A 248,925-nucleotide genomic window follows, 5' to 3' on the forward strand; every position below is an offset into this window, starting at 1 on the left:
TGACTGAACAATAGTGCTCAAAGACAAAAGGGTTTACCGAATCATCTGACTCCAAGCTGTTTCCAGTCATCTGGATAAATGAGACTGGGGTGAGGGGTGGGGGGCATGGATAGAAGAACAAGAAAAATGGAGCTCCCAATTACTGGCATGCACATCTCCACATGGACTCAGCAGTTAGTACTTGGAGTTAGCAAGTTGCTCATTGAAGCCAAAGCATTAAGTCATTTCCCCAGGGATGAATAAGACTGACTAGAGAGTCCAGAATTCTGCCAGAAAGTGCAGGGTCGTGTGGGGGTGAGGCGAGGAGAAGCGGCCATAGGGTGGTTTGTGTGGAAGAGATGGGAGAAAAATGCAGGGGGATGAGAGAAAATGAAATACTGGAGAGGTGGAGGAAAGGGAGGGAGAGAGGAGAAAAATGAAATAAAGACAAAGAGAAGCGGGAGAAGAGCCAGGCTCTGGGGCAGCTCAGGTGTTAGAATACTTGGTGATCTCTCACACCGTTCTCGAGCTGGTCTGTGGCATAAATAATTTTGCAGTGGGTCATTACTGCACTGATGGAGAAAACAGCAAGAGCTTACACAGCCATGTGGACACAGCGCCTGTCAGCACTCTGTACCTAGATTCCACATTGCCTGCTAAAGCAGGCCCCAAAGTAATGCTTCAGTGCGTAGCAGCAACAAAAGGAGCCACAGCGCTGACCTGAGTTCTTTCTCTGAAGGGCCGCAGGATAGATCATGAGCCCAGCTTCTTTTTTCACAGATCCCAAGGTCAGAAGAGACCGTTGTGATCAATTACTGACCTCCTGTAGACCACTGGCCAGGGAACTTCCCCAAAGTAATGCTTAGAGTGGCTCACTTAGAAAAACATGCAGTCTTCAAATGACTTAAAAATGGTCAGTGATGAAGAATCAACCATGACACCCGGTGAATTGTTCCAAAGATTAATTACTCACAATTAACAATATATGCCTTATTTCCTGTCTGATTTCATCTCGTTTCAACTTCCCGCTATTGGACCTTGATATATTCTTGCTTTGCTAGATGCAAGAGCCCAATATTTGCTTTCTATGTAAACATCTATCAAATCCCACTTTAATTTTCTCTGTATTATATGAAATAGCTAGTCTTCAAGAATTCAATCACTATAAATCATGCTTTCTATTCCTTTAATCATCTTTGTGGCTCTTTTCTGAACCTTCTCCCATTCATCAACTTCCTTGTTGAGTTACAGGCATGAGAGTTGGACACAGGATTCCAGCAGAGGTTGCACCATGCCAATACAGGGGTAAAATAGCCTCCCTACTCCTACTTGAAATTCCCCTGCTAGGATCACATTAGCATTTTGGACCAGAGTGTCACACAGAGACCTCGTCTTCAGCGGGTGGTCCATCATGATCCCCAAATCTTTTTCAGAGTTACTGCTTCCCAGCATGGAGTCCCCTATCCTGCAATATAGCCTACATTCTTTGTTCTTAGGCGTATACATTTGCATTTAGCCATATGAAAACACATACTTTTGCTTGCTCTGTATCGGTGGCCTACGCACCTCATTATGTACCATTTATCCCTATTGACAACTACATCTTGAGATCTACCACTTAGTCATCTTTTAAGACACTTTACTCATGTTGATTTTGTGTTTTATTCTAGGTCATTAACAAAAAATGCTAAGAGCATGTCCCAGAATCAGTACCTGTGGGATCCTACTAAAAACACACCTATTTCATGATGATACTCCATTTACAATTGCCTTTTGAGACCTATCAGTTAGCCAGTTTTTAATCAGTGTAATACGTACCATGTTAAATGCCTTACAGAAGTCTAAGCATGTTACATCAATACTATTACCTTTATCACCTGAACTTGTAATCTCACCAAAAATTATAGTGAATCAGTTTGATGGGCTCTATTTTCCATAGACCCATGTTTATCTGCCATAATTACATCACTCTCCTTTTATTTATTAATTAAATCCCATATCAACCTCTCTATTATCTTGCATAGGGTAGTTAACATACAGTGTAAAAGATGACTCAAGGTAATGTGGGCAGTTAACACCTTTGTAGTCATAGGATAAGAAGGGAGTTAGTGGGTTACGGCTGTTGTCACAAACCATAAATGCAATGTTTTCAATGTCCATAGTTTTTAGTATCTATCAAAGCTATGAACTTAAGATCCCAGGCTCCTCTTTTGAATGTGTTGTGCATGATTCCTTTGAGGTTGAGGATGAGAGGCCAGTTTTAAAGCAACTGCTTTTTGCAAAGTGAGAAGCCATGGGGCATATGTTGTTTTTATCCTTTTCCTGTGTGTTCATTTGAGAGCACAACGACTGTGTGCTTTAAGAACATAAAAACCAAGTGGTGATGTGCTTAGGGAAAGTTCTTTCATGGATCAATAACCAATTAAAAGACAGGCTTAAAAGTAGGAGTTTTCGGACTGGAAAGAGAGAAATAGTGGTGTTCGCCAAAGCACTCTGCTGGGGCTAGGCTTGTTCAGCATATTCAGAAATGCTAGTCTGGGATGGCTCCTCATGCTTGGACTGACAGAAGATGGGACTGGCTGCTGGGGATGGGTGGTTTGATAATTGCCCTGTTCGGCTCATTCCCTTCAAAGTATGTGGATTTTTCGCATCCCTGAGTGCCCCAGCCAGGCTCATCTAAGTCCCAATGTAGACAGCACGGGGTTAAGGGAAGACTTCTTGGGGACTAAATTAATTACAGTGTGAGGTGAATCCTTCCCACTGGCATAGGCAATGTCTACGCGAAAATGCTGCAGGTTTGCAGCTGTGCCACTGTAGCAGTGTGATTATAGACATAACTCAGATGACAGAGAAGGAAGAGTTTTTTCCATTGCCATAGAAACATGATCTTCCCAAATGATGGTACCAAGGGTGATGGTATCTGCGTCTACAGCAGGGCTTAGCTCAGCATATTGATAATGGTCAAGGGCATGATTTTTTTTCACACTTGTCAGCAGTATAGCTTTGTCCTCTTAAGCTGTAAGTGTAGACCAGGACTTTGAGTATCACTGGGGCTGCTCCAAACTGCATCATAGGCCAGACAGAACCCCTGTGATCCCAGTGTTTAGGGAAATAGTGGAGACATGGTAGAAAGCTACCTTTGTTCTTTCCCTTCCATGGATGTGCTGAGGGCTGTTTCAGTACATCTGAGGATTTGGCCAGTCATTCCAAAGGGGGTGCAAAGTGGAGGCCAGACGGCACCAAAATAGAATGTTAGCATTTTACACACCTTTGACTCCTCTTGCACACATGGAAAGAACAGAAGAAGTCATAAAGCAGATGGATAATCAGGCCTCAGGAATTTGCTTTGTATGTAATTTGTTTGAGGACTATGCTTGACTGTATTGGTTACCTAACACAGATCTTGCAAAGTTAGGCCATTTACTGAGTAGAGCTGTGCAAATAGCTGAAATTTTACATTTGGTTGCTGAACTGGAAAGAAAAAAAGTTGTTGTTTCATGTCAACCTGATTTTTATTTTTTTTACTTTTTCAATTTGCCATTTTTTTTAACGTTTCAGTCAAACAACATTAAAATGAAACATTCTGATAAGAGGAACTTTCTCCTATATTTTTCTATCCAAAATAATTTCATTAATTCATCTCAAATTTACTTGTTTTAATTACCTAGATCTGTATTCTTCAAATACCTACATGGCAAACACATTTTTAATAATGGGCTCTTTGATCTAGCAGAGAAAGATATCACACAATCCACTGGTTTGAGAGTTAGAACAGAATGTCAGCCTCTTGCATTACACTTGAGTTCCACTGGTCTCTGGAAGAACTTGAGTTTTGGACTGCTGCAGAGGTTTTTTGTGGGTTCTTTTTTGGGTAGGTGAGGCAGGTAGTTCGTGTGCATGGCATGAATTACTTTAAGCAAAAATCTTTATGGTTGGCTTGCTTAGCACAGGCTGACATTTAGTTAGTAAATATGGTTTAAATTAATTGCCCTTTTAAAACCACGATGAACAATGGAGACACTAAAGGAATGAATGCTTCGTGATATTCACAACTTAAATAAGATCTATAAAGTTTTGCAGATTTTTCCATCTCATGGCCAGCCAGCCTTCCCTTGTTGTTGCCTAGCATTGATGTCAGGGTGACTTGTCTGGAATGATACAGGAAATCCCATTTGCTCTTTTTAACTACTTAATTTTTTTCCCGTCTTTTGGAACTTCCACAGTGTTCCAGTATCTACTGAAAATTAAAATCAATGACGCAGCGTCCCTCAATCCACTCTGCTTAAACTCTTGAGCATAAGGTATCCTGACCTACTAATTTTAAATATTTTTACCTTTAGAAGATGTTATTTGTCATCTCTTTGTCCCCTTTACATCCCTTTCTCTCTGTCCTGGGAAGATTATATCCTTCTCTGCTAATGTCTCATTTATGAGAATCATGCCACCAGATCTCAGTTATTCCCATTATGTCACACTCTCTCTGTGGGCTTGTCTAAATGCCAAGTTACTGTATAGCAAGTTCAGGTCTGACTATTATGTACCAGCTTGCTCTACAGTACATCCCATGTGGACACTCCTACAGTGAATTGAAAGGGCTGAGTGTGGTTTGGCATACAGGTTGAACGTCTGTAATCCAGAACTCTCTTATGGCAACATCCGTAATCTGGCATGATTTTAGTTAGCCAGATGACCACTTATCATGGGTGTGGCCAAGTTTTCCGTGGTCCCATAAAGCTGGTTTACAGGCACCAGTCCTGCCTTTCTGTGTCCTGTGCTGTATTTTAGCTGTGATTTACCCCTAAATATCTTCTAAGAGCCCAGGAAGCAGTGGAAGTGTTGGTAATGATGTTGAAAAATATTGACCGCCCATGGTCCAGCAACTTCTCCTGTCTGGCACCAGTCAGGATGTCGGACAAGAAAGATTCAACCTATACTGGGAATTTGAGTGTGTTGTAGCAGCCTACGCATGGGCAGTTACTGGAAGGAATACTGGTGCACTGTGGATTCACATCCTGGCTTGCCTCAGAATAGCCTCTTGTGTATACAAGCACTTATTCATGGTGGTGCTTACTTCCCACTGTTTGTTTGCCCCTAAGAACTCTGGGCTAGCTTCCTTGTGTCCCATCTCACTTGCAGAGCCAGCATATTTTGGCCATAGAGCCAGCAATTCCAGACCCAGGAGCATGAAAGGCATCCACCAGGGACATAGGACCCAACAACAATTCCTGGCTGTGGTGTGGTCGATGGAAATATTAACAGCCTGTGTAAGTTGAAACAATTCAGCCTGCCCTAACTGCCCCACCCCACGCCCTGAAGCAACCCTGGCCTCGGAATTATGTGATCTTTGCATGGACATCCCTGACTCCTCAAGCAGGCCCCAGAACCTGGCACTTACTTAAAAGATTACTCCTTTTTATTCATATTTCTCCCTGCTCCCTTCTTTAGATCTAGGGAGCAGCTGTTGTCTGAGAGGATGGACAGCAATATACACTGATGTCCCAAGTGCTGCACAGTTAAGCAACCTCAGCAGTGCAAATGTTATCTTACCATCGAAAGCATGAGCCTTGTCCGGCTCAACTCACCCATCCTAATTCAATAGCCAGCTGGGTGAAATTAGGTGTCGTGAGTTGTGGGATTGGAGCTCACTTAAAACCTCATGGTCTTATTTCACCTCCACATCTGAAAGAGATCTGCAGCTCTGTCTCGGAAGAGAGAAACTTCAACTTTTGGCCTCCAAACTCCTTCCTAATAACAAATTAGAAAGAAAAGAGGATATTTGTCAGAGGCCCCAGAAATCATAATTTATTTACATTTCTCATTGAAGCAAACTTTCCCTGCCTAGTATCGATGGGTCTGGGCCGTGCAGAAACTCTGCAAGAAGACAAGTGGCCCACAGCTCACATGATGCAATGGAAAAGCAGCAGGCAGGGAGGAGAAATGTCTGAACTTTATTTGTACAAAGTGTGGCTCTTTAGTGGGCTGCAGAATATGCTGGAAATCAGACCATTCACCCCAGGATCCTGCAGCTGTCCTTCTCCCCTCTAATTTTTCTCTGTCAGATTTCAGAGCTATAATTAACTCCAGGACCTTAGTGATACCATGTGAATGTGTGTGCCTGGGCTCTCTCTCACAAATGGGCCTAATCCTATAAAGAAGATTGGCAGATTATTGGCAAGTGCCATTTTTAACTACAGTAACATCTCTGTTGTCTGGCACCCCTGGGGAACTGTGGGTGCCAAATAATCAAATGGGCCAGAGAGTGGAGCCCCATTCCACTGGCTCCACTGCCACTGGCCAGTCAGCCAGCCCTGTGGCAGCCAGCCATGGCTGGGTAACTGGCTCTGCAGCCACTGGCATGCTGGTTAACACAATGCACCAGTTATCCAGGTGCCAGGTTACCAAGCTTTTTCTGTAATTTACTTCTAAATGTCTCCTCTTTCTCTCCATCCCACAAGCTGAATGATGTTCCTCAGCATTTCCTGAAATATCCCCAGTGAATCCAGTGCTGGGCTCCCTTCACAGCTCTGCCAATGCCCCTCAGTCCATTAACTTGTTAGAAGGAGGCTCTCAGCCTCCAGCAACTCCAGTGAATATTGTGCTGCTCAGCCAAAAGAAGGTTGTGGTTAAGTCCCATCCTCTGATGAAATCACACCTATCATACCTATCACACCTGTCCCAAGGAGCCTGCAGATTTGCACAGTTTGTGTACAATGAATTGCTCTGTACCCACGTCAGATTTCTGTGCACGTGTTACTTGCTCATAAGTATTTCTTGAGCAGTGTTGGCAAAATAGCTTCAGCCTTTGGGGAGCTGGAAATAAAGGATTCCAGCAGTGTCTTACTGAAACCAGGTATTTTGAAAGGAACAAGATATTAAGGACCAACACTGGTTCTATTTGATGTGTGAGGGGTCCCATGGAAGTCAGCACACCGTATGTTGATCTCATGTTGTAATGCAGGAGGAGCTCCATTAAAGTCACTGGTGCTTCTAGCTCAAGTGAGATGAGCAGGTTTGGGCACTAATAAATAGAGCTCCGCAAATATCTGCTTTATACGCACAGGTATCTGCATTCACAGATATGGATGTGGATATCCATGGCTCATTTTTGCAGGTACGGAGTCAGAGACAGATAAGATTTTTAGTCTAGAACCCTGCAAATTTGTGGATCTACATTTTATACCCACAGTTACCCTCATCTATGTCCACAGGTGCAGTCCCCCACAAATCTTTTCTGTACATGTGGATGCGGTTGCCAAGTTTGTAGCCATGCAGGGCTATACTAATAAGATGCTGTGGAAAGTTACTTTTGATAAAATGCAATATTAAAACCATCACAGTAAGCATTAAAAAATCACAGCTCTGACTTAAGCGTATTTAGTGCTGCCAGAAGGTTGTTTAACTTGTGTACATACACAGCTGCCCTTGGTGGAGCTGATATAGGATTTTGTTGAACAATGGAAAAATATGACAATAGCAATTGCTCTGTAGCAGTCCAAAAAAGCAGTGTTAATTAAGTCTGAGCAGAACAGGAAGCTTGTTGGCCTTGAGGATAATTATGCTCACTACATCTTATCCATAAATCTGCACGAACTTTATAAATCCTCATCTTACCAACGGAGAAACAAAAGCACTGGTGTCTTGTCTGCAAGTTTTACTGGTTTAACTAAAATTGGTTTTTAAATTGCTTGAGCTAAACTGGTGCAAGCCCTTGGATGGGCACTATTAAATTAATTTTAAATTTTGTTTGTGTAAATTTAGCATGACTCAGTACCTTACCTGTTGCATCTGACAAAGTGGGTCTTTGCCCACGTAAGCTTATGTTCCAAAATATCTGTTAGTCTATGAGGTGCCACAGGGCTTCTTGTTGTTTTTGAAGGTACAGACTAACTCGGTTACCTCTCTGACACTTGTTACCTTACCTGTGTTATCTAAATCCACATAAGCCGATTTCTGTCAGTTTCAGACTGGTCCCACAGAAGTAGCACTAGATGACTTAAAAACACATCTTTGGTTAAAACCGTGAAACGTAATTTAGACAGGGCCATCATGAGGAAGAGATGTGGTTTCTGAGCAGATAATAATGAGACAGCAGGCAAACTAGAAGGAGAATTCAGGTCTTCTGACTTCTAGTATAGTGTCCTGTCCACTGCTGCATTTCACTGCCAGAATACTGTGCTTCTGCCCTGGTGACCAGAGTAGAGGAACAGCCCCACAGCTTCTTCAAGTTGCATCAGCACCCTTGCCAATGCTGTGGGCAGTGACAGTTTCAGCCTGTGGGCTGGTGGAATAATTACATTATATTTGAGCTCCTAAATGGCAGTGAAACACACTCAGACCTGTTGGCCCTTTTGACCCCAGGGTGTTTCCAGTATCATGGCCCCAAATGTGAACAGACAATGTGTAGAAAGAAGTAATGAGTAGATGGCTTTGAGCTACACAGTGAGAAGTCTTGTGGCACCTTATAGACTAACAGATATTTTGGAGCATCAGCTTTTGCGGACAAAGACCAAATTCGTCAGAAGCAATGTACGTATCTATGAAGTGGGTCTTTGCCCTCAAAAGGTTGTGCTCCAAAATCTCTGTTAGTCTTTGAGGTGCCACAGGACTCCTCGTTGTTTTTGCAGATACAGACCCACATGGCTGTCCCTCAGATATGTGAGCTACACACTGAGGCTTTGGTGATTCGGTGCCTTCGCTTGAAAGAGCCTCACTGCTAGTAAGCCAGAGAGTGGGTTGGCAATGAAAAAGGAAGAAAGTTTCTTGTCTGTTATTTAAACTGTGCATATTCATTTCTAATCCAGTCTAATCTATCTAGGTTCTTATACTGTATTAATCAGTAAGATATGCTAGCACCTCATACTGTCATCTCTGTCACAACAGAACACTGCAGATACCATTGTCATCACAATCATCCTAATGACTTGTCACTAGATCTTACTAAAGCCACAAAACACTGAACAAGCCAAAATCAACCCTGCGGTACCTCTGTTGACTGTGGTGGAGTGACAACGGGGTGAATTTAGTGCCTCAGTTTGCAGTTATAAAGATAACTACAATCACAGAAGATGATTTCAAATGTTAGTGGTAAGCAGAGCTAAGGAAGTACTGCCAAAAATTGCTTGTTAACATTTGTTTAAAACTATAAACCAATTTACTTTGACTGGTTTTGTATCACTTTAGTGTTTTGCTCCCTGTGAATGCTCTAGTTGAATAGTTTGTATGGGCAGGAATGTTATAAAATTCACAGCCTGTCAGAGAACATTGCAGAATATTCCAGAAAGTGAATTTAAAATTTGTGATCAAAAGCATTTGTACCAGGAATCTTTTTCTAAGAGTTACACTCATCTAATCAGGGAACAGAAACACAACAAGTATCCCATCAAGAAAACTCAAATTTTAGATTGTGAATATCAAATACTGGAGTCAGTACTTGAGCAACCAGTTTACAAACTGAAGTATGTCAGTACAGAACAGTCATTGGGCAATTTGTAGTAACAAACATATTAGTGCAAATCATGATGTCTTTGCATAAAATTCAGGACCAGGAAAAATGACTAAATTTGACAAATTAATTACCCATCTACCACAATTAGTTTAGCCATCATTAGCCACAAGGATTCAAGGAATGCGTCTGTATGAAGTGAAAAGGCACATAGTAATAATGTTACCTAAAAATATCACTAGATGTCTGACCACATTTATAGTCTTGACATACCCCTTCAGCCAAATCACATTAGGAATAAACAAATGTAGAAATCATTTAAAGTTGTTAGAAAAGTTAAGTGACCTTACATTAAGTATAATGTAGACTTTTGGAAATGTCTTGACTTCAAAAACAAACAAAGCCCAAATTATATTCTTAATATCAAGCACAGAATGAATTATGTAGATGATTATGCAGCTGGTGTACTTGAAATATACATATTGGACACAGACCTCAGCTAAATACATTGTGAGGCATTCAGTAGGAAAACGAGAATTCTGAATACTGTCTTAGATTGCATACCTCTGTTTTGCTCTATGGCCATATCCTATCTCTACTACTTTTATGTTCCATTTGGAGAACTAAAAGCAATAAAGGGTTAAAATTGTTCTCTTGAACTTAGCAGCAAAATTAGCTGAAAACGCCAGCTCGCTGATTGATGGGTTCATATGGGGCGACCTTCACATTAGCAACGCGACTTTGGTTGCTAGGTAAACACGGGCAGATGGATCCAGCTCTAGTGGTTTTCAGCAGTGACGGGTGGCAAAGGTATTTCTGATCCACATTACACCATGCAGATCCCATGAAAATGACTTGGCATGGGGCAGAAAGTATTACATTTGCGTGATGGATAATTACTTGATCTCAGCTAAGGGTTGTTTGTTTGTTTTGTTTTTTTTCAGAAAGGTTAGGCTGCAAATAACCAGCATTTACATAACTTCATTTCTGCAACGTGATCAAAAAACTAGATGGCTATCTTACTAAAATTCAGCCCCGCTGAATTTCATTTTAATGAAAGCCGATCATCGTGAATGTGTTCCCTTGCAATTGCATTGGAACTGCCACATTGGTGTTTTTGGAAGCATAATGAGTTTATTTTCCTTTTTTGTTGTTGTTCTTGTTGCACATATTTGCCCAGCAGCAAGAAGTTAGCGTTCAGGCAAGGTACTAACCATAACTATTCTAGTTTCAAGGCGGTATCTTTGCATATGAAAGTCACAGAATCAGACCCCCTTTTCATGTTGTTCTCCTCTTCCCCACCACCCAGCCTTGGCCTAGGGTTTTGTAGTAAAACCTAACATTTTAAATGGTGCATGCTCAATTTAGATCTGTTAGCAGTCTTTTCCATCAATGGGAAATATTTCACTCCTGGGAAAAACACTGTGGTGGACACGTAAAAAGGAAACTTGGATGAACACTTTTCAAACCCCAAGCCCACCAGTTAGCACCCTTTTTTACACTGAGTCAAATGCCACACTGAGTACACACTACACTTATACTGAAATTCTGTCCAGTCAGTCTTCTGGGTAAGGCTTCTACCACAGGTGTCCATGGACAACAGATGGAATTTCCAAAGTGGTCTGCAGTGCTATTGAACACTTTTGGGCGTCTGCAAATGAAAGAATGTCGAAAACCATTGCTTTATACGGTTGTACTCAATGCTGTGTTATCTTGCCTAGACAATGTCTTGTTGGGTGTGGGGGGTGCATGTGCACGAGGTGCATGTGTGGAATAATTTCTGCTTACCCCTGCGCTGTGTGTGTGATATAATTTCAGTTACCTCCTCTTTGTGGTGTGTTACGTCCCCAAGATGATGTGACCTGTGCATGTTAGTGTTGTAATATAAAATTTCTATCACTGGTCAAACCCTCTTCCCTACTGGTGACAGGATTTCAGTGGTGGTTGAAGCGATTCCCTTCATTGTAGGGTCCTACAGGGTTTTTACTAATCTATTCTCTTCCCCCTCACCCTTCCTCTCTCCATATCCCTGCTCCCTTCTTGTTCTCTTTCAGCAATGAAGGTTTAAGTTGGACATTGGGAAAAACTTTTTAACTGTCAGGCTAGTTAAGCCCTGGGATGAATTGCCCAGACAGTTTGTGGAGTCTACATCCTTCGAGGTATTTAACACCAGGTTAGAAAAACACCCATCAGGGATGATCTAGAGGGTATTGTGTCCTGTCATGAGTGCAGAGGACTGCACTCAATGACTTCTCCAGGTTCTTTCCAGTTCTAATAGTCTATGGTTCTATGAGTCTTCTGTTTTAGTTTCCTTTTGTTGTTGTTGGTAGTGTTGTGGGACTGAGACGCTAGAGAAGTCAGTTTTACTTTAAAGGTAGTGAGGTCTGGAGCCATTATCACATCCTCTGAAAAAGAGTTGCATAGCTCAAGGCAAGCTGCCAAGAACACTCTGTTAGCCGCTTTTATGAGTTTGACCTTACAGTTGGACAGTTCTGTGGCTCCAGTAATCATAGCTGTCACTGGAGATAATCTGAAAATGATGGTCGTGTGGGAGTGCTAGGGATAAAATGGAGCCCAACTGAATGCAGAATCAAGACAGGTTGAAATTCTATGGGCATGGTCCCTAAACTGAAGATGAAATCTAGTGTCTAGTCTATCAATATGTATTGAGCCAGACATTGTCTGCTGGAAATTGAAGGTGAATCAGCCGGTGAGGAGATTCTAAATGAGCCACAGCCATATTGGCAATAATGACCTGTCTCGTGACAGAGACAGGCTGCCAGGGATTCAGGGAGTGGGGTGTTGGCAGAGATGCCTAGGACCAAGAGTGGGATATCTTGAAGATCTTTTGGCTCCACCCCAAAGTTAACCTATGCCCCCTTCGACAATACCTCTTAGAGAACCTCCCCGGGCTTCTCTAAATTACCTGCAATGGCAGTGGATCCCAAGGAGCAGTCCCACAGCTGAGGCTAGCCAGATTCCAGCTGAGTTTCAGGCATACCTCCTCAGCTCCCTGACCATGCCTCTGACATGGTCCCTGCGTGTGATGCTGGAGCTGTTATGGGAGACCTGCAGTGCCCACGGAACCCTCACAACTCTTGTGTGTTCCCAGGGGATGGGTTTGAGCAGTTTAAGGCCCCTTTTGCACTGCTGGAGCAATGCAAAAGGCCATATTAGACCTGCAACTGGCACCCCTGGTGCAAGGCTGTACAGATGAGGCCGTATTGTACAAATAATTTTTTTTGTTTATTCAGTAGTTGGAAAACTATAGAAGTTCACATTTTCAGCAAAAATGAATGTAAGAATGAAAAAGGAGAGCAAATTCTGTTTGGTGAGACAACAGCTTGTTCAGACCAAAGTAGACTAAAGTTATTTGCTGCCACAAAACAGAAAGAGTAAACAATTAGACATTAGCATCAAATCTTCAATTGCTGAATAAACACTGAAGCCACATACACATTATAAGCATCTAGAAATTGTGAGAAGACATGAGTTTTCAATCAGTTTTAAGTCTTCCATTGCCTCTTCATTCCCATCAAACAGAACTGAAGAAATTGGACTCCACAAACAAGGGAATTACATGCCTCATCAAAATCAGAAAAGAATTTCCTTCCTCCTGCAAGACACATAAACCAGTGGGAAACTAAACGGCAAAAGTAGATATAACTGCAGCTGTAATTAATGTTTTAAACAGTATTTTCTATGAGTTTGCACTTCTTCCACAAAGTCCAGAAATAAAAGTAATGGTTATATTTTTAAAATTACTTATCAGAAGTATAAAATTACTTTTCTGGAATAAGAAAATTGGAAGAATTAAAAAAGTCAATTACTTTTCTTTGAATTCTCTACAGTGCTTCCAGTGAAAACAGACTGGTCAGTTTTATTCATGCATTTAATCAGTTTCTAGGGAATGTTGCTTCTAAGTTCTCATTCACTGTTAAAGGGCTACAATATTTTTGTAGCAATCATGCAAGAGAATGTCTATTCATTCATTTCAATAATTATATTTATTGGCATTTTTAAAATGTTGAAACTCTCATCTGCTTTAGTAAAATGGCACTTCTGTGCTGTTTTCCTGATTGAATATTTCACAGTAATTTTCTACATTTGTCAAGTTGAGTATAATTAAATGCATAGAATTATTGACTAGATAATGTCCCTAAAATTGGCAAGTAAAATTTGCTTTGAGTTCTGCCACAATTCTTTGCTTCTATTTCTCTGCAGAGATGCTGCAGTAATAAATTAATGTAGCAGGTTTGGGGCTCCCAGAAGGGCTCTTCCCTTTTCAGGTCAGTGGGTGACCTCTCTGCCTTACTGCCATGGGTACCCCAACAACCCCCAAGTTACCAGTCCTTAGCCCACTTTGCCTCAGATGGGTGAGAGGTGACAGTTTAAAACCCCAGCCTTACTTCAGGCTGGCCACAGGTTAGTACAAGTGTTACAGAAAAGAGTCCAGGCCCTAGCTCAGGGCAAGGCAGCACACAGACACTCCACCCATGCTGGCAGAGAGGGGGAAAATTGGCACCTGGCAAGTGAGAGACTGGGGGGACACAGACCCACCCACTGCACTCAACTGCATCCCAGCCCCAGTGCCCTGGTCGCAGCAGCACAGCCTGCTGCATGGGTCAGCCGCGAATCCAGACCGCAACACGCTGACCCATGGACCTTTAACGGTCCTCACTACCTCCTGGGCCAGGTCCATTCTCCCCCTCTGCGCATACCTGGGTGTTGGGTTGGGCTCTCAGGGCCTCACAGGGTTCCAGGTCTGGCTGGGCATCGGTGGCCCAATCCAGGCCTCCACAGCCTGTAGGTGCCACTGCCTCAGCCTAGCTTGGGGTGCAGGCTGAGGCTGGTGCTCCACTTGCTCCACAGGGTCAGGCTGGTCTTCTTGGTCCGGCCAGTTCCAAGGGGGTACAGGGGCACCAGGACCAGGACCAGGACCAGGACCAGGACCAGGACCAGGACCAGGAGAGGTCCTGGCAGTCTGCTCCAGTCAGCGTCCTCCTGCCAGTTGTCAGTCTCCCTAGCAGGGAGACCCTAGCAGCCCACTGGTTCCTCCGGAGGCTGGGCTTTTATGGTCCTGTCCCTGCCTCCTGACTTCCAGTCAGGTGACTGGGAGGGGCCAAGGTCAGTCCGAAATGGCTCCCAAAAGAGCTCCTCCCCTTCTGGGTCAGTGGGCAGCCACCCCACCCCACTACAACTAGGTACATGTGTTTCCAGGAGAAAACAAAAATATTCTGCCAGCTATACAGAAAAGTGTATGAATGTGCAAATGCATGGATAATGACAAATACAGATTATAGAGGGAAAAGAATTTTTATGCAAAGCATATTTAGTACATAAATGATGAACTTATATGACAATGAAATTAGTGTAAGTTCACCAAATAAGAATGAAAAAATCCACCCAGTTTTACGTTTTTCAAAATTGTATGGTACTGTTTCTCTAATAGAATATAATATAGGCTCAAAGGTGCAATATTAAGATTCCATGTTCAAGGATTCAGTGGTTTGTCACTTACTAAGAACACTGTTATTTGAAGAGGAAAATGTTAATCTATCTCCTTCCAGCTACAATTTCTGATTCCTTCAGGTTTCAAAGCTACCTCTTAGACCTCATTAATGATCTCATACTCACAATGAGCAGTACCTTACCATGCAGGTAGGCCCATTGGGCTTATTGGAACTTCTGTGATAATAGCGTACTTCTCAATGTCAGTAAAGGTGTCAAAGGCTGGTCCTTAGCATTTATGAATCCAATCCGATTCTGAGTGCAGTCAGTGAAATGACTCCCTTTTCCTTCAATGGATACAAACCCCAGGCTTGGCCTGATCCAGCTAACTTGGTTTGTGGGACTTGGGCTGAGACTATTTAATTGCAGAGACTCAGACCTGAGCTGAGGGACCTGTGAGATGGAAGGCTCCTAAAGCTTATGCTGCAGTCCCCATTTCAACACAGCGATAAATGGCCCCTTTGCCTGAGACCCATGAGTCTGAGTCAGCTGGCACATGGATCCACCTGTGATTGTTTAACTGCCGTGTAGACATACCCTGAATCACCTGAATGTGGAAGGTAAGGGAGAGGGGAAGAGAGGGTCAGAAGTAGAACAAACACGCAAATGAACATGGATGAAATCCTACAACTGAGTTGAAAACCCACCACCAAAGAGTGAAGAGATCCTAAGGGGGCTCTGCATATCGGTGAACCATCTGATACAATAAACGTATCCCCTAATGCGGACAGATGGGGGCTGAGCCCTAAATATGGGCTACGCTAGGAATAAATATGGGTGGTGATATAGAAATGCAGCTCAAAAGAAAAATCACGATCAATTTGTATTGTCTTGTCAGTGTTCATCCAGTGCATCGCCTTAAAATCACAGGCTGTTGTCGCCAGCTGGACTTTCCAAGTGGGAGACACAAATGCATCTCTCTGTCTCGCAGGGAGTTCTCTGGCCTGTGTTCGATCTTTCCTCTCACTCTCCTCCCCAACAATTTCAGCATGGCTATCTTCACGACTTGTCAGCTTGGAACACTTCTTGGTGTGGTTAGCGCTAAGTAGGGTGTGTGCCTACCTGCAGTGGGAGAGTCTCAAAGGTAGAAGTGGTAGTTAAATGCCTGACTGTCAGTTATGCATTTAAAAATCTCTCTCAACAGGGTTAGTGACAGAGGGAATTAACAGTGTCAGTGTTCCTGGTGCCGGCATAGGCTGACTTAACATTGTCTTCCTGTAATGTGCTCTGCACACTGTTGTTTTGTGGCATACAAAATTGTTTCTTCATCACTGTGATACCTGATTAAATTACTTCATTTTGGTTTTGCTGTATTTGTTGCTGTTCTTTTTTTTTTTTTTTTTGCTTCTTTTCTTTTTCTTTTTTTTTGGTCTGAAATCAATTTCATTGGAAGAAAATTTTCATTACGTGTTCCACATAAAAAGTATCATTGTTTGTTGTTGCATAGGCTCAAAACGTTTAATAAACTCAGCTCTAGACTGTAACATTGCTGGGAGAATTTGTCTGTGCTGCTGAAAGCTCACACTCACATCTGAGCATCCAGCCATGATGGTAAAGGAAATGCTCAGCAAGGGTTGAATAGTTACAAGGGGAGTTTATGCTCCCACCCAGTGAGGTTGGTGAAATGTTACTGATTGCGGCAGGCAGGCGCTGTGGATATCTCTGGGCAGCAGCATTAGCGAGTTGTTAGGAGGCAGAAAAGCAAAGGAGATATATAGCTTCTTCTGGCTGTATTAATCTCTGAGCACTTCCTCTTGTCTTCTGCATCCAGTGACTTCCCCCTGGCGGAAGGACATTGCAGGCTGTGAAATCCCATTGCTGCTCTGGCTTCAGTTTTTGGTAAAGCTGGCTGCTTTTCTTCAGCCCAGCCTCTTGCACCGGAAAGAGACTGAATAACAATTAGGTTGGTGAAAGGAGGCCCACCCTCCAGCTAGGGATCATGGCTTTTGTAGCACTCTCCATCAGCAGCAAATGTGTGATGATCATGCTTGGTTAGTAACATACCTGAGCACCTCACTGTCAACTGACCCACAGGGACACTTTCAATCAGAAAAAGGAGGTCTGAGGGGATGTGAATGAGAGCTTCCCAGCCATTGCATGGGTACTGGTGCTTCAGGCTTGTGCATATGGTACTGTGCCCTCCCCTTCACTATGTTAATGATGACAGTCCCCGCTGCACTGCTTGCTTTCCAGTCACATGTGTTCTAAGCCGTGATGCAGACTGGTCTACCCTTCCTCACTGGGTTTTGGCCCATTCAAGCTCCATTGTACACGGAGCAGGCAGATGAATGGGAGAAAATGAGCAACGGCTAGTACAGCTGAGGTCCTAGTGCAGTAAACAGACATGGTTTTGCAAAGAAAAAATAGGACCCCTGTCTTAGAGCCACTTTAGGTGTGGATCAGTGTATGTGAGAGAGAACAGTGGAGCAAATAACTGATTTTTCAGTGGGGGGCGCAGCAAGGGAGAGGAGTGGGAGGGAGAATGGGTTGTTTTAAACTAAAAATGGATTTTCTGTCATTTCTCATCAAAACAAAAACTGGAAAAAATATTGTTTCAGATCAAAAAGTAAACTAACTTAAAAAACAAAAACCAAGCAGCTCTATAGCACCTTAAAGGCTATCAGTTTTATTTATTAGGTAATATATTATCTAGTAAATAAATTTGTTAGTTTTTTAAGGTGCTACAGGACTGCTTGGTTTTTCTGAAGCTACAGACTATCATGGCTACCCCTCTGAGATTACTTAAAACCCATTTTTAGGAGGGCAAGAGGTTAATTTGGTTAGTTTGGAATGAAGTGGGGGGTTATCCAAAATTAATTTTTGTTTCATTTTGGGTTTGGGGGTTTTCCACCTTTTTGGGGGGTGTCAAAATACATATAACTTACTTTCAAAATAAAATGTAATTTACATATGAAAAGTTGAAATATTTCATTTTGAAATGGTTAAAATAAACTTCTTTGACTTTATATAAAACAAATTGGGGTGAGATGAATCTGCAAGTAGTTTTAGGATTACTGAAAAACGTGAATTTACAATTTGCCATCTTTTTTTTTTTTTTGGCTTGGCTCTGTGTGAATTTGTGTGTTTCTCTGTATCACTAAATCTGTGACACATCTTTGAGAGGTGCAGAAGCGTAGATTATTATCTGAATGTACCTGCTGACCTTTCATGTCTCTTCCCAGCACAGCCAAGGCAGAACAGTAATGTGTTATATTCTGTAATTCTTCCCACAAACACATACAGGGGGATAGATGGCATTTCCCTGGATTAATACAAAAGCTGATTCTCTTGAGTTTGGATGCTAATTTCCATTATTGCTTAATGCTGCTTCACAATGTCATCTTCTCGTGAAGGCAGACCTGGATTTCTAGCAGGAGGATAGTTAGAAGCACCAGACTCCTGAAATCTGCCTTTCTACTGAAAAGAATTCTCTTGTGCTACCAGACTGCACTCTTGTGAGAGCCTTACACCACAAGATGGTCATAAATCTTGACATTTAATCTCTTTTTGCCCTGCCACAGTTTAAACTAGTCATCACTGGTCATTTCTGACCATCCAGATCGGTTGCTTTTAGGAATGTGACTGTGATGTTGCAAAATGTCGTGGTTCTGTTTGAAGATAATTTATAAATTGGGAAGGAGACGTGGGGCTATTTTTACACATCGTGACATGATGCCATATAAGCTGGCTAATCATTTTCCATCTTTGAGCTATGCCCTCTCTGACTGTTACCATGTACCATATTCAATGTTTTTTTTTTTAACCCTGCCACTATAGGTGGGGTTCTGAGGAGCACCATTTTAATGCGTAAAATGAATGGGAGAAGCTTGCACCCATATTTCCCCATACATCTGTCAGGAAATGGCTTTTGCTCTCCAGCTTTTGTGGTTAATTTTGTGATGTGTATAACAAATCACAGACAGTCAATGTGCACTTTAGAAAATCCCACCCTAAGTAGATAAGACAAAAAGTGGGAAAAATCAAACCATTATTATGAAAGGTGTGGAACTGAAGCATGGAGGATGAAGCTATTTACCCAAAGACTCTGAAGCAGAGGTTAGACCACAACTCAGAGCTGTGTGTACCAGCCCACTTCCTTACCCACACGACTACTTTTCCTCTCTGGTTAGGTTTAAACCCCAGAAAGCCTGATCTGATCCATCTTCCACTGAAATGACCATGAGAGTTTTTCCATGGATGTCAGGCCATCTGGGATGGAGTCACAAGAGGCTGCAATAATGGGCCACATCATTCCAGAACTCTCTCTCCCACACCTGTCCTTCATGTGGAATAAATATAAATCATATATATTATTTTTGCTGTGTCCATACATCTGTCTGTCCAGACAAGGGTCTACCATGCCCCCCGCCACACTGTGCCAGCCCCAACCGCTCCCTCGGCCAGCACGGGGCCCAGCACAGGCCCTCAACGAAGCCCCTCTGCACTATATCCACCCCTCCCACTTATAGTGCAGGGCCCAGCCCAGCCCCACCAACGAGCTCCTCCCCTTCTCACCGTGCCAGCCCAAGTCCCAGCCCCTACCCTGGCCAGCACGGAGCCCAGCCCAGCCCCCTGCCCCCTCATCATGCCAGCCCCTCCTCCGGCCAGCATGGGGCCTGGCCCATACACTGTGGATGTATATTACAGCGAGTTTCTGTCTAGAACTTTCTTCTAGCCCCACTTCCGCTTGCAAGCACAGCTGCAACCGGGCCTCTAGTGTATTGTAGATCCGCGGGAGAAGATGAAAACAAGGAGTACCCCTAGGCTGGTGTTCCTGGAGCTCCCTTCTGGATTCTAAAAATATGCCTTCTCCTGATATATTTCAGTACTAATTAAGTTTTCACTGCCCCTCCCACAGAGGGTTATCAACATAGTTTACAAAGTGTCATCTTTTAACAACTGCTCAAGAGCTGGCTGTTTCCCATCCCCCCCACCCCCCATCATATAGCCTCTGACATGTTTATATGGCCTCTTTACATAAACACAGAGACCAAAAATATAGCTAGATGTATCCCTGGTGTATCTTGAATATTTTCAATCAAGGAGAAAAAAAATCTCTTGCCAACTTGTTCACTAGCTGGAAATGACTTCTCACATCCACAGATCAGTCATTCTTTTTTTATTTTTAAAGGACTAACCATCCTGTGATTAATGGCTCACATAAATGGGCTCAAAATAAATCTGACACAAATGTAGGGAAGGAGGAGGGCAGATGGGATAGTAGCTAGCTGGGACCACAGCAGGACATAGGTAGCGTGAATGGCATAGCGGGCACTGAGACAGGAAAAAATGTTTTGTGCTATTTGTGGCTAGGATTGCAGCTGCAGATGGTTTCACTGTCATGTAGCAAGGCTCAAATCCCAGAGAAATAGCAGCCTGCATTAAACCCTCTCCCAGATCGTTGTCACTTATAATCGAACTGCATTCATCTGCTAGAGGGATACAATTCCTCTATACTAAAATGATAATGGAATTTCGGCTGAATGCACAAACAATATACATTTACCATACTCTGTATCCGCTTTACACTTCATGCAGCAGCTTGAACTGTCACAGTGCTACACAATTATTTTTTAAGAGATTACCAAATTGGGTTGTTGGGGTGACAGTTGAGGGTGAAAGTGCTCGACAATCTGCGCTGGTGACTGAAGACATCCATTTATTTCCACGACAGGTAGATCATGGGCAGCTGAAGTTGCGTTGCTTATGCAAGCTGAGAATGACCCAAGTTTGATACACTGGTAAACAGGAGCGCTGGAGCAATTTTTCTAGTGGGGATGTTGCGAACCTCTGAAGAAAACTATAAACACTGTACCACTTTAAGCTAAGGGGTGCAACAGCACCATCACCACCCCATATACACACACCTAGATTGTGTCTACACTACACTAGTGTAGTGCATCTACACTAGTTAGGAACTACTTCAAAGTAGCCAGCAGAGAGTCTACGCACATTTTCCCTTGCTTCTATGTTAACTTCGAAGTAGAGAGCCCAACTTTGAAGTCCTTACTCCATTCCCGGGAACAGAGTAGTGCCCTAGTTTGAAGTTTCACTTCGAAGTAGGGTGTGTGTAGACACAGCTTTGAAGTTACTTACTTTGAAGTAAACAACTTCAAGTTATATTTGTAGTGTAGACACAGCCTAGGAAATAAAGTCACGTTTATTAAAGTCGACTTTATACCACTAGATTTTATAACTTCGAAGGTGAGTGTCCACACGTGTTTAGAAAGTCAACATAGTGTGTCTACCTTATCTCTGCTAAGTTGGACTGTATCAGCTGTGTATTGTGGCTACCTATCCCACAGTTCCTGCACCCTCATTGCATTCTGGGTTCCTGTGTCAGGGTGTTATGGGAAATATGGTTCTCTGATATCAGCCCAGAGTGCACTGCCCTCATTCTCTACTCCCATTACAAACAAATTGCCAAATGCATTTTCATGCCACTTTTCCACAGTCTGACCCTGGCACACACTATTACAGCGCTAGTGGGACAGTCCTGAGAAATGCGAAATGCAGAAATAAAAAGCTGAAAAGTTTCAATTTGGTGCTATTGAAATGTTGTTTTTTGGAATTGTTGGAATGCTTCATTTTGATAATGTTACTTTCATTCATTTTGTTTTGACCCAGCAGCTGTGTGGTGATGGGGGGCAGCTGGAGAGCCCAGCAGCCAAATGATGAGTGGGCAGCCACGTGGTGTGGGGGGGCAGGGGCAGGGGTGGGGGGCAGCCTGAGAGCCCAGCAGCTTCATGGTGTGGTGGGGAGGCGGCAGCTGGAATGTCTGGAAGCTACATGGTGCCAGGGCAGGGGAGCCAGAGAGCTAATTCCTGCTTCCTGTTTCCTACTTTGTGCTCATCTGGTGAGCAGTGGACAGGAAAGCAACAGTCAGAACAGATGCATTGGGAGTATTGTGGGATACCTCTGGAGGTCAATAAAATCAAATTAAATAACAGTGTGTCTACACTAGCATTAAGTCTACCTAGTAAATTCGATTTGGCATTACTCCTTGTGAAAAAGCTGGAGCAGAAAAGTCACCCTTAGGGCCCCTTAACAACACAGAATCATAGAATACTAGGACTAGAAGGGATCTCGAGAGGCCATCGAGTCCAGCCCCCTTCCCTAATGGCAGGACCAAGTACTCTCTAGACCATTCCTGACAGACATCTGTCTAACCTGTTCTTAAATATCTCCAGTGATGGAGATTCCACAACCTCCCTTGGCAATTTATTCCACTGTTTGACCACCCTGACAGTTAGGAACTTTTTCCTAATGTCCAACCTAAACCTCCCTTGCTGCAGTTTAAGTCCATTGCCTCTTTTTCTACCTTCAGAGGCCAGAAAGAACAAGTTTTCTCCCTCCTCCTTATGACACTCTTTTAGATACCTGAAAACCGCTATCATGTCACCCCTCTATCTTCTCTTTTCCAAACTAAACAAAGCCAGTTCTTTCAGCCTGTCTTCATAGGTCACATTCTCTAGACTTTAATCATTCTTGTCGCTCTTTTCTGGACCCTCTCTAATTTCTCCACATCTTTCTTGAACTGCGGTGCCCAACACTGGACACGATACTCCAGCTGAGGCCGAACCAGCGCAGAGTAGAGCAGAAGAATGACTTCTCGTGTCTTGTTCACAACACACCTGTTAATGCATCCCAGAATCATGTTTACTTTTTTTGCAACAGCATCACACTGTTGACTCATATTTAGCTTGTGGTCCACTATAGCTACGTCTACACGTGAAGCCTACATCGAAGTAGCTTATTTTGATGTAGCGACATCGAAATAGGCTATTCCGATGAATAACATCTACACGTCCTCCAGGGTTGGCAACGTCGACGTTCAACATCGACGTTGCGCAGCACCACATCGAAATAGGCGCAGCGAGGGAACGTCTACACGCCAAAGTAGCACACATCGAAATAAGGGTGCCAGGCACAGCTGCAGACAGGGTCACAGGGCAGACTCAACAGCAAGCCGCTCCCTTAAAGGGCCCCTCCCAGACACAGTTGCACTAAACAACACAAGATCCACAGAGCCGACAACTGGTTGCAGACCCTGTGCATGCAGCATGGATCCCCAGCTGCAGCAGCAGCCAGAAGCCCTGGGCTAAGGGCTGCTGCCCACGGTGACCATAGAGCCCCGCAGGGGCTGGAGAGAGAGCGTCTCTCAACCCCTCAGCTGATGGCCGCCATGGCGGACCCCGCTATTTCGATGTTGCAGGACGTGGATCGTCTACACGTGCCCTACTTCGACGTTCAACTTCGAAGTAGGGCGCTATTCCCATCCCCTCATGGGGTTAGCGACTTCGACGTCTCGCCACCTAACGTTGATGTTAACATCGAAATAGCGCCCAATACGTGTAGCCATGACGGGCGCTATTTCGAAGTTAGTGCCGCTACTTCAAAGTAGCATGCACGTGTAGACGCGGCTTATAACTCCTAGATCCCTTTCTGCTGCAGTCATTCCTAGACAGTCTCTCCGCATTCTGTATGTGTGAAACTGATTGTTCCTTCCCAAGTGGAGCACTTTGCATTTGTCCTTATTAAAGTTCATGCTGTTTACCTCAGACCATTTCTCCAATTTATCCAGATCATTTTGAATTATGACCATATCCTCCAAAACAGTTGCAACCCCTCCCAGTTTGGTATCATCTGCAAACTTAATAAGCCTACTTTCTATGCCAATATCTAAATCGTTGATGAAGATATTGAACAGAACCAGTCCTAAAACAGACTTTTCCAACAGGATTGAGAACCATTAAGAACGAAAATGGGAAGCTGTTACTTGTAACAGTAGTAGATAATCATGTTTGTTTGTTTTTTTTAGTTTATGCCCATTTATGTGAGCCATTACGGCAAAATGATGTGGCCTATTATTGCAGCCTCTTGTGACTCCATCCCAGATGGCCTGACATCCATGGAAAAACTCTCATGGTCATTTCAGTGGAAGATGGATCAGATCAGGCTTTCTGGGGTTTAAACCTAACCAGAGAGGGAAAGTAGTCATGTGGGTAAGGAAGTGGGCTGTACACACAGCTCTGGGTTGTGTTCTAACCTCTGCTTCAGAGTCTTTGGGTAAATAGCTTCATCCTCCATGCTTCAGTTCCACACCTTTCATAATAATGGTTTGATTTTTCCCACTTTTTGTCTTATCTACTTAGGGTGGGATTTTCTAAAGTGCACATTGACTGTCTGTGATTTGTAATACACATCACATAATTAACCACAAAAAAACCCCATAGCACTGGCTAAGTTTCTGTGCAGTCCATTCAATTGCAGTATGTCCAGGGCCCTAAGTATGTGTGATATAGACCAGCAAATGAAGCATAAGGCATCTGAACTATGATTCCCATCAGGCAGATGTTGAACTGACCCAAACCAAAACAATTTTTTTTTTTGTTTTTTATCTCTCCTAACAGCAGGGGGATGGAAGTGAGCAGCCATGCATTTCTTGTGCTCAGTGCAAGCTTACAGCATGTGTTCCAGGAAGTGGAGATGATGACTATTGTACCTTGCAGAAAACCAGCTGCTGAGTCTGCCCCCTAACCCCATTCCCCAAACCACTGCCCTGATTTCTACCACACGTTATATGCTGCACTGAGCATAACACAGGCATGCCCGGATGCCTTAATCCACCTTCCCGCTGTTGGAAAAATTGCAGCAGTTTGGGGTGAAGGCACCAGCCATACATAATGCACAAAATTCAGTACTTTACCAGTGACACTGATGTGAATTTTCAAAAAAAAATCTACAATTTTCCCAGGGTTTTATCCACAGTACCTCATAAAGACGTCTCTCTTTGAACCATCACAGTGCACCATGGCAGTCAAATAACAGGATAAATAAAAATGTATTATTATTTTTTCAATTAAAAATTAGATTATCAAAAAAGAAATGCATTTTTTTTACAAATGAATCTACATAAAATTAAATTTGAATGTATCACAATCTATATTAAGTCCCAAAGGTGTGATAATCTACTAAAATAATTTAAATTAAATTATAAAATGTGACATTCAAGCTGTATAGGTTTGCTGCCAATGTTTTAAAGAAAGGTAAAACACTGAACTAGTGAAAGTTACTGGCCCATCATCATTTAACCAGACTTTGATGGTGGTATCTTCTTCTGCAGGAGAAGAAAAATATTTTCTTCCTTTCAGTTTATTCAGCTAGCTCAGTTCACGTATAGGTCATTCAAAAAGAAAAATCAATGGGAGCAGAAAAAGCAGGAAAACTATAAAATCAAGCTGTCAGAGGATGAGATCTACTAGTTCTAAAATCCTGAAGGTAATCAGAAACAGTTCAATTTAGTAACCATCGATAATACTTTGTTTAATAAATCAGTTAATTCAAAATGCACATTTTGATAAATTTGCTTTTTCTTTTGTATTCAGCATTTTAAGTAATTTTATTTAATGAGGAATTTTAATGGTGATTCTGTGCATTTTAATTAAATTTAAATTCACTTCCAAATGCAGCTTTCACAAATCATACATGCTTTTAAAAATCTAATAAATAAGAATGCAATGTAATAAAACATAAAAATTAAAGATTTGAATAAAGATTAATTATGCTATGCAGTTGAAGGCATGAGGTACTCAAACTACATTTCCCATCAGACTCTGATTTATATCTTAGGCTTTGCAGGATCCAATTTTTTTCTGTAATTAAAATGGATGTGAGCATTTATTTTAATCATGTTCAATTTTTTATCAATTTAAATTTTTACAGTTGTAGAAAATTATGAGTCTGAAGCAATTTTGTAAAATGTTGTTGATTTAAATGTTGACAGTTAATGGGGAAATTATGGGCTGGCATAAAATAATTACTTAACAACAGTACGCATTGAGAGTCAAAAACTTAAAGCTTTGTAATCATTAATACACAAATTGTCATCATAAATCAAGCTATAGAAAGTAAATATCCTGAAATCTAAAGGCATGTCTACACTAGACACCATATACTAATCCTGATGGAATTCCGCATGCCTGGGCAGGCACAGAATTCTTATGCTCCGCCAATATTGTTGCCTCCCTTGTGGAAAGATGCTTTAGAAATCTGCAGGGGACATGCACCTCTTCCTGATCACCCCAGCTGGCTTGTCTGTTCTAGCATCTGGGACTCCCACCAGAGATGCAACTCACTGAAGGAGGGCTGGGGATGTGTGCCTGTGTGGGAGATGTTCGCCACCACTGGGGGCCAAGGCTGGGCATGCATGCATGCAAACAATTGAGAGAGACTCTGTCCCTGTTGCTTGTTACTGTGTCTTGTCCAGCATGGAAGGGTAGGACTTCAGGTTGGTGCACATGAGGCAGGCTCTGTCCCTTAGGAAGAAATGCAGCAGACTGCATGCCTATGTTCCTTCATTGCAAGGAAACAAGCAACTGTTTTGACAGAGTTGGAAATTCAGTCCGTGCTGAGCCAGTGCTATCATTTAAAATCCCTGGAGGTGCATTTCATAGCAGACTAGCACTTTTACCAACAGCAGTTTGGGTCCTTAAGTCAATTAAGTTTGTGGGGCTTTTTGGAAAATAAAAGGAAAATGTACATGCTTTATTTAGAAGATTCTATTTTTCAAAAATACAGTGTTATTTTTGTGAAGGTGATTTTTATTTCAATTTTTTTTTCAAAAAGGGATTGTTAACATTTTTAAGTTTAATTATTTTTAGTAAAATTTTACATGGAAACTCCATCAAGTGTATTTTTTTCTTTATCCCTTTTCTCTTTATCCTCATGTACCATGTTTTAACCAAAAAAAGGGCCAGAGTCAATCTGGTTTGCAATAACATTTTCTTCTAGTTTTCAAACCTTAAGCGTTGATTTAGCTGTGCGAAAAGGGAGCACTACTCCAAACTTCTCTGTTTTCTCCCTTTTCTGTAAGGTTCATTGGGAAGCAGTCCTGTTCCAGGTTCAACCTATTTTTCTGGCTCACCTTGGTTCAGTCCAGGGGTGAAAGTAATTTAAATTTTCTTACAGGCACAGTCGTATCACAGCTCTCCCCACATGAGGTTGGGTGTACATGATACAACAGTACCCGTTAGCAATGTAAGTGTGAGATGGAGTGCAGGGGGCTCAAAGCAGGGGATTTGGGGTGGGGGGTGCGGGAGTCAGGGTTGATGGGTGAGGAGAGGCACAAGGCAGTGGGCTGGGAAAAAGGGTGATGCAGAACTCAAGGGTGGGTGAGGAGAGGCTCAGGATTGAGGACTGAGGTGTGTCAGGGTGCAGAAGTCAAGGTTGGGGATGGGGTTCAAGGCAGCAGATGGGGAGGTAGAAGGGTGCAGGAGCTGGGGCTGGGTGTCGGGGGAGAGGCTCAGAGCAGGGCATTAGGATTGCTGTCTGAAGCGGGGTGGGGAGGGCAGCGGGGCTGACGCTGGTTGCTGTTCCCCTTTCCTGTCTCTGTCAAGGCCTGAAAGTGAAGCACACAGCTCATCGCCTCCTGCTCTCCCCAGCAGGAGTGAGGGACACTGCGAACTTTCCCATCACACCACAGAAACACTAACCCAGGAACTTACCTCTGCATCAAACCCCATTGCCGGCTCTGTCCAGATCTCTATACCATCACAGGACCTAACCACATCAGCCACACCATCTGGGCTGCACCCACTAATGTGAGATATGCCATCGTGTGCCAGCAATGCCCCTCTGCCTTGTACATGGGACGAATGGGACTGCCTCTGTGCCAAAGGATGAATGGACATAAATCCAACATCAGGAATTAGAATATACTGCACTTTAACCTCCCTGGACATTCAGTAATGGATTTCAAAGTAGCCATTCTTCTACAAAAGTGTTTTACCACAAGATTACAGAGGGAGACATCTGAATTGGAATTCTCTTGAAAATTTGACACATTTAACTTGGGCTGAACAGAGATCTTAACTGTCTTATGCATTAGAAGGGCAATTTCTCCACCTTTGATATTCACAGGAATGAGACACACCCTACCTAATTTGCTTCATAACGGGTCCTACTAGCGACTGATAATGCTCTTTTTCCTTCCTCCCCAATTCCTGGCCACTACCTAACCCCTGGATTCTGTTTTTCCTCTCCACTCTTTCTTCTGAGGAAGTGGGTTTTACCCAAAGAAACCTAATAAATTTGTTAGTCTCTAAGGTGCCACTGGACTGTGTGTTATTTGTGAAGCTACAAACTAACACAGCTACCCCTCTGAAACAGCTAGGTAGACAGATTCTGTGACATACATATTAGATAACATGGGCAGGAGTGAAACAAAAGTTATCCCCTTTTTTGCTTGAGAGGGGATGAAGTGTGGAGGAATAAGTGTCCACTCTGTGCATTCCCCCAAAAGCGTTTCAGTGTTTGAAATAAAATATTGTCCTTCTTGTGAAAAAGCCCATTGTTAATCTTGCTATTGTTAGTTAATTGATCTCATTCTTTGACACAGAAATGTAGCAGCTTGCCAGGATAGTTACATTGTTAATCCTCCTATTGTTAGTTAACAGTTCCCCTTTTCAAGCCAATTCCCCAAGGAGTCTAAAGCTTGTAAAAGTTTGAAGGCTCCTTTACATTCCCAGAGTGAAGGAGAAGAGACTTGTTATGAATGACAGGAGGGGCGTCCTCAGCTAGGAAGATCTATGTGCTTTCTGGCTTTCTTTTTTTTTTCCCTGTGTCAAAATGGCACAATGGGATTAGATGCAGCTCAGGATTTATTTCACTTACCCATTAAGATAAAAAGACTCGGAGGGAGAATGAGACATTTATCAAGCTTTCATAAGCAATGTGTGGGGGCACACAGGGCCCCCCCCCACACACATCAGCATCGCCTCCCCGCACACTTACCATCAGCACTGCTTCCAATGAGTGGCAGGGGCAGCCCTGCCTCTCCCTCACAGTGTCATAGCCCAAGAGCAGCACAAACTTCCTAGCTAGTCCAGGGGTGGAGAGGGGGAATGTGCCCCCACACCCAATAGAAGCATCGCTGCCCTTCTGAGGTAAGAGGGAGGAGCCTGGGCAGAAAGGGCATGGGGCATAGGTAGAGCAGGGGCAGGAGGGGAGGAGAATGGGTGGGGCAGACACACATGGCCAGTACCCTCCCTTCCCCACCAGAATCCCTGCACCAGTCCCCTCTGCAAGCAGTCAACAAAGTATCAGGCTGCTCAGAACCAAGCACTTCCCAAAGTACCAGCCAAGTCCAGATGAAGTTTCCAAATTTGTTCTTTTTTCTGATGTGACCAGCCTTCATTTCGTACATCAAAAATGGCTACATGCTACAAAACTGTATGCAGATTGGGGCAAATTATTTTTGCCCATCCTGCAATTTCATTCTCAATCGTGACCAATAGTTTGTCATTATGGATCATTTTCATTAAAAAAATCTATAATTTCTGACAAATAAAATACGCAGAATTTTGAAATCTTATATGCAGAGTATTTAATTTTTGATGCAGAATGTTTAATGTTTTTAGTGCAGAATTCCCCTAGGGGTGATTTACAGTGGTGCCTAGGTACATTCAGCTGCGTTCCACAGTGAAAAGCCGGCTGCACCCACAGTACAGAATGTAGCTGCCTTTGAAAGGCTCTGATGGGTGTGTGTGTGGTAGGGGGGAGCAGCACAGAAGGATGGGGAGCCTGCTGAAACCATAAGGAGTATGCAGTGGAGATGTACCTTACGTTCCCAAGCAGCATTTTTCCTCCTTTGCCTATCTATGCAGTCTGATTATTATTGATGGAAATATTCTGTCATGGATTTGTGTGTGCAGCGAGCTCATTATTAAGTAATGAGACTCCAATTCTTCCAAGCCTATTTATACATCAAACTAAGCTGAAATTTAAAGTATAGAATCAACTCAACAAACCGATGTGTTTTGGTTCAAGTTTGCGTTCTGGAAAAAAATATTGATATTTTAACTTTTTGTCCAGATTTGGGACAAAAACAAATTTTGAATTATTAGAACAGGAATTATAAGTATACTTTGGCCAAATTTTCAAGTAGTCAAACATATTGGCTACGTCTACACGTGCAGCCAACATCGAAATAGTCTATTTCGATGAATAACGTCTACACGTCCTCCAGGGCCAGCAACGTCGATGTTCAACTTCGACGTTGCTCAGCCCAACATCGAAATAGGCGCTGCGAGGGAACATCTACACGTCAAAGTAGCACACATCGAAATAGGGATGCCAGGCACAGCTGCAGACAGGGTCACAGGGCGGACTCAACAGCAAGCCGCTCCCTTAAAGGGCCCCTCCCAGACACAGTTGCACTAAACAACACAAGATACACAGTGCTGACAACTGGTTGCAGACCCTGTGCCTGCAGCATAGATCCCCAGCTGCCGCAGAAGCAGCCAGAAGCCCTGGGCTAAGGGCGGCTGCCCACGGTGACCATAGAGCCCCGCAGGGGCTGGAGAGAGAGCATCTCTCAACCCCCCAGCTGATGGCTGCCATGGAGGACCCAGCAATTTCGACGTTGCAGGACGCGGATCATCTGCACGGTCCCTACTTCAACGTTGAACGTCGAAGTAGGGCGCTATTCCTATCTCCTCATGAGGTTAGCGACTTCGACGTCTCGCCGCCTAACGTCGAAGTTAACTTCGAAATAGCGCCCGACGCGTGTAGACGCGACGGGCGCTATTTCGAAGTTGGTGCCGCTACTTCGAAGTAGCGTGCACGTGTAGACGCAGCTATTATGTTATATTTTACACAGAAGTATAGTATATATGATAAAGATATGGTATAGGCACATGGATCTGGATAATTTGATATGATTTGGGAATGTCAAAAGGAAAGGAGATAAAAAGTCAAAGGGATGCTGTTGAATTTAAAAGAGTGTTTGAAATCTATAAATACTTCAGCAATATGAAAAAAAGGTGAGAGTCTGGAAGAACTGAAGTGGTACCTTAGAAGGATTTTTTTTTCCAGCAATGTTAAAAAAATTAACAGTAAAGTTCAGATTTTATCACATGAAGTCAGGCAATTCAGAGTTACGGTTCCCATAGCAGCTCTAAGTCTGCCAGTTGCACATGTTCATTCCAAAAAGGTCTTTCATTACATCAGCACACAACCCAAGGCACAGAATTCAGAAAATATTTATTTTGCAGCTCTGGATTAACTCTCCTTAGCCATAGAAATGTGACATACCTTAGGGTGATGCTGAAGGAATGCAGAGAGTGTTATGAAGTGGGTGCTGGGGTGATGATAGAGCATGCAGTTTGTTATGGACTGTGGGTTGGAGGGAATGCCATAAAAAAATTTAAGACAGAACTTCAGAATCTTGTATGCAGGTGAAATTGCACGGAGAAGTGGGAAGGCAGAATGCCATCCCCTGAATGGGAATTTGGCGAGTACCCCACTGTTGACCCCCTTGCTTTTATTAAAAGTGCTATGGGATGCTAAAGGCCAGTTTTTCACAACTGTTTATGCCAACATTAGCACCAGCTGCTGCAAGAGGGAGTGAAGAGAACAATCAGTACTGCTGATGAATATCACAGAAAAGCAAACAAGTCATGAGTGCCAGATTTGGCTAATATAGTAAGTAATACATAAGTAGTAGGATACAGTCTGTTTTTTTCTTTTCATGTTTTTTTAGTTAAGAACATAAGAACATAAGAATGGCCATACTGGGTCAGACCAAAGGTCCATCCAGCCCAGCATCCCATCTGCCGACGGTAGCCAATGCCAGGTGCCCCAGAGAAGGAGAACAGAAGACAATGATCAAGTGATTTATCTCCTGCCATCCATCTCCTGCCCTTGTTCTGAAGGCTAGGGCACCATACTTTATCCCTGGCTAATAGCCATTTATGGACCTAACCTGCAAAAATTTATCAAGCTCTTTTTTAAACCCTAATAGAGTCCTGGCCTTCACAGCCTCCTCGGGCAAGGAGTTCCACAGGTTGACTGTGCGCTGTGTGAAGAAAAATTTCCTTTTATTAGTTTTGAACCTACTACCCATCAATTTCATTTGGTGTCCCCTAGTTCTTGTATTATGGGAAACGGTAAATAATTTTTCTATATTCACTTTCTCCACACCATTCATGATTTTATATACCTCTATCATATCGCCCCTCAATCGCCTCTCTTCCAAACTGAAAAGTCCCAGTCTCTCTAGCCTCTCCCCATATGGGACCCGTTCCAAGCCCCTAATCATCTTAGTCGCCCTTTTCTGAACCTTTTCTAATGCCAATATATCTTTTTTGAGGTGAGGAGACCACATCTGCACTCAGTACTCGAGATGTGGGCATACCATAGTTTTATACAGGGGAAGTATGATATCTTTTGTCTTATTATCGATCCCTTTTTTAATAATTCCTAACATCCTATTTGCCTTACTAACTGCCGCTGCACACTGCGTGGATGTCTTCAGAGAACTATCCACTATAACTCCAAGATCCCTTTCCTGATCTGTCGTAGCTAAATTTGACCCCATCATGTAGTACGTGTAATTTGGGTTATTTTTTCCAACATGCATTACCTTACACTTACCCACATTAAATTTCATTTGCCATTTTGCTGCCCAATCACTCAGTTTGCTGAGATCTTTTTGTAGTTCTTCACAATCTGTTTTGGTTTGGACTGTCCTGAAGAACTTGGTGTCATCTGCAAACTTTGCCACCTCACTGCTTACCTCATTTTCTAGATCATTGATGAACAAGTTGAACAGCATCGGTCCCAGGACTGACCCCTGGGGAACACCACTAGTTACCCTCCTCCATTGTGAAAATTTACCATTTATTCCCACCCTTTGTTTTCTGTCTTTTAACCAATTCCCAATCCATGAAAGGATCTTTCCTCCTATCCCATGACCACCTAATTTACATAAAAGCCTTTGGTGTGGGACCGTGTCAAAGGCTTTCTGGAAATCTAGGTATATTATGTCCACTGGGTGCCCCTTGTCCGCATGTTTATTAACCCCTTCAAAGAATTCTAATAGATTAGTTAGACACGACTTCCCTCTGCAGAAACCATGCTGACTTTTGCCCAACAATTCGTGCTCTTCTACGTGCCTTGCAATTTTATTCTTTACTAGTGTTTCTACTAATTTGCCTGGTACTGATGTTAAACTTATCGGTCTATAATTGCCAGGGTCTCCTCTAGAGCCTTTTTTAAATATTGGCGTTATATTGGCCGTCTTCCAGTCATTTGGTACCAAAGTGGATTTAAAGGATAGGTTACAAACCACTGTTGTTAACTCCGCAATTTCACATTTGAGTTCTTTCAGAACCCTTGGGTGAATGCCGTCTGGTCCTGGAGACTTGTTACTATTCAGCTTATCAATTAACTCCAAAACCTCCTCTAATGTCACTTCAATCTGAGTGAGTTCCTCAGATTTGTCACCTAAAAAGGCTGGCTCAGATTTAGGAACCTCTGTAACATCCTCAGCTGTGAAGACTGAAGCAAAGAAATCATTTAATCGCTCCTCAATGGCACTGTCTTCCTTGATCGCTCCTTTTATATCTTTATCGTCCAAGGGCCCCACTGCTTTTTTAGCGGGCTTCCTGCTTCTAATGTATTTAAAAAACATTAGTTATGTGATTTTTGTCCGTCGTGAGGATTCCTGGAACATGAAGGCCACACAATTGAGCATCTATGAAGAGACTTGCTTCGGTGGAAAGAAAACAAAGGTAAACATAGCTACCTTTCAGAGAAAAAATATTCATTTTGAGTTATACAGGCCAAGATGAAAATACAGTGGGCCAATTTGGGCTTTTATTTGGGCTCAATTCTCCTCTCTGTTACACGCTGGATTTCAGTGGGGTTGCCTAAGAAAAGATAGGGACCAATTTTTTGATTAAAATTTCCCAAGTCATTCTAGTAGGCTGCAACCCTGCACTTGAAGGGGTTTATGACAGTGGTTTCATTCTATATGTCACATTATATATATATATATATATATATATATATATACACACACACACACACACACACACACATATTTGGCAGGGTGGGGGTTAAGATACAAAATTAGTGATAAATTCTGTATACCTTCTCCAGATTGTGAAGAGACTGTGCCCCATCTTTGCTGATAATGACCCTGAACAAGCATAGCTGCTTTCATCTCCTTCTGTCTAAATTATTGCCAAGACAGGGGAAGTGAGATAAGTATTTATTGGACTAGCTTCTGTGGATGAGACAGACAAGCCAAGCTTCTGAGCTATATAGAGTGTTTGTGTAGCTGCAAATCTTACCTTGTCTCTCTCATCCATGGATCTTGGTCCAGTAAAAGCTATTACCTTTCTACCATGTCTCTCTAAGATCCTAGGAGTGACACTGTTACAACACTGCTGCATAGACTATTGCGACACCATCTCTGTGGGCTTGAAAGTATCTAACCTGAAAAAAACTAAAGATCAAAATGCAATACACTTCATCATCAATGTGCATTACCCAGAGTACCTCAGCACAGGGCTCCACCCACATTCACTGACTCCAGCTAGGGCACGGTGTTAGTTTAAGGCCTTGATTTTTACTTTCAAAGTATTAAATAATCTGGGTCCAGATTACTTAAAAGACCATCTCATCCATGACAAAACTATCAGGAACAATAGAAATGTCCTCCTCAGGGATGAAGCTCATCGATGCAGAAGACTGGGTTTTCCTAAGGGCCAGCTCCTGACTAGGAAACTCATAGTTGAAGAAACTAGCAGTTACCAAAAACCACATGCCGATCCAAATGCACGATGCACTGCTTCAGTCTTGAACTTCCTGAGGGCAACATGTAGGGCTAGATCCACACAGACACATAGGTGCTTGACTACCTCTTTAGATACAAATAGGTCCCATCTGAAGGCACAGATCAGTGGGATTATAGGGCACATCTATAACTGGGCACACCTATGCTACAGCAGCACGGTTATGGCACTGCCATGTGCCACTGCTACCTCATAGTGTAGATGGGTATCTACAGAAGGAATTTTTCTGTCAATGTAATTAATCCAACTCTTCAGGAGGCAGCAATTAGGTTGAGGGAAGAATTTTTCCATTGAACTAGCCATGTCTACATTGGTGAAGCTAATTGCAGTGCAAAATTTTTCACAGCTCTAAGTGACGTGGCTAGGTTGTGCTGGTTTTGAAGTATAGATCAGGTCTCGGTACCTTTGTGAATCAGAGCAGCAGATCTAACCCTTTTCCTCTGCTTTTCACTCTTGTCTAGCTTAGGCAGCTATCTACTCAGCAGGGAGACTTCTGAAGCTCTCTTTCCATCTGAAGAAGTGGGTTTTACCCATGAAAGCTCATGACCTAATAAATTGGTTAGTCTCTAAGGTGCCGCCGGACTGCTTGTTATTTGTGAAGCTACGGACTAACCTGACTACCCCTCTGAGAGCTCCTTAGGAGTCCAGTTCTCCCTGTGTGTCATATGGGAAGCCTGCACACCCAGTTCAAGGCTGAGGTTTTCATTGGATAGCCGAGCATCTAGCAGTTAGGCATTGCAATGCCAAAGCCCCTCTGTGAACCCAGCATGGTAATGCCAACAAAACCATACACAACATTGCAGGTGGGACACATCAGTTGCCTAACTTTGGGCACAAAGTTCTCAGAAAATGAGACACTACAGGCACTCAGGCCAGGTTATTGCTGCCTGTTGAATCCATCCATTCACCTAGGACCCCTCTCAGGTGTTTAACACATACCTCATAGGTATAGATCAAGGTGCTAATGTGTAATAAAGCACCAAGAAGCTTGGTGTCTATTTGAATGTTGTTACCTTGCAAAACCCTGTGCCAGAAACAAGCAAAGGCTGCACTGCACAGCTCTGATAGTTTTGGATTTCTGTATCAATATCTGCCTTGTATGAGAGATGACTTCCAAAGGAGAGGAAATGGTTGACATTCTCCAGGATCCCTCTATTGATTTTAATAAATGGAGTGTGTGGTACTTCATCTGGAGAGGGCTGATGGAGCACTTTGATTTTCTTGATGTTGGGGGGTGAGACCAAGACATACGCAAGCATCAGCAAACATGTTCAGGTTAGTTAGAAGATCTTTTTTAGAGCGATCAAACACTGCATTGTCATCAGCATACTGAAGTGCGACGGTAGATGTAATGGAAATCTTACTCTGAACTTTCAGCCTACTAAGCCTGAACAGCTTTCCGTCTATTCTATAAATGATTTCAATGCCAGCTGGGAGCTTCCCCACAATTAAATACAAAATGATGGCAATATAAACCAAAAATGTGGTTTGAATGATGATGCCGTCCTGTTTAACTCCTATTTGTTCTTTGAAAGATTCACTCTGGGAACCACTACCACTCAGAACAGTCACTTTTGTGTTGTCTGCTCTTGACTAAGTCTGCTGAACGTGAACTTATCACAAACACCACTTTCTGAAAAAAGACAAGTTCAAAGCATCTTATAGGCACCCACGGTCAAAGCACTGGCATCTTTTTGACTGTCCTAGTTAATGTCTGAGATCATAGTGATATACTTCTTACAAGAGCAATGACAAGAGCCAATGACAGCTGGGCTGATCATTGCCTCATTCGATCCACAATGAAAATTAAGATTAATCCCAAAAGGAGGCTGCAGAAGAAGCAGGTCAGTTGTAAGCTGAAGGTTTGAGTTCTGATGGACCCCATTAAGCATGACTACTTCCAAGCAGTCTTAGAAGAAAAGCTTCCATCAGTTTCCAGCAGAATTAGAGGAGCCAGCTGAAAGCAGCAATCATCAGTGCCTGTGAGGAAACCATAGGCTACCAAACCAGGAAACATCAGGACTGGTTTGATCAGAATGATGCTAAAATCAAGCAACGAGAAAAATTTCAAGCTTGGCAGAACAACATAAATTGTAATACAAAGAGAAGCACATGCGAAGGCCAGGCTGGAAGTCCAGCGTAAAACCAGAGAACTCAAGAATAAATGGTGGACTAAGAAAGCTCAAGAACTCCAGCATCTCACGGACATCAGCAACACAACATGTTTCTTCAGTGCCATTAAGACTGTCTATAAGCATCCAGCTTGTTATATCATGAATCTGTTTCACTCTAAGGATGGAACCACACTTCAGAAGGACCGTGAAGCCATTTTTTGTTGCTGGAAAGAACATTTTGAAGGTCTTCTTAATGCTAACTCCCTGGTTGCAGATGAAGTCCTTGAGTAAATCCCCCAATTACTTCCTAGGGATGAGCTCAGAGACCACTCCCAATTTGCATGAGGTACACAGTGCCATTAAGCAGATAATAAACAATAAAGCAGCAGGTCCAGATAGGATCCCCACTGAAATCTTTAAAGATGATGGTCCAGAGCTAATTTGGCAGCTTTACTGATCGTCCTTGAAATCTGGATAAAGAAGGAGGGACTCAGTGAACAGAGGGATGCCCTGATTGTCACCATCTTCAGGAAAAGGGATAAAGCAGTCTGTGGAAACTTTTGTGGTATCTCTCTCCATGTCATCACAGGTAAAGTTCTGCCATCCTTGCAACTCACCTTCTGCCCCCATCAGAAGAAATTTTACTGGAGTTAACAGAGTGGTTTCTGGCCACATCGCAGAATTGTGGAGATGATCGCCACAGCATGGCAGCTGCAAAAAAAGCGTCAGGAGCAAAACCGATCACTGTATACGGCTTTCATCGACCTAACTAAAGCTGCTGATTCAGTGAATCGCCATGCCCTCCGGGTCGTATTTTCCAAGACTGGATGTCCTAATGCCCATTGTTCATAACAGGCGAAAAAAATGAAATAATGTTATTAAGATCTATAACAGTATCTCCCGAAGAGATTATGTGAAGTTGGAGAGGTGCACAATACACTAGCCTGCATAAGCGGAGGATGTATAAATTGAAATGTGTAAGTATTTCACAAGACAGGAGAGGCTTACTGCTGGCTCGTGTTCTTGAAGGGAGGCTCAGCTCCAAAACTGGAAGGACTGGGAAAGCTGATTATTTAAAGAAGCGGCCCTTTCTGCAAAGTGTTCATTAGGCACTGGAGTTGTAAAGATTCTAACAAAAATAAAGGGCCATCTTCTTCGTTGCTTTACTTTCTGCTTAGCACAACTGAGACGGGACCAACAGAGAGACAGGTATGGCTTCTTGATTCTGTGTCCATTTTTCGCACAAGCTTGAGGGCCTGTTCTTTCTGAAACTTTTTAAGCAAGGCAAAGTTACAATAGAACATTAATGTATTACATCATACGCTACTTATTACTTATTCAGGATCATGGCAATATTGAAAGAACCTGGGTAAAGAAAGAACCTGTGCTGGCTGAGATGCCCGTCTCCAAATTTGAACAAATCTCTAAATAACTGTCCTCTCTCTGGTTGCTTTTGTTGTGTATGTGCCTTGTGTTAAAGGTTTTCCATTACAAGACCATTCCCAATTTTACTATTCCAATACTCCATAGGAAGAGAAGTGCAGTGGTGCAGTAACCCACTCCAAAAGGGGAAGAGCAAAAGCAGATTTAGGGAGGCTGCGCAAACATGCACCCAATCAGAAATTGTCTGTTGGGAGCTAATCAGGACAAGGATAGAAGGCAGCCAATCAGGGCCAGGCTAGGCCTTATAAAGGCTGCAGAGCTGAGTGTGGTTCATTCAAGTCCTGACCCTCAGGGAAAAGCCCCTTGGACAGAGCAGTGCTGGGCGGGCTCAGGGGAGCAGAGAGAGAGGATGCTTCAGCCTGATACCTGCTAGGCTGCAGCCTTGACACAGGGGCTGAACAGTGCAAGGGTCACAGGGAAGTGGCCCAGGGAAGAGAGAAGGAAATTAGGGGAGTGAGGGAGGGCAGGACAAGGCTGTCAACACAGTTCCTTGAGCCAGGACCTAGATTAGTGGGCAGGCCTGGATTCCCTCCTTCCCTGCATACATCACACTTGCCACGGAGGAGCATGGCGGAGGCAGACAGTAGATTACCCCTCAGCTAGGCTTTAAGGCTGCATTTGGCCATAGAGGCAGGTGCAGAGAGTGAAGACAGAATGCCGATTAACCTGGAACAAGGGAGAACAGAATTAGGGCCACAGCTGGAGGAGTGTGCCCTGAAGCAGACGCTGTGCTTAAGAGAGCGATATGGGCCCAGCTATAGGTGGTGGAGACTTCAGGGTAGATAATGGGGAGGACACCTGCCAATGGTGACACATGCAATAACTGGACTGAGCTGATTCCCAAGTTGATCAGTAGGAGGTGCTGCAGGGGTGGTGCTACACCCTAGTACAAGCAGCCCCATTTCTCCAGGAATGTGCAATACAAAGTTTGCTGTTGACAATTAAACAGAGATTGCAGTTGAGGGTACCTAGGTAAGTACTTTAGCCAGACCCTTCCTATGTTCTCTGGACAGGGAGGCAGTAGGGAATAGTGGAACGAGAGAAATCTGTGCCAACCACTGGTGGCCACCCTATGCTGGACATAGGGCCAATCTCCATTCCATTGGTCTCAGTCTACAAAGGAGTGAAGTGGAGCAGAGAATCTGGCCCAAAAAGTTGTAAACAGCCTAACTAAAAATCCCTCCTCCTCTCAAGTTTTCAGTCTCATGTGATGGCCTCACTATACTAGGCCAGCCAGTCTGCACAATCCTGCTGTTATAGTTCCTTTGTAGTTTATACATTTGGAAATGGTGAAAAAGAATGCAAGTTGTACAGATATGTTTCTGTCTGAAAATGCTTTTTGTGAATTTATACCAGCTGGGTACATGTGTCAGTGTATTTGGCAGACAACGAGGAATCTCACTGTTGTCTTCGCCCAGGAGGTGACCTCCATCCTCCAGGAACATAAGGATTAGCTGAGCCAGCAGAGCATGTGCATAATGCTGGTGTGGAGAATGGAAAGCCTGCTTAGTGGAGTCCTGTTACAGACACAACACAGACAACTGTAGAAAGAGAGGAAGAGGGGAAAGATGGACTGAAATACATAATATCAGGTCACTATTAATGAATGCTACAGTTCAGGCTTAAACAGTCATTGCATCCTGTACTTTTATTTTCAGCCCTTTATGATACTTTCATGATTGTTCCATTTGTTTGATTTGTTGATAGATGAGTTTTTGAAGAGTTCCAACACAATGTATATATCCATCTCTGAAAAGGTGAACATTAAAATGTTGTTTTCAGGTTTGGCCTGAAGAGAGACAGTGTGGTCCTGCTCTCTGTGCCTCAATTTTCTCCTCTACAACATGGGGGAAAGACGCCATCTTTTCTTCCTCCTTGGGAGAGGGACTGTTTTCCACCACGTGAAGGCATGGTGCCTAGCATGATGGGACCTTCACCCTGGCTTCAAGGAGAATAGTGACCAGGAGCAAATTTGAAATCAAATCATTTAGGACTCATGAAAGTAGAAATGATCAGTTTGGGAGAAAAAGAGAGCATGCAGGTATGCACAGATCACTGTGATGTGTAATGTAAGGTTGATAAGTAGGTAGGGTAACAAGAACAGTCGATTTGTTGTGATTGGTCCCCCTTTTCCTCCCAATCAGGCTAGTTAGAAAGTTTTGTAATGGGGGGTGAAATTAATTATACTCTATTGGCTGAGATACTGAACTGATGCTTAAATCTGTCTTTAATAATCTTTCCTAAGATTTTGCATAATGGCACCATGGTATTTTAGCAGACTGAAAAAAAAAGGAAACTATGCAGGTTTAATCAGAAAGCAATGCAAAGTGCATCAGTATAAAAAGCAGGTAATGCTTATGCAATGTAAATAAGATGTTTTTGAACATATACATTAGCCCATCTAGAACATATAGAACCTGGATTATATGCAAAACCAATAAAAATCCTTAATAAGTCACTTATCTTAATAGATTGTAGTCTGAGTACAATAATCAATTTACATATGTTTATTAACCTATTTGTTCTAATAATTTGTAGCACACATCTGTTGGTCACGCAACAGAAAAAAAATCAATAAAACTAGCAAAAAGTTAAGAGAAGAAAAGACCATCTCTTAGATGCGCCAAGAGCTGAACAAACTCGCACTCTGACGGGCCACAAAGGGAACACAGTTCAGCGTTTGGGGGCATCCTCTGAGTCTATTCTACTCCTAAGCCCCACACTACATATCATGGGACCACCATCAGAAGATCATAGGTGAATCACTGCCATAATGGTGAAGGTGCGTAATGTCACAGCTGGCTTCCTTTGCCTTGTGGCCTGAGCCTTTCTCTATGGGGCCCAGAGGAAACTAACCACACTGAGGAAGATTTGTAACCTTCGTATGGGTTTTACTTTCTCATATGTACACAGCGGGCCTCCAGGTAGGCCCAGGAAGTTCTCTTCTGTAAAACAAAAGAAATCTTCAAAGCAAACAGAAATATATTGCCCTGCTCCCTTTTCAGGGTTGTTAACCTACTGCACTGGCTCCTACCTGACAGTGTTTTCCTACACAGCTCTTACCTTGGTTTCTTTCCCTGTAGGGAGGGGTGACAGCCTGCTACCAGGAAAGCCTTTCCTTCATGCTGCTGCTCACCCAGCTGCAGCCTCTCATCTCTCCCCTCCTTTCTCCCACTGCAACCCATCCCCAGAGCCCCAGTTGCTCCCAGTTCCCGCTGTCCTGCCCTATTTCAGGACCTTTCTCCTCAGCCAGGCATCTCTGTCTTTGACCACTGGTTTGGCACCTGATTACATCTCTGGCTCTGGCTGTTGGTTGGTATTTGATGTTGTCGTTGGTTCTGATGCTCTGTTCTGATCACCAGTCCTGACCTGCTGAAACTAACCGAATGCACTCTTGAACATCCCTGCTCTGAGCTCATTGTTGCCTCATTGCTAAAGTAGATTCACCCCCTCTGGCTTTCTCCTCATAAACGGAGAAAGTCCTCTGCACACATTGGCTTGGCAAGCCACTGTGGTGTTTGGGCTTCCCTCATTTCAGTGAGTGCATGCAGCACTTGTGAATAGTCCTTGTGATATAACATGGTCACTGCCAGTGTTCTCTCTAATTTTTTTACATCCATGGGTGGAATAAATTTTGTATGTGCACTGAAACATGTGCTGATGTGCACCACCAATGGAAACACATACTGTCGGCTGTGGACTGCTGTGGGCTCTCTGCTAATCAGCTGGGTGGCCCCTGACTCTCTCCTGGGTGGCCACCCAAGAACCCAGCATACAAGAAACACTGGTCCCTGTCGTGAAGGATTTCAACGAAGCAGGAGTCTCTTATTCCATCCTTATGTTTGGGATGGAAAGGGCAGCATGAGTCAGACAAGGAAAGCATGTGCAAGCACAGGAAATAGCCTGTCTTTAACAAGAGAAGAGGGAGAATGCAAACGAAACTTCCAATAATACTTTGAGGCCAGCCATCTCACTCATCTTAGTGCCAGGCACCAGTGGACCACAGGAAAGAGCACATGGCTTATTTGGAAAGACTTAAAGCAACTTTTGTCGTGTGTGTGTTATTTTCTGTCAGTGCTCCTAGGACTTCAGACAAGTTAGAGAACCCTTTTTTTAGATTTGGTGGTGGGAGAGTTGTAAAGCAAAATCCAGCTTGGAAAACAAAAATGTTCCTTTCTAAATTCTAATGCTCGTACTCTGTCAGTTCCAGGGACTGTTCCAGTCATTTCCTTGTGGTTCCGCCATTTGACATACACATAATAAATCTGCAGTCCTGTGGATGCATTTCTCTCTCTCCCTTTTTCCATCCTTGAGCGGGTCTCCTGCTTTTTTGGATGGCTTTGTTTTTTGTGGAACACTGATGTCTGTTACATACACTGAGGCGGTTGCATAGTTTGAATGCCTCCATCTGAGAAGACGGGAAACCAATTTTCTGGGAAGTGTTTTTCAACAACTGGTCTAATGGACCAGCAGCAGTCTATGGCAGGTAGCCTCCTTGCTAGTGCCAGAGAGTCCCCTGGCACAGAATAGTAATATTTAAAATGTCAAGTTTATTTGTGGACTTGTGTTTTCCTTCACTATATTCATTCTGTTATTTCTAACCATTAAACAATAATAAATAAATAAACCAGTGGGGTTCACATTGCTTGCTATGGGGCTGATACACCAAGCACATTTACTGGAAGGAAGTAGTTAACAGATAGCAACTAGCAGAGTTAACCTAGCTAAATCAGACCAGGTCATTGTTAAAGCAGTTACCTCTGTATCAGTGTTCCCAGAGCCGCTGGTGCATGGCAGCCAGGACTGTGGCCAGTGCGCCAGCCATGGCCTTGATGCAGGCAGAGCTGCTCAGGGTTCTTGGGGGCCCAGGGTGCCTCCTCCACTCACTCCCAGTCTAAGTGGCTAGGGACAGCTAGCTGGCCCTCAGTGTGTGCAGGCTGAGGCTTGGGAAGCAGAGGGGCTTTAAAGGGGCAGCAGGTGGTGGCCTTGGAAGGGCTCATCCATCATGCAACCCTGCCCAAAGCGTTTCTTCCCCCTGCACTTTCGAAAGGGAGCCCTGGGAAGTGTAGATGCTCTCTTTAAAAGCATGATGGAGGCCTTTCCATTGGGCAGATCGGACCTTCACTCCCTGTTTGCCTGTGTGGACGCTTCCTTTCGAAAGGCCATCTTTTGACACTTCGTTTCAAAAGCCATCCTTCCAAAATGGAGTTGTAATGTAGATGCAGCCTCTCTAGCATGGAGTTCCACAGCTCATGCAGAGAATGAAGAAATACTCCATTTTGTTTAGTTCTTGTGTTAGAAGGAGTAAATAACACTTCCTTATTGACTTTTTCCTCACCACTCATGATTTTATAGATCTGTGTAATATCACCCCTTAGCCATTTCTTTTCCAAGCTGAAAAGTCCCAATCTTTTCAATCTTTCCTCATATGGAGGCTGTTCCTTACTTCTGCTCATTTTTGTTGCCTTTTCTGAACCTTTGCCAATTCCAATATATCTTTTTTGATATGGATCAACCAGATCTGTACACACTATGATATTTTCTGTCTTGCTAGCTATCCCTTTCCTAATGATGCCCACCATTTGAGTCCTTTTTATTTTTGACTGCTGCTGCATATGGAGCAGAGGTTTCCAGAGAACTATCCACAATGACTCCAAGAGCTCTTTCTTGAGTGGTAACAGCTAATTTAGACCCCATTGCTTTCTATATGTCGTTCAGGATTATGTTTTTCAATATGAATTATTTTTCATTTAGCGAAAAAGAAAAGGAAATGTTTAGCCTTCAGTTGGAAATACGATTTGTCGTACATTGGCTATGCCTACACTAGCTCCAGAACATTGAAAGGGGCATGATAATGAACCTAACTGAAAGATGCTAATGAGGTATTGTTATGAATATGCAGCTCCTCATTAGCATAATTGCTGCTGCAGAACTTCCAAAGTGTCGCTTTCAATCGTGCGCAGCTCATCTACACGGGGTCCTTTTCGAAAGGATCCCTCACACTTTGCAGTCTCCTTATTCCGATAACCAAATAGGAATGAGGGGATTTCAAAGTGTGTAGGGTCCTTTGGAAAAAGGGGATTTCAAAGTGTGCGGGGTCCTTTCAAAAAGGACCACATGTAGACGAGCCACACATGATTAAAAGTGTCACTTTTGAAGTGCCGCAGCTGCCATTATGCTAATGAGGTGCTGCATATTCCTGGCAGCACCTCATTAGCATCTTTCGATTAGGTTCATTATGATGCCCCTTTCGAAGTTCTGGGGCTAGAGCAGACATAGCCATTAAGTTTGAGTTTTTTGCAATTGAGGCTGTAGTAATCCCAAAACCTCTCTGTGTGGAGCAATTACGCAACAAATACTTTTAAAAGGATTCAACATTTTGAACCCAAACATCCAAATTTAGTAGTAGTAGTAGGCATCCTTCAGCCTGCATAGACTATGGATCGCGCCCTTTATAGTTTCAACTGAGGACTTCATTTACAGCGTCTACTGTGACTATGAAGACCCACACGAGAGTGACAGTCCTTGCTGCATCTCTTGCAGATGTGGTGGGTGTTTGGCAGGTCCTTAGGGTGCTTGCTGTGCGCTCGCTTCTCCTCTGCTCGCTGTCTGATCCTCATCTCGCCCTTCTGAAGTCCCTTGTGTAACCCCTGCCTCCATCTGCCGCGGTCTTCTGCTAGTTCTTCCCAGTTGTCCAGCTCGATGTCTACCTCTCTGAGGTCTCTCTTGCAGACATCTTTGTAGTGCAACTGGGGGAATCCGGGAGGTCTTTTGCCAGAGGCTAGCTCACCATACAAGAAAACCTAACAGAATTCTTCCTTCACCCCTGAGATGAAGTGAAAGGGCAAAAGAAATTGAAGTAACATCGTAAGAAAATATTTTAAAAGCATCATATATACTGCCTCTGTGCATGGCTAAGTGCAAATTTTCATATACAGTTGGTGAAGAAATAACCTTGCCTTTGGTAATAGATGCCAGTCTTTGGGCGATGCAGCTGCTACCAAAAATGTGAGCAGCATTCCACAGTGAGAGGATAGCGTCTCATGTTGAATCATTGATATTGCAGAAGATTGCAAAGCTCAGGTGATACATCAGGTGAGAGAGTCAAGCTGGATGAGTCAGTGGAGTGGTTCTTATTGTTATGTGCTCTAGGCCTATGGTGACACATTTCACAAAGATCTGCAGGCTGAACCTCTCTAATCCGGCAGCCTCAGGACTTGACGGGTACCAGGCGAAAGAATTTGCCAGACTACAGGAGGTCAATATTGTCTAGCAGCGTTACCTACACTTCCACTGCTTACTGGGCTCTTAGAAGACATTGGGGTAAATTAAAGCTAAATACCAGCACAGAACGCTGAGTGCCAGGAGTGTTGGCTAAGATCACAGCCTTTAAAAAAAGCTCAAAGTCTGCAAAGAGGAAGACAGGCATGACTGTGATGACCTGCTCCCATCTTTTGCATTTCTGGCTGTTGATGATAGTGAAGATGAGACTCTGACTTGCCTACATTAAATGTTACATCTCGTCTCAAATCAACTCTCCTAAAGTTCAAGGACTATTTCCTCTCTAAAAACTAAGTCTTCTCTGTCACCATTACTGGTGGAATAGTTGTTGGAATTGTCAGGGATGAGGGTCTGAAGTTACAGTTTCATTAAGTGACTCTACCTGTTTTCTAGGTCAAAGTCAGAAGTGAAAACTAAAAACTCAGTGAACTCATTCTCTACACATTGCTCGCATTCCATTCCACGTCCCTCTGTAAAATTGTATTTTCAGTGATGACTGCAATGAAAACAAAACAACGCAAACAGCTGACCATTGGAGAGATTGCCGATTCTCCTTGTCAAACATCCATCCATGGATTGAAAAATATGTGTCTGCAAGACAAGCACAAACATCTCATTAAATGTCTGATGAGTGAATCCATCAGATTTATTATTTTTAAACTGAATTATGATATACAAAACAAGATATACGGTGTTAAAAATTATTAATACCCTTCATTTGAAACAAAGTTTAAAAAGCAGGTTAACGTCTTTGTAGCAAGTAAGAAGCGCCTTACAGATAGCACTAAAAAGAAACGCCTAGTGCAGTAAGATGTTGGCTACATGTGATCGTTCAAGCTGGGTCTACATAGCAGCATTATTTTGAAAAAATCTATTCTGAAATAGCTATTCTGAAACAGCTATTTTAATATAGGGCTGCTACACACAAGGGCTATGTCTACACTGCAGAGATCTTTCGAAAGAAGCTCTTCTGGAAGATCTCTTTGGAAAGAACATCTTTCAAAAGAGTGCGTCCATGCACAAAAAAGTGGATCAAAAGAGCAATATGCTCTTTTGAAAGACAGCATCCACACAGCCCCCACTCTTTTGAAAGAACAGTCCAGGGATCAAAAATGAAGACTGTTGTCTCAAAAGAAGGGCCCTGAGGAGCATCTACACACGTTTTCTTTCAAAAGAAGCTTTCGAAAGGGAGCAATCTTCCTGAAACGGGAAAGGAAGAGTGATTTCAAAAGAAGAGCCACTTTTTTTTAATGTACTTTCGAAAGAATGCTTTTTTTTGTGTACACGCTCCATGGGCTTTTTCAAAAGAGCCCCCTTCTTTCAAAAAATCTTCCAAAAGAACTTACTAGTGTAGACACAGCCAAAAAGTAGTCTGCATGCTGGGGCTGTGGCCACACTAGCCCCTCCTTTCAGAAGGGCTATAGTAATGTGGCACTTCAGAATATGCTAACGAGTTGCTGTCATGAATATGTAGTGCCTCATTAGCATAATGGCAGCCACGCGTACTTCAAAACTGCCGGTTTCAAAATGAAATGACCCCCCGCCCCGATTTCAAAAGCACCTTCTTCCCAAAACCAGTTGGGAAGAAGGGGCTTTCAGAATCACGGAGGTATTTTGAAAGGCTCCCAGCTACACGGGCGGCATGTGTTTCAAAACTGGCAGTTTTGAAGCACGGGTGGCTGCCATTATGCTAATGAGGAACTGCATATTCATGACAACATCTCGTTAACATATTTGGAAGTGCCACATTACTATAGCCACAGTGCTTATTTCAAAATAGTGCCTACTTAGAAATAGGTGCTGCTAAGAAGGGGCATGTAAATGAAGTAGGTCAAAAATACTAATGAGGTCCTGATATGACTATTCAGTGCCTCATTTGCATAGGGGTGGTGTGTTCCCTCCCGCCAGGACGGAGTGGAGCTCTGTGTTCTAGGGGCAAGTGGTGGATCCTCCCCGCAGCACTGGGCAGCGCCATGGGCCCAGACATAGCTCTGCCTGAGCTCCTTCACCTTCACCCAGACCTGCTCTGTGGATCGGGGAGTTGGTCTTGTTCTGCCAGGGCAGTGGCCATCCGGGTGTAGGTGGGGGCATTGCGGTGCTTCACCTTGGGGTCTTGGAATATCTCCTCTCCCGCCCCCTTGAACCTTGGCCCTGGTCCAGGAGGGCGCCCGTGTCCTCGAGCCCGGGGATGGCTCCTGGGGCCCCTCAGGTTTGTCCCTCAAGGGACCAAGGGTTCTTGTGGCCCCTGTGTGTCTACCATGCTGCTGGCTGGTGTGGCTGTGGGCGTGTTGGAGGGAGCCGCACAACACGCTGCTTCTTCAATGCTCAGCTTCCTTCCATGGGGTTTCCCAGTCTCCCTGTGGCTCTAAGAAGCGAGGAGGTGGCAACCATACAGCACTGATTGCTGTGGATAGGGTGTCCCCCAGGGCACCTGCATGGTACCCCAGAGGACTTTTCCGTCAATAGGAGGTTGCCTGGAACATCCAGACCCACCTTTTCTGGACAGACATCTGTCAACAGAGGCGTTCTCCCTCATGGGGAGCAGCGTGTGGCTGTTGGCAAAAGTGCTGCATTCTGTCAACTTACTGTCGACAGAACACACTTGGTAATCTAGACGCTCCTTGGGTTTTATTGACAAAATGGCCATTTTGTTGACAAAACTCTCTCGTGTCGACGTAGTTATCTCAAAATCACTTGGTTGCATGGCCATAGGCTCAGTGTGCTGTCCCAGCTCTGCGCAAGGAGCTGAGATAGCCGGCTTCGATTCAATCACCCAATAAATTTACAGACTCTGTTTTTAGTGGCAGCCCTGGCTAGGTTTGTTGATATCAGAACGTGGCATTAACTTCTGGAAGACTCTCCAAGGATACCAAATAAATATGCTTGTGACAATAGATGCACTTCTGTCAGTGGCTGGACTTCCCACTGCTCCCTGGGCTTGCCACCCATTAGAATGTCACCCACTGAGGTATCCAGGGGCAACCCCTTACCCTCTACATGTTGGTTTGATCAAAACATCTCTATCCATCATGCTCTTCTCCTGACCTTATCCTTAAGATGGGTCAATGTGTTCCTGATATCTTTGGGATATGTGTTTGGTATCGAGGTGTTCTGGTATCACCTTTCTGGAATGTGTTTGTATATATCTTGTTCCTAGCACTAGTTAGTGGTGTGTATTTCAATATGAGCCCTGTTTTTGCCAGTTTCTGTGAGCTGGGCCTGCCTCTTGCTCACAATTTAACTTTGCTTCATAACAGCAAGCTGCAACCACTGTTTTAGTTCAGGTCTCAGGCCTCTGATACAAGGGCTTATGTTTCAGGATCTCTTCCTACCACACCTAGCAATGTTGAAAATTGGCAAGAAATACCAGTGAAATGCTGTTCATTTATTTTCTCTCAAGTGGTCCATGACAATTTAGGTAGGCAGAATGCTGGTCCCTCATATCAAAAACATTCAGAAATACTGTTCTAGGGGACCAGCTAGCTAGAATAGTCAGAAGGGCTATAAACTAATAACAAAAGGCGAGGGTGAAAAAAGAGAACAAATGAGCACTTATTTAGCTAAAACTCAAGCTCTAGAGAAGAAAATTAACCAAGGAACCAAAGGTCATGTGTACCAATGCTAGGAGCATGAGTGATGAACAAGCAGAATTGGAACTGCTCATTTATAAGCATAAATTCAACCTAGTTGGAGTTACTGAAACCCGATGGCAGGATACGCATGACTGGAGTGTTATTAACACAGGATAAGCTATTTAGGAAGGACTGAGCAGGCAAAAGGGTCTAGGTAGTGGGACTCTGTCAAAAGTGGCATTACCTGCTTGCAAGTCATTGGCAACTTGGAAGAAGATTATTTTGAATATCTATAAAGCAATAAAGTAACAGATAAAGCACAAGATGTGGTATTAGTATCTGCTACCGACCGGCAAATCACACTATGGAACAGGAGGTCCAGCTTCTTACACACCTATGCATAATGTATTGGAAAAACACTCTATTATCAGGGAATTCAGTTTGAGTAATTTACGCTGGAAGTTTCAGGCTGCCTGTATTAGAACAGTCTTCAGATTTCTAAAAATTACCGATGGCTATTTCCTAAGTCCAAAGTGTTGCACCCAACATGGTGCCGGGGGTGGGGGGGCGGGGGGCAGAATTTTAAAGAAAGAGGAATTGATCACAGAAAGATAGCTTAGGTGCAAATGATTATGGCTTAGTTCCATTTGCTGTGTTCAGGCAAAATAAAGTCAAAATGAGTAATGTATGTACTGGGTGCTTTAAAAAGGCCAGTTTCACAAATCAGAAAACAATTTTGAATCAAATCAGCTGGGAGAAAAGAATTTAAATGGAAAAATACGAATGATAATTGGGAACTGTTTCAGGTCATCTTCCTAGATGCCCAAAAAGTCAGTTTCACACTGAGAGGGAAATAACAAGGAAACCGAAAGGACACATGGAAACATTTATATTCACTAGAGTTAAGGACGATAATACAGAATTTTAACTGTATTAGGAAGAAAAGGGATTTTAACAATGCTATTGATACATTAGTAGATGGCAATACTAAAATTATCAGTAATAATGAAGTAACGGCAAATATGCTTAATAAATATTTGTTTTTGTATTTAGGAGAAAGCCAGATGATATGGTCATATCTTATTATGACGATGAAATACTTTCCATTCCAACAGAAGTGGAGGAGGATGTTGAATACAAGCTAATAAAGCTGAATATTTTAAAAACAGCAAGTACAGGTACTTTTCACTGACAAATTTTAAAAGAGATGGCTGATGACCTCTCTGGACCATTAACATTGCTCTTCAGTGACTCTTTGAACACTGGGGAGATGCCAGAGGACTGGAGAAAAAAGTCAGTGTTGTGCCCATGTTTAAAAAGAATAAATAGGATGATGTGGATAATTACAGACTGGGCTGTCAGCCTCACATTGATCCCACTGAAAAGAGTGGACGGGTTGATTTGGGACTTGATGTGCAAAGAATCAGTTAATACAAATGGCGCCATTGAACATGGGATTAAGGGAAAGAGATCTTGTCAAACTAACTTGGTATCTCTTTCAGGTGTGCTTACAAGTTTGGTCGATAGCTGATAATGAAGAAGAAAACATATGTTCTTTAATGACACAAGGATTGGGAGACTGGGAAATAATAAAGGGGACAGGTCATGGATAAAATGCAATGTGGATTGCTTGCTTAGCTGGCTGCAAACAAACAATATATACGTTAATGCAGCCAAAACATAAAGTCATAGATCTGGAACAAAAATTATAAGCCATACTAGATGGTCACAATGATCCATTCTATAGGGTACTATAGGGTTCAGTCTCGCCTCCCTCCTGTACAGTACGTATAAAATGTCATTACTTGGGGGTAGTGAGGAGCTGTGGACACTGCCCTCAATGTGCTGAAGGACTCCATCTCCATGCGTGACTCCATGCATAACCTGGCTAGAGTAACTGACTGGTTTATTCAATGTCTGGAAAGCTGGCTGAGGGCATGCTGGGGGAGAAGTAACACAGAGCAGTAGAAGCAATATTGGAAAAAGCAACCAGCAGAAAAAGCTGAAGTTATATCCAATGCCAGAATGAGAGTGCACCTGCCATTTTGTAACCAGTTTTGGAGTTTAAGGGGTCAAAATAGCTCCTAATCTGCTCCTGGATATGTCAGTACTGGCATGGAGTCATTTGGCTTTCAGGCAAGGGAAGGAAGAAGCTCTTGGTCTGGTAGCATGATGCTAAGAGACAAATATTCTTAGACTATATGAACAGGTGAAAATTTGGCCCTTAGGGTTTGATTACCAGGAAATCCTAAGGGCCAAATTTTCATAAATTTAACTCACTCTCTAAATTTGTGGCTTCATTTTCACATATTCATATGGAGATGAATTTGTGGGGCAAAAAGTGGGAAGAACAAGGTAGGACCAGGAAATAAGGATGGGAAACTGGTCGCCTAGGATAGGCCAACCTCAGCTTAAAGGAGGACCCCTATAGGTGCTCCAAGGAGATCCTGACATGCTTGCTTGTACAAATAGGGGAGAAGAATGTAACATCAACTCCTCGCCTATAGGCATGAGGTACTGGCATGCATTTAACTGCGTGTAGGTTGCTGTGACTTGGGGTATGCTATTTTCTATAATTTATAAATTAGTTTTGTTTGAACAGACGTTTATGCATTCAAATTAGCAGCCTTCAGGCAAATAAAATATAGTTTGCCCACATAAGCTTAAATTTCACAGTATGCAAATCTTGTGTTCTTAAGATATCTCACTCAAAACTTGCACACACTGCACACTGTTGAGCGAGAATTCAGAAGTTATTTTTAAAAATATGTCCTTGTGTTTAGCCTTTAATCTGTCACACGTCAATCTCTTGGTGGGTTAGCAGTCACAGGATGGGGGAGGGGGGGCAGGACAGCAATCAAACACAAATCCTTTGAAATACATTATGAGTTCAGTTTCATTATGAGTTAAGTCATATGGGCAGTAGCCCATAAACCATGAAGTCATCAAAGTAAAATAAAAAACCTTCTTCTGGAGTCTCAGCTGTAGATGCTATAAACTTCTCCCAAATTTTGGGGGTTTTTTTTCTTCAGAACTCAAGAATTTTTCACAAAGGGAGTGGACGGGACTGTGCTGAAGATCTGGCCTCACCAGGGAAGCAGAAGACTGCCCCCATGAAGCACTGATCAGCTACTAGACACAGCTCCTTCCTGATTGCAAGCCTTCAGCATACCCCATCAGCTTCCCAAGGCCATGCTGAAGGGCTGGAATCAGGAAGGGCTCGGTCCTGAAGAGGACGTACACGAGGGTCTGTACGGATGCCCTTGGCTGCCAGGACCCAGCTCCTGATTCCTTCTAAGAAGAGTCCTAAACCTACTGAAGAGGAATCTTTACCTTTGGGGTTTGTTAATCCAACCAAATCTGCAGGCCAAGCTATGCTGAAGATATGTAGACAATCACGTTTGGATGGCAGTTTATCTGAATTAGATGTTAAACATAATTTACCCATTAAAAAGGTGGGGCAGATATGATGTGCATGGATGGAGGGAGAAATTAAATGCAGGAAAGAAAAAGGTGCCTTTCCTGCAAGGCAGAGAGGTTCAGATAATGTTTTGAAGATGGTACCAACTGCAGAAGAGAAGACTGTGTGGTTGGACTAAGTGAAGTCTGGCACAGAGAGGCTGTGTCTTGAGCTAGGATCCTGTCTGCTCAACTTGGCCAAGTCCATGAACAGTTTTAAAACTGATTTCATCCTGGATCTTGAAATATAAAGGGGAATAGCTGAAGTTTTCTGGGAATGGAGTCAAATATTCATAATTCTGTGTGTGAATAGAAGGGCAGTGACATTCTGCATGTGTTGGTGTTTAGAAACCTGGGACTGGGGGATGCCATACAGAAGGAAGCTATGGTAGATGAGGTGAAAGATTACAAAAATAGGGATGAGCATTTCAACAGAGGTGGAGGGATGACTCTGTGGGGAAAACAGTAAAAAGTGGAAAGAACAATGCAGGAAAACGAGGAAGGGAAATTGGTCACTTAGGATATGCCAGCGTCAGCTTAAAGGCTCCCTATAGATGCTCCAAAGGGGATCCAGACTTGCTTGACTCCAAAATGTTCTTGTCAAATATGGGATGAACCTCGGGTCCGGCACCCTCAGGACCTGACTGGTACCAGACAAAAGAATTTGCAGACTACAGGAAGTCAATATTGTCTAGCAGCATTACCAACGCGAGGTAATGAGGTGCATTTAACTGCACGCAGGTTGATGTGACGTGCACAACTCCCCAGATTTCTCGTGGAACAGCAAAGTATCTGGTATCCATAGAGATGTCTATAGATTCAGCAGTAGCAGCTTCCGTGTCCTGACACTTGTGCCTGTTGTGCTCATGAGAAGTTTTAAGGGTTGCTTGGCAGGTGACAACACTGGGTGGTCATGACACACACATTTTCTGCCAAGCTGATCCTATGATGCTACAATGCCTGGCAGGAAAGCAAGCCGTTCAGGGCAAAGGGAGTCATTGGATGAGCTAGTTCTGACATTCAGAGATTCTGAATTTTAAAGAAAGGAATGGGTTGAGGCTGCTCATACTTGTCCCTATGTTTTTGAATAGGGAAAACAAGGAGTTTCTGTAGCTAGAGGCATGTTGGCAACTGCATTTTATCTCCATCTCCAGAGTGACCTCATGTCAGTAATGGGGTGACAGGAGTTAGTAGTTTGGAAACTTTTGATGTGTGCTAGCAGTGTAATGGTATGGTAGCCCTTCTGTCCACACGGAGAATCAGGATTACTCCAAGACCAATGCAATTACAAGAGCAACCGATCTGGATGGTTGTATTTGCAGATTTTATTTACACTGGCTAATTGTGTTCTGTAATTCTCCTGGGCGTATACTCCTGAAATTCCTGCCTTCATGCTTAGAAAACGTTGAACAAAAATGATTACGAATGCCACAGCATTGAAACCACTGTGGATGACAGTGGCCCTATTTAGTCATGTGCACAGTGAAACCCCTGTTCTTTCGTCTCATGCACTGGTCCCTCGGGAAATCAGATAGCTTGGCAGTAGTCACAGCCAGATGTTATCAAAGGACCTCATAGAGGTCTAGTAAGAGGACACTACCTGTTTTCCTGCAGCTGGTTTGAGCAATAGTCATCTGCAGATGCATGAATCCATCATTCTATTAATTAGAGGTCAGTGTATCCTGCAAGACACCTGCGTTATAAATGGTAAGGAGTCCCATGCCAGTAGCACACAATGAGCTCGCCAATCTGCTGGCCTCCCTCTTTGATGCCTGTGCATGTGTGTGGAGGTAACACGCTCCTCCTCAAGCGGGAGACAGACCCCTCAATCTGTTCTTTCCTCCTAATGGGGCTTCAGACAATGGAGGCATTTCTTTGAAGCAGTGCTCAGCTGAGACCCTAACACCTCCATCATTCTCTTCTGCTCTCCTGCTTCTAATGTGACTTGAGGCCCCCTTCTCAGGCTGCGGTGTTCCAAAGCCCTGGCACAATGCTGCAGGCCCTTTAAATCACTTCTGACACCCAACACCTCCCTGTTTTCCCAGCCTGCCTACCCCAAATATTTCCCTGAAGCCTTGACAGAACGTGTATTCACAGGGCAACTCCGCAGGAATAAGTTTGCATTTCTGAGACGGTTGTGTGGGGAGCTTTGTGGTGTGGCAGCCTGCCAGAAAGTGATCATTTAGCCAGGAGAGCTCACTATTGGGTAGTTAATTTGACATGCACAACAGAGTGCTTAGGTTCTCTCCAAAGGCCAGTCAGACACTTGTCGGTTCTCAGCACTAAATTATACCTGACGTTTAACTCCAAGCTTTAAGGCACTTCAGTGTAAGAGTGGACTTCAACGAGACTGATCAGCCCTGCAGCCCTTCATTCGCTTTGACACAATCAATTATCTCCAGTGGATTGTGTGACCATTAGCCGGTTAAAGAGATGTGTGAGTCTCACAAAGCTTTCCACAACCTCTGCCTTAAACATCTGGCAACAAAGATGAAAAAATAGTGCTGTCCAATAGAGTTCCCCTTGATGAATGCCATAAATATGAGGTTAGGGGGACCAGGACCTCCTTATGTGTAACAATTTGGGGATCTGACTGCCTCTCTTTTATGCTAATTATGACATTTCTAGGAAGGAGCCAATCTGTTTGAAAAATTGATTTCTTCCTCTCTTTCCCCCCATTCTGGTGTTCTTAATGCTGTGATTTGGTTGCTATGTGTCGACATTTCCCAGGTCACTAGAGGTACTTGTGCTAGCTCTGCACAAGCTAGCACAATAAAATTAGAACTGTAGCTGGGGTAGCACAGGGGAAGGCAGGCAGCTCTGTCTTGCTGCCTGAGGATGTACCCGCCAGGGCCACCGGGTAAATATTCAGGTGGCCAGCTCAAACCACTGCCTATATTATCCTGGCCACACTGCTTTTAGTGGTGCATGTGGGCAAGCGGAGCTAGACTGAATATATCTGTACAAGCACTCTCACCAGCTCAAATGCAAATATAGCCTAAGATGCGATGGTAGCAGATGCTCATCAACATGTGCTAACTAGGGTTATAAAAATCTAGTGCTGCCAAGGCACACTGCTTCTAACACCTGCTGGAGTGGCTGCACTGCAATTGAGATTTCTTCTGTGCTCTGAAATAGTCAGACACCTTTTTTTTTCCTTATAAGTCCCAGCTGGCACCTAAAAATTTTGCCAAAACGCTTCGAGAAAGATTATTCTTGTTGTATTTGTATTAGTGACAAGAACCAGAAGTGGTGGAAATCTGGATCGTTTGTCTATGGGAAAAGCCAGTTCAGTGTTACAGATCTGAAGGATTTACAGAATCTGGATAACCTCTGCATTGAGCTTTGGTTTATGCATCCAGATAAATTCAGCACCCAGAACATTTCAAGGTTCCCCCATCACTGGTGATTTCTACATTTTCAGGTTAGACTAGCAGCTGTGAATAACTGAGGGCCAATCAGACTGCAGGGCTGTCAAGCTTCCGTCTCTTTAGCTAAAGCAAATGTGTCTCCAGAAGAAGGAGGCAGCTAAACATTATACTTATTGGACTTTGCCACCTGAAGTAGGAGAAAGCATCTTACCATTATTAAAATAAACTGTTGTATTATTTCACTTGTTATTGATCTTTTCTATTTCAATGATGTCTCCAAAATGTATATAGTGTCCTCAAGGCCTTTACATTATGGTTATGATTATTAATCTCGTTTGGTACACAATACTGTGATGACAGCTATAAAATGAAAATAGAAAAATAATCCCTTTTACAGCTCTACTAGGATAGCTGTCCTCAGTTGCCATTCATACACCTATATTACAGAACTAGTCATGAAACACATTATGTTAAGGACTGGTTGAAAATTAGAATTTCCATGCAGTGGAAAAATTTGATAACTCAAAATTTGTTTTCTTCCTGATGAAAAGGTGGAATATCAACATTTTTCACGGAAGAGAAATCTCCAAAAGTTTTCTGTTTGAATTGTTTTGACATTTCTGATTGAAAACAAAAGCTGCCACATTCCCAAACTGAAATCTGATTGCAACTGAAATATTCCATGTCAAGTCAGTTTGATATTAATCAGTGTCTACTACAACTGCTGCAGTGTCTCACAGGAGTTGCAGTTTGCAAGCTTTTCTTCTCCATCAAGCGGTGTCCATGTGGGTGTTTCATTCAGGTCTCAGTGTGTACCTGCGCCAGGGATAAGAACTTTTATAGAGCCGTGCCCCTCCCACCACACCTGCGCACTCAGTGCCTTGTGCTACTGCTGTTCTGTGGCGTGCGCACACACAGCACAAGCCCCGTTTGACGTTATTGGATTTTTAAATTGTAATTGGAAGCCATGTATATTACCATTGTTACCATATTTACCATGTATGTTACCATTGTGTGTAATTGGCACTGAATCTTGTTCCAGTGAGCCAAGTGAGGTGTCTAATGAAAGCAGGTAATGCCCTGAACCTGTTTGTGTTTCTTGCATGTCTGTGCCCTGTTTGCATGTGAAGTGATAGATATTGGCTCTGTAGCTGTACCAGAAATGTTTTAAAGCCAAAAGTACACAATGGGAGGCACGGTCTCCACCCCAGCCCAGGTGATGGGCTAAACAAAGGAACAGATTCCCAGACATCCAATACACATCTCAGGAATTTGGGACTTGTCAATGGAATGGAGCCAACTACTCAGATGACCAGGGCTGAGCAAAAAAATTGAAATCACATGCCCAGATGTTCATTCCACGTGCCATATAAATAGATTGGGACATGCTAGCTAAGCCAGCAACCAATGACATTTTGCCACAGCGGCTCACAGATAACCCTGACCCTCAAGGGTCTATGGGAAGAAGAAAGGACTTTTTCCCTCCTCTCGAAAAACTCTAAGATGGCCCTGGCAGTGACCATCTTGGATTCAGTGTTCCAGTTCTGGATTCAGTAATCCAGTGTTCCAGTTCTTCACTTCTCCAGTGCTCCAGTAACTAAGACTATGGCTACGTCTACATTAGCCGAAAACTTCGTGCAAATGGCCATTTCAAAGATTACTAATGAAGTGTTGAATACATATTCAGCGCCTCATTAAAATGATGCCAACCACAGCACTTCAAGGCTACGTCTACACGTGAAGCCAACATCGAAATAGCTTATTTCGATGTAGCAACATCGATAACGTTTACACGTCCTCCAGGGCTGGCAACGTCGACGTTCAACTTCGACGTTGCGCGGCACCACATCGAAATAGGCGCTGCGAGGGTACGTCTACACGCCAAAGTAGCACACATCGAAATAAGGGTGCCAGGCACAGCTGCAGACAGGGTCACAGGGCGGACTCAACAGCAAGCCGCTCCCTTAAAGGGCCCCTCCCAGACACAGTTGCACTAAACAACAAAAGATACACAGAGCCGACAACTGGTTGCAGACCCTGTGCCTGCAGCATGGATCCCCAGCTGCCGCAGCAGCAGCCAGAAGCCCTGGGCTAAGGGCTGCTGCCCACGGTGACCATAGAGCCCCGCAGGGGCTGGAGAGAGCATCTCTCAACCCCCCAGCTGATGGCCGCCATGGAGGACCCAGCAATTTCGACGTTGCGGGACGCAGATCGTCTACACGGTCCCTACTTCGACGTTGAACGTCGAAGTAGGGCACTATTCCGATCCCCTCATGAGGTTAGCAACTTCGAAGTCTCGCTGCCTAACGTTGAAGTTAACTTCGAAATAGCGCCCGACGCGTGTAGCTGCGACGGGCGCTATTTCGAAGTTAGTGCCGCTACTTCGAAGTAGCGTGCACGTGTAGACACAGCTCAGTATTGCCATGGCTCACTGCCGTGCGGCTCGTCCAGATGGGGCTCCTTTTCGAAAGGACCCTGGCAATTTCGAAATCCCCTTATTCGTGTCTGCTGACCCCATTCCTATCAGCGTGCCGGGGCTTCCTGATCCGATCAGGAATCTGATCTGCTCCTGATTCCTATCAGCGTGCCATGGCTTATTCCTTCAAAATCCCCTTTTTCCTATCAGCGTGCCAGGACTGCCAGCTTGCTCATGAGGCGCTTAGTATGTATTTCAGCGCTTCATTAGTAAGCTTTGAAATGGCCATTTCCATAGTCATTTCGAAGTTTTGGGCTAGTGTAAACACGGCCTATGTAAACTGGAATCATTCCCCTTATGTGGTGTACTTTCAGAAAATTTCAAGAATCAGCATATAACATGGATGGCCTGCATTATTATATGTAAATAATGTATGTAATGTATCACTTTAACAATTTTTCTCTCTAATCCTGTTCTTTCTTTCTTTCTTTGTTAATAAACCTTTAGATTTTAGATCTGAAGGATTGGCATCGGGATGATGATTCAGGTAAGAGCCAAGTGTATATTGACCCGGGACTGTGGCTGGACCCTTTAGCTGCGTCTACACGTGCACGCTACTTCGAAGTAGCGGCACCAACTTCGAAATAGCGCCCGTCGCGTCTACACGCGTCGGGCGCTATTTCGAAGTTAACTTTGACGTTAGGCGGCGAGACGTCGAAGTCGCTAACCTCATGAGGAGATAGGAATAGCGCCCTACTTCGACGTTCAACGTTGAAGTAGGGACCGTGTAGACGATCCGCGTCCCGCAACGTCGAAATTGCTGGGTCCTCCATGGCGGCCATCAGCTGGGGGGTTGAGAGATGCTCTCTCTCCAGCCCCTGCGGGGCTCTATGGTCACCGTGGGCAGCAGCCCTTAGCCCAGGGCTTCTGGCTGCTTCTGCGGCAGCTGGGGATCTATGCTGCAGGCACAGGGTCTGCAACCAGTTGTCAGCTCTGTGTATCTTGTGTTGTTTAGTGCAACTGTGTCTGGGAGGGGCCCTTTAAGGGAGCGGCTGGCTGTTGAGTCCGCCCTGTGACCCTGTCTGCAGCTGTGCCTGGCATCCCTATTTCGATGTGTGCTACTTTGACGTGTAGACGTTCCCTCACTGCGCCTATTTCGATGTTGGGCTGAGCAACGTCGAAGTTGAACATCGACGTTGCCGGCCCTGGAGGACGTGTAGACGTTATTCATCGAAATAGACTATTTCGATGTCGCAACATCGAAATAAGCTATTTCGATGTTGGCTGCACGTGTAGACGTAGCCTTTGGGGCCCAGAAGAATCTATGTGGTGATATAGGTTTAAGAACCTCTCACCTGAGAATAGGGGGTTGTTGGTCTGGGCTGTTGTAGCAGCTATAGAATCTATGGGTTTGCTTACGTGGCTTCTGGCTGGCCAGCAAGGCTGGCAGAGGTGATTTTGTGGCTGGTTTGATTTGTCTTAGTGAGAAGGAAATCCTAGACAGGGCTGTAAGTGGCCCAGTTTTCAGCAAATATACCCTGGGTTGATTCCCTTAGCTGTGCCCAGAAGCCCAGTCATAATACACCCTGTCAGTTCCTTTTCAACTGTCCCAGGCTGAAGACGGAGCTCAGAGCATCTCTCTTCTTCCTGACAGGAAAAACAGAAATCTATTATTAGTTTTAGGCTTTTACCTTACACTTTCACTTGTTTTATCTTATTTCAGTGTTTGCTATGCTTGGGGGAAAAAAAAGGCATCAGCTGCCAGGGTGGCAGCTTTTTTCTTTTCAGCATGTCAGGATCCTGTGGCTTTAAAAGATTTGATTCATGCAGAGACTCATTGCCTACCTCTGATGCCATGCCTTGTGTCAAATGCCTGGGGAAGTCCCATGCAGCACATAAGTGCCCTCATTGCCTGAATATGACGGCTAGGGCTAGAAAAGATGGCGAAATGCGGCTTAAAATCATACTCTGGGAAAAGCCTCTTCAACCATCCAGGGACAAACCAGAGGAGAGGTGGACATTGCAAAAGCCCTCTGATAGGGCAGTTTCATCACCCTGCAAAGGATCCCAAGCCCCAAAGGCTCCCCCGGCACGTTCCTTATCAGCGCTGCCCAGATCCTCTCATTCCCTGGTGCCATCAGTCTCTGGTGCTGTGGAGAAACGCAGGTCAGCATTAGCCACGAGACCTGAGGCAAAAGCTAAACTGGCCAGACTGACTGGTGTCACTGAGGCAGCAGCTTCAGGGAAGCCACATACGCCTCCACCATCAGCTCTTGCAAGCTCTCCCTCTGTGCCCGAACAACCGGCAACGCAGCACAAAAAAGTGCTGTGCAAAACACGGCACCTACAAAAATCTCCCCAGCCTGGCACAGGAGCAGCAACTTGCTCGCCATGCCCCACAGTGCAAGGGCACACTAACATGTCACAGGTGCCCCCCCACTCGCCTACACTGGTACCCCCAAGATCTGTTTATGGTGGCAGGCACAGGAGCTGGTTCTCACCAGGCCACTCATCTCCTTCTCCATCACTGCCTTCCTGGCATTCATATAGGGATCATTCCCTTCAGCAACATCACATTTAGCCGAACCAGCTGTGTATGTATCCCCCACATCAGTTCCTGCCCCAGTGGGGCCTCTAGGGCTACGTCTACACGTGAAGCCTACATCGAAATAGGCTATTTCGATGAATAACGTCTACACGTCCTCCAGGGCTGGCAACGTCGATGTTCAACTTCGACGTTGTGCGGCACCACATCGAAATAGGCGCTGCGAGGGAACGTCTACACGCCAAAGTAGCACACATCGAAATAAGGGTGCCAGGCACAGCTGCAGACAGGGTCACAGGGCGGACTCAACAGCAAGCCGCTCCCTTAAAGGGCCCCTCCCAGACACAGTTGCACTAAACAACAAAAGATACACAGAGCCAACAACTGGTTGCAGACCCTGTGCCTGCAGCATGGATCCCCAGCTGCCGCAACAGCAGCCAGAAGCCCTGGGCTAAGGGCTGCTGCCCACGGTGGCCATAGAGCCCCGCAGGGGCTGGAGAGAGAGCATCTCTCAACCCCCCAGCTGATGGCCACCATGGAGGACCCGGCAATTTTGACGTTGCGGGACGCGGATCGTCTACACGGTCCCTACTTCGACGTTGAACGTCGAAGTAGGGCGCTATTCCGATTCCCTCATGAGGTTAGGGACTTCGACGTCTGGCCGCCTAACGTCGAAGTTAACTTCGAAATAGCGCCCGACGCGTGTAGCCGCGACGGGCGCTATTTCGAAGTTAGTGCCTCTACTTCGAAGTAACGTGCACGTGTAGACACAGCTTAGGGTGCATGGCAGAGGTACTGACCACGTTCCTCCCAGGCCTGCCATTCAAGATGCACAGCTGCTACATCTTAACAACAGCACACCTCCAGTTGCTCACCCACAATCTCTGTGTGCTCCTCACCCGCTCAGCCACTCTCTGTAATCTCTCAAGCAGGTTCTAATAAGCACAATAACTTACCTCACTCAGACTCAGAGAGCTCCCCGCATGGACCTACAGTCAGGCAGGATGAGGCAGTATTCCAGATCTCACCTTCTCCACTAGCAGATAATCTGAAACAATTTCTGGAATTATTTAAGCAGGTAGCCTACTCCTAAGACATCCCATTACAAGAGGTTCAAGACAAACAATACCGATTACTCGCAATGTTGCAACCCAATACTTCAAGCATCCTTGAAGATGGCTTTACCCACCAACAAAGCTATACTTGAACCTTCAGAGCAGACAGAAAATATTTTGTCCCTGCAAAAGACATGGACTTTTTCTTTGCTCACCCACAGCCAAACTCACTGATGGGGGACTCTGTGGATCACAAGGTTAAGAACCCACAATTTAAATCTCCACCCAGTGACAAAGAACACAAGTGGCTGGACACCGCTGGCTGCAAAGTGTTTTCTTCTGCCATGCTCCAGTTCTGTATATTGAATTATACCGTCCTCCTGGCAAATTATGATCACACCAATTATGCCAAATTACAAGACCTGCCATAGGACCTCCCTGACAACAAATGACCTCTCTTTCCGTCCATTATTAAGGAGGGTTTATCAATAAAGAAAACGGCTTTCCAGCCTGCTATGGTTGTTGCAGGCACTGTAGCTAGAGCTACAGCCACAGCCATTGTAATGGGTCGGGCCTTCTGGCTGCAGTCATCAGGGGTCCCAAGGGAAGTCCAAGAGATGGTGGAGGATCTCCCCTTTGACAGAAAACAACTATTTGCCAATAAAACAGACAAGAGGCTACATTCGATGAAGGATTCTTGCATGACACTTCGTACTTTGGGGATGTATAACCCTACCCGATGAGAGACATAAATATACTCCCCACCAAATGCCTAGGTGCTATAATTACAATGACTACAGGCAGCAGGAGAGGCCATATAATAACAGGCCTAAGAAATGTTCTAACAGGAGGAGGACACAGCAAAACCACTCCTCCACAAATCAATCCACCTCTCACAAACAACAGATTTGAAGTTTTGGTCAGCGGTCCGAGCAACCACCCCACAGTTCCAGTGCACTGCATGGCCACCTTCCATCACCGCCTGAGACCATTTTACCAACCAGGGACTCAAATTACCACAGACACATGGGTCCTAGAAATTATCAGATCAGGTTACACAAGCTCTTTCACATCCATACCCCCTACGCAACCCTCTACCCCTTCACTTTTCAGGAACCCCTCCCACAAGCCCCGATTACAGGCAGAGGTGCAAAAGTTACTCACCTTAGGGGCAGTAGAACCCATCACAAAAGAATAATGGGGGTAGGGATTCTACTAAAAAAAAAACGGGGGTGGAGACAAATCCTCAATCTCAGGAAACTCAACAAGTTCCTTTGCAACACAAAATTCAGAGTGGTGACCTTGGCAACCATCAGACCTGCACTGGATGAAGGGGACTGGTTCTCAGCCCTCAGCCAACAAAATGCATATTTCCATGTAATTATTCATCTGACCCACAGAAGATTTCTCAGATTTGTCATGGGCCAAGACCATTACCAGTACAGAGTCCTCCCCGTTGGCCTCTCTACGGCCCGTTGAGCATTTTCAAAGACATTAACAGTAGTTACAATGCGTCTCAAAAGACAAAATGTCATCATCTTCCCCTACCTCGAGGATTGTCTAATCAAGGGCCCTAACTACTAACAAACTACTGCCATGACACTTGTTCTCAGGAAATGGCTTTGCCAAGTTGGCCTGCTTATCAGTATACAAAAATCCACCATACAATCCATGCAAAAGATAGAATTCTTTGGGTCATTGCTAGACTCAGTCATAGTGAGAACCTACCTACCACCAGAAAGAGTCAAGGCAATCTGCGATCTCATTCAACAAGGTAGGAAGGCTCCCTCCTCCACAGTCTGGATGTGCCTCCAATTACTGGGGCATGTGGTTGCCACAACATTGGCCAAAGACTGTAGTCAATGGGAGCTGCAGGGGTGGTGCCTGCAAGCTAGGACAGTGCATGATGCCACATGTTCCCCTGCCCATTCCAGGGGATGCAGAGACATACTGGCCACTTCTGAGAGTAGGACAGGGCCAGGGCAGGCAGGGATCATGCCTTAGCATTAAGGTCACACTGAGTGGGAGCATCCTGAGGTAAGGCCCAGCATTCCCTCCCAGGGCTGAGCCCTCTCCCAAAACCATCACCCCATATCCTCTTCTGCACTTCAACCCTTTGCTCCAGCCCTGCACCTGCTCCAGTACCCTGCCTCCCACCCAGACCATGCACCTCCACTCCAACCCCGTGCCCTGAGCCTCCACTCCTACCCCATGCTCTGCACTCCAAACCTGTTGGCCCCAGCCCAGAGTCACCACCTTATACAGCAAAACCTTATTCCCTAGACCCACCCCTGAGCCCACACCCTAGCCAGAGCCACCACTCCCTCCCACTCCCTAACCCTCTGCTCCACCCTGGAGCTATCTCTCTCATCCTGAACACCACCTTATTGGCCCCATGCCAGAACCTAAGGGAAGCCCTTGTCTCCAAACCCTCTTCACACAGCATAGTGTGTGGTCCGTGACTGATTTTTTTCTGGAGGTCAGTGACCCCAATCATGAATGGTGAGTGACCCCACGGCTTGGAGAGGAAAGACCCCCCCTGCAGCCACTGCCCTTCCATCTAAGTCCCAGCCCCCACTATAGTCCCAGCCCCACCACCCCCAACACACACAATGGGGCCACTGGACCACAGCCCATGTGGCTCTGGGGAGCCACAGGTGGAAAGGCTACAGCTGGCCCCAGCCCCAGCGCTCCAGGGAGCCACTGGGTAGCATGGCTGCCTGGCCACCAGCCTGCCTTCCCCAGTCTCTGTCCTCATAAGAGCATTCTGATATAGGGAGCCTGTCGGCTTTCAGTAGAGCATTGGCAATGCCAGGTGAGGCAGTTCGGGAAAGGCATTGCCTTCCCCATCCTACAATACCCACCATCCATGCCCATGATAGGAAAAAAAAATTCCCCATCCTTGCTCTTCTTAGTCCTGTCATGAATGCAGGGGACTGGCGTAGAAGGCCTCTTGTGGTCCGTGTGGCCCCTTCCAGTCCTAGGATTCTATCATTCTACGGAAGTGTAAGATTTTGATTCTATGTGACAGGCTAAACGTTCCAGTTCAGAGTTGAGACACTTGAGTTTTCTCACTGAAATTCTGAAAAAAAAATGGCCAAAATCTAAATTTTCGAACAAAAAATGTAAATTTGCTGTAAATGCAAAAAAGTCCCAAATATTCTCATTTTAACCCTTTTTTGAGATATGGTGGGGTTTTGTTGTTGTTGTTATTGTTTGTGTGTGTGTGTGTGTGTGCACGCGCGTGCATGCATGCTCAGGGAAAGGGCTGAAACGTGTCGTGCTCGATCTCAACCAACTGGTGAACTTCCATGAACCAGTCTAAGCAAAATCCTTCCAGCTGTTTATAAGTTGAGGGAGCGTAAAGCTTTGTTTCTGCTACAAGATCTTATGAGCTTCAAAGAGAAATAGGAAGGTGTTTTTTCCTTTCAGGTTCACTGTGATTTTTAAAGACAAGCTAGAACCTTGTTTAAATTGTTTTATTTCCGTCCTTTACCTCAGGGGTGTGCAAAGGTGTGACATTTTGTAAGGTGGGGAGCAGTATGATTGGCTCCCCCATGCCCCCCCACTCCACAGGCCTGTGGTTTCTCCCCCACAGCCTCGACCCCTGCCACCGCCAGGGAATGCCCCCACCCCCCACTGCCAGGCCAATCAGAATGTTCCGAGGCCCTGAGTCAAGAGACGGGGCCAAGCCACCAGCTTCTGCGCTTGTTAAGGTGGCTGCATTGATCCCCACAGCCTGCGTCATGCTGGCCCCCAGGAGTCCCCCTAGATATTGGTGAGGAGTTAATGCTGCCTGTGGTGGTGCAAGGCCACCTTCAGCCTGGTGCCACCACTGCTGCTTATCAACACGGCGCAGCTGTGAGTCCCCTTGAGTCCCCCACATACCCTCCTGGGGTCCTGTCCCTGAGCACCCCGCACACTTTGGGGCACCTCCTTGAGCCCTCAGCACCTCCTTCCTGACCATTCCACCCCTTCCAGAGTATTCCATGACTTTCTTGAGTGCTTCCTCTCCCCCTTGCATCCCTTCCTGTGGTCCTCCCACAGGTTGGGCGGGTCTCAGCTAACTGCAGGGCTGAAAATTGGGGCCCAGAGTAAAAAGTTTGCTCAGCCCTGCTTTACATTAAAATATTGAGGACTTGTCTCCCTGTTTTCCCTATGGACAACTGGAGAACTAATAAGAATCTATGTTCAGATGCACCAAGCATATCAAGTACTTGAGCAAGTAAGAGTGGGAAGGATTTTTTTTCAGTCAAACTGCTTCAAACTCTTTGTGAGAGGATGTGCAGAGGGGAGGAGGGTGATGGGCTTTAACAATGAGAATGCATGGAGGTGAGTGGGTGCGCTGGGAGAAAGTGAGATGCTGCCAAATAAGGGAATGCGAGGGGGAGGGGGAGAAAGGCATGCTGAAGGACTTGTATTTTCCAAATCAACACCTTCCAAGTGCCAGACTGACAGCCCTGATGACTCAGACCTGCTGGTTACTTATGGAACATGCACAGCACACCAGTAGTGTATTTAGTGATTATACCACTAGTGTATTTAGTGATCTGTAACATTACATTAACTTTTGGCTCTTGCTAATTTTCAGGTTTGCTCTGAGTCACTGTGTCCTGCCATCATGGGCTCCTACTTCAGGGTTGACCTAGCTGGAGATGTCACAGTGCAGGTGGAACACTGGAGCTGACCTTTGGGGATCAGGTCAGTGCTGATTTGTACCATAGTACAGGTCTTAAAAATAAGACTGTGCTGAGCTGGTATCTCTTAACTGTCGGAAGGCTGGTGCTTCTAGAGACAGTTCCTCCCCCTGCCTCCATCTTTGGACTCCCCCACTCCTACTCTCTCTGTCCTTTCATGGAGGACACTCCTCCAGCCCTCTTGTTTCTAGTCATGTTTCTAGTCATCCACCAGTTCCAAGAAGAAATGGTTTCAAACCCACACACTTGTGAGCCACAGTTGGCCCCTGTGTTTGGAGACACAGCTGTGCCTGCAAGTCAAGCACTCAGAGACAAAGAGCAAGCAGAAGACAATCGTGGGAGAAGAGGGAATGGTCGTCAAGTTTGGAAGCAGCTGCCCTGCTCTTCTCAGGGTAATGCCATGCTATGGTTGTAGCAGTGAAAAATACTATGATGTCACTACTATGCTTCTTCTTTAACATATTTGCTTAGGACTTGATCCAAATCTCATGTAAGTCAATGGAAGTAAGTCAATTCCTACTGGCTATAATAGGAACTGAGTGAGTCACTGCAGTTTACAGTGCATGTAAGAAAAGGATAACATAATTAGAAAAGTTGGAGTAGGGGTGGAGCTGGATTTCATTGTGTCCTAAAGGATTGTCTGCAAAGGCCTCCAGGACTCTCTGCTGAACTTTCGGTCAAGAAGAGAGTGCATGCAGGGAGACACACCAAATCCAAGCTGGACAGCCTCTCTTTGATGAAATGGGCCTTCACTGCTCAGCTGGTGGCATGAATGCTACTTTGAAAGCTGTAGGCTTTGTGCTGAACACATTTGCAGAGCACCTCTCTGGCTAATTAATTTGTGATTGGCAAATATAGACAGCGAAGGTATTGAGGGACAGGTTTCTGGTGTGTATCTCTGCACTTCTAAAGTTCTACACTGCTTCTACATATTCCTACTAAATTATAGAGGGTCAGGAGAAAGAGAGGCCCAAGAGGTGGGCATAAAAATTGGAATTGGGATAGTTATGAACTTACTGCATATTTTTAGATAAAATACTGTCAATGGTGAATATTTTGTGTCTTCAGGCCCTAACAACCTACCTCTTTCTTTCCCCCCACGGTTAGTGTTACCACAATGTTAATGTTAGCACCTTTACCCCGTAGTGCACAGGGCATGGGGTGACACAGAACTCAGTAAAAAACAGCTGTGATCGATGTCATAAATCAGAAGGATTTTAGAATCTGATGACAAACCTAATTCCTGTCAGAAAAGAGCAGAGCTAGTCCCTCCCAAACTGTCATTGAAACCAGGCCATAAAATCACAGCTGTCACCAAAGCATGTCTGGCCTCTGGGGAACATGCCATCTCGGGGACTCATCTGCTGTGTGCCTGGCCAAATTCCGAGCCCTCAGGCACATTCCACTTGACATTTTGTTACATCTATTGCTGGTGCATCTGTTCAGGGGCATTAACTCTTCTTAAATCACTTTATCCCCTTTTTGCTCTGAAAAAACAAAGCTACGAGATGTGGGGAGAACTGAGCTCAGGCTCTTACGGGAAACATAGGCCATATGTTTAAGCGCAGACTGCGAGCAACGCTGGGTGCATCTGATGCCTCTAGGTCACTTGGTTACAGTAATAAGGTCAAATATCAGATCCTGAGTCCCTGCAAAAGAATAAAGACACGATTCTCATTCATATGCATATGAAAGTTCCCCCTCTATATACCTGGCCCCAGTGCACTGGAAAACTGCCCCTTTCTGAAGGGGATGGTTCTCAATGTATGAGTTTAAAGCTGAAATGCACGTATGCCTACTGGTTTGCTTGCTCTGATAACTGCAGCTAGAGGAGGGACAAGCTTGTAAAACAGCTGAAACCCGATTCTCAAGTCTGTCAATTGAATAAAGTCCTAACTGAGCTCAAAGAAAAGAAAGTAAATGATCATTCCTGTGTCCTTCTCGTTTGCAAGGTTATAACCTTGTCCTGGACTAAATCGACTTTGAACCAAAGAACAAGGACTTCACAGCAAAGAAACTCTAACAGTCAAAGCTAAGACAGTTATCAGTCCTAAATATGGTTATTTTCAGAAGCGAGTGAATGGTTTGTAATGTAACTGTTCTTTTGATGGCTTTAGCTTCTTTTCCAGTTTGTGAGCTGCCCATGGCTCACTTATGATCTTCCCTCGTTTTTGAACCTTTCAAGATCATTCGTTAATCAGTTTCAGTAGCCTAAGGTGCCACAAGACTGCTTTTAATTTGTGAAGCTACAGACTAACATGGTTACCCCTCTGTGGCTAAACTATAGGTACCAGAAAGCAATAGTAAATAATTGTAAGTGGGGAATCCAGAGAAAGTGGGATTTATTCTTTGCCCAGTGCTGTTCAAAAGCTTCACCAGTGAGCTGGAAGAAAATGCAATAGAATTGCTGGTAAATTTGCAAATGACACAAAATTTGGTGAAGTGGTGAATAATGAATGGGCTAGGTCAGTTACACAGACACAGGCACCTGATTAATATACTTCATGGTTGTTCCCAGAACCCTCTGGGGGAAAGGCAGATTGCTGGGGGTGGGGGGCCTGGACCTGGCAGTAGTGAGCATCCCAGCCCCTGCCTATCCCGCCAGCTCCATCGTCACTTGGGGGAGGGTGTGGAAGCTGGAAAGAGGCAGGGTGGGAGTGAGGGCTTGTGTGAATGGTGTGCAGTAGTGGTGGATCAGAGCAGAGCAGAAGCCTAGAGAGGCTGTGAGGGGTGGGCTGGGGCTGGGTCACTTGCTGCTACCAGGCAGCCCTGTACCCTGCAAACCAGTGAAGCATGGTGCTCCCCAAAATGCAGGGCCTGGGGCGGTTTCCCTGGCCCTTCCTGTGGCCAGGACAGCTTTAAGCACAAACATTGGTGGAGCCAGGCCCATATTCATAAATTTTGGTGGAGCATGTGCAGTGTGGGCCCATAGAATTCACTGCCTTTGAACACAGACCAATCTTGATTGTTTGGTTTGAATAGCACTGATTTTAGTGTAGCCACATGCAAAATCCAGGCACCAAAGAAAGTCGATTATATGTCTAGTGTGGAGGGAATGTTTCTTGGAAACCAGTGACTCAGATAGTAGTAATATCTGCGTGGGGAGAAGTTATGTGATGATAGAGATCTCTTTATTCTACCCTAAGTAAGAATTGCATGGTATAGCAATTGGAAGCTGAAGCAACATAGATATGAAATAAGGTGCAGATGTTAACAGTGAGGGCAGTTAAATATTTGAGCCACTCAGCAAAGGATGTGGTGAGTTCAGCAGCTCTTGATATCTGTACGACTGGCTGTTTTCCTTGAAAATATGTGTGAATTCAGCCATAGGTTATTGGCTTGGATGCCCAAACCATGGGAAGAATTGCTGTGTGTTATGCAGCAGATCAGATGTGGTAGTCAGAATGATCCCTTCTGCTATCAATTTCTCTGAATCTATAAAGATTATTTTTTAAATCTGTCCAGAAACAAATTTCAGCTTATGGTTGTTTGCATGGTGCATTGCCACAGTTGATGATGTGTGATTGGTCATATGAATAAAAAAAAATGTAAAATTTCCATAAGTAAGAGTACTCGTGTTTTTGTGCATGTGCATGTTCTCTGTCAATCTGCACTCTGAGAACAAACCTCTGAACTCTGTTCAGGGAAATTACTGGAAACATTGAAGTCACATGATGCAGAAAAACGAAAAGCAGCAGTTTCATAGCTCTGCGTACCTGCAGGGGCAGCTTTTCTCTCCAGATTATTTGAATTCTGTGGCGTACACCCACTGAGATGCTGTGTCATTGCTTCAGACTGCGTGCAGATTTGGAAAGACAACTTCTCATTTGCTTTAACTCAGTTATTGTTAAAAATGAAGTTTACATTAATGATACAGTCCTACTATGACTTCCCTGCACAACAAAAGCCATTGGATTGGGAATCTTATAGTCTAAGTAAATTTTTATTTGTCTGGAATATCCCTATTGCTATGCAGAGCCAGTTCCATCTACCAGCCTATATAAATCACAGAATCATACAAATGTGGACCTAGAAGGGACCTCAGGAGCTCATCTTGTCTATTACCCCATGCTCAGGCAGGAGCATATGAATCTAGAGACGACCCATCTGTCCTTAAAACTCTCTAGTGATGGAGATTCCAGTTGCACTTGGAAGTTTATTCTGGAGTTCAACTGTCTTCTAAGTTAGGAAAAATTTCCCTAATATCTAATGTAAATCTGCCTTGCTGCAGATTAAGCCAACTACTTCTTGACCAACCCTCCATGATCAGAGAGAATAATTTTTCACTGTCTTCTTCAGAACAGCCCTTAACATATCTGAAGTCTCTTATGAGGTCCCCCCTCAGTCTTCTTTTCTCAAGCCTAAACATGCCCAGTTTTTTAAATTTTCCTCATGGGCCAGGTTTTCTAAACTTATTATTTTTGCTTCTCATCTTTCCAATTTGTCCACATCTTCCCTAAAGTGCACTGCTCAGAACTGGCTACAACACTCAGGCTGAGACTTCACCAGTGCCAAGAAGAGGAAGACAATTACCTCCCATGTCTTAACTTCTACATTCCTGTTAATACACCCCCAGAATATTAGCCTTTTCACAACTGTATCACACTGTTGGCTCATATTCAATTTGTGATCCCCTATAATCCTCGGAGTCTTTTCACTGGTATGACCTCCTAGCCAGTTACTCTGCATTTTGTACTTATGCATTTGAAAATTCCTAAGCATAGGACTTCATATTTGTCTTTTTAAAAATTTCATCTTGATTTCAGACCAATTCTCAAATTTATCAAGGTTGCTTTGATTATAATACTGTCCTCCAAAGTGCTTGCCTCCCCTCTCTGTGTGGTATCATCTGCAAATTTTATACGCATATGCTCCATTATCCGAATCATTAATGAAAAATATTGAACAATAGACCCACAACAAACCTCTGCAGGACATGTCTAGACATGGTTCCCCAATTTGAGAGTGAACCACTGATAACTACCCTTTTAGTAGGTTCTTTCAACCAGTTGTGTATCCATCTTATAGTAACTTTTTCTGGAGTCAATTTCCCAAGTTTGCTTATGAAAATGTTATGTGGGACTAAATGTAGTGCTCTGCATGGTGACAAGTATCAGAGAGGTATGTGGCACTGTGTCAGAAGCCTGACCAAAATCACCATACAGAACACATACAGCTTCCCCCTACCTAAATGGCCAATAACCCTGTTAAAGAAAGAAATTAGGTAGACAAAAGCTAATAATCATACTCATAACCACAATCATAATAAATTATTATTTTTAGGAGAATCAGGTAGGGGAGTTATTTATCAACTAACTAAATAGGGTTAGTTAGTTGATAAACAACTTTCCTACCTGGTTCTCCTATTCAACTCCTAATCTGAACCAGGCTATTTCAGGCTGGTGCTGGGCATTCCCTCTGTCGGAGATGGAAGTGCATGAGCCTCAGAAGTCAACTAGTGAGCAGCAGAGTTCCTCACTTCTGTTCAATTATTCCCCGTTCCCCTTCACTCTAAAATCTGACCACCAACTGCCTGCGGGAAATGTGGCATTGTTGTGGAATCCACAACTCTTGCCTTCCAACATTTGCTGGAGAGAAAATCAATGTGCCAGTCCCCAAGCCTTTTTTGTCCAGCTCCTCAGCTTTCCCAAAGAGAGTCCAAATCAAAAAGAGTCAGATCTGGACTCCTCATTTCAAATCTTAGCAAAGGCTGGGTGATTTGCCAGAGGTTTTGCTATTTCACTTTGAGCCAAGCATGGCTGCCAGACCTCTTGAGAGGGGATGTAAGATTTTCCAATTTCTGAATAAGCCAATAAAACATAAAAATATTGAAATATAAAATAAATGGTTTATGAAAAGATTCTGTGTTGTCAGAGGGGCTGGCAGGCACCTGAGGACTCAGGGATCTTTTTTCCCCTGTGACCCAAGGCTGAAGAGGAATAACCTTTGCCTGTCCGGGAACGTAGGATTGTGGTGGTGCTAAACTTTTATTTTCATTCTTGGGGAAACGTTATGGAAAAAAGTCTGTAATTATTGCAGAATGTTTTGAATTTATAATATCATGAATTGTTTTATGATAATTACTAATTTTTTCCAGCTACAGACAGACTGCATATTTTATATCCTATAACTACTCTTTTGCAACAGTCACTGTAAATCAAGGTAAGAAAGGCCTGGGGTGTCACGAGTATAGGAAGTACATCATATCAATGGACTTGCAGAGTACTTCATAGTTATGCTCACATACAATGACACTTCTACAGCTCCTGCAAATTCCTGTTTTTCCCCATATATCCTCTTGGGGCTCCCACTCTTCGCTGAACATTACCAGTCTGTTATTCGTCTAGCCCAGAGCTGCACAGTTACCATAATCATAGTTTAATATATGTACACTGCATTGCATGCCCCAGGGCCAGACTCTCAGCTGGTGTAACTGGCATATCTCCAGTGCTTCATCGCAGCTGAAGATATTCCCCCTTTCCCACAATTCCAAAGCACCTTAGATGGCTGCCCAGATTATCCAAACAAGAATCAGTTTCTCTGTGTGGCTTTGCCTTTGTTGCTATCTCAGCCTTGCTCTCTATTTCCAGCTCTGTCTTTCTCTCTCTAACCGTTGCTTCCTTTCTAGATTTCTGTTCCACAAACTGCTGAGAAACACCGTTTGTCTACTTCAGAGGAATGAACAGGAACCATTGCCAAAGAAAGCTTATGCTGCTATGTTCTCCATACTGCAGGCAGACTTGGCATTTTTCAGACACTGATGGAGTTCACATCCCAGCTGGTGACTGCAGCATCTTTAAGGGTATGATCACAGTTTGTTGCGGTGGTGGCTAGATTCAGAGAAGGACATAAACACTTAGGTGCCTATATCCCAGAATCAGACCTCAGTGGGATTCACACTTCCCTCCCCCCGCACCGGTTTCTCCCTCACCCACCTAACCAGCTGGTGCTGACCACTGCAGGAATCTAAACTCTCTTGGCACCCAAGTTCTCTCAGTGCCCATGTTTCTGCTTCTGAACATGCCCGGTACAGCCAGGTGTCCAGATGCCTCAAACCTCAGAGTGATGCAGAACCTGTGGAAAATAAGCACTGCTCTGCCTAATTTGGCTGCTGAGTTAATCGGGCGTGCAGGCTCCCATGCCTCATACATGAACTCACACAAAACAGCTGCCAGGCCCGTCCTCGCAACTGTGAGCCCCATGGTCAGGGTACTCTCTTGGACGGAGGATGGCTGTAAGCAAGGAGCTGCTGCCTCACAAGTGAGTGCCCTGGCCATTGGACTGTGTGATATGGGCTACGTCTACACGTGTATGCTACATCGAAATAGCTTATTTCGATGTAGCAACATCGAAATAGGCTATTTCGATGAATAACGTCTACACGTCCTCCAGGGCTGGTGCCGTCGACGTTGGGCAGCACCACATCGAAGTAGGCGCTGCGAGGGAACGTCTACATGCCAAAGTAACACACATCGAAATAAGGGTGCCAGGAACAGCTGCAGACAGGGTCACAGGGTGGACTAGCACTTCCGGGGCAACAGCTAGCCGCTCCCTTAAAGGGCCCCTCCCAGACACACTCAGCCTGCACAGCACGCAGTCTGCAGAGCCATAGGCATGCACACCTTGGCGACGCAGTTATGGACCCCCAGCAGCAGCAGCAGCAGCAGCAGCCAGAGGTCCACCCAGCCACCCCTGTAGGAGCAGTGCTCACCCTGCTCAATGCCATGCAGGAGGCAGCTGATCACATTCTAGCCACATAAGAGGAGCTGCCCCCAGGGGAGGAGGAAGCAACCCCAGACCCTGCAGCCCCCCGCCCCCGCCCCCGCTGCACATGCTGCCAGCTGTGGAGCTACCCCATGAGCACCGACTGGTGGGAGTGCCTGGTGCTCGGCGAGTGGGATGACGACCGCTGGCTCCAGAACTTTCGTATGAGCTGGCAGACATTTCTGGAGCTCTGCCACTGGCTCACCCCTGCACTGAGGCACCAGGACACCGCCATGGAGAAACGGGTCGGCATCACTGTCTGGAAGCTGGCCACTGCAGACAGCTACCGATCCGTGGGCCAGCAGTTTGGTGTCAGCAAGGCCACCGTCGGGGCTGTCCTCATGGAGGTAAGAGGACCCACGGGGAGGGGGGAGGCAGCCCTGGGAGGGGAGGGGAGCCCTGGCAGGGGAGGGCCAGACACACCCTGCGCATCCCTCACTGGTGCTCTCCCATGTCCTTCCCCTGCAGGTCGTCCGCACCATCAACACCCTGCTCCTCCACAGGCTCGTGCGGGTTGGGGACCCAGATGCCGCCATCGTGGAGTTTGCCACCCTGGGCTTCCCCAGTTGCTTCGGGGCTCTGGATGGGAACCATATCCCCATCCGTGCCCTGGAGCACAGTGGAGGATGCTTCTTAAACAGGAAGGGCTACCATTCTGTGGTCCTCCAGGCCTTGGTGGATAGCCGGGGCCGCTTCCTGGACATATATGTTGGCTGGTCTGGCAGCACCCATGACGCCCGGGTATTCCGGAATTCGGGCCTGTGCCGCCGGCTGGAGGCAGGGACCTGCACCCCCCAGCGGGAGATCCCTGTGGGGGACACCACCATGCCCCTCTGCGTCATTGCAGATGCGGCATACCCGCTACGGCCCTGGCTCATGCACCCTTACACGGGCCATCTGTCAGCCACCCAGGAGCGCTTCAACATGCGCCTGAACCACAAGCGCCAGGTGGTTGAGCACACATTCGGCCGCCTCAAAGGGCGCTGGAGGTGTCTCCTCACCCGCCTTGATGCGGGCCCCACCAACATCCCCCAGATTGTGGGCGCGTGCAGCGCCCTCCACAACCTGGTGGAGAGCAAGGGGGAGGCATTCTTTCAGGGCTGGGCTGTGGAGGCTGGCAGGGCTGACGTGCAGCCACCCGCTGCCCCCAGTCGCCAGGTGGACCCTGAAGCGACCCGGGTCCAGGAGGCCCTGCGGGCCCAGTTCGACGAGGCCATGGGCTGAACGCTGGCAGGCCCCCCACTGCACCCCCCCATCCTCCACAACACTCCCTGCCCGTACGCCCACACCACAGAGCACCCAAGAACACACACCCCCAACTTTTCTTGTAAATGAAAATAGACCTGTTGTTCGTGAAACCAGAAAACATTGAACTCTTATTATTATTATTATATTTACAACCAATATAAATATTATATATATTATATGATGAAAAGGAAAAAAAGGGGAAGACAAGGAAGGGGAGAACTATTTACATGGGGGGGCAGGTATCATAAAATAACGGGTCTAATACAAACTATATACAAAACACAAGTAAAAGGGGATACGTACAAAGTGGGGGGCACGTCCTGGGCCCCACACCCCCTAATGGCCAGCGCTGGGGGTGGGCGGCCACAACCCGTGCCTTGGCCTCAGCCCTGGCCGGGGCTGGCTGGGGGCCAGGCGGACCGGCAGATAAGGCCGGCGGGTGTCAGCTGGCCCCAGGTCCCCCTTGGCAGAAGGCCCCTCGGTGGTGGACGGCGGTGCGACAGCGGGTGGAGCAGCAGGTGGAGCGGCGGGTGGAGCAGGCAGGGCGGGTGCTGTGGTGGCCGGCGCGGCATGGGGGGGCCAGGTAGTCGGCTATGCGCTCAAAAGTGAGCATAAAGGCCCCCCATGCCTCCTGGCACCAGGCCAGCGCCCGCTCCTGCAGCTGGAGCCGCCGCTCCTCCACCCGCAGGTGCTGCTCTGAGACCTCCGGCTGTCGCCGGAGGATCGCCAGCAGCTGGGGGTCCGTCACCGTCCATGGGTGGTGCTGGTCCGCTGTCGTCCCCGCCCTGGGGTTGGTCGGTCCTCTGCCGAGAGGCTGGCCTGGAGTGATGGCCTCGGTGGGCTCTCTGGGACCACTGACACCTCGCCGGCGCTCTCCGGTCCCTCTGATGGTGCAGCTGTGGAACACATGGGGGGAAGAAGAGTGGAGACAGCCGTTAGTGTGGGCCCTGAGCTGTGGCCCTTGTCTCCCAACCCCTCTGCTGCTGGTTCCCCATCCCTGTCCCCGGGAGATGCTGCTGCTGCTGATGGGTGTCCCACCCCCTCCCCCCAGGGGAGCCTAGGTTCCGCTCCCCGCATCCCCAGGGATGGGGCATGGCACTGTCCTGCTGGGGGGCAGGGGCTGATGCAGTCTTCTGAGGGACATGCCACTGCTGTCCTTGGGGCCATGGTCATCTGGGCATGTGGAGGGCCCTGGTCATGTCTGTTGCCCCCGCCCCTCAACCCCAGGGGTGTGCACCGGGGGTGGTACATACCTGATGGTCCGCTCCCATGGTTGGGGGACACCCGGTGGGTGGATGCCTTGCTGGAGCTCTGGGACGGGATGGTGATCCGGAGCTCCCCATTGCTGGAGGAGGATTCCCCCCTCCTCCTCCTCCTCCGGTGTTCCAGGGGTGGGCTCCTGGGGGGGCCCCTGGGGTGCAGGGCTTGCCTCTGGGGCGGACTCCACCTCCGGGGCCTGCTGGGGCTCCTTGGCCGAGGTGTCAAGAGTGGCCGGTGGGGAGGAGGTGTACCGGGGGCCCAGGATTTCCCTGAGCTCCCTGTAAAAGGGGCAAGTGACAGGGGCAGCCCCAGATCGGCTGGCCGCATCCCGGGCCCGGGCGTAACCTTGCCGCAGCTGCTTAACCTTACTCCTGACGTGGTCAAGAGTGCAGGCAGGGGGACCCTGGATGGCCAGGCCCTTGGCCAGCCAAGCGAACGCATCCACGTTCCGCCTCTTGCTCCCCATTACCTGGAGCAGCACCTCCTCCTCGCTCCAGAGGCCCAGCAGGTCCCGAAGCTCGGCCTCCGTCCAGGGGGGTGCCCTGGGGTCGCTTGGGGGGCTGGCGGGCGGCCATTGCAGCGGGGGGCGTGTCTCTGGGCTGCTGTGAGACGTGCAGGCTGGCCGTGTGGCTGTGCTGCCGCCTGCATGCTCTCTCAGCTTCCTGCAAAGGAAGGCAGGGGGCGGGGACCTTTAAGGGGCCGCTGCACGCAGCGACCATCGAGCTCAGGGGCTGGAGAGAGCGTCTCTCAACCCCTCAGCTGATGGCCACCATGGAGGACCCCGCTATTTCGATGTTGCGGGACGCGCAACGGCTACACATTGAACGTCGAAGTAGGGCGCTATTCCCATCTCCTGATGGGGATAGTGACTTCGACGTCTTGCCGCCTAACGTCGATGTCAACTTCGAAATAGCGCCCTCCACGTGTAGTCGTGGTGGGCGCTATTTTGAAGTTGGCGCGGCTACTTTGAAGCAGCCAGCACGTGTAGATGTGGCTATGCTGAGCTGGGCCTCTTCTCTTTCCTACCGACCCTGTTTCACTGGGAATAAATAATTAACTACAGGAGCGGGGGGACTGGAACCTGGCTTTCCCATTGGCGTGTAATAACCTGCCAGCTACAGGAATCATTTTTCATGCTTCCTTGCTCTCCTTCTCTGGCCCACTGACTCTCATGAGCGATCCACAGTGGAACAGCTGAAGCAGGAGAGATTTAGGTAACCCTTTCCCCCATCAGATTATCCTATCGTTCCATGCAACAGCTATGACACCTTAGTGATAGCTGATCCATGGCCAAATCCTCTCTCTCTCTCAGGCAGAGAAATCCTTGAGCCACGTATCTACCATGGCTTGGGTAAGTACCTTGCAGGGAGGAGGTCTTTTCCTGGCCACTTAGAAGGACACATGCACCTCCTTGGCATCTTCCATTAGCTCATTTAAGTGTAGAGCTGCCTAGCGTGATGGGTTTTTTGTGGATCACATTCACTGTATGAGGAATCTATGAACCCAACCTGAGCTGTGTGAATCCCAGGGATTTTCTAGGTGATTTTGTGAATCGAATCGTAAAAGCCTATCCCAAAGTATAAGAGCTTTAACAGCCCCTTATGCCAGAACTGTAGATCAGATATGGGGAAATCCTACTTGAATGGCTTGAGAACAATGCTATTTGACAAAGGTGACTTTGGAAAACACTCAGGACATTTTGCGCCATGAGGAATTGCCTTTCGATGCTCCACCATGAGAGTTTCTGCCAACTCACCTCCCCTTGTAGGACGCAGAGAGAGAGATGGTGATATTTAGTAACTCTCAGCATCTTCCTCCGCATGGGGACCATGCCTTGAATTGGAGGGTTTTAATTAAAACACTTAGTTGTTGCGTCCTGTGTACATTCCCCGCTGTAAATTCAGCTTGATGTCCTCCCTTTAACAGGTGGGTGGGAATAGTAACAAAGAGGTAGTTGTGTTAGTCTGTATTCTAACAAAGCAAACTAGCAGTCATGTGGCACTTTAAAGACTCACGAAAGAATTTATGAGGTGATGAGCTTTCATGGGACAAACCCACTTCTTCAGATCTGGAGATAGGTGGGTGGGATTACTCTGAAAGCTGCCAGGTGGAGAGAAGTAGAAACAGGGCTGGAGATTGAGGTACAGGAAGAGAGAGGCAGGTGTGTGTGTGTGTGTGTGTGCGTGTGCGCGCACGTGTGTGTGTGTGTGTGCACGTGCGCGCGCATGCAGACACATGTACTCTGGTGCATACCTTTCAGTATATGCTATCCTATAGACCAGCAGTTTCTATTAGGGTTCCATATTTTCCCAGGCCTGTTACTTTCTGCATTTCTCTTGTGGCTGAAACTCTCCACACCCACAACTTAAAAACCAATTGTCTTTCTTTGCTGTTTCATGAGATGAGTGTCATCTAATCAGCTAGTAAACTGGGGCTTAGGCTCAGCCAGTCTGGGTGCACCCTTTCAGCAGGGTGCCATGATGTGAAGACTGTCAGGCAGCAGAGCAACTGCAGAAGGCAGCTCTGTAGGCATGGAGACCTTGAGGAGCAACTTTAGCACCATCCTATTGGTGCACAGGGAATAAAGGGATAAGCAGGTGGGGATAGGAGGGGGTGGTCTTCCTAAGAGGATAAAACTCAGGAGAAAGGAGGGTGAAGGGTGGCCAGCCTGGAGAGAGGGGCTGGTGGAAAGCAAGATGGCCAACATGCAGACAGGGAGGGGACAATTCGAATCCAGACAAAAACCGAGGTGAAGGAGAAGTAAAAGAAAAATGGAAGGGAGAGGTCAAGGGAGGAATCATAGAATCATAGAACACTAGGACCGGAAGGGGCCTCGAGAGGCCATTGAGTCCAGTCCCCTGCCCCGATGGCAGGACCGACCACTATCTACACCATCCCTGATAGACATCTATCTAATCTGTTCTTAAATATCTCCAGCGAGGGAGATTCCACAACCTCCCTTGGCAACTTATTCCAGTACTTGACCACCCTGACAGTTAGGAACTTTTTCCTAATGTCCAACCTAAACTTCCCTTGCTGCAGCGTAAGTCCATTGCCTCTTGTTCTCTCCTCAGAGGCCAAGAAGAACAAGTTTTCTCCCTCCTCCTTATGACACCTTTTAAGATACCTGAAAACCGCTATCATGTCCCCCCTCAGTCTTCTCTTTTCCAAACTAAACAAGCCCAATTCTTTCAGCCTTTCTTCATAAGTCATGTTCTCCAGACCTTTTATCATTCTAGTTGCTCTTCTCTGGACCTTCTCTAATTTCTCCACATCTTTCTTGAATTGGGGTGCCCAGAACTGGACACAATGGAGCATAATAGGAGCAGAGAAAGGAGTGGAAATGAGGAAGGAGTAGATAGAGAGCAGTGAGAAAACACAGGAAATGAAAACGGTGAGGGCAAAGTCAAGGTGGGAGGATGAGGAAAGAACAAAGCTTCTGATCTGGGGGTTTTCTTTCTTTAAAAACAGCAAAGCCAAGGAAATAAAATATAAAATGCATGTCCATGTAAAGTGGAACCCTGCATTTCACCTCGTGAGACTGCCTTTTACTGCAGTCACGATATCGTTAGGTGTCTGCTACATGAGGAAATGACAAAGTACTTCCAGTTACATTTGAGGTGGAGATAAAGGGTATGTCTGCTGTGTGATTGCAACACATGTAGACATCCCTAGGCTAACTTGCATCCAGCTAGGGTAGATAAAAGTAGCTGTGAAGTGTGCCAGCAGAGGCTGGGTAAAATTCACATTGCTAACTCATGCGCCAGTATCAGTGCCACTGCATCGTCACTGCTATTTGTAGATGTGCTGACTGCATCAAAAAAGCTAGTGGTGGGAATGCCTACCTGAACTTCAGGCACACCTCTGATTGCAGCATAAATGTTCCCTAAGAGGCTCTCGCAGCTAGCTTGGGGACGATTAATTGGAGAATGATTATGTGTTAGCAATGATGCCATTGCAGATGCTCTACAAGGTGGCAGTCAAGACTCCCAAGTACTTCTCCCCTTTATGGAGAAAAATAGTTCGTGTTTCAGGGCCATTTTCCTATCTGTCCCACACAAGCTAGAAATGACCACAAGGATTATAATTTATTGCAGGGGTTATCATCTCTCAGCATGTGCCAGGAGTGGTACGCAAGCTGTTTGCCATTGGTGCCTGAGGTGGGAGCTCAGCTCCTCCCCTCCTCCCCCATGCAGACAGGAACTTATCCAAAGCCACACCACCTGTGGGCTAAAAGATCAGCTAATGCTGCCAATCACCACCTAAATGGTAAAGCTCTGCAGCTTAATTTATTTATTAATGAAGCTGTTGTAAGTAGGACCATTAGTGACGTTAAAAAGTATCACAGGCACTTGGACCATATGTAGAGGTCAAAAGGTCATATTTCGGAATCCTGCCTTGGAAAGGTGGCTGACCCCATATATATTGCATCTAGCAATGAGTCCCTGCTCCGATGGAGGTCCTCCGAAGACTCCACAATATAAATGCTTGGTAATAACATGAGAGAAATGATACCCTGCTTCACTTGTTCCTGTCTTCAGGAGTGAGAGGAATGTGTGCAAGCTGTGGGCTTCCCCCTCACTCCATGATCGCTAGGGGAAGGGGAAGAAGAGCAGGCAGCACCCTGGTACGAGGGGCTTTCCCTGCCCCGGCCCCAACCCCAAAAGGTTCCCTTGCAATTCAGCCTCACCCGCAGTCCACAGGAGGAGGGGGAGGTCCCTTCCTAGGAGCATAGGGATCACTGTCCTGAATCAGACCCACAATCCATCTGCTCCAATATCTTATCTCTGATAATGGCCTCCTTCATGTCAGTGAGCCACAAGATTGTCATACCACGACAGTCTCCCAGGATAAGGTAGTTTTGTTCACGGTGCTTGGGTGCTTAGAATTTGTGGGGTGTGCCCACTGCCCCATAGCTGCTCTTTGATTGGATGCAGAGGGAGCACACAGCTGTCAGTCAATACTGTGTGCAGTCAGTGCACACTTCACTTCACCTGCCCTTGCTTTTGAGTGTGTGTCACTTTAATAACACTGATGGGAAAAAAAATCTATGTGGATCAAAACCAGCAGAATTTGGCAAACTTGAATGTGGGCAACAGTAAGCAAAGCGTCTCACGGTCCATAGACAGAACTCTGATGTGCCGCATATGGTCTGCTGCCCACAGGTTGCCTACCACTGTGTTATATCTTTTCTGCTAGACGGAAAAGCCCATTATCAAAAATCTGTTCCCCACATAGGTACTGACAGACTGTAATCAGGTCACCCCTTCACCTGCTTTTTGTTAAACTAAATAAGCAGAGCTTCTGGAGTCTATCTCTGTCACATTTCCTTCCCAGCTATGGACCTCAGATCTGGACCCACTATTCCAACGTCTCTTCCATCAGGTGCAAATACAGAACAAAACAGCCTCCCTACTACTCAAGATCTCCCTTTTTCATGCACCCAAAGATTATATTAGACATTTTCACTACCACTTTGCACTGGGAGCTCATGTTCATATGGCTGCCCACCACAACCCCCAGATTTTTTCAGAGTCCCTGCTTCACAAGGTAGTCATCTATCCTGTTAAGTATGGCCTGCATTCTTTGTTCCTAAATATAGACATTATATATAACCTTATTCACACATACAGGCTGCGTCTACACTACAGTCCCCTGTCAGAGGAGGAGTGCAAATGAGGGAGATCGAAAATGCAAATGAAGTGCTGATTTACAAATCTTTCCCTTCATTTGCATAATCTCACTTGATTGTGTTTCTGGAAGAGACTTTTCTGAAAGCCAAAATAGCCATGTAGATGGGGTTCCTTCGGAAAAAAAATCCCATTTTTGAAAGAACCCTTCTTCCTATTTTGTTTCAGGAAGAAGGTTCTTTCAAAAACAGCTTTTTTTTCCCAAAAGAATCCCATCCACATGGCTGTTTTTGCTTTCAGAAAAGTCTCTTCTGGAAACACAGTCACGTGAGATTATGCAAATGACGTGCAAGCTTTGTAAATCAGAACTCCATTTGCATTTTTGATCTCCCTCATTTCCCTTCCTCCTTTGAAAAGGAAATGTAATGTAGCCAAAGCCATACTGTTTATTTATTCCCGTTTTGCCAAGTGACTCAGATCACACTATCAGTGCCCTGTCCTCTTTATTTCCTACTCCCCCACTTTTTGGGTTATTGGCAATACCTATTGACAATGTAGATGTTTGCAATGGGTATTATTTAGTGCTGCATGAAACATTATTTTTTTTAAAAACCTAAAACAATACAAAGATAACTCCTGGCTTAGCATATGTAAATGTAGTGCTTTTCTTTAAATCAGAATGGCATATAACTCAGAGTTACCATATCTGACCCTTCGGAAAAAAGGACACCCCTGTGTTCAAGTGTATCTGTATCAATATCTACCAACACACCCTGTATTAATGTGCATTGGCAGTGGTTGGAGCTCCAGGTCACTTTGAATTGCTGCGGCAGCCCAGCTGTGGCTGCGTGTGGCTCGGAGGGAGTGAGAAGATCCCAGCGGCACTGAGGGCCAAATGCCCGAGGCCCCACCCCTTCTGCCATTGGCCCCACCCTTTCTGAAGCCTGGGGCCAGGCCTGCTTGCCACCTTGCCCTGGGGCCCAGAGTAGCTCTCAGCAGCACTGAGCATCTAGGAGTATATGCACTTGAGCTGCATTGACTGCAGTGTATTTAAAAAAGTAAACCAAGAGCATTCATGATGAAAAGTGCATTAGGAACCAGATGTTTTTAACCCCATTACTTTTATTACATTATAGGTATGCATAGTGCTTTTACAGATACAGTGAAAAGATAAGATCCTGCCCTTAGAAGATACAGTCTAAAATAAATACACACTTTTAACAACTGGGCTGTGCAGTGACTTGAATTTGGACCTGAGGATAAAATGTATTAGTAATTTTTCGAGAAAATCAAAAAGAGGGCAGCTAAAAAACAGGCCCGACAATGAGGTGAGAGGTGCAAAATGGGGGCAGTTACCCCCAGGCCTGGCATTCAAAGGGGCCTTGGGCTCTGGCCACCACTGCCAAAGTAGCAGCAGCTGGAGCTCCAGGCCCCTTAGAAATCTGGGGTCCCAATTCTTAATGGACAGGCATCCATGCCATGTGACTAGTGTTACTGCAGGTTGTTGAGTGGTCTCAGCAATGGGGCAGAATGACCTGGAGGATGCACTTACCTCTCATTCTAAAATTAGGCATGCCAAGTTAGGCTTGCAGAAGAAAGGTGCAGATTGGGTTGAGGTGCAAAAGTGTGGTTAGCTAACACCACCTCTGCTCCTGCAGCACCAGCTCTCGGAATAAAGGACTTCAGTTTGTAATGCTGCTGGCTTTTTATGAGTGCTATATTCACAAAATGTTTTAAAGCACTGTGTGTTGCAAAGAAAAGACTCCCTGGTGTATAGAGCCTAAATCACTGAGATTAAGAACTTTGCAAGTGGCGCATTTGAGAGGTTAAGCAATTGCAAGTCACTACTTCCAGAAAACTGTTATAATGGTGAGAAATGGTTACATGTTGCAAGCTCCTAAGCTGATTTCTGGAAAGACCCATCTAACGTGAGTGGAAGTGAGGTTTTATGTAATCGTATTACTAAGTATGAACCACAGAATAAATTTGTGCCAAAAGTTAAATGAAAAATGGCCCACGCAATCACACATGTTCTACATAATTTTTTTCGTGCCATTAAGCAGTTTCCTTAAAAGTCAAAGGCCACATGCCAAATCTGGCTCACCGTCAATTACTGGAGGGTACTAATGGCTTGTCTACATGGCAGTGAGTCTCAACCAACTCAAGCTCATGCTCTTGGGCTAAAAATGGCAGTGTAGACATTTGGACTGGGGCTGTAACCTGGCTCTGAGACTCTCCCCTTTGCTTGGGTTTCAGAGCCTGAGCCTGGATAGCTGCAGTGTTATTTTCAGTGCCCAAGTATGAGACCCATGTGGCTGAGTCAGTTGACCCAGGCTCTGAGACTTGCTGCAGCACTCTGTTTTGTTGTCTGTTAGATGTACCCTAAATTGCTCGGAGATTCTGATGTGCCTGAGGTCTGGAAAGTGTGAACGTACCTTATGTCACTTAACAGTATTTCTGGGAATACTTGCCCCAAAAATGTGATGGGAGTTCCCCAGTGAGAGGTGATGCCACCAGTTCCCATTTGACTACTGTAGGGGTAGGAATCCTAGCAGCGCAGATGATAATCACTGGAGATACAGTAGCAACAGTGGCATCCTGATGTTGGTGATCTGACCACAAAGACAAATCACTGCTGAAATTTAAAAATAAAATAAAATTTCCAGCTCTCTTCCTTGTAAAATATCTTTAAAATGTCACCAGTGTAAAGTGGTCACTGGGCGAAAGCATCACCGACTTTTCTCAAAGTTCTAGGTTATTTCCTCTCTCCTCCATTACTAGCTGGGACTCGTCAGTCCCAAAGCCACATGTCCCCAGATTTTAGAGAGCACTGCAGAGCCATCCATACCTGTGTGGGATAGTGCAGAGCTGGGTGCCCCAATGCCTTTAAGGTCCCCTCAGTTGGCTGCTTGAAGCCAACCTAGCTCTTCAGCAGTTCAGTCAATGTGACTGGCAGCTCTACAATATGGTTTAAGTATATACGAATGAACAAACTGAGCCAGATCAATGGTCCATTTAGCTTTGTATCCTGTCTCCCAGTAGCAGCCAGTGCCAGGTGCTTCAGAGGCAATTAACAGAGCAGACAATCATCGAGTGATCCTTCCCCTTTTGCCCACTGCTATCTTCTGGGAAATAGAGGCTACAGACACTCAAGCCTCTTCCACCACCCTAGCTAACAGCCATTTACGGACCTATCCTACAGGAACACAGCTAGCTCTTTTTTGAACCCGGTTATAATTTTGGCCTTCACAACATCCCCTGGAAGAATTTCACAGGTTGACTGTGTGTTGTGTGAAGAAATACTTTCTTTTCTGGTTTTGTTTTAAATCTGCTGCCTATTAATTTCATTGAGTGACCCTTTGTTCCTGCTCGATGTAAAGGAATCAGTAACACTTCCTTATTCACATACTCCATTCCAGTCAAGATTTTATAGACCTCTATCATATCTCACCTTAGTCATTGCTTTTCCAAATTGGAAAGTCGCAGTTTTTTTAATCTCTCCACATACATAAGATGCTCCATAATATCAATCAGTTTTGTTGCCCTTCTCTGTGTTTCTGCCAATTCCAGTATGTGTTTTTTCGAGATGGGGTGACCACCTCTGCACACAGTATTTAAGATGTGGGTACACCATGGATTTATAAAGAGGAAATACAATATTTTGTCTTGTTGTCTATCCTTTGCCTAATGGTTCCTGACATTGTGCAAGCTTTTTTGAATATTGATGCACATTAAGCATATGTTTTCAGAGAATTCTCCACCAGATCTCCAAGAGCTCTGTCATGAGTGGTAATAGCTAATTTTGACCTCATCATTTTTTATGTATAGTTGGGATTATATTTTTCAAAGGTCATTATATGCATTTGTCATCATTGTATTTTATCTGCCATTTTGTTATTTGGTCACCCAGTTTGTAGTGGACTAACCATGAAAGCAAGGGTCTATTCACTCTATCAGGTGTAGGGGTCTGACTCCCAGCTTGCACAGACATAATTATGTTTGCACAATAAAAATAGTTGTCCAGTCAAACTGATGAAATTAGGAAGAGAAATAGTAATAGATGTACTCACTTGGGCGTGACTCTGCCAAAGAAAGGCAACCTCCAATTGTGTCAAAATTTCCTGACCATAGACTTAATTGGCCATCCAGCAAAGTGATGTTGAAAATCATTTTGATCAAACTGAAGTCACAAGCAGAGAATATCATCAGTGAAGTGTAGGCTGGCTTTCATGTGGGAAGAAGCAGCAGGGAACAGATTTTCAACCTTCATGTTCTATGTGAGAAGTACTTACAACACCAGCAGGATGTCTGCCACGTCTTGACTTTAAGAAGGTGTTTGACAGAGGCTACGTCTACACTAGCATTCCTCTTTCGAAAAAGGCATGCAAATGAGGGAAATTGAGAATGCAAATGAGGGACATATTTACATATTTGGCACCTCATTTGCATATTCTTCTTTTGAAAAAGCTTCTTTTGAAATAATTAAAGCACTGTAGATGCGGCTCTTTCGAAAATAAACCCTGTTTTTAAAGGAACCCTTATTCTTAAAAAAAAGGGTTCCTTTGGAAAATGGGGTTTATTTTCAAAAGAGCCAAGTCGACACTCCTTTTCTTACTTTGAAAGAAACTCTTTCAAAAGAATAATATGCAAATGAGGTGCCAGATATGTAAATATGTGCCTCATTTGCATTTTCGATTTCCCTCACTTACATGCCTCCTTCGAAAGAGGAATGTTGGTGTAGACACAGCCAGAGTGTGGTACAACACTCACTGGGCTAACATGAAAAGTTCAGTATTGGTCACAGGCTTAGTCTTGCCATCAAACATCTGCATGCCAAGGCAAACAGTGCCATTCTTTTCAATGTCACAGTAGCAGAGGTTTCACAGCAATTTCAGAGTCTGGAAAGGCTGCCTGCTATGGCACACTCTTCAACATCTACTTGAAGTACACAGTGATTGATGCCCAAGATGATCATATATGTACAGTCACCTTTGAGGGTTGAACAACCTCAACTTCTCAGTTTGCTGATAATATTGACGGCCTGGTAGGTAGTGCAGATGAATTGGCCAAACTTGTGAAATGGTTGAATGAAACCTCTGCAAACTACAGTATGAAAACCAGTGCAGAGAAAGAGAAGCTGGTGACAAACAAAAAACAATGGGACCAGCTCACACTGTCTGTGGACAAGAGATGGAGATAATGAAACAGTTCAAGTTTTTCGAGTCAATCATCACTGATGAGGGATCAAAGGCAAAAACTGTGGCAAGAACTGGGCAAGTACTAGCAGCAGTAGCAAAACTAAAGCAAGTTTGAAGGGACAAGAATATTTCCCTGGAATCTAAACTGGAATTGCTGCATGCACTGGTCATCTCCATTTTTCTGTATGCATGTGAGACATGGACTCTTACAGAAGAACTTGAACAGAAGATACAGGTAGTGGAGATAAGGTATTTCCATAACATCTCAGGCATCTCCTGCTCATGAAAGAGGACTGCAACATCATCATACAGTTCACACGGTCATGGAGACTTCCTGATGACTGTGAAGAAGCTGATATTGAAGTGATATAGCCACATAACAAGATCATGTGGCCTATTCAAGATCATCATCTCAGGGACAGTACAAGGGATATAAGAAGAGATGTGATGAACTGGCAACACAAAAGAGTGAAAAAAAGTGGACTTAACAGAAACTCAAGTACTAGCACACAGTCATCGGGGGTGGAGACAACTGGTTAACAGCCCATCAGTGATGGTGGCCCAGTGACCAATGTGGTTATGGGAGTGATGATGGTAATGATGAAGTTAGTTACATTTGAGAATACTGAAGAGTCACCTCCCTGTCATGTCATTGGGCTGCATTCAGTCCAGGTCTGGGCCTGGCTTAAACCCTCTGTTCCAAGATTCTTATATTTACTTATGGTCAATCTGCTTTCTAGTATGTCCAGACTATGTAGTCAAATTAGTGTAAGGAACCAGGCCATAGGTAGTATGAGATAGCAGTCACAGCTGGGCCAGGTCAAGGACCGCCACAAAGTCAATAACCAGGGATCAGAGTATTTGCTAGAATCAAGACACATAAGCAAGAGCTAGTGTCAAAATCATGTCCTGGTCAGAGATCAGAGACCAAAGTAGTAGCAGGCTGGTATCAGTAGGGAAGGGTCAGGGTCAGAACAAGGCTGGGATCAGAGATTAGAGATCAGAAAGCAAGATAAGGTTTGGCATCGCAGGTGGCCAGAAATCTGCCTGATCCCTCAGGCAAATTCCTGTGGTGCTGCCTGAGTTTAAATAGTAAGCAGAGATGAATCAAAGGGCTGCAACATGGTGTCACTCTGTACTCTTTGGGCACTGCATTGCGCAACACCTAATCTCCATAGTATATCTTGGATCTAGCTCTTAAGCTGTGTCTACACGTGCACGCTACTTCGAAGTAGCGGCACTAACTTCGAAATAGCGCCCGTCGCGGCTACACGCGTTGGGCACTATTTCGAAGTTAACTTCGACATTAGGCGGCGAGACGTCGAAGTCGCTAACCTCATGAGGGGATCGGAATAGCGCCCTACTTCGACGTTCAACGTCGAAGTAGGGACCGTGTAGACGATCCGCGTCCCGCAACGTCGAAATTGCCGGGTCCTCCATGGCGGCCATCAGCTGGGGGGTTGAGAGATGCTCTCTCTCCAGCCCCTGCGAGGCTCTATGATCATCGTGGGCAGCAGCCCTTAGCCCAGGGCTTCTGCCTGCTGCTGCGGCAGCTGGGGATCCATGCTGCAGGCACAGGGTCTGCAACCAGTTGTCGGCTCTGTGGATCTTGTGTTGTTTAGTGCAACTGTGTCTGGGAGGGGCCCTTTAAGGGAGTGGCTTGCTGTTGAGTCCGCCCTGTGACCCTGTCTGCAGCTGTGCCTGGCACCCTTATTTCGATGTGTGCTACTTTGGTGTGTAGACGTTCCCTCGCAGCGCCTATTTCGATGTGGTGCCGCGCAACGTCGAAGTTGAACGTCGACGTTGCCAGCCCTGGAGGATGTGTAGACGTTATTCATCGAAATAGCCTATTTCGATGTTGCTACATCGAAATAAGCTATTTCGATGTTGGCTTCACGTGTAGACGTAGCCTTAGTGACCTTGTAGCAATCTGAGAACATCAGCTGTCCCAGGCTCTTTTGGCCTGGGTTCTATCCTTATGACTCCTTACAACTCAAGCTAAAAAACCAGCTTTTTCTCCAGTCCAATGCATATTCTGTATTCCAGCCCCCCACTTCCTACCCAAGGGCCCCTTTATAACTTAGTTAAACTGACCCAGTGGCTGAGCCAGCTGGACAGAGTATACTGAGTGAGATGGGCCCATGGCCAACTGGGTCAATGAGAAGAAAAACAAGTATTCACGTCCCACTGTAAGCACTAAAACAGTGTGAGTCAACACCGCTCAACCTTTCCCCACTGCAAAAACTAATCACGGCATTGGCTTAAAAATCACAAGAATAAATAGTTTTTCCAGATGTCTTCTCATTTTTGATCCCTAAGAGACAAAATGCCAACTCCTAAATTGCATGTGATTATTTCAGGTTCTAAATTAATCATCAGTGCACATGTAAGAATGCAAGTTTTACCACTCGAAGGGGAATCCACAAACCCTCTCCTACTTACAGGGAGTGGAGAGCTGCTGTTTTGTCCCGCTCCTGTCTTGCTCCCTTTTCCCACCCATTCTCCTGCCTCACACACATTCTCCTTTCAGACTGAGCCCGTTTGTTGATCCTTATCTAACCCCTACATTAACTTACCCCCATGTTTCTCTTCCTTTCCCTTCAGTGTCTTACCCGCATTCTCACTTTCCACCATCCTTCTTCCCCTCAGCCTCCTACTGCCCTTCATATTCCCCTGTTATCAGTCTTCCTCCTACACCTCACATTTCATTATCCTTCCCAGTCTCCTCTGACACTGTATATTCTTGTGTCTCCCTTGTGTTGCTCTTTGAATTAAAGCAAGGAGACTTTTTATAAATGAAATTATAAATGTATACAACTGCGTACTACACTCTACCTTCCCCAGTTCGCCCGTTGTTCCAGGGCCTGCCTTCCAACGTGGAGGATGAATCCACACTCTATATTCTAATACAGCCTATAACAATTGCTCCTCATGGCCCTTCATTCTCACTACCCACCCCATAACCAGTCTCCTGACTCAGTTTCCCTTCCAGTTTACTAACACAATCTCATTCCCTGCTGGCGTCTCAACCTTATTCCAGGCTGTTCTGCTGATTAAGGGACTATCAGCTCCTCTAAGGACAGCCTGGTTTCAGTTCCGTTAGAATTATGGGAATTTGTCAGACTTCTTTACTGGGGCAGCCTCATTTTTACCATCAAATGCTATAAGGAAATGGCAACCATTTTGGCAGAAGGTTTCAACCTTGTTGACAACAATGGGAAATGGTGGTCATTTTGGAAAAGGAAAAAACATTTTTTTGAATTTGAAGACGGAAATCAACAAGTTATGAATAAAACTGCAAACACCTGTGAGACTCAGGTAACACAGATGTCCTGCTCCTTATTCTCCTCTTAGCTGCTGCCTCAGCTTTCTTCCTCCCCACCCCACCAGATGCTCATTTGTTACCCTGTCTGTGGTGACGTCTGCTTTTCTTCTTCTGTGATGTCTACTCCCTTTAGCCCCTGGTTTACAGTTAAAAAGGCAAATGGATGAAATTAAGAAAAAAATAAGACTTGGAAAATCGGGCAGAAATGCCCAATGGTGAAAGTTTTATCATATTTTGCAACCTCTCCTATGGGCAAACGACAGCTCATTCAGGGCAATGGCCAATGCACTGGAGAAAACACTGTTGGGAACAATCCTCAAGTGATCACAGGGAAAATATAAACTGATCTCGTAGGTCTTTTCCATCTCTACTGTCTATGATAGCCAAACACAATAGCAGAGCATATGACCACAGTGTTTTTGCTGAAATGATGTGCAGAAACCTAATGAACAATATGGACATTTAACCACCCAATTGTCTTTCACATCAATCCACATTAACATAGGTGGAAACAGCTCATGTCTCTTAGGATTACTGATGAAGCATTTTACAGATCCAGGAAAACAACCATGAATTTCTTTACATTGTGCTCACCTTTGGAAAATTTTAATTGCAATGATAGGGGCTAGCAAATTCTTCTTAAATTAAAATTCAGGTTCTGTAGGAAATGATGGAGCTACCAGAGAATTTCTGAAGCAGTATTCCTGCCTATCTCTACCCATTTTAGCTGTTTACACAGCAGCCCTACTTCGAAATAAGCTCTTCCAGAGTAGCTACTTCAAAATAAGACTACTACACATGAAAAGGTATTTCAAAATAGCACTTAGCTATTTCAAAATAATCACTATCCCATGTCTTAACGTCATCCAGCGGGCCTATTAGAGTACTAAAGCAGCAGACCAATGTAGGTTTTTTTAGTGAAGACTGTAACAAAGGACTGATACCAAAGTTCTGATGAGAATCCTGGCTAAAGAATGCTCAGAACCAACAGGCATGTCTGACTTGGAAAATGAGGAGGGGTGAGAATGGGGAGAAAAGGGTAATGTATGAGAAATCCATGTGAGGAGCGCCAGACAGCTTTTGTCTGCACAGAAATGGTTTTATGGGATTTTCTATAGAAAAAGGAACCAAAAAAAAAAGTTGGAGTTCAAAAGATCAAGTTGCATTTTCATTGATCTCAGACTTGTGAGAGCTGCTCCATCAATCACAGTTGTTTAAAAATTCCTATTAATGACTTTGAGTGCTAGGCTTCCCATATGGTTTGTCTTTATAACATTTGGGCATCTCTCTGGAAGCAGTATGAGAATCTATCAGTGTCAGAGCCAGACGCTGTGCATTCATTCTCACTTCCCTGCCAATGGCATAGGGGAAATGTTATGGGAGACTGAAGGCTCCTGTATTCACTAAAGCACCTCAGAACTTCGTAACATTCATGACAAAATGAAGAAAACAAAAGAACGAAGAAGACAGCTGGGCATGTGCTTGAGTAATACCAGGGGAAGCAGGAAGATAAGGAAAAATTCTGCTACATCCACAATGTGCTCAGGGTACAAAAGATAGAACTTCAAGAACGGCTGGTGTGTGACACTGGAGCAGAAGAAGTACTTGATGGTCGGGGGAGATGATGAAAACTTGAAATAGCAAAAGTCTTTGTGAGCAGAAAGAAAATGTAAAAAAATAAAATCGCTTCTTTACACCTGACACCATGTTAAACACACAGGTGGGTGTTAAAAAAGAACTCTTTGTGTTGAAGCTGATCCTGTTGTAATGAACAGTAAAAGCAGCACTGCGGTGGTGACTCAGTTCCATATGAATGGTGCTTTCAGGAGCAGCTACTTAGGCATTTGAAGAGTTGTATTATTAAGGAGTAAGAAACTCATGCCAAACTGTGGCTTATGTGTGTAGGAGAAAGCATGCAGCTGTGCACCACATTGTGTACTTTTATAGGGACAAAGCCTGATGTCTTTACTCAGTAGTTCTGCCAGATTTGGCACATCTATTTATATATTAATAGGTACTGAGTTTCAATAAATATGCTTATTGCCGAAGAAACATCTAAGAAGACCTAGTCCATATATCAGATAATTTACCAATCTAGTTCCCGCTCACCTAGACTGAAACACTAGTTCCAAATGGCTACGCAGACCAAACTTGGTATATGGAGATATACACCTATTTCATAGAACTGAAAGGGACCTTCAGAGGTCATTGAGTCCAGTTCCCTGCCCCCACAGCAAGACCTGTCACTGTTCCTGACAGTTTTTTTTTTAATCTCTTTGCCCCAGATCCCAAAATAGCCGCCTCAAGGACTGAGCTCACAACCCTGGGTACAGCAGGCCAGTGCTCAAGCCCCTGAGCTATGCCTCCCTCTATAAGGGAAACTTAGAGGAAACTCACATCTGGATCCAGTCTTCACCACTCAAATCTGTTTCTGTAATGAGCCAAAACCTCTGTAAAGGGCATTAAATCTCACCTTCCTGAACTTTGGAGAAGTTTTCATGAGGATACATATTTGGATATGATCACTATTGAAGTCTACATCAAGTTCAAACAGAGACAAAATAGCTCAGACATCTGATCGAATGAGTCACGAGACCAGCTTCAGAAATCTTGGAGTCTTGGATAGGTCACAACTCAAAGGCTGCATAAAATGTGTATGACGTATGATATTGTATATTGTGTGCAGCACCTCTTTATTATCATGTGCTCTGTCTAATGCAGTTCAGGTATCATTAACATACAGTATTATTTCAGTGTGGTGAAATTCTAAAGGCAGCTACATAATCTGTGCCAATGCGTTCTCGTGAGCTGTAGTTATATGGGAGAGCATTAAAACCTATCTGCTGGGATGCTGGATGTGCATCAGAAGTTGTAGGTCATACCGTCATAAATGCATTTCAAGAGTGTGGTGTTAGTGTCAGAAATGTGCATGGCCCTTTCAAAAACATGGCAGAACCCCTGGCCTGGGGACTTTCCACTGTACTGAACCACAACACATAAGACCATGCAGTTGGAGCCCAAGAGCTGTATGGGTGTTTGTCTGGCTGTGTGATTTGAGTGAGTTTTGGAGCAGGTTCTTGGAGATGATCTGGAATCCCTCTGATGTAAGCCCCACCCCTTCTGCCAGAGGCCCTGCCCTTTCCAGGATGTAAGGCCAAAGAATCTCCAAGCTTTTACCTGGGAGTGAAATTAAAGAAACCAGCAGGATTAATCACAGAAACCAATATAGTTTTACAATGCATAGATTATCCCAAGCTATTCCTACCCACTTACTCCTGCTCATTCTCTCTCTCTCTTTGTAAAGCTATTTACAAGAGCAATATTCAGGGTGTTGTCCAACCCTGTTGCTGAAGATCACAGTTGCCTCCTCCCTCCCTAGGATCCTGGTACTGAATATGGGTTTAGAATCATTTTACTTTTAGACAAGGTAAGTGCAGACTCAGTTTCAGGTATACATTTAAGCTAAGCATATACTTAAATTATTTGCTGAACTGAGATCCAGATCATGCTACCTCAACAGGAACTCTTTTCCTGCTCCCATTCGCTTTTTTCAGAACAAAACAATAATCTGCAAGTAACATTTAAATCAAATATAGTAATTGAGTTGTTTACACGTTTATATGTGAAACATACTCAGTTTTCTGGATTTTTATGAAAACAGTTTTTGTGGGTAGGAAATGGTGAAAAAAGTTGTACACGTTGTTATGTTTTTTTATTTTTTTTCAGTTTTCCATGAGTCTATTTATTTAAAAGTCAATTTATTTTGTATGTGTCCGTTTTAATATGCAACCCACGTGATCGTGGGAGTATGCACCTTTTGTACGGTGGTGGCTTGAGAGCTCTGCTAGATTCTGTGATTTTTGATGAGAGGCTATTTTTGATAAGCGAATGTGCCCTAATGAACAAAAGGTTTAGATTTTGGTCTTCTAGTTCTAAATCCCACAAGAGTTTGTGTTGTCATTTAAAATTCTTCACAAAAATCTGTTTTTCTCCACAACATTTGCCCCCGTCTGATTAGTGTTCTAAACATAGACATAATGTTACCTAAAACATTTAAAATTCACCCAGACAACAAAGTCCAACGGTAGGATGGTATGAGTGTTCCAGAAACAGACAAGGCACAAAAAAAGTTAGGCATAGGTGCTGGAATTAGGAGTGATAGAAGTGCTGCTCCAACCCCAGGCTTGAAGAATTTATGGCTTGGTTGAATTACTCCCAGCACCTCCACCTTACAAATTGTTCCAGCACCCTTGGAGTTAGAACTATTTAACTTGGCCGAGCAAAACAAGGCATAGAGAGTAAATTGGTTCTTCCTCCACTCTGCCTGAGGGCTCTCAAGTGTGGGCTTGTAAAATGCCTGGGAGGTCAAGTTGGCCACCATTGGCTCTTGTTTAGTTTGGCCATTAGAAGGGCTGACTCTTCTGAGTTGACTTTCATGCCTTTAGATAAATGCTCTTTCTATTGCAGCCTCTCCGCTTGCAGAGCACTTTATGTGTGACTGACTGCATTGGTTTCTCTACCTGCACATGGACACAGGTATGGACACCCCTGCACTCAGCTTTGTGTGACAAAAAAAGGTAAACACTCTGGCAACAGCAAATACACACAGCAATTATTTTAAACACAGAGAAACTGATGGTGAGGTGGTTCTGATGAGAAGCTAAGGACGAGCAGCATCATTGTTAGTCTGCCTCTGTAGCAGCATATGTTAATAAAAGACTCCTTCGCCCTGTGCCAGCCACAGCCTTAGCAGACTGAATGGGGAAACCTTTGGGAGCTGGTAATAACAAGAAATGTTGCCATGACTCTTTTGTAATCTGATGAGCTTTGTGCCACCAGTGTAGCACGTCTGCCTAGTAAAGTTAACACTGTGTGAAAAAAATATATGCTTTGACTTCGCTTCCCCACTATTTACACAGTAATGTATCACAGTGGCTGGATCAGGGGGCTGAGTGTTGGGGATTCTAATCTTGGCTCTGCCACTAACTCACTGCATGGCACTGGGCAAATCACTTTGTCTTTCTTGCTTGCTTCCCCACCTGCAAAATGCAGACAACAATATTTACCTTGCATGGTGACAAGTGTCAGAGAGGTAACTGTGTTAGGCTGTATCTTCAAGAACAACAAGAAGTCCTGTGGTACCTTATAGACTAATAGATATTTTGGAGCATAAGCTTTTGTGGACCCCCTCTGAAACCCGCCCCCCAACTCATGTGTCTGATGAAGCGGGTCTTTGCCCATGAAAGCTTATCCTCCAAAATCTCTGTGAGTCTATGAGGTGCCACAGGACTTCCTGTTGTTGTCGAATATTTACCTTCTTATCCCATAGGCTTGTTGAGAGCATTAACCAGTTAATGGTTGGCTGGTGTTTTGAAAATGTAAAGCACTATGTAAGCCAAGCGCTGTGAATTGAATGCTTTAGGCCCCTCACAATCAAATGAGGCAGTTAAAATTGTTATTATTTCCCTAGTATATAAGTGGAATTTGGTGAAAATATGAAAGTTCACATTGTTGCCATAGGAAAAGATGATCACTCTGAGAGCTCTAAACATCCTGTGGAAAAGCAGCTAATTCCACACCTGTAGACAGGTGGGCAAGCATTCCACAAACACAGCGGTGCAGAACAGACCCGCTGACTGGGGGACTGAGGGTGGGACCAGAGGGGACAATTGCCCTGAGGCCCAGTGGTCTTGACCGCTGCCACTACAGCAGGGGTGGCAGCCAGAGCCCTGGACCTTTTAAATCACTGCTGGAGCCTTGTGCAAGTAATGCAGAGCCCCTGCCAGTCTGCTCCGGATGGCGCTGGCAGGGCGCAGCAGAGAGGGCTGGCTGCAACAGCCCTGCCTCTTCTGCCAGAGTCTCTGCCCTTTCCCGGAGCATGGGGCTGCCGCCTCCCCGACACTCGCCCAAGGGTCTGGCGAATCTGTTGGCTCACATGGCACAGAAGCAAACATTTAACAGTTCCTTCCCTTCTGAGACTAGAAGTGTGGATGGAAGGCCAGGGCTGGTGGAGGTGGGAAATATGAGGCGAGGGAAGGAACTGCAGATGGCAGGACATGGAGGGATGGTTGCCTGGCAGTGTCCTTCATGTGTTAAGCTGCAGACTTTGCGCACGCCACTCAGCTTCAATCATTTTGAAGATTTAGCCTTAGTGATACTCCCCAGTAGGCATCCTGTCCCCTTCTCCAGTTTACTCTTCTGCTTGCCTCCCTGGACTGCAGTTGGGACAGAGCTTGTGATCCATCACACACTGCAAAGTTTGTCCAAGAAAGGTCACTGTATCTGTCTTCTGGGATTGAATGCACACAGCCAATAATATTTTCATTTTTACTATGGCTTTGTTAAGAAAAATCCAGAAGGAAATTTGAAGAGTGAAGTGTAAAGCCAGAGAGTTCAGGGAATGGAAATGAATGGATGGACACTTTGGGATTGTTGGAGGCGGCTCCGGTTCACTGAGATGGGCTTGGCTGCTGCCCTGCTAGCCTGGGCGATGCATTAGAAGATGATATTTAGAAATCATAAATAGTCTGGAAGTACTGCAGCTGTTAGAGCTTTGGGAAACATGGCTAAAAGTAGCAGAGAAGTGAATTAGTGAGCCTCGCAGTTGCACAACTGTGGCGGCAGTTGAAAGGGAAGAAAAACCTAGATATTAGGACTGGGGAACCTTGAGAATTTCTGGATTTTGGATTCATGCTCCTTTGAATCGCAACTATTTTGAAAAATTGTAAACTCCCAAATTTTCATGTAAGGACAGCCCAGCAGGCTCTGTATGCTGTTCCCTCCATCATGGAATTGTAGAACTTAGAAATGGAAAATATCATTAAAGTTGGTCATCTAGGCTGTCTCCCAGCCCACGTGTGATTTTTCCCAAAGCACATTTTCTAGTGTTTTATCCAGCTGAGTTTCAAATGTCCCAGAGCATTTTGAGAGACTGTTCCACAGTCCAATACAACTCACTGCCTGGAAATTTTCTCTGATGGTCAACTTAAATTTCCCTTTCCTTATCCCATCCCCTTCCTACAGCCTTGTCTTTGATAAAAACCAAGCCATTGCTGATAACTGGTGTCAGTGATAGGTGCAGCTGACCCGACGCTAAATAAACGTAAAGTGACTGTGTGTGAGCATTGACATATGGATCAAAAAATGGCTAAAGATCCATGAAAAAGGGTTTTAATAATCAACAAAGTGAAAAAGCACGGAGATGTCGAGTGGGGGGGGAGTTTTATACATCCACGCTGCTGATTGCTCATGGTTCCATTGCCATTACACATTTGGCAATTTTCATTCTTTATATTTGTTCCATTACTGTACTGCTGATTAAAATTAAATTGGGCCAGATGGCAGCTGCTGGTATTGCTGTTTTGAAAATCAGGACACAGTTTGCTTTTTTTTTTTTTTTTTTTAAAAAAACTCTGGTTCCTCTTGAATGCTTCAAGAGTTTCTAAACTAAATGTCCACAATTCCGAAAGTCCACTGGGTTATTCCTTTAGCCTCCTTTACATCATTCACCCTCACAGATTTGTATGAGCTATCATCCCCCCTCTCTTTCCTTATCTGTTTTTATCAATAAAGATTTTACACAGTCATCATTATTTTACAATTGTCCAAACTTTTCAAAATGTTTAATTGATTACTCTTGTTTTGTTGCTTTTCTTTTGCTATTTGCAGGGTGACTTTTTAAAAACATCTTTAAACAGTCTCTCCTGAATCATAATTGGCCCTTCCCATCAATAGGACTCCACAAGGGCTCAGCTCCACGATACTTGATCCTGATGAAGGATTGAGGCCTAAGCTTCTTAGTTCTGTAGTATATATTTGTAAACACCTAATTCTGTGATGTCAATACCTTCTGTGATTCTTTACAGTTCTACATCCAAGTAGCCCCTGGTGTCTAATTGCAAGCGTTTTCTCAAACAGTTCCTCGCTATCATCAAGAAAAAGAGACGTACTGGGCTTACTTATTAAATTAACAGCATCCACATATCTGTCACAGAAGGATAAACTCCCAATGATATGGATGAGTACCATTCAGTGATTTATGGACCCCTGAGATGTCATAAACACATGTGATACTAGTACTAGATTCTGCATTTTGGTCTCAGATAAAGATGTGTGGCATTGTATCAAGGCACATGTCTCATGATTAGATATCTGGCAGCTGCACTTTATTATTGATGTGAGTACGTAGACTATTATAGTCCACTATTTAGGATCTGCTCCTGCAGTAAGGCACAGGCAGGCAGACCGCTGTACTTGTAGAATCCAGAGTCTTCATATCACTGAAGAAACTGGCTGTTTCTGCTTCACGAACAATTAACCACATCATACCCGATGGTGAGCTTCAGTAGCAGCATCCTTATCATATAACCCTGATGTACCTTTTCCTCCATCTTTTGGATATATGTATGCATGGAGTGGAGTCCAGGCCTTCATCTATCTGTGAATTCTCAAGATGATTTTAAAAATTCAAAAATTATTACTTATGAATCACTGTTAAATTTCCATAATAGTTACAAGAACAATCAGGGGTCTGTGCTGGGACCAGTCCGAATCAACATATTCATAAATGATCTGGCCAAGGGGGTAAACGCTGAGTTGGCAAAATTAATTTACTAATGACACAAACTTGCTCAAGGTAATTTAAGTCCGGAGCAGACGGTAAAGAGCTAAAGGGATCTCACAAAACTGGGCGTCTGGGCAACCAAACACCAGATGATAGTCAGTGATGATAAATGCACAGTAATGCACATTGGAAAGCATAATCCCAACTACACATATAAAATAGCTGTTACCTCTCAAGAGAAATATCTTGGAGTCATTGTGGATAATTCTTGGAAAACATTCATTCAATGTGCAGCAGTTGTCAAAAACATGAACAGAATGTTGTGAATCATTAAGAAAGGGATAGATATAAGATAAAAAATACTCTTTTGCCTCTGTCTAAATCCATAATACTCCCACAGCTTGAATACTAGGTGCAGATAGTAACTGTAAAAAGTTCAGAAAAGGGCAACAAGTTATTAGTGGTATGGAACAGATTCCATATGAGGAGAGATTAATAAGACTGAGACATTTCAGGTTGGGAAAGGGATGACTCAGAGGAGAAAATAATAGAGATCTATAAAATCAACACTGGTGTGAAGAAACCAAATAAGGAAGTTCTCAGAACTGGAGCTATGCCTACACTAGAGGGATTTGTCAGCAAAGTGTCCATTTTCGTCAACAAAACCCATGGAGCTTCCCAATTCCCAAGGGTGCTCTGCTCTGTCGACAGGAAGTAGATAGAACACAGCACTTTTGTTGACAGCTGTACACCATTCACCACGAGGAAGAACACCTCTGTCAACAGAGATCTGTTAACAGAAAGCCAGTCCAGACATTCCAGGGGGCATTCTATTGACAGAAAGGGATTCCCAGATGCTCTTTCAATCGGCCCTGCAGTCTGGCTGCGATCTGTCGACGGAGGTTTTGTTGGAAGATATCTTCCAACCAAACATTCTGCTGACAAATCCCTTAGTCTACAGATAGGCTAAAGGGTCATCAAATGAATTTAATAGGCAGCAGGTTTAAAACACACAACAGGAAGTCTTTCTTCACACAACACACAGTCAACCTGTCTGAGGATATTGGGAAGGCAAAGACTATAAGAGCTATAATAGATATAGGGCTTGTCTACACTTGCTCCCAACTTCGAAGGGGGCATGTTAAACAGGGTGATGGGAGGTTACTAATGAAGTGCTGCAGTGACTATGTAGCACTTCATTAGGCAAATTCTCCCCTGCGGCAACTTCAGTGTCAAACTACACTACACACAAGTCAGCACTTGGAAGTTTGACACTTTGAAGTTGCCACAGGGGCGAACTACCCGAATGAAGTGCTACATATTGGCCGCGGCACTTCATTAGTAATCTCCCATCACCCTGATTAAGATGCCCCCTTCGAAGTTGGGCGCTAGAGTAGACTCAGCCAGAGTCGTGGCTGTTAGCCAGGAAGGGCAGAAAGGGCGTACCTAGCTTCTGGTTGCCATGGGCAACAGAGAAGGGAACACATGATGACTGCCTCTTCTCGCCATTCCTTCTGGGGCATCTGTCATTGGCCACTGTCATATGGCACAGTGCTGAGCTAGAAGGATCGTAGGTCTGACACAGTATGGTGCTTCTTATGCACCGCCCAGCCTCAAGGTGAAAATGAATTAATTACATTCCACTGCTGCTTGTCAAATGCTTTGAGCTCCTTGAATAAAAGTTACACTCTGGCCATGTCTACACTAGCCCCGCCCCTTTGGAAAGGAGGATGCTAATGAGACACTTTGGGCTATGCTAATGAGGTGCTGCAATGAATGTGCAGTGCCTCATTAGCATAATGGTGGCCGCAGCACTTCGAAAGTGCGTTTTTCGATTGCATACAGCACAACTACATGGGGTCCTTTTCAACAGGACCACACACACTTTGAAATCCCCTAATTCCTAACTGTCTCATTAGTATCCCCCTTTCAAAAGTGAGGAAGCTAGTGTAGACATAGCCTCTATATGTACAGTAAGTAATTATCCAGTCAAGTATAATGGCTTGGTAAAACACAAAACAAGATTAGAAAATTATTTGAATAAGAATAATCTTCAGGAACATTAGCTAGTGTAAAATTATATACACTATTAATCCTTTTGCTGTGGGTCATAAGATGATTCCCCAGCAGGGGTCATCACACCAGACGAATGCTATTGCACAATTTAAATTACAGAAATTTTACTCCTTTCTTTGAAGCATCTGCTATTGTCCATTGTGTACCGTAAAGACAATATTGACCACTGGTCTGTTACTGTATGGTGCTTGCTTCCTTTCTTATAGGTGCTATTTCTACTTCATTCATCACATTGTTGATTCTTGATTTATTTTTAAGTTGGACCACATACGGAAAAAGATATTATCTCATGGAGACCTCTCTTCCAGGTTCTGATCACAAGGGCTGTGGCTACATTGCCCCTCCCTTTCGGAAGGGGCATGCAAATGTCGCCAATTGGAAATGCAAATGAGGCACGGATTTAAATCTCTCACACCTCATTTGCATACTTGCATGGGACCTTGATTCTGGAAGAGTTGATTTCTAAATCCAAAACATCCGTGTAGACAGAGTTTATTTGAAAGGAAACACCACTTTTGAAAGCACGCACCCTTCTTCCCAATTTTTTTTCAGGAAAATGGGTGCTTTCGAAAGCAAGGTTTCCTTTTGAATGAACCCCACGTACACAGTTGTTTTGGCTTTCAAAATCAGCTTTTCCGGAATTGAGATCCCATGTGACTATGCAAATGAGATATGAGATATTTAAATCTGTGCATCATTTGCATTTCCAATCAGCCGCATTTGCATGCCCCTTCCGAAATGGTGGGGCAGTGGAGCCACAGCCATAATATCTCTGAAACAACAACAGTAGCTGAGTGCATAAATAGGAAGAAAATAGGAAGAAGAATTTCTTTCGAAGATGGGGTTTATTTTCAAAAGAGCCCATCGACACTGCTTTCTTTCTTTCTTTTGAAAGACACTCTGTTGAATGCCACTGAGGTGCCATATATGTAAATCAATGCCTCTTTTGCATTTGTGATTTTCTTCATTTGCATGCCTCTTTCGAAAGAGGAATGCAAGTGTAGTTACAGCCTAACAGTCCAAACTACGACATCTATAATTTTATCTCCGTCAGCCTGTGTGGTTAGCCAATATATTTGTCATCTTGCAGATTATTTTCCATTAGGCGTAGCAGTTGATGGTAGTTAGGCATTTATGGATCCAAGCTTGTGTATTTACGGTGAATCTGCACAAGCTGAGTTTTCCTGAACAAAGAAGGACTGCAACAATGGAAGGCCGTTTCTTTGCTCACATTCCCATGCTTCCCTTCAGCCTGCAGTCTGCCCCAAAAGCACGTTCTCTTGGCTTGCTTCTGCCACTGTCTATTAGGTGATCTTGCTGCTTCTTTTTGCTTGTTCTCTGTGCTATGTCTGAGTGCTTCTGCTCACAGACCCACACGCACCTCCACCAAACAATACAGGGGGAAATCCCTTCACCCCACAGTGTCTGCTTCTGACTGGCCTTGCACACATCTGTGCTTTGAATATATAGATTATATTGGTTCAAGTATCTGACTCCAAAAAGGAGAACCGCTTCTTGTGTTTATCCTGAATGAAGAGTAGGTGCCATGTCCAAAAGCTTCTAATCACACTCCATCGTCAGAGCGTCCCATATCTTCACAATGCCAATGCCCCATTTGACCCTCACGAATGGAAAGAATAGAATTTGTTTCCAAATTACAAACAATATGGGCTTAACTATTTACTTATCAACTTAGTATTTTTCTGACAGAATATTTTCATATCACCAAACCAAACTGGTTTCGCTCCCATCCATCTTATGCTTGTTTCATGCCTATTAATTTCCTTGGCTTATCCCTGCATTCTTATGCTATAAGAAGGGGTGACTAGCACTTACCTATTTACTTTCTCCACACCAGTAATTTTATAAACCTCTAGTACGTCGCCCTCAAAGTCATCTCTTCTCCAAATTGAACAGTCCCAGACTTTTTCATCTCTCTTCACATGGCAGGTGTTCCATACCTTAAGCGTTTTCGTTGCCCACCTCTGTAATTTTTCCAATTTTAATATATCCTGTCTGAGATGGGCTGTCCACAACTGCGTGCTGTATTCAAGATCTGGGCTTGCCATAGGTTTATATAATGGAAGAATGATATTTTTTTCTTATCATCTCTCCTTTTCCTAATGGTTCCTAACATTGTTAGTTTCAGTAAAGGAGGGAGTTGTGATCTGAGGCAGGGGATTGGAGTACAGGGTCCAAGGGGGGTTATGGGTGTAGAAAGGGGGTTGGGGGGCAGAGGGCTTGGGTTTCGAACTGGGGCAGGTATGCAGGAGGGACAGCAGAGGGCTGGGGATGGGGTGGGGTGGGGTGCCAGGTATAGCATCCAGCTGGGACACTTTCACCTTAGGGGCCTCCCAGCCTCCAGCCCAGGGGAACCTTGGGCATGATCCCTGCCTTCTGTGCCCTTCACGCCATGCTCACCCCTGGCAGGGGGTTGCCGTTCAATGTCTGCCTGTGCCACAAGCCCTCTGTGTGCGTATGCACCCTTGGGCGGGGTGGGGTAGCCCACCACTCTTTGCCTGTGCCATGCCCACACAGCCCAGGCAGTTCCCATTGCCTAGTTTCCAGCCAATGGGAGCTGTGAGATTATGTTGGGGGTGGTGCTAGCATGCAAAGCCCCCGCCAGGGGCATGTGGTGCACAGAAACGCCTATGACCTTCACAGCCAGCCTCTTTGAGTGGCGTCTGGAGGCATGCCAGGGAGGGAACTGGCCTGAGGCTCTGCTGGGCGGCAGGATGGTGCCAGGCCGGATCTGGCAATTTGCCAAGTTGGATGCGGCCTGCAGGCCATATTTTGTTTGCCCCTGGACTAGTGTACGATACTGGGGACAAACCGCCCTGGGGCATGGCATCTGCACACCCTTTCCCACCGACACACCACTGCCCCACCCCACATATGTACACACATATATATTTGCACACATCCCCCCGCATACACCTTTCACCACACACACACAACCCCCCTCTTGCCACTTACACGCACGCACACCTGGACAAAACCACCCCACATGCCTCACCACATCCCTGTACACACACCTCACCACACCTACGCAAGCCCCTGTGCACACCTTACATCACACTCAAAAGCCTTCCTGGTTTAGAGGTAATCCCCACACTCACATTAACTTTAATGGCAGTTGGACATTCAATTCCTTTAATCTTTTTTGGAAAGTCTCAGCTAAGTTGTTGTGGTTGTCAGTGACTGTTGGCTGAAAGGATATATGTTGGGCTTCCAGCGTGATTTTTTTGGTGAAATTAATTTCAATCAAATTTTGAATATATGTTTTGCTTTTTCCAGTTTATTTTTTAAATCAATGTTAAAGGCACTTTCCATCTTTAACAGTTAAAAATGCTATCACAGTTGGGGCTAAAGGGAACAATTAAGTAAGATAAGGAAATTAGCTTTTGCACAATATGTTGTTTTTTCCATCACTCTTCATCACAGAAGTTATTGGAGAGATACTTACCTCAGACCCAATCTTTCCTGGTGGTAGGTGTGTGTTGCATGCAGAGATTGCCATGTAAGAAGAAATCATGCTGTAACAGACTGATGCATCAAAAAGCAGTAAGTCACCTAGTCCAGAAGGTGCATAGCCAAGAACAGTGAAGGAACAGGACTGAGCTGGTAGCACAAATACACAATCTCTCATTAAACACTGCCACTACAATGAAGGGTTGGTGAGTAGCAAATGTTGCATTTCTATTTTTAAAAAAGGCTCAAAGGATGATGCAGGTAATTATAGACCAATAGGCCTTACATCTGTACCTGGCAAACTGCTCAAAACTATAATAAAAGAATAAAACATCTAGACATTCACAATACAACAGAGTCGAACCACCACTGTCTCTGCGAAGGAAAATTATGCCTCGTTAATTGCTTAGAGTTCTTTGAATGTTTAAATAAAGAAGGGGATAAACAAGGTCAGGCTGATGTGATTTATATGTCTTTTCAAAAGATGTTAGACATGGCCCCTCATAAAAGACTACTAAAGATGAAGTATTTATGGGGTGAGAGACCACATATCGCCATTAAAGGAAAATTGGGTATGAACTAGAAAACAAAGAGTATGCATAAATGGCAGCTCAATGAAGACCTTGGAGGAATGTGCAGCTGCAGTCAAAAAAGCAAACAGGATGTGAGGCTGGATAAGGAATCATTCAGAATAACACATAAAATGCCATATAAATAAATTGTTTGCCTTCATCTAGAATGCTGAGGGCAGTTTTGGGTACCCCATCTCAGAAAGATTAGATAATTAGATAATTAGAAAGAGCTCATAAATGATGAAACGATTAGGCACCTGGAAAAACTCCCATGAAAAGAGATTATAATTGTTTACCTTAGAAAAGAAAGGAAAAGGATGTTCATGATCAAGGAACACAAAATAACGAATAATACAGAGAAAGTGGCTCTGTTTTTCTTGCTTCATAACACAAGCGCAAGGGGACACTCACTGAAATGTCAAAGTAGCAGTTTCAAAACTGATAAATGGAATGACCCTCTTGCATACTGCAAACTTAGTCTTTGGAACTCACTGTCATAAGATGCCATTGAAGCCAAGAATTCCAAACAATTCTGTGAGGGATTGGACATTTATGCAAATATGGAAGAGTCTTGGAAAGGATAGAAACAATGCTAATTCAGGGTTTAAACCAATAGCTAACAGTTAGGGGTTAAGGGAAGATACCCAGAGGGGATGAAGTTCTCCCTAATATGTCCTCTTCACAGTTTCTTGTACCTTCCTTTGAAGCATCTGGGGCCAGCCACTGTCAGAGAAATGATATTTTACTGGCTAGACCCCCAACTCTGACCCAGTGTGACAATTCATATGTTCCTCATTTAAAAAATGTATAGAGAATTAACTTCCCAAGTGTTTGCCTCTTTTCAATGAACAATTTACAATTCAGAGAACATTTTTCATTTAACACTGTAAAAACTATGAACTGCAAAACTGCACTTTTCAGCTTCTTCCATTGCTTGAGGTATCATTTAACTTGTCAACAACAAATGTGGAAATCTAAGGCCACAGAAAAATTGACAAAAAATGGAAAACTCAAAATATGTACAATCTGCAATTTTATCTGTTTATTTAAAATTTAACCTTAAATACAGTCTTCATAAGTTCAAAATTAAAATGGGAAACTCTTGTTATATGTAAGATAATCCTTCTTATCAACACAGACATCTCAGGATTCCTATATGTTTGATTTTTAAAATCTTTTTGTGGGGTGGCAACATTTAAAAATAATATTTGTTGAAAAGTTATCTTGTAAAGGAATTGCTGCTGTATTCCTAGCTATCATCATCTCCTGAGACTAATAAATTCTTGGGAGAGTTTTAGTAGTTAATAAGACTCTGACTGTAGCTATCCTGATGTTCTCATTTGTATCAAGTTTCCTTATTGGAGGGGAATCTTCCACAAAAATCATTTATTTCAATGACAGCTGCAGAGCAATGTTCTTAATTTTGCCCGCACTTCTTCTCTATTGGATCAATGCAGAACCAGTCATGCAGCTGGGTATGCATATATTTGAACCTTCTTTAGTTTCATTATTCATTTAGGAGCTCTCTCTAATTATGTAAAATATCCTTGTGCTTGCCCTCACGTCTGCAATTCCTGGGGTTTACCCATCAAAGCATATCAGCATTTTTAAACCTCAGTGGCCTCAGATTATGAATGGACTCTCACAGACAAAAAAAAACCACAAAAGGAACAATTGCAAAGATTTATTTAGCGCAGTTTGTGCTTGGCACTTAGAAACAAAGTTCCGTGCATAGGGCAAACCTTTATACACCTTTTATTCTTCATACATATTTTACATATCTTTTTATTGCCCTCTTTAATATTCATAATATTGAATCCCCCACTAGGCACATAAATACATTTATACAACACCTCAAAACAAATCTCAATAATACCTGTATTCTGTTACTTGTCATTTGCATTTTCACACATCTTAAATGGCTAGCTTGCACCAAGCTACAATTGTTTTCTTATTTTTAAAGGATTTGAAGAAGAAGAAGAAGAAGAAAAAAAAAACAGAAAAAAACCAGAAAAAAAAGAAACTTCAAAAGGCAATGATCTATTTGGTAAAACAGAGATCTAGTGGCAGGCTGGGTGGAGAACACCTGCCCTTATCATTACTTAAATGCTAAAAGTTTTAATGGCAACTCTTGCATGCAAGATAGATGAAGTTGGCCATACTATATATCTCAGGTCTGCAGAAGAGCAGTGCTCTCTTTTCTTGCCACCATGAGCTGAATCTGGAGCTTTTTTCTCATGGTGAGTTGAATGTTGTGGGGCATATATGTTCCCACCACAGGTTTTCATTTCTATTTGACTGTACTACTTTGGGTAACAGCAACAGGAGATGTGCATAGCTGAGATACCTCTCCCCTTCTGATTCATTCTGAAAATGGCCCCCAGCCTATGGCAGAGGTTCCACCTCTGCTGACGAGGGTGTTCAAAGAAACATGTAATGTATGAGTTAAAACGCCTCACTGTGGTTCTCTCTCTTGGAGCAGGCATGACACCGTTGTGAGCTAGACCCAGGCAAAGGAAATTGCTGCTAGGAAGAGCCAGACTCAAAAAAGTAAATATCTTTTTGCAAGACAGATGTTCCAGTTCAACAATAATGTTCTTTTGCTGCAGTGGGGAGAGGCGACCACAGGACTTGTGTTAACTTCAGGCATATACTAAATCACTCAGGCAACAAGAAAAAGTCAAGGAAGGGTAAGGCCCTTAATAAAATGGCCTTTCCTGGGCAGTGCAGCTTTGTATGATGAAGTCTTCCGTGACTTTCTTCCTTTGGTACGGAGGAGATAGCATACGTACAAGACTCCCTCAACATCAAGAGTTTGTGCTAATTGAGAGTTAATACGTATATCATATTTTTTCTGATTCACTCCAGCTTCTCTTAAATGATGCCCTTCTCCTTAAAAAGTCCATGAGGTGCAGACACCGTGTTATGGATATGCTCAGGCCCTGGATTATAACGAGCAGCGGAGGCTGTCAGATCAGGAGCTTTCCATTGGATTCTTTGGCATGTGGCATGGATGGCTTGTGTTTCCATTTATAGTTAAACTACTAGTTCCATTATAAGTGTAAAGGCAAAATGGTATTGAGATAGGATCTCCTATGGAGACAATGAGGATCTTGCTGCCTTCAGGTCCCAGGAGACAAATCACTGGTTAAACCATGTGCACCGACATCTGTGAAGATGAGCCTGGAACAGCCCCATATTGTCTGTTGTCACAGGCATTGGCTGTTTGCTGATTGCTGGATGGAGGACTGATCATGTGCATCCCATGATCCACCCCTGTTGAAAGGTATTGCCTCTCTCCAAAAGCCCCATTGGAAGGGGAAGAACAGAGTAAAGTGCTTTGAGGAGTGGTCAGTTTCTCTGGGCTTGCTGCCAGCCTAGGGGAAGCAGGGAAATTGTATCCATACAGGTTGTAAGGATTGTGAAGGGAGAAGGCATTGTAGGAACTCTGTTGCATGTGGCCACCACCAAACATGTGTGAAGAGGAAGAGGTGGAGGCAGGGTTGCCTGCTTGCATGACATACTGAAACTGAGAGGCTGGGAACGACCCCAGCTGGCCACCAAAGGCCTCCATCTTACCATTGTTAGGCAGAGAGGAAGGAGTTGGCATTCCTGAGATCAAGGACGGAGTCCTCTGAGGCATGAAGGTTTCTGAGGGCTGAGTGGCAGAAGCAGTGCCACTTTGGAGTCGATTGTACCCACTGTCACTTAGCCCTGGATAGCTCTGTAAGGCAGCCATGTTGCTTCTAGCACAGGGGGGATAATCGGACAGGTTGAGATTGCACAGCTGGCTCTCCCGGCAGCCAACGTTGAAAGTGTTGGGGGCCAAATGAAAAGTTGGAGGGGAACAAGATGGAGAGAGAAGATGAGAGGAGGCAGAGGGTGATGGGGTCCCAGTGCTGGAGGTTGTTGGTGAGGTACCTGTGCTGCCCCCTGAAAAACAAAAAACAAAAGAGGATTTAAAGGGTCCACAATACATATGTAAAACAAGACGGTCCCCTTACAAACTGGCATCTTTGAGTAAGCAGCCATGTAAGGCAAAATGGCCACCACAAAAACTACCTTCGATTAGCTTGGACCTTACCTTCACAAATGAAATGGCTTGCTCCTCTTGTTTGATTTTTACATAGATCCTCCTCCCTTTTACAGTAGGAAAGAGAAACAAAACACCCTGCAGCAAATTCTAGATGAGTGAAACCAGCTGCCAGGAAACCCAACTTCATCTGTCAATCAATCCTCATTTTACAGGGATATTAATCTAGTGTGCTCTTATTTAAAGTCTTGTCTCACTCTCTCCCAGTTTCCAGGAAGACCACCTATTCAGCAAACTGCATTGCACTGGGTACGCATACGTTTTATCATTAGTGTTGTGAGCAGGAAGAAAGGAAGCAGCTAAGCGGCAGGAAGTGGCTAAGCACATGTGGGGTTTGTACAGCATTCCATGATGTTCTGTGATGGCTCCTCGTGGAATCAATAGTACTGATCAAAGCCAGGGGAAAAGTTACTCTAAAAAGGCACAGTGTTGCAAGGTGCGGTGCGCTCTGCACAGCAAATGAAACTTGGAGGAAGTTCTTCCATCCTCTGCTTTAATTTTAAAATGGTAACAAACTGATTGCCCCTCCTTTACGATAAATGGTTATTTTCATTTCCAGGACAGAATTAGCCATGCTAAAAAATAAGCCTGTGCCTGGTGCCTTGCAGAGAAAGAAAACACCTTTCCCCTTTGTGCTGATAATAAGAAGAACCTGAAAACACAATATTATGATTACAGAACATACTCGGAAGGAATATGGGATGGGGGAAATGAGTCAACCGAGGCCGAGGGATGGCTTTGAGAGCTGCACACAAGAAGCTGTACAAGGTATTTTCTTTCAAATGCTTTTTACATAAGTTATCATAATTTTTTTATTTTCAGAATCTTCATGGACGAGCTTTGCAAAAGTACAGGGAAGCCAGTGGCATGGTTAAAGGCATGGTGGGGCCAGAGGAGAGAAAGAGGAAGATGATTGCAGAAGCTGAATTTTGCTGAAGCTGGAAGGGACCAGAGAAGAGTCAGAGACATTAGAGAAGAGGAAGATACAGTACTCAAAGTAAAACTCACCAGGTAAGAAGAAGGATTTTTGCAATGAGTTTCATTAGGAAAGGACAGATTGTGAGGCTTTGCAGTGGGAAAAAAATAAGATGAGTTGGAGCCTGCCAGGACCTGGTCTGAAAACGAGAAAAGACTGAATACCGTAGAAGGGCTGAGCGTCTGGATGGTGAAAATAGTGTAGATATTTACGGTAACTGAAAGGTAAGTTCTGTTTTCACCATGTGGAGGCTGGGTGGGGTGGTGGGAAATTGACTGTGTTCTGTTAGAAAATAATCAAATATTGGAGATGAAATTGAGTGGGAGAAGATCAGAAGGAAACACTGGAAGAAATGAGGTACAGTTGTTTCAATTTTCCATTTGGAATGAGAAACAGAAATGGTGACACACACAAGAAGAGGGGCTGGTCTTAAGCATCCAACTCCTCGGTGATTATCAGAACCAAACTACAATTCTGAATCATTCTAATGTTTTCTCAACTGAAAATGTCTATCTCACGCTGGATAAGCTACAGAAAAAAAATTGTTCCCAAATATTCATTCAAATTCCGAAAAAGAAAAACTGGTTCAACCTCATTAAAGGACTTTTAATTTCCAAGAACTTTCCAGTAGTCACGTTTTCTTAGCAGGTATACTCATGAAAAGTGAATTTGAGCTTGAGTGCACACAGATTCCCTGCAAGTGAACTAAGAATTTTGTATCTGGTTGTAAAATTTGCAGTTTCTTGTTTGTTAAACAAGTCACTCGGCTAGGGAACAGACACAATGCCATGTGATAGAAAATGAACCAATACAGCACAAATGTCAAACGGTGATTATTTAAAACTAAATTTTTGTGAACAATCTGCAGACCATTAATTATACGCAGACAGCTTTGGGGAATAAATATGAATAACAAATACCTTCTGTGAACTTTGTGAGAATGTCGAGCTCTATTTGTAGTAAAATGTGTTGAATAAATTATTCATTGTAACAAATTCACAGAACTCTTCTGATCTTATGATGAATTGGAGAAAATGGTACAGGGAAGCAGCATAAACTACTGGCTGTGATATATGCTATGCTTGAAAAGTTTGTTCAATGGGACAGAAACTTATCCACAGTTGACAATCCACTTCCTCAAAACAAGAAGGCAAAGATCTGCATTCGTGGTACTACAAAATGTAATAATCAGGAACTAAAGTGATTCTGCCCCAAGATATCCAGTGACCTGCAGTGAAAATCCAGTAGTTAAGACAAAGTCAACCTAAAAGTTATTTTCCACCAGGTCCTAGTGCTGGCTAATAAAATAATAATAATAATAATAATAGACTCAATTCCAGAGCTGATGACCACTGACTTGCGGAGTTCACCACTAAGCATGGAACACAAGAGTTTTCTGGCAATTCCCAATTTCTGCAGTCAGCCTGTGGCTGAGGTAATCACTTGAGGAATGAGGTGCCAGGTGCTTTATAGAGGACAGTCATCAGCTTTATTTGCCACATGAAGCAGGATGGCAGACAACGAAGGGCCTGAAGTACAGGAGCTGTGTATTCTTATCAGCTTGCTTTGCTTAAAAGGCAAACAGCAGTTTTTTTCTGCTAGCTGAAATTTCTGAGCTGTCGGCTGCAGCAGCTTTCAAGTAACCCCTACCAGCCAACTTTCCTTAGTATCTTCCTAGTGTTGACATGTGTAGTATCTGGTTCTTGGACAGATAGTTAATACCCACTTTAGAAAGCTCTAAGTCCAGCAAGTGCATGCTCACCAAACCAAGACCTTGTCCACACAGAGTTTTAAGTCAAATTAGTTAACCCAATGCAAAAGGCTATGTGGGCACTCTTATTTAAATTTTAAATGAGGCACGATTTAGTTTAGCTTGTCAATTAAAAAGAGGTTTCAAGTAAACCAAAATAAGTCATTTTAAAATTGGAATAAGCATTTGCACCCAGGGATTTGCAACAGTTTCACTAATCCAGTTTAACTAAACTGGTGCACTTCTGTGTATAGACAAAGGCCTTAATCACACTCGACCCAAGCCTTATGATTTGGCAAGTCAATTCTTTTAACACATTTTCTCTTTTAACAACTCCTCCCCCTCCCCCACTTTCCAGAAGTTCTTTGTGCCAAGACATGGCTGGCTGCAATACACTATATGCTTTAATATAGCTGAATGCACATGTACAAATCTAGGAACAAAGAATGTCAGCTGCAATGACAGGATGGGGGACTGCCTCCCAGAATGCAGTGACTGAAATAGATATTGAGTTGTGAACATGAATTCCCCATGCAAGGCTGCAGCCAGAAGGGCTATTGCAGTCCTCAAGTGCATGAACAAGAATCTCTTGAATAATTGTATATCTAAATTTGCCACTGATGCGACCACTTCTGGAAGACTGTGTTCTGATCTGGTGTCCACAGTTCAAGAAGAATGTCGATACACTGGAGGAGTGGAGAGAAGAGCCACAAGAATCATGAAAGGACACTGCCTTCCAGTGATCCCAAGGAGCTCAATCTGTTGAACAAAAAGAGGATGAAGGGGTGAGTTGATCACCATCTAACCGTACCTACCCAGGGAACAGATATTTATAATGGGTTTTTAATCTAGAAGACAAAGGTATAACATGCGCCCCAGTGGCTGGAAGCTGAAGCTTGTGAATTCAGACCAGAAATAAGGTATAAACGTTTAATACTGAGGACAATTAACCACTGGAACAAGTTGCTGAGGGTTGTGGTGGAGTCTCCATCACTGACCATTTTCAAATCTAGATTAGATATTTGGCTAAACACCCTGCAGCAGGAATTATTCTAGGGCAATTCCCTGGCCTGTGTTACGCTGGTGGTCATTTCTGGTCTTCGAATCCGTGAATCTGTGAATGACTTGTTTATTCACATGAGGTTAAAACACATCTTTTTGCCTGTTGAAGGCAAGCCCTGAGCAGTTTTGTTCATTGCCATTGCAGGCTGCTGTATTGGCAAGGTCAGGCCATCACCACCAGCATGTCCTCCTCCCTGTATTGCCTCCGAGCACATCACAGAGGGACAGTCCCTGTACTCTGCAGCCATCGGTGAGCACAAGCGTGCCTTGGTGCTTTGTGGGAACATGAAAGAGTCAAAGGTCTTTGAGTCAAAGCAGCAAGGGGCAACATAGCTTTGGGTAAGGCAGGGATTTAGAGGAAGCCTGATTATTCTTGGAGCAGCACATAGCACATGGAATTCAATGTAATCACCTTAGATATACAAAGGTGTACTGCACTGGAGGAGCCAAGTGGCTGGAAATAATTGCTAATGGGGGGCTAACTCCCAATTAGTATATTAATTTTCCTTGCTTTCTTTAAACCACCCCATCACCCCAAGTTTAGCAGACAGCTGTCGCTTTATCCTCCTCCATCTAACATCACAATGGAGAGATCATCTGGGGAGGGGGAGGTAGGAGATGGGGGTGAGAGTGGCAAATTCTAGGAGTCGGCTTGTGTGTGGGGGAGCAAGGGGCTAGCAGTGTCCAGTCCCTTCGATGCAGCAGCATCACGGAGTGCTGCCAGGGGAGAGAGCAGCTCATAGAGTGCTATTCTTAAGAGATACCCTGCTTCCATGGAAAGCATACAGCAGCGCTGAGAGACGCTCTGGTTTCCTGTTCTGTCCCCCTGGGACTATCTCTCTTGAATCCCAAAGAGTCTGAGCAGTCGCAGAACAGACCCTCACCCTCGCCTCAGGAGCAGCACCAAGTGCCCAAGCAGACAACACCAAGGCAAAGGGAGCAAGGCGCTAGCCGGCCTGTGATTTCAAAGAGGCGAGGGCCTGGGCCTGTGACAAGGGAGGAAAGGGTGACCAGGAGAAGACTGTGATGTACTGAGGGGCTGGGAGCAGGGAATTAAGGACCAGAGCAGAGTGAGCTGCCTGCCCATTTGAAGAGCAGGAGGGAAGCAGCCGTGGGAGCTACAGCAGAGGAGAGCTCAGAAGGGATGGACCAAACGTATTTATTGGGGAAGAGGGAAAAGCTCCAAGTTGCTTAGTGGATGGATTCCATTGTGAAGAGAGAGTCTGGGAAGGGTTGTGTTTGTCAGATCTTGATTTCTTATGGCTGGGCTTGGGGAAGGTGACGTTGGCACGGAGTCCCGCCCCCAGCACATCTCTATGGGGCTTCTCAATTCATCTCCGCATCCGTAAGTGAACTGTTTGAAGCCCCTGAGAGTGACCCAGCAGCACCTCACCAGAAATGCCCAGCTGATGAAATCTGGCCTAAGGCAGTTCCAGAAATAAAAGCACACAGAGCCGCATGGTGAACCACTTGAAAATGAACATTTTCCACGCAGCCTTCAAGTGTAGTGAGGCTGCAATTTGTTCTCCCACCTGCCTCTCACAATCTCACTTTAGAATTCCAGGTATATTGTTTCTCATAGCAAATACACACAATTTACAAGGCAAACATGTTTTTTTCCTGACTTTCAACTCTGCAAATAGTCAAAGTGGGTCTTTTCCATCTCTTGTCTTATCACTGGCAGAAAGACTTCTGCAGGCCTCATTAGGGCCACAGTTACACCTTGTTCCCTAGTTTGTTTGAATTTGCACCCCCCCGATCCCTGGCAGGTTACCTTGGGGTAACTGATTGGAGCCCCAAGTAAACAATTCTTATCATTCACAAAAACGAATGGATTCCAGCTCATTCTAGGCCTTGTCCTCAGACCAGTTTCACCGGTTTAATTACAATGGTGTCATTAAAGAGGTGCAAACTTTCTGACAGACACTTGTTTGGATTTAAGAACACTTTATTTAGGTGGAGCATAAATCTGTCGCTAACTGACCTGTGGCAAATTGAAACCGAATTTACTCTGAAATACAGTACATGGTTAAACAGCTTTGTGCACTGAGGTCATTGAACTGACTTCAAACGACACCTTTAGGGCTTCTCTCTATGGTGAGGCAATGCTCATTACAGGACTGTGATTTCTAAAGTGCTCTAGATGTGTGGCACACTCACTGGCCCACACAGATGCTGCCGATGCACACTGAAGCTTCCCTAGGGTACTTTAAACTAGCATTGTTTGAAACAGAGCTCTGTTAAAAGGCACACGGGGACTTTTAGGGGGTACCAGCAGTGTCTGCATGGACTCAGTAAGCCACAACACATTAGTGCATTCAGAAATCACACTCGGATAATGCACATTATCTCACTGTATGGACAAGCCTTCAGTCAAACCGATGCAAATCTGAATGTAGGATTAAAGTTTTCAAAGACATTTGAGTGACTTAGGTACTCAGTTCTCTCCCCCAGTTAAGATTCACACACTTAGGAGCAGAGCTGGGCAGAAGAATATTTAGTGAGTGCTCACTTTGCGAAAAAATTGCAGTTCTCAGGGCACTGTCACTATCTGTGAATTCAGGTTGAATTTAAAATATAGTTTTGACAGAAAAAGTACTTTCCCCCCCCCGGAGAAAATCAAAACAGTTATTTTCAACCATTTTGGAGTTCATTTCAAAAGGGAGTTTTGTTTCAAAATTTAGCTAGCTGTACTTTTTATTAAAAGAGCATGTCCCTGAAAACTACAAGGAACCCCTCCCCTAAAAATTCATTTCTGATCTAAAAACAACCTGAAAAAAATCAAATGAAAATGGAACAGATTTTGTTTTGTTTCTGTTTCATTTCAATACTGGTATGTTTGGATCCACTAAGAGCTTTGTTTTTGATTTTCATTTGGGGGACGCAAAACCTGCGGTTACGCTAGCAAATTTTGTCAACAAAACCCCAGTTTTGTCGACAGAACTGGTGGAACATCCACACACAAAATGCGTTTTGTGATGACAAAACTCAGCACTTTCACAGGCAGCATTTTGCCTCTCTGCTATGCGGCATAAGACTGCCATCGACAGATTGTCTACAAAAAAGCTGCAGGGTCCTTCTCTCAGCAGACAGGGCATCCACAATAATGGGCAACCCTGTCTGCTGTGCTTCCTGGTGCCTGTTTTCTCAGTGGCTGGGCAGTCCAGCTGCTCGGTCGACAGAGCAAAGTGCTCTTCCGATTGGCTTTTGTGTGCGCCCACAATCTGTGAAGTTTTGTTGGGAAATCTCTTCTGACAGTGACTTCTGTCGACAGAGTGCTGTAGTGTAACCGTAGACAAACAAAAACCAGTTTTGGTTAGAAACAAATTGCACTGTGGGGGTTTTTTTTGTTTTGAATCACAAAAACACTTATTTGCTTGGCTTCACTTAAGATCCTAAGTCTCCTTGGCTTCCAGTGACACTTAAGCTCATTCCATCCTAAGTCATTTTAGAAAATGGATTTGGGGCCAGGTTGTTAAAGTTATTTAAGCACCTAACGATGTAGATTGAAGCCTAAAGGGATTTTAAAAGCTCCTTTTTGCCTAAGTCCCAATCACACTAGATGATTTTCAAAATATTGTCCTTTTAGTTCTGACATTCATTAGATGATTGCTTGCATACAGGGAACAGATGTGTTGATAAGAAAAACATAATCCCTTCTGCCCCCGACCACATGTGCATACATGTGTACACACATACGCTCTTGATTAAAAATGGCTCAAGAGATCTTAGCCTTTGCACAGAGAACAGGAATGAAAATGATCATCCAAACATGAATGTTTCAGGAGGGTCTGAGTGAGGGGCTACACATACTTGTGTGACTTTCAGCATACTGGTCACTACTGCGTGGTTGCTATCACCTACTTCTCAAAAGAGTGTTCTAGTTAATATTTAGTCCGCCTACTCCCCACTGTTGAAGCCCTGCTGACTACTAAGATTCCTTGGTTTAGCATCCATTTATGGAGTATAATCATTTACAGTACAGGATTCCTGTGTTAATCAAACCCCAATGGAGATCGTGAAGCTAGTAGTTTAAGATATATGACAGATTTTCACTTGCTGTAATTGAACCTAGATGCTGTGCATAAAAGGTCATCTCCTCACTTTCTGTTGTCCTTCCAAACTTTGCACTGCAAATATGACCAACAAGTAACAGAGTTCTCCCTCTCATGCCCTCTCTCTATTGCTGTCTGCTTTGACTAATTTTCAGGAACTCGATTGCACAGAAATCTAAAAATGGCAGAAAGCTGGGAAGAAGACACCAGACTTCTTCATCACATTACTCTGGCAGCCTCTCAGATTAATTTCTTCTTTCTGCCTGTACTAATTCTCCATCTGTGGAGATGTTCAGAAACTACATAACTTTGACGCCACTTTCTATGTGGCTCAACCCCAGCAGGTGCAGCGCTGTGTGACCTTCCAATGGAAAAGGAGTCCTCGCTGTTCAAAAAAAGCAATGCCCTGGGCTTAGCAGTTCCATCCAGGCTGTCATTCCTGTACAGATTATCCTCACGATGCTGAGTACTGAATTTGTGAATCACAGGAATCCAGACCCACATTCCTTGCAAAAGTCAGTGGAATTTTCCATCCAGGGTTATCAGCAAGCTACAAATGGAAGCAACACAATTGACTTCCCAGATCTGCAACGTACTAGACTCCATCTTTTTTTTCTTTCTTGGTTCTGGAAACTATGTTTTCCCCTTGCATAGGGTGATGAAATTGATCTATTTCTCCAAAAGTTTTGCCCCACAAGAACATTCCTGCCTTCTTTCCTCACCGCAATGTTTGGTCAATCACTAAATTATCAATTCACTGCAAGTTCTTGAAAAGAATACAGATGAGGTTGAAAGACTGTTTTCATAGTTGTCGCATTAGTAGGCAAATGGGTAGGATTTCTCAGAAGTATTTTTCAGTCTCCCATATGACTCTACGAAAATGTCCACAAAGGAGGGAAGCATTTAGGTGGGGGGAAAACTTACTAGAGGACACACAAACAAAGAACTGAGCATTGGGTCACTCAATAACCAGTAGGACGTCTTCCTCTCACCCTTCCATTTGTGAGTCCATTGATGGCTGATCAGCTTGATTCTGGAACCACAGGTCTTAACACAGAAGGGGCAGGTGTTGGTAGATGTTGGAAGTGTGGGAGGCAGTTTCTTCTGCTCTTTTCTCCTTCTCCCCCTCTCCCCATCTGCACTGCGCCAGGACCTCTGAAACTGTGCCACACCCTCACGGATGACCATTCTCCACTGGGGTGGTCCTGGGCAGAGCTCTCCCAAGTGTCAACACCAATGCTGCACTTTTTCATGAGTGCCTTCAGCACATCCTTATATTGTTTCTGCTGGCCCCCAATGCTCCTCTGTCCTTCCTTCAGCTCTGAAAACTGAATGTGTTTCGGGGGGTTCTGATCAGACATCTGAACCATGTGACCAGTCCAACAAACCAGTTGATGAATGATAATGGCTTTGATGCAGGTCTTGTTGGACTCCCAGGGCACTAGTGTTTGTGCACCCTACCCTCCCAAGTGCTATTTAGGATTCTGCTGAGGCAGCACTGATGATATTATCCAAGTGCCTTCAGATGAGGCTTGTATGTTGCCCCTGTTTCTGTGCTAAGGTCTGAGGCTCCAGAATTGGTCTGATCAGCCGTCAACCGACTCACAAATAGGAGAGTGACATTAAGGCATTCTACTCATTATTGAGTGATTGCCGAGGAAAAAAGAAGGGAAAAAAGAGTGGTGGCCAGTAGACCAACAATGGTGATGCGTTTTCTATTATGTTGCGATCTGCCCACTGTCCAGGAAATAGTTCATCTGTTTGACACCAGCATTTTTCATCCTCATTGGCTGCCCAAGAGGTCGGCCAAGGATAAGCATTGGTAGTTCACCCAAAAACCTTCTGCAATCACAGAACACTTTATCCTGGCAGTCTTTCAACTGCAGTTGTAAGAAGACAGCCAAGTCCACCTTCTGTTCTCTCTACAGAAACCTTTCACAGCAAATCCCTCCCCACGCTGCTGATAACCAAACAGGGTGAAGAGGAATACATGGGCCTACAGATTTTAGAATCCCACCAACACATAGATCTCCCAGATGCCTTTGACTTTACCTTCTGTGTTCTCAATGGAGAAACTCTTCTTGGGGTCCCATACAAATCCCATAGAAACTTAACAGGCCACTGCTCCTTTCCCCTATCTCTCCCTCCAAAGAGCCCTTGCATAGTGAGTCCTGCTGGGTTCAATCTCATTTACTTTCTTGTATAAACACTGAGCCGCACATACATCCACTCACAATCTTTGTTTCAGCAACTGTGGTCATGGCATTGACTCAGGGTTACAAGAACCTGATAGATGTAAGCACTGTACTGAATAGCAAGTCGTTCAAACTCAATCTAGGTTAAACTGAGGTGATGCCTAGAGGAAGAGATGAACACTTAGGAAAAAGACTAGCTGGGAAATCAGTATCAAGGCCTCTCTCTTTCAACTGCCAATGGATCATGCAGCCTCGGGTTCCTTTTGGACTCATCTCAGTTTTTGGAACTATGGCCTTGTTCCATTTTGCCAGTAAAATAGCCCGATCACGTCTCTTCTTCTTAGCCGAAGACCTAACCACGCTGGGCCATGCCTTTGTCATGTTACATGACACTGCTACAATGTACCCTCCTGCTGACTGTGAAGCCTATAGTGAAACTCCAATTTGCACAGCCAGCAGCATCCTGCCTGTGAACAAGAGAGAGCAGCACAAGCACATCACATCAATGCGCCGCACACTCCTTTGGCTCCCTGTTCAGTTCTAGAACTATTTCAAGCTCCCAGTCCCAGTCTTGAAAGCTATTGAAGGACTGTGGCATGAAAGAGAGACAGTCTCTCCACCCAGCGTGCACTAGGCAACTGGGATCAATGGGGATGCTGCAGTTAATTGGGCTCTGAAACAGATGGTAGTGTTCTCAGCGAAGGTCCATTTCAGAGCAAAGAAATTCCATTTGGAAGGAGCAGCGCCTTACTATTCGTTGCTGCACAGGGGGAAATCCCTCCCACCAAGTAGGGCAATGCACAACTGGCTGGGTGCATTAATCTTTGCTTGTTGCACATTTTCTCTGCTTTCATATGAAGTCTCATGTCTTCATCATTACCACAGTACTGGTGAGATATGGGTCTAATAGTCTAATCCACTTTGTTTAATCTTATGTTTGTGCAGTCTTTGTTAGAGATCTGCTCATCTTTTTGTCTTGTGGAGACCAAACTAGTATAAAGGATCCAGCAACAGCCCTCTCAATGTTGGAAAGTGACATAGTCCAGAGTTATTGGAACTCTTATTTTATTTATTATTAGTTTTATGTTATTTATTAGAGTCAAGAAACCACACCACATATTTTTAATAATGAGAATCTGGATCAGGTTCAGTCTAAATTTCAAAAATATACTCCAATTAAAGAGTTTAATAGATCCTTGGCTTTCCCCCCATCTCTTTGCCATATGCATTCAATAATCCACAGTTCTATTTTCCCTGGTAATAAGTAGATTTCAGTGATGGTGACATCATGCTTCAAATGTTCAGCTGTTCCTGAATCATTATATTTTCTAAGCATCTGTAATGTCGTGTTTTTGTTTCTGAAGCTGTGGCCATTGTGGCAAACTCCACTTCCTGTAAAACTGGGACTCGTTTGGACCCTCTGCTCCTCAAGAAACATTCTGGGCACAGCCTTGAAAGGCATGCTGGTTCTCAGACAGAAGCAGCATGCCCTTTACTGGGAGGTCCATGTGGTGACCTCGAAAGCACAAATCCTGAGCTGGCTTCCATACGTGTTTAACTTTCCTAGTGAGTCTCCCCAGTGAAGTCAGTCAGGCACATGCGCAAGTGCTTGCCGTATCCAATGTGTGATTTCAAATGCAAACAGAAACCTGTTATTCTTTTAAACTACAGAGTTGGTCAGTCCTGGTGTAACACAACAGCATCCACTGCACTAGGCAATGCCGTCAACATGCAGGTGCAGTCAAAAAAGCAAATAATGGTAAAGTGCCAATGCAACGGGATGGAGAACTGTAGATGGCAAATATTAAAAGGTCTTTGTATAAATTAGTGGTGTGGCCTCAACCAAACACTGCCAGCAGTAATGGGCCCCCTCATCTCAAAAAGGAGATTGAGGAATTAGAAAGGACAGGGAGAAGTATAATGACAGAGAGTAAGGGCCTGGGAAAGTTCTCATAGGAAGAGAAATTAAGAGGCCTGGGACTGTATAGTTTTCAACATAGATGACTGAGAGGGGACTTGCTAAATCTATAAAATAACGAATGCTACAGAGGAGATAGCTCAGCTATTTCTGTTTTCCCTTTCTCAGAACACAGAACACATTAAGTTAAAAGTGACAACTTCGAAACTGTTAAAAGAAACACATTTTCACACACTCTGGCTGTGCCTACACAAGAAAAATAACTTTGAAGTTACATATCAACAAACACCCTACTTTGAAGCTGAAATCCAGAGTAGGGCGCTACTCCATTCCTGGGAATGGAGTTAGGACTTCCAAGTAAGGGAAAATGTGTGTAGACAGTCTGCTGGCTACTTTGAAATAGTGCCTAACTTCGAAATTAACTTCTAAGTTAGTTCCTAATCTAGACACATCCTCTATGATTAAACTGTGGACATCACTGCCACACAAAGTTACAGAGACCTGTAGTATCCAGGATTGTCTCCCCCTGAAGGAACTTAACTCAGCAATCAGGTCACCTCTCAATCTTTTTTACAAGCTAAGCAGAGTAAGCTCTTTAAGTCTTTCGCTACACATGTGGTTCTTTCCTGAACACTCTACTATTTTCCAACATTCTGTCTAAAATGTGGCCATCAGAACTGTATGCAGTGTTCCAATATTTGTCTCACCAATGCCATACACAGAGGTAAAATTATCTCCTTACTTCTCCATGTTACTCTTCTGTTTGGGCTTCCAGTGATCACATTATCCCTTTTTGCAGCAGTATTGCACTGGGAGTTCATGTTCATTTGTTTGTCTGGTATGACCCCTATATCTTTTTCAGAGACACTGCTTTCCAGGATACTGTACCCTCGTTTTTGAGGCTGGGCCTGCATTCATTCACCTTAGAGTTGTGACATTGCAATTGGCTGTATTAATACAGGTTTAGTTTCAATACACTCATGGAACAGGTGCCAACTTCCTCTCCAGCAGGGGGAGTGCTTTGCCCTAAGCCTCCCTGCCCCATTCCACCCTCTCCCTCAAGATCTGACCTGCTCCACTCCAACACCACCCCCATTTCACCCCTTCCTCCAAAGCCCATGCCCCTGCCTTATCTCCTCCCCTGAGTGTCCCATCCCCTCCCTTCCTTCCCCTCCCCCCTAGAGCTTCCTGAATGCCCTGAATCTGGAAGCACTAGGGGGGTGGGGGAGATTTGGCCAGTGGGGCCAGCAGTAGGCAAGAAGTGCAGGTGGAGAGAGCAGAGAGTGGGAGCTTAGCTGCTGGGAGGTGCTCCTCCCCCACTGATTTCTCTCTAGCCTATGGCCCGTAGTAGCAAGGGATCCAGATCACCCTGTAGGATTGGCACAGGAATAACCCTGCAATCCACAGAGCCTGAGATAGGTACCTAAACTCAACACACACTAAATAGAGGGCCAAACACCAAAAAAGCCAGAATGTTAGGCGATGAGCTGCCTAAACTAGTCAGTGGGAGATGCCAATGGAAGAAGCGTATCCTGAAGAGTTCCCCTCTGAGAGCAATAGACACCTAATGCCAGGCTGCAGGGAACACCTATCATTTCTGGTGATCCACCAATAGAAATCCATCTCCTGGAGTCAGGCCACGTAGGCACCTAAGGAATTTTTGTCAGATGGATTAGGTACCTGCCTCACACCACACAAAACAGCCAGAGAAGCAGTAAGTGGGTGTGGTGATGTCTTCCTTGTAACTTCTAGCTCAGTAACTAGAGCATTCTCCTGGGATGCAGAACACTCAGATTCAATTTCCCCACCTACCTGAGGAGGCAAAGGATTTGCATTATGGTCCTCAACATCTCAGGCCAGTGCTCTAACCTCTGAGCTACAGCACACTCTGGGGCGAGGCTCACTCTGTCTCTTTTGTCGAAACTATTCCACCGTGGATAAATATGTAAAAGAGAGATCTTGCGCTTGGTGCTTAAGGCACCCACCTGGGAGGTGAGAAATTCATGGTCCAGGCCCCCAGCTCCTATGAGTCTTCTGTTATTTACACAAAGTGGATCAACTTTAGCTGGAGAGGGACAGAGACTGAGGCCACCCTCTCTGAGAATACCCCACGGCTCAGTGGTTCAAGAGCACTGATGGATGTGGAAGACCCCTTCTCAAAACCTGTCTCCCTCTCTGCCTGAGGGAAGAATTAAGCACACGTCTCCCACATCCCACCTGAGCGTTCTAACAGCTAGGGACGAGTTATACGGTGGGCATAGGCAGCACCATCTCCTTCTCCTCTGGCTGTATTTTGAATTGTACTCAATCCGTCAGGCCTGCTCAGAGTCCACCGAGCAGATCAGGCTTTGCAGGCTGGAGGGACAGATGAATGCCCATCTTCCCCCAAATCACGGATCCCTCTGGAGGGAGATAGATGTTCAGACATGAAATAAAGATAGCACTGTGCATGCTCAGAGGTAGAACCTAAGGGCCAAGGGAACTTTTACTGCAAACATGTGTGTCCTGGGTGAATTTGGGCACCTAGGCTGTGTCTAAACTACAGAAATAACTTCCACGTTGCTCACTTTGAAGTGCAACTTTGAAATAATCAGCTTTGAAGTAGAGCATCTACACACAACCTACTTTGAAGTGAAACTTCGAAGTAGGGCGCTACTCCATTTCCAGGAATGGAGTTAGGACTTCCAAGTTGGGCTCCCTACTTCGAAGTTAACTTTGAAGTAAGGGAAAATGGGTGTAGACTCTCTGCTGGCCACTTTGATGTAGTGCCCAACTTCAAAGTTAACTTCAAAGTTAGTTCCTAGTGTAGACGTACCCCTAGAGAACTGGGCAGCATCCAAGCAAGAATTTTATGGATTGCAGTGGCACCTAAAACCAGGAATTAGTGGGCAAATTACAATTATGGCTCAAAGGCTCTGAATTTCTCGACATTGTTGCCACCACAAGAAACCACCAGCAAATGCAAAGTTACAAACCAGAAACGCAGTGATTTTCCAAATGGAGGTAGCTTCTCAAGTGCTACTTATGACCAAGTGACATTACTGGTTTTACTGGCCTTTCTGTTGCCCTCAATGTATATGCTGATTTTACCCCACCATTGTCACTTTTCCTATGCTCTGGAAATTGTGGCTCTTAATTTGACTGAGCAGTAAGCGCCATGCTTCCTTGAAAACTGACTCACGACAATCCACTACCGGAATTATATGGCAGCATTTTGCTAACAGAATTCTGTGGTTTGCATTGCATTGCAATGGCGTAGCACAGCCATGTCACGTGGTCTAACAGGAAGTGTCAGTGTCTGACCTTTATTCCTAACTTGAAGCAGATCCTGCAACAACCACATTTTATCGCTGCCACAGCTCTAACAATATTCCTTCCACCTTCCTGGACATTGACAGCTCAGAATTCTTGACTTTGCACACCTCAGGCCCCTCAGCCATCTCAGAAAGTGTACATTTCACTGCCCTTCTAAAGGGCCCCATCCCAAAACAGGCACCTACATTGCAATACAGGGATTTCTACAGCTTGTCCATCTCTCAGTCACAGATGCCATATACGCACGCAGTTTAAGAGGCTACTGCGTGCTTTGTGCATGTTTATTAACATAATGCCCTAAACTTCTTAAATCACAGATCCCAGTGTGTACCAGGGAATTACACTGAGGCCAAAATTTTCACACTTTTTCAAAACCCCCTGTGTTGCTGTACAGTGTCGCTTTACACACAGCTGCCCTGGGCAGTCACCCCAGCAGCCATCCCCTAAGTCCAGCCCTGCCTATCACACAGGCTAGGCAGAGAGGGATGCAGAGACTGCTATAGAAGGTCCATGCCACTTGAGGCTTCCTTTGGGCTGGGAAAATCTCAGGGTAACAGGATTCGCCTGCTTTAGGCTTGTTCTGTGTTTCCAGTGATACGAAGCAGCAGTAATGCTCCCGCAAATCAAACCTAACACCCTTAAAATTTTCAATTTTGTTCGAATTTAGCATGATTCTTCAAGGCCGTCACAAGCACCCCAAGCCAGCCAAGTCTGAAGAACATCAGTTATGTAGTTTTAACATTATTTAGACATCAGACTGGCAAATCAGAAATGGGGAACACTTCAGTTAAGGCAAGTCTGAACCCAGGGGTCTGTTGAGGGAAAAGAGTGGGGAGGGGGGGTGCTGCAGGGAGCAGGTCAAATGGTGCTGGCTCTTGTCTTGATTTTTCAGCTGCCAAATTGCATTAAAAGGAGCTAAAAATACATTAAATACTTTCCTTTCCTAATATTACTTCACCACATCAGCAACTGCTGTCATTGCTACTGGGATGTTATTTGATAGCCAAGGGGAGGGGACATGAAAACTGCAATCATAAATAGGAAACAGGGAGGCCAGCCAATCGGCAGTGACAAACAGTGTGTGTGTGTGTGCGTGGGGGGGTGCTTTAATGATCATGAGTCGAAGGGAGGGGGTGCCCGTAAGACAATCTTTTATTAAACTATGGTCCATGTAAAAATATGCTTTGGACTCCAGGCAGCCTTTAACTACAGGGTGTAGACAACACTCTCTCGCTTATATTTGTACTATTTGAGCAGCAGCTTGTGGTGAGGACAGGACCCAGTACAAGGAGACTGACATAATTGCCAGTTTCTGGCTATGTACTACAAGGAAGCTGGCCCAATGGGCTACCTGGGGATTACATTGGTGCAATGGGAATTCCTAGGCAATACACAGCCAGTGCGGCACCTCTCTGCCGACACCTCTTCTGACCCAGCAGTGTGCATTGTCTGGAGAAGGGTGTATGGGCGGTACAGCCCTGCACCCTGACAATCCCTACCTATTGGCATGGCCCCGTTAGGCCATCAATAGTAGGACATAAATTATGGCAGGTTTCAAGATGCTCCTGTTTATGCTGGGGCTAGTTCTGTCCCTGACCTAAGATTCCTTTTGGTCTCGTGCTAAGCACAATTCTGAGTAGACAAAGTGGCCCTAAAATTGTGCATTCAGTCTCAACATTTGCTTCTCTCCTCTTTTGGTTACTTAACTCTATAACCTTTAGCATGAAAAGGTGGGGATTTTTTGTTTGTTTTGCATTGTTATCTAAAAATAAAGGACCAGTTTGTGATACCTTTACTCATAGTGAAGTGTACCATTTACCATGAATAGTTCACTGACGTTAATTGTAAGAAACTGCTCAATTTGTACAGCCCTGCAAATCCGCAGATATCCACTTTATATCTGGGCATTTCTACAGATGCAGATGTGGATACTGATTTTGTATCCATGCCAGGCTCTAGCAATGTGAGAAGAGGTATCACGATCTGTCTGAAAGCAATGAGAAACATACGTCATCGAGGTACTTGAAATGGGATTTTCACACTGCGGCAAACTTTTTTTTAAAGGAGCAGTGATAAATAAAGATCCATGGCTTCTTCTGTCTGCATTTCTATTACCTCATGGGGAAATGAAGTCACACGCTTGTGCCTGACACATCACAGTCGGCAGCATGACACAAGAGTCTGAGTTTTAACCCCATGTGTTGCTAATATTTTGATATCACTGGAGCATCCAGTAAAGTCAGCCAGTACAGACTGTCTTCACTGCACTTGGTGCACATACGCACACAAGGTGTGTTCTTGCATTGTGATAGCTAACTCCAGACAGTGTGAAATCTGAGTGGAAGCAAGGCTCAGGAAATTTTTATCCTTGATGTAGCCAGCAAGAGGTGAAAGCCACATTTAACACGCCAAGAGGTATGGGGGGCTAAAACTGTAGTAAGAAACATGAGGAACCTGTGAAAAGGTTCTTTCTGGTGTACTGGGCAATTTCCACCAATGTTACTTGAAAGCAAGACTTGAGTTCCTAGGTGGAGTGATTTTATTAGCATGAATGTAATGATACATGCTCAGGAAATCTCCTGGCTCAGAAAGGGTCCCTAATAGATCAAAAGTCTTCTTCCTCTCAACACATCTAAGCATGACTCGGATGGTAATATGAAACAGTGCCCTTCTCTGTCACCTTCTCCTCAAGCAGGCGTGTCTCCCTCACATCCCTACTGTACCCTCCTCGCACCTACTGAACTCACATATTCATCTGAGTAGCTCCTCACGGCCCACTAGAAATACGGGGGATATTCAAGCGATTACAGCACGTCTCCTAAAGCCTCCATCTTTGTGTAACTGGTTGCTTCTCTTTTCTGGTTTATATCTTTTCATGGCAGTTGACAATATCAGTCTGTGATACCAGATGCACAACATAATGTGCTGTTGCCTCCCCGCCGCCATTTTTGTGCCTTTCACGCAGTGGCTCACCTTGCTGCTTCTGCATGGTAGTGAAATCTTCAAAGGTGAGGGTGCGCACAGGGGGCCTCCAGAATGCATATGTTTCCATAATGGCCTCCAGGCCAGTTCTGTGGAATGAAAATAGAACAAGGGTAGAACATGTCAAGCAGCTAGTAAGTATATCGGCTTCAGTAAAGAAATAGCCCTAACCTCATTTGGCAAACTGCCAATGGCCACTGCAAGGTCACCTTGACATTTGTGAATTCCTCAAGCAAGTCCTACAGCACAGGTGTTGTTCACAAGAATAAAACTGAATTTTCCTAATCTGGGATATGAGTAGACAGTATCAGTCTTCCAATTATTTTTCTTTTTAACCAGGACTCTAAAATCACTTTCTTCCTTGTGGGGGACAGTTTTGGCCACTAGTCCTTTGTTGCTGATTTTGCCAAGCTGCACAGCATGAAATGCGTGTGTTCATGCCTCTCTCATACACATGACCACAGGGTGGAATTCAACCGAGTGAACCTCAAGAAGATGTAAGGAAGGAGGACTTTTTTATGAATTCCCTCCTTTTCTTTTCCCCAGATTTTGGTCACTGACCTGAACCCCATTTTCACTTCAAATTGAGTCTGGAAACCTAATCTAAGGAGGCTTTCTCAGGAGAGCCCCACTGCTTTCGAGTTTTGCCTGGGTCAGAAGTGCAGTGACAGGCCTTTTCTTGGGATAGCTGGCACCTCCACTTGGGGTTCCTACCCAACACAAGTGCAGAAAAGGGCAGACAAAAAAGTGAGCTGCACTTTTCTTGGCTTCCTACAATGTTTGGGGTTCACACAGAAGGTGTTAGGTGGGTTCTTTGGTTACAGCTATCCTTAAATGCCTTGATTCTAAAGTTCTTATTATGCAGAACAGTGATCAGGAAAAGAGCTGCATGGCCTTTATGGGATCCTCCTCCTCCTCCCCCAAAACATTTCCCTTTCTAGAGCAGAATCTACTCAGTTCTTTCTACAATTCCCTCATTTCCGCCTGTCTTTCAGTGTCAGATTGTCTCCCTTCTACACATGAAGCAAAGCTAAGCGATGCTTTATGAAATGTGCCAGTGTATCCTGTTTCAGTACAAGTGGCTCTAACATCCCCAGAGCCTCTCAGCAGACGATGTGCTGATACTATAGCTGGCTTTTGCCTTTAAACATGTCTCCCTGCACGTGCCTCCACTCACTTAGTTAACTTTCCATAGTCACCCCGGAAGCTCGGATGCTTTAAATATATTGGAGTTGGCAAACCAAACTCTCTATATTTTAAGAGGAGGTTTAGGGGAAAGATTGTTGACTGGTGTTTATTAGCTGCTAAGCTGTTAGAAGTAAGAACAGAAGACATCTCGATATAGCAGGCTTACACCAGTACCGAATACATTACAACACAACTGCTTGTTTAACACGGTGGCCTCTGGAAGCTCACAGAGCTCAGAGACAAGGCAAAATAACTTGTGAACTGAAAAGCTAGCCTGGAACTGTATGTTGAAGCTACATGAAAGCTGCTGGCATCCCCAGGACCTTAGAAATATCTTCTCTGCTTTGCTGAGATATCACCTCCTGTGTCAATCCAGTGTGCCAGCACGATCTGCTTTTCCTAGGGGACAAGTGAAGCTGTGGAGAAACAGGGACAGTTTCCTGATCTCATGAAACCACCGACAACCCCAATCCTAAGGGAGGATTCCCTGTCACGTGAAAACTAAAGGGAATAAAGTGCCCACAATGAGGTCAGTACAACAGGAACACTGCACAATTCAAAAGGACAAAACACCAAGAAAAGCAATTGCAGCGATGGTAGCATGTCTGTGTTGCACACCCCGTGCCATATAGTAACACGCTGACCCCCATTACTCACTAAGCAAGAAGATCCATGCACAGCTTGGCTGACGTTATACTGCACGCAGACCCTTAGCCTTTACCTATCCTCATCCTCTATGCCAGAAGCTGACCTCCGGTTCCACCTCGTCTCCCCCCCACGTTGTTGGTGTGCAGAGGAAGGATAGCTGCCCTACCCGTGCACCTGAGGACTCCCCTTGTGTAAGGGCAGGGGACATTGCTGGGGTGCATGGGGCATGAAGTGGCAGTCCCTTAGAAGAGTTGGAAATCATGCTCACATGGCCTCCCGTCAGAGAAGCAGAAATGCCCCTCCCCCATCCTGGCTCCTGCACCAAGCACGGCTCCATTTGACCCTGGGCGCCAGCTCCCTAACTGTACAACCCTTCATTGTAACTACTCAGGGTTTTTTTTCTTTTGTGGGGGGGGGTGAGAAAAAGGGAATTATTGGGAACCAACAAGAAGCATCACAGAACTAAAACGCAGCACTCTTTGGTGAGCAGTGCTTTCAAACTGAGGACTCAACTGTACCTGGGGCACCTTGGGAAAACCCACCCTGTAGGGGAAGTGGGCCCGTTAATACCCAAGCTCCTCGACTCTGTGTGTCAGTGGCAAGGAAGAAGAAGGCCAGCGCCCTGCTTGGTCTTGGTCCACTTTAGCGTATTCCAATGGGAGTCAGAGCAGTTGCTTACACAACGCATCTCTACATGTTCAAGTCACGCAAGCAGAAGGTGGCATTGTTCTCCTGTAGGTAGTTCACTGCCTAAACCACGCGGCCATCCTCTGTCTTCCTGCAGATTCATTCACTACATAACTCCCAACAGGTGCAACACATGAGATAGTATTCCTCCACAGAACAGCCACGTTTACTAAACAGCTTTGCCTTCATCACCTGCCTTTCTTTTCGCTGAAAGAGGAAGGCGTCCTGTGGAAAGAAGTACTGTGTGATCATATAATTAAAGAGCGGATCATGCAGACACACCAGGGGCAGAATTAAGGTTGCACAAGCTAATATATTTCCTTCTTTTCCTAACTTTTTGGTCCTTGACTTTGCAAACTTGTCTATCTTGTTTTAGCACAGCTTTCCTCTGGGGATTTTCCTGTTTTTATTTTTAAAATAAAACAAGAAAAAAATCCACTCTAATCAGCAGCTCTAGTGAACCTCTCCCTCAGAACAGAAGATCACTTGCGTTTGATCCTGGGATCTTCCAAGCCATAGCACTGACTTCTACCACTGGAGCTAAATGTGTTACGTCCTTAGGTAGTAGCAGTACTGGGTTTTTATTCTGTATGTTCACCAGCCACTGGATGAGGAAGGAACACACTTTCTAAACAAGTTATATAAATGTTTGCAAGATGGCACTAAATGTCAAAATTTAGGCTTCGTGACATCTATTCCTGGTAAGGTAATGTTGTCTAGTGGTTATAGCAGTGGACTGAGAGTGCTATTTGTTTGTTATGGATGCTTTTCTTTTATAAAGTGCTTTTTCACTGTTGTGTTATCAAGATCTTTGGCCTTGATTCAGCAACACACAATCATATTCCCACATATTGTTGAAGTAAATAGAATTGAGATGCACTTAAAATTAAACAGGTGCTTAAGTACTTTTCTGCATTGGTATTGCTCAACATGCTAAGCATCTCTGAAAACATCTCACCACTTGTTTTGGTGCCTGAAGGAGAGCTGGCAGGCGCTTCTGAAAACCTAGCCCAACGAGTACTGGAGGGCATCCACATAGCCTTTTAACTTTTCACAGTACCCCACTCAAAATTCCAATTGTCTGCCCATCCATAAACTCTCTCCCTCACATGCCAGCTTTACAAAGGAGGGAATACCAGAAGAAGATTCACTGCCAGCTTTATTTTAATAAGGTCGGTCCCTTGAATAGCTATCCAAAATTTGCTCTCTTTTTTTTTTGTTTTTGTTTTTGTTTTCAGTGCTATAAAGTTTTAATACTGTGCAATAAATGAAACAATTCCATTGTCTGAAAATGAAAAAAGATGTCCTTGGTATCTCTGTGTGTGTCAATAATCCATTCCATATGTCTGGCCCGCCCACGCCTGCTGCATGCTGAATTCATGTCACCATTATATTGTGTACTCAGGAAGTATACTTCCTTAGTCTCCTTCCCTATCCAAAGGCTCTGGTTGCTCCTGGCACAGCCTACCCTGGTTCATCTCAACTGTCAGAGCTCTAGGGAGAGAGTCATTGCTCATCTGGGGGTTAGGGTTTTCTTTCACTTGGTCTTCTCCCTCTAAGTCTGCAGATTGTTACTTTCTAATGGGTAAGCTGCCTCCTGCTGGTTGCAGGAATACCACATCCCAGAGGAAGGAGGAGCCCATGCAAAGGGGATTCAATCAGGCCATCAAAGTATAGCTGGCAATTTATTGTGTATTACAGGTTGAAACTCTCTAATCCAGAACTCTCTCATCTGGCAACAGCCATAATCCGGCATGATTTTAGTAAACCGCATGACCACTTATCATGGGTGTGGCCAAGTTTCCTGTGGTCCCAAAAGGTTTGTTTCCCACCACCAGCCCTGGCTTTCAGTGTTCTGTGAGGTTATTTAGCTGCATTTTACCCCTAAATGTCTTCTAAGAGCCTAGTAAGCAGTGGAAGTGTTGGTAATGCTGCTAGACATGACCTCCCATAGTCTGGAAAATTCTATCATCCAGCACCTGTCAGGTCCTGAGGGTGCCGGACTCAAGAGGTTCAACCTGTTGAGGATTGGCTATCTTAAACATTCAGCTGCTTGGCATCTGCATGTACAATGGAGACGCTATTTTGCAAAACCCTAGTTTCCACATTCCTGCCACTTTTCAGGAAACCAAACAAATCAAATCTGAGGCTGGCTCTTTACTGGTAGGACCCCCATCTCCCTATGATATGTCTACCTCCCTGTTTTTCACCTCTTTATCCTCACAACATACCGGTGAGGTAAGGCAAGTATCATCCCCAATGTACAGATGGGGAACTGAGGCATAGAAAGACTTGCCCATGATCACACAGGCAGCCTATGGCAAAGAAAGGAATCCAATGCTGAATTCCCAAGTACAAAGTTAGCCCCTAACTGTCCTTTCAAAAAACAGTCAGCTCACCAGCAGGTGACCTACTTTACATGTCAATGTCACACCAAGCTGTTGGGCACACCCTTTTTCCCTCCAAACACATTTCCTGGGAACTCAGGCACCAGAGGGCAGCGAACTGTGTAGGGATCAGATCTTTCATGGAAATGGCCTAGCACATGGAGGAGATGTGCAAGGAAGTGGAGTGAGGAAGTTTCCAGGTATAGAGCCATGCCAGTCCAAGTTTCACCCCATCCTCATTTGGATTCGGCGTGGCTTGTTTGTTCATAATTTATGATCTGTCTGTTGTCACATTGTTTCTGAGCTCCACAAGCAATCGGAGAGCACCTTCCCAACCGCAGAGCTTTGCTGTAGTGTTGTCAGCCTTAAGGCAGGGGGGATTTTTGAGGTGAGGTCTTTCTTGGATGGATTTGGAGAGTCACACCATCATACCATGTCCCCAAGGCAGCAATTAATTCGGACTTGCCTTGCCTATCAAGCCAGATTCTGCCCAAATGGAGACCTCCGGGGGAAAGTTTTGAGCAAATGAAAACCAAAGGTTTATGGTGCAGTTTATTAGGAGGGTTGCTCAGCATAAAGAGAAAGTCAAATATTTTCCTCTCTTCATCTTCTGCTGTTTTTTCCTTCCCTTTATTTGTTCTGCATCACCTGTTGGAAAACTTTAGTAAAAGCCCCAGTAGCATGATTCAGTGACGCTGACACAGCTCCCCCGAAGCTTGTAGAGAGGAGTGTAGCGTCACAACTCAAGCTGTAGCTCCCACCGTTGTTTGTTTATTTGAGAGACAGCTGTTATAATATGAAATCTCTCCCTGAGAAGCTGTGTGCACTCTTGCTTTAGGAAAAAAGGCCTTTCTCAAATGGTGCCAGTTTAATTTTCAAGAAAAAACCGCAACATTGTTTTCCGGCTGCCACTCTGGATGCTATAGCTGACAAAATGATTGGGGAGAAAGAGAGAAGCTACGGAATATCACATGCTAGTTCTTCCTGTCATCCTTCTCCTGGAGGAGGCTGAAGCTGGGAGGCAGAAGAGTTAGCTAGGACAGTGAAGAGTCCCACGCACTTAAAGGATCTGTTCCACACCGTGTTCACTCCAGGACTCTAGTTTTCTCACAGTTCGGGGCTGAATCCCCTCTTCTTTTGTGTGTGTGTGAGTACATACACGCTTATGTGTGTGGGAGAGGAATTTTTTCATTTCCAGGAAGAGTTCTAAGAATTATAAAAAAATTCCCAACCTGGCTAAGAACTGCAGTAAAATCTTGGCAGGACCAGGATTAGTAGGACAGATGCTTTCATGCTCTATGTGCTCCCAATCAAATACCTTCTCCTGCATATTTTTTAAAGTGCCACACTGCTTTCTTTGGCTACGTCTACACGTGAAGCCTACTTCGAAGTAGCTTATTTCGATGTAGCAACATCGAAATAGCCTATTTCGATGAATATCGTCTACACGTCCTCCAGGGCTGGCAACGTCGATGTTCAACTTCGACATTGCGCAGCACCACATCGAAATAGGCGCTGCGAGGGAACGTCTACATGCCAAAGTAGCACACATCGAAATAAGGGTGCCAGGCACAGCTGCAGACAGGGTCACAGGGCGGACTCAACAGCAAGCCACTCCCTTAAAGGGCCCCTCCCAGACACAGTTGCACTAAACTACACAAGATCCACAGAGCCGACAACTGGTTGCAGACCCTGTGCCTGCAGCATGGATCCCCAGCTGCCGCAGCAGCAGCCAGAAGCCCTGGGCTAAGGGCTGCTGCACACGATGACCATAGAGCCCCACAGGGGCTGGAGAGAGAGCATCTCTCAACCCCTCAGCTGATGGCCACCATGGCAGACCCCACAATTTCAATGTTGCGGGACGCGCAACGACTACACGGTCCCTACTTCGACGTTGAACGTCGAAGTAGGGCGCTATTCCCATCCCTTCATGGGGTTAGCGGCTTTGACGACTCGCCGCCTAACGTCGATGTTAACTTCGAAATAGTGCCCGACACGTGTAGCCGTGACGGGCGCTATTTCAAAGTTAGTGCCGCTACTTCAAAGTAGCATGCACGTGTAGACACGGCTTTTGATGTTTAATACCGTAAAGCTTTAGTTCCTCTTTACATCAGCAGAGAATGTTCTGAGCTCTGTTCATAGCTACAGTCCCATTACAATTTCTTGGGCTTCCTTAAGTCACTCAGCCGCAAGATTCAATAGCTCCCAACCTTTTCCACATACCGTCCACATTCACCAGACGAACACCTCATTGCTGCCCTCAATTTCCCATTCAGCTGTGCCATCACAGAGAAAAGAATTTGACTGCATACACACTTGTGTTGTTATTTCACACCAGTGGTGGGGAGATGCGTGGGAATCTGTAGACAGTGGCATTATTGGTGCAGCTCTCTCACACGCTCAGCACAGATATTGTTAAGTTGGGGGGATGGGATAGTTGTCGGTGATGTTATTCTAGAAGGTGCAGGAAAACATGACTTTTAAACTCTTTCTCTTCTCTGGGGTGGCTCATAAGGCTGTTGGTGGGAAAATTCTTGAGCAATCTATTTAGGCTTGTAGGACTGCCTGTGGAATTTTCTTTGGGACAGGTGTATATATATTTCCAGGGAACATAGGATATCCATGGAGTCCTTTATGGTATACAAGGACTCATCTGTCTTTTGGTGGAAAAGATACATTTAATCAAAGGTCAGATGTTCCAAGGCATTCTGGACTTCCCTGGAAAACCCTAAAACACGAAACCATGATTTATGGTTTATAAAATGTCCATTGCCATTGATTTTGATGATATATTTCCTTTCTCTACCACTGACTGACAAAATGTTCTGGTTATCAATTTGCTAGTCTTTCCTCATATAAAAGCCTCTCTGTGCTGCTAACAATTTTACCACCTATTTTTTAAAAGCTCAACAATATTTTACTATATCTTCATAAACTATGGAAAGCTCTCTATATATTATGGTACTATGGAAGTAATAGATAATAGTTATAAATGACTTGGAAAAGAAAGACAAGAGCATGGCAATTAAATCAAAAGATTATACTAATTTGAGAGGAGATAAACTTCTGAGAGAATGGAACAGAATACAAAAGGTATTTAAAGAGATTTAATACATGATCAAAATTAAAAAATAAATAAAAATTGTCCTGGAAAAAAATTCAGTGCTAATACTTGTCATGAAAAATCATGAGAAACAAACAAAACAGAAGAAGGTGCTCTGGGAAGCAATAGTTCTGAAAGAAGCAATGATAGGAGAGAGGACAACAATTCTGGCATCAGTTTGAAATCCCATACCTCAGCAAAACAAACAATTGCACTTTGAGACATAATGTCTTGAAACGGGAAGATGATATTCATGTCTTTGCAGGGATTTTGTGTAACAAGGCCTAGAACACTGCATTGAGTTCTGCCCCTCATTACCTGGAAAATACCGGCAAACTGAAATATATTCACAGATAAGCAGCAAAATGAAGTAATTGACTTAGGAGGAATAAGATTTAATCTTATTGCTGTGTTTTCTACTGGAGCAACCAGTACACTGCCGATGTGTTTAGGCAAATTAAAACAGCACTCCTAATTTCTACAGTAACTAGTCTATAGCAACTTTCTTCTTCTGCAAAATAGAATCACACAACAATGTGATTTTTCTGGGACTTATTAAGGATGAAAAAGAGTGTGAGGGTTATAAAGGAAGAATGAGTAAAACAGAAGGAAAGATAAACGAGATCTTACCTGTTTCTCCCAGAATCTCTGAATCCTTTAGCAAAAGGGTTTCGGTCAATTTTTAATCTAGTGATCTGCAAAGGAAGGAATGGAGAATCAGGAGCTTTTTCAAGACATTTATTTTGAGAGCAACTAAACTACCTTCAGTGCCCTAATATATGCTGCTTCTAGTCACCCAACATATTTTTATTTTCTATTTACTAACCTTGCAAACAATGCTGAAAAGAAAAGGCAGCACCAAAACAAGAATACAGCTTTAAGAGATCAGGCAGAACTGCTAAACCCAGGATGATACCAGCAAGAAGGTTATAAAGTTGTTAACTCTGCTTCCTGATGGTTGGTGATTTATAATTACTCAGCGTTGAGTTAATTAGCTTCCATGGCCGTTCTGATAGCAATCATCCTGGTTGTGTTTTGTATTTGTTTCAGGATAAAGACAACTTGGGGCTGCAGGGTACATACAAAATAACCCAACAGCATCCCAGAGACAAAACATGAATGCACTAACAATATTGCTGATAGGTATGGATCTTTGATCTGTAGTCAGTCTTGTTTAGCTCCATTCCCTTGACTTCAGCAGAGAAATAACAGGAGTCAAAGTGACACTTTCATTGTGCAAAACTGGGCTGCAAATCTAACAAGAGAAGGCTGTGATTTCTGACACTTCCTCTCCTGTGGATCACTGCCTTCTGCATTGTATTTTGAGCATTTTCCCCCTTGACAGGAAAATGAAAATGACAGAAACTTACCAGCACATGTCAGACCTTAGAATAAGCTTTGGCATGAGTTCAAGTGTCAGATGATGAAGGTTAAAAGGAATGGAGTAGAGCTGGTTTCCAACCCAGTTCTCTGGTCTCTGCCTCAAACTAAATAATCAGAATCTCTTAGAAATCATTCAGGTGTGTGTCTCACCAGAGGACATTCTTGTTAGTTACCTCCTGCTATAACGTATGTGGCACTGCACTACAGACTGGAAGCGGTCAGAGATCTGCTCTCTAAATATTCACAACCTATATATGTGTGCAATAATCATTGTGCAAAATAGGCCTTGTTAAAAAACTAACCAATATTCCAATACTGATAACCAATATTCTTCCGTAATGTAGGTATGAAATGCACATTATCAGTTATAAACATAAGCTGAAATTATGACTGCAAGATGTTTACTAGACAAGTTGGGGGACTGGGTGTGCTGGCTTCTCAAATAAAAACAAACCAGCTGATCTCACTGGTCAGGTGTCATCAAAGTTGATTGACAATAACCTGTCAAGTTCCTTGGCAACAAAGGTGGGCAGGAATGGTTCAATCTGCATTTCAGCAAACCACAGCATAGAACCTCTTCCACCATCAGACCCCATGTCTCCATCCTCACAGCTGGAATTAGCTTTATTGAGGGGTAGTCTCAGGAACATACATTGCAAGGGTTGACTGGACTATAAAAGTGAGGGGCAAAAACACCCAAGGTTTTCTCTCCTTTCACTGAACAAGACAAGACCCCCATCCCTTTGACTCTATGGGGAGACTGTGACTGACAATTTGGTCAACCAGGTTGCCTAGAGCCTGTGGTAAGGATTTGATCTTGAACCAAGTGTAGCTTAAGTCTGAGCTACAAGGAAGAATTTTACCTTTTTTGTAATCATTTCTAAATTTAATACCTTTTACCTGTACTCCTGTAAATCCTCTCTCTTTGTAGCTAACTGAGCTTGTTTTATTTTTAATCTGAACTAATGAAGTGCTGTGTTTAAACTAAACTGGTTGGTAACTTCAGTTAAAGCTGCAAACAGTTGCATGTTAATGCTTTACAAGGGCAATGAAGCTTTAATATCTGAACTGCCCAGAAGATAGCTGGACACTGCAGAACACGTGATTTTTTGAAAATGTGTTGGGGTTACCCTGCAAGTAGTAACTAAGGAGGCTGGTGGAAGCCAGAATGTGACTGGAATGTTGCTGACAGCCATTGGACCAGGGACACAGCTATTAGTCATGGGGGAGTTCTGCATCACTGGTCAATGCAGAATTTTGCAAAATTAATGTCAGGTGGGCAGAAATTCTTCCTACCGCCCCAGAAATGGGCGGTAGAGCTGCTGACAGCCAAGAGGGGCCTTTGGCAGAGCTCAGCTCACAAGCAGAAGATACTGCTGGGAGGAGGGAGACAAGGAGGGTTCTGGGAGCTGCAGCTGCCAGCACACCCTGAAGAAAGGAGGTGACAGGCTACAGGAAACTCCATGCAAGCCTGGGACCTAGCAGCAAGCTGTTTCGCCTTCTGGATGCCTGGACTCTTGGCGGGGTGAAGGGTTATGAGTGTCTGGTGTTCTGCTAGGTTCTGGAGGTAGGATGGTGGGGCAGAGAATCTGGAAGTGGATTGTTTCAGGGTTTTCTCTAATAACCCTAGAGGAATTTTTGTCTGTATTATTACAGACATACTTGCTGGTAGGTATATTGAAATAAATTACCAAAATAATTTAAACCAATGTGATTACTTTGACAAGCAGAATTTGAAGGATTTTGCAGAATTTTAAAACATTGTGTGCAGAATTTTTAAATTGTGTGCCAAATTTTTAATTTTTTGTCACAGAATTCCCTCCAGAATAAGCAGCTATATACAAACACCAGGATGTGACTTGCCTGCTGGAAGGTTGTTTGCCAGTGGAAGGTACAATGGCAAAGCACTGTCCTAACAACCAGGTCTAATGGCAAGTAGTGGGCACAATTCCTCACTGGGCTGCAATGTGTTCCCCAGTGTGACACACCCCAAAGGCTCCTAACTGAAAATAGGAAAAATAAGACCTAAAGCAGTAGAGGTCCTTGCCTTTTAAGGCCAGAAGGATTCATTATGAAAATTTAATCTCACCTCCTGCATAGCACAGGAAACCTCATCCAGGCAAGAAATCAAAGGTCCAACAGTTTTCAATGGTAGGGCTAGAGCCAGCCTTGGATTTGACTCAATGAACTCTCTCACCGTAAGTGAGAACCTGACTGATTAGGAACAGAACCTATCTCCTCCTACATCCCAAGACACTATCGTAGGGTGACCACATGTCCTGTTTTGACTGGAATGGCCCCTTTTTTAAGCTCTATCCTGGAAGTACTAACTGTTTTGACTGAAGTGGGCATTTGTCCTGTTTGCTGTTGCCTTTGATGACCAGTCGGCAAGAGGTATGGGACAAATGTCCAGTTTTGCCAAAAAAGTGGAGATGCCTCCTGACAGATTGTGGAAGAGGCAAGTCATGATCCCAGCCCCACATGGCAAGGCTTGGGAGAACAGTTCAAACATCCATCAGTCTAATCTATCAAGGATCCTACACCACACACATCATCTTGCAGCTGGAAGGTTTCAGAGAAGTAGTGGGATTTTAAGAGGCATTTCAGAACGAAAGGAAAACAGCCAATCCCTTTTTATTCATTTCCCAACATACAAAATCTTCAGATGCCATAAAAGTACAACAAGATTGAAAGCTCTTTGCAGAAGGGAATATGTCCTCTGTTCTGTAAAGTTCTATGATACTATCTAAACATTTTGTAGTAATTAATAAAATGTGACAAACTCCCTTGAATGTTTTGAAATGATATTTTCACTTCTGTCAAGGTTGTTTAACATTTAAATATGACTCTATTCCATTGAAAAGAGGAGCGATTCCTGAAGATTGTGGCTACAATGTTATTGTCTGCAAACTGTCAAAGATGAAAAATGTCTCTTCCTTTCTATTTTTATCTTAAAACAAATTTTTTCATCCCAGCAATCTATAGTGGCAAACGGCAGGCCATGCTTTCCTGTCAAGTCGGGCTACAGTATCAGGTTTTTCCGTTCATGCTGGTTCATGTTGCCGTTCCAGTTTGTGATTCTGTTTATGATGTATAACTGGACCACCATGGTACTGGCACCCTGCATAGGACTTTTTCTGTTATGACATCTCACCTCACATGCTGTGTTAAGTGCTGAGACATTACATTAAAATTGACATTCTGGTCCCAGCACAAATTATTGTTTTCATGCAAAGATGGTAAATGAAAGGTCCTTTTACTGAGCTGAGGATCCAAATTAACATTCTCCTAAGCATTCAAAGGGTACAAAGTGATCTCCAGAATCAAAGCATTTGAGAATCACTGTCTGTGCTGTGGTCAGCGTGTCCCCTTGCGTGGCTTTCAAACTTTCATTCATATTCAGGAACTGAGCTCACATTCAACTCACTGTCTGCAATTCTACCCTGCTTCCCAGAATCAGGACTTTAAAGGAGCTTGGGGCATTTGTCATGTGACATACATACATTCTCACAACCAAAATGCTAACTGCAGTTAATGTAATTGTCATCTCCTTCCCTCTTGCAGGGTAACACTCCTGGCACCTTGGGACTATTCATTCTGATAAGGGAGACCATTCGTACTGACACCTTGGCATTTCCATCTGGAAAGAGTAGCTTTAATTTAGAGCTGGGATGCTACAGGGATCAGCACATTATCTTGACAGTCAGATCTCACCTCCTCTCAAGACAGTAATACCCACTTTGGGCCCCAGTAAAGACTTCATTCCAACCACTCTCCACTTTCTGCCTTATGGGTCACATGCTTGAGCTGTTGGTAGGAATTTCTACCGAATCCATCCCTTTGAAGGTAAAGTCTTTAGAAAGCAAAGTTGCCATCAGCATGGGATTTGTGAACCAGTTAGCTCTCCTTCCTTTTTCCGCTGGACAACTAGACTCCACTCTTTAACCCCAACCTACATCTCTCAAGCACTTACTCAGAGCAGAGTTCTGTAGTTACAGAAAGAGCACCAATTTTTCTCTGCAAGCCAGGGAAGAATGAAAGAGTGAACCAGATTTTCATTAAGGTGTGTTTTGGGTAATACAGAATTGGTCATTCTGCTTCAAAACTTCCCATCGTAGTTAAAAACCTCAACTGCTTGCGTTGTCTTATTTTTCTTTTGGTCTCCAGAAATTCATATCCTTCAAAACAGCTTTCTAAAGTCATTTCTAATTAGAATAAAATATGGAATGCTATATAAATGATTTATAACAATTTCCTTACTAGATCTAGAATGCCCACTTGCTCGAGCGAATAAACACAGCTCTCCATGGTAAACTGCCTGGGGCAGGGACCGTATTTTGCTTCTACGTTTCTACAGCTCCTTGTTCACGACTACAGGTATGGCTACTACAACACAAATGAACAACTTGGGCTAAGATACCATTTCAGGATGTTTAAAAGTCTGAGTTAAGGGACCTGGTTAGTCCACAATTGAAGCATTATCTATTCCAGGAATAACTAGTTCTCCTGATTGCAAATTCATCATGGGGTAAGCGGGTCCCACTAGGGTAGGGTGGCCTAGTGGCTAGCTCCCCACAGTACCTAGGGGCCTGAGGTATCCACTCACTAAAGGATGTAGCTTCAGTTTGGGGCGTGGCCCGCACAGTCAAGTTTTCCCCTCCTTATGTGGGCAGGGTATCCCCAGGATTCTCACCCTTTGCGCCTGGGGGAGGGTTCAGAGACTGCGTCCTCTGGAGGCCGAGCTGGGGGCAGCTCTAGCTCAGTACCAGTGAGTGCCAGAGCCAGCCTGAGCTAGCGCTGCCCCGGATCAGCCGCCAGAGGATGCAGGTCAGCCCTGAACCGGACTAGATTCCTTCCTTTTATCCTGCCTCCAGGCCTGACACTGGCTGCAGGTGAAAGGGGGTGGGGCTAACTGTGCAATCAGGCTCTATTTAGCCCCTGCACTGCCAGGCCTTCCTCTCATGTGGCAACACCCTTTTCTGAGGGTAACTGAGGTAACATATGTCCCTCCCTGTGGAAAGTGACAGGGTCCTGGATCTAGCATGACATACTTGTATGTGTATTGTACTTGTAAGTAAATCATTAAGCCATTGAAAGTTACTATGCACAGTGGTCCCACTTCCTTCATCTGACTATTTTTGTTTTCACTGTCAAAAAACCTGTGTGTTTTTACCAGGGAATAGCTAAGAGTATGTCCACATTGCGGGGGGGCGGGGGGGAAAGCCCTCACAATGCTGAGCCTGGGTCAGCTGACTTGGGCTCAGCCAGGGCAACAAATAGCAGTATAGATGTTTGGGCTCAAGATGGACTCCAGGAGCTGAGATGGGGTGAGGGTGTAGCCAGGAAGGAATGCCTGCACTGCTATTTTTAGCCCCACAGCCCAAAGCCTACTAGCCTGAGTTAATTGACCTGAGCTCTGAGACTTGGCTCCAGGGGTTTTTCTTTGCTGTGTAGGCATTCGCTAAGACGTTTTAGCTATCCCATGGTACGTCCCACTGGTTTTGACTACAAGGCAGCTCGGTGAGGTCAACAGTATCCTCCTTCTCTCCTCCCCATCCTGGTTGACCTTCCCAGGGCTGGCAACAGACATCACTGAGCTTGGGCATTGCTGGGGCGGGGAGATTCAGCTCCAGGCCCCACCTCTGCAAGGGGTGGAGCCTCAGGCAGAAAGGGCAGAGCTAGGGGCTAGTGTCCCCCAGCCAGCCTTCAGCATTGTGCCACCTGGACCACCCTGCACCGGGCTCTGATGGCTATCTAAGGGTCCAGGGCTCTGGCCACTGCTGCTCCTGGCACTGTTGCAGTGATGGTAACCCAGACGCCTGAGCCCTTTTAAATCGCAACTGCCCTCATCTCTCCTTGCCCCCTCCCCTTGCCAGTGACCCTTGACATCTCCTAACTAGCTCAGGAGAATCCTACAGTGCACTGCCTCCACTGGAATTTTGCAGCTTGATAGCTCGCCATCTTTTTATTGCAGTGAAGACAGAGTTTAACTGCCCTTAAAGTGTATCTATTCTTTGGGCTGTCGTTCCCCGGATTTCAGTCTCACAGAGACGCTGAGCATGCTACAATTTTTATAAACACAGGGGGGAACACTGCCAGTGAAGGGGCTGATGGGTGCCAGGGACACTGCTTTACCTGCTGGTTCTGATAGGCTGTCACTGTGGTGAAGACCGTCTCAGGGAAGTTGAAGGTTTTCACTCCATCACCTGCAGGGACTGGTTTTGTAGGAGACAGGTCACTGCTGAAGTCCTTGCGGATCACATGGACTCGAGGCTGATACTTGTGCATTGAATGTAGGATTATCTTTAAACAAAGAAGAGGAGGGAAATGAGTTGCCTTCAAAGCACATATGTTAGGCCCATAACTACTACATGGGGGTGGCGGGTGGCTAACGAATCCCAGGTCTTAGCCTATTGTCATACAACTGCACTGTCTTTATGCTTGCTTGACGATTGAGAGAGATTCAGCTAGCGAGGCATCCACGGGGCATCTCTAGCCGCAGCCACCCAAAGAAAACTGAGCTCCTGTCTGAAGGGACCCCTGCGGGACAAGGGCTTGCACAGCGGTGGGGTTAGGCGGTGTCCCAGGATGGACACACGGGGGTTGGGCAAGATACTTTTTGACCTTTGTGGGGAATGGCTGCAATCCTGGGCCTGGAGCAGCAGGGCTGAGAAGCTCTCTACCTCTCTGGCATGGAGGTGGGGAGGGTACAACCCAGGGCTGAAGAAGTGCCATGGGGTTCACTTCTGACTTACGTGGCCTTGATCATCAAGCTCGTTGTTGGTCAGTTTGAGTTTGTCAAAACTGACAACCTGCCTCATCCAAGTGTCGCCAGAAGCCAGCGAGTCAGGGTGGATGTACACCCTGGGAGGCACAGGGGAATCAGCATTGCCAGCCACCATCCACTTGGAGCTGTGATACACGTACCTGAGAGAGAGGGGGAAATCTTTACAGCTAAGAAACCCTCAAGCCAGCGAAGGAGGAACATTTCCAGGGCTCTCCTTCCCCTCCACTCAGCCATGCATGTGCCAAGGCCTCCTGGACAGAGGGGGGATGTGCTTTACTGCAACCTTTCTCCTTGCAAATGCAAGCCAGATAATCAAACCGAATGAGTGGCTGAGAGGTTCCTTATTGAAACCACCTTTCCAGTTGCTTCCAGCTCTACAGCTCTGCCACATGTGCTGTCCTGGCTCTTTAACTCTCTCTGTGCTGGAAGAGGAGTCTATCAAAATACTGCTGAGTACATCACTAATGCTCGAAGGCAGATTATGGGGGCAAGGGGAACCTTGTGGACTGACCTGTTCAGCACATACATTAAGGTTGGATTGATCTGACTCAAAAAGATTTAAATCACTGATTTTAATTGTGTTTTACATCTCAATTGAAGCCATCTATTTTTATCTTGTTTTGCATTTATGCTTGTAAGTTCTTTTCCTAAAGAGAAGATGACTCTCACGGGTTGGTAGCCATTAAAACATGTTGATATGCACTAAATATAGCCTTTACGCTAAACTGGATACCTCTCTTCACTACTGGAGGATAAACTGTATCTACACACATTTATTTAAGCAATTATATCTTCACATATGTTTCTTCTGATTCTTAAATTTTACATTTTTACTATGTTAGAAAATGGTGAACAATGCATTTATTTGCTAGATGATGACAGGATTTCTTTAATTTGTGCTTTGCGTCAAATTCTATTTGGATGGAAATTCAAATGCCTGAGAGGCTCAGGGCCTGTGTCACCTGCTACTTCAAGGCTGCATCCTAAATACAGAACTGCAAATGTAGCATAGTCCTGACCGGCAGCACTCCCTGCTATTTCAGTCACTGATTGCCCAGACCCTGGCTGTCTTGGGGAGTGATTGCTTGTCTTGGTTAATTGCAAAAAGCCCACAAGCAGACAGAGACTAAAGAGAAACTTTGTGTGTTACTTGACTCAGACAGCAGGGTTTGAATCCTGATCTCCAGAAATGCAAGCTGGGGGATGTATTAATACCCTGAGTCAGTGAGACCCTCAGTAACATGGATCAGTGTTCAGACAGTGTAAATCACCATAGCAGTACTGATGACAATGAAGTGATGCTGATTTACACCTGATGGAGATCTGATCCAATCTGTCTCTGATGGAAGCATATACCTTTACACTTGTCTATAGTGATGAATGTTTTTCCTGGGCGCTCACTCTTTTGTATGCTGAGTCTAGCTTTTGTGCCGTTCCTCATTCTGACCTTGGCAGTCTCACCTGTATCTCTTGTTATCAACAGGCACAATGTCCATGGCTATGTAATACTGCTGGTGAGGGTCTAAGCCTGTAATTTTCACTCTCATGGCTGGAAACATCCTCCTAGAAAAACAGAAATAGAAATGAAGAAGAAAATGGTGACTGCAGGAATTATTAGAAAAGCTAAGGAGAAGTGGTTAGGATCTTGTTTGATGAGAAGAACAACCATAAGAATATCACCACCTGAAGACTGTAATACAGGTCCTTCTTGTAGGACTGGTTGATAAATAGATGATTATGGCTACGTCTACACGTGAAGCCAACACCGAAATAGCTTATTTCGATGTGGCGACATCGAAATAGGCTATTTCGATGAATAACGTCTACACGTCCTCCAGGGCTGGCAACGTCGATGTTCAACTTCGACGTTGTGCGGCACCACATCGAAATAGGCGCTGCGAGGGAACGTCTACACGCCAAAGTAGCACACATCGAAATAAGGGTGCCAGGCACAGCTGCAGACAAGGTCACAGGGCGGACTCAACAGCAAGCCGCTCCCTTAAAGGGCCCCTCCCAGACACAGTTGCACTAAACAACACAAGATCCACAGAGCCAACAACTGGTTGCAGACCCTGTGCCTGCAGCATGGATCCCCAGCTGCCGCAGCAGCAGCCAGAAGCCCTGGGCTAAGGGCTGCTGCCCACAGTGACCATAGAGCCCCGCAGGAGCTGGAGAGAGAGCATCTCTCAACCCCCCAGCTGATGGCTGCCGTGGAGGACCCGGCAATTTCGACGTTGCAGGACGCGGATCGTCTACACGGTCCCTACTTCAACGTTGAACGTCGAAGTAGGGCGCTATGCCGATCCCCTCATGAGGTTAGCGACTTCGACGTCTCACCGCCTAACGTCGAAGTTAACTTCGAAATAGCGCCCGACGCGTGTAGCCGCAACGGGCGCTATTTCGAAGTTAGTGCCGCTACTTCGAAGTAGCGTGCACGTGTAGACACAGCTTATATGACATCAGTTTGGGGTGTTAAAGTTGTCACCTTGTTAGTTTGTCAGACACCTTCTTTTGTTCTTGTTTCCTTGTGCATAGTTCTTCCTTTGCTACTTCAGAGGTAATTGCCTTTGATGCCGCAAGTTAATTAGATATTGGCATTAAGATTTTTGTCCCTTTGCTCATGAGTCTTTGAACTTGTAATGCTAATAAAGTGTTGTGAGCCATGCTTCACTAGTCCAAAAATACTAAATCTGGATCCTTTATATTATACTTATATAATCACCAACTCAGTTTTATCAAGTTATTTCCTGTTTGTTATTGACTTTTGATTGACAAGGTGTGCTTGAACTGATGTATCAACAAGCATTGCTGACATGAGCCCCTCATGAATTGTGAGCCATTACTAACTCAGCTAGAATCCCATGGCCGCAAACTGTGATTTAGAATTCATTGCTGCATTGCTTTTCAATGTGTTGTGCAATAATTTGCACAAAAATAAATATTGGTCCCCTAATAAGAGGCAATCTTTCCTTACTAATTCAAATAGCTCTGGCCAAGAGGAATCTCTTGTAGTTTCAATGATTGCTTTGCACACTGTTACCGACATGAACTATACATTCTCACTTGGATAATTTGCCTTCAGCGACAACATTTACAGCTGGCCAGAAATGGATGTCACAGGCCTCTTCTGACACTTTTCAGTACCCAGGTGGGCACTGTGGGTTATGCTTAGAATTTCTCACTTGATGCTGTTCGAGTGTTATGACACCAAACCCTTGTAAACAGTCCTGTTATATGAAGCAATTTCATCTGTATAGCTCAAGAAAACATTTTATGCTTGAGGATGCCTGGGCTTTTTCTGGTGGCTGCTCATCTAGCACTACCCTCTCACGTCACTGTAATGCTGACACTTTTTGTGTTCCTTGATTGAACAGCTCAAGTTTAGTTCTGAAAACCTGTGTTGTACTTGAATCATATTTACATCCAATTCCCCTTCCTGAACTTCCTTCCTTTCCTATTTCTAGACACTCTTAAAAGCACCTCTCTCATATGAATTTGCTTTATTGGGGCCATATTTTATATTTAATGAGAACTTTTGCCTTTTCATACTCATTCTCTGAAGTCTAGGTAGTGCTCTGCACATTAGTTTGTGTAATATAAATTCCAGTGACTTATGGCCTGTTTCTGTCTTGATTGATTTCAACTGGTAAATATACTTCTAAAAATGTTCAAAACCATTTCTTTTTCAATCTGAGCACACCAAGCATGGCTCTGTTGTGATTAGGAAGCTTAACCAGCTAGGCAAGCCTCTTGCAGAACGGCAGTCTCCAACCTATGCGAGCTTGCATTGCCTGAGACCGGGGGTTCTTTGTTTAACTCAAAATATTTCAGAAGTGGGGCTTCTGCAGCAGCATTTCTAATTTCCAAAAACCTTTCTCTCTCCAGCATACCACTGCCATTCTTGACTGCCCTCAAGCAGCTTGCTAAATAAACCAGAGTGAGACTGGTGTAAGGGAGGACTGGAAAGGACCAAGCTCTGACAAGCAATTCTAACTCCATTCCTCTATTAGATGGCTGGTTCCTCCTTATAGGATGAGAATAATCTGGTATTGAAGGCGGCTAGTAAGGCATATCTAGACAAATTCACAACTCATCCTTCTCTGGAGTGTATTCTCCAGGATTTTGTTTTCTTGCTGTAATGGGTCCTTTACTACATCCCTTGAGAGATCGCAGCACAACTGGGTAGACCTGACATAAAAGATTCCTGTCCAGCAGAGACAAGTAACATACTTGGGGAAAAAATATTCACGTCCTTCTCTCGCTTTGTTATCCTTAGCACTGAATGAAGTTCATTTGAGGTTTAGGATATGTTACACTGCAATCACAGGTGTGACTGCCATACGTGTAGACATACCCAAACTAACTATGACTTAAAGTAGTTAAACAGTAGCGATTCTGATGCAGCATGAGTGGCAACACAGGCTGGAAACTTGCGTCCACATCCAGCATCCTGAGAAGGTTTTCTACAGATAATGTTGCTGCCCAGGCTGCTGTGACTTCCCTGCTATTGTTATGCAAGCTAGTTGGGTTACATCTAGGAAGGAGTACTGCAGAAAGGGATCTAGGGGTTGTAGTGGACCACAAGCTAAATATGACTCGAGAGCATGCCACTGTTGCAAAAAAGCAAACATGATTGTGAGAGGCATGAACAGGAGTATTGTAAGCAAGACATGAGAAGTAATTCTTCCACTCTGCTCTGCACTGGTTGGGCTTCAGTTGGACTATTGTGTTGAGTTCTGGGCGCCACATTTTAGGAAAGATGTGGAGAAAATGGTGTGGGTCCAGGGAAGAGCAAATGAAATGATTAAAGATCTAGAAAATATGATCTATGAGAGAAAACTCAAAGAACTGGGTTTGTTTAGTTTTGAAAAGAGAATGCTGAAAGGGGACATGATAGTGGTTTTCAAGTACCTAAAACAGGGTTACAAGGAGAAGGGAGAAAAATAATTCTCCTTAGTCTCTGGCGATAGGATAAGAAGGAATGGACTTAAATTACAGCAAAGAAGGTTTAGGTTGAATATTAGGAAAAATTTCCTGACTGTCAGAGTGGTTAACTACTGGAATAAATTGCCTATGGTGGTTGTAGAGTCTCCATCATTGGAGACATTTAAGAACAGGTTAGATAAATAGCTAGTAGGGATGATCTAGATGGTGCTTGATCCTGCTCTGACAGCAAGGCACTGGATTTGATGACCTCTCAAGGTGCCTTCCAATTCTACTGTTCTATGATTCTATCTACATGTGCTACAGTCACACCTCTGACTGGAAGGTGCACATACTCAGAGAAGCAGAGCCCAAGTACCAGGGAGGTTGTAACAGCAACACAATACATCCTCCTAGCAGGTGCCCTGCCCAGCGCGCGTGCACACACACACACACACACTCTTCACATTTTCAGCAAATTATCATCCAGCCAGCCAGAACTGGGGGCTGAGCAGGCGGTGGGCCCTTTCTGTAGCTCTCCAGCATTCTACAAGTTCTATCCAAAGTCCAACAAGGACTTGCCACATCATTCGTTTTGGCAGTGGAAGAAAGTGACAATAGAATGAACTGTATTTCTCCAAACATTGCCTTTATTTTACGAAAGGGCTCTGTTGTGTCAATGTGGGAGCTGGGAAGGTACTTTTTATTCTTTTCCAACCAGATCGTGTTTTCTACCTGGACAGAGGGTGGGGAGGAAGGAAGTGTCATTTCACAGTCTCCATGATGGGCTGCTAAGCCAGTGCTCTCCTGGGCCACAGCTCTTCTATTATATTCCAAAAAGGAAGGAAAAGTTAAAGTGATTTGCTATTGAAGCTCACTTTGCAAGGGCATTCACAAGTGGGGAAAAGGAAAAAACACACTGCAGTGACTGGGGCCCAGCCATCTACAAAGAGAGGGATAAAACTCTCAAGAATTCTGTGCAGATGCTGCTTTGTATGAATGTGGATTTGTGCCCTGGAGGGGATTAGTTCCATGGCTAAACTACTAAATAAATTAAAATAAGAATGACAGACTAGCCTAGAGCAGTATCACCTTGCTTCTACCACAATGGCTCATTAAGCCTGCCAAGGCACATGGGTACAGGATGTGGCATTTTATAGCCCAACTATTCTTAATTGGGGAATGAAAGCTGTGGGAATGGTTAAAAGATACGACTTGTTGCACAGGGTTGATCAGGATTAAATCTGAGGTGCTTTCACTCTAAATCTCTGTCCCTCATAGGGAAGATGAAACGTAGGGTATTTCAAGTGACTTTCTCCAAAGCATATTGAATAATATCTCCAGAGCTGAAGAAGTGGATCTGCCCCAAATTATTTTGCTAGTCTTTAAAGTGCTACCTGACTGCTTTTTTGTTGTTTTTATTTTCCAAAGCAAAAACCTCAAGCTTAAGGTTGCAGAATAGCAAATGGGGTTGCTCAGTTGCATATGAAATGCCTTGTAAAAGATAGCTGCAGCTCATTCATTAGGCTTGAAGGGTAATCTCTGAGATAATTGAGAAAAAATGTGTGCACCCTACTGCGTTCCTAAAAATGCTCCAGGTGAAATATTTGGTTATATTTGTAAAGTTTTGTAGAAAAAAATATTATTTTCTTTCCCGATGGCTGCAAAAGAAGCTCAAAATTAGGCATCTATCACAGTGGGCATCCAACATGTACTGATGGATGAAAAGATGGAAATATAGGGAAATCGGATAATGACAATTAGTGTTCAATCAATCCTTCATCTCAACAGATACCAACCAGCCTGACAATTAATAATTACACTCGCAAATGTTGTATGTTTATATAGGAAATAAGTTTGTGTTTTAATACAACCTGCCAGAGAACTGTTTCCTTCTTTCCCTGTGATGTGGCATTTTCCCCCAAATCAAACTTGACCAAAGTCTAAGGGTACACGCCCCTGTGTCAACGAAATGCCAGTATTTTGTAACTCAACTAAATTGGAAAAATCAGAGCTTTAAGTCATTGGCATGAGGAAGTCCACAGCTTTGGAATATGTCTCTGATTCCAGTCAACACAGTATGGCTGTGGCAACCCTAGCACGCCCCTGTCAAAAGGGGGATGCTAATGAGCCACTTCAGTAGATGTTAATGAGGCGCTGCCACGCACATGCAGCACCTCATGAGCATAATGGCAACCGCGCACGTTTTGAAAGTGCAGCGTCGAATTCAGAGGGCCTGCATATCTGGAAGCCCAGGCATGCAGCAGAACTACTTGGCTGAGCATTTTGGAGCCAGAACACTGACTATAGATAGTGCATAATAAGCAGCATACCGCTCATCCATGTCAAAGACATTTTAATGCTTTGAGTAATGGGTCAGGACTATACGCTGCTATTAAATAATCATTGCTACTAGCAGGATTTCTATTAGGCAGAATCTTAATACACTACCTTGTCAGGCCTGCCGATGGAGGAAGCGAGGGAGCAAAGGGAGCACTGACTGCAGCGCCTGGTGATTCAAAGGGGCCAAGGTCTCCCAGCTGCTGCCATTGCTGCTGTGGTGGTGGCAGCGATCAGAGCCCCAGGCTCTTGAAATCACTGCTGGCTCCATACAGCATTATGGGCTGGCAGGGGCAGCAGGCAGTGCTGAGGGCTGGCTGCCCCCGGTTCCACCCCTTCTGCTTGCGGCCTCACCTCTTTGGGGGGCACAGACCTGCCCCTGCTCTGCTGCCAGCCCCCCCGCACCTTCACATTGCTGATATTGTACAAACTCACTTATTTACCTTTGATAACAAAATTGCTGCCAAAATTCTCAACACCAGATGGAGCTCTTGAGTCCCCTCCCCTCCAAACTCATCTCCCCAGACCAGAGTGTGTTAATCAAGCATAGTGGCTAAGGAGGTAGGTGTGGTGCTTTGCTAAGAATGCCCAAATATGAATGCTGGTAGACAAGGAAGAGAGCCTATTTTGTGTAATTTTCTTCGCCTTTGGTCAGCCAGAGTATGCGCCTGTTGACCTTCAGTACAGGTGCAGTGCATGGTTTCTCTCGTCTTTCAATGCTGTTGCTGGAATGGACATGATTTGGGGACAGGAAGATGTCTATGGTTTTGCTCAATATGGAGGTGGGGTATATATTTTGTGCCATGCCCAGAGAGTTTCTACATTTGTTAGTAGAAAATAAATGTAATCATCAAGGCATGGGATTTTCAAGGGCACCTAAAGTAGCTATCGTTGGGTTTTCTCAAGGAGACCATGGTACACAACAGAGAAAGAAATATCCCCTTCCCTACTAGACCCTTAAAGATTTAATATTTCCCCAGTTTCATTCCCAAAAGCTACTTAAATGAGTGCCATCTCAGCCCACTTACAACTGAGATAGTCTAAGGCTCTGAACTATTTTAACATTTATGTCTAAATATCTCAGAAAAGGTATTTAAGCATTAGTGATTGTTGGAAAAATTGGAGGTGAAGAGTAGGCTCCAAGGAAAATACTGACAAAGAAAAAGATTTTCCATAGAACACTGACTTTTACTGGAAAACATGAAAACAGAAGCCTTTCAGAGAAAAATTGAAAGCTCCCTTTGAGAAAACTGAAAGAAGATATTTTATGGGTCAGGTTGACTCAAATCACAACGTTTTAGGCTGGAAAAATGTATTTCAGGACAGTTCAAAATTAAACTTGGTCTGCCTCAGCTGCCATGGAACTTCATGTTCAGGTGCCTCATGCCCCTATTCTCACCTCAGGGCCAGGTTATTTGGCTGGACTGTTCTCCCATGATAAACAACAGCCTCCCCTCTTGCTGACCCATCACAAAGCATCCAGGAAGTCACAATACTGTGGTGCATCATGGGAGATGTAGTCCACCTGGGGAGCCCAGACCACAGAGCAGAAGATATATATGAAACAGATGAACTATGACTTCCATGAGACCTCTGGTAGCTCCAGGGGATGTGGTTTAATGTCAAACCAAGTTGAGGTTAAATGTTTCAACCTTGAAATATTGAAAATTGAATTTCAATCAAATATCCCAAAATAAGATGTTTGACAGCTCCAATTCCAAGAATCTGTTTTCAGCCAAAAGATTTTTCATCCACAGTATCTTTCAATAGAAAATGCAGTTTCAACATGCCTGAATTTTTTCAAAATTTCCAGAGGAAACCAAAACTGAAATATTTTGTTTTGGATGTATTTGAGCCACATCAAAAAATGTCGGTTGGTTGAAGTGACCCAAAATACTTTGTTTCATTAAACTACCCTTCACTGCTCTCACATTGCTTTCTGGGAGTTTTTGGTCAGGTGCCTCATGCCCTCATAGTCTCCTGAAGGCCAGTCTTACTGACTGGACCAAATCTTCCAAGATTCAATACAGTATTCCTCTGACTGATCCAGTTGGTGCATCATGGAAAGCATATGACTGCAGATGCATCAAGGAAAGTATAGTCCAACCAGGCTGCTTGATCCATAGGACAGAAGGGAGGCATGAGGCAGTTTAATTGAGAGAAGATCTGTATTTTGTTTCACTCAAAAATGCCACAAACCATTCTGCCATTAAAATTCCACAGAATTTTTAGTCAATCTAAAATTTCAGTATTACAACTTTTCATTCACATTTGGGGGTAAAAATAAATATGATAGGTCAGAAATTCCCATATGGGAAAAGACAGTGGAGACATATGGAGCTGTCATCTCCTCATGTATTTCAAAGTATGGATCCCAGTATGCACCTGCCTGAGACATAAAGCAGGATGTTAACCTTTTGAAACCAATGCCATTACCCACTCTTGTTTCTCACACTCAGTGGGAATGGGTTTTAAGCTACTGGAGACCAAAAAACTGTATTTCATCTTACGATTTTTTTCAAGCTGGGAGCATCAGAACATTTGATGAATCCCCAAAAAGATTTCAGCTCACAGATACCTTTTTCTTCTACATGCTAGTTAGGTGCCTCCTGCAAACAACTGCAGAAAAAAATTGTGCCATGATCCCAGCCACCACAAGGTATTTTCAGATCTATAAATGAAAAATATTATGTAAGAGCAAACATTAAGTTATTCCTATTACCTGTCCTTTTCTATTTGTGATAGGAGGGCACAAAGAGTGTTTGTGATTCTCTAAAGATGAGTCAACCTCAAAAGATCCCAAGAGTCAGTTTAGTTCTGATAAGCTTTCAAATGAGTATATTTCTCAACTTTTCGCAAGCTATCTGATCCTCCTGGAAACACAAAACAAATGTGACCATGCCACAAGGACAGCCTAAAAGGACCAAACCGGCCAGACTCAGGAAACACAAAGCTGAAACAAAATTATAAACAATGAGAAACATTTTAATCGTTTTCCTCAAATCTTCAGAAAGGTTCTATAAGCATTTCCAGGAAAGTGGCAGAGTAGCACATAGTTTAGCTCACACGTCTTTTATCATTTCTCTGTCCATGGTGCTGATTTCTTTTTAGCACTCTTAATTGAAATTAAAACGCCAGTAGTTTGAAACAGACAGCATTAAATTAATTTGCATAGGGCTGGACTAACCCCTTCTCCCATTCAAATTTGAGGACTCTGAGAATGTTAAGGCTAATCTCAGCTCTCATTTTTGGCTCATCTCAACTTCCAGTTATGTCAGTAAGTGCAAATGCCTTCATTTATGGCTAATGGTATGACAGGAATAAATTTTTTCATCCCAAATTACTCCTGGTTCATCCACACTTCCAAGTTAAATGCAGCTACTTCAGGAGTGGAAGATGATAGTTGTGGGAAATCCTATGTATGTACCTGCTTGTGCAAGAAGTCAAGAACACTGTACCCATCTAGAAGAAGATGTTAAACTGGCACAAACCTCAAATAATTCCCCTTGGAACTGGGATTTACACAGCTAGCCTTCTGGAGTTAGATGGATCTTTACAGAACATAAATGGCCCAGGTTTCAATTGTATAACTCTCCTGAAATATAGCAGTAGGGCCATTTTCTTAGTATATTCTCAGAGAGAAGACCACCAGAAACCATATCTTGGTCTTAAATTTCCTATGCAGGTCTCCTTTCCCAAAAGCAACCTGGCTTCTCCCTGTTTAACTTGTAAGATCTGACAAGATCACAACACCATTAGGTACAACTGTATAACTTTGACAACTGTTTGCTTCTTCTAATTAATTCATTTATTCATTTTTCTTTAAAGGAAGAAAGCAAGTTTGAAGCCCAGCCATTAGCATACAAAAAGCAAACCCTCTTTCTCTTTGTGTCTCAGTTTTTACAGGCCAACAAGCCAGCAGTATCTTACCTGCCTGCTTTAGTGATGATCATCTCTGTTCCAATGTCATGGAACCTTTTCCAGAGGTCAGCACACTGCAGCTCTACCTGGATCTCCTCCATGGATGAGGGAGGAGGTGGCTGGGGACCTGAGCCACCAGATGTGAGGTCAGAGTGGGAGCCAAATGAACAGGAAGTTCTCTCAGCCAATACCTCTGTGTCTGACCCAGTACTCTGCTCTGAATCTGCAAAGTAAACAAGTCAGATACCATACTTTAGTCCTGCTGAACCAGTTGGGGAGAGGAAGGAAAAGAGTCAGCAGTGGGAACTTCGAAAAAGTGGTGCAGCAGCCTTTCATTATAAGTTCTTATAGTTGGTTCTGATTTATGAGCTGATCTCTGGCTTTGCATTTCCACTCTGACATCTAGCATTTTTGTAAAGTTTTTGCAACAGCTGAATAAACTTGTCCACAATATAAAATATAAAGCATCAGGCTGAGAATGAAGCACAAAGTATAGATTAAACATAGCAAGGAAAAAATAATTCATCCCACAGTTAGATGGGCTCACTGGAAAAATATTTCCATTTAATTGCACCTCATCCCATACTACAATTGCAAAGTTAGTATTTTTAAACGAAGTACTTTCTTCTTTTAATACCTTTGTCATCAAAAATAATGAAGGGTTTCTTCTGGTTTTTTGGCTGCACCACTTTGGAAATGTATTTTAATTATTCCTATAAGTTCTGGAACAATGACATTTCCTGTGAAAATAACCATGGAGGCTTTGGTGAGGAGAATGCTACAGGCTACCAAAGGACAAGGAGGAAAGATGGTGAACATATGGAATCAGTTACTGAGGAAAGCAGTTGAAGCAAATGGCATAAAGGATTTCAGTGAACCACTCCATCTCTTTGTGAAGAGGAAAGTAAAGGAGACTAGCTAAAAAAGAAGAGATCTGGGACTGAGATCAACCAAAAGAGAAGCTACTGTGTCAAGCCAGATGTTTATACTGAAAATATATTTGTACTAACAAGCAGAAGTACTATAATCAGTAAAGAACTAGACTGTGGATAAATTAAAGTTATGTTCGGTACTGGTGGTTCTTTGCACCAATATTCATATCATCTTTATACTGAAAGAAATTCATAACACATAGTAAAAACAGAGTTTAACTTACAAGCTAATTTTATGGCAAGTTACTTAGTAATATAAAATCAGTGCCTTTTTTGTAATAAATAAATAAATAAATAAATAAATGAAAGAGGAGCCAACACATAGCCTGTCTCCCTTTGACCCCCGCCAATACCACAGCTGGGGCTGCCAAGGTGCTGGTACTCAGTATCGGCAATATCGGCCCAAAAAGTACCATATAAAACAATCAAATGTAATTGATAGGCAACATTAATAAATGCATACAGGGACTTTCACAGCAAATGAGTCCAAGGAGCCTTGCACATTTAAAACATTGATATACAGACTATATACAGGGATGACCTCATCAACCACTCAAATGCAGCCGTGTCCATCGGGGAATAAGACAACCGGTTAACAGTGTGCAGGAATGTTACATACTGTTTAAGACAGGAAATGAAGAAGAATACTGCCCATAGGGGACATTTAGGGAGGGCTAGCACCATGGAATCTTTAACAATCACAAGTGACTAGAGTCTTGGACGTACAGTTTGTCTGAAAGATGCACCACAAGCAGATTACAGCTGAATGAAAAAAAGCACTGGTTCAGTAAAGACCAAGAGAGAAAAATACTGCCTACTGAATCACCAACACCACTCCCTGAAGCTTGTAAGTGTTCTTGAAAACCTCCTAACAGTAATGACATGGGCACAAACTGCTTAGCTTGTATGATCTGACAAATTTACACAGTTAGCTGTCTATCACAAACCTTTTGCTTCTGCAACAATCCTGAGTGTACTTGGCACTTAATATTTGTACTCACTCTAACAATTTTGTGACTAAGTCATCCCTGTGATTTCTCATGGGATAATCTCTGGCTTTAAGTAGATGCCTTAGCGTCAACAGCATTTCAATGAGTTGACTGGAATCGTGTGCTACCAAGATCTGCAGATCTTGGTCTAATCTGATTCTCTCCCATTTTATATTGATGTAACTCCAGAAGAATTACTCCAGTCTGACAATGATGTAAACGAAAAAAATATCAGATCCTTTCATTATACTAAACTGTCAATCATTGCAATTTCATTGTTAGCCTATTAGGCCTCCAGTTGTGGTCAATATCTGACCATATTTGCAACGCAACACATAGGAAAATCAAATCTCTCCTTGTCCCTGTAGCTAGCCCTTGTTTGTCTGATGGATGAGGTGGTCTTTGTTTTGCAAGCCCTGGGACTCACTTCACATTTTTCTCCATGTTTGCCAAGCCAAATCCTCCTATCTGGAGTCAGCCTTAAAAAGAAATGGGTTCTGTGATGTGCTGAGCACCTCCTCTGAGATCATTCCACTCCTACAGATTTCAAACTGCGCTGAAGGCATTCACCACCTCAGACCTCCCACTCTGTCCGCCTCAGTACTCCAAAATCAGAGAGCGCTGTCTTTGTCATGCTCTGGGGTACTGGGGAGCAGAAGCTTCGCTGTCCATAAGCAAGTCTGAAGATGCCACCATATGTAAAGGGGAATGGTCTACTTGTCTTACCCCTTTTACTGTTACATCCTACAGAAAGACCTCCAGCCCCAGTATAGGTTAATCATTGCAGACACCAGGTGCTGGCAGTCTCACAGATTAGTTTGGCCCATCTCCCTGTGTTGTAAGGGAACACAACAGCCTGGCTCACTTCTGACACTTTGATCTTCCGAGCTTGGTTTTCCTCTCTTTGAACTGAATAAATTTACTTCTGATTTACATGAGTACAACCGTGGGGAGGGTGAAGCTCTGAGTCTGGCTGTGGAAGAGTGATTCCTGGTGCTCTCTATCAGAGCAGGAAAGTTTTTGGCTATGTTCAATGACCAGCAATGGTAGATACCAGCTACTGATGATGATTGAGATACTAACAAAAGGACTTCCCAGTGAGAGGAGCTTCACATAGCTTTTTCTATCATCCATCCAGGAAAGACCACATCCGAGACCTCTGAAGGAATTGCTTCACATAGAGCACCAAGTACCTCATCTGAAATCCAGCTCTGGAGAGATTCAGGACACACCAGCAGTGACTCCATGTGAAAGACAGAACACCAGAGTGACTCGCACCATATGAAGGCCAGCTACTTGCTACCGTACACATCACTGGTGGGTTGAATGAGTGGAATTCATACCATTTTCTAAGTACACTTGGTTCTTAGTGCTTACAGATGTATTACATGGAGTGTATCCTCCTTTCAGGGCAGGAGATAGTCACTCAGAAAGGACACATCAAAACTGAACTCTTCCATTGATGACATCAGTGGAGTTGGAGATGGAGAGTGTCAGGGATTCTAATCCTTTCATGCCACATCCTCACTCCTTTCACCTGGGTGGAGCTCACTTCAGATCTGCCCTCCTTGTTTCTAACAACCTCCATGGACCTGCACCAACTGACTTTATGGACTTTTCTCTATCAACTCCCTCTCACTCCCTCTATGAGCACTGCCTCCAGGGTGTCCATTCTCAAAATCCCTGAGCTAAAAGAGACAAAGTTTCCTGCTGACTGGGACAACTTTCTTGCACCCCTGTGTCATTGACTCTCCACCACTTCTCCTGGCTCTTCCACAAACATCCCTTTTCTCTCCTGCCTGTACCTCATCTATTCTCTTTCCCTCTGCTGTTCTTTGTTGTTTACTTCAGTTGTGATATATGTAGGCATGTAACTGGAAGGAAATGTTGTCATTCTGGTTTCTTTGCAGAAAAGTCCCCACCTACCATTGGGGAACACTGTACTTTCAGCCAGCCCAGGTAATCTTCTCTCCCCTCAGAGGCCAGAGAAAGAAGAGAGAATAAAGAGTCCAGAGCCCGCTAGTCCTCATCACAAACAGCCCACAGAACCAGGGAGCTGACCCCATTTCAGATGATGGAGAGAATGTCTGACCTGCATTAAAAGAGTTACTGATAGACAGGTTCAGAGGGGTGCTGCACCCTTTCTGAGTATGCACAATAAACATCCTTAGCCCAGCAATGACTTTCTGTCTACTGAATTTGGTGTTTATAACAAGTTCTCCTCTTTCTATGACTCTATTGTATGGACTTTTTCTGTCATGTAAGCCCCGTCCTCGACCATCACATTGATCACATATCTAGGAGCCTGCTAGCACTGCGTCAGAATGAAAATGGAACTCCTGGGATGGCTAAACCATGGATTCACTTTTGTGGAGCTCTCAGGGATGTTGGTACTTAGAAAGTCAGGCTGGAACTGATGGACAACTTGAAATTGCTTTCGTTTGTTTGGCGTTATGAGTGATGCTTTGTTAGCTTTACCGATTATTCCCTTTTAGCTCTTCTTTTCCAGTTTCCTCCAAACAAACTGAACCTCCTCGTGGCTTGCATTAAGTGCGCTCGCCATGTATGCTAGTTTTGCCAGTGGGCCCCACAGAGCTTTGTGTGCACTCCTGTGAACTGAAAATGTTCTCAGAGGCAGCACGACACTTGATGTGCACACTTCCCAAAAAATGCTACTATGAGCCATCAGAACCTGTTGTCAATAAACTGACAATACAACGCAGAAAAGGTTCCTACCATTGGTAGATCTCTGTCTTTCACCACACAGAGCCTCTACAAAGCCAGTCACATGGAACACGCATTCATAAATGGCACCATGTTATAGGGGCCATACATCCAAAATGTCACACACCTAGGAAGTATAAATACATGCAGACTATAGCAAGTGTCTCCAGCAGTAACTTAACCACACCGACCTCTTCCTTAAGTATCCTTCACAATAGCCAAATGCCATATGCTAAACATCAAATGCGAAGGAAAGCTTCTGCTAAAGCAGTCTGTCACGGGGTACCAGTCTGTCAAGAGTGTCTCACCAGAAAAACTATCTTTCATTCCTTCATTCTAATGTATTAACTGTGTTGTCTCATGCTTTAGGCACATTATAAAAAGAGCATAGTCACAGTTGTAATACATTTGTTACTATCAATAGGCGTTCTATGTACTACATTAGCACCTAGAGGCCCTAGATGCTTTTGGGCCACTGCACAGACACACAGGGTCTGATTACTATTTACAAATGCCCCTTTACACACTCTGGCAGCAGAAACGGGACTTGAAATAATTTGCATCCCTTTTAAGACCTTTACACAGCCAGAGCAGAGCAAAGGGGCCCCAACGTACAAAAGGATCAGGTCCATAGTAACAACCAGCCCCTAGCATTACAAGCTAAATATAGCAGAGACAAAAAGTAGAGGAAAGGATTATATCCCATTTTATAGACAGGGATTGAAGCAAAGTCAGATTAAGTGTCTTGTCCAAAATCACCCATCAAATCTGTAAGAAAATCAGTTTTTCAATCCAGAGCCCATGAGCCTTGGTCCAACACTTTAACCACAAGAATATCCTTCACCTCCTTCACTAAGTTTAGAAGTGTGCTCAAATAAGGGTTATACCTATCATAAGGATGGTTAATGCTCTAAAGCTCATAGCTACATTAATCAATGACACAAAGGCTACGTCTGCACGTGAAGCCTACATCGAAGTAGCTTATTTCAATGTAGCGACATCGAAATAGGCTATTTTGATGAATAACGTCTACACGTCCTCCAGGGCTGGCAACGTCGATGTTCAACATCGACGTTGCGCAGCACCACATCGAAATAGGCGCTGCAAGGGAACGTCTACATGCCAAAGTAGCACACATCGAAATAAGGGTGCCAGGCACAGCTGCAGACAGGGTCACAGGGTGGACTCAACAGCCAGCCGCTCCCTTAAAGGGCCCTTCCCAGACACAGTTGCACTAAACAACACAAGGTCCACAGAGCCAACAACTGGTTGCAGACCCTGTGCATGCAGCATGGATCCTCAGCTGCAGCAGCAGCAGCCAGAAGCCCTGGGCTAAGGGCTGCTGCACACGGTGACCATAGAGCCCCGCAGGGGCTGGAGAGAGAGCGTCTCTCAACCCCTCAGCTGATGGCCGCCATGGCGGACTCCGCTATTTCGATGTTGCGGGACGCAGATCGGCTACACGTGCCCTACTTCCACGTTCAACTTCGAAGTAGGGCGCTATTCCCATCCCCTCATGGGGTTAGCGGCTTCGACGTCTCGACACCTAACGTCGATGTTAACATCGAAATAGCGCCCAACACGCGTAGCCGTAACGGGCGCTATTTTGAAGTTAGTGCCACTACTTCGAAGTAGCGTGCACGTGTAGACACGGCTAAAGAGACAACCACAAATATGCCCTAAAACACTTGACAAATGGAGTGGTTATATTTTGCCATAACAGACGTATAAGAGAATCTAAAAGTGAAAACACAAAAAGGAAACAACAGCGACTCTCATTCAAAATGTGGGTCTCCCATCCACTGCACTGCATATTATCAGGCTCCATAAATTTCTCCTTGGTTTACTCCACACAAGATTCAATAAAGGAACAGGGGTCCAATAGAGGTAAGAATATGGACCTGATTCACTGGTATATTCCATCTGCTTGTCACAGCTCCAGCAATGTAAAGTTGTTGTAAACTTATCTTAGCCTGCCAGTAGAACTGGATTTATGGCTCCTCTGAATTGGTAGAGCAGCACAAAACAGATGGAGTTTATCCATGTATCTAGCCCTATCTGTTTGTCTCAGAAAGCTGACTCTTGCTTCATCCAGGAATACGAGTGTGTATCCATAGCCTAAAACTTAAAAGTGGTTCTTTATCTCACAGTATGGCCTCTTCTTCAATAATGTTGAGGTCCTAGCAGTGTGGAGGTAAAGGAAGCTTTTACATTTTGAAGGTTGCAGTTGGGGGGCAGATTTCGGAAAGAGCTCAGCTGGTTCCCATATATATAGCTTCTCCGTGTGAGAATGGGAGTTGCTGGGTGCTGAACTCTTTTGAAAAACAAGCCATGGGACTCCTCCTTCATCATCATCATCATCAATAACCAGGGGCTCAGTGCCCGTTGGTGTCTGATGCCTCTCTCACTTCCTTCCAACTCCTCTTTGCAAACCACATTATACACATTATACAAGTGCAAAACAGGGGACCAGGATTTATTTTCAGGGCTTAGTCCCATAAACCAGTCAGTTTGGATTTTACCTAAGATTATCTCATGGCCTGTTCCATCAATATGATATCAATCAAGGTCTTAGTGCTCCACAACTGCTTCTAGTATTAGACTGCCGGGCAATGAATCCTGGTGAAACAAAATTCTGTCCTTCTAGCAGCTTAGCACCCTCAACTGCCCATGAAGAAAATGGAGCTGAGGATATTCAATACCTCAATGGACTGGACCACTGGTGAACTAAGTGCAACTACATCTCCAGAATGTAAGAAACTAGGAGGATCCTGAAAACTGTCAAGACAGATTCTCTTCTAGTATAAACTGTCATTTACTCTTCAGGGCAAGGGACAATCAAAGTGGCTTCGAAAGAAAGCGCTCAAATATTTGAGGTTAAAAAAGTTGTACCTGAATTGGAAAAGGAGGAGGGAACCAGACAAGAAGAGAGCAAACCAATGTAAGCTGCGTCTACACATGCACGCTACTTCGAAGTAGCGGCACCAACTTCGAAATAGTGCCCGTCGCGTCTACACGCGTCGGGCGCTATTTTGAAGTTAACTTCGACATTAGGCGGCGAGACGTCGAAGTCGCTAACCTCATGAGGAGATAGGAATAGCACCCTACTTCGACGTTCAACGTCGAAGTAGGGACCGTGTAGACGATCCGCATCCCGCAACGTCGAAATCACTGGGTCCTCCATGGCGGCCATCAGCTGGGGGGTTGAGAGATGCTCTCTCTCCAGCCCCTGCGGGGCTCTATGGTCACTGTGGGCAGCAGCCCTTAGCCCAGGGCTTCTGGCTGCTTCTGCCGCAGCTGGGGATCTATGCTGCAGGCACAGGGTCTGCAACCAGTTGTCAGCTCTGTGTATCTTGTGTTGTTTAGTGCAACTGTGTCTGGGAGGGGCCCTTTAAGCGAGCGGCTGGCTGTTCAGTCCGCCCTGTGACCCTGTCTGCAGCTGTGCCTGGCATCCCTATTTCGATGTGTGCTACTTTGACGTGTAGACGTTCCCTCGCTGCGCCTATTTCGATGTTGGGCTGAGCAACGTCGAAGTTGAACATCGACGTTGCCGGCCCTGGAGGACGTGTAGACGTTCGCAACATCGAAATAAGCTATTTCGATGTTGGCTGCACGTGTAGACGTAGCCGTAATGTTGCAGACAATAGAAAAGAACAACAACTGCCATCAAATGCAGAACAAGAGAGAGGATGTGGGCTTTTACAAATATCTAAAGAAGTCCTAGGGAGAACGTGGCCTATAAGTAAAAGAGGAGGAGTATATGAGAATAGTTATATGGTTATACTGTAGCTTATATATAGCATGATTGTTATTATAGATAAAATTACACAATAAGTGAATTCCACAATATAATTGCACAAAAGAGGAAGGGTATATCCTTTTTTCACTTCTAAATGTGTTTAAATGCATGTTTTAGTTCAATTGAATGCCCTCGGGTTCTTGTATTACGAGAATAGATTAATATAAGCATATAGTCCCTTTATTATTTTAGATATCTCTACGATATCTTCTTTTATGTCTTCTTTCCAAACTAACCTGTCCCAATAAAACATGGCTGGAAATTTTTCACTGGAAAGATTTTTGAGGGGAAGGGTGGGTAGAAATTAAGTTTATGCAAATTTTCAGGAAGGAGGAAATTAAACATTTTGTTTTGGATCATCCTGGATTACAATGTTTTGTCTGATCCAAAACTTTTAGTTTCCTGTAAATTCAGCAAAATATTAAATTGCATTTCCCAAACAGCCCTTTGTCTTATGGGAGTTCTGATGGGGGCTCCCTTTTGTCATGATGCAGGCAGATGCCATAACGCAATGTTCCCCTCTGACTAAGCAGCATGGTGCCTCATGAGAGGTGAAGTCTGGCTAAGAGAGCCTGGTCCAAAGAGGAAAAGGGGGCTTCAGGTCCTTGAAGTACAACTCCTATGAGGCAATATGCCACAACAGGAAAATGCAGTTTAATGACTCATCAAAAATTAAAATTGCAATTTTTTTATTTGGGTATTTATGAACTATTTTTCTTTTTAATTTCCATTCTGTGCACGTTTTCAAAATTTCAACTCTTCATCCTGATGAAGGATGCAAACATGTTGAAACGTCAGAATTTCCCAGGGGAAATCTTCCATCCCATGGGAAATTCTGAATTTCATTCAGCTCTAGTTCTGGTCCTTTTAGTGTTCCTTCAAATGGAAGCTCTTCTGTCCCTCTAATCATTTGTGTAATCTGTCTCTGAACCCCCTTCATTTAGAAATGGGTTCCTGCAGCACTACTGTATCAACATTCAAGATGACATATATTACGGAATGTCATTTTCAGCAGTATTTTTTATTCAATGTAACTTTGTTTGCTTTATCACTTTTCTGTGTACTTCACTGCTTCCCACAGCTCCCACTGGCTGGCAACAGCAATCCACAGCCAATACCGGTGGAGCTACAATCGCCTATACTTGCAGAGGCACAGGTAAATACGGTGGTGGAGGCCTGCCAGGGGCTAACACTGGTGAACTGATGTAATTTAATTGCACACCCCTGTTGTATACAAACTGCATCATTTCCACTCTAGCTATATAATACGGTATCTCTGGTTGGATGAGACTGTTCACCAGAAAAATATGCATGAAATAGAGATTTTCAAGTATCACTCAAACCTTTTTTACAACAAAGCCTGCATCACTGAGTGAAGCAGAACAGTGTCACTCCCTAAAGTGGATATTAATATAAATCAGAAGATAGGCATTTGTGAAAAACATAATAAATGAAGCAAGCAGAGAAAAGGAAAAACATAGGTCCAATACATTAAGAAACAAAGAAGCTTTACCATGGTATTGGTCCACTGCTAGATGGAAATGGTAGAATTAAAATAATAGTGTAGAAAAGTCAGAAGTGTTTAATAATTATTTCTGTTCTATACCTGTGAAAAAAACAATGATCTCATATGGCAATAACAATACTCTTTGCATTCAAATAGTAACTCATAAGGCTGTGAAACAGCAGCTAATAAAATCAGAAAGTTTTGTATCAATCACTAGGTCTGAGTAACTTAACATCCAAGAGTTTTAAAAGAGCTGATTGAGGAGTTTGCTGTCCCATTAATGTTGATTTTTCAGCTTGTTTTGGAACACTGGAGTAGTTCCAGAAGGAGTTCAGACTAGAGGAAAAAACACTTAAAAAGGCTAGACAGATTGAGTTACAGGAAAGGGTTTTAAAAGAACTATATGTCTATAGAAATATACAGGGGCACAAGATTCCTATGTTAGCTACTGAAAGAGTGTAAGTGCTAAGTGTGTGCATACAGATAGGCTTCTAAATGCCTACTTAAACAAATTAGCTATATGGTTTTCTAAAGTTCTAAGTACCCAGCATCCCCTATAAATTTCAGTGGAGTAACACTATCGTAAAATTGATGTAACAGACTGGTGAACCAGTTGTAGAGAGTGTTTTCTTTTTCCTTAACAGAGAACCTCATTGCTGCAGGAATGGTTATTTGTGGCTTGGCTTTCTCTCTCTTGCATTACAAGTTATTTTCGGTTCAAGTTTCCAAAGTCGCATCCTTACACAGTGTGCCAGTCACGAGCCCAGACAGCAGTGTACCCACAGGCAATCATGTGTAGATTCCATCAGTCAGATCCTCAGCTGTGTAATTCTGTTGACTTTGACGGGGCTGCCCTGATTCACACCAGCTGAAGATGTGACCCATATATAAACACACAGACAGTTGTCTGGACACACTATGAGTCAAACAGGAGGAGCGCCCACATTTGTGCGCATGTTTTCAAAAACCCTGGCAATCACAAGCTGCACCAACCAAACCTACAAGTTCCATTCATGTTTATAAACTCTCCCAGGAACTGAAGAGATCTATAAACACTTTCCTGTCATCAAAAGAAATCTTTGCTCCTGTCCTGATGTTCACTAGTCTGTCACACAAGAAATGCATTCAAACAAGTATCAAGAGCCTGCCTTCTGTCCTGCACTCACACGATGCTACTGTATCTAGTCAGAAGTGTCCACACATGATCAAACTTAGCCTGTGCCTCTTTAGTCCTACCTGACGTCACAAGCACAAGCATATACCCCCTCTGCCTGCTATCTGGTCTGATCTCTCCACTCTTTTACACCAGCAACCAGCCAGCAATGTGATGCTGTCATAAAATTGGTGCATCTGAGTGAAGAATGAGGCTTACATGTCCCTGGCTTGTAGCATTAGAGATGGATTCAGAAAGCTTGTGTTTGCAGAGCTCCACATCTGTGGATGTTAGAAACTTCAAACACCAACTTTTTTATTTTATGGCTGTACTACATCTCTAAACTTCTTGGCGTGTGTTAAGACACAAAGTGTCCCAACTTTCAAAGTTATGGATGTTTAAATCTGGCATATTCTTAAAGGTGCTTAATTCAAAAAGTTCACATTCACATATGTCCCAAATGACTGACTCTAGAAACATCAAACTATCTCATAGCTCTTAGCAAGCCTTAAATTACAACAAGGCATAGCTGAAAATCGTGGGTCTGACTACACTACAGAGCTTACAGTGGCACCGGTGCTGCTGCACTGTTTTATTGCTGCTAGTGCAGACACTCTAAGAAGGGAAAGAGCTTTCTTGTTGACTTAATTACTTAGACCTGGTCTACACTAGGAGGTAAAGAGGAATTTAAAGTTCTATGGATTATTTTGAAGCATCTCTGTTACAGCCCAGTGCTCAATAAGTTGACTCTAATTGGCTGTAATGCTGACTTCTGTACTGCTGACTTCCCAACAAAGTTACTCGAAAAATTGAATTTGTGAAGTCGAGCTAAAACACTGTAGATTAACCTGGGTTAAAATCAATTTTATTAGCCCCTAAAACTGTCCCACAAAGCCCCTCGAGGTGTCCTTTCAGGTTATCGCTCAGGTGAGTAGGAAGTAGGAAGCGAGGCATTTTGAATTTGTTTCGTTATGATCAGTGTGGTGATTGCTTCTGGCAACTTTACAGAGCACCAGCAGGAAGCCCTCAGGAGAGCCAAGGTCTCAGTCCACCTGGCAGGCTAGCCCCAGCCACAACACAGCATACAGCAGCTTTGCTGTGAGGCCCAGACAGCGGTGCATGAGACAGTGGGGTGGCATGTCCTGCATGGGGTGAAGGCTTCTTCCCCAAACAGGATATAGCAGGAGAGGCCAAGACAGTTTTTTTCTGTGCTTCACATTTGTGCATGGCAGCCTCCTTCCCCCACAGGCATCATCCAGTCAGGGGGCTAGCCCCCAATCAACCACACCAAGTGGCCATGTGTTTTCAAAGGCAGGGGGAGTAAGGGCAATGCACTCTGGGATGATGATATCACACACCCACAACCATTTGCGGTGCATTTTTTCCCAATACACGCTGGCAAAAAACCCCAAATGCAGTGAGGCTGCAGGAACTGTGGGAGAGGTGCCCACAATGCACTGCTGCAGCAGCCGAACTTAGGCAATGTAGTGGGGACACGCTGAGCAGGGGTGGACACTCAACTTGGACGTTATAAAACCTAGTGTTACAAAGTCGACTTTCATAAATTCAGCTTTATTCCCCAGGGTAGACATACCCTAAATTACTCAGTTAGGAGCAGTGGCAGACGCTCAGAGCCAGCATAGCTCTGTCCATGCTGGTGTTTAGGTTGCGGTAGCTTACATCACTCAGGGGTGTGAGTAAGTCACATAACTTGTACCGAGCTAAGCTGTAGTGTCTATGGAGCCAATCAATCTGGCAGTGTTCAAGTTTTGAAAGTGGCACATTATTAAGGACCTAATCCCATTGGCCATTATATGCTATTCATTTACAGAGTGCTGGCTTGGGCATATTTAGGTTCCAGCTATTTCACACATGATGTGTATGAACAACTGTCCATTTTCAAACATTCATAACTAAGTTATTTCACAACCAATTTTTTCTGAAAAGCATGTGCTGCACATGGCAAACTATGCCCATGATGAGACATTAACTTTCCATTTTAGCTATTTTTGCACCATCTTCACCCCCAAAAAAGTAATTTAATTTATGACAATGGGAAAAGTTCTTCTGTTCCATAACTCAAAGACGTAATAGTGCTTAAACATTTCACAAGCATGCATCTTGGGATACCAACCAAGCATGATAATTTTCATATAAAAAGATAAACACACAGGAATCGTAGGAGTATCTCAAAACAGAATTATAGCAGGCTTCTAACTCTTTTTCCAGTCTGAACTATAGCAAAGGATCCAATTATTCCATGATTGCTTGCCACAGACACAACTGAGGACTCTCCCTCACTGTGAGTTTCTGCTTCAGTATCTAGGCTTTGAGTTTAAATAGTTTCTGGCCCTCATGGTTAGAAAAAAAAAGTCAGAATGTGAGCTGAGAAAACCAATGTAATGTTGATTTCCTGAAACGACAGAGAGCCTGAAACATTAGTGCTGAAAGAAATGGATTGCCCCCACTTATCTCAGTGGGGAGTTAACTCTGCAACCTAAAGATGACAATTTCAGTGGCAACATGGTTAACCGTTTCACTGTCAAGCATTTTAGGAGGCACAGATCATAATCCCTGAACGCCTTCTGTACTTCCTCAGCTGCCAAAACTTACCACTCACCCACTGACAAATTCTATCATTTACAGATTGTGAGGCCACTGTGATCATCTAATCTGAGCTCCTCAATTACACAGGCTTTAAAACATCCCCGAAATAATTCCTAGAGCATAATATGAAAAATAAATAATTCCTAATTCCTTTCAGAAAAACATCCAGTCTTGATTTAAAAATGGTGAGTGGTGGAGAATCCATCACAATCAGGCCTGCTGATGGAAGCGGGAGGGCAAAGAGGGTAGTTGCCCCCAAGCCACTTTGAATTGCTGCAGCTGCACACAGCTGGGAGAGCGCCCGGGATCCAGCACCACAGTCCTGGCAGCACTGAGGATGGAATGCCTTATGCCCCGCCCCTTCTGCCATTGGCCCTGCCCCTTCTGGGGCGCACAGCTGGGTTCCCCCTCACCTTCTTCCAGGGCCCATGGCAGCTCTTGGCAGTGCTGATCACAATCATTGGCAAATGGTTCCAGTGGTTAATTACCCTCACCATTAAAAATGTATACCTTATTTCTACACAGGTGTAGTTATGTGTTATACCTACAAAAATCTGTGGCTTAATAAAAAGTGAAAAATATAAGAAAGTGCAAAATAAAGGGAATTTAATAGAAAAATAAGTCTCACAGTGGCTACTGTACTGACTGAATCATTCATTATTATATTTAATTCAATAAAAAGAAAAAGAAAAAGAAAAAAAGGGAAGATGCCACAAAAATGTCCTGTCTGGCAAAGAAATCAGGAACTCGTGTCACAGAGTGCTGACCCAGCTAGCTGCAAGTGCAACGAATTGGCTACAGTCCTGACCCAGAGCCCGTTGACAGAACGCTTCCCAGTGATGTCAGTGAATTTTGGATCAGGTCATGTAACACGTGCTACCTGTGCCAGTGATGATTTAGTACAGGAAATAGACAATTTGTGGATACCCAGATGTTCCCTCTCATCCATCCCAGACATTGCAGCAGATTAATCTTTCCGGACAATCCAAATGCCTTACAAAACAGCAGGAAGGTAAAATATAATACACTATTGGTACATAATTCAGGGCTGGTGTGATAAATGGGGCCAAAGGCCAAGTCCACCAATAGCCAACTTAAGGTACCATTTACTGGGACTTGAATTAAATTAAGGGGACCTACTCAATATAACAGTAATTAACTTACTTCTTCACACTGGACTCTTTGGACCTCTTCTTGCTCCTCCCATTCTTCTGAAAACAAAAAAGCAGTAAAGTAGCACTTTAAAGACTAACAAAATAATTTATTAGGTGATGAGCTTTCGTGGGACAGACCCACTTCTTCAGACCAGAGCCAGACCAGAACAGACTCTTCTGGTCTGTCCCACGAAACTCATCACCTAATAAATTATTTTGTTAGTCTTCAAAGTGCTTCTTTACTGCTTTTTTGTTTTGATAGTATATAGACTAGTGCGGCTTTCTCTCTGTTTCCATTATCCCAGCTACCCTCTCAGCTACAGTTTGTAGCCCAAAAGCCATTTCAGTCATTCCTTTCCAACAGTGGAATGTGGCCAGGGGTCTGTACTGACTGGATAGAATAAGCAGCCAGCCCTCACCTCACAGTGATCAAAAAACAGGTCTTTCCACTTTCCCTCCCGCCGCCCTCCTGCTATCCTTCGATTTCCTCTCGTACAGTCAGTCAGTTTGAAGTGGAAAGCATCCCAGCCATATCTGTAGGGCAATGGGCTGAGCCCCACAGCCAGGCTGCAGGGGGAGGCAGTAATTTCCCTTCGAAGTCTCAATGTGAACTTCCACAGTGGTGCTTCAAAGGGAATCTGTTACTCCTCCATCTGCAGAGCTCAGCGGGTGTGAGAAGCAGCTGGATTGCTTTTCTGGGAGGCTTATTGTAGAAGACTGGAGCATGAGTGGGAGACAAAGAGAAGGAAGGGAAAGGGCGGAAAACAGGAAGAGAGCAGAGGTCAAGTAAAGGTGCAGAAGGGCTGGGAGAAGAGGGAGACCAGAGATTTGTGCAGGGTTCACAGACCTTGGCTTCTTTTACTCCTAAAGGCTGTAACGTTTACCCAGAAGATAATTCCTTTAGCAAAAGCTAAATTAACTCTGCAGGTCAAATTCTACTGAAACAGTACCATAGATTTCATGCCATATTAATCTATCCCGCTGCCATGCACTAGCCTTTCTTCCCATCTCCCCACCACCACACAAAGCCGTGGCTTTTAGCTGTAAATTCTCATTAACAAGGAATGTGTTGATAAACCGATTTTTAAATGAAGATTCATCTCAGGTACTTACATGGTGATGGGGGGCTCACCACCCATGTGTGGCTCTCTCAACACCCCTCTGAAGCAGCCAGTGCTCTTACCCCACGATCATGCTTTTACCCCCAATATGACAGATGGGGCTCTGGGGCAATGAGAAAAAGTAAGGTCCTGATCGACAAAGAGATCCCAAGATCCAGATTGAGACTCCCCTGAGAGTCACAAAAATAATTGCTTAGCAGCCGCCAAGCCCTGTAGGTGTCTAAGCTCGCTTGTCACTCACATTCTTGCTGTACAAATCCCTTAGGTGCCTGCCTTCCTACCTCTGGGCAATGCACACAGTTGCCCCAAGCAGGCATCTGAATTTCTACCTCACACCCAAACCCCAGCACAAACTGGAGGAAGATAGGCATTGACCCACTTACTTCACTTACACAGCCTGATCCAGTAGACATGTACCCTGCATGTCCAACAGCTCCACACAAAACAGCTGATGGAAAAGATGGCCTCCTTTAAAATATTTAACCTGGTGCTTATGCTACCATGTGGGAAACTCTGCTTCAGTTCCCCCAATAACGAGTGTGAAGGGATTTGAAGTGGGGTTTCCCACCCCTGACGAGTGTGCAAACCACTGGGCTATAGAGCCAGACTCACATAAGTTCATTTAATAGATTTACTTGTTTATTTAAAGTGGAACAGATTTAACAACAGACTGAGACAGACCCACATCAGAATACCTTAGAATCCAGCGGTTCGGGCTTCAGAAGAGAGTTTTTTTTAACTCAAGCTAACTGATTGCCAATTTACTAAAAGAAGTTAACACTAACAAAAGCCAAGACACTCGGGATCAGTCTAGAGTAGCAATAGTCAATAAACAGAATGCGCAGGTCAAATCTAGACTGCCAGACGTTTTTGAATGGACTGTGAAATCTCTTTTGTATTTACTTATTATTTTCACTTTTACTATTTTCTCTGGAGTCTTGACCTTGACTATACCTTGGCAAAGGAATTTGGAGCTTGACAAACAATTTATTAGTCCTGGCCTCGAGTAATGTAGAAAAAATTGTAACCTTGAACAAATGAGTATTAACTTTCCAGATTAGCCTTTTCAAAAATGTTAGCTACTTTGAGGTAAGTTAATGAAGAGAAGATCAGCTCTTGGAGCAGATTTGTGAGCAAAAGATTTACATGGTCCTCTCCCTACCCCTACAGGACAAAAAGTAGCACAGCACTCCGCTTCCCCAGGGGAGCGCCCCACACCCCATGAAAGAATATGACACCATTCCCCTCAACCCTGAGACACCAAAGCATTTCCCTCCTCCAGGTGCACAATGCTCCTCTCTCCACAGCACACCCCTTCCCCACGGTGTAACAGGGTGCACTGTGCTACTCCTTTCCATACAGGGTCATGTTGCTTCCGTGATGCCGCACACCTAAACAAATTCCATTACTTTGTGGTCAGCTGAACGTGCAAAAAGGAGAGTATATGCCCTGCAGTGCCATGAGGCAGCTGCTCTTGCAATTTAGCTGCTGGGCTGTTTTGTTATTGCCTGGCAGGGACTTAATGTTAAAATTCCTGTTCAGAACTAAACTACACCTGTGCTGTTTTGACATCACACTTACTCACTGGACTCTCATTGGACCATATCTTCTGATGGTGCAAACTGGATGATATTGATGGAGATGAGCTGGTTTACACTAGCTAAGAATCTGGCTTGCTATGTACAGACATGGTGCTCACTACTTTAGGTTGAACTGAAGCTAGAAGAGTTATCCCTTAAAAAATGAATTTCCAGTAGTGGATGTAGGAAAACAACAGATTATAGCTGAATTAAATGTAATAGTACCAACCCAAAAGCTCAAACCTCATGGACCAAACTCAAGAAAACCTGACAGTACCCCTTAAGTCCTGATTTTTGAAAAAAAAATCATGTTTTTTCTTCTATCTGTTTGTCCATTAATTCCTTCTGCTTATCCCCAGAGGGTGGGCAATGATTTAGTGATGCCAGCTCTGACACATTCACAGTAGTGAGTCCCTGCTGCAGAAGCTCTAACTAGAGAATCTGACTGGGATCAACTCAAAAGAAACACTCTGTGAGAGACAGTCCTCACCCTGAAGAGATGACGCCAGTGTAAGGCACAGCGTCAGTCTGTGATGTAGGACTTAAACCTCGGGTTCTTAAAATGATGCCACCAAACAGCCATTGGATGTGAACAGCTGTAAATCCCTGCTGAGCAGGGCTGGACTCAGATTGTGCCTTACTGGTAAGCAATGCCCTTATGGCATCCAGGCCCCACAGAGGTTAATGTCCGGTTAGAAAAGGGGATTAAAGAAATGGATTAAATCACGTTCTGCCCTTTTCGGAGCGCTCACAGGCAGTGACTGCTATGCTCTGGGTATAATGTAGCTAAGACCTCCCACACAGGGCTCTCAGTCACACACACTGTGAATCTGCCACCGCCTCTTCTTAAAAGGACAGCTCTAATTAACTAAAGGCAAATAATAAAAAAGCAACAGTAAAATAATTAGCTCTGCAGCCAAATTTACCTCTAAATACACTGTTTTAGTATATAAAATGATTCTAACAAGCACCACACTACACTAACTTGTACGCATATAATCAGATACATAAATTAGGCCTCCTCAACTATGGGAATAACTCACAGGCAGGGGCAGCAGGTGGAAAGCAGGCTGATATCTTCTATGCAGACCAGCCAGTTCAAGGAAACACAGTGTTGTTAGACAAGTGTCTGTGACACAACACTGGACATCAAGATTCTTGGTTTCTATTTCAAGGTCTGGGAGCAGATTATGGGCTAGCGGTTACAAGCAACACAGCCAAATATATGTTCCTTTTGAAAGTCCCTTATTTAGGTTATCAGTTAGAACTAAGACAGGAATCTTTGGATGAATCTCTGCTGCTTAATCTAGAGAATAAGCCCCCTTAGCATGCCCACAGTCACGGATTTAAAGACCTGCACATGCAGACTAGCTGCTAGAGAGTGACACTGAGCCAGCCTGTGTTAGTGGGTTACACAGGCATGTAACCTGAGAGCTGTTTGTAAGGACTGTGTAGCAAGACAGGTGACTCAGCTCTATTACTGTAGAGCCCTGGGTTCTTTCCTTCTACAAACGAACTATCTTATCTCTGAAATATGCGACTCATACTGACACTCTGAGTACTTGTCTACATTTGCAGAGGTTTTTTTTTTTGCGGGGGGTGTGGTGCAGATTCTGAAAAGCCCGCAGAGCGCTCACACTTCTAGGCATGAAAAGTCGAGCTCAGAGGGCTTTTCCGTCAAAATAATAACTCCAGCTGTGTGAATGACTTTCATCGATCGTCCCACCCTTAAAGGTTGAAAATGAATGCATGCGAACAAAGCACAGATATTATCAGCTTATTTGCATGCTCCTTTTGCAATGTAAATGTAAACAAGAACGCTCCATTTCACAATGCTGTCGCTGTGTGAATGCGATTTTTCGACTTTCCTTATTGGCTGGGTCTACACGGAGATGTCCTGCTGGCAGCTTCATGCTAATGAGCAATCTCACAATTGCAAAGGGCTGCTCATTAACATATTCCCATGGCACATTAGCATAGCTGCACGAGATCTCGCTGCCAACAGATGGTGCTGCCAGCAGTAAACAGTCTGTGTAGATGTGCCTCTGCTGGCAAAAACCCCCTCTGTCACCGCTCCTTATGAAAAAAAAAATCAGGATAAGGGGCTGGCGTCAGAGGGGAGTTTGCTAGCAGAGGCACAGCTACGTGGCCTGTTTACTGCTGGCAGCACCCTCTGCCGGCAGTGAGATCTCACGCAGCTATGCTAATGAACTGTGGGAATATGCTAATGAGCAGCCATTTGCAATTGCTAGACTGCTCATTAGCATGACGCTGTTGGCAGGAGGTCTCTATGTAGACCCAACCATTTTGACCTCTGGAAGTCAAAAAGAGTATTGTCCAAAACGTCATGCAGCGTAAACACAGCCTGAGGTATGAGGCCCTGGCCAAGAATATGAGCTTGTGAAAGACACAGGAAGGTGAATACCGGTCAGTAGAACAGCTAAGACTAGAACTATGTATTCAGTGTTAGTTAGTTCAGCCCACCAGCCATTGCTCCAGAGAGCACTGCGTCCCATGCATTATGCAACAGCTTCAGGTTTCCACATCGCCGTGACACTCTCTGTACCAGGGCCTCAATTTGTGTGACTTGGCAACTCATGTTCGACAACTACATTATCCTTTTTTGTGATCTTGATAGATGCATTCTTGCCCCTCTCACCTCCATTCAAACACTGCTCCAAAGCTAAGCTTCCTATCTTGTCTCTTTGACCATGTCACCCCTTCTAGGACTCTCATCATGACAACACACAAAAATTACTTGTCTCGTCTTTCAAGTCCCTTGCCACCTAACCTCACTGCACCAAGCATTCCTCAGTATGCTATTGAGATGTTGGCTCCCACCTCCAGTTGGCGAACAAGGTCAGTCTTCACCCTCTACTTGCTGCATTTTTGAATAAGCTCCCTCAATCTGACCTTCATGCGTGGGAGAAGTTTCCCCACAAAATTCTGCAAAGCTACCTTGCTATCCACATTCAAAACCCTCCTTAAAATTCTCCTCTGCTCTGCTGCCTACAAACAGCTACATAACGGCTGGGCTGTTGGTGAGCTGTGACTACGGCCTGTCATGCTGACCAGTATCATCTCAAGGCCAGAGGTGCTGGGACCATTTTTTTTATAGTGAGACTGCTGAGAGCCATTGAACCAAACTATAAACCCAGTATATAGTGGAACGCACTTTAAACCAGGAGGTGCTAGAGTTACACCCATATCACACCTCTGTCACAGACACACTCTCCTTCCACACTGAGCACCTTTTTTCAGTTTATTTTACACCACTCTGGAATAACAAAAACTCCAGCTGAAAACAGGCTCATCATTCAGAGTGGAAAGAGTCATTTCACTTTGTAATCAGTAATCCCTTAGCTGACAATGATAATGTGCAGTGATTGGAAATCATACTTTAATTCACAAACACAAGGTGGCAGAACTCAGCTGGAACCGTCTTGACTTTTGTGCTTGATTTCCTTAACACTTGATTTATGGGAGGGGTCATTAAATAAGACAATTTATTTAAACACAAATGAATAACTACTTAGTTGCCCCACTGACTTGCACTGAAGTTAACAGCCCTCAGGGTTCCCTTTGAGGCTTCTCCACTGCTCCTGCACACAGCAGACTGAGCACAGCAAAGGCTTGAGTCCTGACTATGAGCTTAGCAATAACTCCAAACACAGACGCACTCACGCTGAGAACATTACTGCTGCCCCATCCATCAACACCACTTACGAACGCATGCACAGAGCACTGTAAATGCCATACAGGCTCTTACAGGGAACTCGTGTGGTTGTTTCACACACACACACACACCCCGAGCAACAGCGACATAACACCCATCTGCACAGAAACTAGTGTGAGGAGGTAAAGAAAGCTGGTTTTATCACCACTTTGAACCACTGGAACAGTGCAACACAACTTTCACAGGGCCTAGATTCTGGGCCACTATTTGTATGGTTTTATTACGCATCTTTGGCAGCGTCACTACTATTTTGAATTGTATTTCCTTCGCGAACCTCAGCTTTTTCATGCACTCCTGGTGACTGCCACATGTCTTCTTTATGTTTACCTGTATACTCATATATACTGAACAGCCTCTTGTTTCAGAGGTGCGGGGAAGTGCTTTAAAAAGATACAGAGCCATGAAAAATTTGAAACAATAAACACAGTGCAGCCCATAACCATACACACCAGTCAAAAGATCAGCCAAGTTTGTCATTGACCAAGAATGAATAAGGCTTTCATACTTTATAAAGCAATATGGTCTAATTGGTAGCACAAGAGTTTAGCAAGCAGAAATCAGGTCCAGCGTCAGGGCCAGGCAAGCAAGGCAGTTGCCTGGGGACCCAATCCTTCAGAGTGCCGCTCTCCAATTGCAAATAGCATCCATTGACCACTGGCCGGGACCTGTGGAGCAGATTCTGTGATATCAGAGTGCCAGTCTGTAGAAAATGGATTTATTTTTATTTTTGAGGTGGTTATTGGATCTCTGAATATTAGTGTGATGATCTGTTGGTTTCTTGTATATAGATCTTTGTTCTTCATAGGTCAACTTGAAGAAGAATTTTTGGACAAATGCTCCATAAAACCAATGATATACCTAAGATACATTGATGATATTCTCATTCCGTGGACAGTTGACCTAAAATCCCTCATAGATTTCCACCTCAGCTTCAACAGCCACAACGCATTCATCAGATTTACTCTAGAAAGCTTCCACACCAACATCAATGTCCTGGACACTACAATCAGCTTCAAGACAGGGGATGAATACACTTAGCTTAACCTCCTCTACACTGCATCATGGAATGCCTCCCCCCAAATATCTTGACAGAAAGTATTTCAATACAGAAAAAAACCCACCACCTGCACACCCTTAGTTATCTCCTACCATCCTAGACTGAAACTCATGTGGGGTATCATCAAATAATTACAATTACCCATACTTGATGGGTACCACATCCTGAAATAAATCACTCCCTCTTTGGGCCTTCAACCAACTGCCACAACTCTCCAAGCTTTTCATCAGAGCCCATCTCCCCACAGACTCAGCTACACCATCTCAAAGCAGCAGCTACTAAAACAACACAGGCAAAACTTGCAAGACATTGCTCTGCTACAAAAGTGTCAATGCCCCTCACCACTCACCCTTCGAGAGTCAAGGGTCCTGAAAAGCACCTATCGTGGCTTGTGGTGTATTCACCAAGTGCACCAAATGCTTCAACAACTATGTGGATGGAACCACGCAATCATTACACTCCCATATTAACTCAAACAGAAAATTCATAAGACAGAAAATACCCTCTTACCTATTGGTGAGCATTTTTCACAAAACAGTCCTAATCCTCAAAGGAAACCTACACAACATTCTCAAATAATGAGCCCGGGAGCTTAATTTCATAACTTTGCTATACACTAAAAATCATGGTCTTAACAAAGATATGGGAGTTATGGCTTATTACAAAAATCTGTGATCCTCAAACCCACCTTTTTTGGCTTATGACTGGAGAGGTAGTAACAGACCACGTTATCTTGAATGCTGTCTTAGCATATGTAATAAACACATATTCTAAACACTCTGTTCCATCTTATATTTTGTTATGACACTCTGAGTGCCTTTCCCAGACCTGAAGCAGAGCTCTGGGAGCTCAACAGCTTGTCTTTTTCACCAACAACAGTTGGCCCAGTGAAAGACATTACCTCCCCCCATCTTGTCTTTCTACCTTTCCTCCTCTTTTCCTGAAGCTACCATCCAGACAGGGGAGGAGCCCTGGAGGAGGACACAATGAAGTGAGAGACTGAAGTCCATGGGACAGGGCTGAAGAAGACAGGGACAGACAGCTGGCAGAATGGGGGCAGCTGATTGGAAGAAAGGGCAGAATGGGGCAGACTCTCCCAGTTGTCACATCTCATCCTAACATCCACACCAGAGATTCTCTCACCCACTCAGAACAACTTCCCACTGCCTGCTCCTCAGGTCCCACAACCTTTCCCACCTCCTAGCAATCTCCTTCTCGCCTGCCTCCATCCAAGTTCACTCCAACTAACCTTACCCGAGCCATCCCACCTGCAGTTTTAAGAGGTGCAGAGAACGAGCTTCTGCCACAGCCCTCATTCCTGCTTCCACAACTTAGGGCAGCCCCTGCTATTATCATCACTGATGAGAAACATCACAAGGAGCTGCACAAAACATGAGCCTAACTGAAGAATGTACTGATAACCTAGGCAAGTAAAAGGGAGGCTGAATACTGGGTACTAAAGAAGAAGGGGTCCAATTTAAAAACATTTTGTCTTGGGTCTTTTCTCCCTGCTATGCTGCTCCTGGTAAGAAAGCAGCAGCAAAATACAATGGTCAATATTAGACCTCGTAAAAAAAATAGATGGAACAATTTTCAGTCAGTTTTGTGAAAATCCAAACATTTCACGCGAGTGCTGCTTTCAATGAAACTTTGATGGGAAAGCAGGAAGGTGAACCATTCAGATTTTCTAGTTTCAATTTGATAGTATCAAGTTTTTTTATTTTTTTCTATTCATGTATACTGTTCAACTATTTATATTATATTGTAATCATGTGTCAACACTGTTGAAATGAAGCAACCCACCATTATCAAAATGAAACATTTACAGGGTTCTGAATTAAAAGTTTTAAGAATTTTTGTTCCTTAGGAAATTTCAAAATTCCAGCTTTTTGTTCCCGTTTGACATGAAAACAATGTTCAGAAGAATGTCAGAATTTCCCATGCAGTGGGAATTCAAGTCTCTGACCAACAGCACTTAAGATCTCGGAAGGGACAAATACCATCGCCACAGTTTTCCATTCCTCTCTTCCTGGGTCAAGCAAAGGAACGGATGGAAAACAAAGGCGGCCTTAGCTCACCTTTGTGTTCCTTTACATTTGGCTGTCCAAATATTGAAGAGGCTCTCAGAATAAGCCAAAGTAGCCTTGGTGCTTCTTATGCTCTGGCTACAATAACCTTCTATGGGCGGGTGGTCTGCCAGGTGAAAACAGAAGGCATACAGTGTTCTCTTTTTATGCACCCTCATCCTCCCTGACACACTGTCATCATGCCTCCTATTCTGGTGCCTGGGATAGTGTTATTCTTGTAGTTCTACCTTGATCTGGAAAATCTATTACTCATTTTTCACATAGATTACTGTCCTTTTATGCCATTAGGTCTTCAGATGTGATAGAGTAACTGAGAACTGGGCATCTTGTCAGTTTTGGTTTGTTGCTTCAGTGATACTGACAGCAGAGCCATGAAGTGGGTACTTAGCTGAGCATCAAGGCTGGAGATTGGAACGACTCATTGCAGAGCAAAGGAAAACAGAATAGTTCTTACTCATTGTCCAGTGTGACACTCATTTCTCATTTACAATGTTCATGGAATAGGCTGCTGGCAACATTCCATCCTTTATCTTGTCAAAGGACATTATCTTCTGATGTTGGAGTAATTGCAAGGAAGGAAAACAGTAGTTGGTTCATACCCTGTTCTGTTCTGTTCTCTGTTTGGATGTGGGAAGAGAGTGTGTTTGACCAGTTTCCAAACACACGTTGTAAATATTTTAGAAGTTTTGCTCTGGATTGTCCAAATGGCATCAAGGAGGTCCCATGTTCATTGTCTCTTGATCATTTCCCCATCAAATCTGCTCAATTTACAAGTCAAATGTTTTCAACTGCCAGCCTTGCAGAGGTAGTGTGGGATCAGACAGTCAAGCTGGTCTCTTTCCGAGACATGCAACCTCAACAATAAAGATATTCCAATTAGAACTCAGATAATTATGGGGTTGTTGAAAAAGAATCTAGGTACCTCTCTTTTGATTGTGGCTCTCATTGAATTTAAAGAGAACAAGATTGGTCCCTAAAGATTCAAATTAAGATTGCCTTATATTTAAGTTAAATAGGATGCACAGGAATGGCAATATGGCTCAGATCAAACAATTTATGCAGTTTACTAAGGGCAAGTACACAATGTTTCAGAGCACAGTACAAAAAGACCCTCTAGAGCACATATACACAGAAAAGAACCCCACAGCTAAAAGCTAAAAGTAAAAATGGTGCAAATGTACTGTAAATAGTGAATAGGCAGCAATTACCCTGAAGAAAAGGAAGAAACACTGAGTAATAATATGACATAGTCATGTCTGAGATTAGTATAAAATTATAAATTTGGCACTATTTAAAGCTTTTTTTAACTTGTGTGGTTATAACCTATAACCAACAACTATGTTCTCTGACTAAGGATCCTTCTTAAGATCTGTACATGTGAACAAGTGAACAAAATTGCACATGGCACTAAAACATTACAGCTTGGTTCTAATACAACAGAACAGATCTCACTGGCAAAATGATCAGCTTTTAGAAAAACTGTACTGCAGCTGACAATACGCATTATCCTAAGACAACCGTGTAATGCTATCTGTACGAGTGCCATTTAATGATTCCTTTTCACACAACACAGGCTGTAAAGACAAGCAATTCATTGTGCACAATCTTGAAATGTGTTCCAAAAATTGGTGTTTCAATTCTGTCTCTGTATAAAATTCCTAAAGCAATTAACTCAATTCATTAATGCTCCTACTATGTAGCAGGCAGGCACGAGCCGGCTGAAAGCCATGTCTGCAGTGATCTCCTGCCCTGCTCCCTTATTTCTGTTTGAGTTGGAAGGGGAGTTAACATGAGATTTCAATGGAACAGAAAATATCTCATAGCACTGACTTTGCAGCATGCTGTGAGTAATTTACAGCTGCCAAAACTATCTAAATCAACTCCCATAAGGGATTCTTCTTTCTTCAAACCATGCATGTTAGAAAACAAAGATGGCCAGCTGCCATCCTCTTCCTTCTCAGAGCAGATTCTTGCAGCTGGAACAGTTTCAGCAGAGGCTACACGTATGGATTTCAACCCAGAAGACATGCCAAGTTTAAAAATGCTAGACAAGTGTCTAGAAACTGCTCAACAATGATTTCACCTTTCTTTTTATTTATCAAAACCAGGCAGGGAACTCAGAAGACCTAAGAGGTAGGATCCGTAATGTAAATCTCAGAACTGTGTCATTTGTTTACTCTGCAGTAATTTTTATGTACGCTTTCCATGACTCTGCGCGTAGTCACAGAAGAACTGCAGAATACCAGATAAATATTTTAACTGGCCATTTGCATGTGCAGCTATCATGACTGCTTGTAATTAAAAGTAATGCTTTTACTACAAATCAGTTTTGACTATGTATTTTTGTACATGATTATCAGATCAGCGAAACCTAGAGCTGGCAGAAGCCTCAAGAGACCATTGAGTCCTTCTTCCTATACTGAGACAGAACCACATACACCTACCTCATCCCTGACAGGTGTTTGCCCAACCTGTTCAGAAAAACCTGCCAATGACAGGGATTCCACAACCTCCTTCTTTGGACACCTGTTCCAGACCGTAACCACTCATACAATGAGAAGGTTTTTCCTAATACCTAACCTAAATCTCCGTTGCTGCCGATTAATCTCATTACTTATTTTCCTACCTAGAGTGGAAAAAGAAAACAATTTCTCACAGTCATCTTTGTAACAGCCCTTCACATATTTAAAACTGTCATCCCCCAGCCCTCAATCTTCTTTTATCAGAAATAACATTCCCAGGTTTTTTTATCTTTCCTCTTAGGTTTTCTAAACCTTTTAACATTGTTGTGCTCTCTTCTGGACTCTCTCCAGTTGAAGTGTAAGACACAGTACTTTAGGTGAGGCCTCATCAGTTCTGAGTAGAGCAGGACAGTTACTTCCCATGTGTAGAATGATATTAGATTTTTTTTGCATCTGCATCACACCGTTGACTCATATTGTATTTGCAACCTGCAAAAACCCTCCCATCTCTGACAGCAGTACGATCACCTAGCCAATTATTCTTCACTTTGTGGTCCTGCATTCGATTCTTTCCTTTCTTAGGCTATGCCTAAACTGCAGGCTTCGGTTGAGAGCCTGGAGTTCTCCCAACAGAAGTCTGCCACTTCTGGAGTGTTCCGCCGACATCCTGGTCATCCTCATTCCACGAGGAAGAAGGGGTTTTTCCAACATTTGGCCCCAGTGTGGATGTCCTGAATGTCGGGAAAGCCTCTCCCAACGGAACTGTCAGCAGGAGATACACAAACGCATTGCACAATTTGCGTATCTTTTGCCAAGAGTCCTCAGCAATCTAGACATAGGCTAAGTGAAGTGCTGTGAACTTATCGCTACTGAATTTCATCCTGTTGAACTTAGACCAATTTTCCAGTTTTGTCATGAGTTCTAATCCTGTCCTCCAAAGTGCTTGCACTCCTCCAAGTTGGTCTCATCTGCAAATTTCATAAGCACATTATCCTCTCCGTTGTCCAAGTCATTAATGAAAATCTTGAATGCTACTGGACCCAGGACTGATCCCTGCAGGACACCAGTACATACGCCATCCCACTTTGATGGCAAACTATTGATAACTACTCTGTGAATATCATCTTTCAACCCATTGTGCACACACCTTATAATAATTTCATCCAGGTCACATACTGCTAGTTTGCTGGTTAGTAAGTCATGTGAGACTGCATCAAAAACCTTAATAAAATTAATATATTTCATATCTACTGCTTCCCCTTAGCACTAGGTCTGTAACCCCATCAAAGAAGGAAATAATGTTGGTTTATCATAATGCATCATATAGTTCTGAAAAATGTGCACCTAGTTTTAGTGACTGAACAAGTTGCTTCCAAGGAGACCTTTAGTGTTACTTTCCAAACTTTGAGCTTCCAAGGAGAAGCCGAGGGTTTTTGATATGCAGGCTAGCACATACCTCTGCATGAAAATCAGCAAAAGAATCAAGGCCAATGTGTTCAACCAGTTCTCAGCCAATCAGGGGACAGAGTTAGAAGCTCAAGGCTGACAAAATATTCGCAGAAGCACATAGCCAAGGAGAAAAAGAGAGCTGAAGGCAGTGGAGTAGGAAAAGAGGAAGGAGGATCAAGAACTCATAGTATTTAATAAAAAAAAAAATCCAGTTCCACAGAGGCCTCAGTTGAGTAACATGTGACATATGGTTTACTGCTCTAGGGCAAAAAATGAGCCTCACCCTACCCTGCCTCCAAGTGTAGAGGTGCCCCAGCTGTAAGAACTGATAGGATTCACATGTACAGTTGGGGCTGGGTGCTGAGTGGATGGAGGGCTGCAAAGCTCAGCTCACCACAGGCCTCCCCACAGCAGCTCTCCAAGGACAGAAGGAGTGGGTCCAGGGTAGGCAAAGAATACCAACGAGACCCTCTCATCCTCCTTGCTAAGAGGCTGGGATGGAATGAAAGCCACAGCGGTCTCCAAGAGAGGCTTCAAAGCTATGGCCCAACGAAGCAATTCTTCCTGCCTGCACTATACACACGTAGTGCAGGCCAGGCCAGGTGCTGAGTCTGGATTTTAACCTGTATGCCTTTTGCTTGTTCTCCCTACACTTAGTCCACGTTGCTGTTCCTGCTTTTGAATGTCGGTAATAGGCCCTGTGTTGAGGGTGACAAAAGCGCGCTGTTCTGCAGTTCTATTGGGGAAATAGGCTCTGTAGTGGGGCTATAAGTCATTGAATTCCTGTTCCTCAGGTGATAAACCTGGTTGCTTGAATTTGGCCTTGTGAGTGGCCCTTCCCTGGTGATTCGCTTTTATTTGACAGGCTTGTAGATTGTCTAATCCTATGAAGAAAGATTCTAATTGAATGATTTATTGTAACAAGCCTTTAAGTAGTTATTTCTTCCACTTCTATGTTGAAGTTACATGTGATGGACCATTTACTGTCTGCATTTATCAGCCCCCCAGCAACAGACGGCTAGAAAGACCAAAATCTTCCTAGAAGACAATGTTAAAGGCGGGAACTCTGAGTTTCCCTGATTTCTACACTGAATATTTCCCACGATCAGTGAGTCCACACAAATACAAACAACTAGCTTTTAAAATGTACTTTTGCCTAATACTTCCTGGCTCACTGATGGTATTCAGGAAAATATTGTTCTGGAGCTTTACAATATCAGGGATTGTAAGGGTTGCAGAGCAATTTCAAGTATTTATGATTTCACTCTCTGAGACATCTTCAGTGTACCAGGCAAATATCAAGGCTATTTAACAAATAGGGAAAAAGAACTAGCAAAATATTAGCTAAAACTTATTTCTACTTTTGGTGTGTCCTTCCAAGGGGCTAGTATTGACCAGCCCAGAAAACCAATTTTAGCTCGAAGTTCCTTGTTATCTTTACTATCCTCAAATGTGGAAAAAATTTTTGCTTTGGATGTGCTCTCCTATGGACTCCGTGACAGAAATCAAATTCTCTTTGCAATCTTTTCCGCATTTTGTGGTTTTAATTATTTTAATGAGAAAACGTTGCTCTTTGTGTTGGTTTTTCATGCGTCATGCCATTTTCCACATGATTTTCGTTCCAAGATATTGCACTGTTTTATTAGCACACACTGAAAAAAAAAACTCGTTTTGAGTGGCTTTTTTTTTAATATTCCTATTTCCATCTTTCTCACTCTCTTTATTGACTCTCCAACAGATTGGTTGTCTGGTGAATCTCACTTGGAGCCTCTCTTTCATCTTTTTCCCTCAGATTAGTTTCTGCTGTGGGCATTCACAGCAATTCTCATGCTTACTATGCCCCCCTTCAGGGGTCAACTGAAGCATGACTGGTTATAGTCTATGTTTTACAGGTTGTCTACATGCATGTGCACTGGTTCTGTTATAACAGATTAGTTTATTAAACTGGGTTAAGTTAAATTCTGCCTTTTGCTCCACAACGCTATTTTGAACTTTAGCCAATTGACTCCTGGAGCTTAGGAGAACTATCAAGTAATAATAATGATAATAACAGATTTCTTTAAAGATTACATCTTCACAGCGTTCCTTATTCCCTATTTCTGTCCTTGCGTTTCCATTGTGAGCCTGAATGGAATTTCCCTTCCTCTGTGGTTTTCTGGTTTAGTGGCAATAGTTGGCAGTGGACTGTCCCCACACACAGTTGCATTCACTGGCCATTGACTTAGGCCGTCACCCTCAGAAAGCAGACATTGATCTTTGGGGAGCTCAGCCCTTCGAAAACTCAGGCACCTTACATAGGTGCCAAAATGTGGATTTACGTTGCCAAGTTTAGACTTCCAACTTGGAACATGGGGCTGTCCATACCCATACACAATATATGAAGCTGCATATGGTACCCAGGAATTTGGGGCAACTCTAGGTCTGAATGTCCACCAACCCACCTCTCCTATTGATCCCTGCTCCATGGCTCTGCTTCCTCCAGAGAGGATCTCGTTAGCTTAAAATTCAGAACACCTGCCAGACCTACTAGCAAAACCTGAACCTGTGAAAGAGCAATTCAAGTGATAATGAAGCCACTTAACAGGTATTTGCCAACTCTGGATATATACTATCAGTTTCTGAAGTCACTGCATTCCTCTACAGGACTTCAGTTTAAAATTTGCTTTAAAAATACTTCATTGGTGTGTTGCTGAAGATTATAAAATCACAGCTATAAAAAAATCACACACACCCTAGCTGCCATCTGGAATAGGGGTACCTGTTTAATACTACTGTGTAGAGCCCCATAAATCCTAAGGACAGCCCTGCTTGCACACTTCTGAACCGGGACACTATCATTCATTTAGCACAATTTAGCACAATGAGAGCTTTACACAAATAATCAGCAATAAGGAGCTTGTCTGTCGTTCACCCAATGCATCATCCTGCTCCCTTCACAACTTTTATTTCCCCCATCTCTAACTCACTTTCTTATTTTCTTTCACTGCTTTAGACAATGACACTTCACCCTACTCTAATGCCTCTTCTCCTGTCCTCTGAGTTCTCCAGGCCTTTTTTATTCCTCTCGTTTGCAGGTCTCTCACTCTTTCATCCAGTCTCTGCTGTGTGTTATATCTGTAACGAGACCTTCTTTTAGCCATACCAGCCCTCTTAGACCTCATGATTTCTTCCTTAATGTAGTGTCTATCTCTCACCTCTGTACCTGAGAAACTCTACCTACTCTGATCTGCTCAAGAAAGGGCCCATTCCAAACCCCGATCAACTCCTACTGAAATCAATGGGATTTGAGGGAATTTAGCTCCTCCTGGAATCACATCCATCCTAATTGCTTTATGTTCCTAAAAGGCCTTGTGACAGTGCCATTCACCTCAGGTGAGGTCCCCTGCCAGCCAAGTGGATATTCACCTGTTCTCTCTCAGCTTTGCTCTGTTTGCGTGGCCCCTGTGGACAGTTAAACTTCTCAAAAAAGTTTTCAGTGACTCAGCCTGTCATCTGGGTCACGCAGTCTGTGGATGTACAAACAAAGCACACCCCCCTTCTGGATACAAGTCCAGTAGGGCTTCTCACAGTGCACTCTGTCACCTAGGTGGTGTGATGCGCCCATGAGGCCTCCAAGAGTGGGTCTCAAAGGACCTGATGCACAGACTTCACAGGTTTTTCCTCAGGTACCCTAATCTAACTTCAGGCTGATAATCCCTAATTTAGGGTATGATAGATTCAGAAACATGGGCCTGGAAGGCACCTCAGGAGGCATCTTGTCCAGTCTCCTGAACTGAACCAGGATCTTTTTGTTCATGGACACCAGCTGCAAAGATTTCTGCTAATACTGGGTTCTGGAGTTTGCCATAAAGTAAGGTGCTACTTCCTTGAATGGACAACTGAAACTTTTAAAACTGAAAAATGACCCACAATGACTCAGACAGTTTTTATATGGCTCTTCAGACAAATATTCATCGGCACTGAAATTCATGACATTTGGGGGCTCATAAACAATTATATGAATATTTAGAAAATATCTGAATAAAATGACTGCATGAGTGACAGCAAACAGAGCACAATGCTTTTGTTCACAGAGAATTGCTCTAAAAAAATGTGACCTGCTGCAGTGCTTATACACATTTTCTCAGCTATTTATTCCATTGGGACTATTCTTAGAGCTAAGAAGTTTTCCCTTAGTTGTTCTGCAACATTTGAAACCCACAAAATCTAATAGTAGTCTATCTATTCATTTCTGCCTTGCTGTCTGTAGTAGAGCCCATTGATTCAATTTCCCTTTGTTTTCTGTCTCTTTGGTACTACTGTGCAGTAGTGTCCAACAGCCACGGCCAGGTTGATCCCACTGTGCAAGGTTACTAATCTATGAATTTACTTTCACAGACATAGTCATCCTGGGCATACCCTCTCTAAACACCTTTTTTTTTTCCACTATTGTCATTCCAGGCATGAGACATATCCAGACATATGCCACTGACATGCACAATAGCAAATTCACTTCTAGCTTATCTTGTATTTTGCTCCTGACATTCCTATGGGCACCACACTCTTTCTGCTGATTTCTTTCTTTATTTCCTTTGCTTTAGTTTCTCTATATATGGGCATCTTGGTATGTGTCTTATCGGTATAATCCCCATGTACTACACAATGACAATATGGATGCATTGCATACAATTCAGCCATCTTAAGAAGTTTCAAAGTCAAACCCTCAGAAGTTAGACAATGCAAATTTATGGTGGCCTGTGCAGCCATAGACCAACTTTGAAGTTATAATCATTCACCAACAACTTCGTTGGGCAGGCCACTTAGTTTGGATGTCTGATCAATGCCTCCCAAAACAGATTCTGTTTTCGGAGTTGAAGGAGCATTGGGAGCCTGAGGAAGCAACATAAGGACATGCTGAAAGCACACATGAAAAGGTGCAGCATCGATATCAACACTTGGGAGAGCCTTACCCAGGACCATCCCCAGTGATAATTCATGAGGGTTGGCGCAATTTGAGAGATCTCGCCACTGTGCAGGTGAGGAGAGGCGGAGAAGAAGAAAAGAGCAGCAAAAATTGCCCCACACCTGTCCAACAGCTACCAGCACCTGCCCTTCCCATGATAAGGTCTGCAGCTCTAGAATTGGGCTGGTCTGCCATCAACAGACTCACAAATAGGAGGGCAACAAGAAAATGCCCTACTCATTATCGAGTGACCACCAAGAAGAAGTTCTGCCCCCTTTTGCATATATACCATGATAATTTTGCATCACATGACATAGAAAGCCCGAGGCCAACAATAAACCACAGCTCCCTTAATTCCTAGTACAGTGTCTCACCTCAACAGAACCCCAACTTTCTCTTCTATCCCTCTGCCTCATTCACTGCCCATCCACAGCTGACTCAGGCACCTCTGACGAAACATGACAGACTTTTCCACAGGGGAAGGATTTTCAGATCTGTCACCAAGTTTGCAGAGAATATGTACAGTTTATGAGGAAGTCCCCGCTGAATGGCTGCCCTGCTCAATTCACATGGCCACTGGGGAGAAGCAGCCAATCAGAGGGATCCCTTGTGCTTGAGGGACAGCCAGGTCTCAGCATGTGGGCCAGGCAAAGCTCCTGCCCCTTCTTTCCCACTGGAGGATCTGGCTACTTCACAATGCTGCAGCTGGCTGGGTAGCAACTGTTCCTGTTTCTCTGGCTTCCTGCTCTGCCCACCTGTATCAACCTGGGAAAGGGTGGAGCCAGTGCAGAGCCTCCCTGTGGTTAGAAATGAGGGGGACAGACCTGCCTACATGGCCATGCCCCTCTCATTGCCAAGGAGGCAAATGGAAGAGCCTGTCTGCTCCCCGGATGTTTGTAGGTGAGGATTGTACATGGGGGTGTGCATGCAAGGGCCCGAGTTGAGGCCCTGTTAATTTCTAATGAACTGGGTGATTTGGGGGGAGGTGTATGGGATGGGGTTTGTTTGTGGGTTTTTATTAAGTGTTGGGATTTTGGCAGGTTTTAAAAAAACAACTGGATTGGGGGAGTGTTTGTGCTTTTTAAATTGAGTGGCAAGGGAGTATCTTTCAAGCCTAGCATTTGTGGGGAGGAGTTTGGTTTTGGTATGAACTAGTGGGATATGTGTTTTTAAATGTAACTGTGTCTTTGTGGGGAGAAGGAATGTGTTTTGAAAAGGTTTTGGAGGCGGTGGGACTGGAATGAACTTGACCAAGGGGTAAAGAAGAGTGAAACACCCAGCAAGGAAGGGAAAGAGGGAAGGGAACTATTATTTAGCACTTGTGTTACTGTAGCCTTCAGGGACTCCAGTTTTGGGCCCCATTGTGCAAAGAGCTGCACAAATACACAGCAAAGAGAAAGTGCCTCCCCTAAACTGCTTAAATGTAAGGACATGAGTGAAATGCTGCGCTGAGGACGAAAAGGCAGGAGAGAATGAAATCTTGGAGTCTTGTTGCTCCCTCTCGTGCCCATCTCCTTTTCTAACAGCATCTTTTTAGCACAGTCTAGACGTATATGCAAATTTATTCAAATGAATATAAATACATGTTAATGCATTCAACCCTTCACTCCACTGGTCGTCACTGTGAGGATGGTGGCCAGTATGCCTAAACCAGATAATGACAGGAAATGCTCCCCATAATAAGCTCTTACTGAGTGTATGTGGATGGCAACATTCAGAGGATCTCACTGTACCCAAAATGAGTGGGCTTTCGTGGGAACAAAAGCATCTACCTGCCAAACTTCAGAGTTTTCCTCTGACTCTGAGATGTTAGACACCTAATAGACACTGCTGGGGAAAAAATTAATATAAGCAAAGCTACTTGTTCTCTCCTAAATTCATTCTCAGAAAAAGCTGAGTCATTTTTGCTAAAACCTTTTAATTAAGGGGTGGGGAGATGGGAGAGAAAGAGAGAGAACTAGACGGGGAAATAAATAAAAGGAAATCCACTTTAGGGAGTGAGCAATGGTGGAAGGTTTCAGCCTAAACAATAAAAGTTTGTCAGAGCTGTAAACAACTGCAAGCAGGGGCTTGTAATGGAAAGTGTTAGGCAATCTTAATGATAGGTGTCCTGTCCAGCTGCACTTATAATTCCCAGGAGTGACCAGGATACTTCCTATTCAGACACCCATAGAGCATGACATAACATGCCCCGGGTGTCCACAAGTCAAACCACTCCAAATAGAAAGAAGCTATTTTCACAGTTTTATAACTAATATTCAAAACTCAACCCTTCAGACATTTTCTTTTCACTGCGGATGGCAGAGGATGCCTGCATCTACCCAGTGGCTACCTGTGATGCTGATCCTGCAACTGCTACCAGGGCCTGTGCACACCCACCCCGTCTGTGCATAAGCCTTCCTAGCCTCACTCCCCAGGAACAGTGGTGCAAAACACTTTTCCCACAGGTCTGCTGGCAACCAGCTCACCCCAGGCAAGTCACTTCACCTCTCTGTGATTGTCTACTAATGGGACCTCACCCCAACACTGCTCAGCTCTATGCAGTGTGTAAAAAAGGATTTTCTTTTGCATTTGCCGTTTTGCAGTTTTGTTGGAAGCCCCTTTTGTTCACCTGGGCTATGTCTAGGTTGCCAAGAACTGTCGGCAAAAGATACGTAAATTGTGCAAAGCATTTGCGTGTCTTTTGCCAACAGTTCTGTCGGGAGATGCTTTCCTGACATTTGACCCTTCTACACAGGGCCAAATGTCGGAAAAAACCCTCTGTCAAGACACCCCCTCTTCCTTGCAGAATGAGGTGTACAGGGATATTGACAAAATGCTCCCAACTGGCAGATCTCTGCCGGCAGATCTGCAGTCTTGGACGTGCATTCTGTGGACAGAACTTCTGTCGACAGAAGTTTTGTCAACAGAAGCCAGAAGTCTGGATATAGTCCTTCTCTCTCAATTGATCAGTCCTAATGTTTTTAGTCTTTCCTCCTATGGAAGCTTTTGCACATCTCTAATCAGGTATGTTGCCCACTTCCATTTCTGCTGTATTCTTTGTGGGGTGGGGGTGGGGGGGTCACCAGACCTTAATATTCATCCCCTAACTTGATGTGTTGCAAAGAGAAATTCTTACCCCTTTCTTCCAAATAGGTAACAATGGAGTGACTTCCTCTGTCTTGCTCAGGTGTGTGGCTATCGGAGGCGCCCCTCTTCCCCAGCCATGTTTGACTGGAGAGGGAGGACAAAACCTCCCTCCCCCGCAAATAAAAGAGCAACAAATAAATGCTTTCACTCAGCAAAATGCAAACTCCCAGGTGCAAAAGCCACAGAAACAGCCTGCCACTTGTCAGCTGAATAACTAGCAAACACTTATCCTCAAGAGCCACATTGAAGGAGGCACAATCACCATGACTTTACCCCATGTGTTGCTCTGCAAACACCAACACTGTAGCAAAGGAACAAAAAGTGAGCGTGTGTGAATGTCAGTGAAGCCAAGAGCTTATTTGCAGTCTTAACAGCTGCAGTGCTGGCCTTACAGCTGACTATTAGCATGCACCAGAATTTCCTGCTGGCAGGTGTGACGGTTTTGCCATTAATATGGTCATTACTGTAATACCACCGTTTCACTACTTGCTCCAATGCTTTTGTTAAATGGAGAATCTCTGTGGAGTCAAAGGATTTAAACGAAAACGTTGTCAGAATGTTTAAAATACAAGTCCAAGAAAATTGAACTAACTGGGCCTTCCAATTACCATCAGTCATTTCAATACAGTTCTGCAAGTGCAATGGAGGCAAAAGATGACCAGCAGTACTCTGTTAGAGTTTGCATTAGCTGTAGTCATGGGAACGTACACAAATTACATTATCTATAGAAGAAGCTTCTCTGGTGTTCCCTAATGCAGTGGGAATACAGCTCAGTACATTCATTATTGGACTGGGGCATTCACATTGATTTCAGTGGTGTTGCGTAATAATTGAGACAAAATGCAGCCCATGGAAAGTTAGAAGAGATTATCTGAGAGGTAACCGAGTTAGTCTGCATCTTCAAAAACAACAAGAGTCCTGTGGCACCTTGTAGACTAACAGCTTTCATGGGTAAAAACCTGCTTCTGAAGATGGTCTTTGCCCACGAAAGCTTATGCTCCAAAATATGTTAGTCTATAAGGTGCCACAGGACTTCTTGTTGCTTTAGAAGAGAATAGTAATATCCAAATGGAATGTAAGGAGTTCCCCTAGTTCTGACAGCAACAAATCTAGAAATTGCTGGAGCTACTCATTGTGCTAATTGAAATATAGAAATTAGTGGTGCCACCTATTGATGAGAAGAGAAACCTGTAAATTATACTGGATTATTTGTATAATGCCAAAGAAAGATAAAAATGAATAAATAATCAGGAGTTAGTGGTCTGCTGTGAGTTATTTCAAATTGCTACATTGATAGATATTAAATTCTCTCTTGGAAATGTTTTAGCTCAGACTGTTTCACATAAATCTATTAACTTCCAGTTGCAGATGTGTAGATGTGTTGGAAGAAATTACTACAAAGTTAAGCTGATTGCAAAGAAGCTCCTGCTTTGGAACCATAGAAACACCCTGGGCGAGCGGTACAGGTGTTTGGTGAAAATAGCTAGATTTGAGCCCAAATGGCACACCTGCAAATCCAACATCATTTATTATGCCAGGAAGAGCGTCTTCTCCAAATGCCCATTCCCATCTGCACAAACAGTAGATCCCACATCTGCATCACTCCCAGTGGTTGCACACTTCTCTTTTCTGGGTCTCTGGGTCATTGGCGGCACAGAGCAAGGGTTAAGGTTTGCATGAGGTGACACACACTCTCACGTTTTCTGCACACCTCCCTCACCTGGGGATAGGGGGCAGACTGACCAACCTGACCCAGTACTTTCTACCCTCCCATGCCTGGCTGGGCCCCCGGGATGGACCTGTGTCTTCTGAAGGCAACATGTAGGGTTCAACTTCACCACTCACCTGCACGTCGTACCCAGCAGACATGCAAAAATCCAGGAGGTAGTTAACACAGCTCAGAGCTCTATCAGCTAGAACTGGGCCCCTTCCACAGCCGCTACTGAGGAACAAGTAAGAGCAACTCTAAAAATGTTGCCAGCCAGGGCAGAAAAAAGTTTTGGTGACCCTCCGAGGCAGCCAAGCAAAAAACTAAACCAACAATGGCAGCACTCATCACTCATCCCTGACTTACTCCAGAGCAGAGCCCTATCATGACACTCAATGAGCCAGGGGTCCCACAGGGAAAATAGTATGTGATCCTGGAATTAGAGACTGTATCTTAGTGCATATGCGCTTGGGGGGTTGCAGTAAGGTTCTGTGGGCAACTTTAATTCTGGCATTTCCTAGCTCCGGAGTGCTGGAGTCTGCAACAGTCAGGGCATTATTTTAGCATGGAGAAAGTATGTGGGTTGTGTGAAATTAGTTAGGAGGCCCCAAACCAGTTCCTAATGCACAGGTTGCCCCATTACAGAACTAGCTCTAAGTGGCAATCTTGTCATCATTCTCCTCAAAGAGGCCAAGCATTGAATGGGGTCATGATGATAAAAAGGTCCAGCCAGGGTGGTGCTGAGCCCTCTGGTGGGACAGATCTTGGGGAAGCTTGGTACCTGTTCTGGTGGGTGACAGAGGATTTCTGGTGTTACTTTTGTGTTAGTACCTAGAGGCCTGGGCCCCATGGCGCTAGGCATGTAAAAATATATATCAAAGAGATAGACTCTGCCCCAAAGAGCTTGCAGTCTGCCCCAGGGCCATCAAGCCAGCAGCATTTGCCAGCATGAAATTCCCTTTGAATTGCACGTCTTTTTATTTAACTGAAAGGGGGAAGGGAGCTCAGAGGATCAACCCCATCAGTCGTCTGCTCTCAAGTAGTTCAAAGCCCGAGGCAGTTTGAATGGTGAAGATAAATCGAGCCATCAGAATGTCAGCTGAAGGAAATGTCAGATATAGAGCAAGCGCCTTTTCCTTCTGAAGATGTAGGCCTGAAGTCTCATCTTCTTTGCAATGGTGTAGTTCTGCAGTAATTCACTTGACTTACACAAATGTCACTAAAATGAGACTCTGGTCCAATGAGTGTTGAAGGTGGCTACTAACCCAGTACATTTGCTGTAAGGCTTTGGCAGATTATCAGCAGGTACAGATTTTTGTTCTTGCATAAGGCCTTGGATTTGGCTGCTTTGTGATTTCCCTGTGCCATTCATTGTCCCTGCATCTCTCCTGCAGGCTCATCTGGAAGGAGCCAACTGAAGGGAGACGGCTATTTCTCCGCCTTTGCATTTGGCAGCCTTGCATCTTGCAATGTTTATGGCCCTGACGTGACTTTTCAAGTGAAAGCTTGTTTGGGGCTTTGTGTGGGCAAATTTGCCACATTCTCCCTCCCTCTGATTTCATCCAAACCATACACCAGAAGCTCTGGTTTTAATATCCTCCTGCATTTTTTCACTTGAATCACAGAAAAATCAATACACAAGAAAGCAAACCCCCCACCCTCACACACACACAGAGAAATACGTTAAATTGCCATCTTCAAACTCTCTTGATCATATCTGATTTCCCCATTTTAAAAACGTTTTAAATCTCTTCTAAGCCCTGGATGGCCTTGTCAAGTGTAGCCTGCTTTCAAACATGCTTTTGCAACCACTCACAGCTTCAAGAGACTTAATAGTAAGCAGCAATTCCCCCGGCTGTGCAGCAGAAATCAGCCTTTCTCTAGCTAGGCAGGGTGCCGGCCTTGCCCTGGCTTGCAAAGGGAGCTGATCCTCTCGGGTCACCCATAGTTTTTTTGCATTGCCAACCTACAAGGACCAGTAGGGACACCCCTCACTGGTATGAGAGCTGATCACAGATATCCTTATGTGTAAGATGGACATGCTACCCGCTGGGACTCCATTTGATCCAGATAGATAGCAGAACAAGGAGCAATGGTATGAAGTTACAGAATGAGAGGAGTAGGTTGGATATTAGGAAAAACCGCTTCACCAGGAGGGTGGTGAGGCACTGGAAGACGTTACCTAGAGAGCTGGTAGATTCTCCATCCATAGAGGTTTGTAAGTCCTGGCTTGACAAGGTCCTGGCTGGGATGATTTAGTTGGGGTTGATCCTGCTTAAAGCAGGGGGCTGGACTAGATGACCTCCTGAGGTCCCTTCCAGCCCTAAAATTCTATGATTCATGAGCTGACATAGTGCTGTTCAGATATAGCTGGAGTATTTTAGGTTGGGACCTTTGAATTATCTATACAGAGCCTGTTCATTGCGTGGACCATCTGAGAAGTAATGACGAGTGACACATTCCCTGGTTCTGCAGGACTTTTAGGAGAATGGCTCCTAGCTGCCTCAGCGTCAGCTGTACTGCCCAATGGACATTGCCTCCAAATCGAGTGTGCCCGCCCTGACTTACAGCAGTGTCTGACTGGTGTGCAAGGGTTTTACCGTGGCTTATAGCATACACAATGGCAGGGATTGCAGCAGTAGGAGAACACACTGGGGCCTAGCACTGAGACTCCATTAACGTGCAAAGAGGAGCCCAAAATTCTTTTCAAGAAGCCTAATCTGCCAGAGTGTGGGTCAGTGGGTGGAAGGCGCTGCTCTGGGACTTCTGTTATCCAAAAGCATCTCTGTCCCTTCATAATCTCCCTAGTGATGGGCCCATTCATTGTAGGTGAGACTCAGAATCCAGAACTGGCTCCACTAAAGAACAAAACCTGTACAGGCTGCAGGATTATCGTCATGCTTTGGATTCTCATTTATAGCAGTGTAAATGAGAGGAGAATCAGGCAGATTCTGGGAGAGATTCTGCTCTGAATTACTCTAACGTAAAGCTAGAATAACGCCATGAACTCGCTGGGCCAGATTCAGAACTGCACTTCCTTGGTGTAAGGCGAGAGTGATTCTGTTGAATTTGATGCAGTTATGTTGGGTTCAGCATGATGTGACACAGTTCACTCTTGAAAGATAAACTCCTTAGAAACAATCTGGGAGATGTAGCTGTGTTCGTCCGTTTCTTCACAAAACAAAAAAAGCAGTCCAGTAGCACCTTGAAGACTAACAATACAATTTATTAGGGGCTGGATCTACTCTTGCCCCCCGACTTCGAAGGGGGCCTGGTAATCAGGGTGATGGGAGGTTACTAATGAAGAGCTGTGGTGAATACGCAGCACTTCATTAGGCCAATTCTCCCCCGTGGCAACTTTGAAGTGTCAGACTTCGAAGTGCCGGCATGCGCGTAGGTGCTTCCAAGTGCCTGCACTACTTCGAAGTGCCTTTACTCCCCAAAATTTTGAGGAGTGAAGGCACTTTGAAGTGCCTGTGGCTCCATGCATGCTGACACTTGGAAGTTTGACACTTTGAAGTTGCCGCAGGGGAGAATTAGCCTAAGGAAGTGCTGCCTATTCAACGCAGCACTTCATTAGTAATCTCCCATCACCCTGATTACCAGGCCCCCTTCGAAGTTGGGGGCAAGTGTAGACAAGCCCAGGGATGAGCTTTTGTGGAACAGATCCACTTCTTCAAATCTGGAGAATCCTAGCCTTCGCAGTCTCCTCTGGCAAGGAGTTCCACAGGTTAACTATGCGCTGAGTGAAGAAGAACTTTATTTTAATAGTTTTTAGGATTTTAGGATTTAGGACAGGAGTGGGTCTGTCTCACAAAAGCTCATCACCTAATAAATTATAACAGAGAGGAAGCCGTGCTAGTTTATACACTATCAAAACAAAAAGCAGTCAAGTAGCACTTTAAAGACTAGCAAAATAGTTTATTAGGTGAGCTTTCGTGGGACAGACCCACTTCTTCAGACCAGAGCCAGACCAGAATAGACTCAATATTTAAGGCACAGAGAACCAACAACAGTAAGCAAGGAGGACAAATCAGAAAAAGATAATCAAGGTGAGCAAATCAGAGAGTGGAGGGGTGGGGGGGAAGGTCAGGAATTAGAATGAGCCAAGTATGCAGACGAGCCCCTATAGTGACTCAGAAAGTTCCCATCACGATTTAAACCATGTGTTAATGTGCCGAATTTGAATATAAAAGCCAGCACGGCTGTTTCCCTTTCCAGAATGATGCGATAATTCCTTTTCAGTAACACACATACCTTTAGGTCATTGACAGAATGCCCCATTCCATTAAAATGTTGTCGAAGGGAGTCAAAGGGTCAATGGGCACAAAACAGACTTCAAAACACTCCAGATCCACAAACCAGTTAGTCAACATTTTAATGGAATGGGGCATTCTGGCAATGACCTAAAGGTATGTGTGTTACTGAAAAGGAATTATCGCACCGTTCTGGAAAGGGAAACAGCCGCGCTGGCTTTTATATTCAAATTCGGCACATTAACACATGGTTTAAATCGTGATGGGAACTTTCTGAGTCACTATAGGGGCTTGTCTGCATACTTGGCTCATTCTAATTCCTGACCTTCCCCCCCACCCCTCCATTCTCTGATTTGCTCACCTTGATTATCTTTTTCTGATTTGTCTTCCTTGCTTACTGTTTTTGGTTCTCTGTGCCTTAAATATTGAGTCTAATAAATTATAGTGTTAGTTTTAAGGTGCTACAGGACTGCTTTTTTGTTTCCTTGGAAATAGTTACTCAAGGAAGTGCATCAACATCAAACATTAAATTGCGCTAAGAGAGGTTTAGATTGAACGTTAGGAAAAAATTCCTGTCAAGGTGATTAATTACTGGAATAAATTGTGTAGGGTGGCCGTAGAATCTCCACCATCAGAGATATCTAAGAACAGGTTAGATAAACATCTAACTGGGATGATCTAGATGGTGCTAGGTCCTGCTGTGAGTGCAGGGGTCTGGACTGGATGACCTCTTGAGTCCCTTCCAGTGCTCTTATTCTATGATTCTGTGATTCTGTCAGTCACTTGATCTCATCCGTTCTACTCTTTCCATCTCTTGCCTCCCACTATGTTTCCCTTTGCCTTGTCTTTCTTAGCTCCCCACGTCATTTTGACCATAGCAAAATGATCTGCCCATCTATGGACTCTTGAACATCCCGCAGTCACCTCTGACCGCAAGATTTGTCAGAATCAGTTGTTTTTCATCCTTGTGCAAAGGAAGTCCCAACTCATAAAGCCATCAGCAGGGAAAAGGCAAGTTCCATTCTCCTTTCTCTCTAGTTCAGCACCCTACCATTCTGCCCTACTTGTCTGGATCACTCCTCTTGTATTTTGGCACAGAGCCAATATTGCAGATCCACCCACAACACTGACACTGAAATTCACACTCACGTCAAGTACATCTACATTGCAAATTAAAAAAAAAAAAACCAACTCTGCAGCAATGAAGGTCTGAGGCTTGCATCTATTTGGGCTTGTGCTCTGGTGCTAACAATGGCACCATAGGCATTCCCACTTCAGATGGTGTACAGGCTCTGAGACCCACTCCCCTCATTGGGTTCCCATGTCCAAACTCCAGCCAGTGTGAGAACTGCTCTTAGCAGTGTAGCACAAGCCTGGCACGCTAGATGCAGGCTCTGATCTCCCTGCGGTAGGTTTGCTTTTGCACTATAGTCACACCCACAGAATAACCCCCCAAACAACCTGGCAACATCAATGCCACCTGGCACTAGTTTTCTTCCAAAACCAACTGCAAGTAAAATATTGTTTTTCCTCTCTACGTTCCCTTTCACCTTCTGGACAATCTGAAGCTTGTTTCAGGTGCCCCCCCGCCCCGGCCTGCAGGCCAGGACATGTCCACAAGTTGTCTCCAAAATGGAAAGGACAGTATTCTAGCAACAAGTCCAAATGCAGCAGGCCTCGAAAGGTGATTTTTGCTCTGGATAAAAAAAATTGCACTCAGAGGAGAAATGTAAGAAGTAACAATAAGTGGATTAAACATCTAATTACTCCCAAGGGAAAGACAAAACATGCCTGTGATTTACAGACTCCACCTGAAAATGGCTGAGGATAAAAGCAGGAGAGGCATGCTCACGGCTCCTTGTTTATCCTCCTCTCCCCACAGGTGGCAGCGGTTTCAGGCAAATGTATTGTGACGCTGCCTGAGTGAATCAGGGAACAGACTCTCCTTTGGCTTGCGTAACGGGAATGGAATTGTTCCCCGCTGCTTCCCTCTGCTGTTCGTGTAAACACGTCTGGGGCTGGATGGAACTAGCATCTGTTCCTGAAATGAGCTGTTTGCATGGAGGGTTGGTTGCAGCAACTGGCCCTGTTTAGCTCTCTCAGAGCTCAGTCCCCACAAAGCCTGACCGCATGGCCAAACGGACAGGGCCCTGGCCTGGCAGTTGGCAAGCTGTTATTTTATGTATATCTTTCTGCCACTAAGTTTGGCTCTGATGACCATGGAGACTCAAAGACTCAGGGCAGGTCTGCACCTAAAATGCTGCAGCAGTGCAGCTGCACCAGGGACGTGCCCATCAGGATATTTATTCACTGCTGCGAGGGCAGTACATAAGAACGGCCATACAGGGTCAGACCAAAGGTCCATCCAGCCCAGTAGCCTGTCTGCCAACAGTGACCAGAGCCAGGTGCCCCAGAGGGGGCAGACCAAAGACAATGATCAAGCAATTTGTCTCCTGCCATCCATCTCCAGCCTCTGACAATCAGAGGCCAGGGACCCCATTCCTACCCTTGGCTAATAGCCTTTTATGGACCTAACCTCCATGAAGTTATCCAGCTCTTTCTTAAATTCTCTTACAGTCCTAGCCTTCACAGGCTACGTCTACACATGCAGCCAACATCAAAATAGCTTATTTCGATGTTGCGACATCGAAATAGTCTATTTCGATGAATAACGTCTACACGTCCTCCAGGGCCGGCAACGTCGATGTTCAACTTCGACGTTGCTCAGCCCAACATCGAAATAGGCGCAGCGAGGGAACGTCTACACGTCAAAGTAGCACACATCGAAATAGGGATGCCAGGCACAGCTGCAGACAGGGTCACAGGGCGGACTCAACAGCAAGCCGCTCCCTTAAAGGGCCCCTCCCAGACACAGTTGCACTAAACAGCACAAGATCCACAGAGCTGACAACTGGTTGCAGACCCTGTGCCCGCAGCATAGATCCTCAGCTGCCGCAGAAGCAGCCAGAAGCCCTGGGCTAAGGGCTGCTGCTCACGGTGACCATAGAGCCCCGCAGGGGCTGGAGAGAGAGCATCTCTCAATCCCCCAGCTGATGGCCGCCATGGAGGACCCAGCAATTTCGACGTTGCGGGACGCGGATCGTCTACACGGTCCCTACTTCAACGTTCAACGTCGAAGTAGGGCGCTATTCCTATCTCCTCATGAGGTTAGCGACTTCAATGTCTCGCCGCCTAACGTCGAAGTTAACTTCGAAATAGCGCCCGACGTGTGTAGACGCGACGGGCGCTATTTCGAAGTTGGTGCCGCTACTTCGAAGTAGCGTGCACGTGTAGACGCAGCTACAGTGTCCTCTGGCAAGGAGTTCCACAGGTTAACTATGCGCTGAGTGAAGAAGAACTTTCTTTTATTAGTTTTAAACCTGCTACCCATTAATTTCATTTGGTGTCCTCTAGTTCTTGTACTATGGCCACAAGTTAATCATTTCTCCTTATTCACCCTCTCCACACCTGTCATAATTTTATACACCTCTATCATGACCCCCCCTCAGCCTCCTCTTTTCTAAACTGAAAAGTGCCAATTCTTTTAGCCCCTCCTCATACGGGACCTGTCCCAAGCCCCTAATCATTCTGTTGCCCTTTTCTGAACCTTTTCCGGTGCCAGGCTATCACAGGAGACCACATCTGTATACAGTATTCAAGATGTGGGTATACCACAGACTTGTATAGAGTCAGTAAGATACTCCTTGTCTTATTTCCCATCCCTTTTTTAATAATACCTAACATCCTATTTGCCTGCCTCTGCACACTGCATGGATGTTTTTAAGGGACTCTCCACAATAACTCCAAGATCTCTTTCCTGATTAGTTATAGCTAAATTAGCCCCCATCGTATTCAGCATCTGATGAAGTGAGTCTGTGCTCACAAAAGCTCATGCTCAAAACTTTTCTGGTAGTCTATAAGGTGCCACAGGACCCATCATTGCTGTTACATCATATTGTAAGTATAGTTGAGGTTATTTTTTCCAATGTGCATTACTTTACACTTATCCACATTAAATTTCATTTGCCATATATAATTGGAGATACACATCTCCTTGAACTGGAAGGGACCTCAGGAGGTCACCTGGTCTAGTCCCCTGCTCTCTTGGCAGGACAAGCATCATCCTTGGTATCTATTTGCCCCAATCCCTAAATGGCCTCCTCAAGGACTGAGCTCACCACCCTGGCACTAGGCAGCCAGTGCTCAAACCACTGAGCTCTCCCACCCCACAGTAGTTATGCTGTCAAGAGAAGCCCTCCCGTCAACATAGCTGGCTACACGGGAGGTTAGATCAGAGTAACTGTGTTGCTCACAGGGGTGGATTTTTCACACCCCCCGAGCAGTGTCCCCTCTAATTTTTCCACCCATGGGCAGAATATATTTTGTTATGCGCACCCAGGCGTGTGCAGGTCTGCACCGCCACTACAAACACACGCTGACCACTGTGGTTGGTTGTGAGCCCTTCTGCTAATCAGCTGGGCAGCACCTGAATCTCTCCTGGGCTGCCAACCAAGCCCTCAGCTTGCAGGGAACACTGCCCCTGAGCACCACAATTATGATGATATACGTTTGTTGGGTCGACGTGGCCTGACCAAAGTCAGCAGCATTTTCCTGGCTCTCTTGTCGGGCTGTGTGAAACAAATTGCAGGTGTGGGGTATTTGTGTGCATCCTTGGCCAAGTCGGTTCTCCTTTGTGAGCCACAGGTTCCCCATGGGTACAATATAGGTAAGGGAACTCACTGTCCTTCGTAAAGTGCCTTGAGATCTAAGCCTGGAGGGTGCCAGCTATGAGAGGGGTTCAGATTAAAATTAGACAAGCAATGTGGGAGGGGCCTAGGAAGGCGCGCTAATGGCCATGTGATTCTGCACGCATACAAATGGCAGGCTGGTTCTACGTGGGGAGGGTTTGGGGAGATAGCATCCATGATACACATGTCTGTTAGCAGTTTAGATTTTTTTTTATTGCAAAATAAAGTTTTTGTCTATTCAAGTATTCTTCAGAAACACGACCAGAATAGTGCCTAAGGCACAACCAAGCTCAGGTGGGAGAACATATGACACATTTAAATGACACATTTAAATGTAACTTTTTTAATAAGTGGATATAGGGAATGCAAATTCTTCCACGCCCAAAGTAATTAAACAAAATAGATTTGGAGTTTGGCCATTTTTTTGTTTGGCTGGTTGGTTAGTTAGTTGGGTTTTTTTGTTTGTTTGGTTTTGATTTTTGGGTTTTTTTGTTTGTTTGTTTTACTTAAATAGCATTTCACATGTAGTAAAGATCTGCATTATCCCACTTGACATGCTAAGGGCTGGATCCTGCCGGGTGCCAAGCGCCTCTAGTGGGGGCTCAGGGTTCTCTTAAGAGGTGCTCAGCAACTTGCTCCATAGGAGAGGGAGGGACACAAAACCTTTGGCAGCTCTTCCTCATGCTGCCAGTTGGAACCTGACCCATCGTAATGCCTTGCAGCCCTCCAGTGGAAGGCTCGTCTTCTACCCTAGCAGAGATCTTTGATGCCAGATCCAGCTCTGTTTAGGTGTGTTCAGAGGTGGGATTTTAGTTCACTTCCAGCTCTGCTCGTTTCCCAAATGCAGCTCTCGCTGACACTCTCAAACCTGCCCTTCCCCTGCCAGAGGCAGACCTGTAAACCAACTTCCCCACTCTGACCTACACAACTCAGTAGCTGTGTGCCCTGCCCACAGGCAAACAGCTGGACTGTAAACATTACTTGTGCTCATGGCCCACATGGATTGGACTGCAAGCCCTTGGAGGGAGGGACGTTTTAGTTAAATGTTTGTGCAGTGCCTAGCATGATGGGGCAACGGTCTCTGGGCATCAACTAATAACAGTGATAGTTGGAACAATGCCCATATGAATTGGGGCGATGGAAATCACTAATCAATAATGTAAGAAGCAAACCCTAAAATTGGGACCCCGCACTGACTTTGCCACCGTTACAATCGGTGTCATAGGGCAGGGTCTCCTTTGTTGGCAATGACCGATTGGCTTGTTAAGAGTGCAGCCAACCCATTTTAGTTGGCTCTGTGGCACCAGTCACACAGGAGTGCTGTAGCATCACCCCTCACCCCCACCCCAGCCTTCCCGGTACAATTCTTCTTCTGCTGCATGATCAGCAAACAGACACAGGGGCGCTGGAGCTGTTTCGGGAAGGGGAGATGCTGAGGTGCTCACTCCTGCTTTAGACCTGTTGCTCCAAATGGCATCTGGCCTATCCAGTACAGGAGTGTTAGCAACCCTGACACCCCAAGCTGAGGCCGCAGCTGGTGGGGCAGCTGCAGAGCCCTCGGCCAGTGGGCTATGGAGCCCATGGCAGAGCTGGGGGCAGTGGGGCCCCAAGGGCTGGCGAGCCTCTGGGAGGCCAGCAAAGCTCGCAGTGGCAGAATCCTGGGGAGCTGGCAAAGCAAGTGGGGCCTGCAGGACTCCATGGAGGCCACCTGGAGGCTGGACTGGGGCTGGAAGAGCTGGCAGCCACATCAGCCCCCAGGCAAGGGGAAGCCAGGTGCAAAATGTAGGGGTGCTATAGTACTTCATCTCACGTACACACTTCCCAAGCCCATGAACAGACAGGGGATAATTTAAGTCCTGTTATGCAGACCATTGCTACATGAAAGAGATCACGACTAGTTGACCATTATTTAGATCTTTATTGTTCCTTCTTTTTCTGTCAGATCCTCAGCTGGTATAAATCAGCTTGACCTCTGTGGAGCTGATTTGTAGCAGTTGAAAATATGGATTTCACTTTCTTTCTTAACAAAAAGACACATAAGTAAGGTTATTCATTGGGCTTGTTCCTCTGTTGACTTCATGGACTTTGAGGATCTTGCCTGTTAAAGTCAATAGGGCTGTTCATGAAAGTGCAGTTACTCATTCTACGTTTGTGGAATCAGGCCTTTAGCTTGGCAAAAATATAAATTCTATACTCTTTTGTCTTTATTCTTATGATCGTTATAAAATATATTAGTTTTTGTCATCATTACCTTTTGATATGTATATATTCTGTATGCCTATTGATAATTATTAATTGGGCTCTTTATTTCAGAGCTTTTTAGACTCCACATCTCTCTAGCTCTCTCTTTTTCTTTCATTTCCAGACAGTCTTGTAAGATATCTTGCACATCTGAATATAATTGAAGCCAACACTGCCTGCAGTCATTTTAAATAAAAAACCCTTTATCTTCCTTCACAAGAAAGAGTTGACCTCTATAATTCATTTACACCTTCATCTGATGCTGCACTTCATTAAAGATTGTTTATTAGGGATGCCAATTCATCGCAGCTTAATTAATCATGATTTTAAACATTAATAACAATTAATGGCTGTTTTAATTGCACTGTTGAACCATAGAATACCACTTGAAGTTTCTTAAATATTTTGATGCTTTTCTACATTTCCAATTGTAACACAGACCACAAAGTGTACACTGCTCACTTTGTATTTTATTACATACATTTGAACTGTAAAAATGACAGAAAAAGAAATAACAATTTTCATATTACCTCATACAAAACTACAATGTAATCTCTTTATCATGCAAGTACAATTTACAAATATAGAGTGTTACATAATCGCACTCAAAACCAAAACAATGTATAGGTTTAAAGCCTGACAGTCCACTCAGTCCTACTTCCTGTTCAGGCAATCACTAAGAGAAAAAGTTTGTTTACTTTTGCAAAAGATAATGCTGCATGCTTTTTATTTACAATGGCACCTGAAAGTGAGAACAAATGTTTGCATGACACTTTTTGTAGCCAGCATTGCAAAGTATTTATGTGCCAGATATGCTGAACATTCATATGCCCTTTGTGCTTCAGCCACCATTTCAGAGGACGTGCTTCCATGCTGATGATGCTCATTAAAAAATCAGGATGCTAATTCTATTTGTGATTTAGCTCCTTGGGAGAGAATTGTACGTCTCCTGCTCTGTGGTCTACCTGTATTCTACCAGGTTATAGCAGTCTTGTATGATGACCCAGCACATGTTGTTCATCCACAAAAGATTTGACAAATTGCAAAGGTACCAATCTGAGATGTCTCAAAATAGCTACAGCACTTGACCCAAAGTTTAAGAATTTGAAGTGCCTGCCAGATCTGCGGGGCGACATACGGGATGTGCTTTCAGAAGTCTTTTCAGAGCAACAATCCAATGCAGAAACTATAAGAACCTGAACTACCAAAAAACAAAATCAGTCTGCTGGTGACATCTAACTCAGAGGATGAAAATGAGCATGCGTTGTTCTGCACCGCTTTGGATCGTTCTTGGACAGAACCCAGAAGGAGCATAGATGCATGTCTTCTGGAATGGTGGTTTTAGGATGAAGGGATATACGAATCTTTAATGGCAGATAAATATTTTGCAGCGCTGGCTACAACAGTGTCACATGAGTGCTTTCAGGTGGCATTGTAAACCAGAACCAGGCAGCATTATTTCCTGCAAATGTAAAAAATCTTGTTTGTCTAGTGGACAAGAAGTCAGTCTGACAGTCCAGTAGGTGCCAAAACTTCAGATTGTTTTCTTTTTAATTCACTTTTTGTACATAATTCAACATTTGTAAGTTCAAAATGTCATAATGAATAGATTGCTCTACAGTATTTATTAGGGAGTTGAAGATATTATTTCTTCTGGTTTTTACAGTGCAAGTATCTGTAATAAAAATAAATATAAAGTGAGCATCATCGTACACTTTGTATTTTTCATTGTAATTAAAACACCCACAAATATTTAAATAAATAGTGTTCTATTATTACCAGTGCAATTGATCACACATTAATTGTGATGATTTTAATTGCATGATTAATTGTGATTAATCTGTAATCACTTGACAGCCCTATTTTTTTTTAAGTAAAACTAATGGCACTCTTAACTGTGGCTCTGATAATGCAGAAAATAAACCCAAAGTAACAGGAAATAAGTCTTCATCTGTCGCTATTATTCCAATTTCCATTTGTTGTTAAGATATCTACTTAATTTCCTTTTTAATGGTGCCATATTGAGTTGCTCTTTATTGCTTGCTTTTGTGTTTATATAAATTAGATCATGATATTTTAATTGTTTATTTTTCTTATATCTTGGCTGTGCAGTACTACCAGCAATGCAGTGGGTGGTCACTTTATAAATAACAATATTGGCATTGTTGTAGTTATGAAATGGTCTGATATTAACTGTTGCTAGCAGTTTTAGTACAGAAAGGCCCATCGTCTTAAGAGTCCTCATCTGGCAAACCTACTTCTTTTGGACTACTCCTTGTTGCAGGCACTACACCTGGTAGTGCTTGCAAGGCTGGACCAAAAATAACGACTTTTCTGTGTGTTCTCATTCCTTGATATGATGCTGGAGAAATCTGAGAGCATTTTAAAGAGCGTAACTGTTGATCCTCTAGCTCCTTCTACTTTACACAGCTTCTAAAAGTAGCCCCATTGACACCAGTGGCAAAGCCTACTCATGTGCCTAAGGATCTCGGGAGTACAGCCCATAGATTTCAGGAGGTAGAGCAGTAAAGCCCACAACCTGGGCATTCACCTGAAACTCCAGAGGTAGTTACACAAAACAGAGAGGAGTTCCCTGCCCTCGGCAGCAAGGCTGCAGTTAATGGTGGTTTGCATAATGTCTGTCTGAGTTGAAGGAAGAACGGAGGAGTGTTAGGGGCCAGAGGAAGTTGATATAAGAACACAATGAAGGCACACATGAAAAAATGCATCATCGTCATTGACACTCGTGGAACTTTGCCCAGGACCACCTGCAGCGGAGAGCAGTAATCCACGAAGGGGTGGCGCAGTTTGAGAGGTCCCACCGCAGCACAGACAAAGAAGTTGAGGAGAAGAAAAGAGTGGCAAAACCTGCCCTGCACCCCTCCAACAGGTACTAACACCTGCCCCTCCTGTGATAATATCTGCAGTTCCAGACGCGGGCTCGTCAGCCATCAATGGACTCACAAATGGGAGGGTGACATGAAGGCGTCCTACTCATTGTCCAGTGACCGCCAAGAAGAAGAAAGCCTACTTGAGCTCAAAGCACCCTGCCTAGCGCCGCGCAGAACTCAGTGGATTTTCTGATGAAAACTGATGAAAGTGGCTCATGACACTGATTTTCTTGTAAGCAGAGCAGGAAGTGGTAGGAGGGAATTAGCTGGCACCAGGTGCTCTTTAACTCCTGGTAACCAACCCACAAATGCTAAAGCTCAGAAATCTCAAGAGACATTTCCCTTTACAGGGCAGACAGGGGTCCAGTCCTGCAAACACAAACGCTGTTGTGCTTCAAATTGTGACCAGACCCACATTATTAAACACGAACACTCACAGCAGGGAACACTGCACTCAGAGCTCAGCGTTTGAAACACGTCCAAAGTCCCCTTCCGTCTTGTACTTTTACTCCTTTTAGTTATTTCTTTTTACCTTGTTTAAATCAGTTCCCCAAGCGCAGAGCCCAGGCAGACAGATCAACATGTAATCTTAAAAGCCTTTGTTTTCATTCTGTTTGCAAAGGCGTCTTTTCCTATTAGACAGAAAATGTTGGGGGGAGGGGAATTCAGAGCACAAACCGATGACTTTACAAAATGTCCATCACAAATTCAAAAAAAATAAAAAAACAACCACCTCTACAAGATTGTGGGAAAGATGGTGTTTCTTTCATTGCGCCCCACCTTGGCATTTACTTTGCATTAATCTCTTCGGGCTCATTTACACAGCAGCAGCATCCGGGCTCTGAAGACATATTCATAAAACGCACTAAAATGAGCCAGAAGGCAGTGCTGGTGGATGCAGTCATAAGAATTCATCACCCCATAGATGTGCTGAGATGCGATATATAGTACGAGGGGCCACAAGTGCAGAAAAATTTGTATAGTGGGTGGGGTGCTGAAAGCCATTGAACCAAATGGCAAACCATGCATATGATGGAAACCACTTCACGCCAGGGCTGCAGCAGCTCCCCTCCCCCTCTAGCAGACCTAGTTCCTGCACCTATGCAAGGGTCCGATTCTGCTTCCCTTGACATCAGTAGGGTGTTGATTACACTGAGAGCAGGACTGGGCTCAAAGTGAGCACAACTGTGTTATTAGGAAGATGGTAAAAATTAACATTATTCATTATTTTGGTTCCATTTACATTTTAATTCATTTCCTGCATCTGTTATTTCTCTTGTTCCATGGTGCCGCCTGTGCTTTGGAAGAGGGAGAAGGGGAGAAAGTGGACACACATTTGATCCATTCACACACACGCTAGAGCAGCTTTTCCATTCTTTGTACCCCACAAGATTCCCAGGGCAAGCAAGGAATGCAAGACTGGCCCTATATGTAATACCTCACATTTCTTTGGCCACTGAGTGGTGGTGCTCTTGGTATTTTAATGGCATATCGTTGCCACTGCTGTTATCCTAGTGTCAGGGTATAAGCCTTCCACCGATGCAGTACAAGCCTCAAAACTAGGTCAGAGACGCAGAGCTTGTGAGCATATGGTGAGCCAGAGGAGCTTAGGCAATGTTAAAAGCCTCAAACATCTATGTTCTGGGCAAAATGTATACCTGAAGTTTGGGTGCTCTGGTTACTGAAGAGAGGCATGGGTTCAAATCCCACTCCTGATAGAGTCTTTGCGGGGGGAGGGATAGCTCAATGGTTAGAGCATTGGCCTTGTAAACCCAGGATTGTAAGCTGGGGCCTTGTAAGGATCTGGGGCAGGTTAGGCTTTCTTTAAAAAAAAAAAATCAAATCTGTAAGGGATGGTGATAGGTCCTGCTGTGAGCGCAGGGGTGTGGACTCAACAGTCTCTCCAGGTCCCTTCCAGTTGTACGTGTAGCCATGACTACACAAAGGCCAAAATAAACCTTTCATACAGGATTTAAATTGGCCTCGTGTTAAGCAGAGTCTCAGGAAGGCTTTCGCCACCTGGGAAGATTTCACCTACAGGCTGTCATTATTTGCATCAAGATAGTGAAAATTTTTCAAAAAGCTAATTCGATATTAATTCAGTAAGAAAACTATTAACATATGCCACATGGGCAGAGACATTTCCTCCATTTCCTACATTGTTACTAGAGGTTAGAAAACCCACCCTCTTCAAACTAATCATAGTGAAATAAATAAAACCACAAAAGATATTTTAACGCTATTTTAGTGGATTTTTACCTTGAAATACTTTACTTTTTAATCTTTGACTTACAATACTATTTTGGATTTATATAGTGCCTTTTATTTGATATCTCAAAATGTTTTCTACAAGAAGCTGAATTTTGTATTATCTCCCATTTCACTGCTGGGGAAACTCTGGCACAAAATCATGTGCATGCCGTTTGGGCACCCAAACAATGAGTCATACAACACTAGTAAACCCTTGAAAATCTAGTGCTAAGTGACTTGCTTAATATCACATGGCAAGTAAGTAGCAAAACCTGGAAGAGAGCTCAGATTTTCTGAATCCAAATCCCCTTACTCTAATTATTAGGACGTGTTGTCTCACTTAAAATAGTGTTTTCCATAAAGCGTATTGCGCTAACTCCTGGGTGGGGGATATAAAAGGCTAGCTAGGAAACACAGACACAGTTCTCAGTTGTTTTTCAGCACCTCACTTTTCATTTAAAGAAAAAGTCAGTCTCTAGCTGTTGAGAAGGCCATGTCTAGATCACAGCAATTTGTCGACAGAAGCTTTTTGTCGGAAGAGATATTCCGACAAAACTGCTGTCGACAGATCACAGCCAAATTGCCGCGTGGATTGCAAGAGCACTCTGCTCTGTCGACAGAGAGCGGACAGGCTGCCTGGCTGCTCTCTCAACAAAACGGCAAACTGGAAGCACAGCAGACAGGCATAAGGCGCTGACGACAAAGGGGTTTTTTTGCTAGCAGAGGCATGTCTACATGTCCTGTTTGCTGCCGGCAGCACCCTCTGCCGGCAGCAAGATCTTGCGTGGCTATGATAATGCGCTGCAGGAATATGCGAATGAGCACCCTTTTGAAATTGAGCGACTGCTCATTATCATGAAGCTGCTGGCAGGACATCTCCGTGTACACCCGCCGAAACTCTCGGTGCCGCAGTAGCCGGTGCCGATCTCTCCAGCGCTTGCGCGGCCCTCGGTGCTGTTTCCTTAAGAGTCGCAGGCCCCTGCGTGGGTACATGCGCCGCAGCTCTCTCAGCAGAGGAAGCCAGCGGGCCCGGACCCCTTGTTTCGCTCGTCCCGCTCCCAGAAGTGACGGGCAGGGATCGAGCTGGAGAAGCTTTTGTCTTCTTCTGCACAGAGGAGGTCAAAGAGGCAGCCTTCCTCTTGTGCAATCCTGAAGAGCCCTCCTTATGGGGCTTCTCCGACGTGGCAGGCTGAAGTGCTTTGTCAAAGAGAAGCATTTTGAGCCTCATCTCTCTATCTTTCCTAGCTCTAGTTGTTAATTTGGAGCAATGAGAGCACTTCTGGGGAACATGGGTCTCCCCGAGGCACCGGATGCATTTGCTGTGGCCATCCAAAGCAGACATGGCCTCCCGGCAAAATTCGCACTTTTTGAAACCGGGGGACGACATTATTAGAGTTTAATTCTCTGATTCCTTAAGTGCTAACAGCGCACTTAACAGTCTATTTGCCAAACAATAGCAACTCTTAGCCTTTGAAGGCTTGTGAAAAATAGCGGGTCCACCCGGAGGCGGCTGCTCCAATCCCTAGAACAGTCTTTTGCTTCTAGAACAAAACTATATACACAGTAGACCAATATTATGATAACTAAATAACTATAACTATAACTATAACTATAACTAGTAAAACGAATAAAACGGAGTTTATCTGTCTCGGGCGTTGTAGCCGGAGAGGATTCCGTCTGCAGCCGTTGGCGGCTGAGAAGGAACTGGCAGGGACTGGATCACGCACGTGACCATAAGCACGCGAAGAGCCGACGCGCATCAGCGCATGCGCGACCCGACAGAGACTGCTGAAGATTTTCCGAGCTGCGGCGCCAGGGCGAGCCCAACACCTATGGTGGAGCACCCATGGGGACCACTCGAAGAAGAAGTGCAGCATTCTGTCTAGAATACATGGAAAGACATGTCTCTCAGAGCTGGAAGGGACCTCAGCAGGTCATCAAGTCCAGTCCCCTGCCTTTACAGCTGGACCAAGCACCAGCCCTGACAGTTTTTTTTTTAAATGTATCTGCTCCTGATCCCAGGATAGCCCCCTCAGAAACTGAACTCCCAAGGCTGGGTTGAGCAGGCCAGGGCTCAAACCGCTGAGCTACCCCTCCACAACAGATCTCAGGAAGCTGGATGCTTCCTGGGTTTTGTCAATAAAATGTCAGTTTTGGCAACAAAACCCTCTAGTGTAGACAAAACCAAAGGTCACCAATGCAAAGACATCTCCCTAAGTCTGCAGAGAGCCTGAAACAGTAGCTATGAGTTGTGAATAGCAATGGTCATTTCAGTGGACACTAATTCAAAGAGTGCTCATCACAAATAGCAAGAAAGAAAGGCTGATATTATGGAAACCTACATCATTATGGTCTGGGGTATAAAGTGCACCCTAGGGTGTAGAGTGTGGGATGAAGGATTGGCTGAGAGTGGGGGGTGGGGGGCAAAGAAGATAAATAAATTGAGATGAGCAGGCCTTTAACAACACATTTCAGAGTGGCAGGGATAGGTACAGTTGGTTTTCTGGAGCGCAGCTCAGCTTGCAAAAGAGCGGGAAATACCACCTTAAATTATAAAAGGAAATATGTCAAATACAAAGGCAGTGTTAAAACAACCTACACTAGAATGGAACTGTAACTTTCCCAAGGCTCTGTTGTAGGCTCATACTGAGCATCTCTCAAAAAAAGGGGTTGAGGCCGCTTTGATAACTGGGTGTAATACTAAGCAGCTATGTCCACACAACAGCAATCTTTCAAAGGAAGCCCTTCCAGATGGTCTCTTGCCAAAGAACTTCTTTCAAAAGAGAGTGCCCTCAGGTCCCCCTGCATTTTGAAAGAATGGGCCAGGGATTGAAAAATCAGGGTCCATGAGGACTGTTCTGTCAAAAATAGAGCCTATGGAGCATCTACACACATTTTCTTTCGAAAGGAAGGGCTAGTGTGGCCACAGCCCAGGAGCACTGTATTCTTTCGATTTAATTTTGAAAGAACGATTTGTGTGTGTAGACGCTACACTGGATATTTCAAAAGAGCCCCTTTTTGCAAAAATATTTCGAAAGAACTTGCTAGTGTAGACACAGCCAGGGAGTTTGCCTATCAGCACCACAATTATTCTAGTTACCAAAATGTACTTGCCTGGCAAGCAGAGTTTGAGAAGTACTAGAAATGCAACATGGAGATCTTGGAGTATAAAACGATGCAACAGTCTTCTAAATGCGCTACTCGTGAGCTGTTTTCCTCACATGTGCTAAAGATCAAAGTACTAACAACTCCCCCTGTGTTGTGCAAAGGGCACTCAGAATAAAGGAGCAGCCCAATTGTGTGAGAAACAAGGACTGGGAGCTGGAAACAATAATTGCTTGTCTCTGTTGCACATTCTCTGCAATCAAAATCCAAGACCAGGGGGCAGCAGACCTCTTCTCTGCTTTTTGCCTGTATCCAGATAGATACTTGGAGGGGAAACAGACATTTCAACAAATACTTTTCAATCCCAAAATTATTCTAACTTTGTTATTTTGGGCCTTATCATGTTAGCTTTCTTTGACAATACTAAGATTTAAGGTGTGAGCTCAGGGCAAGGGATCCCTAAGCTTTAAAATGTCCAGTTTAGTATGTGCCAAAAGCATTATACCTTACCTAGGCTAGACTTTTAAAACCTATTAGTTAGCATATTCCACATAACCCTTTACATTTTCAAAAACAGGTAATTGACTCAGAAACCAAAGTCCCATTTTCAAAAGTGAGATGGACGCTTAGAAACATAAACCTCTACTTTTATAATTGTTAGCCAAGCCATGACCCAGCCAGTGGCGCTAGTGGGCCTAGTCACATCAATAACAACTGTGAGGAGTTGCAGCTTGATTTATTTTGCACTGTGGCATTTGGTGTCACCATAAAGGGGATGAAATAATAACACCATCACCTCAGAATGACACCATCCTGAGTTCCGTCATGAAAATTGTTAAACATTCCAAGTGACATCACAAGGAAGGTGAAATAGAAACAAAGCTTTCTCCCCCGCTAAATTCCAAGGGACAGCAGACGAACAGGTCAACAGCTTTTATATTAAAAAGAAAACAAAAGTTTTGAAAGATTCAGATTTTGTCCCGTCCCGCTCAGTTGTAATGCCTAATCCTTTAAAAGAACATGCAGTACTTGACATGAAAAATCATGTCTCTCTGAAATTGTCTGCTACAGTTATTTACTGAGAACACCCAAGATTTGTGAGACTGAAGAACGAGAGGACAATATTTTATTCTGTGTTCTCCATGTGTTTAATTTTTGCCACAGGCAGTATTTTGTGCATAGGCAATTTCAACTTTCCCATGCTGCTAGTCCTAATCCTGCAATCACCCTGCATACAATGACCTTCACTACCATAAGTGATGTTGGTGGGACTGCCCGGGGTTGTAAAATTAAGCATATGCACAAATTGTTTGCAATTTTGAGGCTGTAACTCTCAAAGTGGCAAACTGAAAAAAAAACCTCTGTAAGTCTGCAAAGAGGAACAAAAAAGCTCTAATCAAATATGTTTACAGCATATTTAAAAAAAAACCAGCCTGTAATACTAGAAACTGGATGCTTTTGAAAGTAGGCAATATCAAAAAGTTCATGTTGACAGTATCCCTTAGGACTGATGACAGGATACAACTCCAGATTTGCTCAAGGTTGTTTGGTTTGGCTTTACTGGACTATTATTTTTGATTGCTGAACGAACCAGCAACTCAAAGTCCAGTCTCCTTCTCCTCCTGGCTGTTTTGCAGTTGCTCCTGAGTTATTCGACATTAAAACTTCTTTCCATTTTGCTTGGCCTGTGCTTTGCTCCTTAGATGTAAATACTTCAGGAATTTCTCCAGCTCTGCTTCAGTTTAGGAGAGTGACAATCCTAGGCAAATGTTTTCAATGTGTCTTTCAATGTGTTGTTGGTTTTCTTGGTTGTTGTTTTTTGTTGTTGTTTTTTTTTAAATACTGTGTTTAGCACTGAGGATTTTTATTATTATCCTTTTTGAGAGAAAATTGCACCCAGACTCTAGTCTTCTGGGAAACCCTGGCTGTCAGAGACACAAATCTATGGTATAAATGGGAAAGTTGAAGATGTAAAGTGTCTCTGATTTAAATAAGGGGAATTTTTCCTTCTGTTTCAAGATTTCTAAACAGCAGCTTTTTTAAAAAAGCTGTGAACTTCAAGGGCTAATGAAAATTGAATCAGATAATTAGATACATAGATAGATAGATAGATAGATATTTCACTTCCTACTATAAAAACTAAGACAAATCCCCCACTAAGGCTATATCTAAATTGCCAAGAATTGTTAGCAAAAGATACGCAAATTGCACAAGGTATTTGCATATCTCCTGCTGACGGTTCTGTCCGGAGAGGCTTTCCCAACATTTATCCAGTCCACATAGAGGCCAAATGTCAGGAAAAACCTCTCTGCCAACACATCCCTTCTTGTGAGCAGAACGCTACAGTCTCCCAACAGAAACCTGCAGTTTAGACATAGCCAAGAAGTGTCTGAATTCCAAAGTGAAGCAACTGCAATAGCTGGAAGCAGCTTTCATTGCACAGGGCTTGAAACCTCTTGCTGACAAAGGCTTTCCTATCTCTACATACCAGTCAGGCCTAGACTATTTGTCATATCCGTCACCATAACAGAATGTATGCTGAAAAAGAATGGTAATGGTGCCTTTTCAAATACAGCAATTTTAAAATTATGTGTTTAGATCATACTCATTAGGTGGTATAGATGTTTAGTTCACAGTCTTACTCAAAAAGTAAATTGTACCAAAAAGAGTATAAAAACATTAAAATAGATGCACACAATTAAAATTTTCACTGATCAAGCTATACAGTCATCCCTGCTGAAATGGCAAGAACAAAGAGACTTGATTTTAGTCAAAAATCCACAGTTATTAAAGGAGTGATAAATCTAAAAAACACAGAAAATGAGTTATGTTAATTAAAAATAGGTGAGGCAAGAAACATAGTAAAGGCTAATGGCTCTTTCCTGCAAGTTGCTGAGCTCTCTGACCTGATCCACCAAGATACTTATGCGTGTGCTTAATTTTAAGTACATGAGTACTCTCACTGAAGTTAATGAGACTATTCACATACTTAAAGTTAAGCATGTGCTGAAGTGCTTATGAGTATCTAACCAAATAGGCAGTACAGATGTAAAGGAAACCATCACGATAATAAGTTTCTTCTTCTTCCTAATAAGTAAGATTTTCTTTCCTCTGCCACTACAACTTGGAATTTAATTGGAAGACAAAAACTAAGCTGTTATTTCTTTAATCAGTGTAAATTCCTCCTGTAGAAGGCTAACCTGTGTCTTCTCTCTCCCTCATCTTCCTCACTAAAACATTTGGATATGGTGATTCTGTAAAATGACTCTCTGCTGTGTTTTAATCCAATTTAAAACTTGATCTGGTCATTGCAAAGTGAACCAGGAAAAAAAAACAGAAAAAGATTTGACTTGTCGCTGTCAACCAAGCCTTCGTATCTTAGCACTGTTTTGTACACAGAAAGACAAAAAGCCCTTTCTTTCTATTAATTTAATATGGGATAAACTTTATTTTTAAGATTTCTTTGACTATATTTAAGTGCCAGGCTTAGCTTAAGAATCTTTTCTATAAAAACACTAGGTTAATCTCTGAGGAATCCAGAACTGAAGCAATGTAGGATTTGCATTCTATTTCACTGCAACTACATTTTTTTAACTATTTACTCTTCCTCTGCAAGCAGGTTTCACTGTACTTCAGGTGGCTGGGTCCCTGTGTCTCCTGTTAGACATTTCCACATGAAATGATGTCAGTCCAAGACACCACTCAAACCTGACAACTTTCTGCTTTAAGATGCTGTTGTCCTACTTACAGTAATTGTCAAGGAAGGGGTAACAAATCTAGGACTGTCCAGATGAAAAAACCTGTGTAACAGTCATTAATAAAGGGTCACAATTTAATAGGCGTTTTTTAAAATATCCTTTCAGTCTGCCAACATGTACATGAAAAATGGGCTATACAACCTAGTCTTTGGAAGGCATCTGAGCAATTCCACTGCCATATTATTATTTCTTATTTCCAGTGCCCTTTTTGTAAAAAAAAAAAAAAAAAAAAAAGAGGCACCAGTACTAAGCCAGCTCTCTCCACACCAACCCCTGCTCCTTCTGTGGCTGGGGCTGCCAAGGTTCCAGTACTCAGTTCCAGCAAGTACCGGCACAAAAAAAAGCACTGCTGATTTCTATTCCCTTACTTTCTGGGAAATTTTACCATGTGCTGGAATCCCACTGTGCTGCCAACTACAAATACAGACCAAAAAGACAGACCCTGACCTGAGGTGCTTCTACTTTAAATATCTGTAACATCCCAAATATTAATGCTGACTCAGCAGTAAGATTTGTTATTCAGCATGGTAAAAGACATGAAAAAAGCCATGGCCCTGCTGCATCAAAAAAGCCCAAAAGTCACAATTCTGGATTTCTAAAAGGAAACAGTAACTAGAGAATAAAATAATCAAAATGCATATTTCCTGGCACTAAGGTGTTAAATAGCTGTTAATCGTGAACTCTTTGGGGACTGTATCTCCTTATTTGTCAGAATCATAGAACACCAGGACCGGAAGTGACCTCAAGAGACCATCAGGTCCAGTACCCTGCCCTCATGGCAGAACCAAGCTCCATCGCTATCATCATTGCTAGATATTTATCCAACTTGTTATTAAATATCTCCAGTGATGGAGATTCTACAACCACCCGAGGCAATTTATTCCAGTGTTTAACCACCCTGACAGTCAGGAAATTTTTCCTAATGACCAAGCTAAATGTTCATTGCTGCAATTTAAGCTCATTGCTTCTTGTCCTACTTTCAGAGGCTAAGGAGAATACTTTTTTTCCTTCCTCCTTGTAACACCCTTTAAAGTACTTAAAAGCTGCTGTCATGTCCTGTCTCAGTTGTCTCTTTTCTAAACTAAATAAAGACAAATTTTTTACTCTTCTCTCATAGATTGCATTTTCTAGACATTTAATTGTTTTAGTTGCCCTTCTCTGGACCCTCTCCAATTTCTGCACCTCTTTCCTGAAATGCGGTACCCAGAACTGGACACCTCACTCCAACTGCAGCCGAAGCAGTTCACAGTAGAGCAGAAGAATTACGATTTGTGTTGCTCACAACTCTCTTGTAAATGTATCTCAGAATCATGTTTGCTATTTTTGAGAGATTGTCACGCTTTGAACTCATACTCAGCTTGTGGTCCGTTATAACCCTTAGATCTCTTTCTGTAGTACTCTTTCCTAGGGAGTCACTTCCCATTTTGTGCATGTGAAACTGATTGTTCCTCCCTAAATGCAGTAATTTGCATTTGTCCTTATTGAACTTCATTCTATTTGCTTCAGACAATTTCTGCAGAACATTCTGAATTGCCCAGAACATTTTGAATTTTGACCCTATCCTCCAAAGCACTTACAACTCCTCCCAACTTGGTATTATCTGCAACTTGATGACTATACTCTCTGTGCAATTATCTAAATCATTGATGAAGATATTGAACAGAACTGGCCCCAAAACTGACCCCTCTGTAACCCCACTTGCTATTCCCTTCCAGCATGACTGTTAAACATTTACAGAGAATAGTTATTAATGGTTATCCAAACAGTTATGCACCCACTTGATAGTAGCCCATCTAGACTGCATTTCCCTAGTTTACTGACAAGAAGGTCATGAGGTATAGTATCAAATGCCTTACTAAAGTCTAGGTATATCACATCCACAGCTTCCCTTTTATCCACAAGTCTTATCAGATCAAAAAAAGTTATCGGGTTGGTTTGGCATGATTTGTTCCAGCTGCTACCTATCACCTTCATTTCTTCTAGACAGATTTCCCTTTTTAGAGGTGGGTGCTGTATTTGCCCTTTTCCAGTCTTCTGGAATCTCTCCTGACTTTTCAGAGATGATGGTGAGTGGCTCAGATACCTCCTCTATCAGCTACTTGAGTACTCTAGGAGCTGTAATTACATTACACATACTGCACCTCAGGAAGTCATGGAGTCCAGTCCCCTGCCCGCTTGGTAAGGCTACACACTATCTCCCTTCTAAGAGAAGTGTATTTGCCCCAGAGCCCTAAATGGCCCCCTCAAGGATTGAGCTCCTAACCGTAGGTTTAGCAGGCCAGTGCTCAAATCACCGAGTCACCCCTTGCCTGAGCATGGAGCTTAGGTGAATGAGTTTCAGTCTGCAGCTCCCCTCACAATTCCCATTTTTGTGTCACTGGTCACCATGGTCATACACTGTCTACCCTTCGCCTGGATGACTGAGACATCAGCATTGATGACTCTGTCATGAGCCTAGGAGGAAATCAGCTGTGCCTGGTCTGTGCTCAGCACGCTAGACAGTCCCTGGGTCACTGAAGCGGACCATGCGGGTCAGGGGAGGCAGTGGAGTTAGTCCCTGGTCCATGCCTCCCACTCAGGTCAGTGGCAGGAAGGGGAGGCCTAACAGCGCTGCATAACCTGCTTGCCTTTCCTGCTCCTGCTGCAGTGCAGGTTGTCCCCCTATGTCCATGCAGGCTGGGCCACACTTCAGCCCGTAATGAATACAGAATAATTCCCTTGTCAGGACAGTTTTAGGCCTTGCTACTCACGCTACAATCGGTGGCAATTCAGGAATCCAGGGAAAGTTTCAGGAATACCCAGCAGTTGTCCAGATACTCCGACATAGCCAACAAAAGGTCCCAGCTGAGTGAATTCAGGAACCAGGTTTTTCATTATTGTGTGGCAGTCTGTGAGGAGCACCCAGCCTCGTTCATAACCTTTCAGACAACTCTAACTGGCACAAGGCAGCACTCTTAGTGGACACTTTACCCATCTGCCTTGTGTGCTATATTGAGTTGATGTCCAGCACTTACACAAATGGCAGGGGACTCTAGTTAATAGGTTCTATCTATCCCTTCAACAGTCACACAGATCCTTATGAGCAAAAACCTACCCAGGGGACAAAATCGCTCAAATTCCCATACATGTGTCACACAGCCTGCAGATGTGGGATACTCCTACACAGCCAACATACGCCCCTCCATTTCTCTCCAGCCCCTCTTCTTTCCCTGCCCCATTAATTCCCCCCACCTCTCCAAACAAGTCTAATTCTTACCGCTGTGTCCTTATTAACTCATCTGCTCCTGATTTCCCCATCACACCATGGTCATGAGCATGAGTATGTGCATGTGTGCGTAAAGGAAAAAATATAAATATAGAACTAACATGAAATTGTCAACAGTCCCCTGATCACTTTATTCGTCTGTTACATCCTTTGCCTCCTTCCCCACTTGTCTATCTTGTCTGTTTCAATCACAGCCTCTTCAAAGCAAAAACTATAAGCCCAGTACAGCAGGAGCCTGACCATAAGTGAGACTGTTAGGAGGCAATTCTGCTCCTACGAGAGCCAAATGGGTCCCCGGTCCAACTGCTGTCTCTAAACTCCTCTTCAAGGGCAGAGTTCCACAAGGACGGAAGCAGAGAGGGTAACACCAACACCCAAAGCCTTCTTTTGGGTAGATTTGGGTTGCTACAGACAATAATTGCACCGGACCATTTGCTGTTGTGTTCTGTAGGTGTCTGGTTTAGCTTGTCTTCATTTTGCTATAAAAAAGTAAACAACCCCCCCATCAAAAAAAAAAAAATTACCCTGGGAAAACCACACAGACATACCCCAGCTTCTTACAGCCAAAAGCCAACAAATCTGAAACTGCCCTGACAAGTCAGCCATTTATCACTGACTCCTTCATGAACGAAATCGGTAAAGCCCTACCATATAACCCTCAACGACTGTTCACCAACACCATTCTTGGCAATATTGAAATAAACCACTACAAACCTCCACAACCGTCTCAGCTCTGTGTGAGCATTTTTCTTCAGTCCAGGAGCAAACAGAGCAGCTGCGTAAGCACCAACCCAAACAGTCGCTACGAAGGTGGCCCAACCTTTCTGCCACCCCACCAGAAAGTTATGTGGTTTGCACAGTGCCCCTGCCACGCTGCAGTCTTGGGTGAGTGACTCTTAGCAGCATTAAAGCACATAACCTGTCTGGGATGCTGCTGGGCAGACAGAGCCTTTACCAGAGTTGTTTGATGGACACTTTTTGACTTGCTTCAGGCAGCCTGGACAGGAAACCCCAAAATCTTCACCCGATAAAGCTTTTGTTTATTTTTTAATGTCAAGACTGAATTAAAAATGTTCAGCCTCCAGGGCCATGTGTCTCTACAGCTTCCCACACACATCGAACATGCTGCTTTGAAGAGAAGGTCCAACGCATGGTCTCCCAGTGACCTTACGTTAAGGGCTATGAAGGAGTTACACAATAAAGAGGCCACATGCTAGAATCTCTCAGTGCTGGTCGCATTGTAAAAATCCTAAACTGGTGATCGAGTAGGAAACGAGAGGCAAATTCTCACCTGCTCACTTCCCACTGGAGAGGACAGGACTCCTGTCCCTTGCTAAATGCAGTCACCAGTCACCCAGGCTTCAAACTACAGAGCCATTGCAACACCTAACTGTAGGCACCCCAGGGATGGGATGCATAAGGAGGGGCTGGTGCCTAAGAAAGGTCCTGAGAAGCCAGCAGACTGGGCAAGAAGCTGTCGAAGCTTACGGGTAGGAAACAACAAGGAAAGGGGCACAGCCAAAGCCTCATTCATCAGTGGGAGTTAGGCACCTGGGACTGGAGGACCTTGAGCTGAGATTTCTCCTGCTGCAGCAGAGGTACCCGACTACCATGCTAGGGGGTTTGCTTGCGGGGGAGTGGTCATCTGGCCTCTCTCAATCTCCTCACTGAAGCTGTCGCATGCTGTAGTAATGGTACTTGGTGCAGGCTTCTGAATCCACCTCTCGCACGTCCAAAGGGAGTGCCCCGCCTGAGCTGTAGGACATTCTGGGATTAGGTACGTGTACGCACCCCCAGAATTCCCAACCTGATGACCTCCAGCCTCCTCTGGTGTGCGTTAGGCATGCCACGAACACGCCTTCCAGGTCGGGCCATGCACGTGAGTGGGGCGGGAGAATCCCACCAGGGCTGTGGAAGAGGTGCACCAAGCAGCTCAGCGGCAGCAAGACTTAAATCAGCTGGAAACTTAGGCTGTCTGCACTGCAAGCTGCATTCGGCAATGCAGCCGGGCAGCCTCCAAGGCAGGTTTAAGGAGCAGCAGAACAGGTGAGGTTAGCAGAGTACAGCCATGCCTGAAGGCTGTGGATATGAAGTGCACACACCTCACGTGGCTCTCTGGTAGCCTGAGCCAGGCCTTCCCTGGCTGCACTGCTGTTTGTAGTATGGATTTCAGTACTAAATTTAGTGGTTTTAGACACTACCCTGCTGCTTCCCTTTCTGGCCTCAAGGAAAGGCTTTGGCAGTGGGGAGAGTGGGGCAGACCTGCTGACAGTGGGGAAAGGAGGCAGTTGCCTCAAGGTCCAGCCTTTCAAGGGCACCCAGAGCTCTGGGCTCCTTTGAGGTGCCCACAGCGCTGTGCTCCCGCTCTGCGTGGCTGTGGGGGGCCCAATGCCGCTATCCTGGAGGTGCTGAGGGTGATTGCCTTTGGCCCTGCCCTTTCTGCCTCTGGCCCCACCTCTCCTGGGGACACGCAAAGCCAGGCCTCCCTCCCACTTTGCCCCAGGGCGCATGGTGGCTGTTGGCCCCACCGGAGTGGAGAAAGGCTCTGGCCATGGGGACAGAGCAAGGAGAGGCTCTGGCATTGACCATAGAGTGGGGAAAAGCTCCCTGCAGCCCAGACTTTTCGCTGACGTGTGTAGCATGTGTGTGGTGAGATTTGCAGTGTAGTGTATAACTGCACAGCCCCTCCAAGCTACACAAAGTGGTGCATCGTGTACACTTAGCCATAGAAGCCATGGGAACGTAGCGACCTACAGCGCTGTGGCGGGTTCGGCAAGGCAGCAGCAAGGCAGAGGCTTGGAGCATCTGAGTGACATAAAGCACAACTTAATGACATGAAGTGGCAGGGAGGCAGCTCGGCTGCTTTGTGGACCCAACTCTCTCGCTTTCCTCTAGCTTTCTCTGTGACTGATCCAGCATCTCAGCCCTGAGAGAGATGTGCCGGCGAATAAATCCAAAAGACTTGATCGTTCCACAGACAGAGAGGGCACTGCTGCAGTGAATGCCTGACTGGAGACCCCAGGAGACCGCCCAAGGAAGAGGTCATAATTTCAGTGTCAGCTCTGGATGATCAGCGCAGCTGAAAATTAGGCCATGAAGGCTCAGCTCCAAAAGGTCACCACCAATAAGGCACTAGGAGAGGTGGGTGCTCAGCACGTGGTAGAATCTAGCCCTAATACAGCAGCTAGAAGAAAAACCAGCCTCCTGTGTAACTTTAGGCATATCTGAAGCTCTCCTGGGTGGCCACCCTAGTATTCAGCATATGAGGAACACCGCCTGAGAGTCAAGTTACACAAAATGTGATCTGAAAAGGTCATAATAACAACAAACCAGAACACCTGGATATTTAAGCAAATCGCAGCTTTAATCCTGCATGAGGACTTCTGAATAGGATTGAAGTTCATCAGGAGCACCACGCTAGTTCCTAATAATTGTGAGGAAATCACCTTCCAGCTAATTCTGATGAAAGAAGCAAATGGGAGGAGGGAATGAAGAGAACTCTCTTTCTGAGTACCAGGTGTATGTCCTCCTACAGCCCAGGAGAGTTGCACAAGATAAGTAAACTTTCCAAGGTAAAATCCACTGGAATTGCTAGTCGCACTAGACTGATTTAAGAAACTTGAGACACTCCAGCATCTCCAGATCATGAGCTCTTTGTTGGTGAGTGGCAGTCTAGAACAGCTCAATACACAGAATGGTAATGTTGTATTACTGAGATTACCAATTCCGAGGTGTAGCTTCGTCAGACCACCAAAGGGTTTTAGGTTTGGATCCGTGATTCTTCCCTGCCGATGGAACTTGTAACTCTGCACTTTTGAGAGAAGACCCCAGCCACTCGCTAACATGTGTGTTAATTTTTCGTAAATAACGTATTAACTGAAAATCATAACAGAGCTAAGGTCCAACAGTATGGCCTTGAGGCAGATATAGTGTGTGTAATTCGCTGTGAAAACTTTCATAAATAGTTCTGCCGAGACACCTCCCACATGCTCTTCAAGTCCTGAACTGCATGTATCATTCCTGGGACATCTTCTGCAGCTCAGGTCTATAACCTACATGGAGATTTTGCAAAGTCTGCAGATGGTTATTAGGGCTTTGGATGGAAGACCCCCAAATGTATGTTCCCTTGTGGTCCAAGCTAGTGTTGAATGCAGTTATCCAGAGGTAATGTGAGGTGCCAACACACTTATTTACTGAGTACCAAGGCCTTTATACTGGAACCACACCCACAGAATAGGTCTTGTATCAGTACCTTACCAGTTTGGAAACTACTGATCAGAAACTAAACCAGTTATTCTAAGGCTGGCTGGCAATAACTTCTTTGATAGCCAGGTACAGACAACAGCTTCTGGCCTGGCGTGGATGTCACCATTGACGTCCATTTGACCATGCACAAGGTGTTTCCTACATGCCTATCATGGAAGGTAGGATCCTTGTCAGTGTAGCGTGGGAACAGTGACAGATTAGATGTCATCATCAAAGTAAATCTTAAAAAAGAACAAAGGGTTCGGGGCTGGCCTGAAGTATTTGCTAATATCAGTCGGGCCTACATTACAGTCACAATTTACATTTACAAACACGAACATTTGAGATCTTGCATTGTCTCTGGAGCAATCTTTGGGCCACTATTTTGCACCAGTCACTAGGTCTTCAAAGCATCTTCACAATATTGTCAAAGCAATGGGGCTACTTAGCAAATTGCACATGGAGAGCTTAGCTAAACTTTTTATCACTTCTTTGAATTATTTTTGTAACTCACTGTTTTCCAGTCTTCTAGTCTACCCAGTTAAAATATCGTATTTGGTATGAATGCTGCTGCTAGACTCTTAACTAGGACCTAAGTTTTCTGATCATGTTACAGTTGTAAAATTTGCATTTCTCAAGCCATGGTCTGTTACAAGTCTTACAACCATTACCAGAAGAAGAAACAGAAGCAGTATTGCCTACTCAAGGGTCTCAGAGTGCTTTACCAATTAAGATAATATTATCTGTATTTTACAGATGGTGAAACTGAGGTTCAAATGCCTTTGTCTACCCTGGAACTTTTTCTCAAAGTATCCCAGTCTTAACAACGTGTAGTGCATCTCTACTAGTGGTAGCAGCTGTGGAAGCCCTCATGTAGAGACGGTACCAGAGAATGCCAGTATTTTTTACGTTCTGTTGTGTAGATCAGCTCTAAGCAGGGTTAGATAATGAGGAGTTTTAACAGACAAGGGCTGCCTGGAGGTAACAGGTTTAGAATTTGGAACCATAGAAATGTAGAGATGGAAGGAACCTCAAGAGGCCATCTAATCCATCCTGTGCACTTAGCCAGGGTCTCAATCTCTCTCTTGCTTTCCCATCTGAAAAAAGCATCAGTTTTCTATAAAGACAGATATAGATAGACCAGGACACCTCTGCCTGAGGGAGACTAGGTATGCTGATATTTGATATAAGAGGTCAGCCTGAAGTGAGAGGAGGGAAACATGATGGATGGTTAGTAAGAAGTTACTTGACTTGTGCTTGTAATAGAAGCTCTGTGGATTTTCCCTGAGATCTTGACACAGACAAAATGTCCTATGAATTCCCACCTTTTCCTGCAGATGGAATAATTTTGTATACTTCTGGCCATTCAAAACACATGACAAAGAAAAAAAGACATTGCTTGATGTGCTGTCTCCTAAGACTCGCTGTTTTGGAAAAAATTCCTGGATTTTTTTCATATTATTCCATTACCTGCAATCTTTGTTCAGCTCAAGTAATTCACCTCCCTGCAGGAAGAGTTTAACAGGCATAACAGCAGGAGCCCATCAAGGCAATAAGATAGAGATTGCTATGAAGATAACCCCTTCTCACTGCTTGCTCTTTCCTTAGGAATGAAGGGTCAAAGAAACTTGAACAATACTTACCTCGTCTGAACTCCCACACTGTTCTCCTGGTTCCCACCTAAATAGCCCCTTCTCCTTTTCTTTATAAAGTCACCTTCTGAGAGCAACAGCACCCACTCAGTGGGCAAAGTGCAGGAGGCGCACATGCGTCCAAGAGCTTACATTTTCATTGTTGCTTCAAGTTATCAACTAAAGTCTGAGCCACCGCTGCTCAAAAACACATTTAAAGCCTTCTGTTTAAGGCTTAGTTCTAACACAGCATGTAGAAGCGCAAGTCACCGAAGGGGGTAGGTCTTATATACCCCATTTTAATCAGAGGGGCAAGCAGAAGCACAGAGAAGAGATCTGACCTGCATAAGGTGCCATGCCAAGGCTATGTCTACCCCGGCTCAAGGCTGATCTTCCAGGGTTCGATTTCATGTATCTGGTAGGGATGCACAAAAATGACCAATCAGAGGTTGACGTTGAGCCCCATCCTCACAAGACATGAGGAGTAAGGGAGGTCAATGGGAGAAACTCTCCTCTTGACCTTCAGTGAGGACAGGCTGGTAAGTCAATTGCAGATACATCAATTCTAGCTACACAACTGCCCTAGCTAGAATTGCATATTTGCAATCAACTTACGTTCCCTAGTCTAGACATAGCCCAAGTGTGGGGCGCAATTAAGAATGAAACTGAAGTTTCCCAAGTCTTCCCCCAGTTGTCTCACTGCACTCTCTCAGATAGGTCTTCACCAAAACTCAACTCTAAACAAGCAGAGCTGGAACCACATTTTCCAACATAGGCCCTTGGGCTACCTCTACACAACAGCGAACTGTCAATAGAAGTCACTGTTGGAAGAGATCTTCCAGAAAAACCTCTGCTGACAGATCGCAACCACATACAAAAGTGGATCACTCTGTCAATCCGCTTCGTCGACAGAAAGTTGCCAGACTGCCTGGCTGCTCTCTCAACAAATGGCCAACCAGAAGCACAGCACACGGGGCTGCCTGGTGACCCAGAAGCCCTGTCTCTCGACGGAACCCCCCGCCCCCCACCCCGGAACGTCCACACCAGCTGTGGACAGATACTGTCGAGAATGGTGCTCTGTCTCCTTGGAGAATGGCAGAACACTGCCAACAAAAGTGCCACATTCTGACAATTTACTATCCAAAGAACGAATTTGTAATGCGGATGCTCCACGAGTTTTGTCAACGAAACACCAGTTTCAGCAACAAAACTCTCTAGTGTGACGCAGCCTTGGAGAGCAGCTCCATCAATGGAAATTAGCCAAGTCGGTCAGAGATGCAGCCTCATGCGTTGGGTGTCACTGAACATCTTGCTAACAAATGCTGCAACAGGGGTTGGATCACCCCATAATTGTCCCGTTCTAGGCATTCCCTCTAACGCACTGGTTTTGGCCACTGCGGGAAGACAAGTTACTGAGCTAGATGAACCATTGGTCTGACCTAGTATGGCCATGTTGAATGTTCTTATTTCCTAACTGTACAGAAGTATATATGTTTTGTGTGTATTACATTACACATGCATTCACAAACATGAATAGGAATGCATGTGGAATATAGACATACAGTACATCAAAGCAGCAAGTATGAAGCGATTAAATCTCTGTAATCAATTGTGGAAGCATGTGGTAAACTTCATTTAGTGCTGCAGGAATTACATTTGCCCGGACCCATGGACTCCCTTACCTGCTTTCTGCCCACTAATCCCTCCTAGCCAAGATTACTTCCCAGCTCTGCAGCTCTGAGCAGTTCTAGACAGCCGCTGCTTGTTGTAGTGGTTATTTTAGACATCCTTGCTTTCTCCTTTCCTCAAACTCTGGAATTTACCCTCCTCCACCACCCACCCACCCACCCAATTACATGATGCTAAAGTGCAAAATGGTCTGTATTCAGTCCAGAGGTAGGTTTAAGATGAATAACTCATGAACGTTAAAGGATAGCCATAAGAGCTTTATACGATCAGAAAGGACCTGGGAATTGCTCCTTTGCCAAGGGTGTACTGCTTTTGTTTTTAATGGAGGTAGGGCACAAGTCATCACACCATAAAATCAATCAGTGTGGTGGATAGAGAACTTTGTAAAATCTTTCTAAAATGTATTATTTTCTGGCCCAAAGTAACTACACTGCATGCCTGGCTAGGAAGATTACGAAATAATGACCAAACTCGACAAACTGTAAAATTCTCAAACATGTCTCAATTTTTCTTTCTGTAAAATATGCCGTGATACAACATCCTGGAGGGTGGTGTATTATCGAAATGTTGCAGGCATTTGGTTTAGGGAAATGTGTGTATCTCACTGGAGGCTTCGCCACTTGCAGCATGGGCTATCCTAAAACTCAAAGAACAAAACTGCCACCAGGCTCACCTCTAATACAGCGTAAAGAGCCTGTGCGCCTCTCTGAAAGCACAGCACAGGCTCCTGGCGGAAAAACTGTACTTCGGGGAGCATCCACTTTGTAGCAGTATCAGTCACTCTGAGACTGCATCCACGAGCAACTCAATCGCAAACTCCTCAGGAGCAGCTCAGCCCGCTGATCTCTCGGCCCAGCCCGCTCATTGCACTGGGGCACTAGTGAAGGCGCGACTGGGAATGGCGAGGCCTCCGTTGGATGTACAGGACAGAGGCAGCCAGGGAGTACGGAGACACTCGGGCCTGTGGGGTTTAGCCTACAACTACGTGCGCCCCCCGAGAGCGGTGGCACTCGTTGGGCTGTCGAACGCCCTTAATGGACCGGTCATTTCGGGGTCGGGTTGAGCTCAGCAGGCGGGTGAGATTCGCCCCCTTCCCAGGGGCGTGGGACGCTCCCGGCGTTGAGCTCGCCAGGGGCCAGTCCGGCGCCGTCCCCGATGGCGGGCGGGGCATCACCTGGGCCAGGTCACCCCGGGCAGGCCCCGGCCCTCCTCCCAGCGGCCGATCTGCAGCCCTAGGACCTCCCGGCCCAGGCTGGGGGTGGCGGCTGCGGGGCGCCGCGCCGCGAGGGGGAGGCTGCCAGGGGCTGGCGGAGCCCGGGACGCGCTTCGCTCTGGCCCCGCCGCAGCCCCGCTCGGAGGAGGAGTCCGGCCCTGCCCTGCCGCGGCCGCAGCTCCGCTCCCGCCGGCCGGGCCCAGGCAGCCAGCGGGGAGCGGGGGGACAGCCAGGCCGGACGCCCCAGCGCAGCGCAGCGCGGCGCGGCTCTCCCCCGGGCGCACGGCCGCGCCTCTCCAGCCAGGCCCTGCCCTCCAGCCCGTGCGCAGCTGGCGGAGCCGGGCTCTGTCCCCGCCGGCTGCCAGGAAAAGCCTCGCGCGCGGGCAGCCCGCCCCGGCCTGGCCGGGGGAGGCTCCGCGCCCTCCCGCCGGCCACGAGGTTCAGCGCGGGGCAGAAATCACTCGGCTGGACCGGGGAGAGCGCTGGGAAGCCGGGGACCCAGCCGCGCCGAGCCCAGCCCAGCCCAGCCCCCTCCGCAGCGCGGCCGGGCAGCAGCAGGGGCTGGGGCACCGGCCGGCCGGCCGGCCGGCTGCGACTCCCGGCTCTCATCACCGTTCAGTGCACGCTGCGGCGGGGGCTCGGCCGGGGCCGGGAAGTCCCACTGCTCGGGGGCCACAGGGCAGCGATCGGGCTCCTCTGCGCACGTGGATTCGGGGAGAGGCGCAAACAAGGCGCAGGCAGCTCCGGCTGAAAATGAGGCGCAGCGGCCTCAGCGTCTGCAGCGGCCCCTTGGGGAAGCGGGCTGAGTCCCGGGACGGGAAACTCTTGGGCAATCCTCACACCCCGCCGCCACCCACCTCCCTGCTCAGCTAGCCCTGGAAACCCCAACCCCGGGCGCCTTCGTCAGCCGGAGGAAAATATGGAACTGAATTATCAAACGAGTCACAGCTATGCCCGGGTAAATGGCATAGTAATCTGTGCAGACAGACGCCCCACTACGGTCGCATGATTGATATTATATTATATTATATTATATTACAAATGGGAAGGGGAAGATAGAAGGAAATAGAGAGGCATCAGACACCACTGGGCGCTGAGCCTATGGTTGTTGTGGGTAGTGGTAACAGAGTAGAGTTGAGTTTATTCTCGGTTATCCTGATTTCAAACCTCTCGATATCCAGTTTTGTTTCCTTCTTTTCAGCCTTCTAATAAAAATAAAATTAACCCCTGATAGAAAACGGGAAACTCTGAACAAAAATTGGCTCGAAAATCTGGAACTTCGGCGAAGTAATAAGAAGCCCCTTGTAAAGGTACGAAAATGTCGCTGATTATTCGCTGGAACATTGGTGCAAAGGCTTGGAGCCGTCTCTGTTTATTTCATCTCTAAAGCGCCTTTTGAGATTTGTTAAGACGCGAACACTTCACCTTCAAAGTTGCGTTTGAGCTGTAGTCGTGTTTTGTAACTAAGCCCGGCGCGAGCAGAGGTGTTTGTGCCTGTCCCAGCTCCGTTATTTTCACATCAAAGGAGAACTGTGGAAGATCGGAACTGAACGGATTTAATGACCTGATTTGGCTACGTGCACTCCCGGAGTTTTTCTAATATTTGTACTAGCGCCCTGAACCCGATTTTAAAATCTGGTCTTGCTTTGCCGAGCTTTATGAAAACCACTTCGCTCTGCAATGTTTCCGACCTTAGCAGCCGTGCGTACCCGTTTTCCACTGTGCCGCTCAGCGTCCTGCTTTTTCTCCCGAAGCCAGGCAGAAATGGACGACGCGAAAACCCTCTTAGGGTGTGTAGGTCACTTCCAATACAGTAGTAAGCGGAAATTAAAATAACGGAAAACGGGCTAACACGCAGATCTGCCACATTATGGAGAACGGATTTGTATGATGGGTTGAATAATTGCTTGATTATCCCCAGGAATATTTTAAACTCAATTTACTTCGTTGTTTTATTATTATTATTATTATTATTATTATTATTACGTTGCCTCCACTCTGTCTCGAAGCTAGGAAACATTCGCAGGGAGCTCCCTAAACAGACAATTTTACGCGGGTCTCTTGGCCAGCCGAAGAAACGGAGGCTGGTGCAGTTCCGATGACTATTTTTACTCCTAAGAGCTAAGCCCCGGAGGGAGGCAGGCGGGCAGGGAGGGAGGGAGGCAGAGGGCTCTACAATTTGCATGACTCGCCCACCTTCCTTTTTCCGAAGTCCTTTTCGACAATAGTGCCGGGTTCGGAGGGGCCCTTTCGGTGCGGTTTGGAGCTGGGTTTAAGACAAAGCGCCCGTCGGCCAGTGGTTAAAACAACGCGGCCTTTCCGCCCCCAAGGGCGGCGGGTTCACGCGAGCGCGGAGGCCGTGCGGGGGGGTTGTTTGTTTCAGCGCGGAGTAGAAATGCTCCCTGCCGGCCCCGGCTCCCCAAGGGGGGCGAGCGCGCGGAATGCGCCCTGGCCGCTCGGGGCCCGAAGCACGGGAACGATCCCGGGGCGGGCGCCGAGGAGGCCAAGCTCTAACCCGAAGGCGGCTCAGCCGGTGACCGAGGGAGCGGGGCTCTGTCCCGGGGAGCTCTGCCCGGCCCGCTCCTGGATGCGGTGGGAACCCGGGCCCGGCCCCGCTTGGCACTCGGGACCGCGTCGGGGGAGCGCGCGGGGAGCCAGCGGGGAGCCGGGCTGGCGGGGGCTCTTCCCCCCGCTGGAGGCGGCGCGGGCGGGGAGCCGCGGGCGCGTCCTTGCAGCGCTAAGGCCGCGGGGTGGGACCCGGCTCGTTTTCCTTCCCCCGCCACCGCTTCCCGGCCCGGGAAATCCCCGCGAGCGGCCTCCCAAAAGGAACCGGAGCCGGAGCCGGGCCCGGGGGGCGGCCCGAGCCACCGGCTGCCCGCGCCGGGCCTGGCACCACAGCGCCGCGACCTGCCGCCGCAGCCCCCCCGGGGCCCGATCCTGCCGCCTCCCCCGCACGTTGCCCGTTGCCCGCTGGGGGCCCCGCGGGGTCAGGATCAGGCCCCGGGCGCCGCTGCTTTGCCGCCCCGGGGCATTTCCCCTCCCAGCCCCGCGCGAAGCGAAGCGAAGCGGCCCGGGGGTGCCCGCTGTCCCCGCACCGGCCGCTGTGCGCCTCCGCCCGGGCGCGTTTGCTCCACGGCGGCGAAGCGTCGGCGGGGCGGGGGGGTCCCGCAGCGCGCTTGGAAGCGGGGTGACACTCGGGGTCCTCCCCGCCCCCCCGCTCAGCGCCCCGCGAGCGGCGCAGCCGCGGAGCTCGGGGTCCCCGCCCGGCGCGCTGGGGAGGCCGCAGAGCCGGCCCGAGCGGGGGACGCGGCCCCTGCGGCAGGACGCGCCAGCGGGGCGCGGGGGGGGCGCTCCACGGCCGCGGCGGAGGAGGGGCCGGGCGGGTCACTAACCGGGGTTGAGGTCCAGGCACTGGCTCGGGTCTTCGCTCTCCCCGAGCGGGCCGCCGGGGCTGAGGCTCTCCATGGACAAATCCAACCCCTTGGCCTCCCAGTCGCGCAGCTTCCTCTTTTTATTCGTCCCGATCAAGGCTTCCACCGAGAAGGCGTGAGCCCGGGAGCTGAGGGCGACTGCAGATCGCCGCCGCTCGCTCATCTTCTCCCCCGGGCCGGCGCCGCGCCGGAGGAGCGACCGGGGGGCTGGGCGGGCAGCGGCTGTGGGGCAGAGGCGAAGGCCCCGGGCCTCTCTCCCCTCCCCGGCTGCGCCTCTCCAGCAGCCCTGCGCCCGCCGAAGGCTCTACATGGGGCAGGGCCGGGCGAGAGCGGGCAGCCGCCTCCTGCGCGCGGGCTCAGAGGGGTCGCATCTTTCCCCCTCGTCCTTCCCTTCTGCCTCCCTCTGCTTGAGCCAAACTTCTGGGGACTTTTTCCCCCCGGAGCCGGGCAGGCTGCTTGCGCCTGTCAAAAGGCAAAAAAAAAAGTCCCTGGCCAATGGGAGGAAGGGAAGGAGAGAAACCCAAAAGCTGCGACCCAATGAGCGGGGGGGAGAGACTCGGGCTGGAGGGCTCAGAATTTGGCCTGCTGGGTCGTGCAGCCCCGGAGGAGGATTAACCCTTTGGAGAACGGCGCGGGGCAGGGGGCTCTCTCGCTATAAAGGCAGCCGGGGCGCAGCTCCTACGCTTATCTAACCCCCTCGCAGCCTGAGTTTCTAGGGAGCTCCGGCCACTAAAGCACCGACCCGCGTATCTGAAAGCAGCTTACACCCTGGGCCCGGGGCTGTTTGCAGCGCGTCCTCAAGCGCCTGGCTGCCGCCTTTGTTGTTGGGGCTGGTTCCCCTTCGCAAAATAACGGCTCGGGGTGTTAGACCCGGTTCCCCTCCGCTGAGGTCTCTTTAAAGCGGTTTCAGTAACAAGCTGGGCCGTGAAATAGGCTTCGACTGACTGCGTCGTTTTGCCCCGGTTTTACACATACTGGGAATATTTGCTGCCAATGGGGCTTCCTTGTATTTTGAGATTTGGATTGCCATGGGCTTTGCCTAGTGTATAATTTTATCGCGCGAGAGCAAACCGGGTCAAAGCTACCACAGGCATTTATTCGAAAACTTAATTATGGGCTTTAATGTTTAATGTGTTTAAGACGTATAATACCCATCAGGAAATAACAGCATAAAGCTAGGTAAGGGTAGTGAGTTTACCGTAAAAAGAAAAAAAAATGCCAAGAAAAGAATTCCTCATCCTGTGTTTCCACTAATGTATCTATCAAAACAAAAAGCAGTCAAGTAGCACTTTAAAGACGAGCAAAATAGTTTGTGGGTCTGTCCCACGAAAACTCACCTAATAAACTATTTTGCTAGTCTTCAAAGTGCTACTTGACTGCTTTTTGTTTGGATAGTGTATAGACTAGCACGGCTTCCTCTCTGTTACACTAATGTATGTGTGCAAGAAACCTATTTTGAATAGATAGATAGATAGATAGATAGATAGATAGATAGATAGATACTGAGCATTTTGTGAAGTCTAATAATAAACGAAACGTGGGAAACACCCAGCAGCAAAAATGAGAAAACTGGAAGGCCGAACAAATCTTAAATCTCAAATCGTTAAATCTTCGGCATGGAATAAGTTCAGAGAAAAAATGTACTAGACTTTTCAAAGCGGGCAAGGGGTTGTTTTCTTTTCTGCAGCTATTTCTTTATTGTGATGGTGGCCCAGGGAAAGCGGGGAGGAGCTGGCTGGCCCGGAGCTGTTTCCGAATTCGGGCGAGTGACGGGCCGTGGGAGGCTGGTGTGAAATGACCTGTCGGGAGGGATGCGCCATCCCAAAGGCCGGGGGGCAGAAATGCAACGTGGGACGCAGCTGGGGCAGTGGCTGGCTTTAAGCGGCTCTCCTAGTTGCACCCAACGGCTCTCAGCTCCCCACTGTACCCATTGCTCCTGCGCTCCTGGCTCTGGGGCGGCCGCCGAGCCGTTTCTGGGGCTGCGCACCCACCTCTCTTCCTCCGTGTGCGCGGCATCGGAGCCGCTGTCACACCTCTCTCGCGCCCGCCCGCGGCTCCGCAGCCCTCTGGCCAAGCTGGCGCAACAACCGCCGCGAGCAAGAGCCTGCAGGGCTAAAAGCCCCGAAAGATGCGAGTTCAGCCCCCGGCGCAGCTCGGCGCCATTGTCCCGGGCGGGGAGCGGGCTGCCCCGCTCAGAGCGCTCCGGCCAGCTCGCCGGCCGCCGGGCTGAGCGCGGAGCGGAGCTCGCCTTTCCCCGCAGCGCCTGCCGGCTGGGGCTGCTTAACTCCTCGTAAGGCAGCAACTGCGGGAAGGGCCAGAGGCGTTTCACTCGGCCGCTTTCCCCAGGGGTGGCCGCGCTGCAGCTGACGGGGAAGAAACCTCGGGGACAAATCGGGCTCCCTCTGCTCCGGGCGCAGCCAGCCGGCAGGAGCTCACCGGAGCCCCCAGCTCAGAGGTAGATGGCAGGGAGCGCTCAAGAGAAGCCAGAGCCGCTGAGGAGCTTGGCGGAGAGGCAGGTATTTAGAGCCCGGCTCGGGCGCACCGTTCCTCCACACACGCCTCCAGGGCCCGAGGAAGGGCTGGCCTGCCTGCTCTCCAAGTGGGTTGACTTTACCTGCCAATGCGCAGCGCTCCGGGCATAGCATAACGAGGCACCCGCGGGTGAGACTTGCGGGTTCCCCGCTCCAGCCGTCGGGCTGAGCGATGCGAGCTTCCCTTGCAAGGTTCTGAGACAGCAACAAGGGGGGGGGGGGTTAAATAAAAACTGCAGCCCCGCTAGCGTGTGTGCTCCGCACCCAATTAACCTGCAGCCCAGATGTACAGCCGCCAAGTGCCACCACCTTTGCCGAGACCCGAACCTCTCAGATACCCAAGTCCGTGGGGGTAAAGTTCTGGGCAAACGTGCGCGCAAGCGGCCCGGGTGACCACCGGGCTGGGTTATCGTGGAGACACAGCAGAGGGGTCCGCGGTCCCTGGGGTCCTTGTGCCCTGCCGAACTCAGGCGCCTAATGCGCATGGGGAGTTCTAAGGCCTGCTGAAAATCGGACCCAAGTGGCGAGCCGCCCCACGCAGCTGGTTAGCCGCTTCTGGGCCACTTCAGCCGGATCCCCGGGGCCAAGCAAGGCCTCTGGGGCTCGGAAACGTGGCCGCCCTCCCTGCCAGCGTCAGAAAGTGGCTTCCTGGGCCGGTGGTGTCGTGGGAAAAGCCAAGGCGCAACGGTTCCTTCTTGCGCGTTCATACCCACGCGCTGAGCTCTCCTCTCCTCGGGGTCAGTCTCGGTGCCCTGTTCGCCCCGGGGAGGAGGCCGTGAGTGGCCCCAGGCGTTGCTTTCCGCTCGGGAGAACGAGAAGAGCGGCGCTGGGGGAGCGAGCTCTCGGTTGCGGCCGTGTAAACCTGGAGTCACTCCTCTGAAGTCAGTTCGGAGTCGCTCCGGATTTACGCCCGGCCCTGCACTCCGAGTGTGGTTCGAAACGGTGTCGCTAGCGCTCCGGAAAGCCCTTAATCCGGACGGGGAGCCCGGACTCGCGGGAGCAGCTGCTGCGCCGAGTGAAAAGCAGGGTCGGGCCCGGCAGGCAGGCTGAAGAAACCAGACTCCCGCTTCGCAGAGGGCGCAACGCAAACCCGAAGCGCTTCCTTTCTCTGCGGCACTAGGAAGCCAAGGAAGAAACGGGGGTGCCTGCTGGTGGGGTGCAGATGCTCGGCTTTCCGAGGGGAGAGCTGCATGCACGAGGCCCGTTAACCGGGGAGCCTGGAAGCTAGGGGCGCTGGCCGGGGGCGCTTTGGAGGCAGTAATTGAAAACAAGGTTCAAGGCAGGCCGCGGGTATGGGCCGAGGGCTGCCTTAGCATGCGAGCCAGTGATTTACGGGCCTTTAATACAATTTAGATTGTCTTTAAAGCGGATCGGGGCAGGGTTCGCCCAGCGCCAGTTTAAGAGGCGAGATTAATTTCGCAGAGCTGCAGTTTGCCCGCGGAATTCCAAGAGAGGTGAATTTCCTGTGCCGGGCCAGGGCATTTATTGTGACCGTAAAACTGCGCCTACACTTTCCTTTTTACGGCCTGCCCAAACGGGGGGGTTAGTTATTGATAGCTAATTAATAACTCGGCCCATTTTACACCCGGCTTCTGCCACCGCTTCGCCCGGCTCCGGCTCCGGCTCCGGAGTCCGGGGGCACCGCAGCCAGCTGCAGGGGGGCCGGGCGTTTTTCAGTTTGTTTGGGGCAGAGTAAAAGCCTGGACTGGGAGCTGGAACAAACGCCGTGCCAGCCTCTTAACCCTTCCAGATGTTTGCAATAAAACGTCAGGTTTTGCCTTGGGGACCCGAAATAAAATTTAACTGCTTTCACCCTGTAATTATTCTCTTAGCTCCCCCTCCATAAATTTATCTGCTTTCTATCAGGAGAGAGAAAAAATCCGATTATGCGCTCGGGCTCTAAAACAAGCCCCCAGCCCGGCGCGCACAGCGCCAGGAGCCGCGTCTGCTTTCTGCCGCCTCCTTTTGTTTTCGGGCAGAGAGAGACTCAGCCCCCGAGCAGCCGGGCGGCGTCCTTCTCCCAGCGCCCGCCTGCCGCGGGGCCCGAACCGGAGACCCTGCGCCTCGGATGGCGACCCAGGTCGGGAATTAAAGCCGCCGCTGCAGACCCCGCGGTGCAGGGGGCGAGGGAGCCGCTCGGGCTGGGGAGAGGGACGCGCTTGGAGCGCGCAGCCAGCCTGGAGCAGCCCCTGGCAGAGTCGGCAGAAGCGGGCTAGGGACAGCGAGCGGCGCTCTGCTGTGAGAGTGAGCGGGGCTCATTCAGAGCCAGGCGGTCCTCCCGGCCGGTCGCGCTCCGAGCCGGACCCCGAAGGGCAAAGAAGCGGCTTTGCCCGCTCTCCGGGTTCAGCAAACAAAGGCAGGCCGGGAGCGGGGCTGCGCTCCGGAAGGCAGCCGGGCCTGGGGCGCGCCGGGGGCGTGGGTCCGCAAGCCCGCGCCCGCAGCTGAGCCGCACGCTGTGGCACCTGGGGTTAACAACGCCCCAGCCAGAAAGACTTCCACAGCCCCCCCACAAAGTACACAAGCCCCCAGCCCCCACACAAACGCACCGCCCGATCCCACAATTTCCACACAAACCTACCCAACATCCCACCACTGTCACACAAACTTCCACAAAACCCCACAGCTTCCGCACAAACGTACACAACATTCCACAGCTTCCACACAAACGTACCCCAAACCACACAACTCCTACACAAACGTACCGCCAAACCCCACAACTTCCAAACAAAATCCCCAGCTCCCACACAAACTCACCCCAAACCCCACAACTTCCAAACAAAATCCCCAGCTCCCACACAAACGTACCCCAAACCCCACAACTCCTACACAAACTTACCGCCAAACCACACAACTTCCAAACAAAATCCCCAGCTCCCACACAAACGTACCCCAAACCCCACAACTCCTACACAAACTTACCGCCAAACCACACAACTTCCAAACAAAATCCCCAGCTCCCACACAAACGTACCCCAAACCCCACAACTCCTACACAAACGTACCCAAAACCTCACAGCTTCCACACAAATGTACACAACATTCCACAGCTTCCACACAAACGTACCCCAAACCCCACAACTTCCATACAAAATCCCAGCTCCCACACAAAAGTACCCCAAACCCCACAACTCCTGCACAAACGTACCCAAAACCCCACAGCTGCCACACAAAAGTACACAACATTCCACAGCTTCCACACAAGCTTACCGCCAAACCCCACAACTTCCACACAAAATCCCCAGCTCGCACACAAACGTACCCCAAACCCCACAACTCCTAAACAAACGTACCCAAAACCTCACAGCTTCCGCACAAATGTACACAACATTCCACAGCTTCCACACAAACGTACCGCCAAACCCCACAACTTCCATACAAAATCCCCAGCTCCCACCCAAACGTACCCAAAACCCAACTCCCACACAAACGTACCCAAAATCCTACAGCTTCTACACAAATGTACCACCAAATCCCACAACGTCCACACAAGTGTATACAAACCCCTACAATGTCCACCCAAACTTACACAAAAGCCCACAACTTCCACGCCAAAATACCGCCAAAAGCCACAACTTCTACATAAATGTACCCCAAGTCCTACAACTTCTACCCAAACCTACCACCAAATCCCACAACTCCCACACAAAATCCCAGCATTCCCACGCAAACGTACCCAACATCCCACGACTCCCACACAAGCGCGCCCCAGCTTACCCCCCACCCACCCGGCTGTGCGAGGGACTCGCTTTCCCGTGGCCGCTCGCTACCTGCTCCGGCCGGGCCCCGGCTCTGGCTGCTGCTGGGTGAGCCCTGCGGCCCCTGGCCCCGCACCAGTAGGACCAAAGGGAGGTCCCGGAGGGCCCCGAGAAGAGCGGCGCAGCCCCCAAGCGGGAGCATTGCGCGGCGCGGCTGGGCGAGCGGCGGCAGCCGAAGGGAGCTGGTTACCTCCGGCCGAGCGGAGCGCTCCGGGGAAAGCCCCGGGGGGAGCCGCTGTTCCCACCAGCCCTGCCCGCAGCGCACCTTGTGGCTGTGCCGACCGCTGTCTTCCTCCCGCGGGCTCGAATCGGGCCGGGCGGGGAAGCTGCTCACCCCCCAGCGCCCGGGCTGCGGGGAGAGGCGCGGGAGCCGGGCGGTGGCTGCCCTGCTCCTACAGCCGGGGGGGTTCTGTTCCCTCGGGGGTGCCTAGCCCCGCGCGCTGCTCCCGCCCGGCAGGTGCACTGCCTCCCCTACGGCGGGGAAGGGTTGCAGGACGGGAACAGCCCCTCCGCGGCTGCTGGCTGCAGGAGCGGGGGCCAGCGGGAGAAGGCGAAGGAAGGAGATGGGTTCGGCGGACCCCTGACAGGACCGGGGTGAAACCGGGGCAGAGGAGAGGCGCCCAGGAGGGCTGACCCCCGGCAGACCCTGCAGCCAGAGCGCCGGCTGAAGTCAGGTCTGTGGTCGCAGGGGCGCACGGGCGCGTTCCTTGGAGGCCTGCGCGTGGGTATCGAGGGCTCCCATGCGCACAAGGCACAAAACGGCCGGGGATTCCCAAAGCCAGGGAGCTTAGAGCACAGGAGCGGGGCAGAGCGAGCCCTGCCAACGCCCAGCGTCCTCCTGGCTGAGCAGACACGGTACCACAGCAGCGGGGCTTTGCCCAGGAAAGCTTCTGCTGCAAAACATCTCAGTCTGCCAGGTGCCCCGGGACTTCTCGTTGCTTTTACAGCTACAGACTAACCCAGCTACCCCTCTGATACAGCAACTGTAATGGTACCGCAGTGGCCATGTAGCTCTTCACTGCGGATGATGTTGACACGTTGCGGTCATTCGGCATAAAAAGACTTTGACTAACCATTCCACGTTTATTTGATCATATATGACAACCATTGCAGCCGTTGATAAAACGTACCAACCAGGGAGCAATACCGCATCGCAAGAAGCCAAAGGCGAAGCAAATGCATAAGCAAGAAGTTAAAGGGCTTGGAGGAAAGCAGCCTGCGTGGGATTATAAAACACAGCCCCCGTTCAAGGCTCTTACACGGTTTAAACCAATGGGTGAATGCTGTATTCCAAGCAATCAGACCTAGGGGCAGCCAAGGGGACTGGATATTTTCTTTGCAAACTAGTACCAGATGAACCATCTTTGCTATCATCTTACCGCGTGTCAGACTGCTGGGGAGTAAATGTAGAAAGGGCTTGGTGCTTTCCGGCTGGCAAACGACGTTTACACGCCTCCCCGCCGATTGCGCTTGGGTGCGCCTGTTTGGAAGTGCTCTGCCGGACTGGGAGTCTCGAGGCAAAGCCGCGCTGCTCTGGTTGGCAGTCCGCTGGGAGCGGGCTGACCTGTGACCAGCAGGAAGGCACCGCTGCTCCGAGGTGCGGGCAAAGCCCCAAATGTGTTAGACTCCCACCCGCTGCGTTTCGATGCCCTGCGCGGCGACGGCCGGCCGGCGTGAGAAAAGCCGGGCAGCGCGCACGTGGTTGGAGCGCAGCTGAGCTTTTGCGTGGAGGTGCGGGAATCTCCCGCACAGCCTCGCTCGGCCCTGGGAGCAGGGGCGCGGGGAGGCGCCTGGAGGCGCTGCGAGAGGGCTCCGGGGACAAACGCCCAGCAGGGCTGCTTTGGAGAGGCCAGTCTCCCAAGGGCGAGCAGCTGGCCCGGGCAGCGGAGGGCCACAAGGTGTCTCGGCAAAGCGGCGTCATTTCCTGCCAGGCACGCTGCCCAGCCCGCCCAGCAGCGAGGCCTTCTCCCCTGCCGAGCGCGCCCTGGCTCCTTGCAGGGCGGAGATGCCCTGGTGGCCCCCAGGTGTCGCATTGGGCATCTGGAGGTGGCGGACTGGGCCCAACATAAGAACGGCCATCCTGGGTCAGACCAAAGGTCCATCCAGCCCAGTAGCCTGTCTGCCGACAGTGGCCAGTACCAGGTGCCCCAGAAGAGGAGAACCGAAGACAATGATCAAGTGATTTGTCTCCTGCCATCCATCTCCCGCCTTCAACAAAAGTCTAGGCACCATACCTTATCCCTTGCCAATAGCCATCTATGGACCTAACCCCCAAACATTTATAGAGCTCTTTTTTAAACTCTGTTCAAGTCCTGGCCTTCACAGCGTCCTCCGGCAAGGAGTTCCACAGGTTGACTGTGCGCTGTGTGAAGAGAAACTTTCTTTTATTAGTTTTGAACCTGCTACCCATTAATTTCATTTGGTGTCCTCTAGTTCTTATATTATGGGAACAAGTAAATAACTTTTCAATATTCACTTTCTCCACACCATTCATGATTTTATATACCTCTATCATATCGCCCCTCAGTCTCCTCTTTTCTAGATGAAAAGTCCCAGTCTCTCTAGCCTCTCCTCGTAGGGGACCCGTCCCAAACCCTGAATCATCTTAGTCGCCCTTTTCTGAACCTTTTCTAACGCCAATATATCTTTTTTGAGGTGAGGAGCCACATCTGCACGCAGTACTCAAGCTGTGGGTGTACCATAGTTTTGTCTAGGGGAAGTAAGATGTTCGTCCTCTTATTTTCTGTCCCTCTTTTAATTATTCCTAACATCCTATTTGCTTTAGAGTCTGGGGAGACCGGCCAGGGCGGGGCAGAGAGCGTGGGGGTGCGCGCTGCAATCCCAGGAGCTTCTCAGGTTCAGCTGGAGAGCCCGACTAGCAGGCTGGCAGTGGGAGCCAGCGGGCGCTGTGTTCCGGAGTCGGGCGCTTGGCAGTGCAGAGACGCCCTCCCCGCGTGGCTGGGGGGACGGGACCGCCTCCTGGCCGCCCCAGCCGGGCGAGCGCGAGCCGAGAGCCGCAGCCCCCGGGCAGCAGCGGCCCAGGCGCCCGAGGGGAAGCCCCGGCCCGGGCGGCGGGCGGATAGCTGGCTTTCGGCAGCTGGGAGCTGTCAAGGCAGGGGGGAAAGAAGGAAAATCAGGAGCCTCCCCCGGAGACCCGAGGGCGGCCCTCCCCGGCCCCTCCGGCCAACGCAGCCCGGCCCGGCCCAGCGCAGGGGCGCCTTCAAAGTGGGCCCTGGTCCCTCAGCTCCGAGGGCTCGCACGGGGCCCCCCGCACCCACACAGCCCACCCTGGTCCCCGAAACAGGCGCCCGCTTGGACTCAGCCAGTGCCCCTCTCGGCAGGGCGTCACAGCGCCCCGAGCCCAGGGGAGTCCCGTTTGGGTCACACAGTTCCAGCTCTGTGCTCTACCCCCGCCCCACACACAGCGTGTGTAGTGCTGTAAACAGCTGGCGCGGGGGTCAGAGAGCGGACTTCCCCGGCACTGCTGAGACAGGGAAGGGCCGGCGGCGCCTACCCACCGCGGTGGGGGTCTGGCTACCTCCTGCGCGTGGCGGGCTGCCGTGCGCGCCTGAGCGCCTGCTGGCTACGGTTACACGCGCCAGTTCTGCTGCCCACGCTCGGGGAGCATCGACAGCAAAATGCCATGTTGTCGACAGAAACTGTCGATAAGAAGCTGCGCAGATAGCGGGGTGGTCTTTTGTCGACAGAGCAGATAAGACGCTAGAGCTGCTTTTGCGTGCAGCTGCCATCTGGGCATAGAAGTTTCCTTCGAGCCTCTCTTCCCACGGCGACCGCTGTAACCTGAGGGCTGCGGTGTAACATGATGGCTGAGTCGCCGCGTTTTGTCGGGACCCGGGTGGGTACTTCTCCCAGTGAGCCCTGAGAGGTTATTGAGCCACTGGAACTGAGGTCTAAGGGAGATCGACCAGACGTGTCGCCGCGGTGAATGTGGCTGCACCAGCCCTGCAGAGACTCGGCTGAGAGGCTACATTCCCTAGCGCTGAAGATGGGTTTGTTCCTAAACGGCGGCTGAAGGGCTCCAAGGTGGCCGGAGAAGCTGCCGGTTGCCCCCCCCCCCCACCGGCTTGGGCAGACTCGGCCCCTTTGCCGGAGGAGCCGGGGGCCGCCTTCGGGGACGCGACTGCGGGCGGGTCACGTCTGCTAAAGTCCCCGGCACCGCCGGGGGGAAAGATCCCCAACCCCGCCGGCGGCTTTCCTCCCGGCCGCTCCGTGTCTTCCGCCCCGCGAGGAGCCCGGGCTCCAAATCCTGCCCCGGGGGAGGAAAGAGCCGAGACAACTTAGAGCCTCTGCGGGCTGGAAGCAGCCCGGCGGCTGAGGGCCTCCCGGCTGTGGCTCAGCCGTCTCCCCGCGGCGATCTGCGCTCTACCCGGGGGAGGAGGAAAACTCGCGTTAGCCTTGGGGCCGAGCCGAGCCGTACTAGCCCGGCTGCGGGGGTGGGCTGTTCCCCTCCCCAGCTCAGCGGCCTGGCCTGGCAGGGAGAGACCGGTCAGGGAGCCGAGTGTGCCCGGCCCTGCGGGCCAAAGGGGTCCGGCTGCCTCCCACTGCCAGAGGCATGGGCAGGAATGGCTAACCCCGGAGCTGGGAAGGGCCTGATCCCCCCTCCCCCCGGAGCCGGGGCACTCCAGGGCAGCCAGCCAGCGAAGCAGCCCTTGGCCTGCTCGGCGGAGCTCGCAGCGCCCGTGCGCAGGGGCAGGGCCCTCTGGCTACTCGCCGCCCCCCCCCCGGGAGCAGTGCCGGGCGGGCCTGGCTGCAGCACCTCTGCCGCAGGAAAGGCGAACCGGCCGCAACAGCGGCCACGGGTGTCCTGAACGCGCCGGGGACCCTGCGCGGGGCTTTCCCACGCGCCCGTGAGAAGCAGCTCCGCGGCCTGGTGCGCCCTAAGAGCTCCGCTAGGGGCACAAGTCCGCACCACCGCAGGACGGGGGGGATCCTCGTGGGAGGGGGAGGACTGATTGCGTAGCCTCGCTTTGCTGCGGCGAGCCCCCGTCTCCGCAGCCCAGCCGTGCCCCAGCGGGCGTGGTTTCACCCTTTCCCCTCTGAAGGCCGCTCGAGCGCCCCCTGTGGGCTCGCTCAAGGCGGCGCGTCCTCGCTCTGCCATTCTCTGGTGTGGTTTGCAGGCACCCAATGCTGGTGTCTCCTTACAACTCGTCCCTGGGGGCCTCTAACCGTGTCTGTCATCCCGCCCCCCCTTTCTCCCTTTGACGGAGCCTGGCCCAGGGTTTTTTTTCCCCTCTCTGGCCTCGTTTAGCGAGCGATCGCGTTGTCCTCTCCCCCTCACCCCCCGGCGGGCTGCACTGGGGCACCCGTGAGCCAACTGAGATGTCAGGCGGGCTTTCTCTGGAGGCTTGTGAGCGATTGCAAGCGGGTGCCTGTGTACCAGCCGGGCGCGCTTTGGTGCCCAGTAGCTGGAGGCTCTGTCGGCATATGGAGCTGCCGAGAGGCAGACTCGAAGCTGGGCTCTCTGGAGGTTAGTACAGGCATCGCTACAGCTTGAGCTGAAGGCCGGCTGGCTCTCGGCTTAGGCTGTGGAGGACACTTACTCTTTCTCTGTGAGGTGGTCTAGGGACCACTACATGGGACAGCTGATCACACCCAGGTGTGTGGGTTACACGTACACAGTCTTCCTGTGAATCTGGCTTTAGGGGGAGGGGAGGCAGGTTAGTCGGGCTGGTTAACGTACTGTACCTGGGCCTGTAAAGGGTTAGGCAGGTGCGATTAGAAGCTCCTCTGAAGTTATTCCTAAGCATTAGGGCCAAACATCGAGGCTGGGGGATGGGACCGCAATTTGTACTGACCGAGTTAATAATGCGTAAGCCCTCTGTATGCCGCGCAAAATAGCAACTGGTTCTTACCGTCACTTCTTGTTGTTCAATTAATATGATCTTTTCGGGGATGTTTTTGCCTGTATAGTCCCGGCTTGGCAAAGTCCTGGCTGGGATGGTTTAGTTAGGGGCGATCCTGTTTGAAGCAGGGGGCTGGACTCAATGACCTCCTGAGTCCAGCCCCAGGGTTCTATGATTCTAGGATATTTTCATTCAGTTTCATTGACTAATGCTTTGCAGATTAAATAATAACGGGGCGGTATATGTACCATGGAACTGGAAGAGACCTCGAAAGTCACGGAGTCCAGCCTCCTGCATTCGCAGCAGGACCAAACACCCTCCCTGACAGACTGTTTTAAATCTCTTTGCCCCAGATCCTAAAGTGGGCCCCTCAAGGATTGAGCTCACAACCCGAGGTTTAGGGAGGCAAAGCTCAAACCACTGAACTACCCTACCCCGCAAAGCAAGGCTAAGCAACTGAACTAATTTCCTGTCATTTATTTCTTAGGGGCAGTACGCATGCAAAAGAAAATTGAGTATGTTCCTTCCACTGCCTGGGTAGGGAAGTCTTTCAAAAACATCCCCAAAAACTCCATTTCGGAACGTGCTCTGGGCTATTCCGGATTAACTCCGTCGTGTGGGGACGCTCCTATTCCGAAGTAAGAGCGCTTCTTCCCATTGACGTGTAGTCCACCTCCACAGCGAGCCCCTTCCGCCTCTGCTTGCCCTGTGAGCTCTGCGGCGCTTAGTTCAGGGCAGCAGCTGTGCGGTGCGGAGCAGAGGGGTGGTCCTGCTCCCAGGAAGGCCAGCGGCGGAGAGGGCGGGGTAGGGTGCAGCGGAAGAAGGAGGCTATGGAGGCGGTTTAGTCCAGCAGTCAGACCGACTTAGCAGCCGGGGGCGAAGTTAGGCCTGTGAAAGGCAGCGGGGTAGTAACGCCGAACTGAAACCCAAGCAGAGCAGCCCCGCTCCAAGCAGCAGCTCGCAGGGCTCAGCGCACACCACCCAGCTGCCCGCCTGCCCCCGGGCCCCGCAGGGCGCTGCTGGCCTGTGGAATTCACCCGCTGGCGGGCGCATGGGGCTGCGTGTTACTTCTGGGAGCCCGGGCTTCCACCCGCCTGCCTCGGTTCCGGCGTGGCCGGGCGGGTGGCGGCGCGGGCCGGGCAGGGCGCTGGGGGTTTAGCGGGCGCGAAGGGGGGCCGCAGCCCCTGCTTGCCCGGCTCCATGTCCCGGGAGCGGCCTCTGGCTTTCGGAGACCCCGCCCGCGTTTTGAACGATGCCCCGGGGATGAGCCACCTCCCCCCGGCCCGGGAACAGCCGTCCCTGCCCAGGCGGGCTAGCGCGGAGAGAAAGCCCGGCCCTGGCAGCCGCTTAGCTCCTGGGCTCCAGCAAGCAGCCGCTGCGGGGCCCGCCCGCTGGCCGTCCCCCAGCCCTCTGCGGAGCCGTTCCCCGGGCGGCTCGGCGGCTCGGGAGATCAAAGCCCCGCGTTCGGCATCTGGAGGCGAGGGGGGGCTGGAGCCGCAGCAGTCGGGCGACTTCAAAGTGTTTCCAGCCAGGGGTTTCCTCTTCCCCCCCCGCCCCGCGTCTCCCGAGACAATGGCCCGGGTGGCCGAGCTCCAGGGAAACAACCTGCCCGAGGGCTCCGGGCAACCTCCGGCCGGGGAACGCCCGGCGCTCCGCTGCCCCCGCGCCAGCCGCTGGCTCCTCTCTCCCTGGCGCCCCCCCACCCCCCACTCCGGCGGGGCCCGCTAGGGCAGCTGCAGTGGTGCCAGGCGCAGGAGAACCAGGTTCGGAGCCGGGCTGCGCCTCCCGCTTTGCTGCGGGGCGGGGAGGGGCGCACGGGCGAGCTCCCCTCCGGCCGTGCTCAGGTGCCCGGGCTGCCCGCGGCAGGGAAAGGCGCCGCGCCTCCCGGTGGTAGCCCGAGCCCCGCGGGGAGCGGCCGGGCCAGATCCCCTCCCCAAGGCAATAGCGGACGGGGATGGCAGCCCGGCCTGCCTCCGAGCTGCGGAGCTCCGGGCCCCGCCGCAGGGAACCTTCCCTCCCGCCGGATCGTCCCTGGTCAATATCAGCTGAACAGCCCCTGCCTCCGCCTGGGAGCCCGCCCGGGGTCTGCCCCGCGGGGCAGCGCCCGAGCACGAGGAGGAGCCCGGAGCAAAGGGGGAAGGCTCCAGCCCGCCGGTGTCGTTGCCGGCTCGGAGATGACCTTTCCCGGAGCTCCCCGCACCCAGCTCCGGGCCCAGGCAGGGATCCGAGGAGGGGGTTCGCTTCAGAACGGGCCTGGAGCCCCTCAGCCTCCGGCGAGCCTGCTTGTCGGGACAGCTTCCGCAGGACTCGTGTGGCCGCCGCTGGGGGCTAGAGGAACGGCTGGAGGGCCGAGGAAGGGGGACCACAACAGTGCCAAGGCTCATCAGGATTCACCCCCGGACCGCCTGGCGACTACACTCCGCGGTGGCAAAGCCTCCGCCCAGCCCGAAGGCAGCCAACCCTCGGCCCAGTCCTGGGCCCTGGATCGCGCTGCTCTTCTGCCCTGGGGGGTGTCTGGCGGCCCCTCCCGCAGACTGGGGCTAGCCCAGCGGCCCGAGAGCCACCGCACCTCTGCTAGAGCCAGGGCTGGGACGCTCTCCTGCCCCGCTTCCTTCAGCCAGAGGGGTTCCCCTGGGCTACCCTGCCCCCACCCGCAGAGCAGAAACCCTGTGAGTCTGCGACTTCTGCATAACCTTCCCCAGGCCAGCGCTGGCCTTTATAACTCTCCTTCCTTCCTGCAGCCACCCCATGCGCCTCCCCCTTTTCATTCTTTACACCCGGGGCTCAGTACGGCCCAGCACTGAGTGTGCCGCTTGGGTCCGCTTCTCCCCCACCGCCAGGTTCTCAGGGCTGCCCGTCCCACGCTCAGCGTTTACCGCCGGCCCCCTGGAGCTGCACAGAACTGTTTTTAAAACAGCCCCGGCTAAAAGAAAAACAACAAACACAACTTTAAACTCTCGGGAGAACACGAGCTCCTCCCCCAAGCGCCTAGGAAGGAAACCGGCCCCAGGGGGTAGAAATGAGCCGGGGGGGGGGGAGATACCTGAGCAAAACGTGACAAAACTCTCCCCCAACGCAGCCAGTTCAAGACCAAGTTGTTAAATCCGCTCGGCTGGTTGGTTTGGCTAAAGCTTTCGAAGGGCCCTGACCATAAATCGCTCAACAGCCGCTGGTTGCGCAGTCCCTCTGTGCGCGCTGGGCCCTGCAGTTTCACCCTCCCGCTGTGGGCGCTGGACGGAAATAAGTCCTTTCTGGGGGTGGGGGGTTAGAGAGCAAAAGTGGCAGGATCGGGCCCTGTTTCGATGGTAGAACCACCACGCCCTGTGGATGCCCGGCGGTGTTCTGCTGGTGTCTTCACTTCGGGGGCCTCCTCTACCGATCGTTACGATTTTATGGCCATTTTCCTACGCACCTCTCTCCCTGATAATAAAATGAGCTTGGGGGCATTCCCTCCTCCCGTTTTCCTGGCACGACAAGGGCCCCCCTGCCCCCCTTAGCGGAGCCTCTTGGTTTGAATGCAAGAACAGTTCCAGACTAGAAGAGCAGAAAATCTAAAAGGACAATCAGGTCTCGTGGGGTTTTTACAGGTGTCAGACCAGGTTCCTTCCTGCAACGTAGCAACAGATGGCGAGAGGACTTGGTGGAGAGCTGAATTTTACTTCTTTCCCCTGGACCGTACCCCTGTTCGGGCGCCGTTTGAACAGACAAAGATCTTGCTGTACTCGCCTCAGCCCAAAGTCGGATGGTCACATTTCCCCCTTGGAAATCTCAGTCCGGCAAAGTCCCTTGCTTTGCTGGCTGGGGGCGGCCAGGTTTTCTTTCAAACGCCCTCAGGGATTTCGCTTGCTTTGGTTTTAGTTAGGGAGGGTTGTGTGTCGGGGGGTGGGTTGTTTTTGTGGGTTGTTGTCGTTGTTGTTGTTCGTTGCATAAAGACACAGACTAGATGCTAAGGTGAGGGGCACATCGTCATTCACACGGGACCCGCCAAAGCGTGTCTGTTCTATACGGTGCTCCCAAGCCGCGCAGCAGGACTAGCCAGGAGCGGGAGCTGGGCACATCTGGAGTTCCCTTTGGAAGGGGAAGGCGGCTTTAGGAGACGAGGTGTGGAGTCTGACTGTGTTTATTTGCGTGGGTGGCTCCGTCCTCTGCCTTGCTTGAAATCGTCACCTCCCACCACGCAACAGCTTTCTGGCGCCGCCCGGGAAGCCCAGCCCCGGGGGGAGAGCTGAGAAGAAAGCGCCGCTGAAAAGTTGAAGGTTAACGCGCACACACCCGCCCGGGAGTGGCGAGGTCAGGCCCGCAGCTGCCCGGGCCAGAAGGGACCGCTGTGAGCGCGCGGGGGCCGCAGCGCTGCCCCCAGGCCATTGCTGGAGCGGCGCCGTTCGAAAGCAGCTGCACGCCGGGTTCCAGTGGGCGGAGGTGCAGAATTCCCGGGGAGCTCTGGTAGGTGGGTCGGGAGAGGAACTGCCCTTATCCCCTTTCCAGCCAGCCCCATCAGCCCGTGGCTGGGGCATGACGGGGCGCGCCCTGAGGAGGGGAAGACGAGGCCGGAGTCAGAGAGCTGCATC

General features: G+C 45.8%; 1 protein-coding gene across 2 annotated transcripts; it reads right to left on the bottom strand.

Moving 5' to 3' along the window:
• Positions 1 to 59,467: 59,467 nt before the first annotated feature.
• TBX15 (T-box transcription factor 15) lies at positions 59,468 to 232,635 on the bottom strand. 2 transcript variants are annotated; one of them, XM_075000977.1, is made up of 9 exons: positions 232,169 to 232,635; positions 155,358 to 155,571; positions 145,626 to 145,727; positions 144,133 to 144,304; positions 143,513 to 143,680; positions 136,625 to 136,689; positions 127,973 to 128,070; positions 61,733 to 61,824; positions 59,468 to 59,878 (listed from the first exon to the last, which is right to left on the bottom strand). In XM_075000977.1, the coding sequence occupies exons 1-8, from the start codon at positions 232,368 to 232,370 to the stop codon at positions 61,772 to 61,774; spliced, it is 1,074 nt and encodes a 357-aa protein (XP_074857078.1). In that variant the 5' UTR covers positions 232,371 to 232,635; the 3' UTR covers positions 59,468 to 59,878; positions 61,733 to 61,771. The 2 variants fall into 2 exon arrangements, with proteins under 2 accessions (XP_074857078.1, XP_074857067.1); XM_075000966.1 differs by lacking the exons at positions 59,468 to 59,878; positions 61,733 to 61,824 and adding an exon at positions 107,305 to 109,568.
• Positions 232,636 to 248,925: the final 16,290 nt, after the last annotated feature.

This window comes from Carettochelys insculpta, chromosome 1 (assembly GCF_033958435.1).
Source record: "Carettochelys insculpta isolate YL-2023 chromosome 1, ASM3395843v1, whole genome shotgun sequence".
NCBI lineage: Eukaryota > Metazoa > Chordata > Testudines > Carettochelyidae > Carettochelys > Carettochelys insculpta.

Bases quoted from the DNA above. Each gene is read 5' to 3' on its own strand.
- TBX15 (XM_075000966.1), bottom strand. From the start codon at position 232,370: ATGAGCGAGCGGCGGCGATCTGCAGTCGCCCTCAGCTCCCGGGCTCAC. The intron at 145,728-155,357 runs GTAAGATACTGC...CTGTTTTTCTAG, and splicing joins ATCATCACTAAAGCAGGCAG to GAGGATGTTTCCAGCCATGA. The intron at 144,305-145,625 runs GTGAGACTGCCA...CCTCTCTCTCAG, and splicing joins GTTGATAACAAGAGATACAG to GTACGTGTATCACAGCTCCA.